This window comes from Theropithecus gelada, chromosome 6, assembly GCF_003255815.1.
Source record: "Theropithecus gelada isolate Dixy chromosome 6, Tgel_1.0, whole genome shotgun sequence".
Classification (NCBI taxonomy): Eukaryota; Metazoa; Chordata; class Mammalia; order Primates; family Cercopithecidae; genus Theropithecus; species Theropithecus gelada.
The window spans coordinates 168,461,103-168,749,460 of record NC_037673.1 but is presented as its reverse complement, the minus strand read 5'-3'; the positions used below and the strand labels follow the sequence as shown (position 1 = coordinate 168,749,460).

Genomic DNA, 288,358 nt, shown 5'->3' with positions numbered 1-288,358 from the left:
TGAGCTCAGTCAGATCCAGGAAGCCCGGCAGTCTGAGTTCCTGAGAAGCAAGAGTCTCACTCGGGCACATGTAGTGCCCCAGGACCCGGGGTCCTGCACTTGCTGGGGTGACACTGGCTCACCCCATGTTATTTGCTGATAACCTCCCATGGGCCAGGCCTATAGCATACCAAGTGCCTCATGTGTACAATCTCATTTAACACACGCAAGATTATTATCCCAATTTCCAAATGGGGAAACTGAGGCTTAGAAGGAGCTTACCTTCTTTTTCTAACTTATCTCCCGAGCTTCTCCTGGGGTCTGATAGAGCCATTAACTGGCCCCTGATCCGTCCTCTGGGCCTTTGCACATGCCATCCCTGCTGCTGGGAACTGCCTCCCTGCTGGGAACTCCCTCACTGGTCCCTTCCATATCCTTCCTTCAAGGCCCAGGTCAACCCCCCCTTCTCCAGGAAGGCTTCCCTTACTGCTTCTGCTCCTTGTGACCGTCCTGTCCTTTGAACTCCCTAGACATTTTCCATCAGTACATTTATTTCACCCAATAAATGTTTGCTGTGCATCCACCCTGAGCATCTTGTTGGACTCAAGACACAAAGATGACTGGGTCTAGGCTGGACTGGAAGGAGCTCCCTCCCTGTCCTGTTATGGGAGACGGGCATCCACGGCTTGTGATGTGACAGTGCAGACAGTATAGTCCAGGACTTAGTGGCAGAGGACCATGAGGCTGTTGACAAGAGGAGAGAGAGCCCCCCTCTTCTGAAGGGGTGGACGTTGGAGCTGGGGATGGAGGGTTAGTCAGCATTCACCTGGCCTGGAGGAAGGGACACCAGGGAATGGCTCAGGCAAAGACCCAGCGGAGGAAGGAGCGTGGCTCTTTGTGAAGGGCACACTGGCCTTTATTCTGTTCTCAGACTCACTGAGCTCAAGCCTGCCTCAACCCCTTTGCACTTGCTGTTCCCCCACCTAGAGTGCCCTCCCTCCAGAGCCTCCCATGGCTGGAGCCTGCTCCTGGTCCAGCTTACATCTCCTCAAAGAGACCTTCCCCAGCCACCCGCTCCAGCACCTCTCCTGCCCCAAATCCCTCTCTGCCCACCCCTCTCCTTGATTTCTTCTTAGCACACATCACTCTCTGAAATGGTTTCTTTATTTGCAGGTTTCGCCTGTCTCCCCACTAGAATGTCAACTCCACAGGGGCAGCAGGGACCGTGTCCATTCACTGTTGTGCCACCTGGAACAGATACTGGCACAGGGTAGATGCTCCATCAATATTTATGGCAGAAGGAAAGAGGAAAGAAGGCAGAAGGGAGGGGAAGTGGCAGGGAAGGAGGGGAGGAGAGGAGGGGAGGAAGGAAGCGGTGAATAAAGGTAATGCATCAGATAGGATTTGGAAGATAACCTAAGGTATACTCGATCTGGTCATCTGAACAGTTATTTTCAAAGGGGTGGGCAGAGTGTAGGGAAGTCAGCATGGCATAGTACAAGCCAGAGCTGGGCAGTGGGGAAGCTGGTCACGTCCAGGACTGCAGGCAGTGTTGCCTGGGCGGAAGCCAGCCTGTGGTGGCCCTATAGGGACGCAACTGCAGCAATAGTGCCCGGGCCCCTGCCACACTCTTGTCATCTGGACCCAGCTAGAAGTCACCATGCAATGGAGCTGCTACAGAGGCCATGGAGGTCGGCTTCCATGGGCTCAGGTCAGGGAGCTGAGTGGAAAGTGAGTCCAGAGCCACACAGGGAGAGTCGAGGTCCAGGAGGTCATCTGCAGAGACCACAGGGCCCGAACTCTGTTGTTCTTCTAGAACCCAGCTCAGGACTGCACCAGAACCAGGGACACCTCCCTCCCTGGCCATCAAGGCTCTGATGTTGGTTGGAAACGGTTGTTTCGGCAGGTCCTATCTAGCTAAAGCATTGTTAAGATGTCACTGAGTGCCATCTGAAAATAGAATGCGCCTGGGCCTGCCATGGAAACACTATTGCAGGAGGAGGCGTGGCCTTCTGCACCCGCCTGTCGATGAAAGCGGCTTTCGTCTGAATGCCTGTTCGGCCACCAAGATAGAGCAGGCGTTTTCCAAGAGCACCCACGTGCCAGGCACTGGGTTAAGCTCATTCCAGACATCATCGTGTTATTTTATTCTCACATCAGCTCTCTGTGGGTGGCCTCTTCTTCTCCCCATTTTATAGATGGGTAGCTGAGGGTCAGGAGGTAGTAACTGCTCAAGACCACATCTAACAGGTGATGGGGCTGGTATTTGGATCTGATGCCAGAAGCAGGTTTCATGAGTTCTCAACAGAGAGAATGTCCAGGAAACCAATCAACTTAAGAACCATTCCGTCCATCCATCCATCCAACCATCCATCCATCCAGTGCAATAATCGGTTATAAGAAGAGTCAATATTTTTCGAGTGGTTACTGTGTGCCCAGCCCTGCACTGAGGCTTTCTCACACACTCTCTCAGCTAATCTTTATAATAACATTGGAAAGTAGGTACAATTCCTGCCTCCCCTTTTTTTAGTTGTGAAACTGAAGCTCAGAGAGCCCAAGCAGCTTGCCCAAGGTCACACAGCAAGGAAGAGTTAGGACAGGCACTTGAAGCCAGAGCTCCTCACACTCACCAGCCAGGCCCTGTGCCAGTTGGTGTCGATTCACGTGTGAATGAGGTCTAGGCCTTTCCCTAGAGGTGTACCAGGTGGAGGGAGGTGACCTTGAGGAGAATTTGGTGGCCTTTTTCTTGGAAAGGTGTTTCAGAAAACCCAGGCCTGCCTACCCCTTTTAACAAACTTCCAAAGCTACTAAGCCAAGTGGCGATGTCTACAGAGAGGTGGAGTGTCCCAGCCCAGCTCTGCTGGCCCCACCTCCCTGCACTGGTGCCATGGGGCAGCTCCTCCAACCTGTCAGAGTGCCTCACCTTCCCCTTCATGGGGAGAGGGGGTCTCTGGGGGATGGTGCTACAGACGGGAGCCCGGCCTTGCTGCAGCTTCCCAAGGACAGCAGATGGAAGAGGCCATTTCCTTCCCTCCCCGGCTGTCAGGAACTGAGCTGTGTCATCCCCAAATTTACACGTTGGAGTCCTAACCCCCAGCATCCCCAAATGGGACCTTATTTGGAGATAGGTTCTTCACAGAGGCCATCAAGTTAAAATGAGGTCTTTAGGGTGGGCTATACTCCAATATGACTGGTGTCCTTATAAAAACACAAAACGCAGACACAGAGAGACAGATACAGGGAGATGTGAAGATAAAGGCCAAGATCAGGTGACATGTCCATAAGCCAAGGAACGCCAAGTGCCAGCAAACCGCCAGAAGCTCGGGGAGAGGCATGGAACAGGTCCTGCCTCACAGCCTCAGAAGGAACCGACCCTGGCAGCACCCTGATCCCGGGCTTCTGGCCTCCAGAGCAGTGAGACAATGCGCTTGTGCAGTTTAGGGTCCCCAGCGTGTCACACGTTGCTACAGCAGCCCTCATAAACTCGTACTTCTCCGCAAGCCCTCAGCAGGAGAGGACGGCCTTCTCTGCGAGGGGCAGGCCTTCTTTGCCAGCAATCTGGGTTTTCCCACCCCATTTCTGGAATGTTCCCTGGCAGACCACAGGAGACAAGGCGGTCCCAGAGAGAGCAAGTCTTCCAGGCCAGACAGAGCCTGTGACAGTCCCCAGCATCCTCATTCAGTCCTCATTCAATCTTCCTGCCAACCTTAGAGGGGTTGGTGATTGCCCCCGTTTTACAGATGGGAAAACAGGAAAACAGGTCTCTGTCTCAGGTGTGGCAGAGCTGGGATTCAGATCCAATTCCCTCCTCTTCCGGGCCAAAGATAGAACCACCACGCTCTCCTGTTATCCAGGGGCGTGACAGTGGCAATCCAGGCAGAGCTGTCCTTGTTCCCCGGGAAGTTGCCCACAGCTGGTGCACTGAGTCCTCCTAAAGCCCTCCCGGAGCCAGGCGCTGCCTGGGAAAAGCCACCAGCTGCCATCAGTGTAGCAGGGCCCACTGGGCTCAGACTGGCTGTCTGCCTCATCCCTGGATTTCACTTCCTGCAAAGCCCCTGGGCCACAAGCGACATGCCTCTATTCCTCTGCAGAGAGAGAGGTCTTAAGAGAAATGCTGTGTCTTCCGTGGGCTCTGCACTCTTTATTTCTCCCAGTTTGCTCTTGCCAGCTCCTTCCCCAAACCCAGCCCCAGTTGGGGAGTCGGCCACCAAGTCTGATGTCCATAGAGCTGGGTTCAAATCCTGGTTTTGCTTCTGCTAGCTGGGTGGCCCTGGCTAAGTCATTGTCACTCTGAGTCCTCATTCCCTTATTGGTACAACAGGGGTAAATAGAGCACCCACTTTACAGGGCCGTTGAGGGGGAGCAAATGAAAGGATGCACGTATTGTGCTCAGCACAGCACATCACGTCCTCATCTGTACGGTGGAGACAGAATCCTCACCTCCAAGAGCTGTTGGAAGACTTGAATGAGGAAACGCATATGTTGCTGCCTGGTCACTGGCTGGAATTTACAAACAAACCAAGAGTATCTCCTGCTGCCAAGCTGCTCCCCAGCTTTCACAGAGCGGATCAAATGAAACAATGCAGGGGAAAGCCCCCGGCGCATGGCAGGTGCCCAGCCAGCGTCTGAGCCTGAACAAACAAGTCGAGTGTTTGCCTAAGACCGTGTGTGCCTATGTGAGCGCTGCTCGTGTCGGTTCACCCACCCAGGCTGCTTAGCGTGCATTTACTCAGGCAATCGATTAGGAAAGGATTTTATCTCTCAGGAATGGTGAGGGGCCTCCCAGGCAGTGTCTTGCCGGAGCAAGACCTACCTGGCAGCAGCAGTCCCAGTACAAACCTCAAAGGAGCCCTTTGGAGTGGTTCTGGGCTGGGTATGCAAAGCTTGTGGCGTTTTCTTTGCTTGTTTATTTGGCTTATAAGCTTCTAGGATGTTCATCTGCTGGCTCTGTTCCCCCCACTCCACCCTGTGCATGATGGGAGGGACAGGGGAGGAGGTTGTCATCAGCTCATATCTGTCCCAACTCCTCCCGAATCTCCTTGGGAGGGTAGCTGGTCTCCTATATGATGGGATCTAGGAGTCAGAAGTTTCCTTAGTTGATAGATGGGATACTGAGGCCCATGAAAGGCAGTCACAGCTAATGAGAAACCAAGGCAGCATGCAAGCCCAGGGCTTCTGATCCCACAAGAGAGACCATGGCTGAACAGAAAGAAGGGCTTACTGACTGACCCGAGGCAAAACTTGAACAGAGACCTCTAGGGGAGTTGCAGTAGGATACCTTTGTGGTTGGAGACAGTCTTCTCACTGAGGCTGAGAATACTAAGAAAACCAAAGCTGGGAGTTGAGGCAGCTTGCCCTGGGTCCCAGAGCCACTGGACTGAGGTAGCGGAGTCTCAGAAGGCAGATCTCTCCTGGACAGCAGCTGGGAGTGTGGGCTTGCCTGGGATGTGCCACTGCTGGGAGTGGCCTATGCTGGCCAGGGCTCTCCTTTCCGTTCCCCAAGTGGTCAAGTGTGGGCATGTGTGCTTGGCTGGTGGAGTCCGGGTGAGTTGGCCTCACTCCCAGGTTCACCTGACATTGGGTCTCCACAGCCAGCCCCTTCCCAGTGGCCTTTGATGCTGTTCCTGGAACCCGCTTGCTTGCTTTTGAACCCATCCCTTTTCTTTCCAGTTCCATGGAGCAAACCATGACCTGAAGTCCACCCTCTCCCCTGTCAATGCTGGCAGGAGATCACCACCATCTTGTCAGTGTGAGCACTGCCAGCCATCCCCTGGTGCTTGCTGCCTGTGATGTAAATCCACTTTAACCAGCTCACAGCAGACCTGCAGAGGGTCTGCTGACTTATTCTCTACCCCAAGGGCAGAAGAGGGTGAAGGTAGCTAACACAGTGCTTGGCACAAGTGCGTGCTCAATAGCCATCTGGCCTCTGCCACCCTCTATGTCTTCTTCTCCCGCCTTTCTCTTCTGGGCTCCCCGGGCTTCCGCCTCGCTGGCCTCCCCACTGTTGTTAGGCAACACCAAGCTTGTTCCTACCCCAGGGCCTTTGCACTGTGTTTCCCCAGCCTGGTACACACTTCCAAACTCAGTTCTTCAAGTCTGCTGTCTCCTTCTTGTCACTTAGGGCTCAGCTTAAATGTCACCTACTCAAATCACCTTCCCTGACCTCCCAGACTAAGGTCACAGCCGCCAGCCCTGGTGGCTCTCTATCATATCACCCTGTTTTAGTTTCTTCATGGCATTTATTACTTTCTGAAATTGTTAATGTTTAGAATCTCTTTCCTCCCCCTATCTGTTTAGCTCCAATATGACGGAGGCCTTGACTCTCATATCTACTGCTATGACCCCATACGAGGAACCATGCATGGTATGCCGGAGGCAATCTCTGAGTATTAACTGGGCACACAAATGAACAAATGCAGAAGTTCTGAGTGTATAGTGTCAAGTCTGAAGTAGCTGGCCTTGCTAGCAGGATGTTTCTTTGAAATTTTATGGTTTATCTTTAAACGTCACATGAATTTTGCATGGTCATGCATTATCTCCATGTTTGTTTTAATTTTTTGAAATGGATTTTTGCCTCCATAAAGATGAGTAAAACGAAGGCTCTTGGAGGGTGCAGTTCACGTCTCTTGTAGCCTTGTAAACTCTTGCACTATATTGGAGAATCACAGATCTGGCTCACATGCTGGCAAAGTGCACAGACTCTATGCATGACACATTATAGGGAAACGGTCCTTCCTGCCCACTGCCCGTGGGGTATAGACTGAACCAACCGTTTAGGAGAGCAATTTGGCAGCATCCAATAAAATGGAACATGTACATATTCAAAACCATGGTAGACTGCAAAATATGGCCCCATTCCTCCCCTCCCTGTGTTCACACCCTTTGCAATGTGACTTGCCATTCTTCCTATCAAGAAGCAAGTTTTCCAGCCTGAGCAATATAGTGAGACCTCTACTCTACAAAAAATTTAAAAATCAGCCAAGTGTGGTGATGAGCACCTGTAGTCCCAGCCACTCGGGAGGCTGGTGTGGGAGGATCACTTGAGCCCAGGAGACAGACTGTAGTGGATTTTATTTTCCCATCTGTTGAATCTGTGTGGTCTCCTGACCTGCTCTGGCTGATAGAATGGAACATGAGTGGTGGTGAGCCAGTCCTAAGCCCAGACTTCAAGAAGCCCTCAGTAATTCCACTCTCTCTCAGGCCCCTATCTCCACCATGAGAATGAACCCAAGCCAGTCTGACCGAGGAAGAGGGGTCACATAAAGCAGAGATGAGTTTCCCAGCTAAGGCCCTCCAAGATCAGCCAGCCTCCAGCTGACGCACCAGCCAGCCCTGAATACATAAGTAACACTCAGCTATGATCGGTTAAGCTGAGGTCAGCTCAGCAGAACTACCCAACCAACAGTTGACTGATGAGAAGAAATGATTGTTGTTTTAAGCCACTAAATCTTGAGTTGTTTGTTGCACAGCATTGTTGTGGCAATAGATGACTGATATAAAAACTTGATGGTTCCACTCCTTGGAATCTGCCTTGAGAAACACACACAGATCAGCAAAGGAAGCAAGGACAAGGATGTTTGCTGCACCATTGCAACAACAAAACACCACAAGCAAACCTAAGTATACAGCAGTAGGAAAATTGATTCATAAACTATGATTCATCCTTACAATGGAGTTCTAAGCAACACAAAGAACAAGGCAGATCAACATGTACTGACATGACCAGACCTCTAAGAGAGTTTGATGATGGAGAAAAGCAAGCTGAAGAATCATTTGTACAGCATTTTATCATACATGTAAGAACATACCCATAAAAACACATACCGGATATTTGTGGTGGGGGGGGAAGTGTCTGCAAATATAAAGAAGGGGCCAGGCATGGTAGCTCATGCCTGTAACCCCAGCACTTTGGGAGGCCGAGGCAGGCAGATCGCTTGAGCTCAGGAGTTCAAGACTAGCCTGGGCAACATGGCAAAACCCTGTCTCCACACACACACGCACACACACACACACACACACACACAATACAAAAATTAGTTGGACATGGTGGCATGCGTTTGTGGTCCCAACTACTTGGGAGGCTGAGGTGGAAGGATCGCTTGAGCCCGGGAGCTGGAAGTTGCAGTGAGCTGTGATCACACCACTGCACTCCATCTTGGGCTGTAGAGCAAGACCCTGTCTCAAAAAAATAAAAATAAAGAAGGACGTTTGAGAAGAAATGGGGGGTCATGAAGGGATCTCTCTGTGCAGTCATGGGAGTCTCCAGTCTTACAGTAGGCATTTTTTCTATTGTTGCAAGATGAATGCATTTGTGTGTATTACTCATGTGATAAACCATTCCAGTTTTAAAAGTTAGATTAGGAGAGGTAGGGATAACGGCACATGATCCTCTAATCCCCTGCCAAATTTCTAAGGTCTTCTCATGGGAGTGTCAAGGCCTTGGTTCAAGACTCCCCGCATTTCATTTTCAAAATCCCCTAAGAGATGCAAGCCTGTGAAAAGATACATAACATTATCAATCACCAGAGAAATGCAAATTGAAACCACAGTAAGATCCCACCCCCTACTAACCACATGGCTAAGATTTAAAAGATTTCCAATATCAAGTGGTGGCAAGGAAATGGAGTAACTATAACTCTTAGACATTGCTGATGGGAATGTAAAATGGTACAACCTCTTTGGGAAAAGGTCTGGAAGTTCCTTATAAAACTAAACCTACATTTATAATATGCGCCAATAACTCCACTGATATTTACTCTCCTGGTATTTACTCAAGAGAAATGAGAGCATATGTTCACCCAAAGACTGGAAACAACCTAAAATGGTTATTAGTAAATGAATGGATAAATTAATTGTGTCATGTCCACATAAATGCAATACAACTTGGCACTAAAAAGGAATGGACTCAGCCGGGCACGATGGCTCACGCCTGTAATCTCAGCACTTTGGGAGGCCCAGGGGGTGGATCACCTGAGGTAGGGAGTTTGAGACCAGCCTGGCCAATATGGTGAAACCCTGTCTTTACTAAGAATACAAAAATTAACTGCGTGTGGTGGCACACCCCTGTCGTCCCAGCTACTAAAAATACAAAAATTAGCCAGACATGGTGGTGGGTTCCTATAATCCCAGCTATTCAGGAGGCTGAGGCAGGAGAATTGCTTGAACCTGGGAGGCGGAGATTGCAGTGAGGCGAGATCGTGCCACTGCACTCCAGACTGGGCGACAAAGCAAGACTCCATCTCAAAAGAAAAAAAAAGGAATGGACCTGCGATTCACTCAACAATGTAGGTGAATCTCAGAAACATTTCGTCGCCTGAAAGTAGTCTGATGCAAAAGAGTCCATCCTAGGTGATTTCATTTATATGAAATTTTAGAAAAGGTGAAACCAACACATAGTGACAAAAGGCAGATTAGTAATTGGTTAGGCAGAGTGGGTACTGACAGATGGGTCAAGAGGAAATGTTATTGGAGAGATCCTAAATCTTGAAGGGGATGGTGATTTTTTGGTTTTATGGGTTTGTAGGTTTTTAGTAGGTTTATCCAAACTGTGAATTTTATTGTACATAGATTATATCTCAGTAAAGCTGAGAGCATGCAGAAGACTTTATTCCTTCCAGCCAGGTCCATGGGTCCCAGCACTGCTGCCTCCTTAACCGGTTGCAAAACAGAAACCGGCGCGCTCTCTCCTCTCTCCTTTCTCAGGCTCCTGGGCCAGTCTCCCAAGACAGTGAGTAATTAGCCGCGAAAGAGTCTTGGATGTGAAGCCAAAAACAACAGCAGTGTCACATCAGATGCTGAGACATCTCCAGCTAAGAGCTGAGCTCAGCCCCCACCCGCCCCCTCCACCCCCAGCCGCAGCCACAAGCAGAAGGAAAACAGCCCGGTGCGGCTGAGTACAACCGGGGCTGCCTTCCTCCACCGTGTCCGCCATTCTGGTCTCGTGCCGCAGGAGGCATTGCTACATGACTGCTATCATGGCTCATACTAACAGTAAACAGGTCCTCGGGGGGACCCAGCACGCAAGCCCCTTGTGCCAGGAACAGCGGCAGGCCCTTTCTGTATTCCGCTTCATTCTCCCCTCCTGGCGTGACTCAAGGAACAACTGTCCCCAAGTTACAGGTGAGGAAGCCGAGGCTCTGAAACATGACTGCGCCAAGTGGCCAGAATCTCGAGCAGCCTGACTGCCTCCTGCCCCAGCCCCTGGAGGCCTCGAGTCCTCCTTTACAGGAATGCCCCCCACCCCCAGCCCAGTTCATGCCAACAGCCTTCAAGCTCCGGCTTCTCCATCCCTCCCTGCAGTCTGAGTCCGGCTTTCCCGTTGTGGAAGGGGAACTGGGTGGGGTAAGGCAGCTGTGTTCTCACGAAAAAGTCCCTTTGGAGGGCGGAGGCCCTGAGGAAGAAGGAAAGGCTGTGGGGATTGACGGGCCTCTGGAGGACTATCTTAGGGGGTGGGTGTCTGGGAGTCCAGAGGCACATCCTGCCCCCTTTCAGGGGCTCCTGGTGTGGGGTCTGGAAGTGAGTGGCTGGTGCAGCCTGTGGTCTTCCTGCTAAGCCGCTAGGGCTACTGGGGCCATAGCCTCCAGAGCCTGCTTACAACTGGTCCACTCAGCCTCCAGTGCAAGCCGTTGAGCACAGATCTCAGGGCCCTGCACGTTCTGGGCCATGCCTCCGACATCTGAGATGAGAACCAGGAGGCCCCATATGATGTGCCGCTGTGACCCGCATTGTCTGGAGGCAGTAGACCCAATGGTTGGTGACCAGGAGTGGAAATCTGAACCGTGTCTCCTGTGTGTCGCTGGGCAACTTGCTCAACTTCACTGATCTCTGAAAATGGGCACGATAATAGGACCTGGGGTGGTTGAGAGTACACCACACGACCACACGTGCCTTTCGTGGCCTACACTTATCTTTCTGCCTGGAAGAATTTTCCACTTGTCAGGTGCTTCTTCACCCCAACAAGGCTCAATCAAGTGTGTTCTTCTTTGGGAAGCTGCAGACATCTGACCCCAGGCCACAGGGTCATACCCAGTCTGGCTCCCACGGCCTTCCCAGGCTGTGTGGTGTCAGTGCAGTATTAGGGACGGGAACACACCTGTACCATGTTGAGCTGCTCTGAGGTTTAAATGCGTTACTGCTAATTGGGAGCTTGGAACAACTCCTGGTGCATAGTGAGTACTCAGGAAAATGTGATGTCTCTTTATTCCCTTAGCAACTTCTGTCCTGGGTGAAAGTTGTCTGCCCTCCCCACCGGCCTGCAGGCTCTTCTAGGGCAGGATGGGGCTTGGTTCCTGTCTGCATCTGGAGAGTCCCCTGATGCACATCAGGTATCCTTACTCAAGGGAAGAGGGGCTTGCCTTTGGGACGGGGATGATGAAACTCAGCAGCCTTTGCAGGGTTTGTGGTTTAGCCTGTGTCATTTTTGTCTGTCAGCGTAACTCTGGCTTGGCTTAGCTCTGTCAAACTCTGGGGGATAAGAAGAGCAGAGCATGAACCTGAAAACACACCCCAACCCCAAATTATTTCTGTTTCCAGGACACACGCAGGACAGGCTGGAATAAATACTGGTGGTTTATCACAGGAAGGCTGGTCTCGGCTCGGGAGGGTGAGTATGCACGCATACGCAGCCAGCTGATTTATTGTGACCCGAGCCAAGCACTGAACAGAGCGCAGCCATTTATCTACTTGGTTGGAGGAGAGGTCAAGAGAGAGAAGTCAGAGATTAAGCTAAATAGTTCAGTGCCTTTGTTAACTCCTGGGGCGTCTCCATGGCTTGTGTTCCCAGGGAATACTGTCATGAGCTTCACAGGGACTGGGTTCCTTCTTGGGGAGACAACCCTGGCCCCAGGGAGCAGCGTGGCCAAGGACAGCCTCTTAGGTTGCCGAAAGGGAGCAGAAGCAGGAGGAGGGAGGCTGGGAACTGGGAGGAGCACCCCGTCATGGAAGACCTGCTGCCAATGCGGGGCTGCAGTCCCAGTCTCTCCCACCACCAGACCCTGGTCGGGAGACATCACAGAGAGGCTTGCCTTCTCCCCACCTTCATTCAGGGCTCTGCTCAAACAGCCCATTTGCAATAGGACTTCCTACAGCGTCCTGGGTAAATACCCCCACCCATGCCCCCATCGCACTCTATCCCTTCCCCTGCTTTATTTTTCTTCATGGTACTCAGCACTGTGACATATCTATGTCTGTATTTGTTTACCTGTTGTTGGGCGTGTTTTTGAATGAACTGCTGTCTCTGGTGTAAAGTCCAACGTGTGGCAGATTGTAGGTGCTCAATAAATACCTATTCAGTGAATGACGAGTTGTTGCTAATAGTTTAGGACTGCTGAATATGTGCCTAGATAAGCTTTGTAGATCTCACTGCATGTAACACCTCAACAGTACTGTGCTGTAGGTACTGTCCTTAGGCTCAGAGAGGTGAAGTGGCTTGCCCATGGCCACACAGCTGAAACCAGATTCAAACCCACCTGGCACCAGGGCCTGAGCTCTCAGCCACTCTCCCAAGAGAGGACATGGTCATGGACTTGTTTAGAGAAGGATTAGTCACGCCCCAGCCCAAGGCATACTAGGAAAAGGAACCCTTGATCTGAAAAGAAATACAAAAAGCAAAAAGTATAGAAATTTTTTTTCTAACAGTGAGATGACTTGGATGATTAAAGAGGAAACTAAATACCGAAAGCAAATTCCAGCTAGGCGCAGTGGTCACGCCTGTAATCCAGCACTCTGGGAGGCCGAGGCAGGCGGATCACGAGGTCAGGAGATCAAGACCAGCCTGAAACTCCATGTCTACTAAAAATACAAAAACTAGCCAGGCATGATGGCACACACCTGTAGTCCCAGCTGCTCGGGAGACTGAGGCAGGAAAATCCGGGAGGCAGAGGTTGCAGTGAGCCGAGATCGCGTCACCACACTCCAGCCTGGCGACAGAGCGTGCCTCCATCTCAAGAAAAAAAATAAAAATAAAAATAAAAATAAATATAAGAAAGAAAGCAAATTCCACCTAAAATGGAATTACTACTGTTTATTGAAAACTGCCATGTGCCAGGCATCTGCCGAGAGCTTCCCATCCGTGACCCTGTTTAATCTTCCTGATAACCCCCAGCGGCGCATTCTGTTATTATTACCATTGTAATAATAGCATGGCAGAGGAAGCCTTATTAGTCAGGGTTTTTTTTCCTAGGGTCGCTCTATTAGTCAGGGTTCTCCAGAGGGACAGAGCTAATGGAATAGATACACATATAAAGGGGAGTTTATTAGGTATTAACTCACATGATCACAAGGTCCCACAGTAGGCCGTCTGCAGGCTGAGAGCCAGTCCAAGTTCCAAAACTGAAGAACTTGGCATCCGATGTTCGAGGGCCGGAAGCATTCAGCATGGGAGAAAGATGTAGGCTGGGAGGCTAAGCCAGTCTCTCTTTTCACATTTTTCTGCCTGCTTATATTCTAGCCATGCTGGCAGCTGATGAGATGGTGCCCACCCAGATGAAGGGTGGCTCTGCCTTTCCCAGCCCACTGACTCAAATGTTAATCTCCTCTGGTAACACCCTTACAGACACACTGAGGATAATACTTTGTATTCTTCAATCCAATCAAGTTGACACTCAGTATTAACCATCACAGCCGGTAAGTTGGTGAGCAGCCCGTCTCATTCCAAAGCCTGGGTCATCTCCTCTTTAACCTGCTGCTTTCATGCCTCGTTCTATTAGACATAAAGTTGTAAGCTCCCAAATTGTACCATGCATTTGGCAAGGGGAGAGTCGGGGTCTGGCTTATCTTTTTATTCTCAGTGCAACGCTGGCTATAGGTGGGTGCTCAGTGAGGGCTTGCGGACTGGCCGGATGAATGAATGGAGGAGGGATGTGAGTGAAAGGGGGAGTGATTTGCAACTTAATCTAAAGACATTGTCTCTAGAACACTGAGGCCTAGCCCCCAGAACACTGTCAGGAACGCTGCCTCAGAAGCCCACATGTGGTTCGTTAAATGTTCAGGTTCCTGGACTCCATGGCAGCCTCTGGTCAGAAGACCCGAAGCCTAGAAAACTGCATCGCCAGGAGATTCTGATGTTCACCAAAGTTTGAGACCTGCAGCCCTAAGCTCGGCTCAAATATCCCCACTAAACTGCAGCCCCTTTCACACAGAGCCCCTGGATGCTGCCGACTGGCATCTGCCGGCTACATAAACGAAGGCCAGCTGGAGGTGGTCCAGGGAAAAATGAGAGAGATTACCAAGGGCGAGGAAGATGACTTATTAGGAAAGATGGAAGGAACCGACGGGCAGCGTTTGCATGAGGAAAAACAGGAGCCACACATAAATCTTGAGGGCCAGCTGGCAGTCGAAGGGGGAGAAGCATTATACATCCTGGTGCACAGGCATTACGGGGCCTAATGGGGGCAGGGATTATACGTGAGAAACTCGAACTCTGTGCCAGGGAGACATTTATAACGGGCGACTTAAGCCACTACCCCATTATGATTTCGCAACAAGATTCATCAACTCTGGGCCTGGACGACCTTTACGGAACAGCTCATCCATTTGTGTTCAAGCTTTTAAAGGTTGTTAGAAGCAACAAATTTCATTTGTTCAAATGAAATTTTATACATGATCCAAACAGATAAGACAAATGAAAATGAAAATGCTCAGTCCCCCACTCCCCCGGGGCATCTCCACAGAACTACAGGGCCCCAAGGAACCCAGCGAGAGCCACTGATCCTCACTGGTGGATCCTCATTTTGGTCCTTATTTTGCGTAAGGAGAAACTGAGGCTCCAAATAGAGATGGGACTTGCCCCAAGGCACACAGAGAGTTGGTAGCATTACCAGGAGCAGCCTGGGCTGCTGAGGGCACGGGATGGACAGATAAGTCTCCTGCCTTGGAGGAGGGCCCAGGCAAATTGCCGAAGTAACAATAACAACAGTAAAAACAGCGAACACACACAGAGAGCCTTCTCTGTGCTGGGCTCTGTTTTTAGTCCTTGATTTGTACGATGTGGCTTCATCCTCACTATAGCCCTGCAGTAACTCCTGTTTTCAGGGGGAGGAAACAAAGCACAGAGAGGTTGGACACTGTAAATGAGGTCACACAACTAAAAGAAGTAGAGAGGGAATTGGAAACAAGGCCGAGGGGCTCTAGAACACATCCTTTCCCCGCCCCTCCAGACTGCTACCCCTAAGAGCACAGAGGTTCTAAGTTGGAGCTGCCCTTGCCTCCTTCACATCATCCTCCCCAGAGAAGCCAGACTGTTGTTTTTAAAACACAAGTCTGGCTGGGCACAGTGGCTCACGCCTGTAATTCCAGCATTTTGGGAGGCCGAGGCCGGTGGATCACCTGAAGTTAGGAGTTCGAGACCAGCCTGGCCAACATGGTGAAACCCTGTCTCTACTAAAATTACAGAAAATTAGCCAGGTGTGGTGGTGCATGCCTGTAATCCCAGCTACTCAGTAAGCTGAGGCAGGAGAATCACTTGAACCCGGAAGGTGGAGGTTGCATTCAGCCAAGATCATGCCATTGCACTCCAACCTGGACAACAAGAGCAAAATTCCATCTCAAAAATTAAAAAATGAAAATAAAACCACAAATCTGATATGGAGCACCTCTCCTGCTCAAGCACCTTCAGTGGCTCCCCACTGTCCCTTAAGATACCCCTCCAGCCTCATGTCAATGTACTGCCCCACTCCGTTCTGGATTCCAGCCATACCAGCCTTCCTGGTTCTTTCCAGCCTCCTCGCCTTTGTGTATATACAGCAGTGGTCTCCACATTTTGTTGACAAGCACCACATTCATAGAACTATTTTCAGCACACCCCCAATACTGGTATGCTTTTTATCTTCAAAAGTATCTACCTGTACTTCTGTGCTAACATATTTTTTGCATACACTTAAAGTATACTTCAATAGTTGAAATGAATGAAAGGCAAGATAAAACATAGACATATAAGGCAAATGAAAATGAAAAGCCTCAGTCCACCACTCCCCCTGGGGCATCTCCACAGAATTCCAGGGTCCCAAGGAACCCAGCGAGAGCCACTGATCCTCATTGGTGGATCCTCATTTTGATCCTTTTATTGAATGTTTATCAAGATTTTTAAAAATGTAATGATTTCTTCCTGCACCCCAAGGAATTACTGTGCACATTCCCTGGGGTGCCCTGGGTCACATTCAAGGCTTCTGATCTATGCTATCCCTAGGCTGGGGCACCTGTCTGAAGCCACTGCTTCCGACCTTGGTAACCATCATTCTTCCTTCGGATCCAGGCAGTCACCTCGCTTCTTCCAAGAAGCCTCCTCTGCTCCAGGGCACCCTGAGTATCTTCCAGCCCTGGTCTCTCTTGTAATCATTTAATGGAATGTTTAAAATCAATTGTTGCATCTGTCCCCCTGTCCAAATTGTGTGTGCCCTCCAGGAGGACGAGGCTGGAGGCAGTTTTATGTGTGACCCAGCATCCATCAATCAGGAGCTAACACCATTTGTTGACTGATTAGGGACTAACACAGGGCGTTACCTCATCGGTGATCTAAACTCCAGTCCAGTGGTTTTCATACTTGAGCAGGCAGCAAAATCACCAGAGGTTCCTTACAACACAGACTGCCAGGTCCCACCCCAGGGTTTCTGATTCAGTAGGTGTTATGGGCTGAATTGCATCCCCCCAAAAAAATTCCCATGTTGAAGCCCTAACCTCCAGTACCTCAGAATGTGATTGTATTTGGAGATAGGGCCTTTAAAGAAGTAAATGAGGTATAATGAAGTCCCTGGGGTGGGTCCTAATCCAATATGACTGGTGTCCTTATAAGAAGAGGAGATCAGGACACAGCCACAAGACACAGAGGGATGACCACCTGAGACACAGCAGGAAGGTGGCCATCTGCAGGCCAAGCAGAGAGGCCTCAGAAGGAACCAACCTGGGCTGGGGGCGGTGGCTCATGCCTGTAATCCCAGCACTTTGGAAGGACGAGGTGGGCGGATCACAAGGTCAGGATATCGAGACCATCCTGGCCAACATGGTGAAACCCCGTCTCTACTAAATACACACACAAAAAATTAGCCGGGCATGGTGGCTCACACCTGTAGTCCCAGCTACTTGGGAGGCTGAGGCAAGGGAATCTCTTGAACCCGGGAGGCAGAGGTTGTAGTGAGCCAAGATCGTGCCACTACACTCCAGCCTGGTGGCAGAGCGAGACTCTGTCTCGAAAGAAAGAAGGAAGGAAGGAAGGAAGGAAGGGAGGAAGGAAGGAAACAGAGAGAGAGAGAGAGAGAGAGAGAGAAAGAAAGAAAAGAAAGGAAGGAAGGAAGGAAGGAAGGAAGGAAGGAAGGAAGGGAGGGAGGGAGGGAGGGAGGGAGGGAGAGAAACCAACCCGGACAGCACCTTGGTCTCATGCTTGTAACCTCCAGAATGAAGAGAAAAGAAGTCTCTGCTGTTTAAGCCGCCCAAACTACAGGGCTTTGTTATGGCAGCCCTAGCAAATTATTACATTGGGTCTGGCATGGGGGCTGGAATGTTGCATTTCTGACAAGTATGTGGATGACACTGATGCCGCTGGTGCAGGGACCACACTCTGAGAACCGCTGCTCTGGCCTCTGAGTGATGGGGAAGGAGGGGCTGAAGAATGAGGGAAGCCTGGAGGGGTAGAGGGGAAGGTCGCTGGCCAAGAATGCTGCCCTGGCATTTCCTGGGCTCCAGGGAGCAAGCTCTCCCCGGCGGGAGTGAGCCCTGGTATTGGCCGGGGTGTTCCGAGCTGTTACTCACTCTCCCTGCTCTTGGCTGGGGACCCTGGGAAGGAAAGGTCGGGAATGCAGGGTCTTCCCGGATATCAGATCTCCCTGTTGGGGACTCGGGGGCCCAGTCACAAGGGAAGTCAGCTTGCCCAGTCTCTTCTCAAAGAGCAAGGCAGTGCCGGGCAGGCAGAGGCAGGAGGAAGCCGGCAGGTTGATGGAGTCCTCAGCTCATGCTGAGAAGAAAGACGTAATTTTATCTCCCAAAGCTCTGAGTGAGTCTACTCATAGGGTGTTACCTTGGTGGGCTTGACGGTCAGTCAAGGAAAAGACTCTCACCCAACTGTCCATGACAGATTCTGCCCCAATGAGAGAGCGAACCAAAGCCAGTGCCATTTGTGTTGGTTGGATTCCCCTAGATCTTGGAGGCACGGTTCAAATCCTTTCCCACCGAGGAAGCCCCTCTCCAGTCCAGCACATGAGGCCATGGCCTCCATGTTTTTCAGTTCACAGAGCTTATCCGGTCTCCCACCCCAGATGACACAAGCCAGGACTGTTTTGGTTGCAAGTGGCAGAAGCCCAACTCCAGCTAGCTTTAGTCCAAATGGGCCTTTATTGGCTCCCGAGACCGAAAAGCCCAAGGGCAGAGCTGGCCTCAGGGCCTCTACCACATGGTCGGGAAGGGCCTCTCTGCCTGTGGCTGTGCCTCTGTGGGGCTCCAGTCTCAGGAGGCCCTCCCCACAGGGGCAAGATGGCCGGCAGAAGCACCCCAGACCCCACTGTGCCAGCTCAGCCACCCCGGCAGATAGAGCCCTCTTCCCCAGCCTCCAGAGGGGTGGCCCTCTGAGTGGCCAAGCCCGGGTCATGGAGCAGAGGAAGGTGTTTCCCCAAAGGGAGGAGAGGCCAATGGGAAGAAACATAAAGACACACTCTTCGGGGACTTTATCGGGCTTCGTGGCCCCCCTCCTCTTTGCCATGTGACCTTGGACCAGTCACTTCCCGTCCTGAACCTCAATTTCTTAATTAGCAAAACACGGATGACCTCCCACCTGTGAGGAATGCTTGAAAGCGTTCAATGAGTTAAGGTGTACGAATTGCCTCGCGCGGCACCTGGCACGCAGGGGGCACCAGGTCTTTGCCCCGCTCCCCGCCATGCGCACCCAGACCCAGGCAGGGATGCTGCCAGCATGCAGACGAGCTGCTCCTTAAACAGCGATTTAATTACACCCTTTCCTCCTCGCAGCATCTCTGCCTGTGAACTGTTCCAGCCGCCTTCTCTCATGGCGCTCTCCTGAGACTATGATGCTCTAAGTGGAAGCCCCTAGAGACAGGTGACGGCAAGAACTATTCATTCAGCACACATTCCCCGAGCCGCATGAGGAGCTCAGAAGCGTCCTGGGCACTGTGGACACAGCCGAGAGCAAGGCCAACCCAGGCCCTGCCCTCATGGGGTTCACGCTCATCCACGGATGTGCCCTTCACCGTGCCGGCCTGTGTGCAGGCCATCTCTGTCCTCCTAGCAAACATGAAGTTAATGTTATCTCATTGGCTCCTTTGAGTTTCCTTGTGCTCGTGTCGCAGAGGAGGAAACTGAGGCGGTGGGGGGGCAAGTGCAAAACCCCCTCGTGTAAGTTGCTCATTCAGCAAGTGAGAGGCCGAAATGAGACACTACTTCACCTTCCTTCCGGGACAAAGCCTGAGTCAGGCTCCACACAGAACTCAAGGAAGTTTCATTACAGTGACAGCTCCTGTAAAAATCAAACAGGCCATCTCCCAGGAAGCTACAGGAGAGGAAGAAAAAAAAAAAGACATCATGTGCAGTCAGCCCAGGGTCAAGGAAGAGCCATATTGAGTCCATACATGGAAATCCACATCCACCAGGATGGGCCGTCCCAGAGGCAGGCGAGAAGCCCCCAGCAGGCGCCCAGTATCAGGAGGAACCGAGCCATTCAAACTGCGACCAGGAAGCTGAGAGCAGACAGGCCATGTTGAAACAATTGGCCGAGCTGCCGTCAGGCTCAAAGCCGCCCTTTGGGAAAGTCCTGGGTTCCAGGGGAAGGCCACGCAGTCCCTAACCCAGCCCACCAGCAGCCACCCGCCTGGCCCATAACAAGGCCTAGGCAAGATCATCCCACAGCTCCAGTCCCTGTGTAGGTTGACGAGGACTGAAGAGCTAACCGGCTAGTCCAAGGCAGAGACTAGCAGTCAGCAGTGACTTTGTAACCCAACAGAGCATTCCTGGCTGTAGGACTTGGGGCAATTGATTTCCTCTCCGAGACTCAGTGTTCTCATCTGCAAGATGGTGATGCCTAATACCGGCCTTAGAGAGGAAGGAATAAATGAGGCAATGGTGTGGCCACTCTACACATGTTATACCACACAATCCATGCAATTAGGGGTTGAAATTCTCAGCTGCACACAAAGAAACCGAGGCTTAGGCAGGCCAGTCCCTTGCACAGTCACACCGCTGGTCAATGGCAGATACAGGTTTGGAACCACAATCTGTCTGAGTCCGCAGCCCAGCTCTACCCACCTCACCCAACACACAACAAGTCCTCGCTATGTGCCAGGTGCTTTCTCTGCATACTTCCATTCTGGTGGTTTCCAGTTGAATCCTTCACATCTCCGGCTGGGTATTAGTTCTGAAAGTGTTGGCTGTGTTTGCTTCCTGGTATGCCGTGGAAGACTTGGGAATTCAAATATACTTGTGAAATCCAAACAGATGCATTTATTAATGGCCCACAATCAGGCAGAGTCTATTCGTTGAACAAACAGACAACACAAGGCCTTCCTCCAGGCACAGAAGAAACAAAAGATTCTTTCTAGCTGTCAGAGGCTGGGCGGCAGCTCAGCTCTTGGAGGAGATGACAAGCATCCTCAGTGGATAGCCGCGGCTCATGCATCTGTCCAAGACACGGGATCTGGATAGTGAAGTTCTCGTCGTACTTCCCACCCACCACTCTGCCTGAAGCTACTCGCACATGCTGTTGGCTTACTCTGCTCAGGTGTGAGGACATCAGAGTGCCGGTGTGTGCAGCAGCCTGACAGTGGGCAAGGCCCAAAGAGTGAGGGTACCAGGGGACAAAGAAGAGAAGGGCTGGAGGACCAACTCCCCTTCCCAAATATAGTACAAGCGGCTCCATAGAACTAAGCCCTTCACCTCCTGCAGGTAAGGGACTGCATGTTAAGTGCCGGGAGGACGGCAGAGATGGAGCTGACCTGGGCCCAGCTTTCGGGGAGCACAAGGCTGATGTGCTGCCTCAGTTTCTCCTGAGTGATCAATTTTTGGGATGCCTAAGGCAAAAGTTACAGAAATATCAGGGCTTGAGCAAGTTCAAGGTTTTTTGGCCATGCAACTTCTCTTTTCCTCCTGGTGGTTCCTGGCAAACACTCCAAGCCTGGCTCCCTTTGCAAGGGGTATCATGCTGCCAACACAGTTTGGAAATAATGGCATTCACCTTCCCAGACTGTAGTGGGAGGAATTTAAGTGGCCAGTCTCCAGCTTAACCCTTGAAGATTCCCTGGTGTCCCTGCAGACCTGGGTTCAAATCTCAGCTTTGCCCCTTCTTCCCTGATGACTGTGGGCCATTCACGTAGTTCACATCGCATTGCTGAGCCTCCATGTCTGCATCTGTAGCACACGGATTGTGATAACAGTGCCTCAAAGGCTTGGTGGGGACAGATGACATCATGTGCAAAGGGCCTGGAGCAGGGCAGTCATCGGATGAACGCAGCTCTTTAGGACCACTGCCCAAAGCCCATCTTCAGTGAAAAGCGCACCCTTGTCTCAGGCAGAGAGCAAGAACTTGGATTGAAGACCCCCACATTTATGTCACTATCCTGGACCTCGCCCCAGAAATGGACTCACGTATTTGATGATCTCCTGGATGTCCTGCTTGGTGGTTTAATTAGCAGCTCACACTTGATACGCACAAGGCTGATTTCTTGATTTTGCCCCCACCCTCTTCAAACCTGCCCCTCCCCATCTCAGGAAACAGCACCTGCTCTGCCAGTTACTCTGGCCAAAAACCTTAAGACCATCTTTGATTTTCCTTGGCCCCCCTGTATCTAATTCTCCTCAGCTCTACCTTCAACATGGAGTCAGAATCCAGCTATTTTCCACCACCTTTTCACACTCTCCATGCTGCCTTTTCACACCCTCCCCCTTGCCTTTCTGGGGGATGGTTGAAAAGCCTCCCGACTGGTCTTTCTGCTTCTTTCCAAGACTAATTTTAGCTTATTTTCTGCAGAGGAGCTGGAGGGATCTGTATTAGTTTCTTATGGCTGCTGTAACAAATTAAGGCAAACCTGATGGTCTAAAACAACATATATTTATTCTCTTACAGCTTCGGAGGCTCAAAGCCCAAAATCAGATTCACTGAATAAGGTCAAGACATCAGCAGGGTTGGTTTCTTCTAGTGGCTTCAGAGAGAATCCAGTCCTTGCCCTGTCTAAGCTTCTGGAGACTGCCCACCTCGGCTTGCGTCTCTCCACATCTTGCTTCTGCCATCACCTCCCCTCCTCCTCTGGACCAGCATCTCCTTTGCTTCCCTCTAATAAGGACACCTGTGGTTATGCCAGTGGGTAATCTCTCCATCTCAGGGACTTTGACCTTCATCACATCTGCAAAGTTCTTTTAACCATACTGACGGTTTGGAGATCGGCTGTAGACGTCTTAGGGGTGCATTTTTCAGCCTACCTAAAATGTACGTTGGATCCTGTCTCTCCTCTGTTCATCCCCCACCCCAGAAGCCCTCCATCTCAGAATAAAAGCTAGGATCTTATAACAGCCCTGAAAGCCCTCTGCAATCTGAATCCCACACCTTTCTGACTTTAAATCCTGTCCCCCTGCCCTCGCTCACTCTGCTCGGGTCATGCCAGCCTCTTTGCTGTGCCTCATCCGTGCCAGATACACTCCTGCCACAGGACCTGTGCACTGACTGTCCCCTCTGCCCAGAATGCCCTTCCCCCCAATGCCCTCAACGCTCAGTGCCCCTATCACTCCAGCCTCTACTCAAGTGACATCATCACAGAGAGGACTTCCTAGACCTCTCTGTAAAAAATAGAGCCCCATGTAGCCCCCATCCCTCTCTGTGCCCTCATTCTGCTTTACTTTTGTTTTTAACCTTCGTCACCCTCTGAGATAGATTTATTGGCTATTTGCCTCCCTACTAGGTTGTAAGTTTTAAAAGAGCAGGAATGTTTTCGTTGCTGTATTCCCAGTGCTGAAATCAGTGCCTGACATGTAGAAGGTATGCCAATAAATACTTGTAGATGGATGCATCTGTGTGACCCAGACTCTCAAGCTCTGAAAGGATTGAACTCTAGCCATTGTATACTGTGTTGATCCAAAACTCCCCCAGCACTTTGGCTGGAAGATCTCAATCCAAAGGTGAAAATGCAGTCGCCAGTAGAATTTGGAATGTTACCGCGCCCATCTTGCTCCGCTGCTGGTTCCTGGATGGGCTGAATCCCAGACCAGGTGTAGAGCTAACAGCTGTATTAGCTCTACATCCTGGCCCCATGTGCCAGGACTAGTCTATGCCCTGCACGTGAGTTAACTCATTTAATCCTCAGCACAGCTCTGGAAGGCAGGCGCTGTTGTGGTCATCCTCATGTTACAGATGAGGAAAATTGAAGCTTCCGCTGTGGGCTAAGGGCACACAATGCTGTGCTTTTCCCAGGGGTAGGCTCAAGCCTGGTCCCTCCCTGAATTCCAGGGAGAAGCCCAGGAAAGGGCAGGGGGTGGGTGTTCAGAACCTCAGAACAGCCGAGAGGAAAGGAACTTGCAGGTCCATCCAGCCCAACCACCCCTCCCAGGCACCAGGCTGCCCTACAAATGCTCAGGGGCCCCAGGTCAGGAAGGAAAGGTTGAGAGGCTGGGCCCTGAGGTGCTGGTCTCCAAGGGGTGCTCAGGCAGCCCTGAAGATGTGATGAGATGGGGACAGGGGAGCACAGACCTCTTCTCAGGCAGGGACTGGAAGGGTTGGGAGGGATCCTTCTACAGACTCCTCTGGTTGGAGGTTAGACCCCCGCCCAGCCTGGGTCCTCAAGATGAGAGCCTCTGTAACTACAGAGAGGCTTTCTGAAGGGACCAGGGACAGCAGGTGAACAATGGGGCTTTGTTTTGTGGCTGAGTGTCCAAGTGGGAGCTGGAGCCCAAATGCCAACCGCAGTACAGGAGACGCTATGGCAGCCACCAGAAGGGCCCTGCCTTCCACGACACAGGGAACACAGTCTGCTCAATATGTTGAATGGATATTTAAAGAGTTTGGGTTGGAAGGCATGACAAGTCGTCTCCTGCCCAGACATCTGCGTGCTAACCTTGAATTCACAGTGGGCTCAGTCGCCCCAGCAGGCAGTTGGCATCTTCTTTAGAGCCTCCTGGCATTGCCAAGGACAATGCTATGGGTGTCAAGTAGGTTCCATCTGTCTGCATCTGGTGGGCAGCCAGCTGCACTAATAAAACTTCTCAGCCCCTGCCTGACCTCTAAGAATCTGAGCCAGATCAGTGTGACAAAGTAGAGGTTGCAAAGTGGACAAGGTCTTAGCTGATTTTGGTGGCTTTGGGAGGGTAGTGGGTAAATGACTTTGTGGGGGTAGTGGATAAATTTGATGAAAATATGATGAATGAGTGAATGAATGAATGATACATACCCAATAAAAGCATCACGTATCAGACCCAAATAGTGCCTATTCTCCCTGATATACTCCACTCTGTGGCTAAGACCTTCCAACATATGATCTCAAAGATTAGTTTGCCTCTAGCTCAAAGCCTCCACCTCAATTAGAGGTAATCTCCTTGTTTATGATGATAACAACCATCTATTATTCATAACCCACCTCCCAAATCCTGTACTGAGGATTTACTAGTCAGTATTCTCAGTCATGTCAACAGCCTTCTGTGGTGGGTATTGCTAATTTTACTTCACAGATAAGGAAGCTGACATAAAGAGAGGGAAAGTCCAAGGACACGCCACTTTGAAGTGTCAGACCCAGGAGATGAGTCAGCCTGGTCCTTCCAGCTCAAGATGTTGCCCTGTTCACCACTCCGCTCAGGCGCTGCAAACCAGAGGCCTGGCCACAGCTTGCCCATGAACTCATGTGCTTATTTATCTGGTTGGTAGTGGTCCACACATGCATGCTCTGTGCACACACCTACACACACATCCCTCAGGAGCGTAAACTCCATGCTAATGAGAACTTCGCATGTCTTGTTGCTGGCACATGACTCAAATACATGCTCGTTACCGACGGAATGCCTATGCCCCTCCCCCAAACTCATACTGAAGCCCTAACCCCCGTGGTGAGTGTATTTGGAGACAGGACCTTTAGTAAGTAGGTAAGGTTGAATGAGGTCATGAGGGTGGGGTCCTGATCCAATAGGATTAGTGTCTTCATCAGCAGAGACACCAGAGAGCTCACTGCCCTCCCTCCATGCATGCACAGAGAAGAGTCCAAGTGAGGACACAGCCAGAAGGTGGCTGTCTGCAAGCCAGGAAGGGAGCCCTCACCGGAACCCAGCCCGGACCTTGACCTGAGACTTCCAGCCTTCAGAACTGTGAAAAAATACATTTCTGTTGTTTAAGCCACCCAGTCCGTGGTAATTGGTGGTGACAGCCGGAGCTGACTAATACAGTGCTCAATACATTTTTGTTGTGCTGCACAGATCTAGTTTGGTGCACACTATTTTTAAAAAGAGAATTTTTGTAGCTAGAAAAGAAGAGTTATAATATTCCAACACAAAGAAAAGATCAATGTTGGAGATGATGGCTATCCTTAATACTCTGATGTGATCATTACATGTTGTATAACTGTATCAAAATATCACATGAACCCCCAAAATATGCACAACTATTATATGCCAATAAAGAAATTTTAAAGAGGATTTCGAAGGTTCCAACAGCCCTTCCTCCTCACCATCCCTCATTCCCCCACCCTGAGTTTGCAGGGACCCTGGGTTTGTGGGGACCCTGGGTTTGTAGCTGTGCTCTGAGCTGGGCTCAAGCTTCAGTATCAGGCCAGGTCCGAGTCAGGGTTCAATCCATGTGCATTTTTGGGTAGGTTGAGAGAAACAAGTGGTCCCTCTCATTCCCCCCAAATCTCCCCCCAAGATGGGAGCACCCAGGCATGTATGTTGGGGACAGCTGTCTGCTGGGCCTGGGAGGCTTTCCCTACCTTGCAGCCGCTGGCAGCTCCCGGCTTTCAGCTCACTCCGCAGGGACAGGGTCTCGCAACCCCCACATAGCCTGTGGGGAGAGGTTCTCTGGGGACCTGCTCGCTGCATGGTGGCCCTGGTAAAGGGCCCAGCTCCGGCAGCACCCCTGGGGCTCAGAAACGGCAAGGTGCGGGGAAGACGCTGAACACTTCACCAGTCCCCAAAGGCCCACCCAGCGTGCAGCCTGGAGAGTGAGGAAATCCAAGAGGGTAACTAGAGTGGCTGCAATGCCCAGGGGAGAGACCCGCCCCTCTGCCACCTGGCCCTCGGAGTCCAGCTGCCACTCACCATCCCACTGCAAAGCACAGGTGGGCAGCAGCGGCCTGCCGGAGCGCCAGCAGGATGGTGGCCTCTCCAGCTGGGCTGGGGGATGTGGGGGTGCAAAGAATGGAGCTCTGCCCCAGCATGGTCACCAGCACACTTGAGTCAGGAGGCTGTTGCTTTGCCTGGGTGAGCCTTGTTTTTCCCTTGGAGAGAAGGTCCGAGATGAGGGATGGTGGAGGGACAAATATTGACCAGGTACCTACTTGGTGCTGGGTGTTCATTCCTGTGTTAATCATCACAGTTGGTACCAACTGAGCTCTCGCAGGACCAGGCACTGCATACATTACCAGTGCCATACATTATCTCACTTAACCCTCACAAAATAGCTATGAGTAGGTATTACTACCCTTGTTCTATGAATGAGGAAAGTGAGACTCAGAGAAGTAATATGACGGTTCCAAGATCACACAGTTGATGAAACACAGGTTTGGGATCCAGCCAGGGCTCCCAAACACAGTTCTATATTGTCCAATGGACAACAATAAATAAGATCTCAAATTTCTGGAGTGCTTCCATGTGTCAGGAAATCTTTTGAGCATTTTGCATTCATTAGCCTATTTAATTCCCCCCATAGCCCTTTAAAGTAGGTACTTCTATTATCACCATTTCATAGATGAGGAAACTGAGGTACAAAGAGATTAAGTGACTTGCCCAAGGTCATACAGCAGCTAATGAATGGTCATAGCAGGATTTGAAGCCAGGCAGTCTGGCCCCAGCGCCCTAAAACTACAAGGCAACGCTGGCTGTCAGCTCAGCTCCTGTGAGCCCCCCACTGAGCCCCAGATTGTGTAGAGTTAAGTTCTCGGTCCAAGGTCACCCAGAGGGCTAAGAGCAAAGCAGGGATTGGAATCCAACCATTTCTTGCTGTATTCTTACCATAGTAATAATTACCGTTCCCATTCAACGGGTGCTTACTACCTGTCAGGTTCTTAACCAAGAGTGTCACATGTATCCTCACACTGAAGTTTCACAGCCACCTCGGGAAGGAGAGATTGTCTTAGCCAGGATAGGCACAGCTATGCTATGATAACCCATAACCCTCCGCAATTTTAACAGCTTCAAATTTTAAAGCTTGCATTCGTTTGCTTATTTACTCTTTTGCTGATGATACATATTTTACCTAAGGGGCTTCACTCAGAGGTCCAGATTGAGGCCCCATTTATGTGCAGATTTACCAGGACACACAAAGAGAAGATTCATTTCAAGCAGTTAAATGTTCCCCCTGGAAGTGACACATGGCACTTTTGCTCACAGCTCGTCGGCCACAGCTAGTCATATGGCCCCACTCAATCGCAGGGAGGCCAGCACGTGTAATCCTACCAGGTACACGGGAGGCGGAGAGCCGCACAGGCAGACTACCCCAGTATTATCCCCGCTCTGTGGGAGGTGAAAGCCACGCTCCCAGCTGATACGTAACAGAGCCCAGAGCCAAACCAGCCGAGAGCCCCGTCGTCTTCCGACCACACGTAGCCTCTGAGACACAAAGCAGACCCATGATAAAAACGCATTTAGCCTGTAGTTTACAATGAGTGTTCCCACTCATTATCTCATTTAACTCACTCAGCCCTGGTGCGGGGAACAGAAGAATCTTCCCCAGTTTGCGGCAGAGGAAACGGGAAGTTCAGAGAAAGGCAGTCACTTGATTAAAGCCAGGCAGATTTTGAAGGGTGGGGCAAGGATGAGAACCTGGTTCTCCTGACTGCGGCCTCTTGCTTGAGGTAACCCTCCTGCCCTCCCAGTTCAGGACAAGGAAGAGAAACTTGGACTACTTTTCTTTTCTCCCCCGCCCAAGGTGAGAATTGGAAAGAACAGAGTTGGCATTTTTATACTAAGAGATGGTGGAGAGACAAGTCAGGCACAGACCAAGGTCAAGGAGCCTGATCATGCCTCAAAGGTCCCCACTCATGGCCAGGAACTTCCGAGATTCCAACCTTCATAAGCTCATCAACAAGCCTTCGTGGCCCCAGCATCTTATCCCGTCTTCACAACAGGCAGGTGCCATAGACGTAATCATTTGGCCCATTTTATAGATGAGGAAACTGAGGCTTAGAACTTAACAGAGAGCCTGACACAGAAGACTCATCACAATTTTGTGAGCAGAGGGCTAGCTGGGTCAGAGGGACTGAGCGCTTAGCTCACGGGTACCCAGCTCATGAGGACAGGAATGGGTCTCAGCCCTGGCCAGTTTGCTCAGATCTAGGTTTACCGAATGAGGGGGTGGGCGGGGAGCGGGCAAAAATCCCAACTCTGCTGCTTTCTAGCTGTGCTCTGGAGCAAGTGACTTCTCACCTCAAGTTTCTCCCCTGCAAAATAGAGGTGAAAAGAGACTCCATAGGGTTGTCATGGGGATTCGTTAATACCTGAGAAACGCAGCCTGGCGCAGAGGAAGTGCTCCCTGAAGGTCAATTCTTTTTGCTCTCGTGGTTATCAGGTTTCCAGTTTGAAAAGGAAAACACTTCAAACATCAAAGAATAAGATATGTAAACCAACAGTGATGGCCATCTATGGGCCAGAAACAACAGACAAGAAATGTAAGAAGATCAGTTGGCTGACAATTACGAGCAAACAGGGTAAGACTGTCTCTCCAAGTCTTTCTCTCTTTTTAAAATTAATTGGTTAATTAATTTTTAAGTTGACAATTAAAAACATGTATATACTTATGGTGTACAACATGATGTTTTGTATATGTATACATTATTCTCCAAATCTTTTAAAGCACACATAATTATAAATGTCTGTCTTAGTCCATTTGGGCTGCTGTAACAAAATATCATAGACTGGGTGGTTTATAAACAAAAGAAATTTATTTCTCTCAGTTGTGGAGGCTGGGAAGTCCAAAATCAAGGTGAATTGGATTCTGGTCCTTCCATTTCCCAGCTGTGTGACTGTGGCCTAGTTATTCAGCCTCTCTGAGCCTCCATCCCATTGTAAAATGGGAAAAAATCACCCCTCTCTAAGATTATCATTAGAGAATCGTTAGTGTTCAGAGTGGATTGCAGGTGAGCAGGCAGTCACAATTTAAGATCCTTGGTATCTATTGCCAAAATGCTTGAATTGGAGTGCAACACTTCACCAACCCAAGCAACACTGCCACTGCTATAGTCTGAAGGTTTGTATTTTATGAGATTCAGTGTTCTATGAGGGTTCCTGGTTCGTGGATGGCTGTCTTTTCCCTGTGTCGTCACATGGCAGAAAGGGCAAGGGAGCTCTCTGGGGCTTCTTTTATACGGACACTAAGCTTATTCACGAGGGCTCCACCTTCATCATCTAATCACCTCCCAAAGGCCCCACCTCCAAATACCATCATCTTAGGGGGTTATGATTTCAACATATGAGTTTTGGGGGACACAAAACTTCAGACTACAGCAGTGGCAGTGTTGCTGGGCTTGGCGAAGAGTTGCACTTCAATTCAAACATTTGGCAGTAGATACCAAGAGCCTTAAAATTGTGACTGCCTGCTAACCTACAATCCCACTTCTGGAAACTAACGATTCTCTAATGATAATCTCAGAGAGGGGTGATTTTTTCCCCCATTTTACAAGTGATGGGATGGAGGCTCAGAGAGGCCAAATAACTAGGCCACAGTCACACAGCTGGGAAATGGAAGGACCAGAATCCAACCACGTCTGACTGCAAAGCCGTGCTCTCCACAGTTACACTTTATGAGGACAGTCCTGCAAATATAAGGATATACAGAAGTATAAGGGTTCAACATCCTGATGTGCAGTGCCACAGTTGCTCTTGGAAAATTCCAAAGTATCCATGAAAAAGCAACTTGAACTAACAGATGAATTTAGCAAGGTCACAGCATACAAAGTCAATACATAAAAATCGATTTAACTTCTATACTCCAAAAATGAACGATTGGAACTTAAAAAATGTTTAAAGCGCAATTTACAAAGTATCAAAAACACATGAAATACTTAGAGATAAATCTAGTAAAATATGTGCAAGAGCTGCATACTGAAAACTATCAAACTATAAATCACTGGGAGATATCAAAGAAAACCTAAACAGAAAAGTATACTGTGTTCATGGATTGGAAGACTCAATATACTTGAGATGTCAGTTCTCCTTGAATTGATCCAAAAATTCAATGCAATAGCATTTAAAATCCAAATCAGCCTAGAAATTGATAAATTAAGATTCATATAAAAAGGCCAAGGAACTAGAATAGCCAAAACAATTTTGAAAAAGAAGAACAAACTGGAGGACTGTGTTACTTGATTTTAGGACTTCTTTTAAGGCTGCAGTAATCAAGATAATGTGGGACTAGCAAAAGGGTAGACCCACAGATCAATGGAACAGATTAGAATCTGTAGAAGCAGATCCACAGATATATGGCCAATTATGTTTTTTTGTTTTTTGTTTTGTTTTATTTTTCGAGATGGAGTCTAGCTCTGTCACCCAGGCTGGAGTGCATACAGTGGCACGATCTTGGCTCACTGCAACCTCCGCCTCCCAGGTTCAAGAAATTCTCCTACCTCAGCCTCCTGAGTATCTGGCAAGTGCCACCACACCTGGATAATTTTTGTATTTTTAGTAGAGACGGGGTTTCACTATGTTGGCCAGGCTGGTCTCGAACTCCTGACCTCAGATGATCCACCTCCCAAAGTGCTGAGATTACAGATGTGAGCCACCAAGCCCAGCTGACCAATTGATTTTTGACAAAGTTCCAAAGGCAATTCAATGGAGAAAGAACAGTCTTTTCAGCAAATGGTGTTGAAACAGCTACACATACAAATGCAAAAAAAAAAAAAGTACCTCAACCCCTATCTCATACTATATATTAAAAAACACTTGAAATTAACCATAGACCTAAATATATAAAACCTAAAACTCTAAAACTTCTTGAAGAAAACACAGGAGAACATTCTTTGTGACTTTGGGTTAGGCAAAGATTTCTTAGGGCACAAAAAGCACAAACTAGAAAAGAAAAAAAATTGATAAATAAGACTTTATCAAATTTTAAAATTTTGCTTTTCAAAAGATGTTATTAAGGTGCCTGTAATCCCAGCACTCTGGGAGGCCAAGGCTGATGAACCACTTGAGCCCAGGAGTTCGAGACCCACATGGGCAACCTGGTGAGACCCCTTTTCTACAAAAATGTAGCCGGGTGTGGTGGCAAGTGCCTTAGTTCCAACTACTCAGGAGGCTGAGGTGGGAGGGTTGCAGGAGCCCAGGAAGTCAAGGCTGCAGTGAGCCGATTCCTCCACTGCACTCCAGCCTGGGCAATGGAGTGAAACCTGGTCTCAAAAAAAAAACCAAAACATAACAGATTATTATTATTATTTGTTTATTTATTTATTTATTTATTTTTGAGACTGAGTCTCACTCTGTTGGCAGGCTGGAGTGCAGTGGCGATCTTGGCTCACTGCAACCTCTGACTCCCAGGTTCAAGCAATTCTCCTGCCTCAGCCTCGTGAGTAGCTGGGACTACAGGCGCCTGCCACCAAGCCTGGCTAATTTTTATGTTTTTAGTAGAGACGAGGTTTCACCGTGTTGGCCAAGATGGTCTTGATCTCCTGACCTCATGATCTGCCCACCTCGGCCTCCCAAAGTGCTGGGATTCCAGGCATAAGCCACCGCGCCCGGCCAACAAAACACATTATTAAGGGAATGAAAAGACAAGTCACAGGCTGGAGAAAATATTTGCAAAATACAGATTTGATAGAAGACTTGTAGCCCAAATATATAAAGTACTCTCACAGTTCAGTAATAAGAAAATAAACAATCCAAGTTTTAAAATGGGCAAAAGAGTTGAACACATACTTCATCAAAAAAGAGATGTGAATAAGGACATAAAAAAAATGCTTGACGTCATTAATCATTAGATAAATGCACATTAAAACCACAATGAGATAACACTACATACTATTAGAATGGCTAAAAAATTCTTTAAATGCTGACAATGCTAAGTGTTGGTGAAGATGTGGAGCAACTGGAACTCTCATTACATGGCTGGTACAGCCGTTTTGAAAGCAGTTTTGAAAGCAGTTTGGCAGTGTCTTACCAAGTTAATATGCACTTACTCATATGACCCAGCAATGCCACTGCTAGAAAATAAAATCTATCCACACAAAGACCCACAGGCAAATATAGCAGCCTAATCCATCATTGCTGAAACTAGAAACAACCCAAAAATCCACGATTTGAGATACAGCCACACAATGGAATGCTGCTCAGCCATGATAGAAATAATGTATTAATACACACAAACAACATGGATGGATCTCAAAGGTATTATACAAGTGAAAGAAAGAAGCCAGGCACAGGCCAGGCACAGTGGCTCATGCCTGAAATCCCAGCACTTTAGGAGGCCAAGGTGGGTGGATCACTTGAGGCCAGGAGTTCGAGACCAGCCTGGGCAACATGGAGAAAACCCGTCTCTACTAAAAGTACAAAGATTAGCCAGGTGTGGTGGCGCACGCCTGTAATCCCAGCTACTGAGGTGGTTGAGGCACGAGAATTGCTTGAACTCGTGAGATGGAGGTTGCAGTGAGCCGAGATCACACCACTGCACTCCAGCCTGGGTGACAGGGCGAGACTCTATCTCAAAAAATAATAACTTTAAAAAAAGAAAAGAAAGAAAGAAGCCAGACACAAAAGGCTACATTTAGTGTGATTCCATTTATTCAACTTTCTGGAAAAGGCAAAGCTATAGAAATCAGGTCAGCAATTGCCAGGTGCTGGGGCTGGGAAAGGATAAACTGCAAAGGGGCGTAAAGGAACTTTCTATGGTGTTGGAAATACTCTACGTCTTGATCATAGTGGCAGACACAACTGTATATGTTTGTGAAACTCATAAAATGGTACAATTAAAAAGTGTGAATTTTATTTTACATAAATCATCCCTCAGTAAAACTGAAAAAACAACAAATGTGGTCAGCCAAACAAAACATTCATTTGACAACAAAAATTTATTGAGCATCTACTATGTGCCATCAACAAAATGGACAAGGGTCCTCCTCCCATAGAGCTTCGGTCCCTCTGTAATGTGTGTGTGCATGAGTCTCAGTCAGTATGATTATTGATTTCATGGGTTGAAATCTCCCTAACTTGTCTGCTTTTGTTTGCTCTCTGGCATCTTTACATAGTTGTTTTAAAATTTCATCCACAGTTGACCATTGCTGTCTGTCAGAGGATTAGTCTGATACAATCTATTCCACTAAGACTAGAACTAGGACTGGGGTGAGATGAGGACATTGATGCTGAGAAAACTGTGATGACTTTGGAGATGTGACAAATAACCCCAACAATAAGCATATATGATTCCAGAGTAATTTTAATATTCAGCTTTTCTAGTATTTCATAACATGCCTGCAATCCTGATTACACACAGTGTTGTTAGGAAATGGAAGATAATCAGTGTGTTCCACGTTTTAATAAATATGCATGTATGCATTTATTTATTTATTATTTCACTCAACAAACATGAGCTGGGACAGGGCCAGTGCAAAATGACAATTTAAAGCTCCTTGTTCAAAGATCATGAAAAAAGCGCTGTTAAAGTTTCTTCTTTCTTCCATGGTCTTTCTCTTGACTTCTTATGATGCTATTCATTTGCTATTTGATGTTCTAAGTAAAGAAAAGAATAAACTTTTTTATTACTGGCGTGAATTTATTGTTCAGCTTTATATTGTGAAATTCCAGTTTTCAATGCAAAAGAGCAAGCATTTAATGCCTTATCAAAATCACTGAAATTAACAGTTTGTCTTATGTGGCTCAACCCTATGGGGGTGCCTTAAGTGGCCACAAGAGACAAACGAGCCAGACACAAGAAGGCTGAAAGGAGAAGCGGAACACACACACACACACACCCACCCATACATACACCCACACCCACACACACACACACACACACCTGACACAGAGCCAGCTGCTGGAGCATTCCTGGGTACAGGGATACTCTCTCTGGTATGGGGGATACTAGCGGGGAGAGGACAGAAGTTCACAAGTGCCTGGGGCCTTACCCTGCCACATGGGACACACAGGCTTGTTTGAGTCTGAGGGCAGCTGGGTTCACCCTCAGCCAGTGACTGGACTGACAAGACCTGCCCTGGCTAGGGCGGGGTCTGGGGAAGCTGAGCCAAGCCTGCCTCTTCCCACAGCCTATTCTCCAACCCACCGCAGACAGGGATCCTTGGGAATCTTTAATGCTCCAGGCCAACATGCCCTGGGGACCTGGATCAGGGTGGGCCAAAGGCTGGACCTTGTTGAGACACAGCCTCCAGCTGGCCACTCACCAGATGCACTGTGGTGCTTAACCCCGGGCCATGCCCCACTGAAAGATGCCACCAAGTGTGCATGCCTGCCCCTAATCCTCTGCGTGCCTGCTGAGTGGAGGACAGCCGCAGTCATAGGGCAGGGGCAGGCGGGTGGAGGTGGAGGGATGGGTATCTGACCCACCCTGGGGAGGTGATGGAAGGCAGGACTGTGCTAGAGCTGAGGCTCCAAGTCCCTAAAGCATGCTCAGGGGTCCCATCAGACTTCACTTACAAAACACAAATTCAAAAAAATTATTAAAAATTTCAAGACAATGATGGTGACATCACACGTGGTGACCAAGGCCCCATCTTTCTAGGGCCTTATGTGATGGTACTGGTCACAAGCCCATGAAGCCAGCCCTGGGTGATGCCCACCCAGTGATGAATCAGCCACAGTTCCTGCCCTGTGTTTATGTAATCAGGCAACAAGCATGTGTCAGGCACTTAGGCTAGGCACCGAAGACAGAGGAGAGACCACGAGGGAAGGTGTCCCTACTCTTGGAAAGCTCACAGCCTGGCTACAAGGCAGGCTGACCTCTGCTTGGTGGCCAGGAACAATGGGAGCCGAGGGGCAGGGGCTGCCAGCCCAGCCTCAGGGGTCCAGGGAGGCTCCAGGGAAAAGCGGAATTCATGAGGGATCTGGATAAGGGGATCTGGGGGAAGATATGGGGCAAGAACAAACAGTCCAGGCAAAAATTGGGTGTGCCAAAGCCCCAGGCGGGAAAGGACTTGGCATTTCGAGATACTGAAAGGAATGCCTCATTATTCCGAGTGATAAGCACTGTGCCATCCCACAGAAACGTCCACGCTGAATTTTTCACTGTAATATCAGCCTCCTGTTTATTACTGTGACATGAAGTGCAGTTGCCTGATGACCCACCTGGGACACTCTGTCTGTGAGTCTGGTGGGCGGTTATTAGAGAAAGTACAAGTAGTCCCTGACTCTGTCTAGTTTCATTTATAGCATGGTCTGTCGGCTTAAAGAGAACACGTGATCCCCCCACAGTGGCTCTGCCTGCCGGGTTCGGTCAGGGACCCTGCTGCCCACCAGATGCCCACGTTAGGACCCAGGATTCTGCCCCCACTCATGGGCCCCCCTCCCCCACTCTGCACACCAGTTGAGCTGTAGCCTAGGCCTCCTCCCACCCCTACCTCTGTGTGGTTCCTGCAAAGACCAGAGATTTTCCTGTGGTGATATTTACAGCTTTAAATACTTCACATGACAGTGAGGCTTGTGGCTTGTACGGGACACCTAAGCTCTTCTTGTATCTGTCCGTGCTGTCTTCCTTTGTTGCAACTTGGCTCTGACCTGGCATTGAAACATGGATTAGTCTTTTGTACTGTTTGCAGGTTGTATAACAACAGTACAGTGTGAATAGAATAAAATAAATGCTTGCAAGCTAAAAAGAAGAAGAAAGAAAGAACCTCACGCCCAGCCCCCCCCAGGGCAGGCAGGAAGAAATCCTCCGCCCAGAAGCACCTTTTCAAGCCCCAGAACTCCCTGTCATTGGACCAGCTGGGGTCACGTGCCCATCTCTGACCCAATCAGTTGTGTGGCCAGGGGCAGTCAGTATATTGACTGGCAGAGAGTAGGGTGGGTCCCCAGGTGGGTCCCCCTCAAAGCAAGAGGATGGACGATTGGGGAGCTATGGTTTCCTAAAAACAAATTACGGGGCTAGTTCCAAAAAAGGGGTTGAATGGGTCAGCCAGAACTCCCCTCAAAAGTCAGCTATCCCCGTCCTTTCCTATTGATGCTAATTTCCAGCCACATGGCTGGTGTAGTGGAGAGAACACGGCTAGTCTGAGACAGACCTGACTGCTAGTTCTGGTTTCTCTCCTCTACTGTCTGTGGGTCTCTGGGCTACAACTCCCCGAGCCTAAGATCCCTCCTTTATAAAAAATGTCGGTGAGAATACACAGCAAGCTGTGAGGATTAAATGCAAGGAAAGTACCTGAAATGCAGTAAGTGCTCAATCAATGCTAATTAGCAGCTACACAAACAGTGTCTTGCACCCACACAATTACACAGCGTTTGAAAATGCTGATTCACTTTTCTGGAATGCACTTCTCTCTGTTATCAGCACATCCTCCCAAACCCCATTCTTCCACACCCCACCCACCCTGGGTGCCTCCTCTGTGCACTGTTATAGCAGAGTGGTTAAAAACGTGCCATTTGGACCGGGCACAGTGGCTCACGCCTGTAATCCCAGCGCTTTGGGAGGCCAAGGTGGGTGGATCACCTGAGGTCAGGAGTTTGAGACCAGCCTGGCCAACATGGCAAAACCCTATCTCTACTAAAAATACAAAAAACTAGCTAGGGGTGGTGGTGGGCACCTATAATCCCAGCTACTTGGGAGGCTGAGGAAAGAGAATTGCTTGAACCCGGGGAGGCAGAGGTTACACCACTGTACTCCAGCCTGGGCAAAAGAGTGAGACTGCCTCAAAAAAACAAAACAAAACAAAACAAAAAAACCACACATTTGGAGTCAGCCAGCACTGAGTTCAAATCCACATAACCTCTTTGAGCTCCAAGGTTTTCTTTTGTAAAACGGGCACAGCACTATTGATCTAGAGGTTGTTAGGAGGATTGAGTTAGCATTCAGGCAAAGTGCCGACACATAGAGTACGTACTCAGTGAAGATGAGCCTTTGTTATTGTGCATCCCACCATTCTGTAAGTGCCTTGTCTATGCCAGCCTCTTAGGCTAGAATGGGAGCTTCTAGATGGCAGGGGCTCTGCTGGAGTTACAGCTTCGTTTCACTTTCACCCATAACCCTACTTCACGCCCAAGCTGGGCCTGGTGTCAACCAGGTGCCCTGGAAATGCTTACAGGATGCTTGGCTGAAAGCCGCCTCCCGCTGCAGAAACACTGCCTGGCTTCTGTGAAGAGGGTAAGGTAGGCCCGTTTCTTCCTTCCCGCTCACCCCCATCTCCCTCGCCAGCTGCTGTGACTGTTCTGCACTAGGATGGGGATGGCAGGGAGAAGGGAGGGGAGGTAAACAGGGGCAGGAGAGGTTCCACTTGATGCGGACTGCCTGACACTGTCCTCTGCTCGCAAGCTTAAAGCTGACTCATGTGAGTGCTTTTGTGAGTTCTTCAGAGACCCCCCCAGTGCTAGGCCCTCAATGTGGGTGATGTCATCTCTTGAGTCTCATGGCTTCCTCTATCGATAGCCTTTCGGAATCAGCTGCCCCCTCCAGCTTCCAACTGCTAAGAGCTCACCTTCTCCTGGGGAGGGGGCCTTTTGGACAGACCTCGGATGGTCTCCTTCCAGCTCTTTTGCCCTGTGGCCCCCATCCAATCCATGGGAAATGTCCATGTATGCCTTCCCCAAGAAACTCGAGACGGTGGCCAATCCCAATGAACCCACAACCTCTCTTCACGTCTGCTGTCAGGGCAGTCAGTGAAATCACTAAGATAGTCTTAACTTGTAGATTTTCCAAGCGAGAGCCAGACACTGCCCACTACTGTATCCCCTGACTGCAAGGGACAGGGATGAAGCCCTCCAAGTGGTCTATTGAAATTCCTCTCTCTTGACCTGAAGTAAAAGAAAAGGTACTCTTGAGATAGAGTGGGGCTTCTGGCCCCAGCTCCTCTCTCAAGCTTCATTCCCTCCCTTTTTACAGCCTCCATGTGAGTGAGGGGCTGAAGAGTCAGGTCACCAGAGCTGGATGAACCATTTCATAAGTGCCCAGGGGAACTCATCTCACCATGTAATTTAGTTTCTGATATTTATTGTGTCATGGAGCTTCATCTGAAATTTTCAGTTTCACTTCTTATTACTTGAATGAATAAAGGACTCAAACGCATTTTTGAGGATCGGTAGGCTGAATTTCCCCACCCCCACCAAGATGTCCACGTTTCTCCACCCATAGGTTAGAAAACCCTAAAGGAGTTACTGAACCTTCCCAACCCTTAAAATCAGTAAACAGGCTCTGGAATCAAACAGATTCCAGATTCTATAGGTGACTTCTGGCTTCTCCTCTTAACGGTTGTGTGATTTTAGATAACTTATCTCACAGCTCTGTGCCTCAGTTTCCACTTCTATAAAATGAGATGGTAATAGTGTGTGCTTGACGTGTTCTACGAGGATTACCTGAGGAGTACGTGGCAAGCACTGGCCTGGTGCCCGCCGAGGGCTTGCTATTGGTTCCTGCTGTGGTGCCGATGGGCCTGCCCTGAGCCTGCCTCTGGAGTGGGCATCAGCAGACCCAGCTCCTCTGGCCCCTCCTTCAGCGCTCTGCACACACAGTGAAGCCAGACGCAGGTTTGAAGGACTTATGTAGTGGCAGTTCTAACCCTCGCCACTTTCGTAGGGGGTCACTAGCCAGCTCCTGCCTGTTGACATTCACCCAATGTCTTGTCACTACTTTGTCCTTCTAGTAAAGATGGCAGCACCATCCCTAGTGTTTTAATCTCTGTTGATTGTGAGGTGCTTCATCAAGTTGAATATTTGTCCTTTGGGAGGCTTCTCAGAACCTTGCCCACCACCTCAGTTTGGGAACCCCCCGACACTGTGTATGCTCCTGGAAGATTCAGGGCCCCCACGCCTCCCCCAAATCTAAATGGGGATCTACTCTCCCTCTCACCACTCCCTGTTGACCAGGGTGTGTGAAGTGCTCCTATGTAGAGCTTGGCATTCAAAGTGCCAAGTGCCAGAGGGACACCCATGGTCAGGACAAAAGTGCCTCGGCCACCCTATGCCTGATAAGGACAAAAACTAAGTGGTGTCCATGCCTCTCACCTCCTCACTCCCCCGTGCTACCTCCTCTGTACCATCAGGGTTGGGAATCTGCAAACTTTCTCTCCCAGTTTCCCTTGCAATGACCTTTTATTAGGGTCTGCCAATGGGACACATTCACAGGCAGTTGGAAGGTAGAAGAAGGGAGAAGCCATTTATTTCAGGTTTCTGGCAATGGCTTTCAGCAGCAGCAGCAAACAACTGAGCATAACTGCAGGGGACTTCCAGTAGCATCGATGTAGTTGCAGCTGTATCTGCAGGAGTATGGCCCTGGGATTCCAACCCAGTTACAGTAAGGAGGTTTTAACAGCAGGAACAGTGGCACCTCCAGCAGCTCAGTGGGGCATGTGGGCTCTCAGGCGCCAGCCCAGGGAGTGGTGGCAGCTTCCTGTCCTGTAGGAAACAGCCTTATTCTTCCTTGTGAGTCTTCTCTTTCGCTTGTCAGCCCTTCCAACATCTTTGTAATGAATTCCCTGTAGTAAATACCTACTGTTGGAGATATCTAGAGTGGTTTCTGATTCTGACTGTTACTGTGTTTCCTGATTCTTTATCCCCTCCTAGATCTATTTTGTTCTGCCCATTTATCAAGCCTGAGTCTACAGCCTCCCATCAATTCTATGAGCCCTGATATGCCTTCTAAAAGTCCCCTTTCTCTTTAAAAGTCCATTTCTGCAGCTTCCAATCAAGAACCCTTACTCTAAACCATTAATTTGAGTTTAGCTTATAGGTTTACAATTTTAGCTTGCAGGTTTACAAATATTAGATACATAACACAACAGCTAATATTTGCTGAGGCTTTTCTGTGTGTGTGGCATTATGCTCAACCATACTGTTTTTTAATTTACTCCTCACAATAACTAGGCGAGGTAGATATTGTTACCAGCATCGTTTTGCATACACAAAATGGAGGTTGCTGCAGAGTTAAGTCATTTGCTTTAACTTTTCTACAGCTTGGAACTGGTAGAACCAAGATTTGAACTAAATTCATCCAATGAAAGATCTCTCATTTTTAACTAATACAGTCTATTGCCTGGTAACACATTAAATATGCACTTCAATTATAAGATGCATTCTAATTTCAGAAACATAAACTCCCACACCATTCTAAAATACAGTATATACATACTAGTTTTCACTCTGGTGGGGCACTGCTGGCAAAAAAAAAAAAAAAAAAAAAAAAAAAAAAAAAAAAAGGATGGAGTCATTTTCAAGCTTAGAAGCCAAGTTTCTCCCAAGCCAAAAATATTTCCATTAAATTCCTGTCATAGTGCCTGAAATTCCCACCATTCCATTTCCTTGCATTAGGGCATTCTATCCTCAGAAGTCCCTTATGAAAGTGTGAATATGTTGCTTAGTAAGACAGTCAAAAGCATATTGTCTTCAATTATCCAAAATATACCCCCAGGAACTTCTTCTCTTGGCAACAAATCTTAGCCCTGCTCCCCATAAAGGTAGCACTGTGATTCAGTCTAGACCAATCATAGCATTCCATTCCCCTGGCCACTGACTGGTCCAGAGAAGGACATGTGACCCAAAGTGGGCCAATCAGAGGTCTTCTCTGGGATTTTTTTTCTCACAAGATTTGCTGGAGAAACTCTTCTTGTCCCTTGGGCCATGGACCTGGAAGGATGTCAAGCCACAGAGCCCAGAGCTGGAGCCAGAGCCAGAGAGAAAGGCAAAGTTGGGAGTAGCGAGTGGCACATGAGGCCCTAAGGCCAGCTGCATTCCCGACCTTTCCTCAGACTGGCTATGAGGAGCCAATAATGTCCGTGTTTTTGGCATAATCCCATTTGAGTTTGGTTTCTGTTCCCTGCAAACAACCTCACCTCAGTTGGCTCCTACTGACACAAGCTCCTGAAATGGCAGAGCATTGGACAGATAAGTTTAGGGGAGAGGGAAGATATCAGGCATGGACTTGAGGGAGACAGGGCTGGAGGTGTGGACAAGACCGGGGACAAACCAAGCAGCCTCTCTACAGGCTTTTGTTGGTGACAGCCTCAAAGCCAAACAGCAAGAAGTTCCGTCAGCTAAAACCAGCTCCTCTATCAGCAGCTGTGATAAATGTGCAAGGTAACTTTCTTAAATACCTTCCCCTCTTTCCTATTCTATGTGAAACAGGCATTCGTTGCAAGCTCCTTCTCTTTGAGCGAAAGGCCCGGAGTGAGGACACCTGGTCCAACTCAGTTGCGTGCCCTGGATCCAACCACCTCCCCTCTTCAGGACTCACCGGAAAAACAGGAATAATGACTGCTTCCTTCCAGGGTCATTACCAGCATGAAGCAAAATAGTACACTGATAGCGTTCCACCCCAGGAGACTCTCAATATGTGGAGGTCATTTGGAGAGAAGGTTTCTCTCTAGGAAAGCTATCCCAGACCCACAGAATGGGTGTGGGGAGCAGAAAAGTGCGCAGGCTGAGCCGAGATTGGTTCAGCCCAGCACCACGGAGTTGGGAGGTGCGTATTTTCTTATTTTCTGTATGCGTGATGCTCTGGCATCTGTGGCCCCACTGAGTGGGGAGAGGCTGCCCTTCCCAGGGCTAGCCAGTTTTTGGAAATAGCAAACAAGTGTGCCTTCTTTGCAAGTGTCCCTCCATATGCATATCAATCAATTTAGCCCAACTGGGCTTTATTTTTTTCCAGCTACCCATCAAACTCTTCCCATATCAAGCCCCCTCTTCCCATATCCTCCTGCCCTAATCAATCCAGGGCCAAGTATCAGACTACAAGGGGCAGTCCCTACACCCTGGCGCCCACTGAAATTATTCAAACCGGCTAGTCCTAAACCTGCTTAACCTGTCTCACCCATTTTTTCCCATGGAAACCACAATCAAGACTTTTGGACAACCCCTTCCCTCATTCCTTCTACCTCCTGCTGGACCTTGGCTCTTCCCCATGTGGCCTTGCCTGGCATGCGATGCCTCCTGTTTCTAGGGACCTAGAATGCTTTAAACAATTGCTTTTGCAGATTAAGACAATTTATACTATCCAGTGTGGAGGAAGGGGCGGAGAGACAGGTACTCCGGCGCCCTGCTGGAAGCTGTGTGAGTGTAAACACTTCGTCCTTCGTGACAGCTGTGGGTCTTACCATACCTTATTTAAACAAATCCTGGGTATGTGTTAAAACAGAAGGTGCAAGTTCAAATCCCACCTGCTCTACTGCTCACCTGCAGTGGGATTAGGTCAAGCATTTCCTCTCTCTGAGCTTCAGTTACTGCATTGAGAAAATTAAGGGCAAGAATTATAACCACTTCGTGTGGCTCTTCGGAGGAATCACGGAAACCAGGAACAAAAGAAACCCCACACACTCTAAGCTTGAAACCGCTGTGTCCATATGAGCTAGTATTATGTAAGACTTCACCAGGAATAGGGAGCAGCCCCGCTGAGCACAAAGAATGGGGGAGGCTTCGGGTTAAGGCCATAGATGGAGATGGCCCCATAGATAGAGATGGTTAAGGCCATAGTTTGAGATGGCCCCATAGAGTTGGTTAAGGCCATGGATAGAGATGGCCCCATAGACAGAGATGGTTATAGTTAAGGCCATAGATTGAGATGGCCCCGTAGATAGAGATGGTTAAGGCCATAGATAGAGGTGGCCCCATAATAGAGATGGTTAAGGCCATCGACGGAGGAGGCCCCAGCGGGAACACACCCCTGATTCCTTCACTGCCAGGGAGCAGAGCAGCCACCGAGGAAGAGAGGAGAGTTCTCAGCCACACAGAGAGGTCCACAGGACCAGGAAGCAGTAGCCCAAAAGTGGGGCCCCCGGTCTGTTCTCCAAATTCTTCTTTCTGCTCTGGCCTGGCTGAGGAGTCCACAAAGGGAGGGGGGCTCAGGGAGAGAAAATAAAATCAGGCTCCAGAAGGGATACCTCAAATCCCAGGATTCAACAGCCAAAGAGAAATGCAGACACTGTGCTTTGAACATTCCTGGCTCTTCTCTGCTAATGCTTTAAACAATTGCTTTTGCAGATTAAGACTATTTATAATATCCAGTGTGGAGGAAGGAGCAGAGAGATAGGTACTCCAGTGCCCTGCTGGAAGTCGTGTAAGTTAATATGCCTTAAAGTGGCAGTTCTGCATTAAGTATCAAAAGTCCAAAAAGGGCGTGTTATTCTTTGGCCAGCAATTCCACTCTTAGAATTTATCTTAAGGATTTACTCAGACAAGTGCACTAGGATGTATATACAAGGATATTCATCACAGTGTTGTTTATAACAGCAAAATACTGGAAGTGATCTAAATATCCATCAATAAGGGATTGTCTAAATAAAGTGTTACATCCCTACTATGGAATGCCGTGCAGCCTTCTAAAAAAGATGTTGCAAATTTACATTTGTTTACAGTGGAAAGACACCCATCATATGTTGCTGAGTGAAAAAAAAAATGGGTTGCAAAACAGCACATATAGCATGAGCATGTTTCTGTCAAATTATACACATCCATAAATCTACATGTAAATATGCAGATCGGAGGGATGATACCAAAATGAAGACTGGTTGTCTCTGGATAGTAAGATTGGGGGACATTTTTGCTTTCCTCTTTATACTTTTGTACTGTAACAAGATATAGACCATTTCATTCAGTACGGTTCCTAGAATGGAGCTTCTTTGCCTTGGGACTGGAAAATTCTTCCTCGTAGGAGACTGCCCTGTGCATAGTATAGGATATTTAGCAGCATCCCCAATTTCTACCTGCAAATACCAGTGGCACTTCCCTAACTCCAGCCCCCACTGTGACAATAAAAAAAGTTTCTGGACACTGCCAAATGTCCCCTAGAATACCAGATCATCCCTGATTGAGAAGCACTGTCCTAGAGTAAGGGGAAGGCAGACTAGATGGCAAGGCTGCTCCCAAGAAAAGACTTGGAAAGAAAGATTAGACCACACTGCCCTGCAACCAACAAGGAAAGAGCCCAGGGCTGTCTGGGGAACGGGACTGAGCGAGATGGCAGAGGGCCAGCTGGCACTTGAATCTATTACCCCTCAGGTCTTTGTTGGAATTCAAACTGCTGAGCAAGACAGGTGTGCTGTGAAAATTGTGATAAGGCCAAACCAAGATGGCAGGCTTGGGTGCGGAACAGGCCGGTAGGGATCAGTAGGACCTTGGTGGAAGCTGGCAGCATCCAGCGGGGTTGCAGGCACACACGGGCTGTGCCCCGGAGGCTTGAGGCTGCTGACGTAGAGTCGGAACAGCATGCTCAGCCTTCACTAGCTCCATGCCTCACTCCTCTTGAGTTGTCATATGTGATTGTTGTCTGCATCCAAAACAGGGCTGTCTGGAGTTTGTCAGGGCTTTGTGCCCATAATAGGTCTCTGAAAAATAAAAATCACTAACATTTATTTAAGATTGTAACCACATGCCAGGCACTATTCACAGACTTTTTTTTTTTTTTTTTTGGAAAGGAGTCTTGTTCTGTTGCCCAGGCTGGAGTGCAGTGGTATAATCTCGGCTCACTGCAACCTCCACTTCCCAGGTTCAAGCGATTCTCCTGCCTCAGCCTCACAAGTAGCTGGGACTACAGGGATACACCACCAGGTCCAGCTAATTTTGCATTTTTAGTAGAGATGGGGTTTCACCATATTGGTCAGGCTGGTCTTGAACTTCTGACCTTGTGATCCACCCGCCTCTGCCTCCCAAAGTGCTGGGATTGCAGGCGTGAGCCACCGTGCCCGGCCTCAGAGACCTTTTAAAGCTGCTACTTGTGTAATCCTCACAGCAACTGTGTGAGATATCATGACCACTCCCACGTTACAGATAGGGAAACTGAGACACGGCCACTTAAAATATGTCAGCCAAAGCCCCCTAACTAGTATGAGTGAGAACTGGGTTTCAATCTGGCTCCAGAGCCGATGGTCCTTACTGCTCCACTATTCTGTATCTGAAGAAGGGCCATGGGGCCCCAAAGCGAGAATGACAACATTCCCAACCACTGTGCTGAACGACCTCTTTAATGCCAACACCTGCCATTAGTCCAGGGCCCCACACATGCCCATACAATAGAAGGTGCTTTACATACACTATTTTTATTCCTCACAACAGCGATATGAGACAAGCACTATGACTACTACTCTCATTTTACAGATGGGGAAACTGAGGCTGGATTCCTTGTCCTTTGTGCTAACTTGGTGGCCCGTTGATCCCCATGTTGCAATGTATCATGCATCGGTATCCCATCTGGTGGCAGGGGCTGTGCCTGACTCGCCTCTCACCCTGAGTGTCCAGCACTGGAAGTACCACACTGTAGTCTATGCTTATCACTTTTTTGTGTGCCCAACATCAGAGCCCCTTCGTGGGTTTGAAGAAACAGCCACTGTGTAAGTCCTATTGAGCCTCACCTCTCTCTGCAGAAGCCGAATGGGCCAGACATATGTTTTCCTGGCCCCTGCAATTCAGCCAGCCTGTCCAGTGACTCCATCTGGGACACAAACACTTATGTGGGACAGAGAGAAGCAGAAATCCTTCCTATTTTATCACAAAGTTGGTGGCATCTGGGATCTTGAGTACTGGGCTGCAGCAGAATGGAGTTGCAAGTCCAGTGGACCAGTGGCCAGTGGCAGCCAGGACAGATCTGAGGATGACATCTCTGTGTGTCCTTGACCCGCCAGCCTTTCCCTCAGTCCTTCTACAAGCTGCCAAGCCAGGATCCTTGCAATAAACCCTTTTTATTGCACAAGTAAGTCCAGACTGATTTCTGTAATAACAGTTGCAAATATGCAGCTAAGATCCTAATGCTAATCAAGAGTTAAAAAAGAAGAGAGGGCAGGAAGAAAGGAGATAATGCAGGAGGGCAGGTGGGAGGGAAGCCATGCATCACTTTCACCCTGTAAGAATCACTAGGTCAAATAAAATGTCACCAGCAGTTTCTGCTTTTGCCACTTGAAGCATCAGATGGTCTGAGTGGAAGCACTCACTTAGGCACACTCCCCAACCAGCTGCAGATGTAGCCAAAATCAGACACAGGAGATAAGGGAAAAGATCAGCTTTGGGGGACTCAGCTGAAGTCACTATTGGAAAATCCTGTTCCTACTGAAACTCCACTCTGAGCCAACCTAACTATAGAAATAGCCTGAGATTGTATTATCCTAATTGCTCCTGCAATTCAGGTATTGAGATCTCCCTTGTTCAATGCACTAGCAGGTAAATTGGCCCACGCACCTTTAATTCTACATGCTGTGGAGTCCAGGATCCCAAGCTTGCAGTGGATGAGTCAGCTGGGAATGAGAGTCATATGATACTAAATATGGCCACACCAGCCCAAAGGGTGGCCCAAGAAGGCACCCAGTACTGGCACCTTGGGGCCAGACAGTACAGGCCAGGAAGGTAAGAAGGGCTCTGTTCTCTCCTCTCTGGCTTCACCCTTATCATCCCTTCCCTTGAGACCTTCTCTGCCCTTAGCAATAAGTGGTCAAAGAAGCCTCAATTTTTATGTGGTTGTTAGGCTCATCCTGGCCTTTAAAGTTCCCCTCCTTACCCTGGCCCTTCATTACCATGGGCAGAGCCCATCCAGATATAGAGCCTGCCACAAATCTTGTATTTCTGCAGGAAGAACCCTTAATGTGGACAGGCTGAATGGGGCCTTCATAAACACCTAGTTCTTCCTCCCTAAATAAAATCGTTAGTTTTGCCTGTTTTTTTAATGCTTTAAAAAATGGATTCATACTATATGTATTCTTTTGTGCCTTACTCCATTTTGCTCAACATTATATTTTTAAGAATCAAGGTTGTGAGTAGTTGTAATTCATTGATTTGCATTGTATGAATATACTACAATTTATCCATTGTACTCTCAGTGAATATTTGGATGATTTCATATTTGGGTATTACAAATTATGCTATGAACACTTGTGTGTTCTTAAAGCCTATTTTATAGGAATTTAACACAGCTACATCAGTTTTCCCTTGCTCAGCACTTCTATAGTATTTCATTTTCTATCTTTTTATTTTTAACCATTCTGTATTCTTATGTTTTAGATGTGACCCTTATAAATAGCATATAGTTAGGTTTTATATTTTCCCTGGTCTGATAGTGTCAATCTTTTAAGAGAATAGTTTAGTCCATTCACATTTAATATAATTGCTAATAGTTCTTTTTCCTGCCTATAACTGTTTCATTTTCTCTTATATATTGACTTTTTTGGGATTTTTTTTTCTCTTCTAATTTGGAAGTCATATACCTTTTTAGTGCTTACCCATGCATCCTTGACTTATCAGTGTCTAATTGATTTGTATTTTTATCTTCCTCACAAATAGTAGAAAGACTTTAGAACATGTTAACACCATTTGTCCCCCGCCTAACTTTTGTATTATAGTTGCTGTGTATTTTAATTCTACACATATTTTTAAGGCTCCATTGGTGTTCATTTATATTTACCACTTCGTTTGCTGTTCATTCCTTCTTTCATTTCCTTTGTGTTATGCTAGTGTTAAGGTTATGTTTACCTTTTTAAAACAACTTAATTGAGTTTCAGTTACATACCATAAAATTCACCCGCTTAAAGTGTAAAGTTCAGTAGATTTCTGTGTGCAACCATCACTACAGCCAATTTTATTACATTTAATCACCTCAAAAAAAAAAAAAACAAAAAACAAACAAACAAAAAAAAACCTTTGTACCCATTAGCTATTACCCCTTACTCTCCACCACTCCCTTTTGTTTCCATAGACTTCCCTACTCTGGACTATCATATGAATGGAATCATATAATATGTGAACTTTGATGATGGACTTCTTTCACTTAGCAAAACCATTTCAAGGTACATTCATGTTGTAGCATGTATCAGGACTTCATTTCTTTTTTAAAAGAAAAAATAATAATGAACTTTACTTTTAGAGCAGTTTTGGGTTCACAGAAAAATGGAGCAGAAAGTATAGAGATTCTCATTTAGTCCCAGTTCCTAGATTTCTATACACTGCCTGTTCTCACTCATGCAAAATTTCCCCTCCTAGTGACATCCCATACCACCATGGTGTATTTTTTACAATTTAATAACCTACATTAGCACATCATTATCACCCAAAGTTCATAGTTTATATTAGGATTCACTCTTGAAGTTGTACATTCTATAGGTTTTGACAAATGTAAAATGACATATATCCACCATTGTAGTATACATAGTAGTTTCAACTGCCTTTAAAAAAATCCTTTGTGCTCTGCTATTCGTCCATCCCTCCACACAGGCCCTTGGCAGTCACTAATCTTTGTAGGGACTCCATAACCTTGTCTTTTCCAGAATGTCATGTAGTTGGAGCCATATAATATATAGCCTTTTCAGATTGGTTTTTTTTACTTGGTAATATACATTTAAGTTTCTTTCATGTTTTTTAATGACTTGATAGCTCAATTCTTTTTAGTGTTTAATAAGTATCCCACTGTCTAGATATATAGCAGTTTATATATCCATTCACCTCCCAAAGGACATCTTGGTTGCTTCCTAGTTTTAGCAATTATGAATAAAACTACCATAAACTTCCATGTATAGGAGCTACCATAAACTTCTATGTGCAGGTTTTGGGTGGACATAACTTTTCAATTCATTTGAGGAGGTACCAAGAAGTATGACTGCTGAATTGTATGGTAAGAGTATATTTAGTTCTGTGAGGAAACTGCCAAATTGTCTTCCGAAAATGACTGTACCATTTTGTTTTCCCACCAGTAATGAATGAGCATTCCTGTTGCTCCACATCCTCATCAGCATTTGGTATTGTCAGTGTTTTGCATTTTGACCATTCTATTGGGTATGTAGTGGTAGTAGTATTGTCTTAATTTGCATTTTTATAATGACATGATGTAGAACACCTTTTCATATGCTTACTTGCGATCTATATATCTTTGTTGAGATGTCTGTTCAGGCATTTTGCCCATTTTTAAATTGGGTTGTTTATTTTTTATTGTTGGGCTTCAAGAGTTCTTTGTATATTTTGAATAAGTCATTTATCAGATGTGTTTTGCAAATATTTTCTTCTAGTCTGTGGCTTGTCTTCTCATTCTCTTGGCATTATTTTTTGGAGAGTAGAAGTTTTTAATTTTAATACAGTTTGACTTATTATTTCTCTAATGAATTATGTTTTTGGTATTGGACCTAAAAGTCATTGCCATACCCAAAATCACCTAGATTTTTCTCCTATATTACCCTCTAGGAGTTTTGTAGTTTTGTGTTTTATATTCACTTCTATGATCCTTTGAATTAGTTGTTGTGGGAGATGTAAGACTTATGTCTAGATTCATTTTGTAGCATGTGGATGTTCAGTTGTTCCAGCACAATTTGTGGAAAAGACTATCTTTGTGCCAGTGTATTGCCTTTGCTCCTTTGTCAAATATCAGTTGACACTATTTATGTGGGTCTATTTCTGGGCTCTCTAACCTGTTTCATTGACCTATTTGCCTAATCTTTCACCAATATCACACTATATTGATTTCTGTAGCTTTATCACAAGTCTTAAAGTCAAATAGTGTCAGTCCTCTGATGGGGTTCTTTTCTTTCAATATCGAGTTGGCTATTCTGGGTCTTTTGCCTCTCCACATAAACTTGAGAATCAATTTGTCAATATCCACAAAATAATTTGTGGGATTTTGACTGGGATTGCATTGAATCTATAGATCAAACTGGGGAGAACTGACATCTTGACAATATTATGTCTTTTTATCCATGAACTTGGAATATCTTTCCCTTTATTTACTTCTTTGATATCTTTCATCAGAGTTTTCTATTTTTTCTCATATAGATCTTGTACATATTTTGTTAGATTTATGTCTAAGCATTTCATTTTTCTTGGTGCTAATGCATATAGTAATTTTTAAAATTTCAAATTCCACTTGTTTTTTGCTCAATATAAAAAAAATGGACTTTTGTATATTAACTTTGTATCTTGCAACCTTGGTATAATTGCTTATTAGTTTCAAGAGTTTTGTTGTCAATTTTGGGAGGGAGGATTTTCTGTATAAATGATCACATCATCTATGGACTAAGATAATTTTATTTCTTCCTTCCCAGTGCATATACCTTTTATTTCCTTTTTTTGTCTTATTGAATTAGATAGGACTTCCAGTATGATATTGAAAAGGAGAGGGGATACTCTTGCCTTGTTCCTCATCTTAGAAGAAAAGTGTCTAGTTTCTCATCATTAAGTATGATATTAGCTGTAGGTTTTTTTGTAAATGCTCTTTATCAAGTTCAGTAAATTTCTATTCCTAGTTTTTTGAAAGTTTTTATCATGAATGGGTGTTGAATTTTGTCAAACGCTTTTTCGGCACCTATTGATATGATCATGTGATATTCCTCTTTAGCCTGTTGATGTAGTTTATTACATTAATTGATTTTTTTGAATGTTGAACCAGCCTTGAATACCTAGGGTAAATTCCACTTGGTGGTGTGCTACAAATTTAATTTTTATACATTTTTTATTCAATTTGCCAATGTTTTGTTGAGGATTTTCACATTTATGTTCATGAGATATACTAGTCTGTAGTTTTCTTGTAATGTCTTTGTCTGGTTTTGGTATTAAGGTCATGCTGACCACCTAGAGTGAGTGAAAGAGTTAGGAAGTATTCTGTCTAGTTTTATCTTCTGAAAAAGATGGTAGATAATTTATATAATTTATTCGTTAAATGCTTGGTAGAATTCACCAGTGAACCCATCTGGACTTGGTGCTTTCTGTTTTGCAAGGTTATTAATGATTGATTCAATTTCATTAACAGATATAGTCCTATTCAGATTGTCCTTTTTTGCTCATGTAAGTTGTGGCAGATTGTGTCTTTCAAGGAATTGGTCATTTCATCCAGGTTATCAGATTTGTTGGCATAGTTTTTCATAATATCTTTTATTATCTTTTAAATGTCCATGAAATCTGGAGTAATGTCCCCTCCTGTATTTCTGATATTAGCAAGTATCTTCTATCTTTTTTCTTAGTTAGCCTGGCTAGAGGTCTATAACCTTCATTGATCTTTTCACATAACCAGCTTTTGATTTTGATTTTCTCTATTGATTTTCTGTTTTTAATTTCACTGATTTCTATTATAATTTTTGTTATTTCTTCTGCTTACTTTGGATTTAATATGCTCTTTTTCAAGTTTTTTAAGGTGGAAGTTTTCATCATTGAGTTTAGGTCTTCTTTTCTAGCGTATGTATTCAATATGATAAATTTTCTTCTAAGCCTTGCTTTTACTGTATTCCACAAGGTTTGATAAGTTGTATGTTCATTTTCATTCCATTCAAAATATTTTAAAAATTTCTCATGAAAGCCAGGCATGGTGGCTCATGCCTATAATCCCAGCATTTTGGGAGGCCACAGTGGGCATATCACTTGAGCCCAGGAGCTTGAGACCAGCCTGGGCAACATGACAAGACCCCATCTCTACAAAAAATACAAAAATTAGCCAGGTGTGGTGGTGTGCCCCTGTAGTCCCAGCTACTCAGGAGGCTGAGGCAGAAGGATCAATGGAGCCCAGGAAGCTGAGGTTGTAGTGAACCATGATGGTACCACTGCACTCCAACCTGATGGAGTAAGACTTTATCAATCAGTCAATCAATCAATTAATCAATTTCTCATGATATTTTCGATGACCCATATGTTATTTAGAAGTTTGTTAGGCTGGGCACAGGGCCTCACGCCTGTAATCCCAGCACTCTGGGAGGCCGAGGCGTGGGGGCACATGCCTATACTGAAAATATGAAAATTAGCCAGGCATGGTGGCATGCGCCTGTAATCCCAGCTACTCAGGAGGCTAAGGCAGGAGAATCACTTGAACCCAGGAGGCGGAGGTTGCAGTGAGCCGAGATTGTGCCACACAACAGAGTGTGGGCAACGGAGCGAGACTCTGTCTCAAAAAAAAAAAAAAAGTTTGTTGTTTAATGTCCAAGTTTTGGGGGAAATTTTCTAGTTATCTTTTTTGTTATTCGTTTCTAGTTTAATTCCACTGTGGTTTGAGAGAAGATATTGTATGATTTTCATTCTTCCAAATTTGTTCAAGTGTGTTTTGTGACCCAGAATATGGTCTATCTTGGCGAATGTTTCATGTGATCTTGAGAAGAATGTATCATCTGCAGTTGTTGGATGAAGTAGTCTGTAGATGTCTATTATATCCAGTTGATTGATAGTGCTATCAAATTCAAGAATGTTCCTACCTGATGGATCTATCAATTTCTGGTGTTTAAATCTCCAACTATAATAATGTATTCATCTATTTCTCTTTGCAGCTCTATCAGTTTTTGTCTCATGTCTTTTAACACTTTGTTGTTGTTAGTTACATATACATTACAGATTCCTGTCTTCTTGGATTATTGGCCTTCTTGTCGTTATGTAATAGCTTTCTTTTTTAATAATTTTTATTTATTTATTTATTTAATTAATTTATTTATTTATTGAGACAGAGTCTCGCTCTGTCGTCCAGGCTGGAGTGCAGTGGTGCGATCTCGGCTCACTGAAAGCTCCACCTCCCGGGTTCATGCCATTCTCCTGCCTCAGCCTCCCGAGTAGCTGGGACTACAGGTGCCCGCCACCTCGCTAGGCTAATTTTTTGTATTTTTAGTAGAGACGGGGTTTCACCGTATTAGCCAGAATGGTCTCGATCTCCTGACCTCGTGATCTGCCCGCCTCGGCCTCCCAAAGTGCTGGGATTACAGGCATGAGCCACTGCGCTCGGCCTGTAATACCCTTCTTTATCCTAATAATTTTCCTTGCTCTGAAGTCTGCTCTGTCTGAAATTAATATACCTACTCCCACTTTCTTTTGATTAGTGTGAGCATGATATGTATTTCTCCATCCCTTTACTTTTAATCTATGTGTGTTTATATTTAAAGTAGTTTTCTTACAGACAATATATATTTGGGTCTTGTTTTTAGTTCGCTCTTACAATCTGTCTTTTAATTGGTGTACTTAGACCAATTTTTATGTTTAAAGTAATTATTGATCTGGTTGAATTATATCTACTGTGTTTGTTTCTGTTGTCTATATATCTACTGTGTTTGTTTCTGTTTTCTATTTGTTGCCCTTGTTCTTTGTTCCTACTTTAGTGCCTTTTGTGATTTTAATTGACCATTTTATATAATTCTGTTTTCTCTCCTTTCTTAGCATATCATTTATACTTTTTTGTTTACCTCTTTTAGTGGTTGCCCTAGAGTTTGCAATATACATTTACAGCTAATCCATGTCCACTTTCAAATAAAAATATACTGCCTTGTGGATAGTGCAAGTACTATATAGTAATAAAATATTCCTGATTCTGTCTTCCTGTCACTGATACCATTGCTGTCATTCATGTCATTTACATATAAGCATACATAAGCATATATATATATACACACACATATATATATATATCTGAGTACATTGTTGCTATTATTATTTTGGACAAACTTATCTGTTAGATCAGTTATGACTAAGAAAAACCAAAGTTTTCATTTTACCTTCACTTATTCGTTCTCTGATGCTCTTCCTTTATGTAGATCCAGCTTCCAACCTATGTATGTTCTTTCTCTCTGAAGAACTTCTTTTAACATTTCCTGCAAGGCAGGTCTACTGGCAACAAATTCCCTCAGTTTTTTTTTTTGAGAAAGTTTTTTTTCTTTTTTTTTCACTTTTGAAGAATAACTTCATAGGGTAAAAAATTCTAGGTTGGTGAGTTTTTTCTCTTAACACTTTAAATATTTCATTCTACTCTCTTCTTGTTTGCATGGTTTCTGAGGAGAAGTCAGATGTAATTCTTATCTTTGCTTCTCTGGGTAAGGCATTTTTCCCCTTCTGGCTTTTTTTAAAGTTTTTTTATTTATCTTTGGTTTTCTGAAACTTGAGTATTATATCCTAGGTGCCATTTTTCTGAAGTTTATCTTACTTGGTATTCTGTGAGCTTTATGTATCTGTTTAGTGTCTGGCATTAATTTGGGGGAAATTCTTAGTCATTGCTGCTTCAAATATTGCTTCTGCTCCTGTCTCTTCTCCTGATATTCCCATTACATGTATGTTACACCTTTCTGTAAGTTCTTCAGAGTCTGTTCTTGGTTAGTGTGTTCTGGGTGGGTGGGGGGTGGGAATCAGTATTTTTTTTTCTCTTTGCCTTTCAGTTTTGGAAGTCTCTACTGTCATACCCTCAGTTCAGAGATTCTTTCCTCAACCATGTCCAGTCTACTAATGAGCCCATCAAAACCATTCTTCATTTCTGTGACAGTTTTTGATGCCTAGAATTTCTTTTTTATTCTTTCTTAGAATTTCCATCCTCCTGCTTACATTATCCATTTGTTATTATATACCTTCTACCTTTTTCATTACAGCCCTTAGCATAATCATATTTTTTTAAAAAAATTATTTGTTTTATAATTTTAACATTCCAGCCCTATCTGACTCTTGTCCTGATGTTTGTCCAGTCTCTTCAAAATGTGTTTTTGCTTTTTAGTATGTCTTGTAATTTCTTGTTGAAAGGTGGATGTGATTGATGTACTAGGTAAAAGTAACTGCAGTAAATCAGCCTTTAATGATGTAGCAATAAGGTGTGGGGGAGGGGAACTATTCTATAGTTCCATAATTAGGTCTCAATCTTCTTTTTTATTTTTTTTGCTTTTGGTGCCCAGGCTGGAGTACAGTGGTGCGATCTCGGCTCACTGGCAACCTCTGCCTCCCAGGTTCAAGCAATTCTCCTGTCTCAGCCTCCCAAGTAGCTGGGATTACAGGCATGCACCACCACGCCCAGCTAATTTTGTATTTTTAGTAGAGGCAGGGTTTCACCATGTTAGCCAGGCTGGTTTTGAACTCCTGACCTCGGGTGATCCACCCACCTCGGCCTCCCGAAGTGCTGTGATTACAGGAGCGATCCACCACATGTGGCCTAGGTGTCAGTCTTTTAATGAACGTGTACCTCTGGACTGTGAACTTCATCAATGCCTCTCAGTTTTGTTTTTTCCCCCATGTGTGACAAGATGACTAAAGCTGGCTGGAACTGGGTATTTCTCTTTCTCCAGGTCAATTAGGCTCTGACATAGCCCAGCAGATTAGAGTCTGGTAAAATAGTTTCTTCTGCAGGTAACCCCTGTTAAGAGCATAATGCTCTGGGGCAGTGGTCCCCAACCTTTTTGGCACCTGGGACAGGCTTCGTGGAAGACAATTTTTCCACAGACAGAGTTGGGCAGGGGATAGTTTTGGGATGAAACTGTTCCACCTCAGATCATCAGGCCTTCATTCTCATAAGGAACATGCAACCTAAATCCCTTGCATGAGCAGTTCACCATAGAGTTCACACTCTTATGGGAATCTAATGCCACCACCCATCTGACAGGTGACAGAGCTCAGGCCATAATGCTTGGTCACCTGCCGCTCACCTCCTGCTGTATGGCCCAGTTCCTAACAGGCCATGGACCAGTGCCGGTCCACAGTCCGGGGGTTGGGGACCCCTGCTCTGGGGTATTTCAAAATGGTTCATTTCTCCCTCCCCTGCTGGAAGCATGAGGGGATTTTCTCTCTGATTTTTCACTGTGATGACCTAGTAGAGCTCCTGGAGATAAAACTCCCAAAAGTGTGGTGGTCCCTCTATGACTGGGTTCCCCTGGAGTTTTAACTGTCAAACTCAGACTCCACACTAAGCCTCCCGCAATTCACCAGTTACAGTTTTTCCTGTCCTGGCACGGACTCTCACGGAGGTTTCTACTCATGGGTTTCTGCTCTGGTAAGTTGTGATTCTCTATATTCACCTATCTGTCTCTCCAGTTTGGGGGCAGCAGTTTGCCCAGTGACCTCACTTCTCTTACAGATCCACAAAGAGTTATTTTTCAGTTTGTTCAGCTTTTTACTTGTTAAGACAGAGTGGCAACTTCTAAGCTCCTTATATGATGGACTAGAAACTAGAAGTCCCCCTCCTTCTTTTTATGGCCAAACAACATTCCATTGTATGGATATACCACATTTTTAGCCATTCATCTATTGCTGGACATATGGGTTGTTTCTACCTTTTGGCTATTATGAATAATGCTGCTATAAATATGTGTACGTGTTTTTGGGAGAACATGTATTTTCGTTTCTTGGGCATATACCTAGGAGTGGAATTGCTGAGTCATATGGTAATTCTATGTTTAATTATTGAGGAATTGCCAAACTTTTTCTGAAGTAGCTGTGCCATTTTACTGTCCTACTAGCGGTGTATGAAAATGCCAGTTTCTCTACATCTTCACCAACATGTTATTCTTTCACTTTATTTTAGCCATTCTAGTGGGTATGAAGAGGTATCTGAAGGGTTTTGATTTGTATTTCCCTGATGACTGATAAAATTGTACATATTTTCATGTGCTTATTGGCCACTTATATATCTTCCTTGGAGAAATGTCTGTTCAGATCCTTTGTTCATTTTTTAATTGGGTTATTTATTATTATTATTATTATTGAGTTGTAAGAGTTTTTAATATATTCTAAATATACATTTTTATAAGATATATGATTTGCAAATATTTTCTCCTATCCTGTGGGTTGTCTTCTTTTTTATAGTGTTCTTGGAAGCATAAAATATTTTCAATTTTATGAAACCCAATTTACCTATTTTTTTCTTTTGTTGCTCATCTTTCATTTCTGATCTTCTGTCTGGGATTATTTCCTCTGAAGAATACCTTTAGTGAATGTCTACTGGTGACCAATTATCTGGGGGGTGTTTGTTCAAAAATTGCATTTATTTTACTTCCATTTCTATAGGATATTTCCCTGGGTTTAGAATACTAAGTTAGGGGTTTGGGGTACTTTTCCCAGTACATCAAAGATGTTATTTTGCTGTTTTCTGGCTTCCATTGTTGCTATTGAGAAAAGTCAGCTGTTCTGTCACTCCTTTGAAAATACTATCCCTTTTCTCCAGCTTCTTTTAAGATTGTTTTCTTTGTGGTTTTCTTCAGATTCACTATGATATACCTAGATATAGATTTTTTTTTTTTTGTATCCTACTTGGGCTTCTTGAATTCATGAATATTCAAATTGGTTTTTTTCTACAGACCTGAAAATTCTCAGCCATCATCTCTTTATATTTCTCTTTCTTTCTAGAACTCCACTCCAATTACAATAGTTAGATGTTCTCACTGTGCTTTATCATTCTTTCTTAAATATATTTAGTCTTTTTGTCTCTCAGGATGCATTCTGGATACTTTCTTCTGATCTGCCTTCCAGTTAATTAATTTTCTCTTCAGCTATATCTATCGTACCATTAAACAGACTGTAAGTTCTTAATTTTTTATTATTTAGCCTTCAAAGTTTATTTTATTTTTCTTAATTTACAGTATGGTTTCTCATAGTTTTTTGCCCCCCAGTATTTCTTTAAGCATGATACACATTTTCCTTGTAGTCTGTGTCTAACAATTCTAATAACTAAAGTTTTGTGTATGTTTCTGTTGTTCTCACTCAGGTGTCTTATTTCCTTAAGTACCTGACTATTTTTCACTGTGTGCCAGACATTTGATTTGAAAAATTATTTGTAAGAATGATTTGTTACCTAAAATGGTACTATTTTTCTGCAGAAAGGATTTTTGTTTGCTTTTACCAAGAGTCTGGGAACTCTACCAGCATGGAACCGCCTTAATTCAAGTTCTAGGTTTGTGGTTTTCTGGATGACCCAGATGACTAGAACCTATAAGTCTGTGGGAGTTCATTTACTTATGCTTCATCATAACTTTCAGAGGTAGCCATTTGGGATCCCAGCTGAAAGGGAGGAAAGAGGAACAGTTATCACAGGCCCCACTTTTGGTAGACTCTGGACCTTATATTTTTTTCCTGAGGCCATCAAGACTATAACTGTTTCTTCTGGATTAGTAAATGTCCTTAGGGAAAATACAGCTTTACCTATTAAGCTTACTTCTCTGGGTTCTCATTTTTTACTAGATTTTAGTCAGCTAATTCTTTATTCTCTTATTAGCTCTTTGATACATTTAAGATGTTATTTTCCATATAGCTTTTCCCATCATCCTCTTTGGATGGTTTGGTCCTAATTAACTGCCCTCCTATATATATAGTGTCTCATGCAAGCTTCACAGCAGCTCTATTGGGTGAGAAAGCAAAGAAACTTTTTTATCTGAGGAATGTGAGCCCCCTTTAAATTATCAGGCCCAGGGAGGCATTGGAATGAGACAGTAGTCACATCCCACCCCACTCCCTTGAGCTAAATAATCATCTCCTGAAGCCACTTGTTATTTGGACTCTAGACTCACTAATGCCCCAAGAAACTATAAATTAACCTAACAATGTTGCACATTGACATTATAACTCATAGCCTATATTAATATATAGCCAATTACTAATCAATGTTATTTCTACTAACCTATGAGGATTCCCGAGAAACACCTTTTGGAATCACCCCATCTCCTGATTCGCCCTGTCTTCTTTTAAAGCTGGGGCCTCTCCTTTATTCTCTGGAGCACTTCCCAAGGTAACGTGGAAGTGTTTTCCAGGTTGCAGTCCTCAAATTTAACCCAAATAAACTCTCTACTTATATTAATTTTGCCTAAATTTCTTCCTTTAGGTCAACATGAGTACATAGGATTACTTACATTTTGTTAATGTAGAAACTGAGGCTCAGAATGGAGAAATGACTTGCCCCAGATAGCACAGAGGATGTTGTAGAGCATGAATTGGACATCAATTAGCAAAAGTTCCATTAACCACCTCCTTCACAAAACAGGTGCCAACTATATTTGCAAAACAGTCACAATGCCCTTCTGTACCACATGTCTGGGTGGATCAACTGACATTACAGTTTTGAAAGAATTTTCCAATGTGAAAAATTCTCTGCACACTGCAGAGATGATTACAATGAAATTTTACTTAGCAATGACAATGAGCTTTTATAGAAGTGTCTTCGATACTCACTGGGAACTACGTTTTTAGTTAAGGAGTTGAAATTGGGTTTAAAGTCACCTCCTCATTCATTGTATTCATGCCTTTAGCATGTAATTAGCATCTAGTCTGGGCAGACCTGTGCACAGAGATCTCCTGCCTCAGGGAGAATTGGACAAGACTGTATGACATGATGTGATCAGTGCCTGGGGAGATGCTGGGAGCAGTAGTAGGACAGCAGCGGTAATAAACAAAACTACTACCATTTATTGGGCAGTTACCATGTACCAAACACTGACTGCTCTGAATTAGATACACATACACACACACACACACACACACACACACACACACACACACACACATTTGGTCCTCAAACAAGGTATGAGGAGGTATACTGCTCACTTACCAGCTGTGAGACCTTGGATAAGTTTTTTACATTTTTGCACAATGCGACTAACCATAGCCCCTACCTCCTAAATGCGTCAATATAAAGGGTTTGATAAAGGCAGCTATTATATACTAGTCCTATGGTCAGATGAAAACACCAAGGCTCAGAGAGTTTAATCCACCTGCCCACCTTCCACAGCTGATAAGCAAACATTACTGAGTACCTGCTGTGTGCAGGCCACAGTGCTAGGGGCTGGGCCGCATTCAGAGCAAACATGGCGCCTTTCTCAGATGGCCAAAACAGCCCAGTATCCAACTCTAAAGGCTCTGACTTTTCCCCCAGCATGGGCAGCAGAGCATGGAGAGGTCATGGCAGGCTTCCCTAGGGAAATTCCTCCAGCTGGCTTACAAAGCACAAAGAGGGGTTTTGCAGATGGAAAAGCTGAGCAGGAGTGTTTCAGGCAGGGAGAACAATGCATGCTGAAAACGAGGGCACAGACCTTTTTCTTTCTTGTTCTGTCTGGGGAGGAGCACATCCTTCACCTGTGTTTTCCATCCAAGTGCTGACGCAGCATCCTTGTTACAAGGAAGTAGGTCACATTTCCAGTCCCTCAAAAGGAAACTGCTACCTCCATTGTGACAGAGTGTGAAACAGCCACCTCCGCTGCCTCCCCCACGTGCCTGTAATCCTGGCTCCCTGGAGTTTGCTATTCCCAGAGCAGCTTTCCTCTTCCTGACCGCCGAGTGAGCCTCGCATGGGAATTCAGCAGCAGCCCCTGAGCTGGCCCTGACAGAGGTGGGGGCGCGGTGGGGAGAATCTGAGGCTGCCGTGGGTGCCATAGCCTGCTTCTGACGCAGCTGACTTGCACCAAGAGGGGAGTGGCTTTTCCCAGGGGGAAAAAAGCTCAGGCAGTGAACATTGCAAAGGAAGTGGGGTCTCAAGCCCTACCTCGCCTATGAGCTACTCACACAGAGCTTTGGAGCCTTCCTTTAGAGGACTGCAGAGACTCGGGGGACATCCCTGTATGACAGTAAACCTAAGCCTGGGCAACAGATTACACCAAGGACCTGTGGCCATGGGCTCCATGCTGCCTGCACCTGCTTCCTAGAGCTCCACAGAAATTATTGAGCCCAGGCATGAGCCATGCAGTCAAGTGTTAGATTCGAGCTAAGGATGCCGAGTTCTCTGGGCAAGCGTTGTCTGGGAGAGTGTGTAATGTGGTGGAAACGGTGAAGATTTGGAGACAGATGGGTATCATGAGCAGAACTGTCTGAAAAGGACCCCAGAATGTCTTCCCATGTTGTCTAAGCAATGAGCTACAGGAGGACCACCCTGTTTCCACAGATTAATGGCTCCCTCTTCCCACCACCACGGCAGGGGAACTATAACATCCCACTGGCCCCCAACATCCCCAAGACCCCTGGGTGCTGGCAGTCAGCATCCCCGAACAACCTCTGCAAACAGCCATCTCCCCAACTCCACTCCGCCTGGATCCAAGCAGCCTGGGATGCTCCAGGGACTGAGCCACTCTCTCATGTTTGCCCTTTCAAAGGGACACTCCAGGGAGAGAAGGAGGGGGCACTGGGAGACCCCTGGCTCAGAAGACTTCTGACTGGGCCACTTCCTACTCTCAGTCCTCAGGGCCCCCTCCACTCCTGCCTCTATGGAGAAGGAATGAAGCCCTGGGTGCGGACAGTGCCATCCAGGAAGGGCTCCACTGGACGAGGACCTTCCCGCTGTTGTTCTGCCCAAATTCATTCCTGTGTTAATTTCCTAGGTCTGCCACGAGAAGTTACCACAAACTCGGTGGCTTCAAACAACAGAAATTTATTTTCTCATAGTTCTGGAGGTCAGAACTCCAAAACTGAGGTGTCGGCAGGGCCAGGCTCCCTCCGGAGGCTCTGAGGCCGTCTCAGCCCGGGTCTCTCTCCCAGCCTCTGGAGGCTGCCAGCCATCCTTGGTTTTCTTGCCTTGTAGATGTGCCCCTCCAATCTCTGCCCCCATCTTCACATCACCATCTCCTCTGTGTGTCTGTCTTCTCCTCTGTGTGTCTCTTTTAAAGACACTTGTCACTGGATTCAGGGTTCACTGGACAACCCGGGATAATCTTATCTCAAGATCCTTAACTTAAATACATTGACAAAGATGCCTCTTTCTTTTTTCTTTTTTTCTTTCTTTTTTTTTTTTTTTGAGACAGAGTCTTACTCTGTCACCCAGGCTGGAGTGCAGTGGAACAATCTTGGCTCTCCGCCTCCCAGGTTCAAGTGATTCTCCTGCCTCAGTCTCCCGAGTAGCTGGGATTCCAGGCACCCACCACTACGCCCAGCTAATTTTTATATTTTTAGTAGAGATGGGATTTAGCCATGTTGGCCAGGCTGGTCTTCAACTCCTGACTTCAGGTGATCCACTGTCCTCAGCCTCGCAAAGTGCTGGGATTACAGGTGTGAGCCACTGTGCCCGGCCCAAAGATGCCTGTTTCAAGTAAGGTTTCATTAGCAGGTTCCAGGGACATATCTTCTGGGGTGGCCACCATTCAACCCACTACAAGCCCCTTCCAGTTTCTCCAGAAGACGCAGTGGGTCTAATTTCACCATCCGGAGACAAGACAAACTTGTTACGTGTCAGGTACTTTTACGTTTACTATCTCAATTCTTCTTCCTATTCCCTCTTTCTAGATGAGGAAATAGAGGATCAGAGATGTTAAGTAACTTGTCCAAGGACACACAGCTGAAAAGTAACACCAGGGCATGACACGCCAGGTCTACCTGTGTCATGCAAAGGAGTCCCTTCTGGGTCTTCCCTGTCACACACCAGGGCTCAAGACAAATTCTACAATATCACATGGGATAGGTTAAGATAATTTCTTGGAGAGAGGGGGCACTCATGTGAGCCAATGGTCAGTGAAAAGTGAGAAGACAGGTAGCCCCCTTAAACCTCCCATCAGTCCCCAGAGAGGAGTGGCAGGGCCAGGGCACTGAGGACAGAGGTCAGATTGCTGGTGTCGAGAGAGCAGAGGGAGAGAGTTGGGCAAAGCCCTCCTGGTGAAGGGCCTGATGGGGAGTTGGCATTTTCTCAGGATGTGGTAGCCAGCCATTGCAGGGTTGAGAGCCGGCAAGTCAGGAGATCTCCTATACCTTATTTATTTATTTATTTATTTATTTATTTATTTATTTATTTCACTTTTTTTTTTTTTTTTTTTTAAATGGAGTCTCGCTCTGTCTCCCAGGCTAAAGTGCAGTGACACAATCTCGGCTCACCGCAACCTCTACCTCCTGAGTTCAAGCTATTCTCCTGCCTCAGCCTCCTGAGTAGCTGGGATTCCAGGCACGTGCCACCATGCCTGGTAATTTTTTTTATTTTTAGTAGAGACGAGGTTTCACCATGTTAGCCAAGCTGGTGTCGGACTCCTGACCTCAAGTGATCCACCCACCTCGGTTTCCCAAAGTTCTGGGATTACAGGTGTGAGCCGCCATGCCCAGCTCCCTATTCCTTTTAAAAGCTCACTGTGTGAGGAAGTATTAGACAAGCCCAAATTGAGGGATGTGCTGTAAAATAATTGGACTGTACTCAAAATGCCAAGGTCGTGACAGGTGAAGACAGACAAAGGTACTGCTCCCAGGTAAAGGAGACTGAAGAGGCAGGAGGACAGAAGGTGATGCGTGAGCCAGACGCTCCTTCTGGGAGACAGGCAGCAGTGAACAGGGCTGCAGATCCGCTGCCAGGACCGTGTCACAAGCGCAGCTTTTGATCACCGTGCTGCGGCCATGTGAGTGTCCTTGTGTGTCGAAATGTCCCACTAGAGTATTTAGGGGCAAAGGGGCATCATGTTTGCAACTGACTCTAATGTTCTAGAAAAAATACTTCTGTAGATAGAAAGAGACAAGCAAATGTGGGGAGTAGAGGGAAGGCTGTGTGGGAAGGCTTTGTACTATTGCCATTTTTCTGTAAGTCTAGGATTTCTGTTAAAAGTTAAAAGAAAAAGGTGAGGCTGCTGTGTGGTGAGCTGACTGTAGAAGGGGCGAGAGTGAGAGCAGGGAGCGTGGGGAGGGGTCTGGGAGCATGGCAGGGTGGACCGTCGCAGTGGCGGTGGAGGTGGGGAGGGGTGAGATGAGAGATACATGCTGATGATGGAGCCATCAGGACCTCCTGGTGGGTTGGACTTGAGGGATTGGGGGAAAGACAATAATCAAGATCCTTTAACTGGGTACAACAAAAATAGAAAGGATGAATAAGACCTACTATCTGATAGCACAATAGGGTGACTATAGCCATAGTAACTTAATTGTACATTTTAGAATAAGTTAGCATATAATTGAATTGTAACTTAAAGGATAAATGCTTGAGGGGATGGATACCCCATTCCCTATGATGTGGTTACTTCACATTGCATGCCTGTATCAAAACATCTCCTGTACCCCATCTCTCTCTCTCTCTCTCTCTCTATATATATATATATATGTACTCACACACACAAAAAAGATCTTACAACCGAATGGAGGCCCCTTCCCAAAATGGGAAGGGCTGGGGGTGGGGGTGCCGTTTAGGGTAATGGCAAGGGTGTCTGGTTTCAAGTGCCATCTCCAGAGCCGATGTCATGGAACAGTGTTTAATGCTGTGGAAGAGGACAAGCCCATCCAGGGAGTCGATGCAGGGAAAACAAGAGACGATGGAGTCTCCCATATTTAGAAGTCTCTTAAGAGAAGAAACAGGGGTTCATTTTAAGCCCTAGGGATGAGTGATTTACAATGATGATTTATTAAGTGCTTCCAGGGTACCAGGCACTGAGCAAGGCATTTTCGATTTAATATCTTTTCCTCTTCTCCCAGTAGCCTTGTAAGATGAGCATCATTATCCGCATTTAAAACATGATGTTACTAAGGCTCAGAGAGGTGAAGTGACTTGCCCAAGGTCACACAGCCAGCAAGCAGCAGAGCTGGGCTTTGAACCCAGTCCATCGCTGCTAGATAACCGGCCTGGGAGTTCCTGTTTTCCATCATGTCTTGCTCTGCTTCCCCACAGGACTGAGGTCTTACCTCCTTGACAGGAAGCCACACAGCTGTTTTTTCCTGACAGCTGTGGGGCTACTTTCCAAGGGAGGGAGTCTTTTGTTGCCAATCCAGCTCCTTCCAGGAAAGAGTCCCTGAACTGTAGGATTCCACCCACCCTTGATCCTCTGACATACAAAACCAGACCTGGCCGCTCCCAGGGCAAGCCCTTTGGCTCCCTGCATTTTCTGTTTCTCCTCCTCTGAAAACAGCTCCCAAGAGGGTGAGGCCCAGCATCCTGGGGCCCTGGTCCATTCTGTGGATGGATGCAAGTTTTCACTCCTATACTTGTGTCATGTTGTTAACAGAGATCAATAGCCATGGCTATGAGTCATTGAGAACCTGCTGTGTATCAGGCTTTCTATGTACATTAAGTCTAATTTCCCCAGGACCAGGTAAAATTGATATTCCCATCCTCACTTTCAATACAGAGAGCCTGTGGCTCAGAGGGTTGAAGGGGCCTGTCTGAAGTCACGAGGCTGGGAAGAGTAGCTAAGCCAGGATGCAGCCCACAGCACAGAGCTGCCCCACTGGTGCCCAGTAATGCCTTCTTCCATGGACTCAAGCTCTCTGGAGGTTCTGGCCACAAAGCTCCATCCAGCTTCTGAGCTTCAGGGTCATGAACACAGGCCAAGCCAAAAGGCAAAAAAGTGGTTTTGCTCCCCTGGCTCCAGCCCCTGCTATAGGCCCTGGCTTTCCAATATCCATGCCTTCTGCCTGCTCTCTCTGTTCTAGCACAGCCTCACCCCGCCACACCCAGCCCAGCCCAAGCCAGACTCGGTCTGCAAAACACTCTGTTTCTCATCCCACCTTTCGTCTGCTTCTCCTCTGGGCAGCCCCAGCCTGGAAGGAGGAAGAAGTGGGTGGTAGGGGCTGGGTGCAGCTGGGCCAGAAGAACAAAGAGAACTCCTTCTCGGAGGGCTGGAAGGCTTGGCAGCCTTGCTGCTTTGGGCCCAGACACACTCCTCTGCGCACTGCACAGCCCAGGAGAACAGGCCCGTTATGTCCAATTCCACAGCTGGGTACAGAGAGTTTCCACCACATCAGTCAGGGCTGTCTAACTGCCGTGATGAACGGCCCCTCCTCTCAGTGGCTTAGCATGATAAAGGGTGTTTACCTTTTGGTTTTGTTTGCCCTTGTGCATGATGTCTGGTAATTACTTTAAAATACTCTAGCAAACAATTTAAAATGGGGTCAGAGGCCGGGCACGGTGGCTCATGCCTGTAATTCCAGCACTTTGGGAGGCTAAGGCGGGAGGATCACGAGGTCAAGAGATTGAGACCATCCTGGCCAACATGGTGAAATCCTGTCTCTACTAAAACTACAAAAATTAGCTGGGCATGGTGGTGTGTGCCTGTAATCCCAGCTACTCGGGAGGCTGAGGCAGGAGAATCGCTTGAATCCCAGAGGCGGAGGTTGCAGTGAGCCGAGATGGCGCCACTGCACTCCAGCCTGGCGACAGAACAAGACTCAGTCAAAAAAACAAAATAAAATAAAAAGGGTGGAGGGAGGGAGTAGTCAGAGTGGTATATTAAAGAAGACTTGGAAAAATGTTGATAATTTCTGGAAACGGAATGATAGATGGCTAGGATGAGTTATTCTAGTGTGCTCTCTGCTTCTTTTGCATATTTGAAGTTTTTATGCATGTTTATTTCTCCCTCATACAAAGTCCAATGCTGGTGTCCCTGGCTCGTGGCTCTCATGGGTGGTTTTCCTCCAATGGCTGCCCTGAGACACAGACCACTTCTATCTTGAGGCTCCTCTACCATCTTGTGGCCCCAAGGTTGTCCTGGTGTCATCCAAACAGCCCACTGGGAGAAGAAAGAGAAGATGGCATAGCCACTACTGAACCCCGCGTCCTGACAGCACCTGGATCCCTCTGCTCACACTGCATTGGTGAAAACTAGTCATGTGGGAAGCAAGGGGTGCTGGGAAATGTAGTTCCCGGCTGGGCAGGAACCTACCAGCCAGCTCCACAACCAAACAGATGGTGTAAAGGGAACTTGATCCTCTGTTGGTCAGTTGATCTTCTCAGCTACATCCACTGTGTGTTGGGTGGGGCCATGTCAAGGGTGGTGCCCTAGGGAAGTGGCCTGGGCTCTTGTGAGAAGATGACAAAGGGGTTGGTAAGGGGTTGATAGGATAAACTTGTGAGTTGCGTACACCAGGCTTCCCAAACTCGCTCCATGATACACCTATGAAACAGTCTTGTCTCACAGAGAGGGAGGGTGATGGGGAAGGAGGCAACTCTCACCAGAGCTCTCTGGGCATTTCTCCTTCAACATACTGGTGCCCGCCCGCCCCCCACCCCCAACCCCCCACCACCACCTCCTTCTCAAAAGCAGCAAAGGAATCAAAATGTGACCACTGGGGAGAAATGGGCACAAAGCACAGTCTCTCTGAGTCATTTCTTGTGACTGTGAATCTGCAATTATCTCAAAGTTTGTCAATACAAAAGTCAGGGAGTGGTTGGGGACGATGGCTCATGCCTGTAATCCCAGCACTTTGGGAGGCCGAGGCGGGTGAATCAGGAGTTCGAGACCATCCTGGCCAACACGGTGAAACCCCATCTCTACTAAAAATACAAAATATTAGCTGGCGTGGTGGTGGGCACCTGTAATTCCAGCTAGTCAAGAGGCTGAGGCAGGAGAATCGCTTGAACCCGGGAGACGGAGGTTGCAGTGAGCTGAGATTGCGCCACTGCACTCCAGCCCAGCCGACAGTGCAAGACTCTGTCTCACACACACACACACAAAAGCTGGAGAAAGTAGCACAAATAAGACCCTGGAAGACCCCAAGGCACTGGAGAGTGCCCTAGGATGAACGAAGGACCTCTTTCTCCAGTCCTTGCCCTTCCTCCCAGGTCCCCCAGCGTGGTTGCTCCGAAGCCCAGATCGGCCTGGCTACTCCGCTGCCCTGCTTAACTCTGTGGCTTACAAGATGGTGTCCAGTCTCTGTCACAGTGCCTCATGGTCTGACTCTTCCCAAACCAACTCTTCATCCATAGCCTCTTCCCTCCACACCTGCACCCCACCAATCACTCCAGGCCTTAGCTGTTACCCAAACCCACTGTGCTTTCTTCCCCTTGGTCCTTACCATGTGCTGTCCCTTTGAGCCCCACTCCACACATGGAAAATTCCCATACATGTTCCAAGACCCCCTGCCCTGCAATGTCACCTCCTCTGGGCTCTAGGCTCTATGTTCATCTCCCATCCCAGCATTCAATTGTCTACCTCAGTTTGTGGGTCTTTCTCTCTTGCTAGACTGTAAGCTCCTTGGATGCAGATGCTGTGACCCACTCATTTTGATGTCCGTAGTTCTCAGCATAAGGCCTGGGAAGGACTAGTTCTCACTAAAATGTTAATGATTGGCTAAATTGAGGAATGAATGAATGAATGAATCCCTGAGGGAATGGGGAAGATAGCACTATGTCTTCTGCTTGTGTAGTAGGGTTGTTGGCAAGTTTAAATGGTCCTCAGAGGGGATCATGGGATCGCTCTCAGCTGCTGCTACAACTACACTCCCATCCCACCACCTACCCACGCTTCACTTAACCCACCGGATCCTTCTAGACCCTGGCCAGGCATTGTTGTGTAGTAGGAAGACAAGGAGACCTGCAACTGGAGAGACGTGGCCTCAGAGCCTAACTCTGCCAATTCCTAGCTGTGTGTTCTTGCACACACTAGCTCAAGTTTCTGGGCCTTAGTTTCCTTCTCTGTGAAATGAACACAATCACTGCTCCTCCCAGAGTTGATATGAGGATTACAGGAGGAATGTATGTAGGAACACCCGGTACAGCCCAACGAATGTTTGTTCCTATCTGATAAAGCCCCTCCCCTTGCCCATTAGCGACCCTTCTTTCTCTTCAAATCTTTGGTGAATGAATGGTGAGCACTGCATAGCCCATGACTGTTAGTCCAGGATCCCCAGATGGCTTATTAAAGCCTTGAGAGCAAGGGCCTATGGGGACTATTTCCTCTGTCACCCAGGGGACCCAGCTCAGCAGAAAGCATGTATTGGGTTCAACTGGGACATCAAAGCATCATTATAATCATCTTACTCTTTCCTGGAGAAACATCCTGGAGGGTCACTGTGGCAAGATGACCAGCTCCCATTTTTAAGCACCTACTGCGTGCTTTGCATTTTACATTTATTTTTACATTTAAGCTTAACCATACAACAATTTGAAGGAGATACTCTCATTATCCTCATTTTAAAACTATTAATATTTATTTTCTGCTACATAATTTAATCACGTTTCAAAAATTAAAGGAACACAGTGAGAAGTCTCATCCTGCTCCTATTCTCCTCCTTTAAAGGATAATTTTTATTAATTTCTAGTATATTCCCCAAGAGTCTGTTTATGTAAATACCAGAATATATTCTTAAATCCCCCCTGGCTTGGCGTGGTTGCTGACACCTGTAATCCCAGCATTTTGGGAGGCAGAGGCAGGAGGATTGCTTGAGCCCAGGAGTTTGAGGCCAGCTTGGGTGACACAGTGAGACCTTGTCTCTACAAAAAAATTTAAAAATCAGCCAGGCATGGTGGCACACACCTGTAATCCCAACTATTTGGGGGTCTGAGGTGAGCGGATTGCTTGAGCCCAGGAGATCAAGGCTACAGTGACCTATTATCATGCCATTGCACTCCAGCCTGGGCAACAGAGCAAGATCCTGTCTTGAAAAAAAAAGTCCCCCTTTACTTATACAAAAGACAAACACTGTGCTACACTTTGCTCTTCCCTCTACATTTTGTCTTAAAGGTCTTTCTATATCAATACACAGAGAATCTCTTGACTTTGTCCCACTGTCTGGAGGTAATTTTAGGCTGTAGAAACCAAAGCTCAGAGAGGCAAAGGTACTTGCTCAAGGTCACACAGACAGGAAGTGAAAAGAAGGACTTACTCCCAGGTCCCCAGGTCCTCCCCTTCTCTGTCTCTCTCTCTCTTTCTCTCTCTCTCTCTCTCTCTCTCTCTCTCTCTATAGAAACAGGGTCTCACTCTGTCACCCAGGCTGCAGTGCAGTGGCATGATCATAGCTCACTATAACCTCGAACTCCTGGCTTCAAGTGATCCTCCCACCTCAGTTTCCCCAGTAGCCAGGACTATAATAGGCATATGCCACCACACCCGGTTAATTTTTTAAAAACTTTTTTTGTGGAGACAAGGTTTTGCCATCTCCCAGGCTGGTCTTGAACTTCTGGGCTCAAGGAATCCTCCTGCATTGGCCTCCTGAAGTGCTGGGATTACAGGTGGGAGCCACAGCGCCCAGCCCTCCCCTTCTCTTTTCTTTTCACACCTAGAGAAGCTTCCCCAGGTCTCTCTGGAAAACACGGTGCACAGAAGAGGGCACTTTGAAGAGAGGCTGCTTCACTCATTAGCTTCCTTGGCTAAGGAAGCCGGCTCTAGGCACCTGGAAACACCTGAAGAAGGTGAAAAGACCTGGATCCCAGCATCAGCTAGGTGATCTGTAATGCTGGTCCTAGAGAGGCTGCCTGGGTTCCAGTCCCAGCCCTGCCACTGAGTGGCGTATGACACTGCCCATGAGACCAAATTTCTCTGATCCTCAGCTTCCCCATCTGTAAAATGGGAATGACAGTTGTATTACAGTTTTCCAGAGAAACAGAACCGACAGGAGGGAATGGATAGAAATGTAGACTTATTTTAAGGAATTGGCTCATGTGACGTGGGGGCTGGTAAGTCCAAAATCCACAGGGTGGTCCAGCGGGCTGGAAACTCAGGGAGGATTTCCTTACTACAGTTGAGGGAAAATCGTTCTTTCTTCAGGAAACCTTGGTGTCTACTCTTAAGGCCTTCAACTGACTAGGTGAGGCCTACCCACATTATCAAGGGTAATATTTTTTACTTAAAGTCAACTGATTATAGACGTTAATCAGTTCTCACTCTGTCACCCAGGCTGGAGTCCAGGAGCACGATCATAGCTCACTATAGTCTCAAACTCCTGGCTTTACAGCAATATCTAGACTAGCAGTGGACCAAACCACTGGGCTCAATAGACTAACCAAGGTGACCAAACCATCAGAGCAGTCATACCCCACAGGAAAGTGGTGAGAAGAGGGTTGGGCACAGCGCCCTGAGCCAGGCCCCGGAAGGTCAGAGATGATGAGGTCGGGGTATGAGCCCTTGAAGAGCTCAGAGCAGGAGCTGTGAGGGACAGAAATGCAGAAACTCAGACCACAGACCGTGGCAACACTAAGAGAATGCCTCTGACTGGACAGCGTACAGAAGCCTGTGGAACCCCAGCCAGTAAGAGGTGAGCGAGGGACGGCTTCTCAGAGAAGGGGACAAAAATGACTTGTTTTAAATTATTTTAAAAATAAATAAAGCAGGCCGAGCTTGGTGGCTCACACCTGCAATCCCAGCACTTTGGGAAGCCAAGGTGGGTGGATCATGAGGTCAGGAGATCAACACCATCCTGACTAACACAATGAAACCCTGTCTCTACTAAAAAATAAAAATACAAAAAATTAGCCAGGGGTGGTGGCACGCGCCTGTAATTCCAGCTACTTGGGAAGCTGAGGCAGGAGAATCCCTTGAACCTGGGAGGCAGAGGTTGCAGTGAGCCGAGATTGCACCACTGCACTCCAGCCTGGGTGACAGAGTGAGGCTCTGTCTCAATAAATAAATAAATAAAGCAGAATTAGCCAAGTGAAGAAATAAGGAAGGGCAAAAGAATAGAGGAACATTCCAGGCAGACCAGCAAGCACTAAGCCTTGGAGGTGTGAGGGAGGGCTGAGGGACCCGGTCACTCCGGCGTGGTGGGCCAGGCCAAGGAGTCAGCCTTCCTCTTCACAGTAACACAGCTTGCACAAGCACTCACTGTGTGCTAAGCATGGCACTGAATAGGCCTCACAGGAATTGCTGATTTTCACCCTCGCTCTCACAGGAGGTAGGTGCTGTTAGCATCCCTGTCAGGTCATTGCAAAGCCATGTAAAGCTAGAAGTGGTGGGCTGAGCTTCGAGTCCACACCACTGGCTCCAGAGATGAGGGGGGTGACAGGGGGCTGGGGGTGAACATGGGATGCTGGGATGGCTGGGCAGGGTTTTGACTGGTTTGTTGAATTTCAGGCAATGGGAACAACCGAGGTAGAAGGGTCAGGAGCACTTGGAGATGCGAATGCCAGAGACAGAAATTCAGACCCTCCACCAGCAGCAGAAGTTGGCCACGCTCTCAGCAATGTCCACCCAGCACGCGCCAGCCTAACTCCTCCCCAAATCCCTGCAGAAGGGGCATCATCATTTTCATTCCGAGACGAAGTGACTGAGGCTCTCAGCCAAGCCACCCCTGGCTATAAAGGAGGCTGGGAATGCAGAAGCCCCAGGCTGTCTGCATCATCACCCTCAGTAGAATCAGGGTTCTGTGGGCAAGGATGACTTGGGAAACGGGTATCGGGTTGGAAATTGACAGCATCTGCTCCATGGAAGCTCAGAGGGGTCAGATATCAGCCCAAGTGACACAGCTGATAAATTTCTACCAGGATTTAAACTCTGTCCAGTGTTGTCTGCACACCCCTTCCCCCGACTCAGCTGCCTTCCAGGAACTGATCTCCACTCCTCGATCTTGCACTAAAGCCAACCATTCACTCACGCATCCCGACTCTTTCATGCCTTCACCCCCAGCACTGCCTGCCAGCACTGGGTTCCGGCCGGCTGGCCCCCGGGCCGTCTGCCCTTGATTCTATGAGTACTTCCTGCCATGGACTGTCCCGCCACAACGGCTCTAAAGCTCCCTTGGCCACATTCCATGCATGCCCAAAATTCGGATTCCTGTTTTTATCTGTCATTCTTTCCAGGTTCTCTGTTCTCCAGCCCTTCCTCCCCCACCCCTCTTTCCCCAGAGGCTTCCTCAGCCCCAAAGGCCACAGAGAATGAATGACATCATCTGAGCTCAGACCTCGCTGGGCCCAATTATCAGGCTATAAGTGGAAGCACCCTACATTTTCCCACAGGAAAGTGTCCTCCCGCACTCCCGCCTCGCTGCTTCTGGGGACCTTGGCAGAGTCCACAGGCTCCAGCCTAAAGAAAACCAAGCCCCTTCCACATGGGCACACTGTTCAGGTCTCTCTTCTATCCACTGGGCTTTGGAGACGTGCTCAGCTCCCAACCTAGGCATGAGGCAGCTTTCTATAGAAGGAAGGCAGTGCCATGGGATCATTAAAAACAGCAGCGTGGAAGCCTTTTGGACCTACCTGCATTGGCGTCCAGCTCCTCCTTTTTCTACCTCTGTGACCTTGGTCAAGTGGCTTCAAGGCTCTGGGATTCTATTGTCTCATTTTAAATTAGGAAAAATAACATATCATATCATTAAATCCTTTTAACAGTCCTCTGAGGTACACATATTATTCCCATTTTAAGATGAGTAACTGTATTAGTCTGTTCTCATGCTGCTAATAAATACATACCTGAGACTGGGTAATTTATAAAGGAAAAAGGTTTAATTGACTCACGTTCCACATGGCTGGGGAGGCCTCACAATCATGGTGGAGGGCGAATGAGGAGCAGTCATGTCTTACATGGTGGCAGGCAAGAGAGCTTGTGCAGGGGAACTCCCCTTTATAAAGTCATCTGATCTTGTGAGACTTATTCACTATCATGAGAACAACACGAGAAAGACCCACCCCCATGATTCAATTACCCCCCCCCCCGGGTCCCTCCCACGATACATAGGAATTATGGGAGCTACAGTTCAAAATAAGATTTGGGTGGGGACACAGCCAAACCATATCAGTAACCAAGGACAAAGAGTTAGACAACTGCACAAAGCCACAATTTGTCAATGGTGGCACCACGGCCTGCATTAGAACCCCTGGCATCAGGAGATTTCTGAACTGCCAAGGAGTGTCTGGAAGCTCATTCACTGGTGAAGGTGGGAGGGTGAGGGGGGAAGATACTTGGGTTCCGGACTTGGCTTGGGGCAGAGGGCAAGTTACTTTCTTGGTGACTCAGCTTTTCCAGCTGTAAAATGGGGATGACAGTCCTTGCTTCAGAGCTGCCATGAGGACCACAGGCGGTAAGGCTTCCTGGATCTCCACCATTCATGCATTGCAGGCCACAGTTTTCAGCTCCCCTGTGTTATTTACTAATGATTTTTTTTCTTCTTTAAATAGACTAAGATTTATTATTCAAGTATATGTATTGAAAATGTATTGAAATGAAACTTGCTATCACTACCATAAAAAGAAGACCAAGCACATTCACCATAAATAACAGGTAACCATGAAAATAAATACAGTGAAGCCAAAAGTCGGGCTTTGCAGCTGCAAAAGAGTGTTAAACAAGTGTTAAAGACCTGATTTCACTGACCTGCTGACCTGACCTGCCCTGGGTGCACTTCCCACCCCTTCCTGACTCCTGGTTGGTGCTCAGAAATAGAAATGTTAGCTCCCTTCTCCCACCCCAGTCTCTCCCAGAACAGGCAACTCACGGGAAGAAGCTGGCCTTCCTCCTCCACAGGGTAGAGCAGCCACAGCAACAACCTCCAATTACACTCAGATGCCATCCCTACCATCACTTACTGCCTTGAAAGAGGGCTGAGGTTTACTGCTGACCATAACTAAACGTGGCATGTGGTGTGGCAGACTGTGGCACGTTGTCCCCAGAAACTGTCCTGAGCCTTCTGACACTGGAGCTAAATGGCTGCCATGGGTGCTGGGAACCTGCTGTGCTCTAAGACATCTTTGGCTCCCCATTGCTTGGAGGAACAAATCCACCTCAGCCCTCCAACTGCATCCTCATTGTCCTCGGGGTATATTCCCAAGCCACCTTCCCCTAAATCTGAACCTTCCCTTAACTATCCTATAGGCTGAATGCCCTTAAGCGAAGCACTCAAACTCTCTGAATCCCAGAGCCCCAGGAGGGCAAGATCCCCTATTTCACTGGCTCCTCCTGAGGCCCTAACAAGTGAATGTCCCTAGGCAGCAGTGTCCCTGCTTCCCATGAGCTGTGATCCCTCTGGCAATGTTAGCACGTGGTTTTCCAGCCTGCACTGGCTTCCCCAGCTGGGACCTCTCTGCTCAGAGTGCTTGTCCTCCACTGGCTGGCCCTGTGACCTCCCCCATTCTTGGCGCTCAGCTCAGGGTCACCTCCTCCAGGAAGTCCTTCCTGACTTCAGACTGGCTCAGGTCCCTGTTACTGCTCCGAAAACAAGTGTCCCCTTCAGAACACCACTTTGATAATTTAAACTGCAGTCCCTGCTCCTAAGCTCCATGTAGCCCAGAGTTACGTCACTTCTGTTGCTCCTGTGGCCCCAGCACCGCCTCCAGAGCCTGGCACAGGATCAGAGCCCAAAAATGGATCCTGTCATTAGAATGTTGGTACTCATCAGCCTGGGGGAAATAGGTGGTGTGTCCACCTCTCTGTCTTACTCCTGCTGTCCAGATGGTGCATGTCCTTCTCCTTGTTTTCTTTTTTGTTTGTTTGCTTTTGTTTGTTTGTTTGTTTGTTTGAGACAGAGTCTCATTCATGTCACCCAGGATGGTGTGCAGTGGTGCTATCTTGGCTCACTGCAACCTCTGCCTCCCGGGTTCAACCAATTCTCCTGCCTCAGCCTCCCAAGTAGCTGGGATTACAGGCACCCACCGCCAGGCCTGGATAATTTTTATATTTTTAGTGGAGACCATTTTTAGTTTTGCCATGTTGGCCAGACTGGTGTCAAACTCCTGAGTTCAGGTGATCCATCCTTCTTGGTCTCCCAAAGTGCTGGTATCACAGGCGTGAGCCAATGCACCCAGCCCTTCTCCTTCTTGTCTGCCAATACAACCCCTATCCCATCTTGTCCCATTTACAAAGCTTTTTTCTTTGGATCCTCACAGCCCCCCTGTGAGGCAGCAAAGCAGATTTTCATTGAATTTTAGACACAGAAACTGAGGCCCAAGGAGCAAACATGACTTGCCTGAGCTCCCAAAGCTAAGAAGTGGCCAGACCTTGAAGCAAACTAGAACCCCTATTTTGAAACTCAGCCCTGGTTTAAGTGTCCAGCAGTGGCATAATCATGGCTCACTGCAGCCTCCACCTCCTGGGTTCAAGCCACCCTTCCACCTCAGCTTTCTGAATAGCTAGAATTACAGGCACAGGCCACTGCACCCGGCTAGTTTTTTTATTGTTTGTAGAGACAAGATCTCTCTGTGTTGCCCAGGCTGGTCTTGAACTCCTGGACTCAAATGATCCTCCCACCTCGGCCTCCCAAAGTGCTGGGATTACAAGTGTGAGCCACGGCACCTGGCCTGTATTACCTTCTTTTAATTGTATATTTGTAGCACCTGCATGGTTAAACAAAGATTTTAATGCGAACTGAAACAAACGTGAGAGTCATAGTAGAAATTTTGAACAATACAGAAAAACATTCAAATCACTGGTTTTCTCATCACCGAACGATACGGTTGGAATTAGAATGTATTTCCTTCCAGTCTTTTTTCTATGCAGGTAGCTGTGTTTTTCAAGTGCCTTGTTTTTTCTTTCATGGTTGCTCTGTTTGTATTCTTAAAGTAACCATCCTAAATCATTTTAAAAGTGTGTATGTTTGAGCCTCTGATTGCACTGTTATCTCATGGTATTGAGATACACATCCTTTTAATTTGTTCTGTTTTCTGACTCTCCCTTACGGTGATCATTTTCCTTGTGTAGTTTATTATTTTTTATTGTAACCTCATCTTTTCCCCAGGCTGTGGCTTCTATGAGACTTTCATGCATGCTGGGTTGGGAAATGTTTTTGAAAATCATCTTTCCATTTGCTCCTGCTGGTGTCCTGAGCTTTCACTAGTTAAGACCAATTTTTACAGTATTTTTTTGATTCAGTCTTCCTGTAATAGTTGGGTAGTGAATATTCAAACTCCATTCACTCACATGGTGCAGGCCTGTGATTTCAAATTATCAAAGTATATTTTTTAATTCCCATTCAGAGCCCAAAGTTAAGATAATATTTTGGATGGGGTTTCTCTAGGCCCTCCGTGCTGTGGCAGTTAGGGTATGTGATTTGGTCTGGCTATGTCCCCACCCAAATCTCCTCTTGAATTGTAGCTCCCATAATCCCCACATGTCATGGGAGGAACCCAGTGGGAGGTAACTGAATCACGGGGACAGGTTTTTCCCATGCTGTTCTTGTGATAGTGAATAAGTCTTACAAGATCTGATGGTTTTATAAAGGGCAGTTCCCCTGCACACGCTCTCTTGCCTGCCACCGCATGTAAGATGTGACTTTGCTCCTCCTTCGCCTTCCACCATGATTGTGAGACCTCCCCAGCATGTGGAGCTGTATACCTCTTTTTCTTTATAAATTACCCAGTCTCAGGTATTTCTTCATAGTAGTATGAAAATAGACTAATACAGTAGGTGAGGTTCTGCTGTGGTAATAAACAAGCCTAAGCTCTCAGTGGCTTAATACAGCAATCAAGATCTATTTCTTACTTATACTCCATGTCTACCAGGGATCAGTTGAGATCTGTACCCTGTGTCCTCCTTCAGGGACCAAAGCTGAGGAAGCAGCCAATCTCTTGAACATTCCCAGGCTGGACAACCTGCACAGGCATTGACATGCTCTGAAATGTCTGGTCAGGAAACAGGCCTTGCTGAGACCTTCGCTTCCTTCAGGCATCTCACTTCTACCTGGTTACCACAGCACATCACAGCCGCATCTCTGACTGTCCCAATGGGGGCTTCCCTTTACTTACTTTCAGTTCAGCTACATGTTTTTAATACTTCTGTTTTATCCAGCACTTCTAGATGTTTCCATCAGTTATGGCGAGGAAGGAGAAGTGTCAGCTCAGTTTGTCATACTGCCAGGATCAGAAAACTTTACCTTGTTTCTTTAAATTGGGAACATGCTGTTTTGTAACCCTTTTTCATTTACCAATCTGTATATTCCTCAGAAGCATCATTTTTGTTTTGTTTCGTTTTGGTCTTGGTTTTTGAGATAGGGTCTCCCTCCATTACCCAGGCTGGAGCACAGTGGCACTATCTCGGCTCACTGCAACCTCTGCCTCCCAGGCTCAAGTGACCTTCCCACCTCCGCAACCCAAGTAGCTGGGACTACAGGCATACTCCACTAAGCCTGGCTAATTTTTTAATTTTTCTGTGGAGACGGGGTTTTACCATGTTGCCCAGGTTGGTCTCAAACTCCCAAGCTCTAGCAATCTGCCCGCCTCCGCAACTCAGTAATCAATCAATGGATGCACCATAATTTATTTATCCAATCTCCTCACTGTGCATTTAGGTTGTTTCCAGTTCCCCTCTATTGACATTACGGATACAATGAATATCCTTCTATGCAGAGATGACTTTCAAAATATGTAACAACTGGTATGCTCTGGGCTCAGTTGGAATGGACAGGGGTCACAAATGAGTGGTTTGGCTATACTGTGTTCCCACTGCACAGACATTTATCTTTGCACACATCTTGCGATTTCTCTGGATAGATTTTAAGAGGTAGAATTGCCGAGTGGCCCAAGAGCTAAGGGAACATTTTGAGACTTTTGATATCTACTTTTTTTTCTTTTTTTCTTAGAGAGAGGGTGTCACTCTATTGCCCAGGCTGGAGTGCAATGGCCCAATCATAATGCACTGCAGCTTTGAGCTCCTGGGCTCACGTGATCTTCCCACCTCCGCCTCCGAGAGGCTGGGATTACAGACTTCAGCCACGATAGCCAGCTGACATCTCATTCTAAATGGCTCCAACTTCATTCTCACTTTAAAGAAGCCCCTTTGCCATTCTCACGGGTGCCCATCTAGTAAGGAGTCAAGAAGGCGCTAGAATGCAATTTCTCACCAAAGACTCCCTGGTCAGCAGGGCTCATAGTTCCCTATTAGAGGCTGATAATGCTAATGGCTTCACAGGGTGTCCAAGGTTCCTGGAAGACCCGGAAGCCAGAAGAAGGGAAGGTGTGGGGGTATAGCTCAGGGGTAGAGCATTGGACTGCAGAAGAAGGGAAGCTGGAGACGCAAGCATCCATGGATAAAGCACATCACTACCTCTTCAGGGAGGGGTTGAGAGGCTCGTGGTCTGGAGGGAGTCCCAGCTGCAGACATGTCAGAGTCCTCAAAGACCTGCCCTGGGCTGAGAGCATTGTCTCAACATCTGGGCTCAGATCTGCTCCACTTCCAGCTGTGTGGCCTTGAGTAAGCCTGTCCTGGCTGAGCCTCAGTTTTCTCATGTGTCATGTGGGATGACAGTATGTGTGCCTCCTCCCAGGGTTGTGGAGGGGCATACAGTAAATAAGATCATGTGCATATTTCTCAGGCCAGGCATAGGGCATCGCACTGAAGGAATGACAGGAGGCCAGGCGCAATGGCTCATGCCTGTAATCCCAGCACTTTGGGAGGCTGAGGCAGGCGGATCACCTGAGGTCAGGAGTTTGAGACCATCTTGGCCAACATGGTGAACCCCCATCTCTACTAAAAATACAAAAATTAGCCGGGCATGGTGGCACACACCTGTAATCCCTGCTACTCGGGAGGCTGAGGCAGGAGAATCACTTGAACCCAGGAGGCAGAGGTTGCAGTGAGCTGAGATTGCACCACTGCACTCCAGTCTGGGTGATAGAGTGAAAGTCTCAAGAAAATAAAAGAGAAAGAAATGACAGGGATGAGGCAGAGAGCAGTGGCAGCAGCTCTTCAGGTGTGTGAAGACGGACTTGTGGGCCCCTCATCCTTTCCTTCCACAGGCTAGGAGTCCTGGTTCCTCCAGTGGTTCTTCAGGAGGGAAGGAAACCAGGAAACCTGGAATGATCTGACCTGGAAGGGGAGGAGGCCATCTCGGGTACTCTGGGGCCTCAGCATCTCATATTCCTCCTAAAGTCTCTTTCCATCCTGTGGCCTCCAAGGGCCCCCACCTCTGGTCCCAAGCCCCAATGTAAGCCCATCTCCTACCACTCTGCATGCCCTGCACCAGACCAGCCTCCTTGTCACACTTTGTACACACCAAGCAGCCTCCAGCCTCTGGGCCTCTGCACTTGCTGTGATCCTGCCTAGAATGTTCTTCCTGGGCCTTTAGAGTTCAGTCCCTCGCTTCATTCAGGCCTCAGCTCAAATGTCACCTCTTCAGAGAGGCCCTTCCTGGCCACCCCATCTAAACTAGCAGCCCGTCCCTGCTACAGGGGTTTTTCTGCCCATGGTCCCCAACCCTCAGGCCACACAGCAGTCAGGTAAGTTGGCAGACCCCACTTCGGGGATGGCCTGTGACAGGTCTAGCCACTTACAGTGCACATGGCTCTGCATGCCATCTCACCTCTCATCCTCTCTTTTCCCTCAGCCCATCGGTCAGCACTTATCCTTCCCTAAAATTATTTCACGCATCTATTTATGTGCTTGTTAACTGTCTGTTACCTCACAAATAAACTACAAGCCCCACAAGGGCAAAAGCTTTGCTTTGTTCACTGCGGTACCCACAGCACACAGAGCGGCAGTGGATGCCCAACAAATACTGACTCCCCTTCAGATGAGCGCGTTCCTTTCATTCATCCCTGGGTTGGCCATTTCTTAGCAGTGAGACCTTGGAAAAGTCACTTCTCCCTGCCTCTCTGTGTTCTCATTCATGCGATGTGGCTAACCACTGCTTATATGCTGAGTGTCACCACTGCAGCATGCAGCTGTGGAAGGAAAGGCTCCGTGCTGGGGACAGCAGGTCCTGCTTGACCCGCCTTCAGTGCAGATGCTCTAGGAATGGGTGACAAGCGTCACCTCAACGCTTTTGCTTAGCTCGGGGAGGGAACCTGTCCAGAAGGGCTTCTCACCATCACCCCACCCTGCTCCCCAGCTGGACTTTTTGCACGAGTTCCTGCAGACCTCATGAATAACTGATGATGCCCTTTCGGATCTTCTCATTGTCCCTAGGGAAGAAAAGGAGTCTGTCTGTCTTGTTTTGATCCCTTGACTTGGCCTCCCTGTCTGCAGGTGAGTCACCCTGTCTTCATCCTGCAGCTGCTCCCAGTGGATGCCCCGAGGCCTCCCCTGGGAACCCCAGAAGCAGGGCCAGGAAAAGAGGCTCCCCAGAGGGTGGGCAGCCAGTGGGCAGTCAGGCCTCGGGAGCAGCATGCCCAAGCTGGCCTGGCATTCTAGAAGCAATTCCTGCTTACCTGCAGATACCAGGCAGAATGCCCATTCCTTTCCAGGTACCCTCAGACCCAGTCCTGAGACTAAGCCAGGACCTACCCGAGGGCACACATGTGCCCAAGAATGGACCATCTGTGCCCCTGTGGGGAGCCACGCACTGTTCCTGGGTACTGTCTATGGACAGTAACTGTGCTGGACGCTTCACACATCTTGTCTCATTCCTTCCTCCCAGCCCCCTAGAGAAGCAGGGTGGTTGGTCTCATTACACAGCTGAGGAGGCAACAGAGAGGTGAAGTAACTTGCCTAAAGTCACACAGCTAGCAAGTGGCAGACCAGCTCAACATCAGCAGGGAGACACGCCACACATTCTGGGAGAGCTGCTGGGATTGCCCACTGTGTCAGGCCAGAGCCCAGACTCATGCTCGACTAGCGAGGGCCCAGCTGGCTCCCTGGCAGCCCCCACCACCCACCCCAGGACATAGAAGAGACATTGCAGGAGTGACCCCCCACCATGGCCCACACTTCACCCACCTCCACTTAGGAGCATGTATTTACCCCCGCCTCTGGTGCAATGAATCACACGCCTGGCTGACCACTCCCCTAAGCTGAGCACTCCCCTGGGAGTCAAAACCCCTGAATTCTGCTATCAGCTCTGGCCCTGAGCTGCTGTGTGACCCGGGCAAGTCATAACTTTCCTGTTTCCTCGCTCATAAAATGATAGATTTTGATATTCTCTCTTGGGAAATCTAGGTTCTAAAAGCAGCGATCCCCATGGGGTGATTTTTATTTTTATCTTTTTTGTTGTTGTTCGTTTTTGTTGTTGAGATGGAGTCTTGCTCTCTTTCCCCAGGCTGGAGTGCAATGGCACAATCTTGGCTCACTGCAACCCCCGCCTCCTGGGTTCAAGTGATTCTCCTGCCTCAGCCTCCCAAGTAGCTGGGATTACAGGTGCCCGCCACCTTGCCCAGCTGATTTTTTTATTTTTAGTAGAGATGGGGTTTCACCATGTTGGCCAGGCTGGTCTCGAACTCCTGACCTCAGGTGATCCGCCTGCCTCAGCCTCCCAAAGTGCTTAGACTACAGCCATGAGCCACCACGCCTGGCCACCACAGGGTGATATTTAAAGCACTGGGTAGTTGCACCTCTCCTCCCAGCTCAGGTAGCCCAGCTCTGGGGTGTGTGTGTGGATGCAGGAGCCTCCATCCTCACCTATGATCTGACACCCACTTCATCTTCCAAACCCGCGGGCACAGGGAGAAGGCTCCATGCTCCTGTTGCTTCAGGGCTGCAGGGCTTTTGCTGCCCACTGTCCTCGAGGCAGTCTAGGAAACTGACTGACCCCACTCCACAGTGGACTTGTGACTGGCCTGGCCACCTCAAGTGCCTACGCCCCAGCTGAGCTGACCTGCTCCAGAGAGGCCCTGTGACCCTAGATGACCCATCAGAAGGAAACTCAAGACTGTGCTGGGAAGGCTGCAGAGAGGTGCTTGTTCTTCCCACTCGATGTGAGTGAAGGAAGATGTAACTCTGGGTGCTGCTAGCAGCTGTCTTCAGACCACAGAAGGAAGGTCAGCCCAACAACAGAGGCCTTGCTGAAGAAGCCAACCCCTGAAATGGAGAGAAACCTAGAAGTCCTGGAGGAGGCTGCCTTGGACAGCAGAGCACAGGAGCTTTTACTCTGTCACTTGCAACCAAGGAACCCTGATACTGACTGATATGGTTTGGATTTGTGTCCCCGCCCAAATCTCATGTTAAACTGTAATCCCCAATGTTGGAGGAGGGGCCCGATGGGAGGTGATTGGATCATGAGAGTGGATTTTCCCTTGCTGTTCTCATGATAGTGAGTGAGTGCTCGTGAGATCTGGTTGTTTACAAGTGTGTGGCACCTCCCGCTTCCCTCTCTTCCTCCTGCTCCGGCCCTGGGGTGATGCTTCTTCCTCTTCACCTTCTGCCATGATTATAAGTCTCTTGAGGCCTCCCTAGCCATGCTTCCTGTACAGCCTGCAGAACCGTGAGCCAATTAAACCTCTTTTCTTCATAAATGACCCAGTTTCAGGTATTTCTTTATAGCAAAACAGACTGAGACACACACAGATGATCAACACATATGAATCAGTGAAGTCTATTCCAGAAGTCAATGCCATCATCTCACAAGTGGTAGGGCCCTTGAAGAGCAGGTGAGTTGAAGTTGGTTAAGATCCTACAGTGTGCCCAGGACACAGCCTGCTACTGCCAGGTAGGAAACATGAAGTGCTGAGAGTCAGGAAGTGTTGAGCCCAGACTGGGGCCCAGGCTGATCCGAGCATAATTCCACAGAAGCACGGGAAGTGGGTTTTCCTATTTCGTTTGGTCAAGAGGCCTATTCATATCTAAAGATGGTTTCTTTTTCCCTTCCAGACCAGTCACCAGGTCTACTTTCTCCACATGTTTGGGATGTCTGATAGACTTCTGGGGAGGGCACCAGCAGCCTCCCAGTGGCTGTGACCCAAGCCCCCAACATGGGCCTCCCCACTGAGGACCCTCGAGGGCCCACTCCCACATCAAAACTCGCCATTTCTTCCCCAGGGAAGCTCTGAGGAGTCCCAGGCGTGCCCTCTCCCCTCCGGATTTCCACAAAACCTTCTCCTCACATTTCTCTTCTCTCTGGGGCCATAGGGCCACCCAATAAGGTTCCGATCTCCAGGGTTGTCCCATCCAGGAGTGCCTCTGATTGGTCACTTCCCTCTTGGTCATACCCCCAAACCTCCCGTCTGAGGCACCGTTAGGAACAGAGGCTCGTTCAGGGTCTGACACTGCAACAGAGTGCCAGTCACAAGGCCGTGCCTGGAGATGGATGCCAGGCAGAGATGGGACCTCGCAGACACCTGCCATGCACCAGGCAGGGGGAAACCATGAGGAACAGGACAAAGACGGAATCACCATGCGGGGCTCACAGCCCAGCAACCGGAAACTGTCATTACCCCATGCATACTGCAGGCTGAGGTCGTGTTTAACCATCTTCCACACACACCAACGTCATAGACTTCTATGAGTCCAAGTAATTCCACACAAACGCCTAGGAAAAGGTTTGGAAGGATCTGCACCAAACTGTTAACAGTGGTTACCCCTGGAGAGGGGTGCTGTTTGAAGCGACTTTAGCCTCATCTACAGTGCTTGCTTTTCTTCCTGAACTCCCTTTCCCATCATGGAGAATGTATTCTTATTTTATTCATGCTCCTAAAAATTAATTTTGAAAAAATAGCAAATATACAAACATTGTTAAATAATGAAAACTGTGCATTTTTCTGGGAAGAGCGTGTCCAGGGTGCTGACTGCTTATCTCGAGACAAAGTGTGGGAAGTGGTGGAGGGGAAGCACCCCACATTCTGAAGAGGGACGCAGGGGCTCCATCCCTACCTCTGGGAGGTGGTGCACCCCCGCAGGCCTTGCCCCCAGGGCTCGGGAATTTCCTGGAAGCCTGAGGCACCATGAGAAAAAGCATCTTCTCACGGCCTTCCTTTGGGCAGAAGGAGTTGAGTGGATGTCTTTTAATTAGCATTTTTATCATTTTTCTGTATTTTATAAAATCCAATGTGTGGTGGGGGAGCGGGAGCAGGGTGAGGCTTCAGAGAGGAGAGGCCAGGGTTTCAGGGGGTTTGATACCCAGGAGAGAAATTTTTTCTGGACAAATCCAGCCTCAAAGCCAAACAAGCCTTTGGAAAACAATTTTTAAAAAAATATTATGTATCCTGTGTTTTAATGACACAAGTAACACATGAAAAGTTTCTCTTAACGATTGCAACAATCCTGATGAAGTGAAGGTCCCCTGTCCCACACTCCCCACCCAGTCCCCTCTGAAGTTTGACCATCCTACTCCATTTGGCTAACATCCTTCCAGAACTTTCTCAAAGCCTTGATAGACATACCTGGACCTACTGAAATAGGAAATCTTGCTTTGTTTCTGTTTTTCTAATAAGTGTATGCTGTACACCTTCTCTTACAACTTCTTTTTCTCTTAACAAGTCTTAGAAATCTAAGTTGGTTCACACAGATCTTTTTTGTTTTTTTAAATATGACAAAAGACTATAGTATTAATGTGCCATAATTATTTAACTATTTAATACAGTGATTATTTAAAACAAAGTGCTTTCACCAATTGACAAAGAAGCCTCTGCCCCTCCACCACACTTGCGTCTCTCACCTCAGTTTTCTCACCTGTAAAATGGGGGCATTTGCCGAAAAATCTCTATGGCCATTTGCACAGCCTGTGATTATAAACATTTTCTCTGCCCCACCCCCATATACAGATGCCCCTTTTGAGGGTCCCCTGCTGCGTCTGGCTTCCTCTGGGACCCTGGCTTTCCCAGGTCTGTCTGTGAGTCAGCCGAGGGCCCCTCCTCTCCTTGTCCTGCCCCCTCTGCCCTGACTTCCAGGCTCACTCCAGCAACTCTGACAAGCCTGTGACAGGAGAACACAGGCGCACCCTCGGAGCTCTTGCAGCTGCCTTAAAATAGCAGCTTTGTCTCGCTCCATGCTTTTCTGACGCAGCCATACTTGGTCCTGTCTGGAACTGTCTGGAAATGGAGACAATGGGCCCAGTACACCGTCACCGTCACCAACTCTCAGAACATGGAGGCCTCATGCAAAGGACAAATCTTCTGCCCCAATGTCCTTTCTGATCAATGCCAAGGGGTGGGGGACTCGGGCAGAAGAGAGAGGCTGGAACAGGCCTGACTGCACGCTCCACCTCCAGCAGGGCATAGCCAATGCTCTCGTCCTTCTGCCTACTAAGAGGGTTGTCTAACCAAGGCACTGAGTTTGCGCTTGACTCAGCACAGCTCTGCTTCCTACGAGATAATAATATATTCTATGAGCCCATTTAATGACACAAAAACCCCATGGGGTAGGTTCTGCTGTTGCCCCTACTTGGCAGATAAAAACACTGAAACAAGAACCCCAGGTAAACACAGCTATTTAGGGACAGAGCCAGGTCCAGGCAGCCTGCACTCCAATTCTATATGTTCTCCATGACCCTTTGGAGGGGATGGGAAGGACTTTTCAAATTGAGAGTGGTGCCAATAAAAGGACTTACCTCAGAAGACCATGGGGTATGGTGAAAGTGCCATTTATGGAGCCTGGGTTCCAACTGCAAGCTTCTTCTCACCCCAGGGCCTTTGCATATGCGGCTTCCCGTGCCTGGAACATTCTTCCCATCCTAGTCACCCTTCTGCCTATCCTCCCTTTGCCTAACTTTTCCAAGGCTAACCTCCTTTTATCTTTTATGTGAGGCATCAGCCAGAGTCACTGGCTCACTCATTTCATTCATTCATTCATTCATTCATTCATTCACTCATTCACAAAGTATGTATTATGCGCCTTCTATGTGCCTGGCATTGTGTTATTGGCACGACAGACACAGCTCCCGCCCTTGAGAGGCTTATGGACCACAGCTGAGTGGAAAGTGCTCAGCCAATAGATTGGCACATAGTAGGTCTTCAGTAGACTTGGAGTAGTTATGGCAATGCACAGCTGAGGACATGGATGTGGGAGGACTCTGCTCCCGGGAGAGCACTCTCGTCACCTCCTGACACCCTGCCCCATGTTTCTGGGCACCATCTTTCCAAGATGGTGAGAATGGAAACTGCCTTCCACTCTCCAAGCCATGTCACAGAAAAATTACTGCAAAATCTTCCAGCTCATCAATAGGACCCAGGCTGCTCTCAGTCCTCCATGCTGCAGTTGTCATGGCAGCCAAGCGGGTTCTCACCCACCCCAGTATCTTATTCATTTTGTTGATTCCCTCCAAATTCCCTGAGACCACTCTGTGACAAGCCCCATGCCAGGTCTCGGAGATACAAAGGAAATTAGACACCGTCTTGAATCCAGGGAGAGCCCAGTAGGAAGGAGTCTCAAAGAAGATTGGTGGACTTGGTCCCCCACACACATGCACACACACATACACATACACACCAGCATGCACTCACACACACAAGCATGCACACACACGAGTATCCACACATACACATGTGTACATGAGCATGCACACACACAAGCATGCACACATACACATACAGATACACACCAGCATGCACTCACACACACAAGCATGCACACATACACATGAGCATGCACACACACACACACACGATCATGCAATCACACACACAAGCATGCACACAGCATACACACATGAGCATGCACACACACACAAGCATGCACACACACACGAGCATGCACACACACACAAGCATGCACACACACACGAGCATGCACACACACACGAGCATGCACACACACACACACAAGCATGCACTCATACACACACAAGCATGCACACAGCACACACATACACATACACACCAGCATGCACTCACACACACAAGCATGCACACATGCACACACATGAGCATGCACACACACACGAGCATGCACACAAGCACACTCCAGACCCCCATGCACAAGCAAGTGGAAAATCAAGGCACTCGCAAGCTTGTAAAGGGAACAGACAAACACAGATTATGAAACAACGCTCTGATGGCAATTTCAGGGGGCAGTGGAGTGCACCTCAGCAGCCACTGTTGTTTGCTAGCTTTATTAGTTATCTACTGCCACATAACAAGTTCCCCCAAACTTAGCAGTCCAAAACAATAGACGTCTGACATCTCATGTGGTTCTAAGGGTCAGGAATCCGGAAGCGCTCAGCCGGGTGGCTCTGGCTCATGGTCTCTCGGAGGGGGTGGCAGTCAAGCTCTCAGCCGCTGAAGGGGCTGAGGCTCTGCTCCCAGGCATGCTGGTGTGACTGTTGGCTGGAGGCTTCAGCTCCTGGCCACATGGGCCTCTCTGCGGGGTGGCTGAAGATACAGCCTCCCCCAGAATAAGCAGCCCAAGGGGAAGAGAGAGCACACGAGTTAGCAAGAGAGAAGCCAAGATGGAAAGCACAGTGCTTACAACCTCATCTCAAAAGCAAAGCACCATCACCTCTGCCCCATGCTATTGGTCACACAAACCAACCCAGTGCAAGGTGAGCGATAGCAACACAAGGCTGGCCATCACAGCAGGCAGGAGGAAGGATCGTTGGGGGCCATCCTGCAGGCTGACAACCACACTAACTAATCACCTTTCTCCCTTCTCTCTTGCTAATAAAACCCCAATTTCGATCAGATGATGATTCCTCGTTAGCTCCAAAGAGAGAATCTGATTGGTTTGAGGGAAACATGTGATCCCATATTCCTTCTCTGGAATTAGTTTCGAACGTGCGGATGACCCAATCCTGGCCATGGGAACCTGAGGGGAAGTCTGCAGGGTGGCTCCTGAGAGAGCTCTTCCTCCCCGCTACAGAACACAAAATACCACCCTCTCTGGATGTCACGTGCAGGTTTGTCTGGAGCTGTGGCAGCCGTTTTGTCATCATGAGGGGAGTCATCACCAACAACCCAGATGGCAAAGAAGAAACACCTGGTTATGGCCGGGTGTGGTGGCTCACGCCTGTAATCCCAGCACTTTGGGAGGCTGAGGCGGGCTGATCGCCTGAGGTCAGGAGTTCAAGACCAGCCTGGCCAACATGGTGAAACCCCATCTCTACAAAAATACAAAAAGTAACCAGGCATGACAGTGGGTGCCTGTAATCCCAGCTACTCGGGAGGCTGAGGCAGGAGAATCACTTGATCCCGGGGGGCAGAGGTTGCAGTGAGCCGAGATCATGCCACTCCACTCCAGTCTGGGGGACTGAGGAAGACTCCGTCTCAAAAAAAAGAAAAAAAGAAAAGAAAGACCTGGTTGTCCCTGAATCAACCAATCTTGGAACTGTCCTACCTACAGGTTGCTTGTTAAATGAAATGATCAATTCCTTATTGCTTAAGCTTCTTTTAGTTGAGGGGTCTGTTACATACGGCCAAAAGCAGACCAATAGAAACAGGCACCTCCCAAGCATCGGGAAGTCAGGGAAGGCTTTCAGAGGAGTCATCTTCAGGTTGGGCCCTTGATGAATAATTAGGAGTTCACCAGGTCAGCCAGGGAAGAAAGCACTGCAGACAGTGGGAAGAGCATGACAAAGGCCAAAGGCCCAAGGCCCAGAGGTCTGGAAGAACAAGGGCTGCCGGTTCCGGAGCATAGGGCATGTGAGCGTGAGCAGCAGAGGGAAGAGGCGATGCAGGAGGGTGAGTAGGATCCGGGTCATGAGGGACCCATCAGGCAGGCAGGCTACAGTGGCCTGACTTTATCTAGAAGGTGATGGAAGCCACAAAGAGCAATGTGGTCAAAGCTCTCTGGAAGGAGCCCTCTGGAGGCAGCATGGAGATGCTGGGGAAGCCGAAGGCAGAAGGAAAGCAGGGCCTGGGTCTGCCGCATGCATGGACCTGTCCCAGGCCAGCAGCATGGCTGACTGCCAAGAGGTGAACGCCAGGCAGCACCCAGGACCTGGCTGGACGCACCTGCCCCACTACTCAAGAGGCTCAAAGGAGGGATTTCACTTGCTAGAGGGTGGCAAGGTGGGATCGCATCACGCTTTAAAACCATCCACTGGTTTCCCATCACACGAGAGTAAAATCCAAATTCCTCCCCTGGCCTCAAAAGCCCCACGTCATGTTTCCTCTGCTATCCCCAGATCAAGGCACAACAGTGGGCACACAGGAATGTCTGTTTAGCTCATGCCCACATCTTCGTCTTCAGGTGGAATCTGAGGCCACTCAGAGAAGAAACCAGCCTCATCAGCAGGAAGATACCCATCGGTTTCCCCATCTTGCGGTGTTGTCTGAACTGATCCCTGGCAGATTATGTAAGAAACTTAGAGGGCAGAGACTGTGACTTCTACATGCACAGGGTCTGAGTGCAGTCCTATAGATAGGTATTTAACAAGCACTTGCTGGTCGTGCAGACCAATGACGATGACGATGATGATGATGATGACGATGATCAGTCTGACAATCATCAAACAGCTGGAGACTGTGGAAAAACAGAAAGCTACGGTGGGGCCCTAACCTTAAACAGTTTATAATCGAAACAGACAAGCCACACACGATGCTGATTATAACAGCACAAGACAGAGGAAAGGGCACAGGCTCCGGAGTCAGACAAGCTTTCATCTCAAACTCCAGCTCCACTGCTTGCTGCTGTGTGACCTGGAAAACTCCTCAACCTCTCTGTGCCTCTTTGTTCTCACCTACAGATGAAGATAGTCACTCGCACCTCCAAGGGCTGTAAAAGCATGGCTCAGCACACAGTAAGCCCTCCACACATGATCATCAGGATTACAATTATAATCCTGATTGTAACGGTTATGTTGTAAAAGAGAAACCTTATCGTTTGAAGTGGCCGTCTCCAACCTTTTCAAAACGAGGGAGTGGTTTTGTGGAAGACGATTTTTCCATGGACAGGGCAGGCAGGGCAGGGGATGGTTTTTGGATGATTCAAGTGCATTACATGTATTGTGCACTTTGTTTCTGTTATTATTACACTGTAACATATAATGAAATAATCACACAACTCACCATCGTGTAGAATAGTGGGAGCCTGAGCTTGTTTTCCTGCAACTAGACGGTCCCATTTGGGGGTGATGGGAGACAGCGACAGACCGTCAGGCATTAGATTCTCATAAGGAGCCGCAACCAGATCCCTCACATGTGCAGTTCACAGTAGGGTGTGTGCTCCTCTGAGAATCTAATGTTGCCACTGATCTGACAGGAGGCAGAGTACAAGGGTAATGTGAGCGATGGGGAGTAACTGTAAATACAGGTGAAGTTTCCCTCACTCACTTACCCACTGCTCACCTCCTGCTATGCGGCCCGGTTTCTAACAGGCCACAGACCCAGACCAGTCCATGGCCCCAAGGTTGGGGTCCCCTGTTTTAGAGATACATATTGTAATAGTTATAAGTAAAATCGATGAAACAAGAGGGGCCAGAAGTTGAAGACATAGCTGCAAGATCGGTACATGGGACTTCAAATTATATTATTCTTTATGTTTTTATTTGTTTTTGAAATTTCTCATCACAAAAAGTCTATTAGGCCAGGTGTGGAGGCTTATGCCTGTAATCTCAGCACTTTGGGAGGCTGAGGTGGGAGGACGGCTTGAGTTCAGGAGTTTGAGACCAGCCTGAGCAATATAGCAAGATCTCGTCTCTACTAAAAAAAAAGAAAAAAAATTAGACAGACATGGTGCTGTGCACCTGCAGTCCCAGCTACTCGGGAGGCTGAGACCGGAGGATTGCTTGAGCCTGGGAGGCAGAGACTGCAGTGAGCTTGATCACACCATGGCCCTCCAGCCTGAGTGACAGAGTGAGACTCTGTCTCATCAAAAAAAAATAAAGAGTATATTAGCCAGGTGCAGTGGCACACACCTGTAGTCCCAGCCACTTGGGAGGCTGAGGCAGGAGAATCACCTGAAGCCAGGAGTTCAATGCTACAGTGTGTGAGGATCAAGCCTGTGATTAGCCTCTGTACTCCAGCCTGGGCAACACAGCCAGATCTCATCTTTAAAAAAAAAAAAGTATATTTAAAAAGTTCTTCAAAGAACATGTAAGAAAGATACTCTAATTCCCCTATTTTTTTCAGATGAAGAATATGAGTCTCAGAGAGGTTAGGTTACTTGTCCAAAGTCACACAGCTCATGTGGCAACAGAGTTCGAATTCATACCCAGGTCAACAGGACTCTAGAACCCAAACTCTAACCACACCACCAGTCATCAGGAAAAAAATTACAAAACAACCAAAAATCGGTGCGAATATTCACTGAAAGATATATGTAGTCAAACAACTAAAAAAGAACTGCTTTTAAAGGCCCAAACTGAAATGTAAATTGAAGGGAAACTTACTTCTTTCAATCATTCATTTGGGAGGAAAAAGGAAACCCTGCTTTTCTTTACTCATCTTCTTCGGTGCCTCTTTTTCTCTAAGGATCAGAGTTTGAGAGGGTGGTAATAAACAATAATAGCAACAAATGTGTCCTATCTTGCCACAAGGCCGGCCACTCTCCCTGCGTCTCCCAGAGGCTTCCCGCACAGGCCTGGGCACAGTATAGACACTCCACAAAAGGCTGCCAATCAAAGACTGGTGGCAGTGGGAAGGGTGCACCCCACCATGGTTCCCTGGAGCCCCACAGTCTGGGTTCAAATCCAGTTTGCCCCTTGCAGCTGTGTGACCTTGAGCAAGTCACTCTACCCCGGGACCCTTGCAGGGCCCTAAGCACTGTGCTGGACGACTAGGCCTCACCGAGGAAGGGTTTCCCCCACCACCACCACTGCTCCTCCCTCTCGCAGAAGCAAGCCTTGCTGAGTAACATGAAGCATCAATCCAGCACCCTGTGTGAAACCATCGTAAGTTGTGAATGAGTGGAAATTGACTTACTAAGGCTGGGGCTGAATCATTCCCTGCATCTTCCGCATCTGCGGGGGCTCCCGGCGCAGAAGGCAGATGAATGGGCAGGGCGTGCATCCCTGACAGCAGCAGCTCCAGCATCTTCAGGTGCCACACTGCCTCCAGACGGCTTCCCTTTCACGTGGAGTGCATGGCGGGAACTCACCTGTGTGCCTGGGGCATGTTCTTTGGAAGGCGGGGTTCCCAGCAGGATGTTGGGAATGGGGTCAGAGGTTCCAGCTCAGAGAGATCAGCTGCCTAACACCTCATTTCACATGAGGAAGCAACTGATTGAGAAACAAATTAGAATCTGAAAGGTTTGCCATTCATCCAGGACTCCCTCTGTCTGTCTCTCTGTCTGTCTGTCTGTCTGCCTGAGGATGGTTTGAAGGGCAGTGACAAAGCCCTCTGGTGGTGAGTCAGCCCACTTCTCAGGGATGTCCCTCTGAGCACACAAGGAATAAGAAGGCAGTGAGTGCCCCCATCTGGCGGGAGTCAGGAATGTAGGACTCCTGATAAAAGATCCTAGAGGAGGCCCGGTGCGGTGGCTCACGCCTGTAATCCCAGCACTCTGGGAGGACTTGGCGGGCGGATTGCGAGGTCAGGAGATCGAGACCACCCTGGCTAACACGGTGAAACCCTGTCTCTACTAAAAACACAAAAAATTAGCCGGGCGTGGTGGCGGGCGCCTATAGTCCCAGCTACTCAGGAGGCTGAGGCAGGAGAATGGCGTGAACCCGGGAGGCAGAGCTTGCAGTGAGCAGAGATCACGCCACTGCACTCCAGCCTGGGCGACAGAGCGAGACTCCATCTCAAAAAGAAAAAAAAAAAAGAAAAAAAATCCTAGAGGAGTGACAACAGCCCCAAGGTGACATCATAGCAGGTTTAATGAGCACCTACTGTGTGCCAGGCTCTTTTCATATTCTATCTCATTTAATCCTCACAATCACCCCCATGAAGCCCCATTTACAGAAAAGAAAACTGAGGCTCCAAGGGGTTTGCTGCTGTGGCCAAGGTCACTCACTTATTCCATAGCACAGCCACAATCAAACTCAGGGTCCGGGTTTTATTTGCCAGATGGAGAAGAAGAGACGAAAATAATGAAAATAACATTTATTGAGCATCACCTGTGTCCCACTGCTATGGGCTGAATGGTGGCCCCCCAAAATTCATGTTGAATCCCTAACACCCAATGTGATGGTATTTGGAGATGGGCCTTTGGAAGGTAATGAGGGTTAGATGACATCATGAGGGCGAGGAATTAACACCCTTGTGATGGAATTAACACCCTTATAAGAAGAGATACCAGAGAGCTCCCTCTCGTTCTCCATCTTGTGAGGACACAGCAAGAAGGTGGCTGTCTGCAAGTCAGGAAGAGAGTCCTTACCAAGATCTGAATTGGCCAGCACCCCCAACTTGAACTTCTAGCCTCCAGAACTTTGAGAAATAAATGTCTGTTGTTCCAGCCATTTAGTCTATGGTATTTTGTTACGGCAGCCTGAGCTGATAAGACAGCAAATAGCATGGCCCCTATGATAAGAGCAGCCCACTTACCAAGTGCTTACTGTGTGCTATGCATGCAGTTAAGTGTCTAAGGGCATTATCCAAACCACTGGTTTTCATTAATCCTCACAATAACCCTGCAAAGTAAGTATAATACATATCCTGATTTAGAAATGAGACACAGGGAAGATGAGTAACCCACCCTGGAGTCAGAGCCTGCGTATGTAAGGGGCAGAACCAGCAGACCGAAATTACTGGCAGTGCCAAATGTGACCATGTGGCATGCCACTTCAGGTCCTCCAGGAAGCAGATGCCAAGATAGGATTCAATGTGCAAGAGATGTATTGGTGGAAACACCTGTGTAGGACAGAGAGGGAGCAGGAGGCAGCAGGGAGAGTTTGGCTGCTGTGTACATCCAACACCTAGGAAAGGTGAGCAAGAGGGAAGGACTGGGGAGGAAGAGCACCAGACAGCAGCAGAATTCCGGGAATGTCTTGGCTAGGCTGATGGGGAGTTCCCAAGTCAAGGCGCCGATAGAGGAATCCCACGTAGGGCAGGAATGGCCTGGTTCTAGTATTCCCACTGTGTTCAGTTGTGGCTGTGTTAAGTGTGACAACAAAGTAGACCATTGGTGGGTCAAAAAGTATGGCCACGGAACTATCTGTCAAATGTGCTTCCCACAGCGGATCCTCTTGAAGGGAGAGCTGAACAGAGCACCTCGGGGGCTGTCATGCTTGGTGTAGGTGGCATCCACCAGACCACCCGGCCACTCCATTGTACCCTATACCTATTGTGATTATGATTATGTGTGGGACAATTCTTTGAGACCATGTGAATATTCTATACTCCAACAACCTATTGGTTTACTGATATGATCTTTGAGCCAATTATGGGTTGCAAAATGATGATTTTCTGGTTCTTTCATGGCTTTTGAATGTATTCATTCTGTTGTTCTGTAAGACAGAACTCCCTTCTGCCTTTTTTAGTGTCACCATAAACTCATGGGGTTTTTTATTTAATATGTGATAACCCATTCCCATCACTCTTCTTTCAATATTTCAGTTGTTCTTGGGTGGACCGTCGGAGCCCCTTCCAACAGATCCTGTGTCTTGTTTGTCCTTTTATTAATAGTTTGTCCACATCGGTCTTTGAGCCCTTCCTTTTGCTCCAGACTCACCTTGTATGTTCCCTGTTCATTTCTTTGAGGAGTTGGTGAGGAATGGTCTTTAGAAACCAAGATCTGTGGAAAAGTATCCTCACTGCTGTTTTAGTTAAATTTTAATTATTAGCTTACAATGATTGCTCCAAATCAAATTCAACACCACAGGTTTCTCCCATGCTTTCCTTATGCCATACTTGAACCTCTCTTCTTCCACAGTGAGAACTCTGGCAGACAGCAACATCCATATATTAACTCCACTTCACGGGGCAAACGAATAACTACACCAATGCCACTACCAACAACAACTGCTCCACCAAAGTCATGATTTAGTGACGGTTATTTCATCCTTAAAATATAGCCCACTAAGAGTGTGCACCCACAGTCCTGGAATTCTTCCACTGTCTGTGGTTGCTATCAATTTGACAGGCAGGTTCGTTTGTTTCTATTTGTATTCAAGTCTAGGGTTGCTTTTCCCATCATTTTCTCTTTTTTTTTTTTTTTTTTTGAGACAGAGTCTCACTCTGTTGCCCAGGCTGGAGTGCAGTGGCACAATCTTGGCTCACTGCAACCTCTACCTCCCCGGTTCAAGCGATTCTCCTGTCTCAGCCTCCTGAGTAGCTGGCATTATAAGCGCTTGCCACCACGCCCGGCTAATTGTTGTGTTTTTAGTAGAGACCGGGTTTCACCATGTTGGCCTGGCTGGTCATGAACTCCTGACCTCGTGACCTGCCCACCTCAGCCTCTCAAAGTGTTGGGATTACAGGTGTGAGCAGCTGCATGTGGCCTCCCATCATTTTTATTTAATTTTTTACTCAGTAAATTATTTATATGGCTCAAAACTTAAAAATTGTAAAGATAGTGACTCATCTCTACCCTTTTCTCCCCATTTATTGCTTTCATAGGTAAACATTTTCACTATTTCTGGACTTACTCTTCCCACATTCTATTTTTATAAATTGTAATGGTTCTACAAAAAAAAAAATGGAACTTTTTTGCACTTAAAAATATATTTTGGAAACAACTCCATTTAGCTCATAGAAATTCTCTTCAATTTATTTTTTAATTAAATTTGAATTACCCAAGTAAACACAGCTCTCATCTTTGTTTTTTAGAAGTTGAACATCGCATGCAAGGCTGAAGGCCTCGCTCACTGCCCTCCAACCTCCTAACCCTCCTGGAGCCCTCCCAGAGCTTGGTCTTCCTCCTCCAGACCATTCCCCACGCAGGTATAAATTTCTATTTATTCTTGGAGGTTTCTTTGCATAGATGGTATCACATTATAAAATTATTCTGCACCAGACGCAGTGGCTCATGCCCGTAATCCCAGCACTTTGAGAGGCCGAGGCAGGTGGATCACCTGAGATCAGGAGTTCCAGACCAGTCTGGCCAACATGACGAAACCCCATCTTTACTAAAAATACAAAAATTAGCCGGGCATGGTGGGTGGCAGACGCCTGTAATCCCAGCTACTCTGGAGGCTGAGACAGGAGAATCTCTTGAACCTGGGAGGCAGAGGTTGCAGTGATGCGAGAATGCACTACTGCTCTCCAGCCTAGGTGACAGAGCAAGACTCCATCTCAAAAATTATATAAATATATATATATATATATATAGCTTTACTGTATTAATTATCTTGATTAGAGTCTTAGGGGGCACCCCCTTTAAATTTTGCATCTGAAACAAATACCTCACTCAGCTCACCTTAATCCTGGCCCTGCCTTGTGCAATTATTTAACTCTTTTATGCCTCAGTTTCCCCATCTGTGAAATGGGAGGAATAACAGCACCTCTCTGACAGTGTAAATAAGCTAAGATATGTATAGAGCTTCAATCAGAGCTCAACAGGTGCTAGTTAAGTATTATCTATCATTATGATGGCCATCACGCCAGACACAGAGCACACAGTTAATGCTGGACAACAAATGAAAGCTACAATAACTACTGCATGCCTGAGAGTTAGTTCAGACCTCTTATAATCATCACATCAAACAAGATTTCGCCATAATTCTCTAGGAAACACCATGTACTTGGTGGTTCTTTTTTCCCCACAGTGATTTGTTTCCAATGTAATCTCACAGTTGTTTTATGAAGGATAAAAATTCCTCACTACAGTCATTCAGCACTCTTGCAAAACCCCATTCATTGCTGGCCATGATTACATCTTGCCTCTTCCTGCAAGCTCTCCGCTGCTCCGGGATCCCTGTCTGGACCTGAGTTGCAAATGCATCTCAATTGCCTGTCAACATGGCCTTCGCTGCCTGCTTTCCTCTCACACTCAGTCTAATTCACAAAAGACATTTACACAAATGTTCTTTTCGCTACTTAGGTCTCCTGCCAGTGCGAAAACCTAAGGAGTGCCCAGGCAGTCCTGCCTCCCTCCTTACCTACCGGCTTTTAACTCAGTCTTCCATCTTTCAACTCTTCATTCAACTTGTTACATCATCTGCCTGTGCTAGCTTGCTTTAAAATACAGCTTAATCACTTTGGGAGGCTGAGGAGGGCGGATCACCCGAGATCAGGAGTTCAAGACCAGCCTGGTCAACATGGTTAAACCCCTTCTCTGCCAAAAATACAAAAATCAGCCAGACATGGTCGCGGGCACCTGTAATCCCAGCTACTCTGGAGGCTGAGGCAGAAGAATCTCTTGAACCCGGGAGGCAGAGGTTGCAGTGAGCCGAGATCATGCCATTGCACTCCAGCTTGGGCAACAGAGAGACTCCGTCTCAACAAAATAAATAAAAATAAAAATAAACAATTAAATAAAATACAACTTAATGATTAATCTTTCTCTTATTAAATTGTTCCTTTTTCCTTTTACCCTAACATATTAATTCTTTTTCTTCCATTTTCCACGCCTTTTCTACTTGCTTTCCATTCTGTATCTTGATGTTCTAGGCCTGATTCTATTCTCTGGTCTCCTGGCCCATTCAAATCAAAGCGACACATATTGATCTCCATTTCCGTTCAGGACTTCCCAGTTATCCCCAGTTCTATTTAATGCATCCATTTGTAAAGCTGTATCTTCCTGGATCCACTTTCCTTTTGATTAACTTCACAATAAGGACCACTGCCACAGCCACAGTCACTGTCACTCCTGGCCCCACGCCCAGGCAGCTCCTCTGCTTTGGCCTTCATCCCCAGATCCTCCTGCCCATCTCAGCACCTGCAGGAACCTTCACATCTGTCCTTAAATCTGCAGATGATGGCCCTAGGGCAGCCAGACACCAGTGAACAGAGGGACCTCTAGGCCCTGGGATGCAAAGCAGAAATGCCAACAGCTTCTTAATCACAGTAAGAGTACATGTATTGATTTCCTCTTGGGTCCAGGATCCATTTAGAAGAATGCTTTTGTTGTTGTTGTTGTTGTTTTCCATTTCTAAGTAGTTAGGTTTTTGCTTTTAACTTAAACTGTGGTATTCATATCTTGATTTCATTGCTTTGTAGTCAATGAACATGGACAATAAACTTTCTGCCTTTTGTATTTAATTTGACTTTTCTTAGTGGTGTCAGATAGAGTCCATCTTTGTGCTTGGTCCACGGGCACCATAAAGATTTATTCTTTATTTGCAAAGTACAAAATTGAATGTGTGTCCCTTAACTCCACCTTATAGCTGTGATGGTAACAGCCACCATCCACTGAGGGTTTGCTGTGTACATGGATCTATGCTGAGCCCTTTCCATGAATTCTCTCATTCAGTCCCCAGGACCCTGCAAGATATGTCTTTTGTGATCCTCTTTTTACTGATAAGGAAACTAAGGCTCAGAGAGGTTCAGTAACTTGCCTACAGTCACATAACCAGAAGCATGTAGCTGGGATTTCAATTTAACTCTGATTCCTAAGCTTGGGCTAGTTTATAATTAAAGTCCTCCATATCAGGGACTCTTCCCTTGATATTCATGGAGCTCATGGCGGTGTAATGAACGTCCCAGTTGTGTGCAAAATCTGACAGACCTGCAGATGTACACTGGGTAGAGGAGGGCCCACTGAGCTCACTCACTGCTCTAAAATGGCCAAGAACGTTGCTCTGTGCTTGGATTTACTTCTTGTCTATTTGATCTAGCAAAGGATGGGACAGAGGTTTAGCACGCCCCTCCCCTCTTGGGTTTATTTCCATGTCTTTCTTCTGCTTTGTCTATTTTGTTGCACTGTTTTTCAGCACATAAATTTCAGTGTAAATGATACCATCCTCCTTCTCAGCATAAAATGACTCTCCTGAACTGAACAACTATGTTTTGGAATCCAGGTTTAGCCCTTGCTGGCTGCGTTACCTTGGACCACACATTTCCCTTCTCTGAACCTTGGTTCTCTAGTAAGGTCTCCCATTCCTGACATTAAGGCCTTGGTTAGGCTTAGCAGAAACCATCGAAGCCCATGAGGCCAGAAACATATGTCTACACCTGAGTTCCTGTTTCCTCCTCGCAGAAATATTTTTCTCCCCACATTCAACCAGAGAGCTGGCTCTGGGCTTCCTCGCCCCTGGGAGATCTGAAGCAAGACTTTTCCTTCTTAAACTTAAGCCCCCTGAGGAAAGCAGGATTTGAAGAAGAAAGTAAAAGAAAGAAGCAGTCCTGGCCAGGCGCGGTGGCTCATGCCTGTAATCTCAGCACTTTGGGAGGCTAAGGCGGGCAGATCACCTGAGGTCAGGAGTTCATGACCAGCTGGCCAACATGGTGAGACCCCGTCTCTACTAAAAATACAAAAATTAGCCAGGTGTGGTGGCAGGAGCCTGTAATCCCAGCTACTTGGGAGGCTGAGGCAGGAGAATCGCTTGACCCAGGAGGCAGAGGTTGCAGTGAGCCGAGATGGCGCCACTTCACTCCAGCCTGGGCAACAAGAGAGAGACTCTGTCTCAAAAAAAAAAAAAAAAAAGAAAAGAAAGAAAGAAAGAAAAAAGAAAAAGAGAGAGAGAGAGAGAAAGAGAAAGAAGCAGCCCTGACACCAAAAGCTGGTAGCTGGCCTCCTGCTTCCAGCCAGGCTGCGCCACTCCATCCTGAACACACACAGTTTCACAGAATAGCAACGTCAGATGAGGACACTGTGAAGGTGAGAAAGCAGAGCAAAAAAAGACCACTCCTTCATCATGATCTGCAGAGAAAAAAACCAAGACCCTGGGCAATGTCCTAACAGCACGTATCCCCCTTCTGCCCAAACTGAGCAATTGGGCTATTTTCCCCCTGCCTCCTAGATAAAAAGTAGTACTAGACTCTGAATTACCCCTGCTTCCTGACAGCAGCCCAGCCAGAGCAAAACCCCACCTCTCTGACTCCTCTCCCAAATCCCCCAACACAGCCCAAGATCTAACAAGCCCCTCCTAACGGTTCAGGGTTTCTGTGTGTATGAGAGATGGAATCAAGGCTGGAGTACACATTTGGCACACAGAAGGTGCTCAATCAAAATGGTTGCCATTTACATGAGGGGGCGGGACAGGAAGAGAAATCAGACAGAAAGCTCAAACAAGTTTATGTCAGGGAAGATAAAATAGTACTTATCAATAATTCAAAACCTCAGACCTACTGTTATCTAACAGTAGCTTGAATGAAGAGGAAATTAACTACTAGTGCTTCCAAAATAACAAAACAATGAGAATAAGAATTGCTGGGCTGGGCCTGGTGGCTCACAGCTGTAATCCCAGCATTTTGGGAGGTCGAGGTGGGGGAATCACTTGAGGCCAGGAGTTAGAGACCAGCCTGCCCAACAAGGTGAAACCTCGTCTCTACTAAAAATACAAAAAAAAAAAAAAAAAAGGCCAGGCATGGTGGCACATGCCTGTGGTCCCAGCTACTCGGGAGGCTGAGGCAGGAGAATCACTTGAACCAGGAGGTGGAGGCTGCAGTGAGCCGAGATCACATCATTGCCTGAGCAACAGAGCAAGACTCTGGGCAAAAAAAAAAAAAAAAAGAGTTGCAACATCTCTTTCGCCGCTTGACCATTATTTGAGCACTTACTGTTTGCTCTACACTTTCTGTGCCTCATCTCTAATCCTCCCAAGAATCTAGCAGGTGAAGTAACCATTTGAGGGTTTCAATAGGTACAAAATGAAAAGAACCTTGTTCTAGAATTTCCAGAAAGATGGAATAAACATGTTTTATCCTCTTCTTCCTACAAAAAAATAAAATAAAATAAAAAATCGTAGATATTTGATATAAAACAAACGTAAGAAGACTCTGGAAGGTGGAGAGAAGAAGGCAGACCCGCTGGAATGTTAAGACCCAACTAACAGCACGGTGGTCAGTTCCCTGGCTTGTTCCCAGGCTGAACACCAGACAAGCCAGAAACCCAGAAACGTCAATGGGTCGACTAAAGAAGCTCCCAAAAGAGCCTGCACTCTCTCACTAGAAGACCAGGCAAGGGGCAGCTTGGCAAGACAGGAAACGCTCAGATAATAACCACTCTGCTGCAGCCCAACTCCACAGAAAACACCGCCCACGCCCACGAAGGCCAAGGGGAGGGCCTGGACTTTCACCCTGGCCAAGCTGTAGCAAGCCTCCCCTACTGCACCACCTGGGCGGTGTCGGAGAGACCCAGAAGGAAGCTGGTGGTCCTGAGGCCTCCTCCATTGTGTCAGTGGAGACTATGGGGGGAGCCTGGCCCAGCCATGGTAACAAGGTGCCCCTCGACCTCCCTACTGGGGTGGTGTCAGAGGAGACCTGAGGAGAGTCAGGACTATTACCACCACTCACCAATGGTGAGACCACTCCATATAGACAGTGGCAGTGGAGGCCGCATGGGAAACCGGAATTCCCACCCCTGCCCAGCAGTAATAAGAAGCCCCCTGCTTCAGGCGTAAACATAAGCCAAGTGGGAAACCTGGACTTCCACCCTCACTTGGCAATAACGAGGAAGAGGCCCCTACATCCTCTACAACAACATCAGAAAATCCCTGCTAAAACCTACGATTTAAATAAGATCCAGAGTCTTATGATACCCAAAATGGCCAAGTTTCAATCAAAAATCACTTATCAGGCCGGGCACAGTGGCTCACACCTGTAATCCCAGCACTTTGGGAGGCCAAGGCAGGGGAATCACTTGAGGTCAGGAGTTCGAGACCAGCCTGGCCAACATAGTGAAACCCCATCTCTACTAAAAATATTTTTTAAAAAAATTAGTCAGGCATGGTGGCGCATGACTGTTGTCCCTCCCAGCTATTCGGGAGGCTGAGGCAGGGGAATCACTTGAACCTGGGAGGTGGAGGTTGCAACAAGCCAAGGTTGCATCACTGCACTCCAGCCTGGGCGACAGAGTGAGGCTCTGTCAAAAAAGAGAAGAAAAAAAAATCAAAATCACTTATCATACCAAGAACCAGGAAGATCTTAAATAAAATGAGAAAAGACAATCAACAGATATCAACATCAAGATGACACAGATGTTTGAATTATCTGACAGGGATTTTAAAGCAGAAATCCTAAAAATGCTTCAACAAACAAGAACACATTTAAAATCAAGCATAAAATAGAAAGTCTCAGCAAAAAGTGTGAAGATATAAAGAACCAAGAAGAAATTTAGGAACCAAAAAAATACAATAACCAAAATTAAGAACCCAATGGATATCTCAACACCAGAATGGATATGACAAAGGGAAGGATTAGTAAACTTGATGACAGAACAAAAGAAATGACCCAACCTGAACAGCAGAGAAGAAATAAATTGGGAAAAAAATGCACAGAGCCTCAGGTACACGTACAACTGTAACAGAAGATCTAACACTCATGTCATTGGAGTTCTGGAGGGAAAAGAGAAAGAAAAGGAAAGGAAAGGATGAAGAAGGCGGCACTGAAAAAGGATCTGAAAATGTTTCAGCTTTGTGCAAAAAAAAAAAAAAAAAAAAAAGTCTACAGATTTAAAAAGTTGAGAAAACCCCAAATAGGATCAATCCAAAGAAATCCACGAGAAGACACACATGGTCAACTTTCTGAAAGCTAAAGACAAAGCCAAAGAGAAGTAACACATTGCCAACAGGGGGCGGGAGGGAATTCAAATGACAACTCATTTATCATCAGATACCATGGAGACCAGAAAGAAGTGGCAAAATATTTTTCAGATGCTAAAACTGCCAACCTAGAATTGTAGATCTAGAAAAGAAAAAAAAATCCTTCAGGAATGAAGGAGAAATCAAGACATTCTCAGATGAAGGAATACCAAAATTTGTCAACAGCAGACCTACCCTAAGAGAATGGCTAAAAGAAGTTTTCCAAACACAGGAAATGACAAAAGATAGAATATTGGAACATCAGGAATTTAAAAAAAAAAAAAAAAAAAGCATGGAAACCGGGCACGGTGGCTCACACCTGTAATCCCAGCACTTTGGGAGGCCAAGGAGGGCGGATCATGAGGTCAGGAGATCTAGACCATCCTGGCTAACAGGGTGAAACCCCGTCTCTACTAAAAGTACAAAAAAAATTAGCCGGCGCAGTGACGGGCACCTGTATTCCCAGCTACTCGGGAGGCTGAGGCAGGAGAATGGCATGAACCCAGGAGGCGGAGTTTGCAGTGAGCCGATCACACCACTGCACTCCAGCCTGAGCGACAGAGCGAGATTCCATCTCAAAAAAAAAAAAAAAAAAAAAAAAAAGCATGGAAACAGCAACTATATGTGTAAATAAGATAGACTTTCCTTCTTTTTTTGAGTTTTCTGAATTATGTTTGACTGTGAAACAAACATTATAACACTGTCTAATATGATTCTCAATGTATGAAGAGGAAATACTTAAGGCTATTATAAGCAGGGGAGGAGAGGGGACATAAAAGGAGATAATGTTTCTATACTTCATTTGAACTGATAAAATGTTAACACCAGTAGACTTTGATAAGCTTTGAATATATAATACCTAGAGCAACCACTAAAAGCAGCTATATGAAGTTATACACTCAAAAACACTATAGATATTCTTTTCAACACATGGGGCTGAGACAACTGGATAACCACATGTAAAAGAATGACACTGGACTCTGACCTCATACCGCATACAAAATATTAATTCAAGATGAATCAAATGCCTAAATATAAGGAGTAAAACTATAAAACTCTTAGAAGAAAACACAGAAATAAGTTTTTATGATCTTGAATTTGGCAATGGATTCTTAGATAAAACACCAAAAGCAGCAACAGGAGAAAAAGTCGATAAAGTAGGCTTCATCAAAACTGAAGACTTTCGTGCTTCATAGGACACTACCAAGAAAGTGAAAAAACAACCTACAGTATGTGAGAAAATATTTGCAAATCAGAATCTGCTAAGAGACTTGTAACTAGAATAAAAAAGAACTCTTACACTCAATACTGAGAAGACAAATAACTCAATTCAAAAATGGGCAAAGGACCCGAATAAACCCTTCTCCAAAGAAGATATATAAATGGCCAGCAAGTACATGAAAAGATGCTCAACATCGTTAGTCATTAGAGAAATGCAAATTAAAACCACACTGAAATACTACTTCATACCCATCAGGATGGCCATATTAAAAAAAAAAAAAAAAAAAAAAAAAAAAAAACGTATGTTTTTGCAAAGAAAAGGGGAAAATAAAAAAAAAAAAAAAAAAAAAAAAAAAAAAAACCGTATGTGTTTGCAAGGAAATGGAGAAATTGGAACCCTCATACATTGCTGGTGGAACTGTTACATGATACATCCACTGTGGAAAACTATTTGATGGTTCCTCAATACGTTAATTAATGAATGACCACGTGACTCAACAATTCCACTCGTAAAGAATTGAAAACAGGTATTCAAACCAAGACTTAGACACAAATATTCACAGTGGCACTATTCACAATTGCCAAAAGGTGAAAACAACCCAAATGGCCATCAACTTCTGAGTGACTAAACATTCACGGTGTTATAGCCACACAATGGAATATCACCACACACCTATGAGAACAGCTAAATTAAAAATAGTGGCAGTATCAAATACTGGTGAGGATGGAGAGAAATTTGATTTCTCATACATTGCTAGTGAGAATGGAAAATGATGCAGCCCTTCTGGAAAACAGTTGGCAGTTTCTTAAATAGGTACAAAACTTACCAGACTCTAAAGATATTTCAGTATTCTTGAACTGAAAGATTCTAATGGAAAATGAGACTGAAGAAGTAGTTAGAAATCTGGGGATACTGAGCAGAAATTTCACAAAGCTCTTCCGTCTTGCAGGGAAGTGAGCGGAAGTAGAAGACAGCAAGCTATGGAAACTTACTCCAAGGAAAAAGAGAGTGACATCTGGCTGCACCCCCCTCACTTTTTGCTCTGACCTGAGCTGGCTGCCTGTACCTGAATATGGAAGAAGCAGAGACTCATTAGGGGATAAGCAGGATTTGACTCCCACCACTGTCTTCAAAGCCACTGTCAGGTATCTGGAAGATCTGTAGCTCTTTCTCCCTGAAGCTTTGTAAGGCCTTCCAGACTCCGTCCCCTACTAAGGCCCTTTCCTACCCACTCCCTGGCATCTGTCTCTTTATGCTTCCCTTTATATCCTGCTCTGAAGGTCCACTTCTTGGCCTCTTTCCAACAGGCCCCCCTTGGAGGGCACTTGTCTTCCAGCCATGTGCTTCCAGGTGACTCCAGCCCAGCCATGTTCCCAGCATGCACTGGACCCAAAGGAACTGCTAGCACCTTTGCCTGGCCAGATTCTGGAAGTGAGGCCACTGTCTTCTGAGTCTTCTCACTTGGCTGTGCCCTCATGGGTGGCTCCAGCCCACCGTGGCCCTCAGTGTTTTCCAGAGCACAGGCAGATTCCAGTGACTTCGGCTCCGCTCCCATCCCCAATTCCCCTCTCCCACACAATGAGCATCCACACTACTGGAGCCCTCCAGGGTCTGTAACTCAACAAAGGTGGGGTGGGTTGGAGGGCAATGAAGAAAGTGTCAGTTTCCCTGCTGGCTGACCCCCTACTTTCTACAAGCAATGTCTTGAAGGCCACCCCCTTTTTGATCTGTAAGAGGGAGGGAGAGAACCAAGAGAAGAGAAAGAGAAATATATCACCCCAAAAACTCTCTTCAAAGAAATCCTCACCTCCGTGATCTTCAGCTTTCTCTGGTGTGACCTGGGGTGACGGTGAACTAAGAGTCACAAACCTCTTTTACCCCAGGGATTTAATTCTGCTTTAAGGCCTAAGCATACACAGTGTGGGCCTATTTATCTGACCATCACTCCTCTCTTAAAAATCCTCTAAAGTTGGCCATACGCAGTGCCTGATGCACTCTGGGAGGCCGAGGCCGTTGGATTGCTTGCGCTCAGGAGTTTGAGACCAGCCTGGGCAACATGGCGAAACCCTGTCTCTACTGAAAATACAAAGAGTTTTTCATGGCGGTGCATGCCTGTAATTCCAGATACTCAGGAGGCTGAGACAGGAGAATCGCTTGAACCCGGGGGGTGGAGATTGCAGTGAGCCAAGATCATGCCACTGCACTCCAGCCTGGGTGACAAAGCGAGACTGTCTCAAAAAAAAAAAAAAAAAAAAAAAAAATCCTCTAAAGTCTTCTTAGGGACCTTCCAATAAAATCCAAAACACTGAATAAAGCCCACCTCCACTACATCCCTGCCTTGTCTTACAGCATGCTCCTCCTCTGAGGCCTTCTCACCATTCCTTGAATGGCCACCTCAGGACCTTTGCACATGCTGTTCCCTTGAACTGCCACCTCATCCCATGATTAAGTCAGTCACACTTATCCATCAGTTCTCCACTTAAATATGACCTTCTCAAGGCAGCCAGCAAGCCAGACTGTGCTCCTACACCTTCACAGCACCTATCACAGCTTGTGAACATAAGTTTATAAATAGCCAGGGACATAAGTGTGTGAACTCTGCAGACTGCTTTGGTTCAAATCCTGGTTCTGCCACTTACCAGCTTTCGTGAGTCATTGAACCTCTCTGTACTTCATTTCTTTGTCTGCAAAATGGGGGAAAAAAAAAATAGTACCTACCTGATAGCCCTGTTGTGAGGATTGAGTGGTTATATGTAGAGTGCTTAGAAGTATCTGGCCTAGGCACAGGGTAAGTGCATAGTATCTGTTTAAATAAGCAAATAAGGCTGGGTGCAATGGCTCATGTCTGTAATCCCAACACTTTGGGAGGACAAGGCAGGAGGATCACTTGAGGTCAAGAGTTTGAAACCAGCCTTGGTGACAGAGTGAGAACCTGTTTCTAAAAACTAAAATAAATAAGCAAATAAATAAAAATGCATATATGATGCTAATGGTAGGTTATATAGTAAAATAAGTAAAAAGGCTGGAAGATATTTTTTAATGTCCCCAAATCATCAAAAAACCTCACATTTGTGTCCCCACACAAGGAACCGTAATTGGTGACTGAAGAACTCAGGAACAGTTTTACACTAGAGGCATTTGTCAATCTGACCAGTTGAGAGGCTGAATCGCCCTCTTGTCAGCCTCAAAGTGCTAGGTGGGCACAATTTAGAATTAGGGACTGTCAAGGGCTGAGATCTTAGTAAACCACCTCCACCTTTTGGGCTGGGACTCTGGCAGGCTGCCTTCTGGAAATAAGGGCAAATCAGAAAGAAGCCAGCCATGAAATAGACTGTGGTTTGGTTTTATGGCATCAAGCCTGGAACTTAGGCCATAGGGTCCCAAAACCCTCTATGAGGGAAGATAATGTCGTTAGGCCTCAAACTAGTTCAATAAATGCTTTTTCAATAAAGTATCCAGAAAAAAAAGATAGAAGAAGATAAAACAAAATGAATTAGAATCAGCAGAAACAATAGACATTAGAAACAGACCTATAGAATTCCAGAAGTTGGAATTCTCAGAAAAACTGTGAAACAGTGTATTTTATCAACTTCAGCATGCCATTAATTATAAGAGACAGCATCATTTCATGTTCTGTGAAAGAAGAAAAACAGGCTGCCAGTCAGTCACATTAGTCTCTCGTTGCTTTGAAATGTATTTTATCCATGACAAGAGATTTGACAATTTCTCCTGCCTCCAGTTGCACAACTTGGTGAATGATGGGCAATCTTTTGCATGGCTTCAGTAACAAAAATAACACAAGGCTTCCAGCCAAAATGGAATAACAGAGTCTAGATTTACCCTGCCTTCCGAAATAACTAAAATCTGAGACAAAATAGATCCAACAATAGTAGTCAAGACATTAGACTTCAGAAAATAAAGGTCAATGACTCTGAAGGACAAGAAACAAATGAGGGGAGCCCTATGGTTGCCCAACCACAGCACAGGATGGGGAAACCCGGGCAGCCTCCCTGAGTTATAGAGAAGAGGCTGGGAGTTCAGGAAAAGTCAAAGCAACAAGAGTTTTCAGAGCACAGTGTTGGGGAGGAGAAAGATTCACAGGGAGAACTCCAGAGACCCCCAGAGGATGCCCTTCAAAGGGCACTCCAGCTGAACGTTTATCAGCACATGCATCCGAGGAAAGGACTCCATGCCAGGGAAAGAACCACCTTTAAAGGTTACAGCCAAATGCTCAAAAAGCTCGCACATGATCGAGAATAGTGCTTCTCTCCTATGGCAAGAATGGGAAGGTCATAACTCATAACTCACAGGGCATCAGTCAGATTTCTAAGAAGGATCTTGCCTCAGTAGTGGGGAAAAGTTGACCCTAGATTAAATGCAGCTCTCATACTGCCTAACAAAATACAAAGGGAAGATCCGAAAGGATCAAGCCATTTCCAAATAGCTTTACTGCATTCCAGAACAAAGCTCGAGAATATTTATATGACTATAAAAATATCCAGCACCCAACAAGGTAAAATTCGCCACATCTAGAACCCAGCCCCATCTCAGCATCTCCACTGTTAATACCTGGTCTGAGCCATCATCTCTCATCTGGACCATTGCAGTAACCTCCTAGAAGGCTGCCCCCTTCTGTGCTTGCCTCTAGTAATCAGGATAGGATAGGCTAGGCTGCAGTAAAAAATAATATCAAAAGCCCAGTCACTGAGCCAACAAAGCTTTTGCTCACACATTTGGCACATGTCCGCAGGGGGGCTCTGTTCCTCATTGTCCCTCCAAGACCCAGACTGACGTCATCTGAAGCACTGCCAGGCACAGAATAGAGGCAAAGTTGCCCACTGGGTCCTCCTGCCTGGAGGGGAACCACTTTGCTTCTCTTCACATTTCAATGGCCAAGCGAGTCACAGGACCCACTCAGAGTGGCAGGGGGTGGAAGACTGCGATCCAGGCCCATCCCCAGGAGAGCTGGTATCTATCCTTCTAGATGGAGCAAGCTCTCCAAAACAGAAGTTAGGTCATCCTGCTCCTCTCCCTCCAACTCCCTCAGAGTCAAAGCCAGCGTTCCCACGATCCCTGCAAAGCTCCACGTGCCCTGGTGCCTCTCTGTCCCCGTATGTCCTGCTTCTCTTCCCTCTTCTCACTCCACTCCAGCCACACTGACCTCCTTTTTCTTCCTCAGACCTTCCAGCCACGTTCCCACACTTGGGCCTCTGTACTGACTGATCCCGCTTTCTGGAAGGTTCTTCCCCCAGGCGCCTGCACGGCTCACTCCCTCACCTCTTTCTGGTTTTTACTCAAATGTCACTTTCCCTGAAGACCTTCTACCCTATTTTAAGCTGCCTCCTATTCTCTCCACCCCAGCAGCCCCGTCCCCGTTATCCCTGCGTCGTGTTTGTTGCGTTCATAGCGGTATCGTGTTCATCACCTTTTAACAGGCTGTTCAATTTCCTTATGGATGATATTTATTGCTTATTGCCTGACTCCCCTGTTAGAATGTGAGCGCCACAAGAAAATGAGCCTTCACCTGTTTAGTTCACTGGTGTATCCCAAGCACCTCACACAGCACAGTGCCTGGCACGCGTCAGGCTCTCTGTAAAGACTCGCTGACCTGGTGAACCTATTAACTGCACTTTTGGATCATGTTCCGAAGCACTTTCTCTGAGTAGGAAAGGCTGAACCACAACCTTTATAGACAATGGAACAAATTCATGGGGTAACAAAGCAGTTAGATTCCCCAGGGAATGCGGGTCATAGGAAGCACTGGGGAGCAATTATTAAACATTAATTGTTGCTCCTTGTGCCTTGGCGGCCATGGCAGGCTGCCACCTTGTGGCTGAATAAGGAAATGCACTCAAGCAGCTCAAAGGTAGGTAACCTCCATCTTTTAAGCACCCTTAGTCTTTCTGCAGGTATCTCCAGGCTTCTGTGAACAAGTTGAGAGTCACCAGGCTTGGACGCCTCAGAGACTACTGGAGTATGTGCCCATTGACATGAAACATAAGCCAAAACTCTTTTGTGATCAACATGATCTTTCATACGTGCACACATCCATTCATGATTTTCTCATTCATTCATTCACCCATCTATCCATTCATTCACCCATCCATCCATTCAACAAAGATTTGCTGAGCACACCAGGGGCCAGATACTGTGGGATAGAAGGGTCCCTGCCCTTCCTGTGGAAGAGACACCCATCCACGTATTCAACAACTATTTACTAAGAGCCTGCTGGCACTGTGCTGGCATTGGGTGATAAAAACTAATGAGACAGACTGGACTGCCCTCAAGGGGAGTTCCAGTTGGGAGAGAAACAAGAAAAGGATGACAACAGCAATAAATGCTGTGAAGGAAATACACGGTGTGTGTGGAGGGGCAGGGAACTACTTTAGGGAAGGCCTCAGAAGAGCTGACATTTAAAGGAAAGCTTGAAAGATAAAGGGTTGGGGTAAATGCATTCCAGGAGGAGAGAACAGCATGTGCAAAGAGATGTGTGTTTTAAGAATAAAGAGAACAGCCGGGCGCGGTGGCTCATGCCTGTAATCCCAGCAGTTTGGGAGACCAAGGCAGATGAATCACCTGAGGTCAGGAGTTCGAGGCCAGCCTGGCCAACATGGCGAAACCCCATCTCTACTGAAAATACAAAAATTAGCCGGGCGTGGTGGCGGGTGCCTATAGTCCCAGCTCGGGAGGCTGAAGCAGAAGAATTGCTTGAACCAGGAATGCGGAGGTTGCAGTGAGCCGAGATCGTGCCTGGGCAACAGAGCGATACTCCATCTCAAAGAAAAAAAAGAAAAAAGGATGGAGAGAAGGTCAGAGTGGCTACAGGGGAGCGTGCCAGGGAGCAGGATGTTATGAGGTCGACAGGTCACGAGAGGCTAGTTCCTGCTGGGTCTTGGAAGCTGTGATGAGGACTTTCTCTTTGTTCTAAGAGTAATAGGAAGTCACTGGAGCATTCTAAGCAAAGGTGGGGTGGGGGTGGGGAATATGATATGACTTGCCTTTTCGAAAGACCCATCTGGCTAGTGATAGAGAACAGCTTAGAAAGGACAGGGGCTGGTGTCTTCCCAGTTTTGTATCCACTCCCACCTACATCATGGAGGAGAGCGGACACCCGTCCCTGTCGAGGGAAATCTTGCCTCAATGGAAAGAACATAAGTCAAGCAGCCAGACAGATCTGAGTTCAAATCCCAGCTCCACAATTTTCCTGTGTTACAACCATGGGCAACTTCTCTAAGCTTCAATTTTCTCACTGGAATGGAAAAAATACTATGCACACTGCGGGCATATTAGATACAGACACTGATATAAACTATGTGGTGCTATAGACAGCAATTGGTTCGTGCACAAGAAAAGCTATATTACAACACACATCCCTTTGCAAAGTGGGGAAAAGAGAGAAAGATGCATAATTTTTTTTTTTTTTTTTTTTTTTGAGACGGAGTCTCGCTCTGTCGCCCAGAGTGGAGTACAGTGGTGCAATCTCAGCTCACTGCAACCTCTGCCTCCCGGGTTCAAGCGATTCTCCTGCCTCAGCCTCCAGAGTAGCTGGGACTATAGGTGCCCGCCACCACGCCCGGTTAATTTTTTGTATTTTTAGTAGAGGCGGGATTTCCCTGTGTTAGCCAGGATGGTCTCGATCTCCTGACCTCGTGATCCACCCACCTCAGCCTCCCAAAGTGCTGGGATTACAGGCGTGAGCCACCGCGCCCAGCCAAGATGCACAATTTATAAATGCAAAGTAGGTACACATGACAGGAGTACTGAAGGAACCAGGTCATGGAAACCTTGAATGCCAACCTAAAGCTCATGAACACATGTGAGTGGTAGAAGCCAAGTGAGGGTTTCTGAGCAGGGGAGGATCCACAGAGCTTCGCTTTAGGAAGATACAATTGGCAGCCAGGAAAGAAGGAGAAGATAGAATGAAGGCAGCTGGGGTCTCCTTCCCCCTGTCCCTGAGCCATCACATCACTCAACTTCCTCCCAACCTCCAAGGCTCTGCCCTGCAACCTGGGCACCTGGAATTTTGCCATAAGGTCTGCTTTCTTATAGCCTGTGGTCTATTTCACTGGACCACATGTGTCAGGCCACTGAACATTAGAAAGCGTGGCCACATTAGTTATGACCACCCTGCAACGCCAGCCAATCAGACAGCAGTCACGGAGGGAATCACTTTCCAAGCCCAGCTTCTTCCCAGAGGCTGTGGATGGAGAAAGGAAAAGAAGGCGCAGACCTCAGCTCCCGGGGCCTGGCTATCTGTCCTGGGGACTTAGGATTCAGGAGAAGTGCAGCCTGCCAGCCAGACAGACACCGAAATCACAAAAAGAGCAGAAGCTGATTCAGGTCGACAGACTCAATGCCCCTTGAACGTGTGGCCCTGATCACAAATAAACTGCCATGTGGAATTCTGCGGTCTGTTGGCTCCAGCATTGATTTTCTATGGTCTACAGCTCTCGAGCCTGCAAAATGCACTTCTAGAACAGAAATTTAGAGGAATGAAGTCAGCTAAGGTGGAAAATTTACCTCCTTTTCTACCCTCTACACTCCACACCTCAATCAGGGGAAGTGCCAGTGCTCCCAGAACAGTGTGAAACAGGGAAATGGCGTGGAGAGGTCTGGGGAATGGGCAGGGGCAACAGCAAGCCCAGCCCTGGAGGTTCAATTAATGTCCCTGAGGACTTAGGTTAGAGTTCATGAGATGGAGAGAAGTTCATTCAGCCCACAGCATCTCTTTGGGGCCTCTCTTTGCTAATTCTGTGCCAAAGGGGGGAAATTTGAGACAAATAAGGCCATTCCAGCTCCTTGGGAGCTTGGAGTCTGGCAGAAGAGTTGGATATTAAGAAAACAATCACGGCCGGGCGCAGTGGCTCAAGCCTGTAATCCCAGCACTTTGGGTGGCCGAGACGGGCGGATCACGAGGTCAGGAGATCGAGACCATCCTGGCTAACACAGTGAAACGCCGTCTCTACTAAAAAATACAAAAAACTAGCTGGGCGAGGTGGTGGGCGCCTGTAGTCCCAGCTACTCGGGAGGCTGAGGCAGGAGAATGGCGTGAACCCGGGAGGCGGAGCTTGCAGTGAGCTGAGATCCGGCCACTGCACTCCAGCCTGGGCGACAGAGCGAGACTCCATCTCAAAAAAAAAAGAAAAAAGAAAATCACAGCCCTGAATGACAGCTGGGACAAAGCACAGTGGCAGCCAGTGGGGAAGACAATTACCCATCTGGGAGTCAGGGCTTCCTAGAGGAAGTGGTCAGTGACATTCAGTATGGACTTTGAAGGCTGAATGAGAGTTCACCAGCAGACAAGGTGGGGAAATGAGCAGCTTATACCAAGGCATGTCGGTGATGTTACCGGAAAGGGTCCCGATTAAGACCTCAAGGGAGGGTTCTTGGACCTCATGCAAGAAATAATTTGGGGCAAGTCCACAGAGTAAAGTGAAAGCAAGTTAATTAAGACAGGAAAGGAATAAAGAATGGCTACTCCATAGGCAGAGCAGTGGCATGGGATGCTCGAGTCTAAGTATACCTACAGTTATTTCTTGATCATGTGCTAAACTGGATTATTCATGAGTTTTCCAGGAAAGGGACAGGGATTTCTGGAACTGAGGGTCCCTCCCCTTTTTAGACTATATAGAGTAACTTCTGGACGTTGCCATGGCATTTGTAAACTGTCATGGCACTGGTGGGAATGTCTCTTAGCATGCTAATAGATTATAACTAATGTATAATGAGTAGTGAGGACAACCAGAGATCTCTTTCTTTGCCACCTTGGTTTTGGTGGGTTCTGGCCGACTTCTTTACCACATTCTGTTTCATCAGCAAGGTCTTTGTGACCTGTGTCTTGTTCTGACCTCCTATCTCACCCTGTGACTAAGAATGCCTTAACTTCCCGGGAATGCAGCCCAATAGGTCTCAGCCTTATTTTAGCCGGTCTCTATTCAAGATGGAGTCGCTCTGCTTCACATGCCTCTGATAGTGGGAAAAAGCAGAATCTATTTTCTTCTAGAGATGACAAGTTATGTCTACTTTTGGGACATGGAGAAAGGGAGGTGACTGGTGGGAGGTGAACCTGGACACACAGCCAGGGGCTATAAAGAGGCTCCAGATGAGAAAAGAGTGAATGTGGTGCAGGGCAGCCCTAGAATTAAAATCAGCCTTGGGATTTGGATGGATAAAGATATCCATCGAAATGGATAAAGATACAGGTTAAAGGGAGATGTTTAGCTGTCAGTTTGGCCCGCAGCAAAATAATAAAAAACACATGGGGTTTTCAACATATGATCTAATTTAAATGCCAGAACATGCCTACAGGTCTTATCCCCATCTTCCAGATAAAAAAGACTGGGGCACAGAGAGGTCAAGCAGCCTGCCCAAGATCACACACCTGGCAAGTGGCCGAGCAAGTGCTGTACACAGATTCCCAGCTGAACACAAAGCCTGGAGTCAGGCAGGCTCCAGACGTCTGCTCCGGACCAGCTTTGGGGCCTTAGACTCTTTCATTTCACTCAGATTCTGTTTCCCATCGGCAACTGGAAAGGATGGCATCCAACTTGCAGGGCTGTTACGATCATTCAGATCATGTATATAAAGCACCATATCCCAGGACCAGGCCCATCAGCAAACCTCAAGAAATATTACTGGGGTGATGACCCATTTTTGGGATTTGAATTCCAAGTGGGATTTCTCTTCCATTCGAGTTCTCCTTTAGGTTTGGGCTCCCTGATGAACTTGAATTTGCAGAAGTGTTTTGTGTTTGTGACAAGGAACTAGTCCAGTTCCAGTGAATTGTAGTGACCATCTGGGTTGAGATTTTTATCAGCAGATAATCTTCAGTTCTCCCAAGCAGAGCCTAAATGGATCTTTCCAGTCTGAACAGCCAGCCTAAACTGCATCACCAGCCCACAATTCAGTTCTCCAAAAACTATGGTGGCCACTCAGAAAAGCCCAAGTTGTCTAGGAGGTAAATGGGTGATACAGAAAGGCAAGAAGAAAAAAAAACAATAACGCAATTTTAAAATGCATAAAGGACTTGAATAGACACTTCTCCAAAGACGATAAACAAATGGCCAAGAAGCACATGAAAAGATGCTGAACATCACTCATCATTAGAGAAATGCAAATCGAAACCACAATGAGATTCCATTTCACATCCATTAGAATGGTTATTATCAAAAACAAATGAACGAATAAAGAAATAAAAACAGGCCAGACACAGTGGCTCATCCTGTAATCCTAGCACTTTGGGAGGCCAGTGCAGGAACATCACTTGAGGCCAGGAGTCCAAAATCAGCCTGGTCAACATAGTGAGATTCTGTCTCTACAAAAGGAAACTTTTAAAATTAGCCAGATGTGGTGGCAGGTGCCTATAGTCCCAGCTACCAGGGAGGCTGAGGCAGCGGATCCCTTGAGCCCAGGAGATCGAGGCTGCAGTGAGCCATGATCAAATCACTGCACTCCAGCCTGGGTGACAGAATGAGATCCTGTCTCTTAAAAAACAAAACAAGGCTGGGGCAGTGGCTCATGCCTGTAATTCCAGCACTTTGGGAGGCTGAGGCGGGTGGATCACCTGAGGTCAGGAGTTCGAGACCAGCCTGGCTAACATGGTGAAGCCCCATCTCTACTAAAAATACAAAAATTAGCCAAGCGTGGTGGGCACCTCTAGTCCCAGCTACTTGGAAGGCTGAAATAGGAGAACTGCTTGAACCCAGGAGGCAGGGGTTGCAGTGAGCTGAGATTGTGTCACTGCACTCCAGCCTGGGAGACAGAGCAAGACTCTGTCTCAAACAAAACAAACAGACAAACAAAACAGGTAATAACAAGTGTTGGCAAGGATGTAGAGAAATTGGAACCTTTGTGCATTGCTGAGGGTATGCAAAATGCCACAGCCCCTGTGGAAGACAGTTTAGGGGTTCCTCAAAAAAAAATTAAAAATAGAATTACCTTATGATCCAGCAATTCCATTTCTAGGTATATGCACAAAAGAATTGACACCAGGGACTTGAACAGATATTCTTATACCAATGTTCATTGGTATAAATGAACAGCAGCATTATTCAGAATAGCCAAAAGATGAAAACAACCCAAGTGACTGTTGACAGATGAATGGATAAAGCAAAAGTGCTATATATATATATAATGGAATATTATTCAGCCATAAAAAGGAAGGAAATTCTGACACATGCTACAATATGGATGAGCCTTGAGGACATTATGCCAAATGAAATAAGCCAGACACAAAAAGACAAACACTGTGTGATTCCACTCATATGAAGTACCTAGTGTAGTCAAACTCTTAGAGATGGAAAGTAGCATGAAGGTTGCCAAGGCCTGGAGGAGGTTGGGGGGCGTGGGGGGACAGAGCTCCAGTTTAAGAAAACAAGCCAGTTCTGGAGAGGGATGGTGGTGATGGTTGCACAACAATGTGCGTGTACTTAATGCCACTCAACTGTATGCTTTAAAAATGGTTGAAATGTTAAATTTTATGCTATGTATTTTTTACTACAATAAAAAAGTAAGACAAAGGAAAGATACGGAAAGATGCAGGGATAGCATCTTCTGCTGCAGGTGGTTGTGGGGGAATCTTTGTCTTCCCCAGGCCAGGCCTGCCACGACAGAAGAGATGGACACACCCAGGAGAACCCACCTCTGCCATTCATGGTGTGGCTGGTGGCAGGTCTCTTCGCCTCTCCAGAAAAACCCAGGAAGCTGGCTGATTCAGAGATGGCCTCTAGCTTATGCCTTATTAGGAAGGCTTCGCTCCTAATAAGGCAATGGATGATGTAGCAGGGACAGAAAAGCAGACCTTCACTTCTTTGGAAGTGAGGCCTTAAGACCCTCTGACTTAGGAACTGTACTTCAGAAGAATGTGCCTTACACGTATTATATCAGTGAAGGTCCTGGCACCGAACAGATGCCACCCTCAAGCTGGGTCCATGAAGACAGTTTAGTAAAGGGTCAATGTATTCAGGTGTGGGTGGGGCTAAGGGAGCACCGAGGATGGCATAGTACCCAGGGCTTACAACAGCAAGACTGTCACCGTCCTGAGCAGAAAAGTGGCTTCAGAAACCCTGAGAGAGACTATGTGAGAAAGGGTACCTTTGGTAAAAACAATCGTGGAGGAGGGGCTTGGGGATTAAATACCCAGACCTCCCTCTCTCCTCTTGCCCTCAATCTCCTGCCAGGCCCTCCCACTGGCCAAGCCAAACAGGAAGACCAGGACATAGAGCTGTCAGTGAAATCCACACAGGCCAGCCTCTGGGGCCGGAGCAGGATGGTAAAGTCTGGCAAGGAAGTCAGAGGAGCAAATGGAGGGGCGGATCCAAAGTGAATCAGCCCGAATCATCCACGTGGCCTGGCCAGGGTGGCTGAGAGCCGTCCTCCCCTGGATAAGGCCACCCTCTTCCAAAGGCTGATCCCAGACCGGGGTGGGAAGGAGCTCTGTCGTGGCATGGAAGAGAGTCGTACGGTTGGTTGAAAAGAGCCCCCACTTACTGGCTGTGAAAATACTGGCCAGGGGCCTAAACCTCCCATCCATGCATTATATATTCATTTATCCATTCATTCAGCCAACAACTCCTGAGAGTGACTCAGTGCCCAGCCAGTGCTAGGAGGCACTAGATGAAGAAACGAGGAGCTACCCCAGCCACAGTCGCTTCAACGTGTGAGATCCATCTAGAGCCAGGCAGTGACGGGCTCCATCCAGCAGCTCCCTGACTCTGGACCCTCACTGCCGGGACCCTCACTGATATAATTCCTGTAAGGCACATTCTTCTGAAATACAGTTCCCAAGTCAGAGGGTCCTAAGGCCTCATTGGAAATGTCCAAATGTCTGGAGGCTGCCCTCTGCTGTGTGCTCTGTAAAAATACCTTTTCCTCCTAGAGTATGCCTGAGGATGCAAAGACAGCATTTCGGAAAAGCAGGGGCCATGGGGCCCGGTGAGCAGTAAGGGCTCTGCAACTGGCAATTGATGGCATTGCTAACAAGCACCCAGGTGCCCCTCACACGTAGTCACCACCCTTTAATCCCCTTTTGTTGCTTGTATCGCAATTGCATTGCACGTATGTGCATTCGTTGCATTCGTTGCAGTTTTTCTCTCCCTCACTCCTCATGTCCCAGACTGAGACTCGGGGAACCTGGTCACTGGCCTCTTGCTCCTCCTGAATCACCAGGGCTTGGAGTGGGTTTAGGAATGCCAGCACTCATACCATGGACTGCACTGCAGAATGGCTTCACATGCACTTAATCCTGGGTGCAGCACCGGCTGGCAGGCAGTACTACTGACACATGCTACAACATGGATGAGCCTTGAGGACATCATGCCGAGTGAAATAAGCCAGACACAAAAAGACAAATACAACGTTTGTACTGCTAGGCTCATATTATAGATGAAGAGACCCAGCCCAGAGAGGTTAACCAACTTGCCGAGGGCAGAGTGGAAAAGCGGCAAAGCCGGGATTCGAACCCCGGAGTCCAGCTCTCCAATCTGGCGGTGGACCGCGGCTGCCGGAGCGAGAGTGCGGGAATGAATCCACACGTCAATCAGTGAACGGGCGGCGGGGTCAGGCCAGCCCCCTCCCCAGGCGCGGCGGCTCGGCACCCGGACAAAGGCAGGGCGGGGGCCGGACGTGGCCGGCGGGGTCCGCGCGCGGGGGGCGGGGGTCGGGGCCGGGCCCTTTAAGGGGGGCGGGCCGGCAGCGCTGGGGGGCGGTGCGGGGGGCGGGCCGGGGGCGGGCGGCGGCCGCCGGGCCCGGCTGAAGTGCGCGCCGAGCAAAGGGCGGCGGCGGTGGCGGCGGCGGCTCGTGCTCGGCCCCTGCTGCGATCGCGCTCGGCTCCAGGTTCCCGGCCCGCGGCGGCGCGCCCCCCGCGCTCCCCGCACCCCGCGTCCCCAGCACCCGCGCTCGGCCCGCTGCGGGCAGAGGGGCAGCCATGCCGCCGCGGCGCAGCATCGTGGAGGTGAAGGTGCTGGACGTGCAGAAGCGGCGGGTGCCCAACAAGCATTATGTGAGTGCGGCGCGGCCTCCACGCCCCCTTGAGCCCGCGCCCCATCGGGGGCGACCGAGGGCCCCCGGCTCGGAAAACTTCTGCCTCCGGCGCTTCCCGTCCCCTCCTCCCCTGCTCTCCCCTCGGCCCTGCCGCGGCGCTGCCCGGGTCCCTCCCGACTCCTCCTCCCTCCCTCCCCCCCCCTCTCCTCCCCTCCCCGCTTTTGCCCCGTTCTCCCCCTCCATCCCTTCCTCCCGCCTCGCCCCCCTACTCGCCTCCCTGCGGCTCCTCTACCCCTTTCTGTCTCCTCCGTGTCCCCCCCACTCCCGTACTGCTCATCTGTGGAGAAGTCTGGCCCCAGCCGGTGAGGGGGCAGAGACGGAAAGCGGGAGAGAGAAAAGCGCCTGTTCTCAGGCCGCCCGCCCTGCCCCTCCTTGTGCAGAGGCGCGCAGACCCGCAGTCCCCAGCCACAGGTAGCCCCTCTAGGGATGGCCGAGTTTGACTCCGTTCTTTGGCAAGAGCCGGCCTGGGCAATGGAGGAGATCTCTGGGAATGGATCATTTGAGTGGCTGCACCTTGAAAGGGTTAAAAACATCCACTGCCCCCTCTCTCCAGTAACTTCTGTCTTAAAATGTACGAAAGTTTTCTCCTGGCATCTCCCTCTAGAACATGGGAATCTTGTTTGGAGCTGGCAAGGACTTGAGAAAATGGGACAGTAGCGTCGTTTTGCAGATAGGAAGGCTGAGGCTCAGAGGTTGCACGTCCTGGAACATAGAGCTGCATTCGGGCTTCCCTCCCTCTAGCAGGGGTGCCTGGGCTGACGGTGACCTGCAGGTGGAAAGTGGCTTCCGCAGCAACCTAGGGGACACGTCTGCAGATTCAGGAGGCCCTGGGACCACCTCGCAGCTTCTAGGTGGAGATAAAGGGAATGTGGGGTGATGGGCCCACATAAGGCCTTGGGGAGGGCCTCATTACGGCAGGGAAGGGGGCTATAGTGTCTCTGGCGGTGAGAAGTGGGCAGTGGCGGAGGCTGGCTACAGAGAAGTTAACCAGGAAGGGAAAAAGAGTAAGAGGGAGGGAAAAAATCCTAACAAAGAAGTATAGAACAATGAATAGAAAAGGGCGTTGGCTGGCTAAATTAAGCTCCTTGGCCTCCCTGGAAGTCGTCTTCAGATCTTTTTTTTTTTTTTTTTTTTTTGTAAGAACTAATTCTTACAAAGTAGATCTACGTGCCTTCCATGAATAGCCTATGAAATTCTGAAAGGAGATAGCCGGGAACCCACTCCGCGCTCTCCACAAGAAGGGGTGTGCTGTGTGAGTCTGTATTGTTATTGGCTGGGCAGCCAGTTATTCAGCCCTTAGCCAGGCGGTGGGAAGCTATTTCCTGGACCTGTGGCATCTTTATATAGAGTGAAGTTTCCCTTGATTCCAGAGCTGAGCTAAATTGCCTTTTTTTTCTTCCTTTTTTTATTTTTTGTTAACTGTTTTCAAATGCTGCCAAATCTTAGTTTCTTGTTTGAGCCTGTTAGCATGTAACTGAGTTTGCCTCTTTGGCATGAAGACAGTTTTCACCAACATGGCAACTGGAGGAAGTCTGGAATTCTCCATGCCACCTCCCACCAGGTCTGTGAGCTGGCAAAACGAGAATAGATACCGCCACCGAGGCCTGGCCATCCTTGTCCACGCGCCCTCTTCTGGCCTCTCCTGTCACGCCCATATCAGGCAGAGGGCCTTAAGCCCATTTGACAGATGAGGAAACCAGGGCTCAGCAAGTTGAGGTCCCACGCCTAAGGTCACAGTCAAGAGCCAAGCAGGGATGTAGATCCAGGCCCACTGGTGGACCCCAAAAGGACCACACCACTTCCCAGATCCGGTACCCCCATAGTTTCTCTGAGCAAAGTCCTCTGAAAAACTGGGAAATCTCTCATATCATTAGTGAAAACCTCGAAGCTTTTCATTCTCCGCTCTGTCAGCTCCATCCTTGCCAGTTTTTTGAAGGTTTTGCACTTCGAGAACCATCTTTTGAAGCGTTCAGCCACTTTTTGGGGGCCCCCTGAGACAAGTTTCTATGTTAAAACATAGATTGGGGTTCAGATCTTGGCCTCCCAGCTTGCAGCTGTGTCTCCTCAGCCTCAGTTTTTTCATCTGTGTAATGGGGAGATGGTGGTGTCCATTTCCTAGGGGAAGCAGCCACATGACAGGCAGGGGTGGAGTGCCCTAAAGGTTAGCTCCCTGCCTGCCTGTCCCGAGGAATCTTGTCACTGATTGGGAACATGCCAAAGTCACATGATGGGGGGGGATTCATCAAGAACTTGTTTTTCTGCATGTGGATTTAGTCACTCATGTGATTCAAGGGGCCCTCTCCCTTCTAGCCCAGCCTTCTGGGTTTATCAGATGAGGAGGAGCAATGGGCTGAACTGAAGCCTGAGTCATCCACAGGAACAGAGAACATTTACTGCCCTGATGGCAGGGGGCCGAACCTGTTAGAAACAGATCCCTGTGGTGGGTGACCACAGCTGTTCCCACGCTCCACCCCAGCCCCTCACACAATCTGGAAAGAGCAGGCATGAAGGCAGCTATTGGAGGGCCTGGACTTTAACTCCCATTTGGTATCCCTCTTTCTGAAGCCACCCTGGAGAAACAGCATCAGCTGGGGAGTTAAACTGTTCTGCTGTGTGACCTCGGACTGGTTGATTTGCCTCTCTGAGCTCTAGCTTCTGTGTAAATGCTGCTACATCCTTCCAGGGCAGAGTTTCTCAACCTCCACAGTTTTGACATTTGGGGCTGGATCATTCTTTGTTATAGGGCTGCCCTGTGGATTGTAGGAAGTTTAGCAGTATCCCTGGCTTCTACCCAACTAGTCATCCCCCTTCCCAATTGTGCCACCCAGAAGGCCTCCAGGCATTGATTGCTACATGTCGTCCTGGAGGCAGCACCGCACACATCCCACCCCAGCCACTGCACCATAGAATATCAAGTCAGTTTTTGAGAGTCCTCTTCACTACACCCCCTCATTTCCCACTACCCCACTCCCCATTTGCAGCCATCTCGGCCACCACCTGCTCGTCACTCACTGGTCTGTGAGGGACAGGGCCACAGGTGCTGTAGATGTCATTGGAGAACTGCACCCAGAGTTCAGGGCTGCCCATCAGGGCCGGGCCACCTGCTGCCTCTGAAATGGTGCCTTCTCCATGATCAGAATGGCATCCTCTCCAGCCCCAGCCTCAGTCACCCGCAGGCAGAGACATCATCCATGGGCCCAGGGGCAGAGGCACAGGCCAGGTCTGGAGAATGCAGGGCCAGAAGCTCCGGGTGCCTCTGAGATCCTGAGAGGTTGATGACCATGATCCATGATATTGTTTGTAGAGGGTTTCCCTGGAGCCACCGCCCTCTGTTGGAAGCAGGGAGATGAAGATTTGGGAAGCTGCTGCCTTTCTCTGCCAGCATCTTTCCTGCACTAGAGCCCGAGGGCTTGGGGATGAATGGAGAGGCGCCTTTGAGGGTGACATCCTGGGAGACCCTCCCTAGCTAGCTTGTCTTCAGCTTGAGGGGAGGAAGAAGAGCTCCAGGTAGGATTTGTAGGTTTTATTTGGATCACCCCATTTCCCGCACTGGAGAGGGATGTACAGAAGCATTAGTGTCGCGGCAGCAGGGGCCTGGAGATGCTGGGCTGCTCTGTCTCTAGATCTTTAAATGTTAAGAGGAGCAGGATGGTCGGAGTATTTATGGCAGTGAATAACAGTGGTCAAAGTGTCCTCAGTAACCTAAGCAGGGCACTGGGTCCCTTTTACATAGGTACGTTTTCGATATAGTAATATAATATTCTGCACATACATAGATACATAGAATAAAATAGCTATCTATATCTATATACCTTCCAAGTCTTCACATCTCTATATTTTGCCATATTTGTTTCAAAACTTTTTTCTTTTTCTTTTTAAGAAATAAAGCATCGCGGATGCAAAGCCCCCGCTACGCCCTCCCAGATGCTGCACCTCCCCCATAAAACCACTATCCTGCGTTTAATATTGATCATTCCCATGCACTTGTACAAAATAGACTAATAGATAGGATATTTTCTTTAACAGCTCTCTTGAGGTATAATTTACATACCATAAAATTCACCCATTGTAAGTGTGCAATTCACTTATTTTTAAAGTAAATTTGCAGAGCTGTGCAACCATCACCACAATCCAGTATTATAACATTTCCATCATCCCCAGAAAAATCCCCCACACCCATTTGCCATCAATCCCCTTCCCGCCCCAGCCCATGGACCTTTTAATGTTTTTTCCTTTTTAACATTCCCTAAAATCTTGTATCGTCGTCAATATTTTAAAACTATAAATAAGCATTATACTTTTGAGATCTGTGTCGATCCAGGTAGCTCCGGTTCATTTTAACTGTCGTTTACTATGGCATTGATGAATATGCCCCTGTTTTTTCAAGCTCGCCCTGGGAACTGTTAGGATGTTTCCGGCAGTTGACTTTCTTACAGCTGCCTCCTTGCACCGGGACCCAAAGTAGAATTGCTGGGTCTTGGGGTTTGTGCGTTTTCAACTTTGCATTTACATCCCCTGGGTTCCCTTTGCTGTCTGTTCTTGCTAACACTCCGTTATCATCAGACTTTTCAGTCTTTGCCAATCCAATAGGTGCAAAAGTGGTGCTTGTTCACACCAGCGAGGTTGAACAGCTTTTCATACCTTTATCAGCTATTTGCATTTCCTCTTCTGTGAATTACCAGTTTTTATCCTTTGCCTCTTTTTTAATATATTGGGTTGTTTGTCTTTTATTGATTGGTGGGATTTATTTACACATTTGGGATACTAATCCTTCAGGTAATTACATTAGTTTTTTGTTTTTCCCTTGAGGAGTCTGCAGATTCAGAGAGGTGGAGGCGTGTGCCTGAGGTCACACAGCAAGGAGTGGCTGCGTGGGAATTGCGTTAGATGCCCTTGTGTCTGGGAGAGACACAGGGGACCCTGTGATCCCACCACGGAGCTGACTGACCTTGGATGGGTCACTTAGGCTTCTGGGCCCCGGTTTCCCCTTATATGAGATACTGGGGCCATCCCAGGCCCTTCTCTGATCTCACCATTGATTCAGCCCCGACTGAAGAAGTGCAAGCCACTGCCAGCCCTTAGTCATTCTCACTCCAGGAAGCTCTAGGTAGACTGTGCCCCTGGAGTGATGGCTCTGCAGGCTCTGTGCTGCCAGCCCTGAAACCTACCTCCTTGATTTGCCAGGCTCCGGAAGCCTGGGGGTCACTGTGCCGAGCAGCTGAGTTTGGAAGAGTAGATCGGGCCCTTAGTAGGCATTGCTGGCATTCTCAGTCCCTTAAGGGGCTTCTGGCAGGTGAGCCCAATGGTCTAGAACAAATGTGGATCTGCTGCCCAAATTAGCTGCATTCTCTTCTCCAGCCCCCAGTTTCCTCCCTCTCCTCCTATCCCTGGCACCCGTTTTGTGGGAACACACAGGGTAGCGCAGCAAAGTTGAGTCGAAAGAACTCGGGTATTAGAGATAAACATCTGGGTTCAAGTTCTGCATGGCCTTGGACAACTGGCTGAATGCCCCCCTTAGTTTTTACATTTGTAAAATAGGGGCAGTGACTTCCTTCTGAGACGATTGTGCAGGCTTTTGGTGATGTATGCACGGAATCTGTACTCCAGGAGCCCTGCTGGTAGGAAGAATAAACCTGCTAGCACATGTCTTTCCAACCCACCATTACCTTCGTGATGAAAAGACCTGGCTTTGAATTCTCTTCAAGCGCTCCTGAGCAGGGTTACCTTGCACTAGGTGAGGATCTGTGAAATGGGAATAGTCATAGTGCCTGGCTCACAATGCTGAGCCTCATGGGTGTAAAAGGCACTCAGTAAATCACTTGAACCTGGGAGGCGGAGGTTGCAGTGAGCCGAGATCGCGCCACTTCACTCCAGCCTGGGTGACAAAGGGAGACTGTTGGCAAAAATAAAATAAAGGTACTCAATAAATGGTAGTCACGAAAAGTGCTATTGATGATAATAATAGTTGTGATCTAAATTTCGGCACCACTTTCCTGCCTGCTGCCCAGAAGACACACTATGCAGTTTTCATGGTCTTTTCATTCAAGAGGCATTTTGGGGAGTGCCTGCCCCAGGCTGGGCCCATGCTGCTGCTGGGATAGGCCCCCAGGAGCAAGGCAGAGCCATTCCTACCTACTGCACAGGGGAGTTCTTGTCCTCTACTGTGTCTGTCACAAGAGGTAGGGCCCTCTTTAGGCCCCTTGGGTAGGTTTTTCTTTAATGACTATTGCTTTCTTTTGATTGGGAAAAAGTAGGTGCTTGTCACACAGGCAAGCTATGTATGCCAAGTGAGTGGCAAGCAAAGGGCATTTCTGGGTTGATGCTGTCTTTCTGGGATGCTCTGCTAGGGACCTGATCAACCATGCTCCCCCATGCCATCCCCCACCCCATAGGTGCAATGCACCGGCCCCTCGGCTCACCTCACTGGTCATCCTCAATGGGAGGAGCCCCAGCCTGCTCTGGTGCACTCTGTGCTGCTGCAGCTGTCTCAGGGTCAAAAGAGATGGAGCAGTCATATCTTCAAAGTATTTAAATGTCACTTTAGTTCGGACTTTGAATCAGTGCCATTCTGTGCCTCTAGTGGGCTGAGAAGTACATCAGACAGCTTGGGTTCAAATCCCTGCTCTGCCACCTACCAACTGTGTGACCTCAGACAAGCTTCTGTGCCTCAGTTTCCTCATCTATAAAATGGAGATAAAAATAGTTCCAATTTCATAGGGCTAATGTGAGAATTAAAGGGGCCTAGCATCTAACTGAGGTTTCACAATGGTAAACTATATTAGGAGTGTACAAACCTAGTGTCATTTATGATCGTAAAAGGCTGGTAACCACGTAAAAGTGCATCAGTAAAGAACAAGATAAAATGTGCTATATCCATGAGCTAGGACACCATCAAGATGGTAAAACTGTGTTCCATCTTCTATCACAAGAATATTAAATAGCTAAAGCTGGTTTGCAAAATAGCATGCTCAGGCTGATTTTCACCTGATTACAAACGAAGGATGAAAATAGGAGTCTGTGTAAGCTCAGAAATACAGCTGATAAAATATCATTCCTTTTTTTTTTTCTGCTTGTCTGTGCTTTTCTGTTTTCCAAATGTTCTGCAATGAACACATATTCTTGTTTTTAGTAAAAATAAAAAAAAAGCAAATGCTCATTTTTAAAAAGAAGCTGTGCCAAGCGGGGGCAGCTCCAGCCAGATCCCCACATCCTGTTGCCCCATCCTGTCCCAAAGGGTTCTCCTGTCCTCCTGAGGCAGGCACCAGCCTCAGAGGCTCTTTCCCACTCCTGCCGCAGAGGGAGGTCTCTGGATGTGGCTTTCCAGTCCGTGAGCTAGAGAAACAGAAAGCGATGAGTTTAAAATACCACGAGGGAAGGCCTGGGCAGATGCTTTCCTAGTTAAAATGCTCCTTGCTCAGCAATTCCAGGCCCTTCCCCATCGTGCTTGCAGCCAAATAGGGCTGGGAAGAATTGTAGGCTCAAGTTCTGCAGATCCGGCATGGTCTGTACCCTAAGGTCACAGGGCACCAGAAACGTCATCCAGGTTAGAGGTGTGCCCTACAGCCCACTTCCCTGCGCATTTCATGCATCCTCTTGCCTCCCACTGGAGGTGCAGGCGAGTCGGCAAGCAGCCCGGTTATCTCACTGCCAAACAAGGAAGGCTAGAGGGACCGTGCCATTCCCGCCGTGACACTCACGTCCTGCTTACAAATTGTGCATCCTTTTTTCCTCGGAGAAAGAGCTGTGGTAGAGGGAATGTCAGGAGAGCAGTCTTGCTTTGCATGACTCAGTTTTCCCCTTTCCCTCGGCGATGAAGCCAGCTGTGGGTCCCCGCAGCTGCAGGAAAGGAGCCACTGCCCCCGAGCAGCCTGTTAGTCTGGTGGGTTCAACCAGTGAGTTGTGAGCACCCACACGTGGCCAAAAGAGAAGACAGGTTTATTGAGAAGGCCCTGTGGCTTCTGCAGGCAGGGCCTGGGTTCTCATTTGGTTCTGTCATTCACTCGCTGTCGGCCCTGAGCCTTCTCCGGGTAGTAGGGGGCTTTGTTGGGGAGATCCAATGAGCTTTTATGCAGAATGCCTGAGGAGGGGTGCTGCTGGCCTGGGTAATGCCCAGAAGTCAAGGCTCTGTGGTGCCTATCCTAGAGCCCTTGTCGGGAGGGTCAACTGGCCCCTGGGTGGAGCTGGCATCCTTTGCCCACTGACGTGACATGGGAACCAGCTGACATGACAGACTCAGGAGGCTCAGTGCCTCCAGCTGTGGGCCGGGGGCAGGGCTCATGTGGCTGCCTGCTCAGGACTCTGCCTCGAAGAAACCTGCAGACCTGAGCTCCGCCACAAGCCATCGGCCTCTGCCTCGTTCTCCAAACTGCAGGACTTTCTCCTCCCTTATTTGCTGGCCCAGATGCTCACCTGCAGGCGGGCATGACTCTCAGCCCAGGGCCTTCTTCAGGTGGTAAAGGGAGGAGGGGCTGTGGGCAGAGCTCACCTGCCTGCTTCTGCAGCCCTGTCTCAGGCTGTGCCAGGGCTGAGGGTGGCCGGCGTTAGCAAATGAAAATGCAGGATGCCCAGTTCAATTTCAATTTCAAATAAACATGCAATATTTGGGACATATTTATGAGAAACAATTACTCGTTGTTTATCTGAAATTCAGATTTTACTGGGCATCCTATTCTTTATCTGGCAAAGCTGCCAGAGTTACCACTTTGGAAAAACAATAGCAACCACCAAGAAAGCTTCATTCTAAGGGCTCGGTGTGGTAGTTCACGCCTGTAATCCCAGCACCTTGGGAGACTGAGGCGAGAGGATCTCTTGAGCCCAGGAGTTCAATACCAGCCTGGGGAACATAGTGAGACCTCATCTCTACTAAAAATCAACAAAATTAGCTGGGTGTGATGGTTCTTGCCTGTAATCCCAGCTACTTGGGAAGCTGAGGCAGGAAGATCGCTTAAGCCCAGGAGATGGAGGCTGTAGTGAGCCGTGTTTGCGCCACTGCACTCCAGCCTGGGCGATAGAGATGACATGTGGATAGGCAAAGCAGGGATTGAGACCTCAAGAAGGTCAGTGTCCTGACAGGCAGACAGGTGCCCTGGGCTTCTGGGGGACCTGGTCCTGGGGAAGGCAAAGGTGACCTGAGGCCAGTCACAAAGCATGGGAGGGATGCTGCCAAGTGGGCAAGGGTGAAGGGGTTACAGGTAGAGAGAACAAGAGGGCAAAGAAATGGAAACCCTGGCACATGGCGCGTTTGAAAAAGCAGGAGAGGTTTGAATAGTGGAGATGAAGCTCTGTGGGTAGGTGGGGGCCAGAAGGACCTAGGGGCTCCTGGCTGGCTCGAGAACCACAGGAGAGAAGGCATGGGCCCCCCTCAGGAAGGCCATAGCTCCAGTACAGCACACGAAGGCTGAGGCCAGGGCTCGGGGCCAGAGGCAGTCCAGGATGCAAGTCACTGGAGTAGCGGGAGGAACTGGTGCTCGGAAGCACTGCCCCAGCTTGAGGGGTGGGTAGAAGAGCCCTTCGTGGGTGAATCCAGGGAGCAGAGCACAGACAGACCCCAGGAGCCCCTGTCCAAATGGGGAGCCATGTGCAGACAGTGGAGATGGAGGCAGAGAGGGAAAAAGAGAGGGAAGAAAGTTATTAGAGGGGATTCTGCAAGCCAGTAGTAATCCTGAAATTCTAGGGCAATTAAATAACTCCAAATTTGTTTTGTTCCCAAGATTCAACAGTAATTTTTTATTATTAACTATAGAAGAGCTGTCATTTATCTGAGCGCTTACTGTGTGCTCAAGGCTTTTCATGCTTTATGTCTTTGAATCCACATAGCAGCTCTGTGAGATAAGGAGTATTAGTCAGAATCCTGGGATTGCATGACAGAAACGGACCTGGTTAACTTAAGCCAAACAGAATGTACTGGAAAGGTGGGGCTGGCAGAATCAGGGGGAAAGCTCAGCACCCAGTCTTGGAAAGAACGTGGGCAGCTGTTCTTTCCAGGGAGTGGGAGCTCCAGGAGGTATTAGGACATCGCCAGGCAGGCAGCTGATCCATCCATTTGCAGACCTTTTAGCCACTCAAGAGTCCAGTTCCAGGAGACACCCTGACTGGCCCAGCCAGATGACCTGACCCTATGGGCCAGGAGTGAGTGGGATATTAAGATCGACAATCCCACTGAAATCGCAGGTAGTGAGAGGGGTAGTTGTGGAAGGAGATTCAGGGCCCTGTTGCTGGGAGAAGGGGGCATGGAGCTTGGGCAGACAAAAACAATACATGTCTGCTACGTGGATGCTGTTATTGGCCCATTTCACAAATGTGGAAACTGAGGCTTAGAAAGGTGAAGCAGTTTGCCAGGATCACTCTTGGCTTCCCTGCCTATCACTGACTGTTAATAAGGGGACAGTCACTTTCCCAGCCCCCACCTCCGTCCTGAAGGGAAAAGTTGCCTTCAAGCACATAAGTATGGTATTTTCTGTTTTGCTTAATTAAGCAGAATCGCATGGCCCCCCGCCCACTGTGCTGGCAAAGAAAGCTAGAACCCACACGGTGGCGTCACCATTTCCTCCTCCTCAGCCAAGGTGTGAATCAGCAGCCTGTGGCTTCAGGCCACTGTTGGCTTCTAGTCAGTTCCACAGATGTGGGTTTATTGTCTGCCCTGGGCCAGGTCTGGCCCAGAGCCGGAGAGAGGCTTAGATGACCAGGCACAGTCTTGTCCTCACGGAGGTCACCGTCTGTTCAGAATGCATCTCCATAGGATAAGGGCTGTGACAGGGGCCAGAGTACCCATTCCTGCTGGGACAGAGAGGTGCACTATCAGCTGGGTTCAAAAGCAAAGAGGTGTTCAGGGGCTGGGAAAGCCGACTAGCAGTGGGGTTCTTTACGTGGGTGGAATTCAGAGGGTCCTTGAACATGGAAGGGGAAGAATTACATCTTAATTTTCACGAACCTCCAACTGAAATTTAGCATTGCCTTCTATTATGAATGAAGGCAGCAACCCGCGGTGATATTAGTAATACATGTGACTTTGTCACCAATAGCGATTCCCTGATATTTTCATCTCACTTGACCGTCATTGCATGGATCCCCGGAGAGCATCTATACTCCTTACTACTTCCAAGTTGTGGTGTCATTAGACCCACCACTAGGTTCTGTTATTTGTGGTTTTAATAAAAATGTACATATAGTCATAATTTTGTTTTTTGAAACATTTTGATAACTATAATTCAGTATCATTAGTTTCATTTGGGATTGATGTATTTTACTCATTTTAAATCATTCTGAGAAGGGGTCCGTGGGTTTCCTCAGATGCCAAAGAGATTCATGGCTCCAAAAAAAGATGAAAGACCCCTGGGTGGAAGAGGTGGAACTTGCGAGCCAGATGGCACGGGTTGGACCTGGCTCTGCCGTGTGTGAATCTGGAGTCAGTGACGTGACTGAACCTCTCCGTGCTTCAGTTTCCTCTTCTACAAAATGAGGCTAACAAGAGTATCTACTGTGGATTATTCACGTAGAGGGTTTAGAGCTCTTCCTGGCATGTAGAAGTGCTGAATAAATTACCTGTCCTTATTGTCTTTACCATTATCATCATCATTGTCGTTTATCTGATTAGTGATGTGTGTTTTTAGTAAGCAGGCCCCAAATGATGTGACACAGACCATCTGGAATGACCACATATTAAGAAACAGACTCTAATTAAGGAGGTACTCCTTAAAATTGATAGCTGTTTTCCCCCAAAGATTTACATATTTGGATAGTCAGAGTATGGTAACTTAAACAATGTTCAAAGTAGCCTAAATGTTTATCTTTGGAGGCATGATTAAATAAATGATATTTGTAGCCTTACAATGGACTGTAAAAGTGGTGTGTCCAAAGGATGTTTGATGAAATGGGGAAATGCCCGCCATCTCATGCAAATGGAAAAAACCGAATCATATATATAGTGTGATCTTAATTTGGAAAAATATTTCTATGCATAGGAAAAGGGTCTGAGAAGAAGTATGCCCAAAGCATCATCTCTGATGGTGGAAACGTGGACAGTTTTTAAGACCTCTGACTCTGCAGTCAGCCCGTTTGATTCCTAGGTTGAAGAAGTTACCCAACCTCCTTGGGCCTTAACGCCGCCACTGCAGAATGGAAACAATAGGACAGCGCAACCTCATAGGATTGCTAAGAGAGAGCACATTAAGCACATTCTAGACTCTTAAATGTTGTTAGTGATTACAGTAAATTGTCTACATTTTAATTTGTTATCCAAGTTTTCTGTAGAGGGGAGAGGACAGTGTAGGATGGCATAAAAGTCCACACAGGGTTCAAATTGGGACAGGGGCAGGGATTAGTCTCTGGCAGATTAGGAGCCCAACAAGGGAGGGCTCCAGGAGTGACCAAGGGTACCCACAGAATCTGGCCTCAGGAACCACATGTGATTTCATGGAGGAATCCCTTCTCCTCCCCTATGACACTCCTAAAAGGTGGCTGGCCCCAGGGTCTGAGAGCATACTCCCTTTACATTCCTGTCTAGTTCTCTTCTCCCTCTCCTGACCCCAAGCTCAGTGGGAAGGGAGGATGAGGCTGGATTCAGTTCGTACACTGTCAAGAGAGTATCCTAGACCAGTCTAGTTGGCCTGTTTCTGGGCGACCCTTCCGTTACCTCACCAGGGTACCCAGCTTTGATGCTGAAGCCCCAGTGGACCAATCCCATCATGACATGTACACATTGAGTTCATTATCGTCTAGGGTGTGACCCCCCCATTTTGTGTTCAGGGCCTGGCCTAGAATAAATGCCCAGCCCAAGTGTGTTTCTTGAACAAAGCCATTAACTGCTTGGGCCCTGACAGTCCCAAGGTCCCATGATTCTAAGGCAGCAGCCACTGACGTCCTTGGTGCTGAGACAGAATCACACGAGATGACGCCCTGCTGGCCCCAGGCCGAGCAGTCAGTGTGTCATCGTAGTTAAGCTGCAGGCTTTGGAGGCAGCCAGGCCTGAGTACAAACCCTGGCTTTGTCACTTTCCAGTTATATGATTTGGGCCAGGTTACTTAACCTCTCAGAACCTCAGTATCTTCTTCATCTCTAAACGAGGGGGAAGGAGGGTCATCGCTGTGCCTGATACTGAAATGAAGAGTACTAATTCTTAGTCTAGTTCAGTGGACACAGATGAGGTCCTCTAGCCCCTAGGATGCTGTTAGGTTGAACCATATGAAATTGTCAGTATTTCGCCCATAAAAATGGCAATTTCACTTGGTTCATCCTAATGTTTTAGGATTGATTTGGGCCTGTGGAGCTCACTCTGCTTACATGGAAGGGGGTTATAAGCCACCCCTGTAGCAGGGGTGTTACAGACACAATCCCATTTACACTTTACAGCAGCCCCGAGAGACAGGTTCTTAGCACCCCCCTTTTACAGATGGGAAAACTGAGCCTCCTAACTAGCTTCTCTAGGACCCCCACTTAAGTAGTGTAGTCAAGATTGAACCCAGGTCTGTCCAGCTCAGAGTCTGTCACTTCCACCATTGCTGTCTTGAGACTTGGTTTCCTTTTGCATGTAGCGTGGCCTTGCCTCGCAGCTAGGAGAGCCCTGGACATTCCCTAGGACGCCCCGGCCCGGGACCTGGTGGCTCCCTACTGAGATTCCCCATGATGCAGCCAGTCTGAGCCCCAGTTTCTAGCCCTAATTGGGAGCTTGGGTTTGAGCTGTCTTGACTTCTGCAGTTTTCTGCTCCGACATTTTTGGCTTTGGTTGTGGGGCTGAAAGGTGAGAGGATGACATGTGTCAGTTCTCCTTCTGCACTTTGGGGATGTTCTCCCTGAACTCTCCTGCCCGCTTGTTAAATGCAAGTCCCAGCACCCAGACTCTGAATCCAGGCACAGCATCCCCAGGTCCTGCCCTTGCCCACAGCCCCATCGAGGCAGGGCCAACATGGCTGCTGGAGGCAGGAGGCCAGACCTGGGGGATGCGGGGTGGGGTGGCAGAAACCCAGGCAGGTGATTGTGTATGAGGACGTGCAGGGTTGCTGTTTTGCCACCTCGACCACGTGGTCCTTGAAGACAGCTTTGATGCTACTGCCTTGTGCATAGTGGGTGCTCTTGTCGGCGGCTCCATTCACTCTGGACAGCTCTGTCAACACGAGAGAGGCCCTCACTTGAAATATTTCACCCAGGTCTGTTTCCTTCATTGCCCAGGCTCCTCTGAGGCCTGGCAGCCTTGGAGATCTCAACAAGCCCTAAGTGCTTGCCCTGGAGACTTTCCTAGAAAGCCAACCTTCAGGTTGGTTCCGGCTGAGCCTGGGCTCCAGCTGCCAGCACCTCTGCTTGCCATTGGAAAGTTCCCCACGCCGCCTCGCGCCAGATGTGTGCGAGTAGCAGTGCGTGAGCTGGCAGCCAGAGGCCTGGGCTGGAGCCGCACGCCTGGACCGGGAGTGTTTCCACCAGCCCAGTGTCTCAGTCGGCAAGAGTGGAGGTGCCTGGCCTGGCCAGCCCTGGAAATAGTTCCTGCTGCCCATGCCGCTGGATAAGATTCCATCAGTTAGGGGAGCCCAGAGGGCGGGCAGCTCTGTGTGTGTGTGTGGGGGGGGTGTGGGTGTGGGTGTGGGTGTGCGCACATGCGCACATACCTGGTTTTTGCAGCTTGACATTCCCGACTTTGTGTGTGTGTGTGTGTGTGTGCACACGTGCTCACATACCTGGTTTTTGCAGCTTGACATTCCCGACTTTTCCTCTGAACATCTCACTTTGCAAGATTTGAGTTGGCCCAAGGAAGATGGTTACTCAGTTGCTTGGAGCCTCCAGTGTCTAATCTCCGTAATGGGTTTTTAGTGATGGCCCTGGAAGCTGTCTGTGAGCGGATGGTGTGCCAAGCACCTGACACGCATTAGCGCCTTTAGCCCTCAGCCAACCCTATAAAGTAGGTACTGTTCTCTCCATTTTCCAGGTGTGAAGAAATGGAAGCTCAGAGCTGTGAGGTGACTTGCAAAGTCACAGCAGCGTCAGGCTATAGAGGCAAGATTCATAGTCGGGTATTCTAAAGCCAATGCCTGTGGGGTTTTTTTTTTTTTCTTTTTTTTCGTTTTGTTTTTTTTTTTTCTGTTTTTTTTTTCTGTTTCTGTGGCCCAGGCTGGAGTGCAGTGGCGCGATCTTGGCTCACTGCAACCTCCACCTCCCGGGTTCAAGTGATTCTCCCGCCTCAGCCTCCTGAGTAGCTGGGACTACAGGTGTGCACCACCACAGGCCGGCTAATTTTTGTATTTTTAGTAGAGACAGGGTTTCACCATATTGGTCAGGCTGGTCTTGAACTCCCGACCTCAGGTGATCTGCCCACCTCAGCCTCCCAAAGTGCTGGATTACAGGCGTGAACCACCACGCCCGGCTGTCTTTTGTTTTTTGTTGTTGTTTTTAATGACATTAAAGAGTGATTGTTATTTTTAATTTTTTGGTTTACGTGGATGCTGTAAAATTCTCTTTTGTGGTTTAACACAGTAAAATTTCTTTTTTTGGTGTAGCATCTTATGATGTGTAGGTTCCTGTAACCTCCACTACAGAACAATCCCAACACCCCAAAGAACTCCCTCAGCTTTCCTGTCTCTGAAATGCAGTGGGATGAGACATTCCCCCTGGAGTTGAAATTGCTCCTGGTATCCTGTTTTTCGCCATTACCTCTTCGGAGAAACCCTGGGCTGGAATGTGAACTTCTCTTTTTGGGTTGGGTCCCATGCCTGCGTTCCCTCTGTGACAAAGCCAGCTTTGTTTCTGGTACCCTTGGCAATAGAGCTGTTCATTCAGCTATTTCACGAGCATTGTTACTCTCTGGACACACAGAGCCTTGAGTGAGGTCACCTTGGTTTTTGACTGTGTGGCCCTGTTTCGGCTTTTTGTCTCTTTTACCAGACATTTCCTGAGAGCTCATTGTCGCCAGGCACTGGGGGGACCATGGTGAATAGACAAACCCGGCCCTGCCCCTGAGGGCCCCCAGGATAATAGGGGTGCAGTAATGCAAACAGACCAGCACCCCTAGAGGAACAGGCTCTGAGAGAAGGTGGCGCTAGCCCTGTGGGAACTCAGAGAATGGGAGCTAGACTGAGACTTGGGGTGTCCAGGAAGGCTTCTAAGGAGAGGTGACTTCTAGGTTGATGCTGGAGAAGTGAAGAGGAGCTGAGCAGGGAAGGGAGAGGAAATGTTCCGCCAGCGGCAGTGGCAGGCATTGAGCCCCGGAGGCAAGAGAAAGCCAGCCAGGCTGGAGCAGAGAAGGGGCAGGCTGCAGGGGCCCCTAAGCCCCACGTTGTACTTGTGTGGTGTGTTTTCTTTCTCGCTCGAGGCCCTTCTCGCAGAGCCTGGTGCACAGTAGGTCTCTGTGTATATGCCGAATGAATGAATGAATGAGTGAATGAGCTGAAGAGTTTGAGGCAGCGGGAGAGAGATCAGATTCCCACTTTGGAGGCTGCTCCTCTCCCCCTACTCCTACCCCCATGTCCCCATTTGGCACACCTGTGCACACTGGGATAAGCAGAGCCCTCAGCTCCACCAGCCACCAGAGCCTTCGCTGCGTGCTCTGTGGACACAGCACAGTAGGAACACAGCCCCGAAGCTAGAGCGTCTCATCTGACGCAAGACACCACAAGCACTTGTATTTGGGCCCTCATCCAAGCATTCACTTAATTGAAAAAATTGGGGGCAAAAAATATTGGCAGCCTGCCACCTCCAGTGTGTCACTTGCTGCAGAGTCTGAGCTTGGTGATTCCTGGCGCTCATGTGGAGATCGGAAAGCTCTGGCCTGGGGCCAGGAGACCCAAGGCCTTGGGATGCTGGGAGAAGAAAGTGAAGAGGCTTTGGAGGCTGGCAGGGCTGGGAATGGATCTCATGTCACCCGCTTCCCAGCCTCTCGACCTTAGGTGCAGCATGGCTCTGTGCCTCAGTTTCCTCCTCTCCCCCTTCAGCACTTCTGGTGGTGATGCTGCTGTGGGGTGTTGGGAAATCAAACAAACTTTGGGTGCTACAGTTCCAAAAAGAGGTTGGGGGTGCTGACCTGTATAGGCCAGATGTTGGGCACAAAGCTAGGGACAGTCAACAGACCAGAACAAAAGGGAACCCAGGGTCTCCACGAAGAATGGCGGAGTCAGGTTTCCTGTTAGTCAAGCCCGTGGAGCTCCCTCCGACCGCCCTGCCCTCTCCTTGCTCTCCATCTCTCCCTTGCCCTTGTTTCTTTCCCTCCCCCGGCACCTACAAGGACCATACTTATCCACCTTGGGCCTGTGTGACCAAGACACCATGTTCCCAGAGCAAGCCATCTGCAACCCAGCCAGTCACTAACTCCCAAGCTCTTCCCAGGATCTGCCACCTGGGAACCCAACCAGTGTGGGAGCTTCATTCAGAAGCCCCTCTTACAGCTGCCTTCTGAAACTGGGGTCTGTGGATTCCTAGGAACCCTCAGACATAGTCCTGAACCCTTCTCTGCGGAAAATGAGTTCGCCTGGATCTTGACGCCAGCACTGCTCCTCGAGCCCAGAGCTGCATGTGCTTTGGCATTTAAGCTTGCTCTGGCTGCAGAGCAGGATGGCTTTAGCAATCATGGCCTAATGGCCTGCCGCAGAAGCTGTGTGGCTGGTGAGCGGGAAGCCCTAGCTCCTCTGTGCACTGCATGAGAGACAGCATATTTGCTCCCTTCATCTCCGCAGGCTTCTACTGTTTCATAGGTATGAGAAACAGCAGTCCGGAACAGAGGGCCCGCATTCTCAGCACCTCCGGATGATAGCCCTGGCTTCTGGTTCCAGCTTTGCTTCCTGCTGGCTACGTGGCCTTGGGCAAGTCCCTTTCCCCTCTGGCCTCATATCCCTAACTATAGAACAAAGGATAGTCTAGAAGAGGGTTTTCAAATGCTTTAAAGGCCTGGAACCCTTTGTTGTCTGCCTGAAGCAGGCAGAATAGGGCTGTGGCCAGTGAAGGAGCCGAGGCCCTTTATAGAGGCAGTTCTGGTGGTGATTTGGCTGCAGGCTGCTGGGTTATACCTGTAACGTATACAGAAGAGCCAAAAGTGGCACTGCGCTATGGAAACTAGGGTGGACGGCCCAAAAGCCCACCCACAGGGCCTCTCCAGGATCCTGGGGCTTCTTGGAGGCTGGTTTCACTGCTTGTCTGAGTCACTTCTAAGAGCCCTCCAGATTAAAGCTCTCTGGGTAAGTCTCTTATGCAAGAGGCCCAGAGGGACACAAGGAACTTGCAAAGAAATTCAGACACTGTCATGGAAGCAGAAAGAGTCCACAGCTGAGACTATAACCCTAAGCAAGTCACTGCACCTCTTAGCCAGCACCTCCCTATCTTCATTTGTAAAATGGAGGGATTGATCTAGACCAGGGATGCTAAGTAGGTAGCGCCCGTCTCACTAGCCCTCAGCCCCTGCCCCTGGCAGACATTGCTAATGGACCACAGAGTTCTGTCTCGCGGATGCTCCTTTCTTACAGCCCCTGCAAGGAAACAGCCCCGGCCCCATTTGTGCCTTCTCTTGAGATGTTGTCTTCAGTCACCCAATTTGTTCCTGGCTATCCACCAGCCTTGTAGAGCCAAGAGAGGGCTCTGAATTCAGAAAGGTTATAGCTGTTGATCTATAAAAAAAACAAAACTTGGCTGTGTGTGGTGGCTCGCACCTATAATTCCACACTTTGGGAGGCTGAGGCAGGTAGATCACTTGAGGCAAGGAGTTCTAGACCACCCTGGTCAGCATACTGAGATCCCATCTCTACAAAAAAAATTTTTTATTAGCCAGGCATGGTGGTGCATGCCTGTAATTCCACCTACTCGGGAGACTGAGGCTGGAGAATCACTTGAGCCTGGGAATTCGAGGCTGCTGTAATTACACTACTGTACTCCAACCTGGATGACAGAGGGAGCAACACCCTGTCTCAAACAAACACCTCCAGATACAGTGAGAATGGCAAGGAATTCCACTAACACAGGACCATCCTCTTTCTCAATCTTACCAGCACCATCATAATTTTTGACATATCCACAAGCTCCCTACAGTCTATATTCCTAATACGGTATTATTCTTCAAATTGACTCACATTTTTACTTAAATTACTTTTAAATGGAAATTTTAGCTGTCTGCTATACCTGGGGAAAACCAGGAGTAGCACTTGCTAAAAATAGAAGGAAATGAAATTCAAAAGAAAGAGAAAAATCAATGTGTTAAGTTCTTCCTGGCTAGTGTCGCCTGTTCTGAGGTCTTCTGTTCCTTCTTTAAGAAAGGAGACCTGCTGGGTGCGGTGGCTCACGTCTGTCATCCCAGCACTTTTTACCTTGTTTTCCAGTTCAAGTGGTGAAAACTTAGGAGCTCACAGAGCTCCGGAGGCAGGGGAAGCAGGCGGCAGCTGTTTCACATCAGCTTACCCTGGAGACAGCGTATCGATGGAGTTCTGGGGCCTTTCCAAGAGCTACAGCCCTGTGCAGAGATCTGGGCCAGTGGGTCGGCAAGGATGAGGATGTCAGCTAACCCAGGGGTGCCGGGGGCTTGCAGAGGTATCTTGGCCTGTTGATAGCCTGGCCCTGTTGTTTTTCAAGAGCCTCTAAGCTTGATACTGGCTTACATCTTTTTATATTTTATTGATATATAAGGTTTGTCCATTTTCATGGGACATTTATGATACTTCGCTGCATGCATAGAGTGTGTAATGATCAAGTCAGGGCATTTGGGGTGTCCGTCCCCTCAAATATTTGTCATTTCTATGTGTTGAGAGCATTTCAAGTCCTCTCTTCTAGCTATTTTGAAATACACAATACGCTGTTGTTAACTGTAGTCAGTCTCCTCTGCTGTTGAATGTTAGCACTTTATTCATGGAAGAGCTGACCCCTTGGCTGTCACTGCTTGGAAACGGGGCCAAATTCCTGCATGCTTAATGGGGGCCCTCTGGACCGGGGAGTCCCCATCCCCTTAAACTGGAGTTAGACCCCGCGAGGAGGTGAAGGGTTGGGCAACATTCAGTAAACGTTTGCCCTCAAGTCCCATGAGCAGAGATTCCGACAACATGGATTCCTTTCTAGAGATCGTTCCATTTCTGGAGAGCTTAGCCTGCAAGGTGGGATGGACTTTATCTCTGTTTTTCAGAGAACAGAGAGGCTGTAAGAGGTCAAGGACTTAACCTCACTCCCATAGTAAGTTCCGGTTGGGGCCCATCTGCTGGCTCCACGGCTGGCGAGCCAGTGTCCTCCCACCCCCACCCCGGGCATCCCTGCGCCATCAGCTGGGCTGGCACCCGGCAGGGGCTCCTTGATGGCCCTAGGACTGAGCCAGGGTAACGGAGAAGATGTTGGCCTGGGGTTCAAGACAAGAAAGTGCCCCCACAGACAGGTTTCTTTCAGTGCTCCTAGAAAGTGACATCTTTTTTTCTGATTATAAAAGAAAATAAAGTTTTAAAAATCTGGAAAATACAAGCATCAAGAACAGAATTGTTAAAGTCCCCCATATTCATACCACCCCAGAGCGAACCACTGACATATATATGCATGGTCATGTGTCATTTAACGACAGGGATAGTTCTGAGAAATGTGTTGCTAGGCGGTTTCATCATGTGAATATCATAGTGCATACTTATACAAACCTAGATAGGTGTGTCTACTACACACCTATGCTCTGTGGTATAGCTTATGGCTCCTGGCCTACAAACCTGTACACTGTGTTACTGTACTGAATACTGTAGGCAATTGTAACACAATGGTATTTGAGTAGAATATACAAATACTTGCCATGTGTTACATAGAAAAGGTTTTATAGAAATACTGTGTTATAATCTTATGGAACCACTGTTGTATATGCAGTCCATCACTGGAAAATGTTAGGTGGTGTGTAACTCTGTGTGTGTGTGTGTGTGTGTGTGTGTGTATACAAACTCATAAACACATATTTAGATATGGTAGAGTCAATTCCTCCCCACAGCCGGGCGCAGTGGCTCAAGCCTGTAATCCCAGCACTTTGGGAGGCTGAGACGGGCGGATCACGAGGTCAGGAGATCGAGACCATCCTGGCTAACATGGTGAAACCCTGTCTCTACTAAAAAATACAAAAAACTAGCCGGGCGAGGTGGCAGGCGCCTGTAGTCCCAGCTACTCGGGAGGCTGAGGCAGGAGAATGGCATGAACCTGGGAGGCGGAGCTTGCAGTGAGCTGAGATCCGGCCACTGCACTCCAGCCCGGGCGACAGAGCGAGACTCCGTCTCAAAAAAAAAAAAAAAAAAAAAAAATTCCCCCCCCCCCCCCTCCCCTTTTTTTTTTTTTTTTGAGACAGAGTTTTGCTCTTGTTGACCAGGCTGGAGTACAAAGCATGACCTCAGCTCACTGCAATCTCCACCTCCCGGATTCAAGTGATTCTTCTCCCTCAGCCTCCCAAGTAGCTGGAATTACAGGCATGCACCACAATGCCTGGCTAATTTTTGTATTATTAGTAGAGATGGGGTTCCACCATGTTGGCCAGGCTGGTCTTGAACTCCTAACCTCAGGTGATCCGCCTGCTTCAGCCTCCCAAAATGCTGGGATTACAGGTGGACCATGCCCAGCCAGTCAATCCTCATTATTCATAGATTTCGTGTTTGCGAATTTGCGTATTTGCTAAAATTTATTTGTAACTCAAAAGCAATACTCAAAGCACTTTTGTGGGCATTTTCAGACATGGGTAGGTGCAGAGCGGTGAAAAATTTGAGTCACCCAACTTGCACGTTCCCAGCTGAGGTTGAATGAGCAACACTCCCCCCTCGTTTCAGCTCCCATACTCTTAACAAGAATCCGTGTCCTAGTCTATGAGTGCTGCATTTGTACATTTTTGTGCTTTTTGTTGATTTTGCTGTTTAGTATGGCCCACAAATGCCGTGCTGACATGCTGTCTGGTCAGCCTAAACGCAAGATGGCTGTGATGTGCCTATGGAGAAGCTTCATTCAGGCACGAGTTGTAGTGCTGTTGACTGTGAGTTCAATGTTGATGAATTAACCATGCATATTAAATAAGGTTGGTTGGTTGGTTGTTTGAGACGGAGTCTCTGTTGTCCAGGCTGGAGTGCAATAGCACTATCTTGGGTCAGTACAACCTCTGCCTCCCAGGTTCAAGTGATTCTCCTGCCCCAGCCTCTCCAGTAGCTGGGATTACAGGCGCCCACACGCCTGGGTGATTTTTGTATTTTTAGTAGAGATGGCGTTTCACCATGTTGGCCAGACTGGTCTTGAACCCCTGACCTCAGGTGATCCGCTCGCCTCGGCCTCCCAAAGTGCTAGGACTACAGGCATAATCTAGGATTACAAGCCACTGCGCCCAGCCTAAATAAGGTATCTTTAAACAGAAACACACATGCAACAAAGTTATGTATTGATCACTTGACAAAAACAAAACATAGGCTCAAAAGACCCTAACCCTGTATTTCTCCTAGGGTATTTGCTAAATCAATGTTCTCAGTGACTTTACAGAACATAACTACCGCAAACAATGAGCATCAACGGTGTGTGTGTGCAGTGGGTGTCTGTGTATATAAACACCCACACGCATTTATATACAGTTGATATCATTACAGAATTTTTTTGAGATTGAGATTACATTGTTTTAGCTTGTTCTTTTTACCTAAGATAATGCCTGAACTTTTCCCCTGTAATTCATGGAATTGTTTTAGTTGCACAAAAACCCTCATCATGCCAAAAGTGGAATTAGCTGAAAGGCCCAGCCCCTGTTGTGCGTCATAGAAGCCTCCGGTGAGCTGGCAGGCCTGGGAAGCAGGAACTGGAGTACTGCCCGAAGCCAAGTCAGGCTCTCCCCGTCGCTCTTCTCCTGACACCTCTCCTGCACTTATCCTCTCTGCAGACCTAGTGTTTGGAGCATGGCTCCGGGTTGCAGCTCTACTGGATGGAGCTTGCTTGCTCAGGGCTGATCCCAGATTTCTGAGAAAGAAAAAACCTGATTGGCTGGGCTTGGATCACGTGACCCTATCCATGGGCCAATCAGCTGTGGCCATGGGGGTTAGGCAGAACAGGTGGTTACAGCCTGGGCGCGGTGGTTCAAGCCTGTAATCCCAGCACTTTGGGAGGCCGAGGCGGGTGGGTCACCTGAGACCAGAAGTTCGAGACCAGCCTTGGGAACATGGTGAAACCCCGTCTCTATTAAAAATACAAAAATTAGCCAGGAGTGGTGATGGGCGCCTGTAATCCCAGCTACCTGGGAGGCTGAAGAACGAGAATCGCTTGAACCCGGGATGTGGAGGTTGCATTGAGCCGAGATCGCACCACTGCACTTCAGCCTGAGTGACAGAACGAGACTCCATCTCAAAAAAAAAAAAAAAAAGAACAGGTGGTTACTTCTCAAGTGGGACATTGGCCAGGGGTTTGGTTTTCTTTCTTGCCTTTTCAAAGTGGTCAAGTTTAAGAAAAGTGGCTTTTGGAGGCCCTGGGACAGGTTGGTCCTCAGAGGAAGAGGGTTCTTCTGGCCCAGGCCACAAAACACCTAACACCATCCATGAGCCGTGTCACTGTTCCTCCCAATGTCAGCTCCTGGCAAGGTCAGGCTGACCTGGGAGAGTTCTCAACCCTAAGTGGAGGAGGAAAACCAGGGAAGATGAAGCCCGGGCACCAGTCAGATTCTTGAGTGTGTGGCAGTTGGCATTTGGGCAAGATAATGGCTCCCTTCCATTCAGACTGAGGCCCGGGGTGGGTGGGGGTGTCAGGGCCTTCCCCACAGGCACCCATGGGGAGGGACAGAGTCCTGACTCTCTGGCAGCTGAGAAACCTGTGCCCTGGGCTCAGGCACGGTGGGCCTGTGTTCCCAGGACTATGAGGGCTATTCCCCTGCACCTCTGTGGGACCCAGAGAACAGAAAGGACAGGTGGAGAGGGCAGAGCCCAGGGAGATGGGTGTGGGATGGAGAGAGGTGGGATGGGCTGTGGAAAGTTCATTTGTAGGGAGAAGGAGCAGGGACAAGGGTTCCCTCACTTTTGTGACCCTCTGCTCACAATGATGCTACTGCTGACAGTTTCTCTTTATGGAACATTTACCATATCCAGGCACTGAGCGAAAGAATCTACATGCATGTTCTCATTTCATCCTCACCCCAACTTTGCAGTTAGTAGTAGTGCAGACCTCATTTTTTACAAATGAGGAAACTGAGTCATGGGGGTTAAGCCACTTTCCCAAGAGCACAAAGCTAGTTGAGAAGGAAGCAGGATATAAATCCAGGCCATTGTAACCCTAGAACTCCACAACCTTGCAGAACAGTAGGACGATCTGCTGGTCACTCTGACAGTTAGGAGGGTGAGCAGACATCTCCCTGCTGGCCCACGCTCCAGCTGCAGCCAAGCTGGGGCACGGCATGGCAGGATTAGAGGTGACCTAGGTTAGAGTTCTTACTCTGCACGTCATAGCTGTGCGACTGTAGGCACCCTACTTCTGAGCCTCCGTCCCTTGCTAGGAAAACATGGGAAGTGTTAGCGTGGCCTGCTGGCTCGGGGATTTGGAAGAGACCAAGCTCAGCCATCTACCCACCCTTGCAAAAGGATCCTGGCTCAGCACACCCCACCCCAATGCCTCCCACCCTCCCTTCACCACCAGTTCGGCTTCTTACTGACTTAGAGGAAGTGAGGAAACCCAGGACTTCTGTTCCTGGTGAAACTGGGTTTGCAATCGGGTTGGAGAGTCTGGACTTGGTTAGATTACACAGGCCCTGCTGCTGAGATTGTGTAACAACAGATTTAAAGGTGGATGATTCCGGCTCGAATCCTGTCTGGGAACAGAAGGAAACCTCCGTGACCCTCTAACCCCAGTTGTGGTTTCTGTGCTTCCTTGTTCCTTGAGCAGAGGGAAGGAGTCCCAGCTGCTCCCTAAAACATGTTGCTCCCAAGGGGCGGGGGTGTTTGCAGATTGTGGTGAAGCAGCACAGGGGTCCGAGAGGAAAAGCAAAGGGGCAGGACCACCTCAGCAACATGGCCAGGGTCCCTTTCTACAGACCAAAGGCCTGCAGAGGAGAGGCGCTCCTCTCTGTGAGGGCTTGGCCTCCTGGCATCTTATTTTCTTCATTTATTCACGAAGCATAGATTTTTCCACCCTGCCCAGTGCTGGGCATACAGCAGTCCGTTAACAAGACAGGCCAGGTCCTTGCTCGCGTGAAACTTAGAACCCAGCAGGAAATCAGACACTTGAGCAATTTCAGTAAAGAGTTAATTGGCTTTGTGATGGGAAAGTGGGTGCTAAGGAGACCTATAGCAGGGGCACCTGACCTCATACTGGTGGGCAGGGAGCAGTCACAGAGGGCTTTCTGGAGGCAGTAGCATCTGAGCTGTGCCCTGCTAGTTGACTTGTAGAACATTCCCCATTCCAGATCTGTCTGCTTCCTTATGATGTCGTTTATCTTGTTCCTCTGCCTGCTGTATTTCTTGTAAATTAGAACCTAGGTCAAGAGCTTGAGCTCAAGTTAAACATTGTTGGCAGCAATACCAACAGCAGATTGTGTATACTTCATATTGCATCACCTCGAGGGCCACACAGTGACTGGATTGTCCCTCTATCCACGAGGCTAGGTTTGGTCACCTGGTTACAGTTGTAGAGTTACACATTTTTCCCCTGGCTGGGAAAGTAATCATCGGGTTATACTTTGACACCGCGTGGGTGTCCTGTTCAACAGCCTTTCACCCGCTGGTTCAGCGCCCACTGAGGATCTTCCCAGAGTGGCTGTGGCGTTTTGCTTCCCCACCATGAGGGTTCCAGTTGCTGTGCATTTTCATCAGCACTTGTTATTGTCACTATTTTTTCATCTTAGCCATTCTGATAGATGAGTAATGGCATCTCCTCCTGGTTTCACTTTGCCTCGCTAGTGGCAGTGACCATATTTCATGTGCTTCCTTGCCCTCCGTAAGTCCTCTTGGATGAAGTGTCTCTTCAAGTCTTTTGTCCATCTTGTAATCCGGTTGGTGGTTTCCTTACAACCAAGAGTTCAAGAAATATATTCTGCATAGAAGTTGTTTCTCAGATGTGAGGCTCATGTTTTGAAGGCTGTGCCGTTGAGTAAGTTTTAGTGTCATTTCCAGGGCACGTGACATGGAATATGTAAATCTCTGCAGGAAATCTGCTTTAAAAAATTGTTTCTTTGGCCGGGTGCGGTGGCTTATGCCTGTAATCCCAGCACTTTGGGAGGCTGAGGTGGGTGGATCATGAGGTCAGGAGTTCAAGATAAGCCTGGCTAAGATGGTGAAACCCCCCTCTCTACTGAAAATACAAAAAATTAGCTGGGCGTGGTGGCAGGCGACTGGAATCCCAGCTACTCGGGAGGCTGAGGCAGAGAATTGCTTGAACCCGGGAGGTGGAGGTTGCAGTGAGCCAAATCACCCCACTGCACTCCAGCCTGGGTGACAGAGCAATACTCCATCTTAAAAAAAAAAAAAAAAAAAAAGTTTGTTTTATATTGTGGTAACACGTTTAACATAAAACTTAACGTGTCAGCCATTTCCTAGCGTACGGTTCAGTGGCATTAAGTACACTCACACTGTTATGCAACCATCACCACCATCTATCGCCAGAACTTTTTTCCTCTCCCTAGACTGAAACTCTGCACCCATTAAACAACTCCCAGCCAGGCCCGGTGGCTCACGGCTGTAATCCTAGTACTTTGAGATACCGGGCCGGGAAGATCACTTGAGCCAGGAGTTCGATACCAGCCTAGGCAACAAAGCGAGACCCTGTCTCTACAAAAAATAATGATAATAAAATTAATCAGGCATAATGGCACATGCCTGTAGTCCCAGCTACTTGCGAGGCTGAGGTGGGAGGATCTCTTGAGCCCAGGAATTTGAGGTTGCAGTGAGCTATGTGAGCTATGATCACACCACCATAGTCCACCCTGGGTGACACAGCAAGACCTCATCTCAAAACAATGAAAAGTAACCACTCCCCATTCTACCCATTCTGGCAGCCACCATTCTCCTTTCTGTCTATGAGTTTGACTACTGCAGGCACCTCTTGTAATCATACAGTATTTGTTCTATTGTGACTGGCTTATTTCACAGAGCCTAATATCCTTAAGGTTCATTCATAGGATAGCATGTGTCCGAATTTTCTTTCTTTGCAGAGCTGAATAATGGCCCATTTCATGTCTAAACCACATTTTATTTATGCACGCATCCACCAATGGACACTTGGGTTGTTTCCATCTTTGGGCTCTTGTGAATACTGCTACAATGAGGAAGTCTTTAATTCCTTAGCACCAAGCCACTAAGTATTACCTGGGTTGGGGATATAAAAACCTAAAGGTCTAGTGTGTCAGGATTGCACTGGTTGCACGTAACAGACACCAAATCAAACTGGTGTGAACAAGAAAAGGACTCTTTTGGCTTGCATCTGGGAAATGTCCCGGATTCAGGCTGGATCCAGGGGTTCAAATGTTGCCACGGGGTCTGAGCCCTCCTCTCTCCCTCTGGCTCTGCTTTCTTCTGTGTGACAGGCGCTTTCCATGGGAAATTCCTGGTGTAGGTTCTCCCAGCAGCCACTGAGCAGGCAAAATGGTCTCTTCCCTGAGAGTGCCATCAAAAGTCCTGGAATTTGGTCTCATCCGTCATGTGCCCATCCCTGAACCATCATTCATCAGCAGGGCTGTGGTTGGCTGGGCCTGGGAGGGAGACATGTCCACTCCCATCTTGAAGACCAGAGGACGGATTCCCCGTGGGAAATCGGCATTCTGTTACAAAAAGGAGGGGAAGGTACCAGACAAGCAGGAACATGGGATGACCACTGTGAGGGGAAGCTTAACGTTGCACTCTTCGTGTGTGCCAGGTGTTGGCCCCATCTCCGTTAGCTATTGTGGCTTACCCCTCAAGGGAGATTATTGTCCTCATTTTAGAGAGAAGGGTGGGTGGCCAGAGAGGTGAGTGCCTAGCGAGTTTCTCCTGCAGCAGAGCTGGCTCTGTGACCCAGGGTACGTGCTCTCTCAGCAGCCCCCAAACCCAGGATGGGGACAAAGCCCTGCACTAGGACAGCTCTCATTAAAAAATTAGGTCTCTGCCTAAAAATGCAGACATCACGTTGTGTTCAGGGGTTGATTCCAATAAACCAATTAGGCTTGCTGCAGAATCCTTGTACTGTGTGTTCAGAACTTTAAAAGTTGTAAACAAGAGATCAAGGATGAAGTGTGTAAGCAGAATTTTTTTTTCCATTTATGGGAGTGTGCTTTTTGTTGGTTTTAAGAAAAAAATCCATTCTTTGACAATTTTTCTTTGTTTTTTAATCCCCGTTGGCAGTGTCCTTGACAGTCATTCAAACCTTGCTTACGCATCCCCGGAGGCGGGGACCTTTGGTACGGTATTTTCCCTTTCTGGCCCTCAGTTTACCCATCTGGCAGGTGCGGCCCTTTAGTGAGCTGCATTCTGTGGTCCCCTCCAGCTCTAACTTCCTGTCAGTAGTGCAAAAGGTGCCTTACTGGTGTCCCTGCCCCTCTTCAAGCCATTTCCACACAGCAGCTGGAGGGATACGCAAGGATATTTTTAAACAGTACCCTGGATCCTGTCGCACGCCTCCCCCACCCCTTCAAACTCTTCAATAGAATGAAATCCAGACGCTTCTCTGTAGCCTGCAAGCCCCTCGTCATCAGCTGCTGCCTCCTCCCCCACTCAGCCCCTTCCTCCCGCAGCGCTGTCGGCTGTCATAGTCTCCTGTTCCTCACACACACAGGCAAGCATTTTCCTGCCGCCGCATGTTCGTTCCCACTTTTCTTTTTGCCTGCACACCCTTTCCTCAGCTCTCAACCAGCTCCTCACCCTTCAGATCTCAGTTCAAAGGTTGCCTCCTCAGATAGGCCTTCCCTTCCAAGACCCCCACATCTAAGTAGCCGGCCCCCGCACCTACCACCCTCATGCAGACTTTGAGGTCTTGCCCAGCATGTTGGCAGGTTTGCTGGTTATTGCCCGTCTCTCCGCTTAACAAGGGCAGGGTCTGGGTCTGCCTTGCTCCCCATAGTATCTTAGCCCCTAGCAGAGGGCCTGGCATGCAGTCAGTGCTTAATAGATGTTGAAGAGTGAATAAGAGAATGAATGTAAACCATTCAAAATCTCCATGCTGGAGTCTTGGTGAAGCAGGGTGGGAAGCTGAGAAATACATTTGAAGTATTCTTTTTAAGTAAAACTCACCACGACTGTTCAGGGTTTTTTCACATCACAAAGTCGCCTTTCTGAGATGATGACTGACCCTTACCTCCTAAAGGATGCCGTGGCCTCTTCCGTGCCTCCGTGAGTTACCTAGGAACAGGGAGCACAGACAGGGAAGAAGCGTGGGCTGGATGCCCAAATCCTTGGTGTCAAAGGAGCCTGTTTTTATGAGCAGGGATGGGGTAGGTACTGGGCAGTCTGAGAGCAAGGTGCTGAGACTTCATGAACATTTTCTCTCTTCCTGGCAAAGTGCTCAGAGCTTTTCCTCTTGTGCTCATCACAACTCTGTAGGCTTGATGACCCCATTTTACCCAATAAGAAAGCTGAGGCTCCAGGAGTTAGGAAATTGTGTGAGCTCAGAGCTTCTTGACTCTAGAGCCCAAGCTCCCCCATCTCTGCCATGTTTTGAAATATAATCTGTATTGGGTTTGGCGAGGCCATGCCAGGTAAACTCCTTAGCTTGGCATTCAAGGTCACCTCCGATCTGTCCTGATTTATCTTAACATTTTTCATCTCTTCTCACCTGAAGAACCTTCTCCTGTAAGTCCATGATGTTCACACTGGTGTGAATAGCCCCTAAAGTTGTTCCATCTTCTGTTTGGAATGTGAATATTCTCCTAAGAACTCATTTGAAAAGAGACTCTGGCTAAAACCACTATGGAAACCGCTGCCAGGCACAGTGCGGCTTCATCCTGAGCTGGTCTTTGTTCCACCCTCATTCCCCTCTACCCGCAGCTGCTGCCTTCCTCTCCTGCTGTCTAAAATCCTACGTGACCGTCAGTTACACTGTGGTGGCTCCAGGCTTCAGAAATCTCTCTCCTGCCCCCTTCCGGTATCAACCTGGACTGGATTACGTGGGTCAGAAACCAAACTTGAACAGGCTGCAAAAGTTATTCAAGAGAGTGGATGTGGCCCAAGACGTAATTATTGGCCCAGGAAACTGGATAGTCCAGGAATAAATTTCGCTTCAGGCAGAGCTGGATGTAAGCTTAGACTGTCATCGGCATAGTGGCTCCTTTCTCAGGCAGGCTCCCCCGCACCCCCAGTGAGGATAGGTGGCCCCCAGCAGCTCCACATCCTGACAGCCTGGCAACCTCAGGAGAAGAGCTTGGCTTTCTCCAGAGTTGGAGCAAAAGTCCCAGGGCGGGGCGGGCGCGGTGGCTCAAGCATCCCAACACTTTGGGAGGCTGACGCAGGCAGATCACTTGAGGTCAGCAGTTCAAGACCAGCCTGAGTAACATGACGAAACCCCCGTCTCTACTAAAAATACAAAAATAAGCTGGGCACGGTGGCGCTCGCCTGTAATCCCAGCTACTCGGGAGGCTAAAGCACGAGAATCTCTTGAACCCAGGAGGCAGTGAGCCGAGATCGTGCCATCGCACGCCAGCATGGGCAACAGAGCTAGACTCCGTCTCAGAAAAAACAAAAAGTCCCAGGGCAGACTCCTACTGTCTCTGATTGGCCCAGCTCAAGTCACATGTTCTTCCTTCAACCAATCACCATGAATGGAGAATGTACCCCTCCCACCTTCTGTATGCATGGGGGTGAGCTGAAGGTGGGGAAGGAACATCCCAGGAGTCAGTCATATTCACTTATGTATGCGTTGTGTCTCCTGCTAACCCTCAGCTTGTGGAGGACACAGGGACCCTGCCTGTGAAACCCCAGGGTCTCTAACAGCACTGAGCGCCTTGTGTTTCTATGACATTTCTCTCTTTCCAAACAGCTTTCACGTATGCATGTATTTTAATTGTCACAACTACCCTATAGCATCAGATAGTTTATACAGTCCAGGAATGGGTCACAGATGTGCTGATCCCTTAGCCCTTAAGGGTCTACCTGGTGTGTCCAGGGCCACCAAAGGCCCCAGCCAGGTGCCTCTGACCTCTAATAGTCACCTCAGTTTGCCCAGATTTGTTATCAATGTATTGTTTTCTGTGTGTGCCGTGACGTGTGACACAGGTTGGAAGCACAGCCCAGTGGTTTATAAAATGATCCTTCATCCTTAATTTCCTCAGCACCTCACATCTATCCTGGGAGGCAGAGGAAGCAGGTGCCGTTAGCCCCTATTCGCAGGAGAAACTGGGACTCAGGGAAAAAATAACTTGGCCCAGGTCCTCATTGGTGGAGACAGCATGATGGGCTGACCCATGGAAAATATAAGATGGCCAAGAGCTGCACGTCTTCGTGACTTCTCCTGATGAAAGTCAAGGCTTTAGGAATGACTGGCAAGATAGTCAGCCTGTAGCTCACTGAATTGAGCGGGTAGCGAGGAATCCTGGCAATGCTGAAAATAGCAGCTTATCCTGAGCTGACGCGGTGCCAATGCATCCCCGTACTTGATGTCATTCATTCTTTGCACAACTCTGTTGGGGGTTATTATACCCATTTTATTGAGGAGGGAGTTGAGGCTTACAGCAAGCAACTTGTCCATTGCCAGTCATTGGCAGAGCTAAGGCTGAAACCCACGTCTTTCTGACTCTGAGTCTTGTGCTCCCCCGGGGTCCCAGAGATTGGGAGGCCACTTCTGGTGTTATGTTAACACCCATCTCATCTGTTATTCCCGCAGGTCTACATCATCCGGGTCACATGGTCCAGTGGCTCCACCGAGGCCATCTACCGGCGCTACAGCAAGTTCTTTGACCTCCAGGTAAGGATTTGAGGTCTCTGGTGAGCTGCAGGGTGGGAAGGAGTTTAATTGGACTTACAGTCCACTACAACTTTAAAGTCTAGAATTTTTTTTAATTTCCCAGACTTAAAAATGACATCCATGGCTGGGCGTGATGGTTCATGCCTATAATCCCAGCACTTTGGGAGGCCTAGGTGGGTGGATCACTTGAGGTTGGGAGTTTGAGACCAGCCCGGCCAACATGGTGAAACCCCGTCTCTGTTAAAAATACAAACATTAGCCAGGTGTGGTGATGAGTGCCTGTAATCCCAGCTACTCAGGAGGCTGAGGCAGGAGAATTGCTTGAACCCAGGAGGCAGAGGTTGCAGTGAGCCGAGATTGTGCCATTGTATTCCAGCCTGGGCAACAAGAGCAAAACTGCATCTAAAAAAAATAAAGAAAACCTGACATCCATTACTTTTGAGACACAAATAATGTGCTTTGTTGCTTTATGTTTTGATATTTCATATTTCCCCTTAAGAGAAAGGGTACCTGTTGGCTGCTCTAGAATGGAGGGTTGTCTGCAAATCATTTCCAAATGGCTTTGGCGTGCAGTGTTTGAACATAAGTTTTAGATGATAATCGTGTTTGCTGGTGAGCTGGGTTTGTTGAGCGTGTCTAGACTTTTGGGCCATTCAGCTCCGAAGACAGACCTGCATCTCCTGCCTCACCTTGGCCTCTCCCCGCAGGCCTTTGCCCTCCCCACACGCCTTTGCCCTCCCCACACACTCCTGTGCCTTCCTGGTTCACTCATGGCTCTGGTAACCCCTTCTGCCCTTCAGGACTCTCACTGCCTGGGAAGTCTTGCCTGACTTTGTTCCCTGGCCAGTGAGGGCCACCCATTCTGCGCCCCTACAGCTCTGTGCATCTCTCTGTATTGAAGCTGTCTGCTTGTCTGTGTTCCCACCTAGGCTGTGACTACCGTGGGCCGGAACCACATCTTTCTCTTCCTCTCTGTTCTTAATAATTTATTCAAGGCCTAACACACAGTATGTGTCCAGTCAGTGTTTGGTGAATGAATGAATGAATGAATGACGAACACCATGTATACCACCAGCCTTACAGGGAGCCAGACAGAATGTGAACAGCTCGGTATAAGCCCATCCCCACTAGGGTTAAACAAGTCTAAACAATGGGTCAGTAGTTTCTTCTTGCTGTCACTAATGGTGAGTAACAGAGCACGTGTGAGAGGTAGTCATGGTTCCTCCTCGTAGGATGTAACAGAGTTCTTTAGAAAACCTTCAGGAGATGTTGGGCACTTGCCCGGCTTTCTGAACATATATCTTCTCCCAGCCTCCTGGTAAGGGGCCTTGTCACCTCTCAGGCCAACATGAGTCTCCATCCCGACATGACAGTCTTCTTTTCAGTCAGAACACTTCTGTTGCAAGTGACAGAAACCCAACTCAAGCTGGCTGAAGTAAACAGGAGGTTTTTTGGTGGGTGTAACTGAACGTCCTAGGAGAATATATCTCCCAGGTTTGAAGCACATCTTAATCCAGGGGTTTTTTGGTGTCACCTGATCTGGCTTCTTCCTTTCATTCCAATTCCTACTTCCATGGTGTTGGCTTTCTCCTCGGATCCCACACGACTGCACATTGATACGACAGCTCTGGGCTCACACCCAGCAGGAAAGGGTAAAAGTCACTTATTAGAAATCCCAGCAAACACATTATTGTGTGTCATAGGCTCAACTTGATGCCAATCAATATGAGTGAGAAATGTGCCAGCCAATGGGCTTGCCGGGGTCCCTGCTCCACCTCAGAAGTCAATAAGGGCGGAGACTGACACCTGGAGAGAGGAAGTTTCACAAACTGCTGCAATTGGCAGTAAAGTCAGCGGTAAAGTCGACATTTCCCGGCGGTCAGAAGACCGCCTCTGTCCTTTGTACATCATCCTGTCTTTTTTCACACAGGTTCTCTCAGAAGGTTGGCATCCTTCATTATTCTGACCTAATTTGCTCCTGACAGGGTCGAATAGAGAATTTTCAGAGCTTGTGTTTCATTATTTTGCAGGGGGAGGGGAAAAAATGTGTTCCTAAGTGGTTTCCCGAATCGCCTACATAACAAACTGCCAAGAGTCATTGCATAATGTAAAACAAGTGAGACACCAGTTACCTATTTAAAATGTAATGAATTCATTAGTGATGTTTTATGTTCAGAATGCAACAATATCAAACAGAATCTTAAACAAATTATATTATTGCTTCTGCTCTGCAGCAAACAGAATGTAAAGAAACAAAGCAGCTGTATGTTAAAACATGCTAAGATACCATCTAAAGTGAACTTGACAGGAGCGAGCACTGGGGCAGGGGAAGAAAGATCTAAACCCTGGGGGAGAGGAAGGGAGGATCACAGTGGTGATAATGCCCAGCATCTTTTGATGCCATGGGCAGGAGGCACAGTCCTGGCTGAGAATGAATGAGATACAAATGGAGGACCCTCCACATTCTTTACCCAGATCTGTGGTGATTGATGCAGATTCACTGTAGTAGGTCTTCAAAGAATGAGTGTTAGGTAAACATGTTTGCACGTTGCTAGACTGACTTTTCGTGCAGTGAGGGTCTAGATAGGGAGGGCTACCTGTATATTGCTTTCAGAGGCCTCTTGCCTGCCTCGCACCTCCAAGGAGCAGAAGAGGAGGTAGGGAACAATAACACATGATTGTTATCCTAGGAATTATTTACATCCACCGAGCAAAGCCCACTCAGCTAGCTTAGGCACAAAGAGAGGGATGGGGTTGGATATATGGGAAGAGGCAGGTGTGTTCCCTGAAACCTAGAGCAGAAAATACAACCAGCCTCACAGGAGCCAGGAACCCAGGCCATCTGTCCTTGTGGCCTCAGGATCTCCCATGGAGCCTGTTCTGGACCACTTCCTCCAGCTACCCACTGGCCCACATCCCCTAAGAGCATCCCCCAGTGAGCACTTCCACCCGGAGTTGCAGTGTTCTTCCCTGTTGTCAAAGCACTAGAGTTTCTGGATGCTGATTCCAGTCTCCAGAAGGGAGAATCTGATTATCCTAAGGACCCTGGATCATAGTTCACCGCCAAGCCTGTCAGCTGTTGCCGGGGAGGTGGGGACATAGAGTCATCTGGAAGAGATTTGATGAGAAGCGGAGTGGCAAGGGGGCCCTGGAAGTGCTTATGCAAATGTTGTTCATTGCTGACATGTCGAGGCACGCGGCCAGGCCCTGTGCAAGGTGGACTGGGTTCTCTGAGTTCCCTATTCCAGCATAGCCTATGGCTTAAGACCTTGGCTTTCAGTCAGGCAGACCTGGATGCAAATCTCAGCTCTGCCTGTTCAGAGCTTAACTTGGGGTCACCACTGTATGTTTCTGAGCCTCAGTCTCCTCATCTGCATAGTAGGATTGAAAATGCCCTCCTCGTGCATTTATTATGCCAGGTAAGCAGGACACACCTGGCTCAGTAAGCGCGTTAGCTGGCAGTTGTCCCTCTGCACAGGTGTGACTTGCCCAAGCTGATATCCTTTGGGAATGCTTGAGCCAGGGTTTGATCACGGGTCTTCCTGGCCCAAAGCCAATGCTCCTTCCACTCTCCTGTTTCAACTCAACTTTCTTATTTCTACCAGAACTTAAAAGTCAGGTTTTCCTCCATGCTCAGCATAATCGGTAATAACTGGGGGGTTGTCGCGTCAGTATTCCCTCCTATAACAAAGTTGTCTAAGGCAGGACTTCATCCAGGCTCAGAGTCCCAGATGGGTGGCTGGAGTGGGAAAGTCATGGAATTCCAGAGGCTCCTGCTTATCCTGGAAGCATCGTGGAACCGGCCTCCTCCTCCCCCACACACACCCCAGCAGGAAAAGCTGAAAGAGGTTAGGGCAGGATCGCACCAGCCCTTGCGGGCCTGCAACACCCTGGAGTTAGATGATTTCATGATTCCACCCTCCCCTCCCTCCTGTCTGGCAAGCAGCCTTGGTTTTTTCACAAGTAACTTGGCCCAAACAGTGTGGGGAGAGCCGAGCCTTGGTGGAGGAGCAGCAAGGCCAGTGTGGCGTAATGGAAAAAGCAGAGAACTCAGTCAGGAGACCTGGGGCCCAGCCACGCTCCAGCTGTGTGGCCTTGGGCACACCCCTTAACCCCTCTGTGCCTGAGAGCTCTCATTGGTGACATGGGGTGAAAACAATAGGAACAGCTGGCATTTCTGGAGCACTGAATGTGGGCCCTATCCTGCTAAACATCTAGATATAGTGACTCGTTCAGTCCTCCAGACAAGCTTATCCAATTACGCAAATGAAGAAACCCAGGCTCAGAGAGGTTAAGTTGTTTGCCCAAAGTCACACAGCTAGTGAGCCTCAGAGCTCAGATTGGAAGCTGGGCAGGCGACGCCAGTATCCACACTTTTAGCTGCTCTGCTTTCTGGGGCTCCTCTCTGTAGTGGCTGCTTCACAAGGTTCTCGTGAGTTAAAACTTATCATCTGTGTCCAAAAGAGGCAAATTCATGGACAGAAAGCAGGTTCATGGCTGCCAGAGGCTAGGGGAAAACGGGGAGATACTGCTAATGGGTACTGGGTACCTTTTAGCAGTGATGAAGATGTTCTAGAATGATTTAGTGGTCATGGAGGCATAACCTTATGAATATACTGAAAGCTACTGCATTGTACACTTTAAAAGGGTGACTTCTATGGTATGTGAAGTATATCTCAGTGTAAAAGGGATAGTGAGTGCCAGAGCAGTTTCTAAGTTTTCAAGCACCAAGCAAATGTCAGCTGTTAGGATTATTGATGGGCATGGGTGCTGCTAGGAATTGGCATAAAGATTAGAGGAGGAGCTGATGCCAGTTAATAGAGTGGTGAAGATCCTGGGCTTTGGGATTAGACAGGGCTGGGCATTGATCCAAATTCTGCCACTCGCTGGCCATGAGATCTTGTTTTCATCAGAACTCTTTTAGGTACAAATGACAGAAGCCCCGTGGATTATTCAAACAGAGCATTGATTAGCTGAATATAACCGAGAAGTCTAAGGAAATTGGCTTCAGGTGTGGCTGGATCTAGGCACCACACTGTCAATGAGGACTTGGCTTTCTTCACTTCTTGGCTTTGTGTCCAGGCCAGGTGGTGTCCAGCTGGTGGCAGCCACAGCTCCAGGCTGCATCCCACAGATCAGCACAGTGACTTCAGGGAAAGAAAGAACACGCCAACAGTTAAAGCAAAAGTCTCATTGGCTCATCTTGGGTCACATGACCAGACCAGGACTAGCCTGGAGACTGAAAGTAGAATCAGTGTCCTGCCAATGCATGGAGACTAACAGAGCGGTGGTAGATTCCCTGGAGGACATCATGGAAATAGCCTGTCAGTGATAGAAAACAACATGCCCCCTCCAACGGGGGCAGGACATTCAGGCAGAGAAAACAGTCTGCAGAGAGGCCACTCAGGAGTTGGAGCATGACCCAGGTTCCCTTGTGGGAAGAGACTCACAGTCACTGAGTGTGATGGCTCACACCTATAATCCCACCACTTCGGGAGGCTGAGGCAGACAGAGCACTTAAGCCCAGAAATTCAAGACCAGCCTGGCCAACAAAACAAGATCCCATCTCTACAAAAAATTTAGAAATTAGCCAGGTATGATGGTGCACACCTGTAGCCCAAGCTACTCGGGAGGCTGAGGTGGGAGGATCCCTTGAGCCTAGCGGGTCGAGGCTGCAGTGAGCTGAGATTGTGCCACTGCACTGTAGCCTAGGCAACAGAGCGAGACCCTGTCTCAAAAAAAAAAAAAGAGAGACTCACAGTCTCTGTGAAAAAGTCCTTTTTTAAAAAAAAAAAAAAGTAGAGGCCGGGCACAGTGGCTCACGCCTGTAATCCCAGCACTTTGGAAGGCTGAGGCTGGCGGATCATAAGGTCAGGAGTTCAATACCAGCCTGGCTAACATGGTGAAACCCCATCTCTACTAAAAATACAAAAATTAGCTAGGTGTGGTGGTGGGTGCCTATAATCCCAGCTATTCAGGAGGCTGAGGCAGGAGAATCGTCTGGACCTGGGAGGCAGAGGTTACAGTGAGCGGAGATCATGCCATTGCACTTCAGCCTAGGCAACAAAAGCGAAACTCCGTATCAAAAAAAAAAAAAAAAAGTAGAGAGAAGGTCTCACTTTGTCACTTAGGCTGGAGTGCAGTGGCGCCATCACAGCTCACCTGCAACCTCAAACTCCTGGGTTCAAGTGATCCTCCCACCTCAGCCTCCCGAGGAGCTGAGACTACAGGTGTGTGGCAAGTGATCCTCCCACCTCAGCCTCCCGAGGAGCTGAGACTACAGGTGTGTGGCAAGTGATCCTCCCACCTCAGCCTCCCGAGGAGCTGAGACTACAGGTGTGTGCCACCACGCCTCACGAATTTTTTAAATTTTTGTAGAGACGGAGTCTTGCTTTATTACCCCAACTGGTCTCAAACCCCTGGACTCAAGTCACCCACCCACCTCGGCCTCCCAAAGTGCTGGGATTACAGGCCTGAGCCACCGCACCCGGCCGGAAGGTCCCCTTTATGAAGATTCACCTTGCAGCTTGGTTTCCTGACTTGCTTACCTTAGAAAGGCCTGATAGTCATGCCTGATGCTATTGCTTGACATCTGACCACGTGTGTCATTCACCTGAGGGTGCAGGAGATGGGATAGAGCCCCCGGCTTGAAATAAGAATACCTGGTGTCAGGTCCCTCCCTCTGTCTTACCAGCTGTGCAATCTTGGGATGGTTACCCAGCCTCTCTGATTCTCCCTTTCTGCCCTAGCTTGGGCTGCCCTGGAGAGTCCATCAGAGTGTGGCAGTGGAAGTTGGCATCCAGGCAGAGCACTGGGGATGACCAGAGTGCCCAGAGAGCTGAGGGCCATGCCTAGCGGAAATGTGGCTGGATTGAGCCACATAGTAACAATATCGGCAGTCACTAACTGGAATGTGCCAGATGCCCATGTTATATGCGATCTCATTCAGTCCTCACAGGCATGAGGTCAGTATTGTATCCATTTCACAGATGGGGAAACTGAAGCTCAGAAAGGCAGAGTCACATGCCCAAAAAGCAGCATGGCTGGGATTCAAGCCCAGGTGTGGCTGGATCTGAAACCTGCACTCCTAACCTCCCTGCCTCCTTGGGCTCCGGGATTGCCTTTCAATCTGCCTATTCAAAGACAGACTTACGCACATAGAGTCCTGCCCACGGCTGCCCCTTTTTAAGGCCCATTTGGCTCCTCCCTCAAAGATACAGTCTGAGTCTATCCCACAGAGGGCAGTTCTGACCAAAGCATGAGCCCTTTGCAAAAAGGTCTCGGGACCGGTGAGGGGTGCACTCTACACTGCACTGTGCAACCTTTGCCTTCTGAGTTTCCCCACTGGTTCATTGTGTCCCCCAGGCCAAGGGTCATGGGCATCACTGGAGCCAGGGCTTCCCTCACGGAAGGTGCAGTTAAACATTTGCTGACCTAGACCTCGAGCTGCCACAAGGGACCCAGATGGATCTGTGCTTTCCATAAGCCGCCAGTGTAGTGGGAATAGGCACATGTTATTTCAGATAGAGATAAACCCAGGTGTTCAGACAGGGACCTCCCTCCTAGCCAGGGAGCTCAGGCAGGGCTCACTTCCTGGAGGAGGTGACATCTGAGCAGGGTCTTGACAATGAATAAGGAGTGGCCCCTCCACCGAGTGGGGGAGGGCATTGCATGCAGAGGACGCCTCACGTGCAAAGGTGCAGAGGTGCAACGGAGCAGGAGTCTTAGCTGGGCATCTTCCAGAATTCCAACATTGGCAGGGGGGCACAGAGCAAGCTGAGTCACTCTGCCCACGAAGGAGCCCTCGAGAGAAGTGCCAGCCTCATCTGTAAGAAGGAGCACTCCCTACGGGGAAGTTCGTGCTGCAGGGATCCAGAGAAGCTTTTCTGGCTCCTCGCCTGCTCCGCACGCTGTGCCGCAAGGTGGCTGTTAGGCTCAGGGGCTTGCGGTTTGAGCAGTTCTTAGATGCATCAAATCACAGGTGGAGGCTGCGTCTCCGTCTATGCCTTTGTCTGTCCAGAGACTGTCCCAAGTCATGCAGCAAACACCACTTGTTTCCAATTTCCATTGAGCTAGGACTGACCTATCCCCTTCTTCTTCTTCTTTTTTTTTTTTTTTTAAGATAGAGTGTCACTCTGGAGTGCAGTGTCGCGATCTCGACTCCCTGCAACCTCCGCCTCCCGGGTTCAAACGATTCCCCCGCCTCAGGCTCCCGAGTAGCTGGGATTACAGGCACACGCTACCACGCCTGGCTCATTTTTGTATTTTTAGTAGAGATGGGGTTTTGCCATGTTGGTCAGGCCAGTATTGAACTCCTGACCTGAAGCAATCCACCCGCCGCAGCCTCCCAAAGTGCTGGGATTGACTTGTCTTCTTCTAAGATCCTGGTCCTTCCCCACCTTGGCCCTCTTGGGAGTTTGACAGCCCCAAGTGTACTTTTTAGGATTGTCTGCCCAGAAGCCCCCATGCTCCACTGCAGAGGCCAAAGGGAAGGGAGGGCTTTCTTCCAGCTTTTCCGAGGACAGGTCTAGGGGGTGGCAGAACTGAAGAGTTTTCACTGCCTAGGCAGGCCTTGCCTGGCCGGGAAGCCTGCCCAGCAAGATCCCAGCCAACATCTGGCGCAAGACTCTACCAACCATATTTATCCAAATACTGCCTTTACTCCATCCTCACACACACTTTTTTCCCAGACAGTATCTTTGAAATTGGAGTATGCCTCCAACGTGTTGTGCGTACTTAAATGGAATAGTTTTCCCTTCCCACTAAAAGCTATTACCATATGGAAGGTGTGTCGCTGGGAAAATACCGTAGTTGCCTTTTTCCACACAGTTAGCAATTCTTTATTTCTAAAATAGAAAGAGGCATGATTATCTTGGGCAGTTGCAGCTAAACTCAGGTCCAGGCCCTGTTGCTGCCACCTGGTATGTAATTTTTCCTTTCCCAGAGAGTGACTGACCAAACCAGTTAACCACATTTTCTCATCTGTTTTTTCATTCATTCATTCATTTACTCATTTGTTCTTTGCACAAATATCTAACAGGTGCCTACGGTGTACCAGTGAGGAGGTAGTGGGGCAGAAGAGAGGGCAAACACTAGTAAGGGGGTTGAACTGAGAAAATACAGGCCTGGACTTAGGGGGGAGCAGTAAGTATGGAGAGAAGTGGACAGACCGGAGGTGTGGCAGCCTCTGTGCAGCATGTCCATCAGGACACCAGACATACTGATATTTAGACCAGCTCGTGGAGGGGACAGAATCCTCAAAGACAACAACCGCAGATGATACACTAGGCCCAGGGACATCGTTGTGTTCGGGGACCTGAAAGCCCTGCCCGAGGACCCTGTGGCTTTCTGCCAGCCTTCAGCTGCACATGATGGCCCCAGGCCTTTCTCCACTTCCTGCTCTGGCTCCTCTGGGACTTGCGGCTTTTGTGATATTGAGGGGGTAAACCCCTCCCAAGTCCGGCCTCTATGGCTGCTGCTAACGCAAACCACGTGCAGTGGCCAGCTTCCATGGCGTGTTCTTTGGACAACGTGTCTCGCATTCCCTCTACCGCAAGCTGATGTCTTGAAAACTGCTGATGGAGTGTTCTCTCTTTCTTCTTGGAAGCCTGTGATGTGGCAACTTGATGTGACTCCTTTTCCCTTCCTACTCCCCAAATGACTCATCTTCCTCTTCAGTTTCCAGTCCTCCTTGCCCTGAGCACCACTTCTTTTGTTATCTGGGGGGAAGCGCGGGTAGCGGGTTTTCTCATTACCGAGGATGACATTGGTTAGACTTTGAGGAGCATGCCTGTTCTCCTGCTGCTGCAGACAGCCTGGGCCTGGTCCCTTGGAGAACCTACTTCAAGTCCTTTGGATGCCTAGTGTTACAGTTCTCTGCATAGACGCAATTGGTGGCCGGTAAACCTGGACACACCAAGACCAGCTCGGCAAGGAGAGCTTGCAGGGCTCTAATCCCCCAGCTTCTTACCCTGAGTCCTAGTCTTTGCAACTAGCGAACTTACAGATGGCCGTTGACATTGACACAGTGGTGTTGAAAACAAAATAAAACTGGGTGTGGTTTAAATAGGAGGATATTGCGATAGTCCAGGCCTGCACTGTCCGGGATGGCAGCCGCTCGTCACATGAGAGTATTTAAATGTAAATTCAAGTCAATTAAAGAAAATGTTTAAATTGAGCTCCTCAGTTGCAGGAGCAGCATTTCACGTGCTCAGTAGCTACCAGGAGGCTAGTGGCCACTGGGTTGGACAGCAAGATGTAGAACACCTCCATCATGGCAGAAAGTTCCAGCAGACAGCCCTGCTGCAGCCACGGGGCCACCTGGGCGGTCCTGAGGAGGTTTTTTTTTTTTGCCAACCTTAAAACACAGCCTCACAATCAAATATTATTCAGCCTTAAAAAAGAAGGAAATTCTGCCACATGCTACAACGTGGTTGGAGCTTGAGGACCTTATGCTAAGTGAACTATGCCAGTTCCAAAAGGGCAAATACTGTGTGATCCACTTTGGAGGTAGCTAGAACAGTCAGATTCATAGAGACAGAAAGCAGAGTAGTGGTTGCCAGGGCCAAGGGGGAGGGAGAGGGGGAAGTCACAGTTTCGGTTTTGGATGATGAAGAGGTTCTGGAGATGGAGGGTGTGATGTTTGCACGACATTGTGAATGTGCTGAATGCCACTGAACTGTACACTCAAATGTGGTTGAAATGGTAAATCTTATATTGTGTATATTTAACACGATTTTAAAAAAAAGAAAACCACACAGCCTGACAGACTACTAAAAGTTATCCCCAAATAACTTTCAAAATAACGTATTCAATATGGGCAGAGTGCAAGGAGCGGGGATTCCTTGCTGAGCATCTGGTGTGCTCCCCAGAGTTTCCACACGACACTCATTTACCCAGCCCCGCTGTGGAGCAGGCTGCGTCCCTCATCCTGCAGACGGCCAAACAGGCTTGGGGGATGAAGTGTCTGGCCAAGGACACACAGCTGGCATGAGGAAGCATCAGGACTGAACCCCAGGGCTGTTGGGTCCCCAGCAGTAGTCTGTGGTTAGACTATGCAGTATTTAAACCCTAATCTGCCACCTCCGACAAATAAATAACACAAAGGGAAGCCTTTCAGCTCCTCGGGCCGTGCTGATCTGGGTAAAACCAAGTCAGGACAAAGGGCGAGAGAACAGCTTCCTAAGAGCACGCAGTAGAGACCCCTCTGAGGACTGAAAACACAGCAGTGGCAGGGACTCATTGGCTGGCATGTACATTCAGGCAGGGACTCCAAAGGAACCCGGAGGTTGGAAATAGTCGTATTAGGGTGGACAGATTACTGGTGCATTCTTTAAAAAAAAAAAAAAAATCCTTTTAATGGTGTTTCATTGTCTTAACAAATAAAATTGAGAAGGGAAAAAGTAGATAGTGTTAGGCAAAAACCTATAAATCTCCAAAATACTCCACAGCTGAGACTGATGAATGGCTCTGCTTTTGAAAAGAAAGCATGCTGTTCACATGTGCACAGAATATTAAACTTACCTCATCTCAGGCTGACTTTAGTGTTCATATGACACTCTGAAGCTGCCTCAAAGAGTGGTGTTAGACAAAAAGAATGGAATTTAGACAGATGCGTGGACTGACTGGACACACCACTGAGCTGTGTGACTTCAGGCAAGTTCACTCTCCTCTCTGCTCCCAGTTTCCTCATCTGTGACAAGGGAAATGTAACATTTATTTCACAGAGTTACTGTGAAGGTCATATGAAATCGTATATGAGAGGATGTGTTCACTGTGAACTGTTAAACACATTAGTTGTGATTACTAATTATTATTTAATATTGGTAATGTGAATATTATTCCTCAGAGTTACTTAGCAAACATCTCCTGACGTTGCCTCCCAAGGTGTTTGCTCAGTTGCATTCATTGGTTCAGCCAATTTATTTTAATTAATAAACTTTAGTTTTTAGAGAAGTTTTAGGTTCTCAGAAAAATTGACTGGAAAGTACAGAGCCCCTTGTCCTCCCCACTCACAACCTCTCTTCATCAGCATCAAGTTCAGCCCGTTTTTATTGAGCACCTACTATGTGCTGGCATTGAGGAGCTCTTGGATTCACAAAAGGAAGGCTGCCTTTTCCCACAAGGCCCTACTGTGGCCTCACCTGTCTCTGAATGACAGTGGACCAAGCATTTCCACCTCACCAGGCAACACAGAGCAGGGGGCAGTGACTCAAAACCACAAATAAAACCACATGTTTAAAATACAGGCAAGGATGTAGAGAAAAGGGAACTCTTATACACAGTTGGTGGGAATGTAAACTAGTATAGCCACTGTGGGAAACAATGTAGAGGTTCCTCAAAACACTGCAAAGAGAACTACCATATGATCCAGCAATCTCACCACTGGGCATTTATCCAAAAGAAAGGAAATTAGTATATCTAAGAGATAATACATCCCATGTTGATTGCAGTTCTAGTCACAACAGCCACGGTGTGGAATCAGCCTAAGTACCCATCAGCAGATGAATGGATAAAGAAATTGTGTCAAGCCTGTAATCCCAGCACTTTGGGAGGCCGAGACGGGCGGATCACGAGGTCAGGAGATCGAGACCATCCTGGCTAACATGGTGAAACCCCGTCTCTATTAAGAAATACAAAAAACTAGCCGGGCGAGGTGGCGGGCGTCTGTAGTCCCAGCTACTCAGGAGGCTGAGGCCGGAGAATGGCATGAACCCGGGAGGCGGAGCTTGCAGTGAGCTGAGATCTGGCCACTGCACTCCAGCCCGGGCGACAGAGCGAGACTCCGTCTCAAAAAAAAAAAAAAAAAAAAGAAATTGTGATATGGGCTGGGCGCAGTGGCTCACACCTGTAATCCCAGTGCTTTGGGATGCTCAAGGCGGGTGAATCACCTGAGATCAGGAGTTTGAGACTAGTCTGACCAACGTGGTGAAACCCCGTCTGTACTAAAAATACAAAACTTAGCCAGGTGTGCTGACCCATGCCTGTAATCTCAGCTACTGGGGAGGCTGAGGCAGGAGAATCGCTTGAACCCAGGAGGTGGAGGTTGCAGTGAGCCAAGACCGCACCATTGCACTCCAGCTTGGGCAACAAGAGTGAAACTCTGTCTCAAAAGGAAAAGAAGAAGAAGAAAAAGAAAATGTGGCCGGGCGCGGTGGCTCACGCCTGTAATCCCAGCACTTTGGGAGGCCGAGGCGGGCGGATCACAAGCTCACGAGATCGAGACCACGGTGAAACCCCGTCTCTACTAAAAATACAAAAAAATTAGCCGGGCGCGGTTGTGGGCGCCTGTAGTCCCAGCTACTCGGGAGGCTGAGGCAGGAGAATGGCGTGAACCCGGGAGGCGGAGCTTGCAGTGAGCCCAGATCGCGCCACTGCACTCCAGCCTGGGCGACAGAGCGAGACTCCGTCTCAAAAAAAAAAAAAAAAAAAAAGAAAATGTGGTATGCATACACAATTGATACTATTCAGCCATCAAAAATAAGGAAATCCTGTCATTCGCAGCAACATAGATGCCACTGGAGGATGTTATGTTAAGGGAAATAAGCCAGGAACATAAAGTTCTCACTTATATGTGGAAGCTAAAAAAGTTGATCTCATAAAAGTAAAAAGTAGCACAGAGGATAACTAGAGGCTGGGAAGGGTAGGGGGAAGTGGGGAGATAGGGAGAGATTTGTAAAAGGATACAAAATCACAGCTAGATAGAAGGAATAAGTTCTAGTGTTTTGGGTGGTTTTGTTTTTGTTTTTGTTTTTGTTTTGAGACGGAGTTTTGCTCCTGTTGCCCAGGCTATAGTGCAATGGCGCGATCTCGGCTTACTGCAACCTCCACCTCCTGGGTTCAAGCGATTCTCCTGCCTCAGCCTCCCTAGTAGCTGGGATTACAGGTGCCCGCCACCACGCCCAGCTAATTTTTTGTATTTTTGGTAGAGACAGGGTTTCACTATGTTAGTCAGGCTGGTCTCGATCTCCTGACCTCAGGCAATCCACCCACCTTGGCCTCTCAAAGTGCTGGGATTACAGGTGTGAGCCACTGCGCCTGGCCAGTTCTAGTGTTTTATAGCACTGTGGGATGACTATAGTTAACAATAGCGTATTATATAGTTTCAAATAGCTAGAAAGAAAACATTGAATATTTCTAACACAAATAAATGATCCATGTTTGAGATGACGGATATGTAAATATGCAGATCTGATCACTACATATTATGTGAATCACAACATTACCAATGTACCCCATGAATATATACAATTATTATGTGTCAATTAAAAATTAAATTTTAGAAATTTAAAAAATAAAAGAAACTAGAAAGTGAAAACCCAGGCCAGGCGCAGTGGTTCATGTCTGTAATCCCAGCACTTTGAGAGGCCGAGGTGGGCAGATCACTTGAGGTTAGGAGTTCAAGACCAGCCTGGCCAACATAGTAAAACCCTGTCTCTACTAAAAACAAAGTTAGGCAGGTGCCTGTAATCCCAGCTACTTGAGAGGCTGAGTCAGGAGAATTGCTTGAACCTGGGAGGCGGAGGTTGCAGTGAGCTGAGACCATGCCATTGCACTCCCGCCTGGGCAACAAGAGTGAAACTCCATCTCAAAAAATAATAATAATAATAACCCAAAGCACACAAAAGAAAAGCAATAATTAAGATAAGAAATTGACATCCTGGCCGGGCGCGGTGGCTCAAGCCTGTAATCCCAGCACTTTGGGAGGCCGAGACGGGCGGATCACGAGGTCAGGAAATCGAGACCATCCTGGCTAACACGGTGAAACCCCGTCTCTACTAAAAAATACAAAAAACTAGCCGGGCGAGGTGGCGGGCGCCTGTAGTCCCGGCTACTCGGGAGGCTGAGGCAGGAGAATGGCGTGAACCCGGGAGGCGGAGCTTGCAGTGAGCTGAGATCCAGCCACTGCACTCCAGCCTGGGCGACAGAGCGAGACTCCGTCTCAAAAAAAAAAAAAAGAAAAGAAAAAAGAAATTGACATCCTGAGCAACATGGCAAAAGCCATCTGTACAAAATACAAAAAAATTAGCCGGGCATGGTGGCACACGCCTATAGTCCCAGCTACTCTGGAGACTGAGATGGGAGGATCACCTGAGCCCGGGGAGATTGAGACTGTAGTGAGCCATGATTGTGTCACTACACTCCAGCCTGGGTGACAGAGCAAGAGCCTGTCTCAAAAAAGAAAAGAAATTGAGAACAGAAAAAGAATAAAGAAAATCATTGAAACTAAAACCAAGTTCTTTGAAACAATAAAGATTAATAAACCTGTAGCTAGAGACCAAGGGAAAAAAGAGAGAAGGGGGAAAAAAAAAAACCCCACAGTTTAAAAGTTTAAAGACTTCTGGGGCAAGGCCGTGCATCCCAGCAGCTTCCAGGATGCCCAGCAGCTTCCAGGATGCCCAGCCAAGCTAAGGCTGACTCACCTGCCCAGGGCATCGTGTAGAACAGCACCAAAGGGCTGGGAGCTCCAGCATGGAAGAGCAGCCCTGTCCTTTTTAATTGTCTTCGTAGCATTTCAGAGGCGGGGTGATTTGATGATAAAGAAGCAAGTGGTCTTCAGTCTCTGGCGCCTCCGCTTTGTTGGCTACGGGCCTTCAGTTTCCTGGACAGTCACGTCCACCTTAAAGCAATGATCCAAGGTTTTAATGAGGGAAAGTTTCTAAAGAATCTAGCCCGTGTCTGGCAGATAGTAAGTGTTCAATATACGTATCTCATTTCTCTCCCACTTCAGGTCCTCCCTTCCCTCCCCGTATGTCTGTACAATAGTTGTGTGTATTTCTCCTGGACTTTTCAAAGCTTCTTTTATTCCATGAGAGGGACAGATCTTGAGTGCCAGAGTGACTTTCCCGTGGGCAGGCTTTCCACATTCCAACCATTACTCCACGAGGCTTGGGACTGCCCTCCCATCTGCTTTGATTCCTTTACCCAAGTACTAAACAGGGGAGGTTAAGATGCTGCTCACACAAATAACCTCACTATACAACAAGAGCATCTTGTCATAGCTCACTCGGGCCACATGTCCAGCAGAGGTCACTGGGATCTTTGGACCTCATCCCATGACTACGGCCAGCAGAGAAGCCAGGCTCTGGAATGTGGCCAATCCCCATGAAAGGGGGAAATAGCAAGTGCGAAAGCATCCACCAGTCATCGTCTTCCACCCTGAAGTGACACATGTCTCCAGCTCACATGGAATGGCCACATCCTACTTCAAGGGACTGGGGAAAGTACAAATCTACCATGTACCCAGAAGGAGAACCAGAAATATTTGACGACAGCGTTAATGACTTCCGCAGCCCAGCTTCAATCCATAAAATAATGCTGCAAGTTGGTGTCCCTATGGCAGACTTAAAGATGAGACCCTAAAAGGTTTTGTCACTTTTCTAAGACCACATGGGGAGTAAGCAGCAGATCCTTGTAATTTTGTATGCCAAATCTGATATTTCACATGAAGTCCCTGAAGCGTTCAGAGATATATTTATGGTACTATGAAAGGTTTTTGTTTTGGGGACTCTGCCCTCTTGCTCCTCTACCCCTACAGCAGCCTACACCTCCCTCTCTTTACACCACCTTTTAATGATCAGCTTTCTTCCCCTCCCCTCTCTAGATTATGAATATTTTCCTCACTGTACCCTGTTCCTCTAGCACAGAGCCAGGCCCAAAGCTGTCTGTTGAGCTGACCTGGGGAACTCCTCCTGTGTCAGGGAAGTATAGTGCTCTCATAAGCATGAACCTAACCACATTGATTGGATGCTAGTGATTTATTCCTTACCTCAACCCAGCAATTCTTAGGAGCAGGATGACCTGCTGTCCATGAAATCCTGGTGGCTCTGAGGGTATTGTTCACGTTTCAGATACTGTGGATGGAGACTCCCGGGAAAGCCGGGAATGGTCACTCCTGACTCTGAGCCTTCACAAATGTGGCATTTGTGGATATAGACATCGTTTTCATGGGCTTTCTAGTCCAATTGAAATTGCCTTTCCCATTAGTGTGGGTTTCTGGAAAGCTGAATGAAGTGAACGTTTTGTATATCACATCACATATTTCACATAGTCCTTTAAAATGTCCTAGATGGTGTTTCTTACGTTATGAAAGGTTTTTGTTTTTCGTTTTCTCCCCCCACTTAGATGCAGATGTTGGACAAATTTCCCATGGAAGGAGGACAGAAGGACCCCAAGCAGCGCATCATCCCCTTTCTGCCAGGTAGGTGAGATGGGTGCTCTCAGACTGGGACACCGGGGGCTCTGGTACAGCTCCCAGAGCTCTTGGGACAGTTTATCAGCTTGTCTTCCTTTATCAGGGGACACCATCCCACTGACCAGAATCTCAGCCATTTGTAGACATTAACCCATTTATGCCAGAGGTTGCAATTTTTTGTATTTTTGCATGAGTGAAAAATCAGACCTTGGCAGTGACCCTTGAGCAGTAATATATAAATAACTCCCACAGGCTTAATGTTCCAATAATGGAACACTAGGCGTAAGTGGGTTAATGACTAAGTGCTTGGGTTTTGGCATTAGATGCTACACCATTTACTAGATGATGAATGACCTTGAGAAGACTCTTTACCTCTGGATCCTCAGTTTCTCCCATCTCTAAAATAGGAATAATTCGAGCTCAGAAAGTTTTTCTAGTGAGTGCTTTCTATTTCGATAACTATGGTATTCGTTTTCTATTCTTGCATAACAAATTACCACCAATTTAATAGCTTAAAACACCCATGTATTACCTTACAGATCTGTGGGCCAAAAATCCAGGCAGGGTTTTTGGCCCAAGTGGGTTCTGCTCAAGGTCTCATGAGGCTGAAGTCAAGATGTCAGCTGAGCCAAGCTCTTATCTGGAGGACCTAGAGAAAAGTCAACTTCCAGCCTCCACGTAGATTGTTGGCAGAGTTCAGTTTGTCACAGCTATAGGACCAAGATCTGTTTCCTTGCTGGCTGTCACCCTCTCAGCTTCTAAAAGCTTCCCACATCCCTCATCACAGGAGCCCTCTATTGCAGGATCTGGCCAGCAGCCCACAATGCAACGGGGCTCTCTCTTTGTTCCCAGGCAGATCGGCAGGTCGGAAATAATAGACACACACAAGATAGTGAAAGCTGGGTCCAGGGGGGTCACTGCCTTCTGGTCCCATGATGCCGCCAATGCACTGGATATACCAACATTTATTATTAAGTTTAGTGAGGGCAGAGGTAGGTTAGTGAGGGATTTAGGGTCATTTGATTGTGAGGTGAGATGGTCACATGGGGATGAAGTAATTCTTTAACATAACATCTGTATGCAGAAGTACAGTATACAGAGATGAGAATTTACAATATAGTGCATGCATCAGTAATTTCTAACAGAGCCTTAAAACAGGAATACAGTCTTTCCATAACCTATGATTAGCAAGATATTAATCAGCAGTAACAGTTGCAGCAAAAGCTGGTTACAAACAGTCCATAGGAACAGGACGTGAAGCTAGACAACCGGTTAGACCAGAAATTCTCAGAAGGGAGTATGAACCCTAAAGAGGGCTAGCAGAGCCGTGGCAAGATGAGGGTGTTTATAGCCATATCGTATCCATATGAACAGGCGCCCCTCATGCGTCCATTTATAGGCTCTCCACAAGGGTCGCATTCCATTCCCAGAGCTATGAACATTTGCTTTTCTGGGATAGGAATCTTGGTGATGTGAAACCTCCCTGACTACGCGTCCATTCATAGGCTCCCTGCAGGGGGAAGCACGTCACGTGCTCTTGGCTCATTCTGGCAGTCCAACCTGGCATTGTCTTTACACAATCCTGCATGCAACTTTGTATTTACAATAATCAGGACCGTTTCATCTTTTATTCCGTAGCAATAGTTTCAGGGGGTCTCCCTACAGCCCTCTCCATCTCCCAGCCAACAGTGGGGCAGCAAATCTCACTTGGCCTTCAAATCCCTCTGACTTTGCCTTCTGCTACCAGTCAGGGAAAGCTGCCTGCTTTTAAGGACCCATACGATTATTACCTGACTAATCCAGGATAATCTCCCTCTTCTGAAGTGAACGGAAGGCATATAATAGCTCGTCACATACACAAGCTTTGGGGATTAGGGCAGCACATCTTTGGGGGATATTTTAGAAAGTTTATGAACCTACCTCATACGGCTACCAGGCAGCACACCAGCTGCTGTGCAGCATTTAATGCAGTTATACCTAGTCTCTGTTCCCAAGGCAGTCAGTCTCCATCCCCCCAGATTCCTACCAAAGAATACTATAACGACTTCAGCTCAAAGAGAGGGATTACCCAAACCAGTGTTACTGCTTCAAGTATAATAATAGGTCTGTACTGTGGGCCAGTCACTCAGTGCTTTACTTTCATTACCTCGTTTCGTCCTCAGAGCAGCCCTGCAGCATAGGCATTACTGCACCCATTTCACAGATTAGGAAAATTGAGGCTCAGGAAACCTATAGGCGCTTGCACAGATGGCAGAACTGGAATTCAGACACAGGTATGGCAGGCTCCAAAATTCGTGCCTGAGTCAGACAACCTGGGTTCCAATCCCAGCATGCCCCCCTCACCAACTCTGTCACCTTGGGTAGATGACTTCATTTGCAAATTGGAAATAATAATGGTACTAAAATGATGAAGTTGTTATGATGATTGTGTAAATGCCTGGCAGGTTGCTATCAGCCATCAAGCACTTACTATGATGATTTTTATATACTGAAAATCAGCAATCTGACAATCACCCTAAGTCATAGATATTTAGAGCTGGACGGGCCCTTTAGTTCCTTTTTCAAGGCCAGGAATGGTGGTTCACTCCTGTAATCCTAGCACTTTGGGAAGCCAAGGTGAGTGGATCATCTGAGGGTGGAAGTTTGAGACCAGGCTGGCCAACATGGCAAAACCCCTTCTCTACTAAAAATATAAAAGTTAGCTGGGCATGATGGCAGGCACCTATAATCCCAGCTACTTGGGAGGCTGAGGCTTGAACCCAGGGAGTGGAGGTTGCAGTGAGCCGAGATCACGCCACTTCAACCTGGATGAAAGAGCGAAACTCTGTCTCAAAAAAAATAAAATAAAAATAAAATATATCTTTTTTTCAGCAAAGGGAACAGGTCTAGAGATGGGGGGAACTCCCTGGGTCACACAAGTGCCAGTCTCCCAACCCCCTAGTCCAGAACATAGTGGGTTCTTCAGGTATTACTGTCACTGAATGGGTTTAGAGACAGGGCACATGTGTTTGCCAGGCTTCCTCCACTGGGAGAATCCTTTACCTAAAAAAGCTAACATTTGTAGTTCCTCCACTGGCAAAGTGTACAACCATGCTGGAATTTTCTTTCCTGCTGGAGAAAACCCCGCTGGCCAACTGCAGCAGCCAAATGTCAGCGCTCCAAAGCGTGTGCTTCAGAGTCCAACAGACTAGCCTGTGACCTCAAGCAAGCGACATCCCCCTCTGAGCCTCAGTTTCCACATCTGTTAAAAACGGGACGGTGACCCCTGCTTCACAAGGTCCAGTTCCTGGCACATAGTAGATTCTTGGTAAAGGCAGAAACAGGGTCCTGGGACATGTCTTTGGAATCTCTTGGTTTCACGTGTTCGTGTCCTCCTTAAATGATCATTGTGGATATTAAAGGTAAACTGGACTCCAAATGCAGGTTTTTTTCACCAAGAAAGGAAAGGAAGGCAGTGAGTTCTAACTTTTTACTGGATAAAAGACAAAACCAGCTCTGGAGAACTACCCGAGACGGAGAAGAACTTGAGCCGACCCTCTCCCAAGCTCTTAAAAGCTTTCATGGTTACGTAATCCTTCTCCACCAGAGAATTAATGAAAAGGCTGTTCCCAAGGACTTGGTCTCTTCTCAAGGCACCCACTTGTGGCTTGGAGAGGTCCCACTAGGCCCCAGGACCCCGCTGGGCCCTAGGACCCCAGACCACCCCTTCTGAGCCACCTCTTAGCTTTTCCTCAAAGCCGAGGGTGAGGCCAAGACAGGGAAGCACGAGAGAAGCGCCCCCTCTCCTAGGGGTCAGTTTGCTGCCAAGACTGCCGCGTCAGCAGAACAAAAGCAAGTCTCATGTTAGCACAAAGGCGGGGGAAGGGAGAGCAGCCTGCACAGTTTTCCATCCCAGCAGGAGCTGGGGAAGCCAACTTGGCAGAGGATGCTGCCTGAAAAATAGGAATTACAGTCTGGCCTTCCTCCACAGTGGAAAACAAAAGCCGACCGTTCCCACCAAAGGCTGTGCACGCCTGTGAACACCCTTTCCACTCCAGGAAGGCAGCCAGCTCACCCTCCTGCCCCAAGATGCACACAGAAACACCTCCCGTCAGGCACAGGCCAGGGCCGCTGCCCACGGCACCTCACCAGGGAGGCCCTGGCCAAGGGGGTGCTGGCTCCCATGCCTACCGCTGGCCTCACGGTTCTGCCCCATGGCCAGCACCTGAGCCACAACTCGGGCTCTGCTGTGGGTAAATGACAAATTGGCCCACTGGAGGCAGGTTTAAGAAAGCTGGGAGTTGAGGAAAGAACGTGCGCTCTGAATTGCGGAGTGCATGAATCATCTAAAGTAAAAAAATAATAAGTAATTGCCCCTTTGCAAGCACCTACTAAGGGCCATCCCTGTGCTGGGTGTCATGGAGATGGCTTCTAAGAGCTAGGGGCTGCTGTCCCATTTCACAGATGAGGAGACTGAGGCTCCGGGAGGTAAATGCATTCCCCAAAATTCCCCCTAGGACTGGCCGGGGCCTCATGGACTGCAGAGCCTGTGGCCTCTCCAGCAGGCCCCACTGCTGCCACAGGGCATCGTGCCCTTGTTGCTGGCAGGGCACCAGACGTGCACCCAGAGATTCCTGTCCCACTGAGGTCTCACAAGTATAGGAATGACACTTATGTCCTTGAGTTGCCCCCTCAGGAAACGCTGAAGGCGCCTGAGTCTTCTGTTCCCTTTCAATTCCTGTAGACCTGTCCTTGGGTGGATCCTCAGCTTTGGTGTCTAGTCGGATGGCAGCCTCAGGACAGGCCTGTGCCTATTGCCGTGGGCCAGCGCTGCCCCGTGAGGGTGGAGATACTTAGAGCCTGTTGACGACCTTTTCAGTAAGACACCTGTACACCCACCCTCCACCCTTCCCCTGGTTTACAGAAGAAAAATTATACCTGAAGGGGACCAAAGTAGTTTTGATTAGGGACGCCTCTCCCATTTTGAGAAATAAATTACCGAGCATTTGCTGGGCAGGATTTCTCTTCATAGGCACACATTCCTTGTTTCTCCTGAAGGCTCAGGACACTGCTGGGGTTCTACACAGCAAGTAGTTCCACCTACAAGGACAGTAAAATGGAGATAGGGAGTATTTGATTGTCACAATGACTGGAGGTGGGGTGGGGTTGGGAAGGCTACCAGCTTCATCTGGATTTGAACCAAGGATGCTAAACATCCTGCAGGGCGGGAGCCTCCAGTCCAGGGAAGCATTGCCCCACCCAGACTCCAGCAGGGTCCCCCCTCCCCTGCTTTTGGGAAACACTAGCTATGAGCAGCAGGAGGACAGGCCACAGCCGGCTTGCTCCCCACTAGCCCCAAAGCGTGGCACAGAAAGGCCTTACACAGAGACTGTACCTGTTCAGTGAATAAGATCATCGGCTCCAGGGAAATCCAATTGCAAACCACTTCCCACTTCCCTGCCTCATTTACTTTTTTTGCTAATGACATGAAAATTTTCTGATTCTAAAAGCAATAAATGTTTGCGGCAGAAACTTTGGAGAAAGTGTAAAAAAGAAAACCAAAATTCTCTGTCTTTATTCCTCAAAGACAAGCACCTTGAACTTTGTGATACATATTCATCTACTTTTTTTTTTTTTTTTTGAGACAGAGTTTTGCTCTTGTTGCCCAGGCTGGAGTGCAATGGCACTATCTCAGCTCACTGCAACCTCCGCCTCCCGGGTTCAAGCGATTCTCCTGCCTCAGTCTCCCGAGTAATTGGGATTACAGGCATGCGCCACCAGCTAATTTTTGTATTTTTAGTAGAGACAGGGTTTTACCACGTTGGCCAGGCTGGTCTCAAATTCCTGACCTCAGCTTATCCACCTGCCTCGACTTCCCAAAGTGTGGGGATTACAGGCGTGAGCCACCGCGCCCAGCCTCGATATTTTTTTAATTGGTGAAAATGAGCAAAAAATAAAAAGGCTTTCTCTCTTTTTTTTTTAATTTACCATGTCTACCTAGTTTCCAAATAGTGTCCTTTTGCACCAGAGCAAGTTGTCCTGTTGTTTAAAATGTTGGATTAGCCATATGGTCTTTTAGGGTGCAAATCTCCATTACCACTTTGCATTGCAAATCTTTAAAAGTCAGTAGGGTTGTTTTTCAACATCCCTTCCAGTTCTGTCATGTTATGAAAATTCTGACTATACTAGTCTTTTTTTTTTTTTTTTTTTTTGAGACGGAGTCTCACTTACTCTGTCACCCAGGCTGGAGTGCCGTGGTGTGATCTTGGCTCACTACATCCTCCGCCTCCCAGGCTCAAGTGATTCTGCTGCCTTAGCCTCCCGAGTAGCTGGGACTACAGGCACATGCTACCACGCCTGGCTGATTTTTATTTTTATTTTTATTTTTATTTTTTTTTTGCATTTTTAATGGAGACGGGGTTTTGCCATGTTGGCCAGGTTGCTCTCAAACTCCTGACCTCAAGTGATCCACCCACCTCAGCCTCCCAAAGTGCTGGGATTACAGGCATGAGCCACCACGCCCGACCCGTACTAGACTTTTCTATGCCATCCTATCCCTGCCCGCCCGAGCTTGATCTGTGGAGATAACCATCTCACCAGAAACCATCTTAGATCAATAGTAATCTCTCTTCACCTTGCCAGGCTCTTGACCCAAATTCCTCTTTTTAACCAACCTCCTACGGCCAGAAATAGAGAGAGCTCTTAGTAGGTCTCCATGTTCTGCTCTCCAGAGCAGCTGTGGTCCTCCCACGCCTTCCCCTTGACCTACCCATAGATTCCCCCTGGTCGCTCTGCACGAGCTTGGTAGAGGTGCTTATCTCCATCCCCCATATCTTTGGCCCTTCTTTATGTCTTTTTTTTTTTTGAGACGGAGTCTCGCTCTGTCGCCCGGGCTGGAGTGCAATGGCCGGATCTCAGCTCACTGCAAGCTCCGCCTGCCGGGTTTACACCATTCTCCTGCCTCAGCCTCCCAAGTAGCTGGGACTACAGGCGCCCGCCACCTCGCCCGGCTAGTTTTTTGTATTTTTTAGTAGAGATGGGGTTTCACCATGTTAGCCAGGATGGTCTCCATCTCCTGACCTCATGATCTGCCCGTCTCGGCCTCCCAAAGTGCTGGGATTACAGGCTTGAGCCACCGCGCCCGGCCTCCTTTATGTCTTATTTCTGATTTCCCCCACCCCCGACTGTGGTAGATCCAGAATGGGGAGCCAGGTGGTCTTAACCTTTAGTGCGTATGCTTCACCACCATCTCCCTAAGAGAGGATAGCCTGGCTAAACTCTTGAGAACCCACTGATTTGCTTTAAACAGACCTCACCCATGACATCTCAATGTCTTGGATATTTCCAGAGATCTCCAGTGGCATCATGTATATACCCGTGTTTTCCTGTGACCCACATTCTCTGCCCACATGTCATATTGGTAGCCCTATGCCCCAGAGTTTCGGATGTTGTGAAGCAGGCCGTGGACTCTCAGTTAATATTTGGTGAAATAGGAAAACTCGAAGCCCCAGAGTTTCGGATGTTGTGAAGCAGGCCGTGGACTCTCAGCTAATATTTGGTGAAATAGGAAAACTCCAAACCCTTCTCTCACGAACACTAATTGGGGAAGGAACTGGAAGAATTTGCCATCTTTGCAGGTGGAAGCCACATTCATACATTTATCAAACATTAGTGTCACAGAATGGACTGAGACATAGTCAGTTCCTATTTGTGCAGAGCACATGACTGGTAGGACAGAAGAAGTGCTGTAAAAATAAATAATGTGTGCAGTCAGAAAGAGCCATCTCTTAACCCCTATGAGGGATGGTGGTGGGGTTGCATGGGGAGGTGTCCAGGCAGAGGGAAGGGCTCAGCATGGGGGTTTAGGGAACATGAGGAAAAGGCAGAGGGTGAATGAGGATAAGGGAGGAGACTGAACTATTGCTGAGGGCATGTCTGCTTGTCCACTGCACTGTTCACCCAGCCAGAATCCTGGAGTTGGACAGGACCTCACATGCTCGGGTCCAGCCTTCTTTCTTCATCAGGTAGGAGTGGCTTCCTTCTGCGGTTGTTTCCAGCCTCCCTTATCTCACCAAAACTTACTCTGTGGCTCCCATTCCCCCAAGCCCTTGTGTTAAAACCGTGAACATGGTTTAGGGGAACCTCGCATGGGCTTATCCAAGCCCCACGGAAGTCCAGCAGGGGCACCTTGATCACAGCCAGGAATTTTGGCACCACTCAGACCTACCCTAGAAACAGCCGTGTCCACATCCTCTCAGGTTGCTGAGAGCTTGTCCCTGTTCCCTGACAACACTGTCTTTGCTCTTATCTTCTGCAGGTAAGATTCTCTTCAGACGAAGCCACATCCGGGACGTGGCTGTCAAACGCCTGATACCAATTGATGAATACTGTAAGGTAAGGCTTAGAAATGCCCACACAGTCTTCCCTGTAGGTGTATTCTGTTTTCTTTTCTTTTTCTGGCTACAGGATGCTCACCGATAAAAATTTATACAATTCAAAGGAATGTAAAGAAATTAGGGGGAAGTCACTCATTATCATTAAACTTAGAGGCAACAGTTATTAAGGGTTTTACGTATTTCCCTTCCACCTTTATGTGCATTTCGTAATGATGTTGAGACCATTCTGTATGTGTTATTTTGTTGCTCTTTCTCTTTTGCCATAATTATTATGTGAGAATTTCCCTGCTATTAAAACATCCTTTTGGCTGGGCACAGTGGCTCACACCTGTAATCCCAGCACTTTGGGAGGCCAAGGCAGGTGGATCACTTGAAGTCAGGAGTTTGGGACCAGCCTGGCCAACATGTTGAAACCCCATCTGTACTAAACATAGGAAAATTAGCCAGGTGTGATGGTGCACACCTGTAGTCCCAGCTACTTGGGAGGCTGAGGCAGGATAATCACTTGAACCTGGGAGGTGGAGGTTGCAGTGAGCTGAGATTGGCGCCACTGCACTCCTGCCTGGGCAACAGAGTGAGACTCTGTCTCAGAAAAAATAAAAATCCTCATAAGCCTACTTTTAATGACCGCATAGAATTCCCTTATACATTTGTGTTTCAAAAGTTATTTAACCAACCCCTGTTATTTGATGGTGCAGCAGCTTCAGTCCTAAACAACAAGAGACCTGCCTTTTGGTTATATTTCATTTGACTTGAGGCTATAGTCAGGAAAGGAGCATGTTTTAATTTAGTTTACCAGTTTTCCTTTGGTATTTATTTCTCCAAGTTAAAATCACTAGCGATTCTGATGGGAGAGGAGTAGGAATAGCAAGAAATGTTTTTTAAATGGAGCAGTGAACGATCTCCCCCTCAGATCAGGAACAAAGCGAGTATGTTTACCCTTACACGTGTGTTCTACATTTTACTGGGGGACTAGCCAGTGTAAGCAAACAAAAAAGAAAGAGAAGGCATCCAGATTGGCAAGGAAAGAGTGTAACTCTTGACTCACAAATGACATGATTCTCTATGTAGAAAATCATAAGAGATCCATCAAAAAATGCTAGGACAAATAAATGAGTTTAGTAAGATCAGGATTAAATGCTCAATATACAGAAAGCAATTGTATTTCTATATCTTAGGAACAAATAATCCAGAAGTGAAATTAAGAAAACAGTCCCACTCCCAGTAGCATCACAAAGAATAAAATACTTACAAATAAGTTTCACAAAAGAAGTGCAGGATTTATACACTGAAACTACAAAACATTTCAATGAAAATTAAAGAAGATCTAAATTCATGGAGAGACACTCCATACTTCTGGGTTGGAAGACTCAATGTTGTTAAAATGGAACTCCTCCCAGAATTAATCTGCATATTCAATACAATCCCTGTCAAAATCTTTTTCATAGGCTTTTTAATAGAAATTGACAAGCCAGTCCTCAAGTGTATGTGGAAATATAAAGGACCCAGAATAGTCAAAACACTTTTGAAAAAGAACAACTTTAGAGGAGCCATACTACCCATTTTCAAAACTCCCTCCAAGGTACAGTAATCAGGATAGTATGGTACTGACAAAAATAGGTATATAGATCAGCGGAACAACATTGAGAGTCCAGAAATAAAATCTTACAAAATGTTTGATCAGTTCATATTCCACAAAGGTACCAAGACAATTCACTGGGAAAAGGATAGTCTTTTTTTTTTTTTTTTTTTTTTGAGATGGAGTCTCGCTCTGTTGCCCAGGCTGGAGTGCAGTGGTGCCATCTCGGCTAACTACAACTTCCGCCTCCTGGGTTCAAGGGATTCTCCTGCCTCAGCTTCCTGAGTAGCTGGGATTACAGGCACCCACCACCGTGCCTGGCAATTTTTTTTTTTTTTTTTCATTTTTAGTAGAGATGGGGTTTCACTATATGTTGGCCAGGCTGGTCTCAGACTCCTGACCTCAAGTGATCCACCCACTTCAGCCTGCCAAAGTGCTGGAATTACAGGCATGAGCCACCATGCCAGGCTGAAAAGGACAGTCTTTTAAACAAACAGTTGAGATAGTCACCTGTTGCATTCATTTCCTAGGGCTGCATAGCAAAATACCACAAACTGGGTGGCTTACAACATCGTTTAGTTTCTCACGGTTCCAGAAGCTGGAAGTCTCAGCAGCAGGGCCCTCTAACCTCTCTCATTGGTTTATAGATGAGATGCCTCTTCTGCCTGTGTCTTTACAAGGTCTTTTCTGTACCTGGCTATGTCCTACTCTCCTCTTCCTATAAAGACAAAGTTATATTGGATGAAGGCACATTCCTAGTGACTTCATTTTACTTTAAATTACCTTTTGAAAGATCCTGTCTCTGAATATATTCACATTCTAGGGGCTTGGGGGTTAGGACTTTAATATATGAATGGGGGGTGGAGAGCAAAACACTGTAGCCCCCAACAGCTGTACACATGCAAAAAAAATGAAGTTAGACCCTTATCTCATACCATGCATGAAAATCAACTCAAAGTGGACCATAACCCTAAATATAAGAGCTAAAACTATAAAACTTCTAAAAGAAAACATAGGAGAAAGTCATCACAATCTTGAATTGGGCAGAGTTTTTAGCTATGACCCCAGAAGTATGAGCCTTTAAAGAAAAACTGATAAAAATTGGATTTAATTAAATGGACTTAATAGATTTCTATACTTCAAAAAGTACCATTAACAAAATGGCCAGGCCAATGGCTCATGCCTGTAATCCCAGCTCTTTGGAGCACCAAGGCAGACAGATCACTTGAGGTCCAGGGTTCAAGACCAGCCTGGCCAACATGGTGAAATGTCTTCTCTACTAAAAATACAAAAATTAGTTGGGCATAGTTGCGCATGCCTGTATTCCCAGCTGTTTGGGAGGCTGAAGTGGGAGGATTGCTTGAATCCAGGAGGTGGAGGTTGCAGTGAGCCAAAATCATGCCACTGCACTCCAGCCTGGGACAGAGTGAGACTCCATCTCAAAAAAAGAGAAAGAAATGGTATACCATGGACTGGGAGAAAATATTTGTTAATCATATATCCAATAAAGGATTTGTATTGAACATACACAAATAACTCAATAATAGTAAGACAACCTGATTTTAAAGACTTCAATACAAATTTTACCCAAGAAGACATAGGAATGACTAGTAAGCACATGAATAGATGCTCAATATCATTAGTCATTATGGGAATGCAAAATAAAACCATAACGAGATACCTACACAGCCACTAGAGTTGCTTATAATCAGCAAGACAGACAATAGCAAGTGTTGGTGAGAACATGGAGTAACTGGAGCCTTTAAGATAGGAAGCTACAAGCTGGGCGTGGTGGCTCAAGGCTGTAATCCCAGTATTTTGGGAGGCTGAGGCAGGCGGATCACCTGAGGTCGGGAGTTCGAGACCAACCTGACCAACATGGAGAAACCCTGTCTCTACTGAAAATATAAAATGAGCCAGGTGAGGTGGTGCATGCCTGTAATCCCAGCTACTCAGGAGGCTGAGGCAGGAGAATCACTTGAACCTGGGAAGTGGAGGTTGAGGTGAGCCGCGATCGTGCCATTGCACTCCAGCCTGGGAAACAAGGGCAATACTCCATCTCAAAAAAAAAAAAAAAAAAAAAAGATGGGAAGCTACTCTGGAAGACAGTTTGGCAGTTTCCTCAAAAGTTAAACTTATCGTATGACCACTCTTAGGTATATATATTCAAGAGAATTGAAAACTTATGTCCTCACAAAGACTTGGCTGCAAATGTTCACAGCAACATTAATTCATAATAGCCAACACTAGAGGTGATCCACAAGTCCATCAGCTGGTGAATGGATACAGAAAATACATAATATCCATACAATAGACATATCTTTTTATTTGGCAACAAAAAGCACTGGGAGCATGCCACAGTGGCTTGAGCCTGTACTCCCAGGACACAGAAGACTGAGGCAGGAGGATTGCTTGAGCCCAGGAGTTGGAGGCTGCCATGAGCCTTGATAGCACTACTGCACTCCATCCTGGGTGACAGAGCAAGACTCCAGCTCTAAATGAATAAATAACGCAATGACACACTGATACAAGCTGGATTGAATCTCCAAAGCATAATGCTAAGTGAAAGAAGCCAGGTGTGTACAACTACATGTTGTATGATTCTGTTTATATGAAATGTGCAGAAAAGGCAAATTTATAGAGGCAAAAAGCAGAACAGTGGTTTCCCAGACCTGGGGATCTGCTCATTCTGCATGAGCAGAGATGAACTGCAGATTAAGTTGGGGGACATTTTTGAAGTGATGGAAAAGTTTTGAAACTAGGTTGTGGTGATTGTGGCACAACTCCGTAATTTACCAAATATCATTGATATTGTGCACCTATAATGGGTAAATGTTATGGTATGTAAATTATGCCACAATGAATCTGTTTAAAAGTATTAGTCCAGGCGCAGTGGCTCATGCCTGTAATCCCAGCACTTTGGGAGGCTGAGGTGGGAAGACTGCTTCAGGCCAGGAGTTTGGGAGTAGCCTGGGCAACATAGTGAGACCCCCATCTCTACAAAAAAAGTGTTAAACAAAAGGGGGCAGCGTGGGGACAGATGATCCCTCTCTTGGCAGGCGATGTCAAGGAAGGTCAGAAAATCTCTCCTGATTGAGCGTCTGCTCTTTGCCAAATGGGACCTTGTCTTATCTTTCCAACAACTTTGAGGAATAGGCTTTATTTTTATTATTTTGAGACAAGGTCTTGCTCTATCTCCCGCGCTGGAGTACAGTAGGGTGACCTTGGTTCACTGCAACCTCAGTCTCCTAGGCTCAAGTGATCCTCCTACCTCAGCCTCCTGAGTAGCTGGAACTACCAGCACATACCAATTTTTTTTTTTTTTTTTTTTTTTTTAAGAGAGATGGGGTTTCACCATGTTGCCCAGGCTGGTCTCGAACTCCTAGGCAGGAGTAAATTTTATTATTCCCATTGTGTAGATGAGGAAGTGGAGGCCCAACAAAGTTACTTACAATAAGATTTTAGGTTTGAGGGTTAGAGAGCTGGACTCAAGCCTTTTACGCCACCACACTCACATAATACTTATGGCTTCTCTAAGAAAGTAAAAAATGCAAGGCCAGGCGTGGTGGCTCATGCCTGTAATTCCAGCATTTTGGGAGGTTGAAGTGGGCAGATCATGAGGTCAGGAGTTTGAGACCAGCCTGACCAACATGGTGAAACCCCGTCTCTACTTAAAATACAAAAATTATCCAGGGGTAGTGGCAGGGACCTGTAATCCCAGCTACTCAGGAGGCTGAGGCAGGAGAATTGCTTGAACCCGGGAGGCAGAGGTTGCAGTGAGCCAAGATCGCGCCATTGCGCTCCAGCCTGGGTGACAGAGCGAGACTCCATCTCAAAAAAAAAAAAGGAAAGAAAGTAAAAGTTCAAAAAGCCTAGGTATTCAAATGTGTGTTTCTTAGAGCCAGATAAACCCAGACTCTTCTGTCTATTAAGTATCTCATGACAAAAGAAGGGCTGGGGCAAAGGGGCAGCCATCAGCACTGCTGTTGCCTGCCAGCCCTCAGAAGAAGGTTCAGCTCTTCCCTGTCCCATTCCAAACCTCTAGAGCCTAAAATTCCAATTCTGGAGATGATCTTCTTTTGTCTAGGCCCTACTGGCAAGGACTATAGGGTCACCTTGCCCAGCTGGGAAGTTCCAGTTCGTACCTTCCCCAGAATCGGTTGTCCCTCGGCCCAAATCAGCCTATTCTGCTTCTTCCCCAGCCCACCTGACTTCTCTCCAGAGTCAGATTTTCCTTGCACCTAGGGCTTCACCAACTCCTGGACTTCTGGTTTTGAAAAGGAAATTTAAAATCTGAGAGTAATACAGGATAGCAGCAGCCTGATGCTTGGAATGGTACAGAGATAATGAATTCACCTGGACTAACCACAGGGAGGAAACTGCTTATGTTAAATGAGCCACGTGGAAGTTACTACCCCCTGCTATTAATGAAACATAATAAATAGAGCAGATATTTGGAGTTTTGGTTGGCCAGATTCCCTGGGCTCAGCTTCAAGGGAACTGCCCTCCTGGAGAGAGAGGAAATGATCCCTTTCTTTTATAGACTACATAGGCTGTTACATGACATTTGAGTATCTGTTACTGACATTGCTGTGAACCGACTTAAGCCAATTTGATCTATCACAACTAACTTTATTTTAGTAGAAAATGAAAGTCTCTAATAGAGATAGATGAGGGCTACAGATGATATCCCAAAGCTAGCTCCCAGGTATATATTACAATGGAAGAAACTTCCTGTTCTACCAGACCTATTGTAAAGTTACACTAAATTAACATAGTGCAGTATTGGCACAAGGATAGACAAACCCTTGAAACAAATAGAAAGCCCAGAAACAGATCCATGTGTATTTGGATGGACACTGTGACACTGACAAAGGCAATCTTGCAGGTCATTCCTCAATAAATGGATATCCACATGGGAAAAAAACAAAAAAGATAACTAACCCCTACCTCACACCACACATGAAATCATTTCCAAGAAAATTAAAGACATAAATGTAAGAGGCAATATTACAAAAGGTTTTAGGAGATAACGTAGGAAAATATATTTATAATCTCTAGGTATAGGATTTCTAAAGATACAAAAAGGATACCCAGCACAAAAAGATTGATTTATTTGAATACATTAATTTTAAGAACTTCTGTTCGTCAAAAGACACAATGAAAATATGACTCAGCTGAATCCTGCCACACATACAAGCATTTATTATCAAGCCACCTCATAAATAGCCACTCAAGTTTTTCTGGAAGCTCCTTGAAATCCCAGCTGTCTGTCTGACATCTCTTTGCATGAATGATTCCTCAAGGCAGATGCAGCCACATTCTAGAGGCAGGATCAGCTTATCCTAACCGTGGTCTGACGGTAAAATCCTCAAGAAGAAGCTGAACCCTAAGTCCTAGACCCAGGGCCTTGATCTGAAGGATGTACGGTACTGGGTTCACGAGGTTCTGTTTGTGCAAGGGCCAGAGTGTATGAGAATATTTCTAGGATCATTTCACCAGTAGAAAAACAAAATTCTTTCTAACAACAGTTAGGCTAATGAATAAAGGTTGTGGTATTGATCCACAATGAAGGTAGTTAAAGCCCTAAAGCAGTCTTTTCTGAAGTATGGACTTCTGATTAGAGTCTTTCACTTGCCCCAGTGTTCATTCTCAATGAGGGGTCTTCAGGTAGTAACTAACCATCATACGGTGTAGCTTAAATCAAACACACATGCAAATGTACACACTTGTGCGTGTGGGTGCCCATGCTGTAGTATTTTAAACTGTGGGCAACATAACAGCGGTATTTACAAGGCTCCAAACGCTTGAGACTTCCCTTCTGGAATTCTGTCATGCACCACCCACTTATATTATTATTAATCTTTTTCTTCAACTCACTTTTTGAACTTCTTCAGATCATGAGACTGACGTGCTGCCTACTGTGGTAAGAGGGATTCCTGACTTTTTAAACTTCTGAACACAATATATCTTAGAGGAAACTTTATATCACAAACATAACATAAAAGTGCTATCAGCTGGGCACAGTGGTTTACGCCTATAATCCCAACACTTTGGAAGGCAGAGGCAGGTGGATTACTTGAGACCAGGAGTTTGAGACCAGCCTGGGCAACATGGCGAAACCCCGTTTCTACTAAAAATACAAAAATTAGCCGGGCATGGTGGTGCATGCCTGTAATTCCAGCTACTCAGGAGGCTGAGGTGGGAGAATCTCGAGCCCAGGAGGTGGAGGCTGCAGTGAGCTGAAATCCCACCCTGCGCTGCAGCCTGGGCCACAGAGCCAGACCCTGTCTCAAAAACAAGCAAACAAACAAAACAAATAGGTATCATGTGCCTGCCATAAAAGTAAAAAATAAAAACAATAAAACAACAACAACAACAGAAAATGTTTTTAAATCTAGCTAGCTGCTGTTACCTGCCTACCGGAGGCTCTGCAGAGCCCGTCCTGCTCTCAGGAAGCAAGTTAGACAAGTGTTACTTCTCTGGGGCATTCTTTTTTAAATTACAGAGGGCTGAAAGAGAATTGAGAAAACACAAACCTTCTCCCTAGCCAAGGCATTGTCATTTAACGTAATCATCTGGCTGCCTCTGAAATCATCTTTGGAAACACTTATATTCTTGTACCTGGGGCAGTATAGAGATTATTGGGATAACAGGATTATCCAGTGTCCATCAAGCAGCTAGTATATGATGGGAACCATACAGCCACTTCCTCACTTATTCTATGGCACAGCCCTCCAAGATGGGTGTTCTTTAGCTCCACTTTGCAGATGAGAATCTCACAGCCAGGAAGTGACGAGGCCAGAATCAGGAACTGGTTCTGTCTGACCTTTATTGTTACCCTCTGCAAGCAGGACTTGCTCTCCTCTCTCGTGCCTGCATCAGCCACATCTGTCCAAAGCGCCAGGATCCCTTCCAGAACAGGACTGAGTTGGCTGGAGCTGTGGTTCTTTGTCACTACTGACGGAACTTAGGACTATCCTGGAGTCTTTCAGAAGCAGAATGGTTTCTCGGCCCCGGGTCATTTTTTACTGGTAGCCACGTCCATCCCAAATGAAATGGGCCAACATCAAAGCATTCAGCCCTGCCTTTTATTAGTAACTTGACTTCTTTTATGGTTTGGGGGTTTGGTTTGGCTTTTACTGCCTAGGCATAGCTCAAAACCAGAAGAGAACTTGGCATCATCAGGAGGTTTCCATGGGCCTCATTTGTCTCTTCCCCTCCTGGTCCATTTGGGGCCTCTGTCCATCCTGGGAGGCCCCCTCCAGGCAGAGACAGTGACCACCTCCAGGGGTCGTGCCTCACACCCACCCAGCTCTCCTCTAACAGAGACACATGGCCAGCTCCAGCCTGTTCCCTCGTGTTGTTTAAGGTCTCACCAGCACTGTCTAGGCATGTAGGGAAGGTGGAGGAGGAACAGCTGCCACCCTGCTGCCTTTTGTGGATTTAAGGTAGAGGTTTGCGGTCGGCCTTTCCTGGACTCTCAAGTCCAAGCCACCTCACCAGAGCCTCTGTTTCCCCATCTTTTAAGTGGGCCGGCCTTCCCGGGGTTACATAAAGTGACACAGATGAACATGTTTCAGGAGCCACCCAGTGCTGAGCCAAGGTCAGGGAGTGCTGTTATTGCAGTCTTGGGGGGAAGCCGCAAGATATTTGCACACAAAGCAGCCAGGACACATCACAGTCCAGCATATAATCAGCTCCTTCATTATGTGGCTCCAACTGCAAGGGCTGCAGGATTTCAGAGGAAAAAGAGGCCCGTGGGGAGCGGGGAGCAGACAGCAGCTCATCCTGGCCAGGAGAACGACCACTCACTGCTCGGAACCAGAAAAAGAAGGGGGACCAGAAACAGGAGGTGGGGGAGGGAAGGGCCTGCTCCTGTCTCTGGGACTCCCTGATTCAGCTCTGGAAACAGTCCTTAAGGATCTGCTGCAGAGCAGGAGCTACTTAAAGGCTAATTTTAAAAATCGGTGAGCCCTTTAGTCACCCCTCAGAAGGATGGAAGGGTGGACAGTGACCAGGGAAGGTCCCCTGCTAAGCCATCCACATCCCTCACGATGTTTATCCATTTTGAGTCTGGAGCAGATTGCAGCTCAGAGGCTTAAAGTTAGAGCCTGACTCAAAGTAATGTAGGGTTGGCAACCCAAGTGTCCATCGACAGGTGAATGATAAGCAAAATGTGGTGTATCCATACAATGGAATATCACTCATCCTTTAAAAGGAAGGAGGTGTTGACGCCTGCTACAAGCATGAGCCTTGAATGGATGAGCATGCTTAATGACATCAGCCAGACTCAAAACGACAAACGCTGTATAATTCCACTTATATGAGCTACCTGGCATCATCAATCCCTAGAGACAGAAGTCGAATGGTGGTTGCCGGGGGAGGGTGGAAGGGTAGTTGTTATTTAATGAGTACAGAGTTTCAATTTTGCAAGATGAAAAGAGTTCTGTGGATGGATGGCAGTGCTGGTAGCACAGCAGTGTGATGTATTAAATACTTAATGCACTGTAACAGTACAGTTGAAAATGGGTAAGATGGTAAGCTTTTACTGTGTTTTACACAATTTAATTTTTTTAATGGGAGAAATAATTGTGTAGGGTCAACATATTCCCAAAGCCCTGTAAAAGGTACCACACTGGAGGCCATTCATCTCTTCGTTGGTCCACGAGAGCCCAGTACTGCTGCAGGGTTGGCACATCACTCTGGGAGTTGGGTGGTGAGTTATTAAGGGCTGGTTATATAGAAAATGCAAGACACAGGCCGGCCGCAAGGGCTCACGCCCAGCACTTTGGGAGCCGAGGTGGGCGGATCATGAGGTCAGGAGATCGAGACTATCCTGGCCAACGTGGTGAAACCCCATCTCTACTAAAATATAAAATTAGCTGGGTGTGGTGGCACGCAGCTGTAATCCCAGCTACTAAGGATGCTGAGGCCGGGAATTGCTTGAACCTGGGAAGCACAGGTTGCAGTGAGCTGAGATAGCACCACTGCACTCCAGCCTGATGACAGAGCAAGACTCCGTTAAGAAAGAAAGAGAGAGAAAGAGAGAGAGAGAGAGAGAGAGGAAGGAAGGAGGGAGGGAGGGAGGGAAGGAGGGAAGGAGGATGGAAGGAAGGAAGGAAGGAAGGAAGGAAGGAAGGAAGGAAGGAAGGAAGGAAGGAAGGAAGGAAGGAAGGAAGGAAGGAAGGAAGGAAATAAATGCAAGGCACATCTCTTGAACTGCTTGGGTGGCTTGGCTGCCAGAATCACCTGTGCAATGCATGCGTATGCACACGTGTTCTCTGCACATGTGTGTGCAACAAAATGTATGCATGAACCACCTGAACCACCCTCAGATCTGCATCCTCATCACCCTGTTCCAGGGCCTGGGCCAAAGGAGGCTTCAGTAAATATTTGTTAAACCGAGCTGTTTATTCATGATGGCCATGTCTGAGTTTCAAATCCTTTAATGAGCAGATTGTACCCTACACTTCTCTTGTATTTGGCACAGAAACTAGTGCAGTGCTGGGCACAAAGAAAATGCTCATTGAATCATTGAATGAATACCTGTTAGTAGGTAAACCAGCTTTGTCCAACCTATTGCCACTTGAGGCTCTGTCCAACCTATTGCCACTTGAGGCTCCATGACACAGCCAGTGAGTCACTGGGGCAGATTAATGTGGAATTTGGCCAGTGGAAGATCTATTTCAACCCCCCATTAATTTGGAGACTTTGAACCTCTACCCAAATCATAAAACAGTCCCTTCACTTTAATACTTCAGATTCGTGAGTTAAGACACATATGTGAGCGTGTTGGAAATAACCTAAAGATTCACCAGTAGACGACTTGAATAAAATATGACACAGCTGTACAAAATCCAATATCCAGTATAGGTGATGTTATAGAAGAATAATGAATGAGCCAGCTGCAGTGGCTCAACACCTGTAATTCCAGCACTTTGGGAGGCTGAAGTGGGTGGATCACTTGAGGCCGGGAGTTCGAGACCAGCCTGGCCGACATGCCGAAACCCCGTCTCACTAAAAATACAAAAGAAAGGGAAAAAAAATTAGCCAGGCATGGTAGCACATGCCTATAATCCCAGCTACTCAGGAGGCTAGGGCACAAAAATCCCTTGAACCCAGGAGGCAGGGGTTGTGGTGAGCCAAGATTGCACCACTGCACTCCAGCCTGGGTGACAGAGTAAGATCCTGTCTCAACATAAATAAGAATAATGAAATGGGCCGGGCGCGGTGGCTCAAGCCTGTAATCCCAGCACTTTGGGAGGCCGAGACGGGTGGATCACGAGGTCAGGAGATCGAGACCATCCTGGCTAACACGGTGAAACCCCGTCTCTACTAAAAAAAATACAAAAAACTAGCCGGGCGAGGTGGCGGGCGCCTGTAGTCCCAGCTACTCGGGAGGCTGAGGCAGGAGAATGGCGTAAACCCGGGAGGCGGAGCTTGCAGTGAGCTGAGATCCGGCCACTGCACTCCAGCCTGGGCGACAGAGCGAGACTCCGTCTCAAAAAAAAAAAAAAAAAAAAAAGAATAATGAAATGGCATGAAGTTGACAATTTATAGTTAAGTGAAAGCATCGGTTTACAAAATAGCATGTACAGTATGGTCTGATTTTTGCCTGAATATGTACCTATTACTTGAACAAATATGCCTATAATATATGCATGTATGTCATACATTGTGTGTGTGTGTATGTGTCTGTGTGTGTGTGTGTGTGTGTTTCCCAAACCAGTAGCATCACCAGGAAACTTTTTTTAGAAATGCACATTCAGCCCCCTCCACAGAACTACGGAATCAGAAACTCGGGTGGGGATCCACGATCTGTGTTTTAACAAGCCCTCCAAGTGACTCTGGTGCCTTCCCGAGTTTGAGAGCCACTGGTGGTGTATGGCATTCCTAATACCCCTCTCCTTCCTTTGCTTTCTGGTTATGTGTGTGTGTGTGTGTGTGTGTGTGTGTGTGTGTTTGAGACAGTCTCTCTCTGTTGCCCAGGCTGGAGTGCAGTGGCGCGATCTCAGCTCACTGCAACCTCCGCCTCCCAGGTTCAAACAATTCTCTTGCCTCAGCCTCCTGAGTAGCTGGGATTACAGGCACGCGCCACCATGCCCAGCCCCCTCTCCTCCTTTGCACTCACCTGCGTCTCTCTTCTCCAGGCCCTCATCCAGCTGCCCCCCTACATCTCTCAGTGTGATGAGGTGCTGCAGTTCTTTGAGACAAGACCTGAGGACCTGAATCCCCCCAAAGAGTAAGTTTGTTTGTGGGCTTCCCCAGATGGAGCCCCACAGCCCTCCCTCCTGCCAGTCCAGCCACCCCCAAATAAAGCAAAGTGCAGCCGACAGTGGGTTTCGTCAGCTGAACCCCTGTGAGACCGCACTTAGCCTTCAGAGGTGCTGTAAGTGGGTAGTGATCGTCCCGTTTGACAGGTGAAGGAAACTGGCTGAGTGCCACTCCTGTCATCCCATAATACTCTGCACCTGCCCACAGCACTTAGTGAGGTGTGTCGGAACTGGGCAGACTGAGCCCGCGAGGCAGGGGCTGAGTAGATTCATCTAGCTTCTGTCTGCAGAGGTGGGTGTGCTCAGGAACTGCCAAGGATGTGAATGTGGGAGCAACCCAAACCGATGAAGACCCCACTGCCAGTGAGTAACGGGGCCAGGATTTCATCCTGACCAGCCAGGCTCCGAAGCTCTCCAAAAAGCCCACCACAGCCCTGCCTCCCTGTCACTTCTCCCTGCAGTGGACAGGCCACTTGCCCAGATGCCTGTCGCTACAGAGCCAGCAGCCCCAGCCACACGGTGCACACCACATAAAACCCAAGCACCGCCTGCTTACCTGCACTTACGCACCAACACCCTGGCCAGCCCGGGTGCTTTGGGGAAAGCAGGTGGGGATCTGGCTAATGGAGAAATAGCAGTGGGGAAAAGAGACCAGCCCAAGGAAGGTGCTGGGATTGTCCTGGGGTCACAGGAGCAACAGCGGGCAGAGTTTGGGGTCCATCTGGGCTCATTCGAGAAGGTCTGAAAAGTACCAGCCAGGATCTGTTCCAAAAGTAGACGCTGCCACTCTTGGCACTGCGTTCACTGGATGCCCCAGGCATCAGCCGTAACCAAGGCTGAGTTTGCCAAGCAGCCAGCCTGGAGGGAGTATGCTGAGCACTGTATGTGTATTAAGAGAGAAACACATGCTCCTTTTTGGAAGTGATCTGCTGGAGTCACAAAATTTTTTTAAATAGACTTGTGAGGAGAAAGCATCAAAGTGTTCTAACAAGAGAAGTCAGGCCATTTATATTTATATACACACACAGCGACCTCCAAAATGGAGTTCACAGACCTCCAAGTGCACCACTCAGGACTGATGGTTTGCTAGCATGCGGTTGAGTAGACCTAAGTCTCTGCAATAAATATATTCCAATATGCACTGTTTCCTGTGATGAGCACAGAGTGAGTAAATACAGCTTCTCATAGTGAGTGCACAGAAGCGCATGGTTTTGGAGTCAAGGGAGACATTCTGTAAGAGGCAACAGTAAACCTTTGAATCAGATGTCACAAGGGAATGCTTTACCAACACGGAAGCCAAGACACGGTTTCACAAATTTAAAAATAATCATAAAGATACAGAATAATATAAATCTGATAATTTGGGGTGTTTAGCTCATGCTGGCTAATGTTTTTGTTCTTAGTGTCTTTGGCGTTGGTGTCTGGTAACCATTTCCCAGTTTGTATCGCCATCATGAAATATGGGGAAATATTCTCAAAGCACCTTTGTCTACAGTCCTCCCGAGCTTGCAGGATTGAACTGCCTTTCAGGCTCATAGCCTCTGGCTTCAATTATAATTTCTACACAAGGTAAATCAAAGGATACAGAGCTTATTGTGTTCCCTTTCCACTTCATTTTCTCACAAAACTGCCCGATAAAAACTGTCATTCCCTCACGCCTGTAATCCCAGCACTTTGGGAGACTGAGGTGGGAGGATTGCTTGAGCTCAGGAGTTCGAGACCAGCCTGAGCAACATAGTGAGACCCTGTCTCTACTAAAAATAAAAAAAAAATTAGCCAGGCATGGTGGTACATGCCTGTAGTCCCAGATACTCAGGAAACTGAGATGGGAGAATTGCTCGGGCCAAGGAGGTTGAGGTTGCAGTGAGCAGTGATCGTTACTACTGCACTCCAGCCTGGGCGACAGAGGGAGACTGTCTCTCTTATAGATGAGGAAGCTGAGGTTCAGAATAATAAAAGGGACTTTAACAAAATAGTATTGAAAGAGAGGCACGGTTTGGAAGAGGTGAAGGTGAATTTTCCCCAGATCAGCCTGAGTCTGAACCTAAGCTCAGTCCCACACAAGAGGCTTACTTGATAGAAAAGAGCCTGAGTTTGCAATCTAGTACACCCAGGTTCGAATCCCGCCTCTGCCACTCCTGGGCTGTGTGGCTGTGGGCCTCCTTCACTTTGCTTCTGGGCTTCCACTTGCTCTATTGTGAAATGGGAGTAGCTGTACTTTTTAGGGTAATGGTGAGGACTGAGTGACTGCCACAGGGAAAAATTCTAAGACCTTGCTAGCTGCTCAGGAAGTGGTGGCTCTTGCTAGTTCCCCTCTTGGAATGCCCAGACATTGCTGTCTTTATTCCAGCGCTGTCTCTTAAGAGTTCATCAAGATGCTCAGCCTGATATACCATCAGCAGGGAAACTTGCCTGGCCTGACTATTGTCTTAGTCTGTTCCACCTGCTCTGACAAAAATACCACAGACTGGGTGGCTTAACAACAAAAATGTATTTCTCACTTTCTGGAGGCTAGAAATCCAAGATCAAGGTGCCAGCTATTTCAGTGCCTGGTGAAGGCCACTTCCTGGTTTGCAGATGTGTCCCCACATGGAGGGGAGAGAGAGAGAGAGAGCTCTCATGTCTCTTCTTTATTTTTTCTTTTGATTTTTTGTAGAGACAGGGTCTGGCTATGTTGCCCAGGTGGGTCTGAAACTCCTGGGCTCAAGCGATCCTCTTACCTTCATGTTTCTTCTCATAAAGGTGCTAATCCCATCCTGGGGGCTCCACCTTTATAACCTAATTACCCCCAAAGGTTCCATCTCCAAGCACCATCATACTGGGGGTCAGGGTTTCAACTTATGAATTCAGTTTATAGGAGCCACTTTCAAGCCGGGTGAGCTTTGGCAGGTTTTTCCGCCCCTTGCTTCCGTCTCCTCTTATGTAAGATGGGGTGATGACACCTCCCTTACAGCATTGCTTGGGGAATCAAATGAGAGGCTGTAGAGAAAATCGCTCGGGACGTGCTCTGCAGACCTTATTGCCCAAGGGCAGAGGAAGGAGCAGGCAGCAGCCATGAGGGTAGTACTGACATTGGTGTGCGTTCCTTGGGCCCCTGGATTCAACGATCGCCAGATTTTCTTCTACTTTATCTCAGTGTCCTAGAGACTTTAACTTTGGGGAGTATCATGGACCACTTAGAGATTCCAGCTTTAACTTTGGAGAGCATCATGGACCACTTAGAGATTCCAGCTTTAACTTTGGGGAGCATCAAGGACCACTTAGAGATTCCAGCGAAAGCTTTCTTCCCTCTTCCTGGAGGAGCACCTGCAGTTTCAGGAGGTCCTCACTGCTGCAGAATCCTGTACATGGACCTGAGGTGAAGCAGCCCCGCCCTGGCGGCCCTTCCCAATGTTAGTGCTGGGATTCCTTTGGCCTCTCCCTGGCGAGGGTGGTTGCAGTGGCCCCAGCCTCTGAGCAAGCATCAGACCAACTTAGACACACAGAGGGGAGAGGGCCAGGCCAGGGGCAGCTGCTGTGCTTGGGAGGAGTCTGGTCATCTTCATTCAAGGAGAGACACTTGGGGACACGGGGTGTAAGCCAGCCCTTGAGAGGAGGTGGGAAGTCCCGGAGGCTGCATGGTGGCTTTGTGGCACTCTCTGGCTTCCTCTCTTTGGTGGCAGAGGCAGCCCCACTAGCTTGCTGTCTTGGGCTTGTAGAAATAGTGCAGGACAGGAGTTCTCAGTGCCCTTGCATCCAGCCAAGGGCACTGGCATTGTTCATTCATTCATCAGCCAGATACGGAGGGCCTGCTGACTCCCACGGTGGTGGGAAAAGCTGCGTGAACATGTGGGTGCACAGGCACCCGTGCATCCACAAATAGAACAGCCACTAAAAATACAAAACACAGCCTAGACTGTACCAAAGAAAGCACCAAGTAACAGCTGAGATAAGCTAGCAAGCATCATGCTGGAGTGTATGTATGTAGTTCTGAGAGCCTTCCTGGAAAGAAAGGGAAGGTTCAAATCTCTTTGTCCCTTCCCAGCTGTGTGACCTCGGACAAATGACTTGCCTTCTCTGAGCTTATTTCCTCATCAGTGAAGCGGGCGTCACTACCCTGGCTCACAGCTCGGTTGTGAGGACTGAACAAGATCCTACCCATAGAGGATGGTGTCTGGCACAGGGCAGGTGCTTACCTTGTGATGCCTTCCTTTCTTTAAGCCAGGATTTGAAAAGGAAGGAAGGCGGCGAGGTTGCCAAGGGCCCAAGGAATGGTTCTGGGGCCACAGCAGGCAGTCTCAGCTGGGCCCTGGTTGTTGGTTTAGGGATAGTGAACTTGAGGGTTATACCCAGTGGGGTTGGTCTGTTGGTCAGGATCCTTAAGGTCAACCCATGTTAGGGCTTGAGATGGACTTTGGGGGTCTTTCCCAGCCAACTGGTGCTATTGGAGGAGGGTTTTGGCTGCCATGAGTAGGAAAACTTGGGAACACCCCAAGCATGTCACACCAAGAAGATGACCCACCTGCTTGAGCAAACGCATGCTGTGGCTGCCTGAACCCAAGAGCCCCCTGCCGTCCCCACTCCCGTGCTCTGGCTGGGACAGTGGAAGCAGGGGTGCATGGCTCAGTAGGAGCCCGGGACTTAAACCCAGACCACAGCTCAGGTCGCAGGCCTGGATGGCAGCTCTGGCAGCTGGTGCTTTCTGTAGAAGCAGCCTGGTGGAACCTTCGTTACTGCGTCTTGATGCAGCAGCTAAGAGGGGAACTTCGGTCACTAGACGGTCCAGGTGGTGGTCAGGAGAGTGGGCTCCAGCCAGACTTCTGCCTTCGTCCCAGGCCTGGTACCTCACCTTTCTGGGCCTCAGTATCTTCGTCTGCACAATGGAGTAACCCTCAAAGGGATGCATGAGGACACAGTGAGTCAGTCCCAGTGTAGCTTTCTGACCAGGACCCAGTGAGTGCCAGTGAGGGTGGGCCAGGACATTCCACTCTGACCCTCACCCTTCTCTGCATGGGCACTGTGAAGTCAACCTCGGTGATGTTATCCCTGGAGGGAGGACATCACCACCGGCCCAGCCCAACCTGGCCAGACTCTGCTGCGCCTCCCAGACGTACAGGAGGCCTGTAGTCCCTGGCTCCTGGGCTTGGCTTAGCTCCCTCCCTGCTCTCTCCCAGGTTGCTCTGAAGCATTATTACATGGTGGTTAAAAACCCAGAATGGAATAGACATTTCTCGAAAGAAAATGCACAAATAGCCAATAAGCATATGAGAAGATACTTGCATCATTATCCATCAGGAAATGCAAATCCAAGCTACAGTGACATATCATTAGATCTAATTCACACCCGCTAGAATGGCTGTAATCAGGAAGATAGATAGATCAGGCACGGTGGCTCATACCTGTAATCCCAGCACTTTGGGAGGCCGAAGCGGGCAGATCATCTGAGGTCAGGAGTTCAAGACCAGCCTGGCCAACATAGCAAAACCCCGTCTCTACTAAAAATACAAAAATTAGCGTGGTGGCGGGTGCCTGTAATCCCAGCTACATGGGAGGCTGAGGCAGGAGAATCGTTTGAACCTGGGAGGCAGAGATTGCAGTGAGCCGAGATCATGCCACTGCACTCCAGCCTGGGTGACAGAGCGAGGCTCCACCTCAAAAAAAAAAAAAAAAGAAGATATATAATAAATATTGTCAAGGATATGAAGAAGTTGGAACCTTCATACGTTGCTGGTGGGATATAAAATGATGCAGTTGCTGTGGACATCTGCGTGGCACTTCCTCAAAAAGTTAAACCTGGAGTTACCATATGACCTAGCAATTCCTCTCTTAGGTATATAACCAAGAGAAATAAAAATACATGTCCATACAAAAACTTGTACACAGATGTTCACAGAAACATTTTTCAAAATAGCCAAAGAGTGGAAACAACCCAAATGTCCAGCGACTCAGTAATGGGTAAACAAATTGTGGTTTATCCACACAATGGAATATTACTTAGCAACAAAAAGGAATGAAGTACTGATACATGCCACAACACGGATGAACCTCAAAGACCCTATGCCGAATGAAAGAAGCCGGACACAAAAGGCCACGCGTTATATGATTCCGTTTATATGAAACATCCAGAGTAGGCGAATCGTTAGAGACAGCAAGCAGATTTCTGGTTGCCAAGGGCTGGAGGACGGGGAATGGGAAGTGACTAATAACGGGTATAGGGCTTCTTTTTGGAGTGATGAAAGTGATTTGGAATTAGTGGTGATGGTTGGATAACCTTGTGAATACACTAAAAACCAGTAAATTGTGTATCTTTAAAGGATGAGTTTTTGTTTGTTTGTTTTGTTTTGTTTTTGACACAGAGTCTCACTCTGTCTCCCAGGCTGGAGTGCAGTGGCACGATCTCGGCTCACTGCAGCCTCCACCTCCCAGGTTCAAGCAATTCTCCTGCCTCAGCCTCCTGAGTAGCTGGGATTACAGGTGCCCGCCACCACACCTGGCTCATTTTTGTATTTTTAAATAGAGACGGGGTTTCACCATGTTGGCCAGGCTGGTCTCCAATTCCTGACCTCAGGTGATCCGCCCACCCCAGGCCTCCCAAAGTGCTGGGATTACAGGTGTGAGCCACCGCTTCTGGCCTAAAGGATGAGTTTTATGGTTTGTCAATTATATCTCAGTTTTTTTAAAGTTAGTTAGATCTGGGTTCAAATTCTAGCTGTACGACCTTGAGCAAATTACTTAGCCTCTCTGTTTCTCATCTGTAAGATGGGAATAAGAATAATACTTATTCCCTATGATCATTGTGCGTGTTGAATGAGTGAACTACAAGTGCCTAGCAGGGTGCTGGCACTGGGTCTAGTACCATTTAACAATACTAGCTAATGCTACTATTGCCACAATGTCCATCCCAACCCAACCACTTCAAACTTTATTAGTCTTGAGATAACTTACTTTAAAGTGCTTTGTAAGCCCTAATTTGTAATGCTGCATTTGTGATACAGTTGCTTTCCCCACCCCCCGGCCCCCAGCCCCCCAAGATGGAGTCTTGCTCTGTCACCCAGGCTAGAGTGCAGTGGCACGAGCTTGGCTCACTGCACCTCCACCTCCCAGGTTCAATTGATTCTCCTGTCTCAGCTTCCCGAGTAGCTGGGACCACAGGCGTGTGTCACCAAGCCCAGCTAATTTTTGTATTTTTAGTAGAAACAGGGTCTCACCATGCTGACCAGGCTGGTCTTGAACTCCTGACCTCAGATGATCCACCCACCTCAGCCTCCCAAAATGCTGAGATTACAGGCATGAAGCACCATGTCTGGCTGATACAGTTGCATTTATAAACTCTGACATGGTCAACGAATGTAAGGGAGTCCCTATTCATTATTCCCTGTGAATTCTAGCCCCATAGTAGTGTCTCCCCTGTCACCACTGGGAAGGTGCACTGTGTTCACTGCTATCCAAACTTCTGCCCAGTTTTAATGTGTTCCTTGTACACTTACTGCCAAGCACTTTCTGTCCCATGTCTATGGCTTAGGGGACCCCAAGAAATGGGGCAGGGACCTCTGCTGTGCCTGATGAGGTAGGCATCAGCCTCAGTGCAGTGTGAGGACCTAACTCCTATTTTCAAACTGTGCAACCCCCTTCAGCTCCTCCCCAGGGCTTCCAGTCTACAAATAAATGGCGACGCTGGTCCCCAGGGCACCAGAGCACTTATCAGGCAAAGGGGGAAAATTCAGAGAAATTCTTTCTCTTTGAAGAAGTCAGGGTCCCTCTAGTTGGCCTGGATTTTATTCATTCACTGATGATGTTGTGGGGGATGGAGAATCGCAGTTTCCTAGCAGAATAACTCATGTCAATACATGACAAGTACTGACTCATTACTCTTTCCCACCCCCTTTCTTTCCTGTACAGGGAGCACATTGGGAAAAAGAAATCCGGTAAGAATATTTTCTATTTTCTTCTGTTCTCTTCAGTTTTCGGCAAACCCCAGCTGAGCACCTACTGTGCGCCAGGCCCTGGGTTCCATGCTGAGGATCCAGTGATGTGGGGTGCTTGAATTGGTAGATGGATGGATGGATGGATGGATGCTTGATTGATTGGTTGATACCCCATCCCATTTCCCAGAAATTGTATTTGAGGTTGTTTCATCCAATATACCAAAAAACTGCCAAGTGGTTGAGACTTGGAGCCTTCCCCAGAGAATGCCTTCGTGGAGAAGGGGAGGCAGACTTCTTCCTAGCCATGCTATCGGGAGTTAAATGCCTTTGTTCCACTTTATACAGAGCAACGTGGTAGCTGAGAGCTAAGAACATTCTTCTCAGGTGTGATAAGGGGTCGGAAAGGAGGGACCCTGGGTCTTGATGAAGGATCAGGAGCTTTCCATAGAGTGAAGGGCATCCCAGGCTGAGGGGATGGCCAGGCACAGGCTGGGAGGCAGGAATATGCAGTAGATTTGGGCCGTATCCATTTGACATCCTCAGCACCAGGCCCCAGCCCTTTTTGGGCAATGACAGAGGCAGTGTCAAGCGATTCCAATCCCTATTGCCATTCTCCCCGAAGTACATTATATCCCCTCCTAATAATCTTTCCATTTCCTGGATGACACAACTCTTCTGTCAGAAGCAATTATGGAGAAAGAGGAGGTGGAAACTAGGGTATGCACAGAGGAATGATTGAGCACTCCCCTGGGGTTTATACGTTTATGTAAACAGTGGCCCAACTTTTTCTTCCTGCCACCCGAGATCATCCTCCACATCTGCAAAGGCCCGGCCCAGACCTCACCTGGAGCAGTGTGGACTTCAGAACTTCCAGAATCCAGGACTCTTTAGTTTCCTAGGATGGCAGGAGGTTTGAAGGGGTTGATGAGGATCAGAGGTACAAGCAGAGATCCTAGAAGTGAAAAAGGATGCCCCCTCTCATGGGCCTCAGTTTCCTCATCTGTAAAATGGGGTTGATCATAGCAATCTGCCTTGTGGGATTATTATAGGATTTATAATCATATTTGTGAGGCACCTAGAACAGTGCCTGGCACATTGTCAGTAATGTATGTTTGATGCTGTTTTTATTACGACTACTACTGTTACTTAGAGTACATGGGTGTCCCTGACCAGCAGTAGTGAGTGTATCAGTTCATTCTCACAGTGCTATAAAGAAATACCTGTGACTGGATGATTTATAAAGAAAAGAGGTTTAATTGGCTCATGGTTCTGCAGGCTTTACAGGAAGTACGGTGGCTTCTGCCCAGCTTCTGGGGAGGCCTCCGGGAGCTTTCCATCATGGCGGAAGGCAAAGGCGGAGCAAGCAGTTCTTACATGGCAGGAGCAGGACCGAGAGAGAGGGGCGGTGCTACACACTTTTAAACAACCAGATCTCCTGAGAACTCTATCTCAAGACAGCACCAAAGGGATGGTGTTGAACCATTTATGAAGGACCCACCCCCATGATCCAATCACCTCCCACCAGCCCCCACTTCCAACATTGGGGATTGCAATTCGACATGAGATTTGGGTGGGGACACAGATCCAAACCATATCAAGTAGAAATTCCAAATTCACAAGCTCCAGTACCTTTGCTGCCCCTGGGTACAGCCCTGTGGTCAACTTTACAGGCCCCGCAGTCATTCTCTCTGCCTCAAGGAATGGCGTCGGGAATTAACTTCAGCATTTTCCCAACCGGTTCAATTATAGCTCCTCTTTCTAGTTTAATAGGTACTGGCCAGAGCCATGGCATCCTGCTAAAGCTGCAAATAGTTCCAGAGCCCCAAGGATAATTATATGTTTCTTAGAAAAGAGCAGAGAGAAGAGGAGCTGCCACTCTTGGGCTGGCAGAGTTTCTGGTTTCGAGTGTGCAGAGACTTTCCCTAGAAGGATTGAGTGTGGGAGGGTAGAGAAGAGAGGAAAGAGACAGCTCTGGTTTGTGACAAACACAAATGTCCAGTCGGAACGGGCTTGATGAGGGGATTTGTCTGGAAAAGGGAGAAAAAGCTCTAATTTGTGGTGACTGCTGTTACATCATTCACCTGAAATGATGGGGACGGATTTATTTATAGTTCAACTGGTTGGAAAATAGCATCTTTCTTCATTCAAACTAAGAACCCAAGCTGGGATTAGCCTTCTATCTTATGTGACCTTTGAACACTACCTTTATTTTAGAATCAGCCTTTTGGATTGAATTTTAAAGGGATCTAACATTGACAGACTAACTCCTGAGATTTCTCCACCAAAACTCTGCATTGGAGAAGGCTTATCTGCCTCTGGCATTTCCCAGTCATGACTGACTGGCTGGCTCCTATAGACTTTGGCTAATGTGGTCTCAAATTCTGCTCATCCTGCAGAAAATGAATCTTCTCACTAAAAGTCAAGAGATCATCTGATTATTTGAGGAGCATATTTCTTCCTGATTTTTCTAACCTTTACTTAAAAGCATTCTTTGTTTACTGACTCTTTCATCAAGATCGACAGTATAGCGAATTTTTGGAAGGAAAATCCCACTTTGCCCTTCATCTTAAAAATTCAAGACATGTCATCATGAAGAAAAAAATATGCCCAAACAGAAAACTTCTGTGGTAGATTAGGCACTGTACATCTTGAGAATATTTTATAACACTTAAAAATAAAAATCACCCTTCCAATGTCAGACTTTCCTCTTTCTCATCCCCTCTTCTCTCATATTTCCTGCTGGACCACAAAAGTGATAATCCTTGCCTAGGAATCCTTTGATTTCACACTTGGCAACTCCTGGAATTTAGCTTTAGTTGCCTGCCTCAACATTTAGACATTGCAATTATTATGGCATTATAGAGCTTGGCTGCAATATCACCCTCCACCAGTAGGTGTCTTCACTTAACAACTAAACGGCCTGAAGCCTCATTTGAGACTCCTGGTAGATCAAATGAATGAACTTTTTTTCATCAGTTTCAATAAGTTGAGTGCTCTGAGTGAAATGAAGCAACTTACTCTGAAAGAATTGGTGCTGAAAAAGCAACTCCATGCATTCTCTGAACCACTTCATGGCAGAGAACTACAGTCTAAGTTACTGCCATGGAAAAACGTCAAGGAGATTGTAGTCTTGGACCTGGCCCCAGAGCAAGTCTTGGAGGAAGTGCCAGCCCTGAGCCCTGTGCCAGTCCTTGGTGTGCTCCAGCCAACCCAGAGTCCCAGCCCAGAGCTCTCTGCCCTCCTCGTTTCCTGGCTCTCTGTCTTGCTTATAGCAAATCTCATGATTCCTTGGTTCTGTCATTCTGTCACTGCTCATCGTTTTGCCAAATCCCATTGGCAGACTAGTTAGGAGAGTTAGTGCAGAAATGCCCAGCACATTCATCAGAGTCCTGAAAATTGTATGTGATGCAACTGTGCCACCATCAGGTGTTAAAACTGGGTGGCAAAAGTTGAGCTTTTTGGACAGAGTAACCTGACTTAACTGGATCTTCACTTAACTGAAGCCCTCTTTCTACTTATAAGCAAGAAAGAGTCATCTTTAATTAATAAGTTTATAAACTTATAAGGATGCCTGGAGCCTTGCATAGAGGAGGAAAGGTTTCTAGAAGTCTTCATTTATCCTTTGTTCATTCACCCCACAAATGTCTGTTGTACACCTGTGCTGGATGCTGAATGAACAAGACAGGTACAGTTATTCATTCAATATTTATTTAATGTATAATTAATTTATAATTTATTTAAGCACCTACTAGGTGCTTAATAAATATTAAATGAGTAACTTTATCTGTACCTGGTAGTGCTCTAGGTCCCAAGGTGGAAACCATTCTCACGGTCAGGTAGAAAAGACACCTGTATAAACAAAGTGAAATGTGAAGGAAGGTATTTGAATGCTCCCTGAGGTAGGAAGTCATTAAAGCTGAGGGGGGCGGGGTTTGGGGTTTTTTTGTTTGTTTGTTTGTTTTTTGAGACGAAGTCTTTCTCTGTTGCCCAAGCTGGAGTGTAGTGGCGCAATCTCAGCTCCCTGCAACCTCTACCTCCCAGGTTCAAGCAATTCTCCTGCCTCAGCCTCCTGAGTACGTGGGATTACAGGCACACACCACCATGCCGGGCTAATTTTTGCATTTTTAGTAGAGATGGAATTTCACTATGTTGGCCAGGCTGCTCTCAAACTCCTGACCTCCTGATCCGCCTGCCTTGGCCTCCCAGAGTGCTGGGATTACAGGCACCTGGCAGAGCTGAGTTTTAAACTGTTCCTTCCTTCATTCAGACACTTACTGAGCCCTAGTAAGAAGCCATCCATGTTCTAGGCCAGGGACTGACAAACTTTCTCCAAAGGGTCAGATGGTGAATATGTTAGCCTTTATAGGCCACATACAGTCTCTGTCACTACTACTACTACCAATAATAACAGTAATTCTTTCTCATTTTCTCCTTCCTCTTCTCCTTCTTCTTTACAGCTCTTAAAAAATATAAAAACATTCAGCCAGGCATGGTGGCTCATACCTGTAATCCCAGCAGTTTGGGAGGCTGAGGCGGGCAGATCAGCTGAGGCCAGGAGTTTAAGACAAGCCTGGCCAACATGGCGAAACCCTGTCTCTACTAAAAATATAAAAATTAGCCAGGCATGGTGGTGCATGCCTGTAATCCCAGCTACTCAGGAGGCTGAGGCAGAATTGCCTGAACCCAGGAGGCGGAGGTTGCAGTGAACCGAGATTGCGCCATTGTACTCCAGCCTGGGCAACAAGAGCAAAACTCCACCTCAAAAAATATATATATATAAAAAATATATTTTTAATATATATAAAATATATATATTATATAATATATTATCTATAAAATACATTTTATATATATAATCTATATATATACGCATTCTTAGCTCCCCTTGCACCAAAACACATGACAGGCCTACAAGCCTTTAGGCAGTGTGAACACAGCAGTGAACAAGAGACTGTCCCTGCCCTTGTGGCACTTCTAGAGTAGAAAAGTAAACAAGGAGACGAGCAAATATACAGAACCTATGACAGTTTTTGAAAGCACTATGGAAGAAATAAAACTGAATGAGGCAGTGCAAGGCAGGCAGGGAAGGTCTCATTGATAAGATGCCACTTGAGCAGGAACCTGAAGGAAAGGACAGCAAAGGCTATGCAGGTATCTGGAGAAGACTGTCCCCAACAGCAAATGCAAAAATCTCTGTAGTAGAAACAGGCTTTGCATGAGAAGGACTGGCAAGAATGCTACTGGTCAGAGACTAGCGACCAAAGATACAAGTGAATTAGGTTTGACTACAAGCAACAGAAAATCCAAAATAATTGTGACTTAAACAGCTGAACTTTTTTCTTCTTAGTTCAAATCCCAGAGATAGTCCAGGAGTGATAGAGTGTTCAATGGTAGCAGGGACCCAGGCCCCCATCTTGCTGCTCTGCCATACAACACCAGCATTCCCATGGCTGCTTATGACCCAAGATGGCTGCTGCAGCACCAGCCATCACACTGACATTTCAGCCAGCAGTAATGAGGAAAGGGTGACACAGAATCAGTTACCCCCTGTAAGGATTCTTACCAAGCACGTGCACACAATTCCACACTTATATCCCATTGTCTGGGGCTTAGTTACATGACCACTCCCGACTATAAAGGAGTCTTATTCCAAGTGGCCCCGTGCCCTGCCAAAACTCAGGAATTCTATTACTATAGAAGAAATAGAGGATAGGGAATAAGTAACCATCTGTGCCACACTGGGGAGAGTGAAGGAGATGAGGTCTAATAAGGTTTCAAAAGGCCGGGCGCAGTGGCTCACAACTGTAATCCCAGCACTTTGGGAGGCTGAGGCAGGTGGGTTGGTTGAGCCCTGGAGTTCAAGACCAGTCTGGACAACATGGCGAAACCCCAACTCTATTTGAAAAAAAAAAAAAAACTGATCAGAGGCGGATTAGACAGGGCCCTGTAGGCCACTGAGGGTTTTCACAAGTGAAGTGAGGACCATCACAGGGACTTGACCTTTGAGAAACATGTTCTGACACGTCTTTTAAAAGGATCACTCTAGCTGCTATATTGAAAACAGATGGCAGCCGGGCGCGGTGGCTCAAGCCTGTAATCCCAGCACTTTGGGAGGCCAAGGCAGGCCGATCACTTGAGGTCAAGAGTTCAAGACCCGCCTGGCCAACATGGGTGAGACCCCATCTCTACTAAAAATACGAAAATTAGCTGTGTGTGGTGGTGCATGCCTGTAGTCCCAGTTACTCGGGAGGCGAGGGAATCGCCTGAGCCCTGGGGGCAGAGGTTGCAGTGAGCTGAGGTCGTGCCACTGCACTCCAGCCTGGGCAATAGAGCAAGGTTCTATCTCAAAAAATAAAATAAAATAAAATAAATGGCTGGGCATGGTGGCTCACACCTGTAATCCCAGCACTTTGGGAGGCCACAGCAGGCAGATCACCAGGTCAGGAGATCAAGACCATCCTTGCTAACATGGTGAAACCCCGTCTCTACTAAAATACAAAAAATTAGCCAGGTGTGGTGGCGGGCGCCTGTAGTCCCAGCTACTCAGGAGGGTGAGGCAGGAGAATCTATCGCACCTGGGAGGCAGAGGTTGCAGTGAGCCGAGATTGCACCACTGCACTCCAGCCTAGTGACATAGCAAGACTTCATCTCAAAAAATAAAGAGAACACATCTTCATTTTTCAAATGAGGAAATGAGGTACAAAAGTTGTACAAAATTATACTGCTTGTAAGTGATAAAGCCTATATTTGAAATGCGAGGAGCCTGACTCCAGAGTCCACGTTCTTAATCAAAATGTTACACGTTTTGACACCAAAACATTTGCTTTGGTATTTAATACTAATCACTGTTTTCCCTGTCCACTACTCTGTGTTTAGCCTATAGTAATTCATTGCCTGCATTATCTTTTTAACCATATTGTTTTGTTCCAAGTTATGACCTTCTACATGGCTCCAGGGTTCTAAATATAATTCCCTTTATATATTTTCCTGCATTAGTAAAGAAAGTGTATTTTCTCCATTATAACAAATTCATATAAATTAATCTGAAGGTTAAATATTTTTTAAATTAATATTTTACACCTTTCTGAATATTAAATGATAACTACGTTAAAAAAAATAATAATAAAATAAAGAGAACAAACAAATAAATTGCAGGATCAAGGCTGGTGCCAGGGACCAGTTACGAGGCTAAGAATAGGTGGTTCCCATTGAAATAAGGAGGAGAGGTTGAGACATCCCAGGCAGAGAAAATAGCCTCTGCAAAGGCACCTTTATGCTTTGCAGGTGCACTAGGGATGAAGTGGCCAAAAGACAAGACCAGAAGGCGAGCCGAGCCCATGGCAGGTGCTGAGCAGGGAGGGAGTGGCATGACCAGAGTAGCATTTTTGAGCAAGCATTCTGGCTGCTGTATGAAGGGCAGACTGGAGGGGCAGGACAGAGACCAGTTACAGCATCTGCCTCCCCTCCCCTGGCCCCAGCAAAGCCCCTTTCAGACCCTGGTGCAGAGGGTGTGGCTCCGTGAGGACATGGTGAAGCCGGGTGATGGAGCACTGCAGAGAAAGTCGCCTGCGTGAAACCTGTGGCTCGGTGAGGAAATCCTCACAGCCACTCCCTGACCCCACACCAGCCGGTGACTGCCTGCCTGGAAGACGTGGGCCTGTCTCTGAGCATTAACCGGGACAGCAGGTGCAGGTGCCAACCTGGCTGTGAAGTGGGGGCTTTTTCTCTTTTCTTTCCAGTCCTTTCTCTCAAGCTGAGGGACAGGGTAGCACACTTACCTGGTCCAGCTCACCTGAGGGCCCAGATAGAAGGGAAACTGCACTCCTGGGGTTTTGAGCCCTCAGGCAGGCTAGATCCTGGGGTAGGTGCTGGATTCTACCAGATGGTAGATTCACAGAGAATAGTGACTCTAGTGACCAGGACAGGTTGTCAAAAGCCTTCAAAAGCCAGCATCCTACATTCATTGATTCACTGGACAGCACCTTCAAGGAGCTAGTAAGTGCCAGGTGGTTCGGAGGCAGTCAAGGCCACTGCCCTCAAGAAGCTCATTGTGAATGGGGCCAGCGGGAAGGGGGCGTGAAGCAGCACACTCAGGCCACTGCCCACGTGGCTGGGCTGGCTTGGGGGAACTGTCTTCTTGAGTCTAGAAAAGTCGGCCCTGCCACCTGACCTCGGGGGAAGTGGAGGATGAGGAGAGGGCTGGAAATAGCAGACAAGCCTTGAGACATGCAGAGATGTCAGACTGAGCCTGACCAGGCCCTCGGGGGAGGACAGCCCTTCTTCCCCCGTCATCTTTTCTTTTCTCACTGCTGTGCCCCAACACACAGGAGAGCCTGGAGCCAAGTGGACAGAGTCCAGCATTGTCCATAGCCAGCTGTGTGATGCAGAGAAAGTCACTTAACATCTCTGAGCCTCTGTGTTCCTGCCCACAAAATGGGGGTGGCAGTACCCAGCTTGCAGGGCAGCTGTGTTGAGAGGGTTTCTGTGCTGTCTGTAGGCTGTGATAGGCCCTCATTGAGGCTGCTTCCTGCCCGATCTTCTGAACCATGAGCCTGCATCTTCTGTTTCTTTCCTGCTCTCTCTTCCTCTGTTCTCCTCATGCTTTCTCTATGCAGAGGGCAAGCGGCAGGGTTGTCCCCAGCCCAAAGGCCCTCCCATTTCCCTGTTACCCTCTGGCAGGGAGGATGAGTGGCCAGAGCATGGGCACAGAGCCAAGAAGCAGTACCCTTTACCCAGCTACAATGCCCTGTTCTGCTTTTTCACATCAAAAATCCAGACCGCATGGTTCTGACAAGGGGCTTCTGTGCTCCTTCTGGTTACAGAGGCTGGAGTGCAGTGGTGTGCTGGTGGACAGTTAACTACCAGCTCTCCAGTGGAGAAGCCCTGCTCTGTAGCATTTACCAATTTCTGTGGTGTAAATACTCCCACCATGGCCAATTTCAAGCCAACGAGACACCACCCAACAGAGTGGGGAGAGATGCACAAAGTCATCTGTGTGCGCTGGTTCTCCCACGCTGCTCCACGATTGGGTGGTTTTTGGTTTGGTTTGGTTTGGTTTGGTTTTTGTTTTTTTTGCGGGGGGGAGTGATGGGGAATGGAGTTTTGTTCTGTCACCCAGGCTGGAGTGCAGTGGTGCGATCTCAGGTCACTGCAACCTCTGCCTCCCAGGTTCAAGCGATTCTCGTGCCTCAGCCTCCTGAGTAGCTGGGACTATAGGCGCACGCTAGCATGCCCAGCTCGTTTTTGTATTTTTAGTAGAGACGAGATTTTGCTATGTTGGCCAGGCTGGTCTTGAACTCCTGACCTCAGGTGATCCACCCTCCTCGGCTTCCCAAAGCACTGGGATTACAGATGTGAGCCACCACGCCCGGCCAACTGGGTGCATTTTGACACAAAATGTGGGGTTTCCTGGATATTTTAATGATTTATGGGAACAATAGGAAAGACTATTTTGAATCAGGACTTTTAGAATACCAGGGCCCTCCTATGACCACAAATGTCTGGGTGCCCTTTCCCCACATTTAGCCTGCTGCTCTAAAAGTCACCCAGCTGCCCGCTTCTCTCTGGAGTCTCTGAACTCAGATGCCCTTGCTATTTAAATCACCTGTATTCTGCATTATCTTTTCATTTATTTGTCAGATATGTCTTAGTGCTTAACCAGGGCTACACGACTCCCAGGAAGCTGTCCACCCTGAATCCCGTGGCACGGCCTCCCTGAAGCACCCCTCTACTTCATTCCCTTCTGCTGCCACTGCCCTGGTCCAGGCCACCGTCACCTCTTCCTTGACAACTTCATGTCCTCCAACTACTCTCCTGCTTTCTTTCTTGTCAGCCTCTGATCCATTCTCCACATGGCAGTCAGAATTATCTTTTTAAAGATGTGACTCTTGTCATTCCTTTCTTAAAGCCCTTAAGTGACTTTCTACTTCAAGGTTAAAAGCAACCCAACTTCTTTACTTGGCCCCGAAGGCCCTGCCTGATCTGACCCATGCTTTCCTCGGGGACCTCACTCAGAACACTCTTTCCATGTACTTCCTCACCTAGCCTCCTTCCAGTCCCGAAGACCCCAAGTCCTTTCCCATCTCAGAGTGTGCCTACACTGCTCTTCCCCGATTCTCCTTATGACCCCTCCTCCTCTCTCAGGTCCCTGTGTTATGTCACCTCCTTAAGGAGGTCTTGCCAGCCACCCCGTTTAATATAGCATTGTCTTTCCCCTTCATTTTCTGTCCCAGCATCGGGTTGTTTCCAGCAACTTATCATAAACTAATGCTTATATAATTCTATATCTTATTAATTATATATACTTATGTACTTGTCTGTCTCTGTGACTAGATTGAGTTACTTGAGGCTGGGAGTCATAGCTGTTTTATTCACCGTGATGCTCTTTAGAGTGTCTGGAACATCACTGGTGATTTCATAGATTAGTAGGTGAGTGATTTTGGATGGATGATGAGATGGTTGATGGATGATGGTGTTTAATTGGATAGATCATGAGTGGATAGATGGTTGAATGGATGGCAGATAGATGAATGTTTGGTTGGATGGATGATGGATGGATGGATAATGGAGGACAGATGGATGGATGGATGGATGGATGGATGGACAGACGGACGGACATATGGATAGACAAGTGGATGGATGGACAGATGGATGGAGGAATGGCTAAGTATGAATGAATGAGCTTTCCCACTAGGCTGTGAACATCTTCAGGGCAGGTACCATATCTTAATCGACTCAAACCCCAGTGCCTGCACAGAATAGCACTTGGTCAATTTTGGTGGTTGAGTAAGCACATGAATAGAAGAACGAATAGATCAAGTCACCCTTGAGACGAGTCCTGTAACTGCTTCTTTTTTATTTGGAATGTCCTCTTAACCCGCCCTACTGCTCTGGCTCCTGCTCTTTCAAGCATGGTGGTGGCCAGATGTCATGTCTGTTTCCTATCCACAGGGGGTGACCAAACCTCAGTGGACCCCATGGTCCTGGAGCAGTACGTGGTGGTGGCCAACTACCAGAAACAGGAGAGTTCGGAGATCAGCCTCAGCGTGGGGCAGGTGGTGGACATCATCGAGAAGAATGAGTCAGGTGGGGACCTAGACCATCTCCCTCTCCCACTACCCTGTCACCAGGCCCCTAGGACAGGAAACATTTGGAAACTCAGAAACTGAAGTGGCTGGTCCAGACTGGCCAGTTCCCATAGATCCGGCCCAGGGTTTCCGAGAAAGAGGCCTCTGTTTAATCACTGTGCTCGAATATCCCACCTAGTCACCACTCACCATTATCCTGTTGGTTCAGATGGTACCGATTTGTTCTGACGTTCGCATTTTATAAACATTCCTTCTGCAAGTTCTAAAGTACTTGCAGATACAGTCCAGCATTCACTGGAAATGTGCACTGTTGATTTGCCTTTGCTTACCCGTGGGAGTCTTCAAGAAGGCTCGATCGCTCTGGGCTCTAATGGGACAGACACATTCCCTGTCCCCTTAGCCTACCTGCCCATCACAGGGACCACTGGTCATGGACACTGGCTGGGTCTGGGACAGAATGTGGTATGATTGAGCCACTTAACCTGGATTTCCATCGGAATTCCACATTTCACAGTAGTTCAGGTGGCTTCATTCTCTGACTGTTAGTTTTCTTATCTACAGAATAAAAACTTCTGCTGTGAAGAGTGATTGTAAAGATTAAGTGAGATGATATACAAAGAGTGCTTAAACTTGTGCTTAGCACACAGTAGATGCTCCAAAAAATGTGGGTTTCCTTCCCCTTTGCCTTCCTTAGCTACAAAGCAGCCATCGCACCCCATTGAAGTCGAAGAGCAGGAAATAAGCAGATCCTCCCTGGGAAAATGCAGTGGAAACCAGTGGGTTTGTTGTGGCTGACATGTGATGTTAGCTAATCATATCATTAGTGGGTCAGTCTCTGTGACAGCCCAATGGCTAGTTGAGGTCCAAAGAATGGGAAGGGCGATGTTTCCAACATCATCTGGATGATGGTGGCATTAGTCATGAGACCAGCGCCAGCCAGGCAAACTTCCTTCGTTACTCAACATAGGAGTTGCCATCCCTGCTTCACAGCTGATACAACCATGACTCCAAGTGACTCAGTCACTCACCCCACATCGCACAACAGGCTGCAGAACCGGAATTCCAAACCAACTCCAGCAGCCCCCAAGGCCATGTGACTTGCCAATTCCTGAGAATGAGTATATGCAGATTATGTGCTGTGGCTAGGACATACCATGGGGATGTAAAGGCAGGAGCACTCACTGCCCTTGGCCCCCAGCTTGCAGGAAGTCAGGAAGCTTCCCAGGTGACTGGGAAGAAGAGTAGGGGCCAGGAAGAGTGTTGGTATGTGCAGAGGGCAGCAAAAAGAAGGGAGAGGGTGAGTGGGTACCTCTTCAAGTAGCCAACACACTGATGACATTTGTTTTCAATTATATTGTACTTATTCAAGTAATATATGGATACATTATTCTTAGAAGATTAATGATAAAACTAAAATCTATTTTTTCTACCAGCTTCAACCCTAACCCCCTTTCTGAACCCCAGATAACCCTTCTATCCGTTAGGTATGAATCTTTCTTGAAAATGTTATATACACTTGTGTGTAAGTGTACGTGTGCATACATGTGAATACATACACTCACACATACACATATTCATACATATATACTTGTACATATACGCAAACACATCATATTTTGTATGTATATGTATGTATTTTGTGGGTTTTTTAAAAACCCAGTGGTGTCATTGTATACATTTTGATCTGCAACTTTTTTTAGTTGCTGTCTAGCTCCTCTGATACTTTTTCACATCTGCGTAGTATTCAGTGCCCGAGTGAGCCATGTTCATATATTCGTATTTGTACTCCAGTGTGAACATGTCTGTGTGCATGTCAGTGTTTCTTTAGGTTAGATTCCAAGAAGTGAAACAGCTGGACCCTAAGATACACATATTTTATTTATTTAGTTTTTTTGGAGATAGAGACTTGCTATGTTGCCCCAGCTGGAGTGCAGTGGTGCGATCTCAGCTCCCTGCAACCTCTACCTCCCGGGTTCAAGTGATTCCCCTGTCTCAGCCTCCCGAGTAGCTGGGACTACAGGCACACGCCACCATGCCTGGCCAAGTTTTGTATTTTTAGTAGAGACGGGGTTTCACCATACTGGTCAGGCTGGTCTCAAACTCCTGACCTCAGGTGATCCACCCACCTTGGCCTCCCAAACTGCTGGGATTACAGGTGTGAGCCACTGTACCTAGCCAAGACACACATACTTTAAATTTTAAGATACCACCAACTTATCTGCTTCCAAAACAGTGGCTGTTTTGATTTATCCTCCCTCCAGCAGTTTGTGAGGCATTAGTGAAAATGGTTAAGAGCTCAGAGACAGCCTGGGTTTGAATCCTGGCTCTGCCACTTTCTATGTTTGTGACTTTGAGAGAGTCGCTAAGCCTCAGCTTCCCCATCTGTAAAATGGTAGCAATAATAATACACACCTCATAAGGCTATGGTGAAGATCTAGCAAGCTAGGAGTGGACGTGCAGCCCTCAGGACAGTATCTGACACATTGTTGTCATTGCTGTCATTGTGTTATGACAGTTTCCTTATCTTCATACAAATATTTACCAATACGAATCTTTAGAAAATCGTAGAACCGCCGTGCGTGAGCCACCGCGCCTGGCCAACAGCACGTATTTATTATCTGATAGTCTGTGGGTCAGAAGTTCAGCATGGTCTCACTGACCTAAAATCAAGGGATCGACAGGGCCCCATTGCTTTCTTCAGGTTCCGAATAGGATCTGTTTCCTTGCCTTTTCCAGATCCTGGAAGCCGCCTTGGCTCACGGCCCCTTCTTCCTTCTTCATTGCCAGCAACGTTGCACCTGTGTGTCTTTCCTCAACAGCCACATCTGCCCATGACTCCTGCCTCCTTCTGGCATATTAAGGAGCCCTGGAATTACATTAAGCCCACCCAGAGAATCTGGGATAAACTCCCTATTTTTAGGTCAGCAGATTAGCAACCTTCATACCCTAGTGCCACGTAACTTAATATATTTACAGGTTTGAGGGATTCGGACACGGACATCTTTGCGGGACAAGGGTCATTATTGTCCCTACCACAGGTCCCATGCAGGCCCTTGTCGTTAGGCAATGTCTGAGCCTGGGTCAGAGGCCTCTGAAGCAGATGCTAAATCTGCGTGCGTCTCAGATAAGGGCAGTGCCTTTAGCATCAAACAGCCCTGTGCACGCATCGCCGCTCTACCACAAGCCACGTGAACTTGGACAAATCGGTTTGCCTCTTTGAGCCTCAGTTTCCTCATGTGTGCAGTTGGGATGATAATGTGAAGATTGTATTTAATGCGAGTAAAATGATGGGTGCATCACACATCTTAGTGAAGGTGAACGTTCATTTTTTTTTTTTTTTTTTTTTTTTTTTTGAGATGGGGGTCTCACTCTGTCACCCGAGCTGGAGTGCAGTGGCACAATCATAGCTCACTGCAACCTTGACCTCCTGGGCTCAGGTGATCCTCCCAACTCAGCCTCCCGAGTAGATGGGGTTACAAGCATGCACCACCATGCCTGGCTAATTTTTAAATTTTTCACGCAGACAGGGTTTTGTCATGTTGCCCAAGCTGGTCTTGAACTCCTGGCCTCAAGCAATCCACCCAAAGTGCTGGGATTACAGGCATGAGCCACCGTGCCCGGCCTCTTTATTGTTGTCATTTAAGATGACTTTACTCTTCCCTGTCCCAGGCTCAGGAGCAAGTTTCTGGACTTACTTTTAGCAGTTAGCAGGTAACATTGGTAGTTGTGTTCTACCAGTAAAATGGTAACTTTAGCCTTACCCTGTGCAATTGTTACGTTCTGACCCCGTGGCCTCATGCTTGACGCAACTAACATCATTCTGCACTCTCGCTTCCCCAGGTTGGTGGTTCGTCAGCACTGCTGAGGAGCAAGGCTGGGTCCCCGCAACGTGCCTCGAAGGCCAGGATGGGGTGCAGGATGAGTTTTCTCTGCAGCCTGAAGAAGGTAGGGAGGAGCTCAAGCCTTTGCTCGCTGGGGAGGACCTGTGCAGTCATCGCCTATACTGGGTTATCTTTCACCCAGTCTCTTCTTGAGGCCTCTGCCTCTGCTTCTCAGCAGCTCACTGGCTCAGGCTCCATGGCCTGTGAACCAGAAACCAGGCCATGGTATTAGGGCTGAGGGGCAAGCCCGCCCTCTCTTAGGGGCCTTTGGTAGCAACCTAGGTGAGCCTTCCCAGAGCTCAAGCCCTAACCCTTTCATGGGACCCCAGGAGGGCCCCAGCCTGATCCTCAAAAACAGTTCACTATTTCTGCCTAGAATTATTTGGTGGCCAAGGTGCTGGAGCTGCTTCAGCTCATTTGCAAGACGTTTGGCCCCATCTGTTTAAAAACCCCTGCTTTCTCTGTGGGTTGAAGTGGCCCTGACCAGGGGTCCCCCTCCACTCACCCACAGACACACGTCCGTTGTTGCCCAGAGAACCTTCCCTACACATGTCCTGAATGGTGATTCCTGCCATGCCAGAAACGCTAAGTCCCAACCAACTCCCTTTCCCCCCATAGAAACATTCCTAAAAGTAGGGCCTTTAGTGAGTTCACTTCACTCGTCACCAGGGGCTTAAGAATCAGACACACCTGAATTTTAATCTCAGCTGTACCACTTCCTGGTTGAGTGATCTTGGGCCAGTAATTTAACCTCTCTAAGCCTCAGCCTCTCATCTAAAAATCGAAACAGTGATATCTTCATCATGGGATTTTTGAAAAAATTAAATGAGATCCACCTGCAAAGAACCTAGAACAGTAAGTGACCAGTGACAGTTATTATTGTATCAGCAATACCTTACCTAGAGTTGAGTTTTTTTGGCTTTTAGTTGACTGTTACGAGAAAGCACAGAGCCACATATAGTGTATCTTTATCAGAAAAGAGGGTGAGGAGAAGGGGGTTGTTTCTATGCTCAAAGGTTAGCAAAACACTGACATATGGTTTTGCATCGAGTTGTATTACAGCCAGCGCCCCTCAGAGTAAAATATCTGTTGGTTTGCTCTGTGTGTGTGAGGCCCGCCAGGCACTAGGCAGGGATAACACGGGGTTACCGCCAGAATCAACTCAGATTAAGGGGTAGTGATGTGGTGCGTGGAAACTAGAACCCCTGAGATGCTAAATGATGACCACCATGACAGCACCTCTGTCAGGCACTCATTGCTGTCCCGTTTTACAGATGGGGAAACATCTGAGAGGTAGGGAGACTTGCCCAGGGTCACACAGCTAGAAGATGGTGGGAGCGAGACCACATTTTCTTGAGTGTGTACATTTATTTTCTTCCCTGGACCACAGGTAGTACTTTTATTTATTTATTTATTTATTTTGAGACAGTCTTTCTCAGTCGCCCAGGCTGAAGTGCAGTGGCACAATCTCAGCTCACTGCAACCTCCGCCTCCTGGGTTCAAGCGATTCTCCTGCCTCAGCCTCTCGAGTAGCTGGGATTACAGGCGTGCACCACCACGCCCAGCTAGTTTTCATGTTTTCAGTAGAAACGGTGTTTTGCCATGTTGGCCAGGCTGATCTCAAACTCCTGACCTCAAGTGATCCGCCCACCTTGGCCTCTCAGCGTGCTGGGATTATGGGATTACAGGCATGAGTGACTTCGCCTGGTCCTTTTTTTTTTTTTTTTGAGATGGGGTCTCACTCTGTCACTCAGGCTGGGTGCAGTGGCACAATCATGGCTCACTGCAACCTTGAACTCTTGGACTCAAGTGATCTTCCCACCTCAGCCTAGCACCTCTTTATAATCATGCTAGGAATGGAACTATGTCTACTAGAAGCCTCTTCACCCAAGTTCACGGTTAGTACTCAGGATCTTGGTCTTCCTAAGATGCCTGGGGCTTGGAATTGACTCAGAGGTAATGCTCTCCTGGATGGGGACATGTGCTTGGTGCCACCTTTGCCTCTACACATTGTGGTGCTTTCTTCTCACCTGTGCCCTCTGCCCTTCCTCCCACATGCTGCCCATCCAGTCTCATGGAGGTATTGGTCTCTGCCCCGGCCTGTGGGCCGCCGCCGGACTCTGGGGGACTTGTATGCCATCAGCTGGCGTCAAGGTGCCTACCTCGGAGTTTTCTTCCCCATTGGGTGTTTGGAGCCAGATCCCTGCACCTGCATGAGCCTCCCTGCTCTGGGACCGCCCGTGCCTGTTGCATGTGAGAAACAGTGATCTCATCTGTCTTGTGTGACATGTATGTTGTTGGCATATGGGTTTGGGAGGAGCGAGCCTTGGGTGTTTCTTGGCCTTGGGGCTCTAAAGTTTCTCAGGTTAAAAAATGATGCCTGTATGTTTCTATAAGGCTGAACCAGACCTGTTCCTTCATTCAGGCTCATTTGAGTTGCAAGGGAAAGAAATCCATGTAAACCGGGTTAAGCAAAAGGGGAAGTGTATTGACTTATATCACTAAAAAGCCCAGGGTAGGGCTAGCTTCAAGCAGAGCTGGATCTGGGGATTTGAAACTCTCATCAGGACCTGGGACTCTCTCACCACCTCTCTGCTTGTTGGCACCATTCTCTCGTGATGACAGCAATTCCAAGTACCTTTCAGGGACATCACCAAAGAAAGAGCTTCTCCTTCAACACAAGTCCTAGGATTGTTTCCAGCTGACCCACTAGGGTCACTTGCCATCCATAAAACCAGTCACAGAGGCCGGGAGTTGCAACGCTTTGGCCAGGCCGGGGTCCCACACCTACTGCTTCCCTCCAGGAGGGGGTGAGCTTGGCCTCACCTAAGCCATGGGGACAAAGGCTGGTAGCACCACCAGAAGAAGGGCAAATGCACACTAGGAAGGAAGGCCCCGCAGGCCTGCAGTCTGCAAGGTCTTCCGCCCTCTGCCGTGTGTGCAATCACTGAGCAATCCATGGATCCCAGAGAGGAACTCAGGTGGTAGAAAATCTGCCCGTGCAACTCAGCTGAAGGGTGCGGGGCTGCAGGAGTCCAGGCTCATACGACTGACTGCCCTCATTCTGGGACCCAGGTGGCACCCTTTCCCACCCGAACCAAACAGAGCTTCTGTGCACCTGGATTCTTCCGTCCACCCCTCCCAGCCCAGCAGCCCAGCCTGCAACTTCCGTGAAGCAGGGGAACAGCGGACTGTGCTGAGCACAGGGTATGTGCAGCTCGAGTCAGCTCAGCCCCCGCTGAGCAGGTCAGCAGGCCAGATCAATACATAAATAAACGCCCTGTGTGTTTGCCGCCTCCCTCTGTACCAGCTGGGCAGGCCGTGGACGGCGTGTGGTGTTTTCCCAAAGAGATAGCGTCTGCAGCAGCATCTTAACCATGACACCAGGCCACAGCTGGCTCAGGCACTCACTAGGGCCAGAAAAGTAACCAAAACAGGAGGGCCCTTTCCTCTCCTTGCCGGGCTCCCTTGAGACACACATCCATTTTTCTCCATTTCAGCTGCCAGAGCAGATAACATTGGGGGTGGGAGCTGTTCTAGTTCTGTGGGACACCCTGCCAGTGAGCAACCTGCCCCGCCGAGCCCAGGCCCTCCAGGGCTACTGTGGGAGGGACGCAGCTAGGGGCAGCTCTCAGGGAGGAGGGTGAGGCCGTGAGGATGGTCCCACCGTTTCAGGGGCCGGGGGACTGCAGAGTGGGGTAGAAGGCATCCCAGTCACACGAATGAAAGTTGAAGTTTCGAGCATCGTTGGATTCAAAGACTTGAACATAATTAATAAAAGTGAAAATCAGCTACCGGCAAGGTCATGAAAATCACGAACTGTGTCTTCCTCGGTAGTGATTTCAGCCTGAAACCCTCCACTGCCAAAGTTCAGCTTCTCCCTGAACTCTCCACCAGCAAGAGCTGGTAAGGAGCCACAGACAGCTTAACCCCCTCTGTGTGAGCGAGGTGGCTCCCATCAGGCCTTCAGGTCTTGCTCATTTACTGCATATTGACTGATTTGCTCAACACTCCAAGCACCATGCCCAGTGCTGGAGACATGGGAATGAACAAGACAGACAAAGCCCTGCCTTCCTGGAGCTCATATTCCAGCAAAGGAAACAGACACACACTCACGAAACACAATAAATAAGTCAAATATATGTTGAGTTACAAGGTAATTCCTGGTGTGGGTGGGGGGCAATAAACAGGGATAAGGGGGATGAGAATGCCATGGATGGAAATACTGTAGAAGCAGGTGAGGCGTGAGGCTGAGTGTGTGGCGCTGAGGAGTTTCAGAGGGATCGAGACCTGCCCTTTGTCCTGTGTTCTGTTGCTGCTTGCACAGGGCTGTCCAGGGCTAGGTCAGGGCCAGGGGGGTGCCCAGAAATCTCTGAAGGAAATCTTCCCTCCAATGGGCAAGGGCATCCCAGGCCTCTTGGTGTCCTCTTCTGACCCCAGCTTCCTTTTGTCCCCACAGAGGAGAAGTACACGGTCATCTACCCGTACACAGCTCGGGACCAGGATGAAATGAACCTGGAGAGAGGGGCTGTGGTGGAGGTCATCCAGAAAAACCTGGAAGGCTGGTGGAAGATCAGGTACCAGCTGCCGCCTCCCACTGTTGCTGGGTGGGTTTGGGGCCACATGGGCTCCGGCTTCACAGAGGTCAGTCAGTGATTGCATCTGGGTGAAGTTTCTGCCTGAACCATAAAAGGATACTTCTCTGTGTTGTTTGGCCTCCCTCCCTGCCCATATCCTTCCCTAAAAGTCCGTAATAAGCAAAACTTTCTGCAAACACACTGAACCACAGATAGCAGCAACCCTGTTAAGCAAGGCTGGTTTCCACCTCCAGATGTTTCTCATAATGGGGAATTGGAGGCCGAAACTGCCCCATGTGAGTGACAGCCCCCTTCAGCCCCATACTGAGAACAAGATGGTGCATAAACGCTCAAGGACTGTAATTCATCCTAGGCTAATAATCTGCCCTCATCTCTCGAAGTCCGTTGGTAAAAGCAGGGCATCTGCATTCCAAACACCTTTGACAGCCCTTTCACCTATGTGATGAAATCAGAGCCTCCCAGGCAGGCAGGGTGGCCAACTGGTCCTCACCTTGCCTGGGACTTCCCCAGTTTTAGTAATGAAAGTCCTGGGAACCCCTCCTGGATCACCCCCAGTAGGCAGGGTGTGACCGCAGGAAATTAGGGCAAGAGAGGAAGCCAAGGTCCCTGCGATCTAGTGTCTGCGCCGTGATGTGTGGCGGGACATTTGGGCCATTTCCAGGAGGCTGAGCACGTAGCACTGCATTCATTCATTCATTCATTCATTCATTCAACAAACACCAAGAATCTCTGCTGGGCCCAGCCCTGTTCTGGGAGCTGAGAAGTCGACAGTGAGCAAGACACGGGAGCTCACACCACCCGGTGCAGAAGGCAGGCTCATAAACAGTGATAGAGCAGGTGGTTGGCCGTGTTGGAGGGATGCATGGGGACTTCGGTACACAGAAGAGGGGCTTCTCAGCCTGGGGATCAAGAAGCCTTCCTGAGGGAGATCTCAGAACTTAAATTTGAAGAAGGATAATGATAGTAATAGTGTATTAGTCTGTTTTCATGCTGCTGATAAAGATATACCCAAGACTGGGAAGAAAAAGAGGTTTAATTGGATTTACAGTTCCACATGGCTGGGGAGGCCTCAGAATCATGGCGGGAGGCGAAAAGTACTTCTTACATAGCATCGGCAAGAGAAAATGAGGAAGAAGCAGAAGTGGAAATGCCTAATAAACCCATCAGATCTCATGAGACTTACTCACTATCATGAGAACAGCACAGAAAGACCGGCCCCCATGATTCAGTTACCTCCCCCTGAGTCCCTCCCACAACACGTGGGAATTCTGGGAGATACAATTCAAGTTGAGATTTCAATGGGGACACAGCCAAACCATATCAGATAGCAAACATGGGCCGGGCACAGTGGCTCATGCCTGTAATCCCAGTACTTTAGGAGGTAAGGCAGGAGGATCACTCAAGGCCGGGAATTCAAGACCAGCCCAGGCAACATAGCAAGATCCCATCTCTGCATAAAAACCTTTTAAATTAGCCAGACATGTGATGCGTGCCTGTAGTCCCAGCTACCCAGGAGGCTGAGGCAGGAGGATCACAGCCCAGGAGTTTGAAGCTGTGATGAGCTATGATGGTGCCACTCCAGCCTGGGCAACACAGCAAGACCCTGTCTCTAAAATTTAAAGACTTTAATTTTTTTAAAACTTTTTTAAAAGGATAACAAACATATATTGAATAGTATGTTATCTTGCTGCATAATAAATTGTCCCAAAACTTAGTGGCTCTGGAATTCAACAGTGGCTTAACTAGACTCAAGGTCACTCCCGAGGTTGTAGTTAGGATGTCAGTAAGGGCTGCAGTCATCTCAAGATTTGGCTGACGCTAGAAAGTGACGGTCAGGATTTCAGCCCATTCCCTTCTCACCCCAGAGCCCACTCAGCACTGCACATCACCTCCCATTTTATGGCTCTGTGTCCCCAAACAATGAACTGTGTCAAACTGAGGGTGTGGGTTATATACAGCCTGGCACTTTCTAATTAGGCTATTCCCTCTCAGAGCGTATTTTAAGATTGATAGACACAAACTGCAGATTTCTACCTAAATGTAGAGATTGGGAGAGATGTACCCAACTGGCTGTCACAGCTGGTGTGACTGACTGCAGCACACCCCTGGTCTAGATTGACCCCTCTGGTCATTGCTATTAAAACTGAATTCTGGCCAGGTGTGGTGGCTCATGCCTGTAATCCCAACATTTTGGGAGGCTGAGACAGGAAGATCACTTGAGCCCAGGAGCTCGAGACCAGCCTGGGCAACATAGCAAGACCCCATCTCTACAAGAAATAAGAAATAAATAGCTGGGCATGGGGATGTGTACCTGTGATTCCAGCTACATAGGAGACTGAGATGGAAGGATCGCTTGAGCCCAGGAGTTCACAGCTGCAGTGAGCTATGATCGCACCACTGCACTCTGACCTGGGTGACAGGGAGACCCTATCTCAAAAACTGAATCTCTCCTGCAGAGGATTAAGTGATGATGACACTCACTGAATTCCCTTTTGGGAGGACACTGAGCTGGTCTGTCAGGGTATCAATCACTCTGTGTTTAGAGATGGCCAGCTGGCGCTTGGCAAGCCCTGGACCCATCCCTCAACCTGCTAATCCCATATGAAAACATGTTTAATCTCCGTGTTAACCAGTATGAACAGATCTCCATCTGTCTATGCCAGGCTGTGGGTGGCCCCAGAGCTGGGACTGCTGGGAAGGGGCAGCAAAGCACAGAGATTCAGAGCACAGGCTGGTGCCCTGCTGGCTGGGTGGGATGTGGTAGGTGCTGTGAGAGGGGCAAGTAGAGGCCGGGTTGGAAAGGCCTTGAAAATGCCAAGCTGAGGGCTTAGGCATCATCAAGAGGAAATACACAGTGTGCCAACCTCTGGCCCTGGGCAGTCACGACCCTTCGTTCCTGCTTCCTGGGACCTGTTGTGTGATTCCCAGTAGGAGCGAGGCTTCTTCCTTTGCGCCTGGCGGAGCAGTTTGACAGCATCCTTCCTCCTCCTCACAGGTACCAGGGCAAAGAAGGCTGGGCCCCCGCCTCCTACCTAAAGAAGAACAGTGGGGAGCCCTTGCCCCCGAAGCCAGGCCCCGGCTCACCCTCCCACCCAGGTGCCCTTGACTTGGATGGTGTTTCCCGGCAGCAGAACGCAGTGGGCAGGGAGAAGGAGCTGCTCAGCAGCCAGAGGGATGGGCGGTTTGAAGGCCGCCCAGTGCCCGACGGCGACACCAAGCAGAGTGAGTGACACCCGCCCCAGCTTCTAACACTCGGGACCCCCTGTGTGCCAGCTCTGTGCTCAAGGCTTCTCACATCATCCCTCATCCTCACAGTAGCCCAGCTGCTCCCTCATCCTCTAGATTAGAAAACAGACACCCAGAAACCCTGGGTAACTTGTTCCAGATCTTTCAGCCCGTGAATTGCAGAATCTGAGTCAAGAGGCATTGCTGGCTGGGCGCGGTGGCTCACACCTGTAATCCTAGCACTTTGGGAGACCGAGGTGGGTGGATCACCGGAGGTCAGGAGTTCAAGACCAGCCTGGCCAACATAGTGAAACTCCATCTCTACTAAAAATACAAAAATTAGCAAGGCGTGGTGGCGGGTGCCTGTAATCCTAGCTACTTGGGAGGCTGAGGCAGGAGAATCGCTTGAACCCAGGAGGTGGAGGTTGCAGTGAGCCGAGATCGTGCCATTGCACTCCAGCCTGGGTGACAAGAGCAAAACTCCATTTAAAAAAAAAAAGAAAAAAAAAGGGAGGCGTTGCTTTCCTATCCCAGGTTGCGTTCTTTCTGCTATCTCACAGTGGTCACACTGGCTACTGTTTTTCAAGCACCTGCTACATGCCAGAAACCTTCTAATTAGTGTAATTGACTCCTCATAACTACCTTTGAGGAAATTACTACTTCTTATGTTTTACAGATTGGGAGTCTGAAGGGTGAGAGGGTGTGCCCAAGGCCCCCAGCTAGCAGACAGCAGGGGCGGGGACTTGAACCTGGGGAGTGCTGTGCTCTCTACTACTCCGTGTGGCCTTGTTTCTAAGCCAGAGAAAGAAGATGACCCTGTGGGCTTTACTCCAACACAGTGCCTCTCCCAGCTTGCTTTTCAAAGCCTCCTCATGTATATTTTACCATTTAATGTTTCCAACACACCTGAGAGTCGAGTTCACTACTGTTGTCGGCCTGGTCACACTGGCTACCATACCGTGTCTGCATGGGCACACTGGTGCCCGGGACTTATGCACAGTGCCCATGATCCTGTCTTGGTCATGCAGGGCAGGTGGACTCTGCTGTTGAGAACGGACTTCCAGCTAGCCACAGAGATGAGGCCGCTGCCCCTGGCTGGGCTTCTCCCAGCTGTTTTTAAGTGGCAGTGAACTTCTTGAGTCCCTCAACCAAGTTTCATACTTTGCTCAGCTGCCCTGAGAAGTCACTGATCATGTTTCCTCACATGCTGTGGCAAGAGTTCTGCCCGTCCCCGAGTTTATGTGATTCTAATCTGCCAATCATGGCCAAGAGGATAGGTGTATTCCCATCATCTCTAGAGGAGCAAATGAAAATCTGCAACCTCGATGTCTTTGTTAGTGTATAGGTTCAGGCTGGGCACAGTGGCTCACAACTGTAATCCTAGTGCTTTGGGAGGCTGAGGCTGGAGGATCACTTGAGGCCAGGAGTTTGAGACCAGCCTGGGCAACATAGTAAGACCCCCTATCTACAAAAAAAATTTTTTTTTAATTAGCTGGGCATGGTGGCACGCACCTGTAGTCCCAGCTACTAGGGTGGCTGAGGTGGGAGGATCACTTGAACCCAGGAGATTGAGGCTACGGTGAGCTGTGATTGCACCACTGCACTCCAGCCTGGGCAACAGAGCGAGACCCTGTCTCTCAAAAGTAGATAGATAGATAGATAGATAGATAGATTCAGATGCTAAAACAAAGACACCCCTGACCACCACTGAATATACATATATACACACATCCAATAAATAATCTAGATATATATTTCTTTTTCACAAAACAGTCTGTGTGTATGTTCAGTGTTGATATGGCAGCTCCGGGCAATCAAGAGTCTTATTACTCCGCATCTATCTTGTTGCCTTCATCCACCTGGTCCAGAACGGCTCACTACTAGTCCAGCCAATGAAAAGCAGTGCATTGCACTCCAGCCTGGGTGACAAGAGCGAAATTCCATTAAAAAAAGAAAAGGAGGCGTTGCTTTCCTATCCCAGGTTTCATTCTTTCTGCTATTTCACAGTGGTCACACTGGCTACTGTGTGCACAGCTCAGAAGCTACACACTTTCTACTTTGTCTTACATCCCACTGCCAAAACTGAGTCACATGGCAGTAGCTGGCTGCAAGGGTGACTGGAAAATGAAGTCTTTATATAGACAGCTAAGTGTCTTGGCCAATCTCTGTTGCTATTTATTCTAATAGAAGACAGGTAAATGGGAATTTAAGGGATTAGCAGTCTCCTCCACACCCCAACGCCAGACTACCCTTCTGTATGGACCCGTGCTGAGCCTGCTCAACATTCTGCCCTTAGCCAGGAGCCTTGGACCACTGCAAAGTCCTCACCTCCTGGCCCTGAGACCCAGAGCTAGGGCAGCCTCTTCCGGAGTATAAACCCCTGTGTCATCAGCCCAAGTGTGTTTGGTTCGGTGTGTTTGTGTGTGTATTGTTGCGTTTGGGTTGTTCTAGAGCACAAAACCAGGTGCAGTTAACATTCACTGCATGCCTGCCACATGCCAAGAGCTTCACAGATGTTTCCTTTCATCCTCACCGCTGCCCTGAGTGACACACATTCTGCCAGTTCTACAGATGAGGGCCTTGTGGCTCCGAGAATCCAATCATCTGTCCAGTGCCAGCAGCTGTGAGCCTCAGAGCTGGATTGGGACCCATCTCTGTGTTATTCTGAAGACTGCTTTTTGCCCTTTCTGGAGAATGTCCATGACTTGAGCATCCAGCACCATCCCCTTTCATTCCTGTGTAGAAAAGATCCAAGAAAAGCAACGTAGAGAGAGTCCGGAGCCAACTATGAGCCACGCGTGAGCAGCTCCTTCCTGCCCAGGCTATTCTCGCAGGAAGGGTTGCGGCGGCATGCGGCCGCCTGTGTTCAATCTTCTGCAGGAGAGAATAGATCTGTCCTGCGCCCAGCTCAGGAATCTCATCTGTAGCACTCTGCACGTGAGTGTAATAAGCTCTCGTTTCTCCATAGGATCACCAAAGATGAGGCAGAGACCCCCTCCTCGCCGGGACATGACCATTGTAAGTGGACCTTTGCCACTGGGGAGTGGCCACTGACTTGAGGGCTGTGAGGGGTGTCCACTAGCCCCTCGCACACCCCTCCCCCTTCCAGAAATGCTCTCTTTCCTGTGCACACAACAGCCTTTTGAAGCAGGCTGCATAAATGCTAGTCCCACCCCCAGGTGGAAAGACTGAGGTGCAGGCAGGTGAAACAATTGGCCCACGAGGCCAGAGTGCTCCTGTGACAGCTGGGCCTCGGGACCTGCTTTCTGCTCCCTGGGCCCTTCTCTTGGTCTTAGATCAGTCTTCTCAAGTCAAGCGACTTGAGGTCCAAGCCGAGATGAGACACAAATATCATCTGTGGTCCCATTCTCATATTCTGCGCTCATACTCCGTTTTGTAAAATTCGCTAGGTACCTTTTAAGCCAATACTTGGGAGCAATGGGTTGTTGGGTTTGGGGTTTTTTTGTTTGTTTGTTTGCTTTATTTTTTGAGACGGGGTCTTGCTCTGCTGGGGTTGTATTTTTTTAATCTCTGCTATTTATCAGGCACCTGTTGCGTGCCGTGCAATGTGCTGAGCGCCTCACAACATTAATTTAATACTTGAAGCAACCCCACCAGGTAGACACTATTATGCCCACTCTACAGGAGAGAGAACTGAGGCTTCAAAGGGGGGTGATTTGCCCAAGGTCACTCCCGCCATCAGTATTTCCAACCCAGATAGATCTACTAACAAACTTAAGCTCCCTCCACAACTGTCACTGCCTCTTATTTCAGAGAATATTGTCTTGCTCCAGATTCTCATGATTGTACCCAAATGTCCCACGTTTCTTCCCATCGCCCTAAAGCTGATGGGCCAGTGAGGTCTCACTGAGGAGATGACAATCTGTGTGGTCCTATTTGTGTTGTCCCTTAGAATCCAACTAGGTCCCCAGCACCCCCTTGAGGGTGATTGCATGCCCCAGGCCCTTAGTCTCCCCCTGACACAGGGTCGCAGGAGTGCACTTAGCATTGGCGATAACCCTGTGTGTGATCGTACCAGCCTCGTGGCCTCAACCTGCCGAAGCCGCCCATCCCGCCCCAAGTGGAGGAAGAGTATTACACCATCGCGGAATTCCAGACAACCATCCCAGACGGCATCAGCTTCCAGGCGGGCCTGAAGGTCGAGGTGAGTGGCCCTGGTGTTCCTTCACCTACTTGTGATTCCTGATTCCAGGCATCACCTCCTACTTCTCCCTTGTCACCTACTTCACTGGGTGGGTGGAGGTGGGGCGGAGATTAACAGCTTTATAGTTCACATACCATACAGTTTACCAATTTGAAGTGTAAAATTCAGCAGCTTATGGTATTCACAGGGTTGCACCACCCTCACCACTATCTAATTCCAGAACAAAAAGAAACTCCTTACCCATCAACAGTCACCCTCCATCTCCCCTCAACCTGCCAGCTCTAGGCAGCCACCAGTCCACTTTCTGTCTCCATAGATGTGCCTGTTGTAGACATTTCATATAGATAAAATCCCACAGTATGTGGTCTTGTGTGACTGGCTGTATGCCTTTCTTTACCACCTCCCACCTCCGTTCTTACTTCTCCTCTCTCCTTTTCTTCCCACGCCCTCTGCTTGTCTACTTTGTTCCCCAGATTCTCTTCCTGCATTTCTCTTTCCTTTGCTCATGGGGTTAGAGCTTCAAGGTATTTCTTTCTCATATTTCCAAGAAAACCCATAAGGGAGGGGATGGCTGCTAGGGCCAGGGTTTGGAAAGCTTTGGCAAAGATGGTTCTTGAGACACTTTCAAAAGCAGGTGAGCCAGTCACAGGCATCACCAAGTTCACTCTGTCACGAGTGAGAGTTGGTCAGACCACACCCCCCCCCCAACCTCACCTTGGGAGGCCGAGGTTTAATTTACTCATCTCTGCAACAAATAAAATACTCCTGGATCACCTACTATGGTTGTGTGTGGTGGCTGCTTTTCTAGGCCCTGAAGAGTTGTCATCACCCTCCCCTTTCCTTTAAAGAACACAGCTCTGGTTCCTGGCACAGAGCACTGTCTGACGGCCCAGGGCAGTGGGCACCACTGATCAGTTCACTCCAGCGTACCTCTCTAGGGCCCCTCCCTTCCTTCCTGGCTGTATTCCAGGAAGGACTATAGCCTGCCTGTCTGCCCACCTTCATTCTTTCCTTCCCTCCTTCCTTCCCTTCTTCCTTCTCTCCTTCTTCCCTTCCCTCCCTTCTTCCTTCCTCCTCCCTCCTCCCTTTGTTCTTTCCTTCCCTTCTTCCTTCCCTCCTTCCCTCCCTCCTTCGTTCCCTTCCTCTCTCCCTCCTCCCTCCTTCCCTCCCTCCTTCTTTCCCTTCCTCTCTCCTTCCTCCCTCCTTCCTTACCTCCTTCCTTCTCTTCTCTTCCCTCCCCTCCTTCCTTTCTTCCATCTTTCCTTCCTTCTCTTCTCTTTCCTTCCCTCCTTCCTTTCTTCCATCCTCCTTCCTTCCTTCTCTTCTCTTTCCTTCCCTCCTTCCTTTCTTCCATCCTCCTTCCTTCCTTCTCTTCTCTTTCCTCCCCTCCTTCCTTTCTTCCATCCTCCTTCCTTCCTTGTCCCTTACTCCAGCTTGCCAGCAGCCCCACCAGGCACAACATCTGGCCCAGGCCTTGCTGTGTACTACAGTCAAGAGACTAGTTCTGCATCCTCTGGTCTCTGCTTCCAGAGACGTTGACGTATCTTGATGTTTCACTAGAAGGACATCCTTTTATGTTTTCACTTTGCTGTTATCTGAGTCAAGGGCTAAAGGGATAAGATTTGGGAAAATTCTGAATTATGTTTTAATCCATTATACAAAAAACCTGCCCCTTCATACTCATTCTTTCTATACACATGTATTGAGTGCCTAGTGTATCACAATGTAAGGGTCATCTGAGACATCATCTCCTTTTTTTTTTTTTTTTTTTTTTTGAGACAGCCTTGCTCCTCTGTTGCCCAGACTGAAGTGCAATGGCTCAATCTCAGCTCACTGCAACCTCCACTTCCCAGGTTCAAGTGATTCTCCCGCCTCAGCCTCTCAAGTAGCTGGGATTACAGGCGCCCACCATGACGCGTGGCTAATTTTTGTATTTTTAGTAGAAACAAGGTTTTGCCATGTTGGCCAGGCTAGTCTTGAACTCTTGATCTCAGGTGATCTGCCCACCTCAGCCTCCCAAAGTTCTGGGATTACAGGTGTGAGCCACTGCACCTGGCTAGATGTTTTTTTCTTATGATAGATCCGTATGCTCTGTTTTTCTCTTCTCCAATTTTGCTTCCTGGCTCATTGCAACATTATCTTAGCCTTCAAAATTCATTAATGGAACCACAGCATTCTAGCAGTAGGGCTACTAGAAACACCTTAGTTACTTGTCTAGGCTATTTATCTTCAGGATGTGTGATGATGAGGAGGAGGAGGATGAGGATGATGATGAGGATGAGGATGATGAGGATGAGGATGATGACAAGGATGAGGATGATGATGAGGAGGAGGAGATGATGAGGATGAGGATGATGAGAAGGATGAGGATGATGGCGAGGATGAGGATGATGAGGATGAAGATGATGATGAGGATGAGGATGATGAGGATGAGGATGAGGATGATGAAGATGAGGATGATGAGGAGGATGAGGATGATGAGGAGGAGGATGAGGAGGAGGAGGATGATGAGGATGAGGATGATATAGGCACCTCTTCTGTGTCAGGAACCTTACCTCCTTGATAACTAATCTTCACAGAATTCCCAAGAGGTCAGTACCAGCAGCATGCAGTTGGTTGGTTGGTTGGTTGGTTGGTGTTTTTTTGTTTTTTTCTATCAGCATATTTTATAGATGAGACTCAGAGGGGTTAGGTAAATTAATTGCCTCTAGTAACACAGCTAGTAAGCAATGGAGTTGGGATTTGAAACCAGGTCTGTCTGCTTTTAAAGCCCACACTCTTATCTTTCCCCTCATTCTTGTGATTTTTTTGTTGTTGTTTTGTTTTGTTTTGTTTTTTTTGATGGAGTCTTGCCCTGTTTCCCAGTCTGGAGTGCAATGGCGCTATCTTCACTCACTGCAACCTCTGCCTCTTGGGTTCAGACGATTCTCTTGCCTCAGCCTCCCAAGTAGCTGGGATTACAGGAACCCGCCATCACGCCCAGTTAATTTTTTTTGTATTTTTAGTAGAGACAGGGTTTCACCATGTTGGCCAGGCTAGTCTCGAACTCCTGACCTCAGGTGATCTGCCCGCCTAAGCCTCCCAAAGTGCTGGGATTACAGGCGTGAGCCACCGCGCCCAGCTTCTGATCTTGCATTTGCTTTTATTCATAGTAGCTCTTGGCTTCCCTCTGGTAAACGAAAACGCCCATTCATCATGGTTCAGAACATACATGTTCAGAACTTCTACCACAATACTTTGCAAGGAATGTAACCTTGACAAATCTTACTGATACATCTAATATTGATTACCCTAGTTTCAGTTCCTCACATCAGACTTCAGTATTAGTGTTGTTGAATTCATGGATGTGCTGACAATGACTTGTATGCCCAGCGTGGCCTGTAATTTTTACCAGAGCTATCAAGTGTTGATAAGATGCTGGTCATCCTCACATAAAGAGCTTACATTTATCAGTGGCCTTCCCTGGAGATTCCAGTGGGACTCATTAAGTGCTGCCTGTCAAGTGCATCCCGCTGGCTCAGTGATCTCCACTCTAATTTAATCACAGGAGCGTTTACCAAGTGCACAGCATTTATCAAGGGCTGTCGTATGCATTAGCTCTTGTGGCTTCAAAAATTCTACAAGTGGGTGTTAAATTGTTCTTATCATTTTCCTTCTGTGATGTGGAATCTGAAGCATGTGGCTTGCCCAGGCCACTCAGGCAGTAAGTGGTAGAGCCAAGACTAGAACCCAGGACTGCAGGCCCAGGAGCCCAGCATTTGCGTCCTGGCGGCTGAGTCTGTGGCTGCCATCCCTCTCCCAGAAAGGCCACAAAGTGCCTGCAGCCATCTTTGCTCCTTCTGCAGTTTCTCACCCCAGACACAGCCCCTCTCCAAGCAGCGTCTTTTTTGTTTTTGGTTTTGTTTGTTCGAGACAGAGTCTTGCTCTGTCGCCTGGGCTGGAGTGCAACGGCACGATCTCAGCTCACTGAAACCTCTGCCTCCCAGGTTCAAGCGTTTCTCCTGCCTCAGCCTCCCAAGTAGCTGGGATAACAGGCGCATCCCACCATACCCAGCTAATTTTTTGTATTTTTAGTAGACTCAGGGTTTTACAATGTTGACCAGGCTGGTCTCGAACGCCTGACATCAGATGATCCACCTACCTCGGCCTCCCAAAGTGCTGGGATTACAGGTGTGAGCCACCACCCCTGGCCAGGGGTCTCTTTTGTGAGAGGCAAGATTAGGTGACTCTGAAGCCCACCCCTCTGCCTTTGACTCTCCTCCGATCGATGGGGTTTGGTTTTTTGTTTGTTTGTTTGTTTGTTTTGAGACAGAGTCTCGCTCTGTCGCCCAGGTTGGAGTGCAGTGGCACGATCTCAGCTCACTGCAAGCTCTGCCTCCCGGGTTCATGCCATTCTCCTGCCTCAGCCTTCTGAGTAGCTGGGATTACAGGTGCCGGCCACCAAGCCCGGCTAATTTTTTGTATTTTTAGTAGATATAGGGTTTCATCATGTTAGCCAGGATGGTCTCGATCTCCTGACCTCGTGATCCACCCGCCTCGGCCTCCCAAAGTGCTGGGATTACAGGTGTGAGCCACCGCGCCCGGCCACGGGTCTCTTTTCTGAGAGGCAAGATTAGGTGACTCTGAAGCCCACCCCCCTACCTTTGACTCTCCTCCGATCGATGGGCTTTCTACAGGACCCACTGTGTGTTCCTCAGCTCTCCTGAGGCTCGGTTCTGCATGTGTAAAATGAAGTGACAGTTCCCAACTCACAGGGTGTCATGAGCGTTCATCAGATCTTCCGAGTCCAGAGAGAGCCTACCAGGGAACTGCAGTGTACATCTGCGATGGCTGCCATCACAAAATACCACATGGGGTGGTTTAAACAACTGCAGTTTATTGTCTCACAGTTGGGGAAGCCAGAAGATCGAGATCAAGCTGTCAGCAGGTTTGGTTCCTCCTGTGTCCTGTCTCCCTGGCTTCCATATGGCACCTTCCCGCTGTTTCTCATGTGGGCGTCCCTCAGTCCCTGTGTGTTTTCTAATCTCCTCTTCTTATTTGGACATCAGTCATATTGAACTAGGACCCATGTATCAGGCCATTCCTGGATTGCTATAAAGAAATACCTGAGGCCGGGCGCGGTGGCTCAAGCCTGTAATCCCAGCCCTTTGGGAGGCTGAGACGGGCTGGACTCCGTCTCAAAAAAAAAAAAAAAAAGAAGTACCTGAGACTGGGTGATACATAAAGGAAAGAGGTTTGCTGGACTCACAGTTGGGCATGCTGTACAGAAAGCATGGTGCCGGCATCTGCTTGGCTTCTGGGGAGGCTCCGGGAGCTTTTACTCATGGCAGAAGGCAAAGCAGGAGCAGGCGCGTCACGTAGCGAGAGCAGGAGCAAGAGAGAGTGGCAGGGAAACACCACACACTTTAAACAACCGGATCTCGTGGGAACTGATTACCATGGGAAGGACACCAAGCCATTCATGAGGGATCCGCCCCCATGACCCAAACACCTCCCACCAGGCCCCACCTCCATCATTGGGGATCACATTTCAACATGAGACTTGGGTGGGGACATACATCCAAACTCAGGCCACCTTAGTGACCCATTTTAAACTTCACCACCTCTTTAAAGGCCGTATTTCCAAATACAGTCACATTTGGAGGTATGGGCGTTAGGGCTTCCACATACGAATTTGGGTAGGGAGACACAATTCAGCCCGTAATAGCGAGCACACCTTTCACCTGTGTGAATTCAGCCACGCGGTGCTGGACAAAAAACAGACAGAGAACAAGATCTTCAACAACATGGGTGATTCCAGCCACCATTCCATCCAACAGGCGTGTATCCCACAGGGAAGTAGGGACAAGATGAAAATCTACTGTACTCCACCAGCTCCAGGTCCCCTGTATATAAACACGAGCATCTCTTTGAGCTGAGTGTGATTCCTGTGTTCAAAGATAGGTATTTTTCAGGCCAGGCACTGTGGCTCACACCTGTAATCCCAGCACTTTGGGAGGCCGAGGCAGGCAGATCGCTTGAGGCCAGGAGTTCAAGACCAGCCTGACCAACATGGCAAAACCCCATCTCTACCAAAAATATAAAAATTAGCCAGGTGTGGTGGTGCACGCCTGTAATCCCAGCTACTTGGGAGACTAAGGCATGAGAATCGCTAGAACCTCGGAGGCGGAGGTTGCAGGGAGCCGAGATCATGCCACTGCACTTCAGCCTGGGTGACAGAGCAAGACTCTGTCTCAAAAAAAAAGGTAGGTATCTTTCATATGTTGTGGCCTCTATAAATACCAGCTAACTTCTTCATCCGATGCTCAGCCAAAGAAGCCAGGATCAAAGGTAGCTTTGACTTCTGCCTTGTCTTTAGAATTGTAGCAGACGCTGCCGGTGCCCCTGATCCACCTGAAGCCCCTGCACCTACACACACGTCCTTGCAAGCCAACAGCTTCCCAGAAGGGGAGAGGAGTTAATACCCTGGGTAGGGAGGGGCCGGGAGTCGATAGATAAATGCACGCATCCCCAGAGGCACCGTTCTGAGGCATTCTCTTTGTGATCTCTCAGAGGGTCCCTGGCAGATCAGTCCCCATGGCCCAGAGCAGTAACTTGCTCATAATCGGCCTCTCCCCTTCCCTTCTTTCTCTCTCTACTTCCTTACGTGTATTTCCTAGGACCAACTCTCAAATTAAGTACCTATACCCAAGTCCACATCTCATGGACTGCTTTAGGGGGAATCCAGTCTGACAAGAATCTACCCCCATCTGAGATATTCCCAGAACATGGTCACGTCTCCACTGGTGGTCCCCTGTAGACCTTGCCAGAGGAGCTGCTGAGCACACAGTGGCAGCTTCCAGAGCTCCAGTTACACGTGGGTTCTCCCAAACCATTTCGTCTGCTGGCGCTGGCATCGTACCCAAGTGCCTTTGTCTATCCTCCCTTGCAGGTGATCGAGAAAAACTTGAGTGGCTGGTGGTACATTCAGATTGAAGATAAGGAAGGGTGGGCCCCGGCAACCTTCATTGACAAATACAAGAAGACCAGCAATGCGTCAAGACCCAACTTTCTGGCTCCCCTGCCCCACGAGGTGACCCAGCTCCGGCTGGGGGAAGCAGCAGCGCTGGAGAACAACACGGGCAGCGAAGCCACGGGCCCCTCCCGGCCCCTGCCTGACGCACCGCATGGTGCCATGGACTCAGGGTCGCCATGGTCTAAAGACTGGAAGGGCGGTAAGGAGGTCCTGAGGAAGGCGTCTTCAGACATGTCTGCGTCAGCAGGCTATGAGGAGATCTCAGACCCCGACATGGAGGAGAAGCCCAGCCTCCCTCCGAGGAAAGAATCCATCATCAAGTCGGAGGGGGAGCTGCTGGAGCGGGAGCGGCAGAGGACAGAGCAGCTCCGGGGCCCCGCCCCCAAGCCTCCCGGCATGATTTTGCCCATGATGCCAGCCAAACACACCCCTGCAGCCCGGGACGGCAGGAGGCCAGAGCCCAAACCTGACAAAAGCAAACTGTTCCAGCTGAAGAATGACATGGGGCTGGAGTGTGGCCACAAGGTGTTGGCCAAGGAAGTGAAGAAGCCCAACCTCCGGCCCATCTCCAAATCCAAAACTGACCTGCCGGAGGAGAAGCCAGACGCCACTCCCCAGAATCCCTTCTTGAAGTCCAGACCTCAGGTTAGGCCAAAACCAACTCCTTCCCCCAAAACAGAGCCACCTCAGGGCGAAGACCAAGTCGACATCTGCAACCTCAGGAGTAAGCTCAGGCCTGCCAAGTCCCAAGACAAGTCCTTGTTGGATGGGGAGGGCCCCCAGGCAGTGGGGGGCCAAGACGTGGCCTTCAGCCGAAGCTTCCTCCCAGGAGAGGGGTCTGGCCGCGCCCAGGACAGGACAGGCAAACAGGATGGTCTCAGCCCAAAAGAGATTTCCTGCAGAGCCCCTCCGAGGCCAGCCAAGACCACAGATCCTGTGTCTAAGAGCGTGCCTGTTCCTCTCCAGGAGGCTCCCCAGCAGAGACCTGTGGTCCCACCCCGGAGACCACCTCCCCCCAAGAAAACCTCTTCGTCATCCAGGCCCCTCCCAGAGGTCAGAGGTCCACAGTGTGAAGGCCACGAAAGCAGGGCCGCTCCCACCCCAGGCCGTGCTCTCCTCGTCCCTCCAAAAGCCAAACCTTTTCTCTCCAACTCTTTGGGGGGCCAGGATGACACGCGAGGCAAAGGCAGCCTGGGGCCACGGGGGACCGGCAAGATTGGAGAAAACAGGGAGGAAGCAGCTGCAGCCACTGTCCCCAGTGCCGACGGCCTGAAGGACTCTTTGTATGTGGCCGTGGCCGACTTTGAAGGAGACAAAGACACCAGCAGCTTCCAGGAAGGGACAGTGTTTGAAGTCCGGGAGAAGAACAGCAGTGGCTGGTGGTTCTGCCAGGTCCTGAGCGGAGCCCCTTCGTGGGAGGGGTGGATTCCCTCCAACTATCTCCGAAAGAAGCCATAGCCGACGCCCTTTCTGCCTAGAGGGCCCGCTGGTCCTTGCTGGCTCTACCCACATATTTAATACGCCTCTTAATTTATCATTCTCCACACAGCTTCCAAGGCAGACAGACTCTGGGGTACTGTGACTTCTTGCCTCCCATGGGTGGAGAGTGAGTTTCGGACACCTCGGGCGCCCCTGGGTCTGATCCCTCCTATCACAGCATCGCTGGAGGCTCAGAACCCACGGCCTTTGCTTTCTGTCCATGTCAGCATCCCTGCCTTAAGAGAACTCCTCCTGGCCAATGGCATTGTGACCCGACAATGGGACCAGGACTCTCCAAGGCCTCCAGGACTGGATCCCATCGCCTGGAGAAACTCCAGCAAGGGTCTCTCATGGCTTGGACATGGCACAGTAAGGGGCAGCCCGCCCAGTCCATGACGACTTGCTCCAACTTCTTCATGTTTCTAAAAGCCCAGAGACTATATTCACTCTTCTGAATTGCCTGGTACCAGGAGGAACTTCATCCTGAAGAAGTCCATTCCATTGCCAGTCCCAGGGAAAATGTCCCTTTCCCCAAGGCCTCAGGCCCAGGGGCCTCTGAGGTTCCACTGGATGCAGCTCCCCCAGGAGTGGGCCTGGAGGTCCGCTCAGCCGCCCTGCCTCTCACCTTCTTTCTTGGGACCATGATCAGCCCTGAAGGGTGGTTGCAGCCCCCCCGTATGCTGCACTTTCCTGCTGCAGGCTCCAGTCCCTCCAGGGCTTTTCAATGAGAATTCCCACCCCAACTTGGAGCATTTCATTTCTGCCTACCTAAGGCAAGAATCTCAAAGTTCGTTTGAGTAAGAGGCCCATTCACGAGTCGTGCCCTTGTCAGCATCCCTTTGCTGAGTGCTTCGTGGGTGCCAAACACTGTACTCGGCGCTTTGCATTCACAACCCTCCCTTGTGATACTATACCCACTTTATAGATGAGGAAACTCAGGCTCTGTGTGCCCAAGGACATACCAGCCAGGAAGAAGAGGGAAGAGGATTTGAGTCCAGGCCTGCCTGACTTCAGTGCCTGTTCCCTCCCCTCTGTAAAAGGCAAACCATGTAGGGAAGAGAGAGAAGCTGGCTAAGTGCCAGGAGCAGGTGGCCAAGTGACTTCATTGTGGTGGGGGTGAGGGGGCATTCGTGGCTGCTGCCACACCCACCATCCCTCCAGCCTATACCAAAGGCTTCCCTGGACTCAACAGCTGTGTCTCCATGACAGGAGAATGCCAGGGTCCTGGTGGTTGGCGCCAAGCCCTGTTCCCTGCTTCTAAGCTGTTGCCCCCTGGCAAACAGAGCTTATGGAGCAACAGGAGCTGAGGTGGCCTCGCGGGCCAGCCTCAAGGGGCTGGGCATAGCATGCAGCGGTCCCAGAGGGAGGCAGGGAACCAAGGACCAGGCAGAGCTGCTTCCTGTGCCTCTCTGGCATTTGTAATGTTTTCTCCTTTTTCACGCACTGCCAAATCTGTTTTCTGCCTGGAAGAAACCCAGGGCAGATGTGGTCATCTGTCAAACTGAGGCCTGGAGAGGCATGGCTAAGTCACTGCAGAAGCAAAATCAAGACCCAGCATTTCTAGTTCCCAGCCCAGAGTAAGAGAGTAGAGCAGAACCCCTTCCCATTCTACCTGACCAAGGCAGCCCTGCCCTGCCCGGTCCTGCCCCAGAGATCTCCAGTTCACAGTGTTCATCAGCTGAGATACTTTTGGACCCACAAAGCCAGTTTTTTGGGAGTCTGCTCACTGTCTACCTGCAGTGCCAAAGCTTTGCTCCAACAGCCCTCTTCTGCCCCACCTCCCAGCTCCATCCCCTATCGTGTGGGCGCTGGCTGCTTCTGCATGAGAAGGAGCTGCCTCTGATCACCTGTAGCATCTTTAGTCCCTTCCTCCAGTCGGCCTGCAATCCCGTTCCCCAGAGAGGCTTGGGCAGGGCCCTGGGGCACTTCTTGCAGGGCCCACTTGCCACTTGGCCCTGTGCCCAGAACCTTGGGGGCAGATGGCAGCCAGGGGAAGAAGGGAGGTGGGAAAGGGCTGCCATCACTCGAGGGTCCTCTCCCTTGAGAGAAGCCCCATGGCAGTTTTCCTGAGTTCTTGATCTACTTTGGTTTAAACAACTTTCGTGAAGCTATGTGAGATTTGACTACATTTCAAAAGACAAAACTCACGGGTTTTTTTTTTTTTCTGATTTGCTCTCTGGCTTTCAGTGACATTTTCAGATATATTATGAGTGCCTACTCTGTGCTAGGCTCTGAGTAGACCGGGATGTGTGTGGCTCCATCCCTGACTGGAGGAGCTTTGAGTCCTGTCTGCTGACTTCATTGAAGGAGTTTCTCTCTTGCCTCATTCCTTTCTCCCAGGGGTCAGCTGGGTAGGAACAGACTTGCCCTGACTTCCTCTAGGCAGAAAATTTTCCTGCAAATGAAAGAATCTGCCTTTCTCTTTTGCTATGATGATAATTATTATTCTGACATGAACTATAGGTACTGAAGTCACATTCCTGGCTGTTCACTGTTCTCTCCTCGGGTCGTATCTATGGCCTGAGGATGTCTGTATCCAGCTCCTTTTCCTGCAATGGTAGACATTTCCCCAGGCAGTAGGTGGGTCGGGGTGGCTAGTCACTCTCCTAGCTGTCCTTGCCTGGGGACTTAGGTTTACCCCATCCAGGACTGTGGTCACTATTCTGTGAGCAATTGATGGCGCATATGCAGAACTCCCCTGGAGTCATGGCTCTAGAAAGTGTCCAGGCCCATCGTGACAGCTGTGCCAAGCACCAGGCAGGTGACCCGTGCCTAAACACATGCCCTCCTTTAATCCTTACGGCAACCCTGTGAGGCGGATAGGACCAGCCCTGATCTATAGTGAGAAAATTAAGGTTCAGAGGGAGAAGTCACATACCCCAGCCTTGTCTAAATAGTGGCCAAGCTGGGACTCAGATCTCGAGTTTTGGTTTGTTTGGTTTTTTTGTTTGCTTGTTTGTTTCTTTGTCCCTCGTGCCCATGAATTTTTCTCTGAGAGCTTCCAGGGAATCAAGTGACCCTCCCTCTGAATTTGTGTCTCTTCCCTCCACCCCTTGGTCACACATTTCAGTAGGTCACAGGCCAAATGGCAGCCCAAAAGGCGGGCAGATATTTTTTTTTTCCTTCCCTTCACCCCTGCTTATTACTGCAATTGTGATGACTACTTTACCTTACATCCCAGGGCAAATGGACAGCTTGTGGTACCTCCAAAAATTTGGAAAATCTGAGTCTTAGGACCACCTCTTGATAAAAGAGGCCTTTGCTCACAGTTTTTGCTTGGAATCTTTCTTTGCCATTGGTGGGTGTATGTCGTTCTGGCTGAGACTTGGGGAGAGCTGAACTCCAGCTTAAACCACTTTTAATGGCCCTTCCCTACTGGGGGATTGCTGGAGCCCATGCCAAGTCACGGTAGTCATTTTAAACTTCTGCCATGAGGCCACGCCATAGAATCAATTTCCAAGGCAATGTTCTTGGCCCTAAAATGTTTGCGCCCACTGAGGATTTCATTACCAGGTAGAAAACAGGGGAACATATGCCATGTTAAAGAGCAAATGCTGAGTGTGCCAGGACTTGAGAAGGACCTTAGGCTGAGGAGTGGACAGTGTGGTATTCATTTCCACTCTCCCAAGTATCCAGCACAGAGTGGGGAAAAAGAAGAAACTGCTCCTGCCTTCCAATAGCTGGCAACTTGACATCAAGAACAAAAACATTCATAGCTGGGCCCCCGTCCTTTCATCATGCCCAAGTCTTCCATGTTGGGTTAAGCTGCCCTCTTGGAGGCCGTACCCTTCTCTTTGGACTGTGACAGTGGACACCTAACAGCCTGAGCCATGTGTGGCTGTCTTATCTCCCAAGGGTTGTCCAGGCCCATTCTGCAAGGCTTTTGTGTAGACTGCAGATACCCATACCTCACCACAGACCAAAGATGACCTCATGTCAGACAGTGGGCTGATGAGAGGTACAGCAACATGCATCGAGGCCTGAGGGTGCAGGGCGCCCTCCCTTGGCCTGGAGGAATTGCTCCTAACTAGAATAAGTTTCCATGAGGGTCCCAGGCAGAGCTGCACAGCTAGAACCGGAGGCTCCACAATCCTTGCCTGCTCGTGGACCTCCTTCAGAGCACCTTTCTACAGACTGGACTGCCCAGTTCCATGGGGTGGCATCTGGTTTCTGGTGCTATCCTGCCAAGTTGTCGAGCTCCTCCTCATGTTTCAACATTCCATCTTCCCGTTTCTATCTTTGACTCCAAAGTAAGCCGCCTTAGCTCCAGTCAGGGATGAGGGGCTCAACCTCGTTTGTCCTCAAAGAGGCAAAACAGTGCCACAGCCAGTAGCCTTCACTTTCAGATGTCCTATTCATGTAAAAGAGAAGGTGCCCCCACCAGGCTTACATCAGCAATAAGCAATTCTAATGCAACGATGGTGTCCACATTTTACCCCAGTGTGTGCCCATGTATGCCTCTGTGCCCGTGTAATTATTGTTAACGCCCCTTTCACTTAGAGGGGTGATGATAAACTGTGGCCACCCTGACTACAACCCACATTTCCTGCTTTGGGGAGCTTCCAAGTAATAGGCCATTTCTTACCTCCCTCCAGGAACAGTGGGCACCACCCACCACCTGGTGCCTGCTCATAGGATGACGCTGGAGATCCCCACACTTACTCTACCCTCTTGGCAAATTGGCATTCCGGTGGTGGTTTTTGTTTCCTTTAAACATTAAATAAACAAGTATATAGGATGTGAGGGGAGGGGTGAGAACAACTAGCTGTAGCATGTATAGGCTATATACTTTACCATTAGACTTTTTTCCTTCTTTTTTTTTTTTAAATAAAAAAAGTGCTTGACTGGTTTCAAGCTTCATCGTGAAGATGCAGTGTCTATGGATTTTATTTGGCAGGAGAAAGGGTACATAGCTTTGTGGCCTGGGATCTTTGGGATCAAAGAACAGAAACCTATGCCAGTTATGTTTGGGCACTGCCAAGAAATAGGGGTGACCCCTCTAGGCCATAGCACACCTTCATTCTCTTAACTACAGTGTCCACAAACCAAGGGAAAGCTTCCTTTATGTCCAAAGAATGGTGAGCCTCTGGCTGGCATTGTCTCCTGGTGGTCAAGAGTGTGCTATGGGGGTCCAGGCACAGTGGCTCACACCTGTAATCCCAGCACTTTGGGAGGCCTAGGCGAGTAGATCACCTGAGGTCAGGAGTTCGAGACCAGCCTGGCCAATATGGTGAAACCGCATCTCTAGTAAATAATAACAATAATAATAATACAAAAATTAGCCAGGCATGGTGTCGGGTGCCTGTCACCCCAGCTACTTGGGAGGCTGAGGTAGGAGAATCATTTGAACCCAGGAGGCGGAGGTTGCAGTGAGTCCAAATCATGCCACTGCACTCCAGCCTGGGCGACAGAGCAAGACTCTGTCTCAAAAAAAAGTGCAGTGGGGGTTGGGGGCGGGAAATGCAGCCACATTTGGGCCGCAGGGACTGCCCAAAGCCATCTGCTCCTGGCGGGTGGAAAATACTGCCTAATGTTTTACTACTTTCCCAAAGGCAGGGCCCAAGCAAAATCGACCTGTGTGGAGCCCCCTTGTTCCCAGGTGACTAACAGGACACCACCACCCCACCTTCCTAAAGAGAGAAGAAAACCAGCAGAGTCCCCAAACAAAAGAACTTGCAGGGAAGGGATTTACATGCAATATTCATCCTTCCTTAGAGGAAACAATATAATGACCTTCTTGCAGACCTTGCTTAGGAATAATGGTCATTAATATATTAATCTGTGTCCCTATTAGAAGGAAAAAAACAGAGTAGTGGCTCACACCTGTAATCCCAGCACTTTGGGAGGCCAAGGTGGGAGGATCTGTTGAACCCAGGAGTTTGAGACCAGCCCGGGCAGCACAGCAAGACCTTTCCTCTACTGAAAGTTCAAAAAAAAAAAAAAGTAGCCAGGTGTGGTGGTGCACACCTACAGTCCCAGCTACTTGGGAGGCTGAAGAGGGATGATTGCTTGAGCCCAGGAGTTCGTGGCTACAATGAGCTGTGATTGCACCACTATGCTCCAGCCTGGATGACAGAGTGAGACTGTGTCTCAAAAAAAAAAAGAAGAAGAAGAAGAGAAAGGAAAAAGTCACGCAGTGTTCTGGGCCCCCATGGGAGCAGGTTCACCCAAGTTCTTGCAAACCAAGAGTGCTTAATCATAACAGGACTGGCAATGGTATGGGCTTCCTGGCTGGGTTTTGAGGGGCATCTGCCTCATGGGATGGGATGACAATGGGACTAAGATCGGGAACCAAACCTGGCTTTCTCTTTGCGGGCTACATGCCCTCTCACTACATTTCTGCCCCATGACCTTCCTTCAGGTCTCAGTTGAAAGTGTCACACTCACCATCCCCGTCATACTGTTTTGTGTTTTGTTTTGCTTTGTTTTATGAAACGGAGTTTCACGCTTGTCACCCAGACTGGAGTTCAATGGCACAATCTTGGCTCACTGCAACCTCCGCCTCCCAGGCTCAAGTGATTCTTGTATCTCAGCCTTGCGAATAGCTGGGATTACAGGCATGTACCGCCAGCTAACATTTGTATTTTTAGTAGAGACAGGGTTTCACTGTTGGCCAGGCTGGTCTCGAACTCCTGACCTCGGGTGATCTGCTCGCCTTGGCCTCCCAAAGTGCTGGGATTACAGGCATGAGCCACCGTGCTCAGCCCCATCATACTGTTTTAACCATGCCAAACATGATCCAGCTGTCTTACCCTCACATAACCTGCAAATACTCCCTTCTCTAAGGTGAGTTTCTGAGTCCAGGATTCCCATCATGGGGACATGCTTCTCCAAGTTCCTTAGTCTTCAATGTCCGTTCTCTCTCTCATTCAGTATCATTTGGTCCACATGGGATTCTTCAGTGTCTTGCAAATCACACTTCCTAATCAATGGCTCTCAAATTTTAATGACCTTAATGATTCACCAGGGAGCTTATCAAAAGACAGATTCCTCAGCTTCGCTCCCTAAAAGTCAAACTCAGCAGGAATCAGCATCCTGAAAAATCCATTCTGAGGAAACAATCTGCATGCTCCATCCTGAGAAATGGCCGGGCTGTGCACCTTACATAGTATAGTCTACGTGTTCAAAAATGATATTCTGTGCTATTATTTATTATTATTATTGAAATGGAATCTTCCTTTGTTGCCCAGGCTGGAGGGCAGTGGCACAATCTCGGCTCACTGCAACCTCTGCCTCCCGGGTTCAAGCAATTCCCCTGCCTCACCCTCCTAAGTAGCTGGGACTACAAGTGCATGCCACCATGCCTTGCATTTTTGTGTGTGTTTTTAGCAGAGACGGGGTTTCACCATGTTGGCTAGGATGGTCTTTATTTCCTGACCTCATGATCCGCCCACTTTGGCCTCCCAAAGTGCTAGGATTACAGGCATGAGCCACCGTGCCCGGCCTCTGTGCTATTATTATCAACTGGTCATCATTAAGCATGTACTGATTTCCAGAACTGTAAAGCATTTTTGTATATACTGTTCTTTTTTTTTGAGACAGGATCTCTCTCTGTTGCCCAGGCTGGAGTGCAGTGGTGAGACCTCAGCTCACTTCAACCTCCGCCTCCCAAGTTCAAGTGATTCTCCTGCCTCAGCCTCCCAAGTAGCTGGAATTACAGGTGTGTGGCACCATGCCCAGCTAATTTTTGTTTTTGTTTTGTTTTGTTTTGTTTTTTTGTTTTTTTGTTTTTTGAGACGGAGTCTCGCTCTGTCGCCCAGCCTGGAGTGCAGTGGCCGGATCTCAGCTCACTGCAAGCTCCGCCTCCTGGGTTTATGCCATTCTCCTGCCTCAGCCTCCCGAGTAGCTGGGACTACAGGCGCTCGCCATCTCGCCCGGCTAGTTTTTTGTATTTTTTTTAGTAGAGACGGGGTTTCACCGTGTTAGCCAGCATGGTCTCGATCTCCTGACCTCGTGATCCGCCCGTCTCGGCCTCCCAAAGTGCTGGGATTACAGGCTTGAGCCACCGCGCCCGGCCAATTTTTGTATTTTTAATAGAAACAGGGTTTCACCATGTTGGCCAGGTTGGTCTGGAACTCCTGACCTCAAGTGATCCGCCTGCCTCAGCCTGCAAAAGTGCTGGGATTATACGCATAAGCCACCGTGCCCAGCCATATATACATTGTTTTATTCCATCCTCAAAATGCAAAATGTGAGGTAGAGGTCTACGTTTTATATATGAAGGCACTACATTTTGAAAGATGGAGGTGATGGATACAGGCTCACATAGCTAGTGTTTGGTATCTCTGATCCTAAAGCTGGCCCTTTCATGGCATGCTATGTCACCTCCCCAGTGTTAATCAAAGCACATCTTTCATCCTGATAAAACTGTTCCCTGGGATTCCAAATCTTAAGAAAGATTTCCTCTTTCCCCAAACCTAGCTCTGTAATTAAGAAAAGGGATCTAACTTTTTTTTTTTCTGAGACAAGAGTCTCGCTCTGTCACCCAGGCTGGAGTGCAGTGATGCAATCATGGCTCACTGCAGCCTCCGCCTCCCAGGTTCAAGTGATTCTCCTGCGTCCGCCTCCCAAGTAGCTGGGATTACAGTTGCCCATCACCATGCCCAGCTAATTTTCGTATTTTTAGTAGAGACAGGGTTTCACCATGTTGGCCAGCCTGGTCACAAACTCTGGTCCTCAAGTGATCCACCCACCTTGGCCTCCCAAAGTGCTGGGATTGCAGGCGTGAGCCACTGCACCCAGCCAGGATCTAACTTTTACTGAGTACATGCTATATTAGTTGAGAAGCGTATAGATGTTATCTCTTTTAATCTTCGCTACAATTCTTACAGATAGGAAATATTATATCCATTTTATGGGTGAAGAAATTAACAGTCTGAGAGATTAATTTACCCATGGCCACAGCTAGTAAGAGGCTGAACTTGAGCATCTGAGCCCCTTACCATAACAGTTCCCAAATCTATAATCCTCCCACTTAGCATTTCCCAAAGTGTTTTTCAGAATCAATGTCGAAAGGAATTTGGAAATAAGTGTTCTGCAGATACATTAGTTTGAGAACTGCTGTTTAAATAAAGTCTATTGCAGGACTTCTTATGTAAGCATAATCAGCCTCTTACATAATAGTGTGCCACGTGAATGTCTGAGAGGGGGTTTATTTGTATTAGGTTTCTCAAATGTATTGATGGTGATTCCAATCACAGAGCATCTATCAGGAGCAGCGTTTCATGTAATAAATGCTGGAAAATGTCCAATTTTAAATTTCAGCTCTGCCTTGCGTTCTATCTGAACCATAACACCTGTCTAACCTTAGCCACACCCTTCACCCAAATTTTGTTTGTAACTCACTGCAACAGAGAGCTGCTCACTGACTTCAAGGTTTCCTGTTTGCTGTTACTCTACCTTGGAATTGTCTGTAAGGATTTTCCCATACAAATTGAGCATCCCCAAATATAAAAACCCAAAATTGAAATACTCCAAAATCTGAAGCAATGGCATGACGTTCGAAGGAAATGCTCAAGGAAGCATCCAGATTACAGATTTTTTGATTAGGCGCGCTCAATCGGTGTGTATTCTGCGAGTATTCCAAAATCTGGAAAAAAAAGTGCTACCCAGAACACTTCTGGTCCTGAGCATTTTGGATAAGGGATACTCAACCTGCAGTGAGATTGCCACATACAGGAAACTTCAGAAAACAGCCACCAGGCAGGGAATTTTTCTATCTCCTAAACACGTTTTCCTTTAGAGACTTGTAAATTAATGGCAGTGTACAGAACATACATACTTTATTAATAAAGCCCAGGTTCATCTTCTCTTAAGATCCAGGAGGCCCAGATCCTATATTAAACTATGTCCTCATTCCCTTTCAGCTGTGTGAAACTTGGCCTCCGATACTTCTACAGTATAGTACAGAATAGTGGACTTCGGTTTTCATTGCATACCCCTCAATAAAAATGTTAACATGTGGCCGGGCACAGTGGCTCATGCCTGTAATCCCAGCACTTTGGGAGGCCGAGGTGATCAGATCACTTGAGGTGAGAAGTTCGTGACTAGCCTGGCCAACATGGCAAAACCTCATCTCTACTAAAAATACAAAAAAAATTAGCTGGGCATGGTGGCGTGTCCCAGCTACCCAGGAGGCTGAGTCAGGAGAATCATTTGAATCGTGGAGGTAGAAGTTGCAGTGAGCCGAGATAGCACCACTGCACTCCAGCCTGGGCAACAGAGCGAGACTGTATCTCAAAAAAAAAAAAAAAATATATATATATATATGTATGTGTGTGTGTGTGTGTGTGTATATATGTTAACATGTACAAAATACATGGATTAATAAATAAATGTCATGTACAATATTGTTAGGTGGGAAACTCTTACATACACCCCATGCTTGGTTTGTTCCCTTCCACGTGAATGGAGCTGCAATCACGGTAAGGCTCCAGTTCTCTCTCTCCCTGGGAGAGAATGACTGATATTTAGGGGAGCAGGAACCAGGTATGTACAGCTCAGCCTGTCTCCTACTGGGGATCAGATGGCCCAGGGACACATATTCCACTGGGCCTCTAGCTGTGGGAGTAGGCCTGTGCCTGGGTCAGTGAGCATGTCTTAATTCTTGGATTCAAGCTTGAGACACCATGACTGCCAGGCACCACACCTAAGCTAGACTCTCCCATGGCCCTCTCAAGAATAAAGCTAACATTTTGTTCTCTCTCAGATCCCTCTCTCTCAGTTAATTCTGAACTCAAGGGAGGAGAATGGGGAGCTATTTATCAGGATTCATAAAAACTGTCTACTAGGAATGGAAGCGACAGCTAACACCTTTAATTCGAGCACTTTGGGAGGCCAAGGCAGGTGGATCACAAGGTCAGGAGCTCGAGACCAGCCTGGCCAATGTAGTGAAACTCCGTCTCTACTAAAAATACAAAAATTAGCCAGGCGTGGTGGTACGCGCCTGTAGTCCCAGCTACTCAGGAGGCTGAGGTGAGGCGGAGGTTGCAGTGAGCCAACATCGCACCATTGCACTCCAGCCTGAATGACAGAGAGAGTGAGACTCCGTCTCAAAAAAAAAAAAAAAATCAGACTAATAGGCAACGTAGCAAGATCCCATCTCCACCATCTCTACAAAAATTACAAAAATTAGCCAGTTACAACCAGGTGCAGTTGCTTACACCTATAATCCCAGCACTTTGGGAAATTGAAGCAGGGTGGATCACTTGAAGTCAGGAGTTCAAGACCAGCCTGGCCAACATGGTAAAATCCCATCTTTACTAAAAGTACAAAAAGTAGCCAGGCATGGTGCTGCATGCCTGTAATCCCAGCTACTCAGGAGGCTGATGCAGGAGAATTGCTTGAATCTGGGAGGCAGAGGTTGCAGTGAGCCAAGATTGTACCACTGCACTCCAGCCTGGGTGACAGAGCAAGACTCCATCTCAAAAAAACAAAAACAAACAAAAAAATTCAGTTACAGTGGTATGCACCTGTAGTTCCAGATACTCAGGAGGCTGAGACAGGAGGGTCCCTGGAGCCCAGGAGGTTGACACTGCAGTGAGTTATAATCACGCCACTGTACTCCAGTCTGGGTGACAGTAAGACCTGCCTCTAAAATAAATAAAGAAACTGTCTATTGGCTACCAATTAGGCTAATTTTAGTTGATTTGTTATGTATTGGAATAAAATACGTATGCAAAATTGAACATGCCTGAAGGATATGCTGAAAAATACACAATGAAAAGAGAGACGGTTCCGTGTGCTCCAATGGCTTGTCTTATATACCCGCTGGGATTCATGGAATCCACTTTGTAGACCACTGACAAAGAAACAATTCTGGGGTTTAGGGTTAGACCTGGATTTGAGTTCTGGCTCTGATATGCATTTTACCTCTTTAAAACGATATCCTCATTTATAAAATAGGGACAATAGTGCCTTTCTCACATAATTGTTGTGAAGATTAATGGAAGTAATGTATACCTAACAGTAGGCCCTTCTAATAGCACATAATAATTTTTATTGTTTCTATAAAAAGTAGAATCTTCAGATTAACAATCTTCAGTCCAGGCATGGTGGCGCCATCACGCCTGTAATCCCAACTCTTTGGGAGGCTGAGGTGAGCAGATCACCTGAGGTCAGGAGTTCGAGACCAGCGTGGTCAACATGGTGAAACCTTGTCTCTAATAAAAATACAAAAATTAGCCAGGCATGGTGGTGAGTGCCTGTAATCCCAGCTACTTGGGAGGCTGAGGTGGGAGTGTAGCAGGACGAGCCGCAGACAAAACTCCTCAGACACTGGATGAAAGAAGGAAGTGGTTTATTCGGCCAGGAGCGTCAGCAGATTCGCGTCTTAAGAGCCAAGCTCCCCCAAAAATAAATTCTTGGCCTCTTTAAAGGCTTACAACTTTAAGGGGTCCAAGTGAAAGGGTCGTCATAAATTGAGCAAGCCTGGGGAAACGTGACTGGGGACTACATGCATCAGCTAACAGAACAAAAAGTTTTGCAATGCTTTTTTCATACAGTGTCTGGGATTTACAGGTAACACAAGTAGTTTAGGTCAGGGGTCGATGTTATTGTTATTACTTTTTTTAACTCCCAGGGCTGGGTGGTGGTGCTGAGGTTGTCTAGCTATTTATCTTACTTTTGTTTCTTTCTAACTTTTTGCTTTCTCTCTTTCCTCCTGTCTTGTGAACTAGGCAAGGTAGGGGGAGGAGGGCAGCAGGAGTAGTAGTGGTCTTCTTCCTTAGGAGAATCACTTGAACCCAGGACGCTGAGGTTGCAGTGAGCCGAGATCATGCCACTTCACACCAGCTTGGGTGACAGAGTGAGACTCTGTCTCAAAAAAAAGAAAAAAAAAAAAAAATCTTGAGACGTTTTCATTGCCTAGTGCAGGAGTTGGCAAACTTTTTCTTAAAGGGTCAGATGGTAAATATTTGGGGCTTTGGAAACCAAGGGGCAAAACCAGAATGTTTATGCAAGTATTTACATAACTATTCCAAATACAACCGTCTGAAAATGTACAAACCATTCTTAGCTCTGTGGAAAGAAACATGCAGCTGGGTGGGTTAGACCCAAGGACTACAGAGCTTGACAACCCTATATATTTATCTTCTATTTGATTATTTTTCTCAAAATGGACATGTTTCCAAAGTGTGTTTACGGAACACCCTACCTCAACATGATCATGAAAAGCTGTTCTGTGGCTGAATCCACTTGACAAACACTTGTCTGAATATCTTCCAAATCTCCCTCCTTGGAGGGCCACACACCAGAACATTAAAGACTCCAAAGCCTTCAATTAACAAGCTGTTTAACCTAGTTCAATCCAGTTATTTCCAAAATACCTTTGACAACAGAATCCTCTTTTACATGTAACATTTATGAACATCCCACAGAACATACTTTGGAATGTATGCTGCTGTAGATCCTAAATTTTAAGCATTATTCAGAACTTCGCTATATTAAATTTAGTTTATTCCTTACAATGAATAAATATGAGGAATCTGCGTTGGGTGGTGCATTTTAGTTACTATCCTCAGCAGAATAACCATTCTGCTGTGGTTCAAATGCGTTCCCTCCTAAATTCAGATATTGCCAATGTGACATTGACCTTTAAGTACTAAGAGGCAGGGCCGCCGGCCAGGCACAGTGGCTCACGCCTGTAATCCCAACACTTCGGGAGGCCAAGGCAGGCAGATCACCTGAGGTCAGGAGTTCAAGACCAGCCTGACCAACATGGAGAAACCCTGTCTCTACTAAAAATACAAAATTAGCCAGGCGTGGTGGCACATGCCTATAATCCCAGCTACTCGGGAGGCTGAGGCAGGAGAATCACTTGAACCTGGGAGGCAGAGGTTGCGGTGAGCCGAGATCGCGCCATTGCACTCCAGCCTGGGCAACAAGAGTGAAACGCCGTCTCAAAAAAAAAAAAGAGGCAGGGCCTTTAAGCGGTAATCAGGCCAGGAAGGCCCCTCCCCCGCGAATGGAATTAGTTGCCCTCATAAAGGGGCTTGACAGGAAGTGTATTCCAGCTGCTCTTCTGCCCTGCCAGGACACAGCAATCATCCCTCACTTGCCCTTCCGCCTTTCACCACGTGAGGACCCAGCAAGAAGTCCGTCCCCACATGCCAGGGCCTTGATCGTGGTCTTCCTAGACCCTAGAACTGTGAGAAATAAATCCCTGTTCTTTATAAATTACTCAGTCTACGGTATTCTGTTATAGACAAACAGATGAAGTCCCAGGCCACGTTAGTCTTTCGTTTGGAAAGAACTGAAGATTTGCTGAGTTTTCTCCCTGCATTTATCTAGGATCATAAGAATGTTCACTTGGAGAGCCTGTGGAAGTCGCTCTTAGAAGAATCAAGATGCGGACAGCACTTGGGAAGCACGTGGGGACTTCCATGGAGATCTGAGAACACCTCATGTCCATGCTGCTGTGAACATGAATTTGCTAAACTACTTTTACTGTATTTTTTTATTGTGGCAAAATATATGTAATATAAAACTTACCATTTCAATCATTTATAAGTACACACTTCAGTAGTGTTACGTACACATTGTTGGGCAACCACCACCACAATCCATCTTCAGAATTTTTTCATCTTCCCAAACTGAAACTCTGTGCCCATTAAACACTAACCTCACAATTCTCCTCTCCCCCCAACTCCCTGGCAACCATCATTTTAGTTTCTTTTTTACTTTTTTTTTTTTTTTTTTTGAAATGGAGTTTCGCTCTTGTTGCTCAGGCTGGAGTGCAGTGGTACCATCTTGACTCACTGCAACCTCTGCCTCCCATGTTCAAGCAATTCTCCTGCCTCAGTCTCCCAAGTAGCTGGGATTACAGGCATGTGCCCCCACACCCAAGTAATTTTGTATTTTTAGTAGAGATGAGGTTTCGCCACATTGGCCAGGCTGGTCTCAAACTCCTGAACTCAGATGATCCACCTGCCTCGGCTTCCCAAAATGCTGGGATTACAGGCGTGAGCCACCACGCCCAGCCCATTTTACTTTCTGGTTCTATAAGTTTGACTATTCTAGGTACCTCATATAAGTGTCTGTCCTTTTGTGATGGCTTATTTTCCCTAGCATAATATCCTCAAGGTCCATCCATTTTGTAGCATGAGTCAGAATTTCCTTCCTTTTTAAGGCTGAGTAATATTCCATTGTCTTTTTAGACCATTGTGTTAAGCCATTCTTGTATTGCTATAAAGGAATATGTGAAACTAGGTAATTTACAAAGAAAAGAGGTTTAATTGGCTCACAATTCTGCAGGCTGTACAGGAAACATGGTGCCAGGTATCTACTCAGCTTCTGGGGAGGCCTAATGAAGCTTGCAATCATGGTGAAAGGCAAAGGGGAAGCAGGTGTCTCACATAGCAAAAGCAGGAGCAAGAGAGAGAGTGGGTGGGAGGTGCCACACAGTATTAAGCAACTAGATCTCATGAGAACTCATTCACTCAAGGACATCACCAAGACATGAAGGATCCTTCCCTTCTTTGCACGTGTCTCTCTTGCCCTTCTGCCTCTGCCACAGGATGACACAGCAAGAAGGCCCTCGCCAGATTCGAGCCCCTTGACCTTGGACTTCCCAGCCTCCACAACTGTGAGAATTAAATCCCTATTCTTTATAAATTACCCAGCCTGTGGTATTCTGTTATAGCAACACAGAATGGACTCAGACAACAGTTTTTCAAATTTGAGTTTGTACCCACCCATCTTAAAGATAACAAAATTCTTATAGACTCCCAGTGTTTAGACTTAAATGATTTTAACATTAATGTATATAATATATATATAAGCCAGATATAAACATGTTGCCTTGTAGCTACTATGCAAATAAAAAATGAATACTGGGCCAGGCGCAGTGGCTCACGCCTATAGTCTCAGCACTTTGGGAGGCCGAGGTGGGCGGATCGCCTGAGATCAGGCGTTCAAAACCAGCCTGGCCAAAATGGTGAAACCCCTTCTCTACTAAAACTACAACAATTAGCCAGTTGTGGTGGCACATGCCTGTATCCCCAGCTACTTGGGAAGCTGAGGCAAGAGAATCCCTTAAACCTGGAAGGCGGAGGTTGCAGTGAGCCGAGATGGCACCACTGCACGCACGCCAGCCTGGGAGACAGAGCAAGACTCTGTCTCAAAAAAAAAAAAAAGAATACTTTTACAGGTTAAACACAAAACCAACAGAGTTTACGTTAACAACATTAATGGGAGACCTGATGGCACTTTTTATTTTTAATTCATACATACATATATATGTGTGTGTATATATATACACACACACAGACACACATATACACACACATACATATACTGAATTTTTTCAGCTTTGCTGAAATTGTATCTCCACTCACACTGACAGGATGGAGGCAACCGCATTGGAGTAGTTTTTTTGGAATCAATCTGCGTATATATTCTCAGTATTGTGATGACTCATTTTTCTGTAATGGAAATACTGGGAAAATCTTTGTTAAGGCAGCACATCGTGGTGCATTTAACACTCATTAGGCACAAATATATCACTAACATATGAAGTCGGACTTGATTCTTTTCTCCTTAGCTCATGAAATTTGAAGTCCTAACCTGAGACCCTAATTCACTTGCCAGCAGAACTCAGTTGTTGGGGCCAACGTTCAGATTCTCCAGAATATACCTATCCATCTTGTACTTATTTTGTTTTTATAAATGTATGAGGTACAAGTGTAATTTTATTACATGGATACATTGCATAGTGTTGAATTCTGGGCTTTTACTAATTTATCTTTTTTAAAATGTCATTGAAATGGAAACTCAGAATTTAAACATTCTCATAGAGAAGGGTTTTTTCCATTTTTAAAAAAATGTATTCTCATAAGGAGGTTTTATATCCAACTTAAGAAACACTATGGGGCCAGGCGTGATGGTGCATGCCTGTAATCAATGGGCACTGAGGCGGGAGGATCGCTTGGGCCCGGGAGTTCCAGGCTGCAGTGAGCTATGATCATGTCACTGCACTTCAGCCTGGGTGACAGAGCGAAGTTCCATCTCTAAAAAACAGAGAGAAAGAGAGAGGGAGAGAGGAAGAAAGGAAGGGAGGGAGGGAGGGAAAGAGAGAAAGAAGAAAGAGAGAGAAAAAGAGGGAGGGAAGGAAGGAAGGAAGGAAGGAAGGAAGGAAGGAAGGAAGGAAGGAAGGAAGGAAGGAAGGAAGGAAGGGAGGAAGGAAGGGAGGGAGGGAGGGAGGGAGGGAGGGAAAGAAAGAAATGGCCGGGTGCGGTGGCTCACTTCTGTAATCCCAGCACTTTCAGAGGCTGCGTCAGGCGGATCATGAGGTCAGGAGATCGAGACCATCCTGGCTAACAAAGTGAAACCCCATCTCTACTAAAAATACAAAAAAAAAAAAAGTAGCCAGGCGTGGTGGTGGGTGCCTGTAGTCCCAGCTACTCGGGAGGCTGAGGCGGGAGAATGGTGTGAACCTGGGAGGCGGAGCTTGCAGTGAGCCAAGATCGTGCCACTGCACTCCAGCCTGAGCAACAGAGCGAGACCCTGTCACAAAAATAGAAAGAGAGAAAGAAAAGAAAAGAAAAGAAAAGAAGGAGGAGGAGGAGAAGGGAGGGAGGGAGGGAGGGAGGAAGGAAGGAAGGAAGGAAGGAAGGAAGGAAGGAAGGAAGGAAGGAAGGAAGGAAGGGAGGGAGGGAGGGAGGAAGGAAGAAAGAAAGATAGGGAGGGATGCAGGGAAATAAAAGAGAGAAACTCTGTCGTCCTAGTTAATCCTAAACTTTCCTTTAACTGTGCCAGACTCTGGGATGAATAGGCAGGTGCTCTCTGGTTGAAAAATCTCTTTGCCACCAGCCTCCCCTCTTCCTGTAGGAGCCTGTCCGTACATGGAGTGTGTGCAGAGCTCTGTGTGTATTCTGGAAGTCATTCAGAAACTGCTGGGATCACCCAGGGACTCACTTTCACACCGGGGCTGGCTCCCAGGAGCACACAGCAGCAGTGTGTTAAGAGATCCCTAAAGCTGCTCATGGAAAACTTCATTTTTACCCAAAAATTGGAAATAGGAAAAAAAAAAAAGGGAATAGAGATTTAAGCAATTTAACCAGTAAGTTATTTTCGATATTTTCATATTAAAACAAACAAGAGTATATTGTGCAGTAGAACTCAAACCTCGCCTGAATTTTTAAGATAAAACTGAAGACTTGAAAGAAATGTTGGCTGCAGCGGGCTGCATCGGACCAGGCTCCAGGACCCAGGCCCCTGAGGGAACTTGAGTAAGTCAAGTTTGAGAAACTAAGTGATTAAGTCCTGCCACTGGCAAGTAGGGCAAACACAATTAGGAGACTTTCTCTTTCCAGGTGTACTCTACTATGTGGGCTTATTATCAGTCTAAACCAGATGCCCCATGGGGAATGAGCTGTAGAGATTCTCAGGAAGAGAGAAACTCTCAAATACACTCTTTGCTAGTGCTATAAGTAAAGAAAGAAAGGGTCTGTTTGTCACCACATGTTACTTATGAGTGGGAACTGAACAATGAGAACACATGGATGGACACAGGGGAGGGAACAACACACCGTGGGGCCTGTAGTGGGGCAAGGGGAGGGAGAGCATCAGGATAAATAGCTAACGCATGCAACCCATACCTAGGTGATGGGTTGACAGGTGCAGCAAACCACCATGACACATGTTAACCTATGTAACAAACCTGCACGTCCTGCACAGGTATTCCGGAACTTAAAACAAAATAAAAGGGTTTGGGCTGGGCACGGTGGCTCACGTCTATAATCCCAGCACTTTGGGAGGCCAAGGCAGGTGGATCACGAGGCTAAGAGATCGAGACCATCCTGGCTAACATAGTGAAACCCCGTCTCTACTAAAAATACAGAAACAAAATTAGCCAGGCGTGGTGGCAGGCACCTGTAGTCCCAGCTACTTGGGAGGCTGAGGCAGGAGAATGGTGTGAACCCAAGGTGGAGCTTGCAGTGAGCTGAGATCGCACCACTGCACTCCAGCCTGGGCAACAGAGCAAGACTCCATCTCAAAAAATAAATAAATAAAATAAAAGGGTTTGTTTGTAAAAGCAAATACTGGCTTGAGCCCAAGAGTTTGAGACTATGCAACATGGTGGAACCTCATCTTTACAAAACATACAACTGGGCATGGTGGTGCACACTTGTAGTCCCAGCTTCTTGGGAAGCTCAGGCAGAAGGATCATTTGAGCCAGGAGGCAGAAGTTGGAGTGAGCTGAGATTGTGCCACTGCACTCCAGTGTGGGCAACAGAATAAACAGGCCAGGCACAGTGGCTCACACCTGTAATCCCAGCATTTAGGGAGGGTTAGGCGGGCGGATCACCTAAGGCCAGGAGTTCCGGGCTGCAATGAGCTATGGAGTTCGAGACCAGCCTGGCCAACATGGTGAAACCCCATCTCTACTAAAAATACAAAATTAGCCAGGCGTGGTGGTGCGCACCTGTAATCCCAGCTACTCGGGAGGCTGAGGCAGGAGAATCACTTAAACCTGGGGGACAGAGGTCGCAGTGAACCGAGATCACACCATTGCACTCCAGCCTGGGCAAAAAGAGTGAAACTCTGTCTCAAAGAAACAGACAAACAAACAGAATGAGGAAACTGAGTCTAGAGCCTGTCTGGACAACCCTGAAACCTCTATCTTCATGAACAAGAGCACAAGAAAAACTAACCGATTTCTGGAACCCATTCTGGGCCAGGCTTGTTTCTGGAAAGATGAAGAAATGAATAAGAGAAGTTCACAGTCTAGCCAGGAGGACACCTACTAATAGCCACGGGGGACTCTGGGGAGAGTTATGAGAACATCAGCATGAAATGTCCAAGGGGTACAGAGCAAACAGGAAAATCTGGCTGGGTGTGAAGGTTGTGAAAAGCTGCCTGAAAGGCCAAAACTATGGGGCCCAATAGATGAGGACACTGTCTCCCAAACTTGAGCTGTTTGAGCAGCACCATCGCAAATATTGCTATATCCACAGCTCACCTTTACCAGGATTTACTTAGTAGTTCCTGTTAAATATATTAACTCAAAAGGTAGATATGTTTCTTTAAAAGCAAGCTTTATATCTGGGAAAATAATTGGAAAACTTGTATAGTGTTCCATAATTAGAAGGTAACTGTAAAAGTAAGTAAAGTGAAAGTGAAATGGTATCATTGAGTTCCTGCTAAGTATAGCTGCCTATTTAAACCGTTCTGACTCTGAGGCCTGTTCTCTCTAGAGATTAGCATGTTTTAAGGAGATGTTAAAGACAAGCTAACACTAGACTAAGACTTTATACTTTTTTGTTTTAATAAAACAAAATAATGGCAAGACTACTGTAAATGGTAATAACTTGCACACTGTATCCCGGTCATTTCACCTTTCCCACACTTTAAAATCACCCAAATCACCTTTCCCACACTTTAAAATCACTGGATGAATTTTAATACTTTTGTTAGGTCTAGAGGACTCAGGACAATCTAACCAGAACACAGCTATGACGGGAAATATGAATAGGTGGGCATGGCACTTGGAAGCTGGCAGCCGGGGAGAATGAAGTACATTTTCATAATTATGAAGTGAAATCTCAACAGAACCACCCCATTTGGCCACCCTTTTATGGATGTAATAATGCTCAATGAAGTCTCTGGCAGAAAATTTTTCATTTCAACTGAAATTCTTTTATCTTCTTTTCATAACACTACTGAATTATAGTAAGATGTTTTTGAACCTTTTGCGTGGAAGGAAACAAAAGGGAGAATTCCACATGCAGACTGTTGCTATAGGCCGGGCGCGGTGGCTCCTACCTGGAATCCCAGCACTTCGGGAGGCCAACGTGGGCGGATCACGAGGTCAGGAGTTCAAGACCAGCCTGGCCAACATGGCAAAACCCTGTCTCTACTTAGAAAATACAAAAATTAGCCAGGCATGGTGGTGGACGCCTGTAACCCCAGCTACTCGAGAGGCTGAGGCAGGAGAATCGCTTGAACCCCGGAGGCTGAGGTTGCAGTGAGCTGAGATTGTGCCACTGCACTCTAGCCTAGGCAACAGAGCGAGACTCTGTCTCAAAAAAATTTTTGGTTTAATTTAAAATTTTTTTAAAAAGAGACTGGGCCTGGCACAGTGGCTCACGCTTGTAATCCCAGCACTTTGGGAGGCCAAGGCCAGTGGATCACGAGGTCAGGAGATGGAGACCATCCTGGCTAACATGGTGAAAACCCATCTCTACTAAAAATACAAAAAAATTAGCCAGGCGTGGTGGCGGGCGCCTGTAGTCCCAGCTACTCAGGAGGCTGAGGCAGGAGAATGGCGTTAACCCGGGAGGCGGAGCTTGCAGTGAGCCGAGGTCACGCCACTGCACTCCAGCCCAGGCGACAGAGCGAGACTCTGTCTCAAAAAAAAAAAAGAGAGAGAGAGAGAGAGAGAGAGACTGTTGCTGTAAAACTTACCACACTGCCCTGTAATCTTGTGTTTATGTGTCTGTCTACCCCACCAGACCGGAACCCTCCAGGCAGGGATCTCATGTTACTTTGCTGTCTCCAGAGCACCTGGTAGAAGACTTAACACATTATGGTACTCGGTGTTTGCTGCATGAATGGGTCCACCCAGCAGGGTAGTAGGAGGGGAAGAAAAAAATATCAAATACCCTAGCACATTTCTTTCTTTCTTTCTTTCTTTTTTTAGCTGGAGTTTTGCTCTTATCTTCCAGGCTGGAGTGCAGTGGCATGATCTCCACTTACTGCGACCTCTGCCTCCTGGATTCAAGCAATTCTCCTGCCTCAGCCTCTCTAACAGCTGGGAATGCAGGCACCCACCACCACACCCAGCTGATTTTTGTCTTTTTGGTAGAGACAGGGTTTCACCACATTGGCCAGGCTGGTCTCAAACTCCTGACCTTAGGTGATCTGCCTGCCTTGGCCTCACAAATTGCTGAGATTACAGTTGTGAGCCACCACGCCCAGTCCCTAGTACACTCCTGATTTATGTTTTCTAAATGTAAGACAATGTAATATGGTAACTAATTTGAGTCTAGGCAGACCTGAATTTTTGCCCTTAACATGAAGACATCATAGCACCTGCCTCATGGGGTAGTATAAGGATTACATGAGTTAATGGATGTAAAGCAGCTAGAAAGTGCTAGCACATAGTAAACTTCAGTTGATAGTAGACTATCATTATTACTGTTATTGATATAATTTTAATAAAATTGGTTTGTATATAATTAGCTTTTGCTTACATATATTAATTACATATGTCTGCATACATATACACAGACACACACATGACTTATCAAATGCTTATACATGGTGGACATTTGTGATTTTAGCCACCCATAATCTATTTTCCCTTCTTCAGGTAGTATTGCCCTCATTTTCCTTTGAGGAACCCCTTTTCCCTCTACTCTCAAACCATGTGATTTAGATGGGGCTAGCCTCACTTCTTGGTCCAAGAATGGGCATGTGAACCAGACCAAGCCAACCAGTACAGCCCAGTCTCCTGGCTACAATAAATGGCTCAGTCAGGGACAGGTGACCCATGCCAAGCCAATGAGAACTGATCCTTGGACTTTTGATGGAGATTCTGAGGAAGAGGAGCCTTTTTTTTTTTTTGAGCTGGAGTTTCACCCTTGTTGCCCAGGCTGGAGTACAATGCGCGATCTTGGCTCACTGCAACCTCTGCCTCCTGGGTTCACACGATTCTCCTGCCTCAGCCTCCCGAGTATCTGGGATTATAGGCGCAAGACATCACGCCTGGTTAATTTTTTGTATTTTTGGTAGAGATAGGGTTTCACCATGTTGGCCAGGCTGGTCTTGAACTCCTGACCTCAGGTGATCCACCCCCCTCCGCCTCCCAAAGTGCTGGGATTACAGCTGTGAGCCATCGCGCCCAACCTTGGGCAGCTCTTTTCTACTGCACCTGCCAAGCTGGCTGAATTTAGCTTACAGATGCTAGTAACCATATTGGTCATCTCAAGCACAGAGCTTGCAGGAGAACAAAGCCTGATACAAAGGAAAGGAGAACAAAAATAGAGTGTAGGTGACACTGTTTGAAACTCTGCATCCAGCTGTGCCTGAAGGTGAATCAATGAACCAGCGATTTTCTTCTCTTAAGTGACTGGGTTAATTTTCTGTCACTGGCCACAAAAGAGTCTTAATAAACATATGGATTCAGGGAGCATGTTTATTTTCAATCTTTTTTTTTTTTTTAAACCAGGCTGTTGCCAGGCACAGTGGCTCGTGCCTATAATCCCAACTCCTTGAGAGGCTGAGGCGGGCAGATCACCTGAGGTTGGGAGTTTGAGACCAGCCTGACCAACATGGAGAAACCCTGTCTCTACTAAAAATACTAAATTAGCCGGGCGTGGTGGCGCACGCCTGTAATCTCAGCTGCTCAGGAGGCTGAGGCTGGAGAATCACATGAACCCGGGAGGCGGAGGTTGCAGTGAGCTGAGATGATGCCATTGCACTCCAGCCTGGGCAACAAGAGCAAAACTCCATCTCAAAAAAAAAAAAAAAAAGAGAAAAGAAAAGAAAATCAGGCTGTTAAAGGAAAAACTTGAGCAGAATTAAATTTAGGGAAGTTTAATTGAGCAAAAAACAATCCACCAATCGGGCAGCCCCGGAATCACAGTAGATTCAGAGAGACTCCAGGGATGCCTCAGGGTCAGAACAAATTTATAGACAAAACAAAGGAAGCAACATACAGAAATCAGAAGTGAGGTACAGAAACAGCCAGATTGGTTACAGGTTGGTGTTTGCTTTATTTGAACCCAGTTTGAACACTCAGCAGTGTATGAGTGGTTGAAGGATGGCCACTGGGATTGGCCAGGACTCCACTATTGTTACAGGCGCATACTTCTAAGTTAGGTTTTCAATCTTGTCTCTACTAAGTTAGGTTGCAGTTTGTCCACAAGGACTCAGATACAGACGTACAGAATCCTTCTCAGGCCATATTTAGTTTGTTTTAACAAGGCCTGTTTAGAGATTACAAATTTCACCAAGTCCATTGAACAATTAGGTATTAAGGGCATTGCGGGGGTGTGTATGGGACCATAAAGATGAGTAAGACTGTCCCTGCCCTCAAGGTTCACCTCTAGAAGGGAATAGAGACAAAGCAACTCCACTTTACAGTCATGCTGTTACTGGAAAGGGATCTCGATCCCCAAGAGAGGGTTCCTGGATCTCACGCAAGAAAGAATTCAGGGCAAGTCCACAGAGTAGAGTGAAAGCAAGTTTATTAGGAAAGTAAAGGAATAAAAGAATGACTACTCTACAGACAGAGCAGGCCCAACGGCTGCTGGTTGCCCATTTTTATGGCTATTCCTTGATGATATGCTAAACAAGGGGTGGATTATTCATGCCTCCCTTTTTAGACCATATAGGGTAACTCCATAACATTGCCATGGCGTTTGTAAACTGTCGTGAGGCTGATGGGAGTGTAGCAGTGAGGATGACCAGAGGTCACTCTTGTGGCCATCTTGGTTTTGGTGGCTTTTGGCTGGCTTCTTCACTGCAACCTGTTTTATCAGCAAGGACTTTATGACCTGTATCTTGTGCTGATCTCCTATCTCATCCTGGGATTAGGATGCCTTAACAGTCTGGGAACGCAGCCCAGCAGGTCTCAGCCTCACTTTACTCAGCCCCTATTCAAGATGGAATTTTTCTGGTTCACACACCTCTGACAAGATCACAATCCATGTTGCACTTGAGAGATTATGAGCACAGTAGAAGAACAAAGACAGGGAAGATCAGTTCTGATGCAGGATTGTCTGGGAGAGAAGGGAGTGTGGATGCTTTATTTTTTTTTTTATTTTTTTTTTTTTTGAGACGGAGTCTCGCTCTGTCGCCCAGGCTGGAGTACAGTGGCCGGATCTCAGCTCACTGCAAGCTCCGCCTCCCGGGTTTATGCCATTCTCCTGCCTCAGCCTCCCGAGTAGCTGGGACTACAGGCGCCTGCCACCTCGCCCGGCTAGTTTTTTGTATTTTTTAGTAGAGACGGGGTTTCACCGTGTTAGCCAGGATGGTCTCGATCTCCTGACCTCGTGATCCGCCCGTCTCGGCCTCCCAAAGTGCTGGGATTACAGGCTTGAGCCACCGCGCCCGGCCTGGATGCTTTAACTGTACAATAATTTGCAGACATTTAACAGTGCTCTCTCGCCTGGATTCTGAAAGTCATTCCAACAATACCTGTTTTCAGTAGATTTTAATCACCCACAGGTCGCGTATTCCTTTAATGAATGCCTGATGTCACCAAGCAGAATGAACTGTGCTTTACTGCCTGCTTGGAATGTGTGCAGGCCTGCCTCGTGGACCCCTAGAAGTTTCCTTCCAAAAGCAGTCCAGGTATGGTGAGAGGGAGGAATGGGGGGAACAGAAGCCCTATCCCTTACATACCTGTGCAGGGAGTGTGCAACGCAGTTTGGGCCCCGGCCTCCTGTTGTCAGAGGGTGTGTAATTTCAGCTGGGTGGGGCTATGAGGTAAAGGTTCCATGTCTGCCACTGCTTGCTTTTGAAAGGTCTACCCACCTATAGCTCTCTGATGCATGAAATGCTTCATATCACTTTGCAGCTTACAGCCCCTGAGTTACTCCTCACTTGGCGGGAATCAAGCCTAAGCCTTTTTTTTTTTTTTTTTTTTTTTTTTTTGAGATGGCGTCTCACTCTGCCCCCCAGGCTGGAGTGCAGAAAAGCGCGATCTTGGTTCACCGCAACCTCTGTCTCCCAGGTTCAAGCGATTCTCCTGTCTAAGCCTTCCGAGTAAAGGGGATTATAGACACCTGCCACCACGCCCAGCTAATTTTTGTATTTTTAGTAGAGACGACGTTTCACCACGTTGGACAGGCTGGTCTCAAACTGCTGACCTCAAGTGATCCGCCCTCTTCGGCCTCCAGTGCTGGGATTACAGGAGTGAGCCACCTCGCCCAGCCCTAAGTCTTTTAATATAGCACACAAGGATGCTTCCTTATGAGTTAACACTGGGTACTTGGGAGACAAAGATAAATAAAACCTTTCCTACCCTCAAGTGACAGAAGCTCAACTGAGACTTACAGGAAATAAAATTAGAAAATACTGACTTACGAAACTGAAAATTCCAGGGGGTAGATTCAAGCATTGCTGGATTTGGCTCAGATTATTTCTCAGGGCTTGGATTCTTCCTCTTTCTCAGCTGAATTTTCCTCTATGTTAGTTTCCCGCTTGGGTAGGCTCTCGCCAATTGGAGAGAAGCCCCATTGACTCCAAGCAGCTGCAAGTTTACTTCCTCCAAAATGCATCGGCAGAAGAAAAGATTCTTCTAAACAATTGGTTGGCTGGGCATGGTGGCTCACGCCTGTAATCCCAACACTTTGGAGGCCGAGGCGCGTGGATCACTTAAGGTCAGGAGTTTAAGGCCAGCCTGGTCAACATGGCAAAACCCTGTCTCTACTAAAAATACAAAAATTGGCTGGATGTGGTAGCAGGTGCCTGTAATCCCAGCTACTCAGGAGGCTGAGGCAGGAGAATTGCTTGGACCGGAGAAACAGAGGTTGCAGTGAGCCAAGATCGTGCCACTGCACACCAGTCTAGGCAACAGAGTGAGACTCCATCCAAAAAAAAAAAAAAAAAAAAAAAATTAACAATTTATTGGTTATTTGGGGAGTTCTTTCGGGTCTTTATTGTTTGTTTTTTAAAGTCCTGAATCTGCCTGTTCTTAGCCGAATTGAATCACATGACCATCCTAGAGCAATCCTGTGTTTGAAATGCACTGATTGGCTTGAGTCTGAGACTTGGGACCACACTGGAGTGGGGATGAAGTGGGCTCCAGCAGAATCAGATGGACTAAGAGTCATAGATGGGAGGAGCTGGCTCTTCAAAGGGAATTCTGGGCACCACTACTGGAGGAAGAATGAATGAATACTGGGCAGACACAAACTACACAGATTAAAATCTAACCTTTATTCCGCTGTGGCAATAAGTCCATTGTCTGGTCATAATACAGAGTGTTCTGTATGCAGTCCAAAAAACTGTGTTGAAGAGCAAAACTTTGTTGTCTCTTCAATATTTTTCAAAGGGCCGGGCGCAGTGGCTCAAGCCTGTAATCCCAGCACTTTGGGAGGCCGAGACGGGTGGATCACGAGGTCAGGAGATCGAGACCATCCTGGCTAACACAGTGAAACCCCGTCTCTACTAAAACATACAAAAAAATTAGCCGGGCGAGGTGGCAGCGCCTGTAGTCCCAGCTGCTCGGGAGGCTGAGGCAGGAGAATGGTGTAAACCCGGGAGGTGGAGCTTGCCGTGAGCTGAGATCCGGCCACCGCACTCCAGCCCGGGCGACAGAGCGAGACTCCGTCTCAAAAAAAAAAAAAAAAAAAATTTTCAAAGGGCACAGTACTCTGATTTCTAGGATTCCTTCCATTTATCCAAAGAAAAGTTTATCTTCTTATTTGTAGACCAGAGAAAGAAAAGTCACAAGGTAACAGGAACATTCCTTAGGAAGATCCAATCCCATCTGCTTGAATTATTTGCTTAACCAGCAACTGTCTAAACTATAGTTTGGGTTGGGCATGGTGGCTCACGCCTATAATCCTAGCACTTTGAGAGGCCAAGGCTGGCTGATCACTTGAGGTCAGGAGTTCAAGACCAGCCTGGCCAACAGGGCGAAACCCCATCTCTACTAAAAATACAAATATTAGCCAGGCGTGGTGGTGGGCGCCTGTAATCCCAGGTACTCAGGAGGCTGAGGCAGGAGAATCGCTTGAACCCGGGAGGTGGAGGTTGCAGTGAGTCGAGATCACACCATTGCATTCCAGCCTGGGTGGCAGAGTGAGACACCACCTCAAAAAAAAAAAAAAAAAAAAAATAGTTGGGTGTCTTGAAAGGTCCTACCTGCCACATCAGAAGGGAGACCCTGGCACAAATGACCAGGGCTGGGTGGGTGGTTAATTTCACCAGCATAAATGAACGATGTGGAATTCCATCGCATGCATCTATCTGTTCTTTGTCATTTCCCTGAACTTGCTCCTCCCAAGGAAAGATCAAATCAGGAACTTGAATTTGGACAGCCTCCTTGCCGTGGTTTTTCATTAAGTAGAGATGATGCCTCAATAAGGCAGGCTGGGGGAATCAGCCTCTCTCTTTGCTACTTGTTAGCTGAGACATTGCCCTTTCAGAGCCAAAAGCAATATTTTCATCCCTACTAACTTAGATTCCTGGCTTGCTGTAATTTAACAAATATTTTTCTAAACAGCTACCATGTATTCCCATTGGCTACCTATGGTAGGTTGAACTATTTATTATTGGTCTTAGTTTTTCACCCCCCTACCATGTGTCCACACCTCTTGCCTGGGACTTTGCGCTCTCTCCCAGCAAGTACTTCCTGGCCTTCCCCTATCCTTACATCTCCCTTCCTCCACAGTGAGAACCCTGGCCTCCAATAATATCAATGTATCTGCTCATTTGCTCAATCCTATAATATACCAAAGATAATTTCTGTGTTGTTTTGCCCATTTCAGTACAAAAATCAAATCTAATAAAACAGAATTCAGGGTTTGTTTGCAATTTGCCCCCCAACCCTAACCCTGACCAAAACCAAGGACATATATATAAATAGTGTCCTCATAAGGATTCGTTCTTTTCTTTCCTTCAGTGTGGTTATATTATTCATCGGAAATGCTGTTAAATCAATTTTAGTTTGCTTTTAAAGACAGAATGTACTTCCCCACTCTCACTTTGGGCTTGGCCATGTGACTTGCTTTGGTCAGTGGGATGTTGCCAGATGTGACACAGCCGTGGGCCCCACCTGTGTTTCTGCAGTAGGCTGTGCCTCCTTTCTTGTACTAGTGCCTTAATCACGAGAGGACTATATCCCGCCTAGCCCAGTGGTCCAAGGAAGATGAGAGACACCTGAGGTGGGCCTGGGAGCAACCCTCTGCTGCAGTGAAATCTAACTGATACTAGTCAGCCTCAGCTGACCTGAAGACACATGCAGTAGCATAAATTATTTGGAAATAATTTCAAACAATCTGTTTGAATTTCAATATATTGTTTGCAACTATTGTTAATATTTTGTCCCATTGGTTCTCTCTCTCTCTTTTTTTTTTTTTTTTTTTGAGACAGAGTCTCACTCTGTCACCCAGGCTGGAGTGCAGTGGCGAGATCTTGGCTCACTGCAACCTCTGCCTCCCAGGTTCAAGCGATTCTCCTGCCTCAGCCTCCCGAGTAGCTAAGACTACAGGTGCGTGCCACCACACCCAGCTATTTTGTGTGTGTGTATTTTTAGTAGAGACGAGGTTTCGCCATGTTAATCAGGCTCGTCTAAAACTCCTGGCCTCAAGTGATCTCCCCAACCCTGCGCCCTTGGCCTCCCAAAGTGCTGGGATTACAGGTGTGAGCCACCGAGCCCAGCTCCACTGATTCTCTTGTATGTAAATTTTGGAGAGGAAACATTTGAGAATAAGTTGCGTATATCATGCCTTTTCCCCCCTAAATACATCAGCATGTTTTGCCTAAGAATAAGAACATTCTCTTTTATTATATAAACACAGAGCAGTTGTTAACTTCAGGAAATTTCATACTGATACAATATATGTATCTAATCTACCATTTATATTCCAATTTTATCAATTGACCCAATAATGTCCTTTATTGAATTGTGTCTCTTTATTCTCCTGTAATCTGAAACAGTTTCCCAGCTGTTCTTTAACTTTAATGACATTGACATTTTAAAAAATAGAGCCCTCATTTTTATTATAGAATGTCCCTCCACTTGGATTTGACTGTTACTTCCTCATGATTCCATTCAGGCTATGCATTCCCAGTCAGAACATCATGCATGTGGTGCTCCATCACTCTCAGGATATCCCATTCAAAGGCACAAGGTGTCCATCTGTCCCACTTTGGTGATATTAATTTTGTTCATTTGGTCAAGGCGTTGTCGATTTTTTTCTTCTCTGCAGTTACTATTTTTTTCTCTTGCAACAAATAAGCAATTACAGGAAGATATTTTAAGATAGTCAAATAAATATTAAGCACTACATTAAAATTTCCTTCATATATTTAGCATCCATTGATGATCTTCCCTGAACCAGTCTTTTTTTTTTTCCTTTTCTTTTTTTTTGAAACAGGGTCTCACTTTGTCACCCAGGCTGGAATACAGTGGCGCTATTATAACTCACTGCAGCCTCAACCTCCTGGGCTCAAGTGATCCTCCTGCCTCAGCCTGAGTAGCTAGGACTACAGGCATGCAACCTGACACTTGGCTAAAACATTTTTATATATATTTTAGAAAGTGTGAGCTCACACTAAAACATTCAATTTTAGCCCATCACCACTGATTTCTTGACGTTCCCCCATCCTTAGATCTCCCTTCCTCCACAATGAGAACCCTGGCTCCCGATAATATAAATGTATCCACTCATTTGCTCAATCTTGTAATATACCTAAGGCAGTTTTTGTGTTGTTTTGCCCATTTCAGTAAAAACAATCAAATCTAATAAAAAGGAATTGGGGGTTTGTTTGCAATTTGCCCCCCTAACCCCAACCCTGACAAAAACCAAGGACATATATACAAATAGTGTGCTCATAAGTTACTTGGAATTAGTTCTTCTCTTTCCTTCAATGTGGTTGTATTATTCATCAGAAATGTTGTTAAATCAATTTGTTTTAGTTTGCTTTTAGTTTTAGGTGTTTTGGGTCTCCGCACTCATCTTGATTTAATTTTATTTATTTATTTATTATTTTCTTTTTGAGAAGGAGTTTCGCTGTTGTCCCCCAGGCTGGAGTGCAAGGTGCAATCTCAGTTCACTACAAACCTCCACCTCCCAGGTTCAAGCGATTCTCTTGCCTCAGCCTCCTGAATAGCCAAGATTACAAGCACCCGCCACCATGCCCAGCTAATTTTTTTTGTCTTTTTAGTAGAGATGGGGTTTCACCATGTTGGCCAGGCTGGTCTTAAACTCCTGACCTCAGATGATCTACCTGCCTTGGCCTCCCAAAGTGCTGGGATTACAGGCGTGAGCCACTGACCCCAGCCTTCATTTTATTTTTGAATGTATAGAATATTAGAATGCTTCTAAAAGAAAAACCATGCAAAAAAAGCATAATCAGATAAAGGGACCAGGTGCAGCAGCTCACGCCTGTAATTGCAGCACTTTGGGAGGCCGAGGTGGTTGGATCCCTTGAGGTCATGAGATCAAGACCAGCCTGGCCAACATGTTGAAATCTCATCTCTACTAAAAATACAAAAAATAGCCAGGCATAGTGGCACATGCCTGTAATCCCAGCTACCCGGGAGGCTGAGGCAGGAGAATCACTTGAACTCAGGAGGTGAAGGTTGCAGTGAGCCAAGATTGTACCACTGCACTCCAGCCTGGGTGACACAGCAAGACTCTGTCTCGAAAGAAAGAGAGAGAGAGAGAGAGAGGGAGAGAGAGGAAGGAAGGAAGGAAGGAAGGAAGGAAGGAAGGAAGGAAGGAAGGAAGGAAGGAAGGAAGGAAGGAAGGACGGAAGGAAGGGAGAGAGAAAGGCACTCCTTTCCATATTCCTTCTGCTCATTCTCTACTCCCAATGCCCGGTAGATTGTAGATAACCAACTTACCAACTTCATTCTTTTCAGTTATATACTTTCCGTGTTTCAGTAACGATAAACAGATATATGTCTGTTTTCGTATTTTTTCTCTTTCTAAATATACATTTTGCTTGTTTCACTGAACAAAATATCTTGGGAAGCACTCCATGTGACAAGAGGACATGAGACATGTCCTCTTTCTTTGTGCAGCTGCAGAGTATCCCTTGTAGGTATCATAGTTTATTCAACCTATTTCCTATATTTAGATATTTAGGTCATTTTCAGTATTTTGCAATTATAAACAATGCAGCAATGAAAACTTTTCTGCATATGTATTCTTTTTTTTTGAGACAAGGTCTCACTCTGTTGCTCAAGCTGAGAGCTGTGGCACTATCTCAGCTAACTGCAGCTTCGACTTCCTGGGTTCAAGCAATTCTCTTGCCTCAACCTCCCAAGTAGCTGGGACTACAGGCATGCACCACCATGCCTGGCTAATTTTTGATTATTTGTAGAGATGGGGGTCTCACTATGTTGCTCAGTCTGGTCTTCAACTCCTGGACTCAAGCAATCCTCCTGCATCAGCCTCCCAGAGTGCTGGGATCATAGACATGAGCGCACCTGGCCCCACTTCTGCATATGTATTTTTCTATTGTAGGAAGCATTATCTTCCAGGTAAATCACCGTAAGTGGGAATGTTAGTGGGAATGTTGGGTTAAAGGGTAAGTGCATATGTGGTTTTGTTAGGTATTGCCAAATTCCCTTCTCTAGTGGTTGTACCATAGGTGAGTGCTGGTTTCCCCGTGGACTCACCAATAGAGTGAACTGTCAAGATTTTGAATTTTTGCCAAGCTGGCAGGTGAGAAATGATATCTCAGTGTAGTTTTTTAAGAACAATTTTTTGATATATAATTTACATGCCATAAAATCCACCCATTTAAAGTGTACAATGTAATTTTTTTGTTTGTTTTGTTGTTGTTGTTGTTGTTTATTTTGAGACAGAGTCTCGCTCTGTCACCTAGGCTGGGGGTGCAGTGGCATGATCTTGGCTCACTGCAACCTCCACCTCCCAGGTTCAAGCAATTCTCCTGCCTCAGCCTCCCGAGTGGCTGTGATTACAGGCACCTGCCACCACGCCCAGCTAATTTTTGTATTTTAGTAGAGACGGCGTTTCTCCATGCTGGCCAGGCCTGTCAGTTATGGACATTTCATATAAATGCAATCAGACACTAAGTGACCTTTTTCAACTGACTTCTATCACTTAGCATAAGATCACCTGACCTCAGGTGATCCACCTGCCTCGGCCTCCCAAAGTGCTGGGATTACAGGCGTGCGCCACCACACCTGGCCATGTTTTTCAGTATCTTCACAGAGTTATGTTTTCCATCCCTGTAATCTAATTTTAGAATATTTTCATCACCCCAAAAAGAAACCTCATACACACTAAACACACTAAAGTCACTTTTCCCCTCCCCCTGACAGCACTAATCTACTTCCTTTTTTCTTGTTTTGTTTGTTTGTTTGTTTGTTTTTTTGAGATGGAGTTTCGCTTTGTTGCCCAGGCTGGAGTGCAATGGCGCCATCTCAGCTCACTGCAACCCCCGCCTCCCCCAAGGCTCAAGGATTCCCCTGACTCAGACACTCGAGTAGCTGGGATTACAGGCATATGCCACCATACCTGGCTAATTTTTGAACTTTGAGTAGACACAGGGTTTCACCATGTTGGTCAGGATGATCTGAAACTCCTGACCTCAAGGGATCCACCTGCCTCAACCTACCAAAGTGCTGGGATTACAGGTGTTAGCCACCACACCCAGCCCTACTTTCTGTCTGCATAGATTTGTCAGTTATGGACACTTCATATAAATGCAATCAGACACTAAGTGACCTTTTTCAACAGACTTCTATCACTTAGCATAATGTTTTCAATGTTTCCTTCTAAAAATTTTATAGTTGTAACTCTTACATTTAGGTCTTTGAGTCATTTTGAGTTAATTTTGTTACAGGATGTGAAGTAAGAGTCCAATTTCATTCTTTTCCATGTGGATATCCAGTTGTCCTGGTACTATCTGTTGAAAAGACTATTTTTTTCCCATTGAATTGCCTTGGCACTTTTGTGGGAAATCAACTGATAAATAAAAGCATTTATTTACGACATTCAATACTCAGTGTAGTTTTTTCTTTTATTATGAGTTGTTGAACATATTTATATATGTTTAAGGGCCATTGGATAACTTGTGTGTGTGTGAGTCAAGCCTTTTCTCAAATTTTCCATAGGATGATTTTCATCTTTTTTTCTTCCTATATTTTGACTTTTTTTAACTGAGGCAAACTGCAAATATTTTCTCCTTGTTGGTTATTCGTCTTTTGACTTTGCTTGGGTGTTTTTGGTCCGGCAAAACGTTTTATTTTTATACAGTTAAATGAATCTATTTTTCTTGCATTGTATCTGGATTTTGAGATGTAATTTAAAAGCCTTTCCCTACATCTAGGTTATAGAATTTACCCATATTTTCATCTAGTTCTTATCTATACATACAGTTTCATATTTTATGTTTAAAACTCTGATCTATTTTGAGTTTATTCTTGTGTTTTGGGATTAGGAATGAATCTAATTTTATTATTTTTTCCAAATGGTTTTTCAGGCCTGGAGTGGTGGCTCACGCCTATAATCCCAGCACTTTGGGAAGCCAAAGCGGGTGAATCACCTGAGGTCAGGAGTTCGACAACAGCCTAATCAATATGATGAAACCCTGTCTCTACCAAAAATACAAAAATTAGCCAGATATGGTGGCATGCGCCTGTAATTCCAGCTACTTGGGAGGCTGAGACGGGAGAATCACTTACATGGGAGGCAGAGGTTGCAGTGAGCCAAGATGGTGCCATTGCACTCCAGGCTGGGCAACAAGAGTCAAACTCTGTCTCAAAAAAAAAAATCCGTATTTTCCACCTGAAGTTAATATCAACTTGTTCATATCATTAAAACAAAATTTTTTGGTATTTTTATGGGTCCCAGTTTAACATCATAAATGAATTTGGAGAGTAAGTTGAATCACTCTATCAAAGAACAAGGAATGTTTTACCATTCATTCTAGTCTGCCTTTTTTTTTTTTTTTCTAAGAGGCTAGACTCAAAACCCTGGGCTCAAGCAATCCTCCCACCTCAGCCTCCCAAGTAGCTGGGACTAGAGGCATGCACCAGCTTCAAGTCTACTTCTTATGTTTCAAAGTTTTCCCATATACATGTTGTGCGTTTCTTGTTAACATTATTCCTAAATGTTTTATCTTCCGTGTCATCACTGTAAATGATTTTTCCTGCAAGATTATGCTCTAATTATTGTTTGTATGAAAGCTATTAATTTTTATATATTAATTTTATAAACCGAACCTGCAGAATGCTATCACTGAGCATTATCAATGAGTCTCTGGGATTTACCAGGTATGCTATCATACCTTTGACAAACAGAAATACTTATATATTTTTTCCAATTCTTATGCCTAATTTGACTTTTCTTGTCTAATTGCATCGGCTTATACCATCCTCCAGGACAATGTTAAATAGTAGTGAAATTAGTGAGTTTCCTTGCCTTATTCCTGATCTTTAGTATTTTCCCTTAAGTAAGATACTGGCTTTAGGACTAAGGTGTACATGTTTTTACTGTGTTATGGAAATAGGAATCCATTCCTATTTCCTCAAGAGTTTTTTTGTTATTTGATTTTTGTTTGTTACTTTTTCACAATGGATGGTGGGTTTTGCCAAAGCTTTTTTGTTTGTTTGTTTTTTGTGGGGTTTTTTGAGATGGAGTCTCAAAACATTTTCTTTTCTTCTTTTTTTGAGAAGGAGTTTTGATCTTGTCACCCAGGCTGTAGTGCAGTGACTCGATCTTGGCTCACTGCAACCTCTGCCTCTTAGGCTCAAGCAGTTCTCCTGCCTCAGCCTCCTGAGTAGCTGGGATTACAGGCACATGCCACCACACCTGGCTAATTTTTGTAATTTTAGTATAGATGGGATTTCACCATGTTGGCCAGGCTGGTCTTGAACTCCTGGCCTCAAGTGATCCGCTAGCCTCAGCCCCCAAAAGTGCTAGGATTACAGGTGTGAGCCACTGCACCTGGCCAGTTTTGTCAAAGCTTTTTAAGCACATATGATTTTTCTTCTTAGATCTATAAATATGTTTAATTATATTAAAAGATTTTGCTGCTGGGAGCGGTGGTTCATGCCTGTAATCCCAGCACTTTGAGAGGCTGAGGCGGGTGGATCACCTGAGGTTGGGAGTTCAAGACCAGCCTGACCAGCATGGAGAAACCCCGTCTCTACTAAAAATACAAAATTAGCCTGGCATGGTGGCAGGCACCTGTAATCCCAGCTACTCAGAAGGCTGAGGAAGGAGAATCGCTTGAACCCAGGAGGTGGAGGTTGTGGTGAACCAAGATTGTGCCATTGCACTCCAGCCTGGCCAACAACAGCAAAACTCTGTCTCAAAAAAAAAAAAAAAAAAAAAAGGATTTTGCAATATTGGTCTTTTCTCACATTTTCATTATTAACTCCACTTGGTCATGGTTTATTATTTTCTTAATGTGGTGTCTGAATCTGTTTGCTAACATTTTATTTAACATTATTTATGTTTATTCTCAAAGGAGGTGATGTTTAGCTTTTTTTTTTTTTTTTTTTTTTTTTTTTTTTGAGACGGAGTTTCTCTCTTGTTGCCCAGGTTGGAATGCAATGGCACAATCTCAGCTCACTGCAAACTCCACCTTCCGGGTTCAAGGGATTCTCCTCCCTCAGCCTCCCAAGTAGCTGGGATTACTGGCATGCCCTGCCATGTCCGGCTAATTTTGTATTTTTAGTAGAGGTGGAGTTTCACCATGTTGGTCAGGCTGGTCTCAAACTCCTGACCTCAGGTGATCCACCCACCTCGGCCTCCCAAAGTGCTGGGATTACAGGTGTGAGTCACTGCACCCAGCCAATATTTAGCATTTTTTAAAATGATATTGTGTCTGCTCTCTTTATCAGCTTAGGATATCAATGTCAACCTGCTTCATAGAATTTAGAAATTTCCCTTCATTTGGTCAAGGATACAAAAAAAAAAAAAAAAAAAAGAAAAGAAAAAAGAAAAAAAAATTACCTTCATTTTCTCTTCTCTGGAATAATTTATGTAGTAATAGCCCTATTTATTTATTAACCATTTTTACAGAATCCCCTCGTGAAACCATCTGAGCTCGATGTTGATGTAAGTTAGTTCCTTGGTAGCATGCTATATTTCTTCCTTGAAATTCATTTAACTTTTCAATGAGGTTGATTTTGTTCAACTATATTTTACTAAGATATCCATTTCATTAGGTTTTCAAATTTCTTTGCATAGAGGTGTGGTATGGTCTGAATGTTTGTGTCCCTCCCCAAATTCCTATGTTGAAATTCTAACCCCTAAGGTGATAGTATTAAGAAGTGGAGCTTGGGAAATGATTAATTCAGCGGGGTGGAGCCCCATGAATGTTATGTCATCCTAAATAACAAACAGAGGGAGACCCTCTAAATCACGTTTGGAAATGGGTGTTGCAATGGGAATACACCCACAATAGTAAACTACATGCATATTGAGGGAGGTAAAGGAAGACAAAGGTTTTCAAAGAAAAAATGAGAGGGATTACAGAATTCTTTTGAGATAATTATCTTTGGCTAAAAGGATCAATAACAAGGGTGGCATCAGTCCAAGTCTGGACAGGCAGTTGCTGGGCAGATGTCCTCGCAGAATTATTTTGTGTAAGGTTGTGCCTTTGTGCACGGTCATGGGTTTTGCAGTCTTTTGTGATAGCTTTTCTTACCAGGCCTTCTTGGCCTTCCCAGCTCTGCATTTCAGGATTTTCTTTTTTAACACAAGTGACTCCGTTTTGATTCTGACAATATTCACAGGGATGAGTGCCCTTATAAAGTCAGGTCAGGCCGGGCGCGGTGGCTCAAGCCTGTAATCCCAGCACTTTGGGAGGCCGAGACGGGTGGATCACGAGGTCATGAGATCGAGACCATCCTGGCTAACATGGTGAAACCCCGTCTCTACTAAAAAAATACAAAAAACTAGCCGGGCGAGGTGGCGGGTGCCTGTAGTCCCAGCTACTCGGGAGGCTGAGGCAGGAGAATGGCGTGAACCCGGGAGGCGGAGCTTGCAGTGAGCTGAGATCCGGCCGCTGCACTCCAGCCCGGGCGACAGAGCCAGACTCCCTCTCAAAAAAAAAAAAAAAAAAAAAAGTCAGGTCAAAGGAGCTCTGTCACCTCCTCCACCATTTGAGGGCACAGCTAGAAGCCACCATCTGTAAATCAGAAAACAGGTCTTCACCAGATACCAAATCTGCTTGGTTTGATCTTAGGCTCCCAGCCTTCAGAACTGTGTGACATAAATTTCTGTTGTTTGTAAGCTACCCACTTTATGGTACTTTGTTATAACAGCCCATATAGGTATGTGTGCAAAGGAGTCTTGTATGACTGGCTTCCTCTGTAGTAACAGTCTCTTTCCCTTGCCATTTCTTATTCTGCATATTTGTGCTTTCTCCTTCCCCCGTTTTTTTTAATTAAATTAGATCATGACTTGACTATTTTCTGACTTTATTCAAAGAATCAGTATTTTATTTTTATCTGCTGTTTTTCAGTTCTTGGCTTTATTGGTTTTTTGTTTTGTCTTTATTCTTTTTTTCCTTGTGTTTTCTTTTGTTTTTTATAACTTGAATTGGAAATATAATTAAACTCATTGTTTAATTTTTATTGATATAGGTGTTTTATACATCTATTAAACTAAATTTGGCCTAAGGGTGCCTCCATACTTGAGTCCTTATGGAACAAATTGCAACCTAACTTAGTACATAAATTAACTAAAAGTCTAACTTAGGAATATATTTTTGGAGCTAATATCTGAGTCTCAGCCAATCATAGCAGCCCAGCTTCAGTCAATGGCAGCCCCCAGCTGATGAGACCATGTTCAAATAAGGCAAATGCCCAGCTGTAATCAATCGAGCTGTCTCTGTACCTCCATTTTCTGTCCATAAATGCTGCCTGACCATATTCTAGGCTAGAGCTCTCTGAACCTGTTTTGGTTTTGAGGATTGCCTCATTTGTGAATTGTTTTTTGCTCAAATAAACTCTGCTAAATTTACTTTTAACAGATTGGCATCAGAAGTGGGATCCAAAGTAAACCTCCATTGGCAGGGTGTGGTGGCTCACATCTGTGATCCCAGCTCTTTGGGAGGCTGAGGCAGGCTGATCTCTCGAGGGCAGGAGTTTGAGACCAGCCTGGCAAACATGGCGAAAGCCCAGCTCTACTAAAAATGCAAAAATTAGTGGGTGTAGTGGTGCACGCTTGTAATCCCAGCTATGTGGAAGGCTGTGGTATGGGAATCACTTGAACCCAGGAGGTGGAGTTTGCAGTGAGCTGAGCTAGTGCCACTGTACTCCAGCCTGGGCCATAGAGCAAGACTTTGTCTCAAAAAAAAAAAAAAAAAAAAAAAAAATTGGAGTTCCCACAACCCCTCTCCTCAGGTCTGATAATTTGCTGGAACAGCTCACAGAACTCAGGGATACACTTTATTTACATATACCAGTTTATTATAAAAGATATTGGCTGGGCGCGGTGGCTCAAGCCCGTAATCCCAGCACTTTGGGAGGCCGAGACAGGTGGATCACGAGGTCAGGAGATGGAGACCATCCTGGCTAACACGGTGAAACCCCGTATCTACTAAAAAATACAAAAAAACTAGCCGGGCGAGGTGGCGGGCGCCTGTAGTCCCAGCTACTCGGGAGGCTGAGGCAGGAGAATGGCGTAAACCCGGGAGGCGGAGCTTGCAGTGAGCTGAGATCCGGCCGCTGCACTCCAGCCTGGGCGACAGAGCGAGACTCCGTCTCAAAAAGGAAAAAAAATAAGTGAGTTCTCTCTCATAAAGTTATATTTTGAGCTCTTCAAGTTTATTTGAGCATGTTTGATCTGGTCCAGGTTTGGAAGTCTTGACGCAAACAGGACTGGGGCTTGTAGAAAGAGGCCTTCAGTGTTGGCTAAGTTAGACAGAAATCGGACTGGGTTCAGTAGGGGAGGTTACTAGAAGACAGGAAATATTGGGTTCCTCTGGATCCAAGGAGTCTAGAACTACTCTGTCTGGAACTCAAGCCAATTTCATGTGTAAGAGAAATAGGCCCAGAACCCGTGCTTTTCTAGCGAAATGGGTAAACTTTAGCAAAGGTAACTTAGGGTTACAGTGGCCAGAGTGGGGAAACTCCTCACAAAAGGCAAACAGACATGTGTCTTCATAGCCACAACAACTACAGGGACCAAGAGGACCTCCTCATGCATATTTTAAACCAAAATTGAGGGGTGCCAGGCTAAAGAACCCTGTACTCTGAAGTGTCTGCCTTTATCATAAACAGCCAGCTGCCGGGTGCAGTGGCTTATGCCTGTAATCCTAGCACTCTGGGAGGCGAAGGCGGGAGGATCATTTGAAGTCACGAGTTCGAAACCAGCCTGGCCAACATGGTGAAACCCCATCTCCAGTAAAAATACAAAAAAAAAAAAAAAAAATAGTTGGGCCTGGTGGTGGATGCCAGTAATCCCAGCTACTCCTGAGGTTGTGGCAGAAGAATTGCTTGAACCTGGGAGGCGGAGCTTGCAGTGAACCGAGATAGTGCCACTGCACTCCAGCCTGGGTGACAGAGTGAGACTCCATCTCGAAAAGAAAAGAAAAGAAAAAGTTCGCTGGGCGTGGTGGCATGTGCCTGTAGTCCCAGCTACTTGGGAGGCTGAGGTGGGAGAATCTTCTGAGCCTGGGATATCAAAGCTGCAGTGAACCATGATCATGCTACTGTACTTCAGCCTGAGTGATAGAGCAAGACCCTGTCTCAGACAAACAAACAAACAAACAAACAAAAAACACCTAGAAATAATAAGGAAAACAACTCTGCAGGCAAGGAAACTAAGACACATTTTTGGTAAGTGAAGCTATGATGTATGAAAAATGTGTTTTTGTTAAGGGAAAAAGAGAGTAATGTTTTCCTAAAGTAGAATGGTTAGTTGTTCCAAATGAGAAGAGAAAAAGTATAGGAGAAAAACCTGAATGGATAAGAAGGTTGTGGGTGTATGGAAGATGAATCTTGTGATATAAATTTTATGTGTGATGTAGCTGGCTAAGATTAAAAGGGAATTATTTAGAATGTTTTTCCTAAAAAATTGAGCATTAATAGCAAAAGTACACTGATGCAAAACTAGAATTTGGTCCTCTCTATTAAAACAACAAGGTTTTCTTAGAGCATTGGCCTCTGCTCTTAATAGAAAATTGTGAAAAATTTTTCTTTACCTTTTAGGTAATTGGCCTAGGGAAAAAAAAGATTCTGTGTTTTACCAAGAAATTTTCCTGTGCTTCAATTTTTTCTTTAAGAGACAGGGTCTCACTCTGTTGCCCAGGGTGGAGTACAGTGGCATAATCATAGCTCATTGCAGCTTGAACTCCTGGGATCAAGCAATCCCCATACCTCAGCTTCCCAAGTAGCTAGAACTACAGGTGGTAACTGCCACACCTGGCTACTTTTTTATTTTGTAAAGATTGGTCTCACTATATTCACCAGGCTGGTCTTGAACTCCTGGCCTCAACTGATCCTCCCACATCAGCTTCCCAAGCTATTGGGATTACAGGCATAAGTCACTGCAACGAGCCTCATGTTGTCTTTATTAGGTTTTCGGTCACTTAAGAAAACTGAGTGATCAGAAAGTTGACTAAATACAGAAAGTTACATGGTTGTAAAACAAAAACCTTAGCTCCAAGCTAAGTGTATAAATGTTTTATACACTTGAGCTAAGGTTTTTTGTTTTTGTTTTTTTTTTTTTACAGCTATGTAACTTTCTGTATTTGCCTTTGAAGGCTTTTAATTGCCACTTTGGTTAAATGAATGACTATTGTTGACAGTGACCTGTGATCCTATTTTGATCAAATGTTTTAAATCTCTTATATTTTTTACAAACTCCCCAAAATCAAAATCTAAATGAAGTCTTTTTCTTGACCTTGAATTAACTTTGAAATTTTCCAGATGGGCCTTTGGAATATCTCAGAATGATACCTTTCCTTATAAAAAGAGAGGTATCACATGAATTGAGCCTATTAAATATATTAAATTATATGGGAAGCATTGCCAAATGATAAGTAATGCTAAACTGTCTTTGAATTATATTTGTATGGATGTGTTATTAATGTGTGTTTTAGAAATTGTATGAAATTTATAGAAATCTTATAATCCTGGTAGAAAGTTATTCATAATTTTAGTTACTATTTTAAAATGTTGTATGCAAGAGAAATAATCAAATTTCATTGTCAATTGTATTAACATTGTAATTAACTTTAATCAGATCTTTAACCATTCACAAATGGTTAATCTTTGTAACTCACAAATGGTTGTTTACTCTGGTACTTTCCTGAGCAATTATAAGCCTAAAGTGTTTTATCTTTAAGGAGATTCATGGAAAGGACTCTGACAATCACAGGTTTCTGATAACTTCAAGATCATACCATTGGATTGGGTAAGAGTTCCCAGAACTCTAATGAAGAAACTGACTGGTTCATAAAACTGCTAAGCCAACATCAAGTAGAAGAAGAATTAAATACCAAAGAAATGCTGTGGCAGATTTTCATGCCATGTCAGCCAGTACTGAAATGGTTAAGATAAGCAATTTGAAGGAACTCTGTAAGATTGATCCAAGTCAAATTACCTATAACCTATTTAATAGACAGTGCTATGCACTTGAATTAAAGAAATAAGATTGGTGTTTAAGAGGATGTAAATCCAGTGGGAAGCGTGGATCCATGAAAAGGCTGGATGGCTGCCTGGTACTTCCTGAGTCCTTAAAGCTTCCATCGTTAGGCCAGGAATGGTGGCTCACGCCTGTAATCCCTGCACTTTGGGAGGCTGAGGCAGGCAGATTGCTGGAGTCCAGGAGCTCAAGACCAGCCTGGACAACATGGCAAAACCCCCTCTCCACAAAAAATACAAAAAAAAAAAAAAAAAAAAATTATCTGGATCTGGTGGTACATGCCTGTAGTCCCAGCTACTTGGGGCTGAAGTGGAAGGATCACTTGAACCCAGGAGGTTGAAGCTGCAGTGAACTGAGATCATGTCACTGTACTCCAGCCTGAGTGACAGAGTGAGACTCTATCTCAAAAAACGTGTCCTCTTTTTTTGTTGTTTTTTGAGACAGCGTTTCACTCTTGTTGCCCGGGCTGGAGTGCAATGGTGCAATCTCGGCTCACTGCAACCTCTGCATCCTAGGTTCAAGAGACTCTCCTGCCTCAGCTTCCTGAATAGCTGGGATTACAGGTGCCTGCCACCAGGCCCAGCTAATTTTTGTATTTTTAGTAGAAACAGGGTTTCACCACGTCGGTCAGGCTGGTCTCGAACTCCTGACCTCAGGTGATCCGCCTGCCTCAGCCTCCCAAAGGAGGGATTACAGGCATGAGCCACTGCACCCAGTCAAAAGTTTCCATTATTAAAAGTTATGCATGCCATAGCTCACCGTGGAGTAGAAAAAATTGATATAAATTACAGAAAAAATATTGATGTGGTAACCAATGTTTGTTTTGTCAAACCCACAATTCTGTAAAGACAAAACTTCAGGTTTTGCTTCATATCTGCTACTTGATGGGCCATTTGAACATTTTCGGAGGGATTTTATTCAGTTGCCACCTTCGATGGGATATAAGTATGTTCTTGTAATAGTCTATGTTCTTTGGCTGAATAGAAGCTTTCCATGGAGGAAGGCCAATACTATAACAGTAGCTAAAGTTTATTCAAAAATGTGTTTCCTTTTTGGGTCATTCTTGGAGAAAAGAAAGCTCCACTGACAGAGATACCAATTTTACTGGGAAAGTTATAAAGCAATAAAATAAGGTGTTACAAACACAATGGCATTACCATTGTTGCTATCACCTTTAGTCTTCTGGAAAGGCTGAAAGGACAAATGGCATCTTGAAACTGAAACTGGCAAAGTTAAGTGAATTGACTGGATTGCCTCGGCTAACAGTATTACCACTGGCCTTGACGGCAATCAGATTCCCCTCTCAGTGGAAAATCTAACTTGACCCCTTATGAAACAGTCACTGAGCCAGGCGTGGTGGCTCATGCCTGCAATCCCAGCACTTTGGGAGGCCGAGGAGGGCAGATCACCTGAGGTCAGGAGTTTGAGACCAGCCTGGTCAGCATGGGGGTTTCAACCCAATCTCTATTAAAAATAAAAAATTAGCTGGGTGTTGGGGCACACACCTGTAGTCCCAGCTACTCAGGAGGCTGAGGGAGGAGAACTGCTTGAACCCGGGAGGAGGAGGTTGCAGTGAACCGGGATTGTATCACTGCACTCCAGTCCTGGCGACAGAGCGAGACTCCATCTCAAAAAAAAAAGAAAGAAAGAAAAGAAAAGAAAAAAGAGAAAAGAAAAGAAACAGTCACTGAAAGGCCTATGCCCCTAAGAACAGAACCTCATGTATCTTCTACTCTTATAAACTCTGCTATGACTCCATAGTGCGAGGCTTTAATGCATTATGCCAAAGCATACTTTCACTAGGCTAAAAAAAAAAAAAAAAAAAAAAAAGGCAGGCCGGGCGCACTGGCGCACACCTGTAATCTCAGCACTTTGGGAGGCTGAGGCAGGTGGACCACGAGGTCAGGAGTTCAAGACTAGCCTGGCCAAGATGACGAAACCCCATCTCTACTAAAAATACAAAAATTAGCCAGGTGTGGTGGCAGGCGCCTATAATCCCAGCTACTCAGGAGGCTGAGGCAGGAGAATCGCTTGAACCTGGGTGGCAGAAGTTGCAGTGAGTCAAGATCACACCACTGGCACTCCTGCCTGGGCAATCAAGTGAGACTCCGTCTCAAAAAAAAAAAAAAAAAAAAAAAGGACCTTCATGACCCACCAGCAGATGACAACTAGACCTCTCAGAGTCCACAACTCAGCCACTGAGTCTTCTGGAAATGACACCAGAGAAAGACTGTCCTTGAACTCTATTGGAAGGGACCATAACAAGTTCTTCTCTGCTGCAAAACTTCAGTGCTCTGAGACTTGGATCCACATCTCTCAGCTCAAAGGAGCCCCTCAAGGCTGCTGGAGCTGTATACCTGTGGGAGACTTTAAGGTAAAGCTGATGAGGGAACTCTGCCCTCCAGAAGCAGAAGGATTCTAGATGTGGACTCTTTCCCAAGATCATTGGCCAAGACTTCTTTGCATCATGCAAGCCTTATCCTCCCCTGACCCCCTCTTTCCTGCTGCCCTAATCCTTTCCTTTTCTCTCTAGGAAAATCCATGGGACCATAATTTGTGGATGGCTTTAGCTAAGGTTTTATGCTCCAGCAAAAAAACAGAGCAATTGTTGGGTATATGAAGACAAGCTAGTTTCCATTAAGGAACAGTTCCAATGCGGTTCTTGGGGGCTCACTCTTGATAATAGTGGAGTATTGTTAGTATGGAATTTGAAACTAATTCATAACTTGGGGAAAAATCTTGGACTTTTTGGCCAATCAGACCTCCCAGGGGTTCAGATGGGTAGAAGTCGCCCTCTGAAATGTAGATGACAACATACATGTTCAACAGAAGCACTTAATGGGGCTGGGTGCGGTGGCTCACGCCTGTAATCCTAGCACTTTGGTGGGTGAATCCTAGCTGAGGTGGGTGAATCACTTGAGGTCAGGAGTTCAAGCCTAACCTAGACAATATGGTGAAACTCCATCTCTACTAAAAATACAAAAATTAGCCAAGCGTGGTGGCACGTGTCTGTAATCCCAGCTGCTCGGGAGGCTGAGGCAGAAGAATTTCTTGAACCCAGGAGTCTGAGGTTACAGTGAGCCAAGATCACGTCACTGTACTCTAGCCTGGGTGACAGAGTGAGATTCTGTCTCAAAAAAAAAAAAAAAAAAAGCCCTTAATGGAACATCAACAGCTTTACCTCTTCTTTTTGCTCAGGGCTTCTACATGTTACTAAACAAAACTGAATCTTGTACCTATCTTTCCCCTGATTTTGCTGCTACAGAAAGCTTAATTTAAAAGGTGTTTGATGGTAGCTAGGCATGATGGCACACACCTGTAGTCTCAACTATTCAGTAGGCTGAGGCAGAAGGATAGCTTTGAGCCCAGGAGTTCAAGCCTAGCATAGGCAACATAGCAGGACCCCATCTCTAAAAATAAATTTGCTGGGTTTTTTGTTTTGTTTTTTGAGACAGAGTCTTGCTCTGTCGCCCAGGCTAGAGTGCAGTGGCTCTATCTCAACTCACTGCGACCTCTGCCTCCCAGGTTCAAGCAATTCTCCTGCCTCAGCCTCCCGGGGATTACAGGCAAGTGCCACCACGCCCAGCTAATTTTCATATTTTTAGTAGAGATGGGGTTCACCAGGTTGGCCAGGCTGGTCTCGAACTCCCGACCTCAGGTGATCTGCCTGCCTTGGCCTTCCAAAGTGCTGGGATTATAGGTTTGAGCCACCTTGCCCAGCTGATATTGCCACCAAATACATTAAGGAAATGTCTCAAGAAAGAAGAAACATGATGTATTTATAGGAGCAAATAACAGTTGGCTTGCAGACATCCTAAATGGTGGATGGCAAGCTTGACTTTTCCAAGGTTTTCCAATCTTTATGTTCTTCTAGTGGGTCTTCAGGTTACTATGACTTGTGTTAATAGGCTAACAACAAAACTGGATACCTCTTTAAATCAGACCATTCTACAGTGAACTATGGTCTTCAGTTGCCATTGTGCCCCAATAAGGACTATGACCAAATGAGCTCAGATGCCTATATTGTGTGAACTTTGACTTGTTTGATTTGGATGTTTGGTTCATAGGGGCTCCTATTGAAGAGTACTCTTCAGTCTTTTGGGATTATCCTCCTGACAGTCATCATAATAATCCCCCTAGTACACTATATCCTCTTGGTTTTTTGGGGTTTTGTTTGTTTTTGAGACAGAGTTTTGCTCTTGTTACCCAGGCTGGAGTGCAATGGCACGATCTCAGCTCACTGCAACCACCACCTCCTGGGTTCAAGCGATTCTCCTGCCTTAGCCTCCCGAGTAGCTGGGACTACAGGCATGCACCACCATACCTGGCTAATTTTTGTATTTTTAGTAGAGACAGGGTTTCACCATGTTGGTCAGGCTGGTCTCAAACTCCTGACCTCAGGTGATCCACCCACTTCAGCCTCCCAAAGTGCTGGAATTACAGGCGTGAGCCACCATGCCCGTCTTAAATGTCATCTTAAATGTCTGTATGAAGCCATCCATTGAGTGTCAATCTCTCAAAAATTGAGAGGCTGACCAAAATGGAGGAATTGTTAAACTAAATTTGGCTTGAGAATGCCTCTGTACTTGAGTCCTTATGGAACAAATTGTAACCTTAGTACATAAACTAACTACAAGCCTAACTTAGGAGTATACTTTTGTAACAGTAGTAAGTCTCAGCTGGTCACACCAGCCAAGTGTCAGTCAATCACAGTTGGGCAACTGATCAGACCATATTCAAAAAAAGCAAATGCTGAGCTGTAATCACCTGAGGTGTTCATAAATGCTGCCCGCCCACGTTGCAGGCTACAAATCTTTCAACCTGTTCTGGTTTTGAGGGTTGCCTGATTCATGAATCATTCTTTGCTTAAATAAATTCTGCTTTAATATAATTTGTCTAAAAATTTTAACAGGGCTATGAATTTTCTTTCGATATATGAGTTTTTCTTGGGATATGTGCTTTACATATATCCCATAGATTTGGATTTGTAACAATTCTTTAATTTCTGTAATTCCCTATATCCAAGAGTTGTGAAGCATAGGTTTTAAAGTTTTCAGGTAGAACATTATGCCAGTTATCAAACTGTTGCATTTCAGATGCAAACTCAATCTTCATTGCCTGCTCTGTGAAAATGAATATGGGCCCTTTAAACATTGTTTCTTTGCCAGCTGGCACAATATTGAGCTTTGACAGTAGAGGGCACTGGAGAGACACTGCAGGAGGCTCACTCATTCAGTAGGTTTCCATGGCCTGGGTGGCTTCTCCAGTGCCAGGCTCCTGCGCTGTGTGCAGCCTTTCTAAGTGGCTAGCTTTTGCGGCACAAACAAGCTTCTCTAGCGTAGCTCCTTCACCATGTTGCTCCAGCACCAGGCTCCTGTGGTGGTGGGCAGCTTCTTCAAGGCCCAGATCCTGCAATATGCAGAAGCCTACACCACCTAGCAACCGGCAGTTCCTCCAGGTACTTCATAGTACCTGGAGTTTCACAGCAGAATGGCTCTAAGTGGGGTACCTCCTATAATAAACAGTCTTTCAGCATTACAGGGCATATCGCCAGCAGGTCCTAGAGAGGGGATTTCCAGCAACTTCCACTGGTGTGGTACAAGAGGAACTTCTCTGCCATTCACCAAACCAAGGCCATATCCCCTCCAGCAACGGGGCACTGGCTCTCAGCCCTACAGGGGCCTCTTCCTTAAGTGCACTGTCTCAGCCCTAGGTTTGCTGCTGCTTCTTATCTGCATTCCTCCGTTCTTTAGAATTCCTTTTACTCTTCCATAAAATCAAAATAATACCTGATACGAAAAGTGGACAAAGATCTTTAAAGAAAAAAAGAACTGAGGCAGAATTGCCCGAAACTGGGAGGCAGAGGTTGCAGTGAGCTGAGATCGTGCCACTGCATTCCAGCCTGGGCCACACAGCGAGACTCTGTCTTACCAAAAAAAAAAAAAAATTAGCCAGGCGTGGTGGCACATGCCTGTAATCCCAGCTACTTGGGAGGCTGAGACAGGAGAATCTGGGAGGTGGTTCAAGCAACAAGAGCAAAACTACGTCTAAAAGGAAAAAAAAAAAGAACTATAGACAAATATTCATAAACAGAGATGCAATAATTTAGAACAAAATGTTATAAGGGCTAAATGATAAGAACTTATGAACATAAAGAAGGAAACAGGCCAGGCGCGGTGGCTCAGCCTGTAATCCCATCACTTTGGGGGGCCGAGGCGGGCGGATCACCTGAGGTCAGGAGTTTGAGACCAGCCTGGCCAACATGTAGAAACTCCATCTCTAGGCCGGGTGCGGTGGCTCAAGCCTGTAATCCCAGCACTTTGGGAGGCCGAGACGGGCGGATCACGAGGTCAGGAGATCGAGACCATCCTGGCTAACATGGTGAAACCCCGTCTCTACTAAAAACTACAAAAAACTAGCCGGGCGAGGTGGCGGGCGCCTGTAGTCCCAGCTACTCAGGAGGCTGAGGCAGGAGAATGGCGTGAACCCGGGAGGCGGAGCTTGCAGTGAGCCGAGATTGCGCCACTGCACTCCAGCCTGGGTGACAGAGCAAGACTCCGTCTCAAAAAAAAAAAAAAAAAAAGAAACTCCATCTCTACTAAAAATACAAAAATTAGCCGGGCATGATAGGGGGCACCTGTAATCCCAACTACTCAGGAGGCTGAGGCAGGAGAATCACTTGCACTTGGAAGGCAGAGGTTGCAGTGAACTGAGACCATGCCACTGCACTCCAGGGGTGACAGAGCGAGACGCTGTCTCAAAAAAAGGAAGGAAACAAAAGAAGGAAACAACAGACATGGGTCTACTGGAGAAGGGAGAGGAGCAGAAAAGATAACTAGTGAGTCCTAGGCTTAATACTTGGGTGACGTAATAATATGTACAACAAACCCCTATGACACATGTTTACCTATGTAACAAACCTTCACATGTACCCTCAAACCTAAAATAACAATTTTTGAAAATTGCTAAATATGCTACAAAAATTGTTTTAATATAGAAATAAAAGAGCTGTTAATGACTCTGGAAAAAAAAGTTAGCAAATGGAATCCAATAGTACACAAAGAGCACAATACAACCTTGAATTTCCAACTTCAAAACTTACTGTAAAACTACAGTAATTAAGACAGTGTAGTACTCGCATAATCATGACATAAAAGATTAGTGAGATAAAACTGACAGAAATAAACACTAATATTTATGGTCAATTGATTTTTGACAAGGGTATCAAGACAATTCAATGGGGAAAGAATGGCCAGAGGCGGTGGCTCACACCTGTAATCCCAGCACTTTGGGAGGCCAAGGCAGGCGGATGACCTGAGATCAGGAGTTCGAGACCAGCCTGGCCAACATGGTGAAACCCTGTTGGGTTTCTCCACTAAAAATACAAAATTAGCCGGGCATGGTGGCGCATGCCTGTAATCCCAGCTACTTGGGAGGCTGAGGCAGGAGAATCACTCCAACCTGGGATGCGGAGGTTGCAGTGAGCCAAGATTGTGCCATTGCACTCCAGCCTGGGCAACAAGAGTGAAACTCCGTCTCAAAAAAAAAAAAGGGTGGTGGGTGGGGGCGGATAGAATAATCTTTTCAACAAATGATGCTGGGACACTGGAAATCCACATGCAAAAGAATGACATTGGATCCCTACTTTACACCATTTATAAATATTAAGTCAGGCTAGGTGCAGTAGCTCACACCTGTAATCCCAGAACTTTGGGAGGCCAAGGTGGGAGGATTGCTTGAGGCCAGAAGACCAGCTTAAGCAACATAGCAAAACCCCATCTTTGTTTCAAATAAATTTATAAAAAATAAAAATAAATAAGTTATTTCATGTTATATGTATTTTACCACAATAAAAATATTAATTCAAAATGAATCAAAGACCTAAATGTAAGTGCTAAAAGTATAAAACGCTTCGAGTGTAAATCTCCATGGCCTTAGACAATGGTTTCTTTTTGTTTGTTTTTTCTTTTTCTTTTTTGGACATGGTATATTGCTTTGTCACCCAGGTTGGAGTGCAATGGCATGATCATGGCTCACTGAAGCTTCGACCTTCCATTCTAAAGTGATCCTCCCATCTCAGTCTCCCAAGTAGCTGGGACAACAGGCACACAGCACCATGCCTAGCTAATTCTTTAAATTTTTTGTAGAGACGGGATCTCATTATGTTGTCCAGGCTGGTCTTGAACTCTGGGATTCAAGTCGTTTTGCCTCCCAAAGTGCTGGGATTACAGGCATGGGCCACTGCACCCAGCCAACAATGGTTTCTTCGACATGAGCCCCAAAGCACAAGCAACCAAAGAAAAAAATAGGTTAAATGGACTTCATTAAAATCAGCTGGTGCAGTGCTGCATGCCTATGGTTCCAATTCCTCAGGAGGCTGAGGTGGAAGTATGGCTTGGGTCCAGGAGTCAGAGTCTAGTCTGGGTAACATAGTGAGACCTCCATCTCTAAAAGAAAAAAAAAGGAAACTACCTTTTGTGCTTCAAAAGACACTATCAAGAGGGTTAAGCAAGGAGCATTGGTTCATGCTTGTAATCCCAACATTTTGGGAGGCTGAGGCAGGAGGATCACTTGAGGCCAGAGTTTAAGACCAGCCTGGGTAACATAGTGAGACCTTATCTCTACAAAAAATAAACAAAATTAGCCAGGCATGGTGGCATGCAGCTGTAGTCTCAGCTACTAGAAAGGCTGAGGTGAGAAGATCACTTGAGCCTGGAAAGTCAAGGCTGCAGTGAGCTGACATCGTGACACTGCACTCCAGCCTGGGCAACAGAGCAAGATCCTGTCTCCAAAATTAAAACAAAAAAAAAAAAAAGAAAAAGTTAAGCCGGGTGTGGTGGCTCACACCTGTAACCCCAGCATTTTGGGAGGCTGAGGCAGGAGGATCACTTGATCTCAGGAGTTCAAGATGGGCAACATAACAACACCCTATCTCTACAAAAATATTTTTTTGTTTTTTGAAATGGAGTTTCGCTCTTGTTGCCCAGGCTAGAGTGCAATGGCTGGGATTATAGGCATGTGCTACCACGCCCAGCTAATTTTGGATTTTTAGTAGAGATGGGGTTTCTTCATGTTGGTCAGGCTGGTCTCAAACTCCTGACCTCAGGCAATCCGCCCACGTCGGCCTCCCAAAGCGCTGGGATTACAGGTGTGAGCCACCGCGCCTGGCCCAAAAAGAAATTTTTTAGGTTAGCTGGGCATGGTGGTGTGTACCTGTAGACCCAGGTACTCAGCAGGCTGAAGTGGGAGGATTGCTTGAGCCAGGAGTTCAAGGCTGCAGTGAGCTATGATTGCATGACTGCACTCTAGCTTGGGCAACAGAGTGAGACTTTGTCTCAAAAAAAAAAAAAAAAAAAAAAAAATTAGCAGGGCGTGGTGGCGAGTGCCTGGAGTCCCAGCTACTCGGGAGGCTGAGGTAGGAGAATCACTTGAACTCAGGAGACAGAGGTTGCAGTCAGCCAAAATCACGTCACTGCACTCCACCCTGGGTGACAGAGCAAGACTCCATCACACACACAGACACACACACACACACACAAAGTAAAAAACCCACAATAGGCTGGGCGTGGTGGTTCACACCTGTAATCCCAGCACTTTGGGAGGCTGAGGCGGCCAGATCACTTGAGGTCAGGAGTTCGAGACCAGCCTGGCCAACATGGCAAACCCCATGTCTACTAAAAATACAAAAATTAGCCAGTCGTGGTGGTGGGCATCTGCAATCCCAACTACTCAGGAGGCTGAGGCGGGAGGATCACTTGAACCTGGGAGGCAGAGGTTGCAGTGAGCCAAGATCACGCCACTATACTCCAGCCCGGCCTACAGAGCGAGACTTCATCTCAAAAAAAAAAAAAGCAAGTATCTTGAGTAGACATTTTTCCAAAATAGATATACAAGTGGCCTATAAGTACATAAAAAGATGCTCAACATTATTAGCCATTAGGAAAATCAAGTCAAAACCACTTTGGAAATAATTTGCCAACTCTTCAGAAAATTAAACAAGGTTACCATATGACCAAGCAATTCCATTCCTAGGTATAAATCCAAGACAATTAAAAACATATGGCTACACAAAAGCTTGTACAGGAACATTCATAGCAGCTTTATTCCAATACCCAAAAAGTGGAAGCAACCCAAACAACCACCAGCTGCTGAAAGGATAAACAAAATGTGGTACATCCACACAACGGAACATTGTCCATGGCGAGGAATGAAGTTAGTCTCAGCTACTGGGTGTTGTGTGTATGTGGCGGGGAGGGAGGGGGTTGAGGTGGGAGGATTGCTTGAGCCTGGAAGGTTGAGTAACATGGGAAACCCTGTCTCTACCAAAAATACAAAAAATTAGCTGGGCATGGTGGCGCACACCTGTAGTCCCAGCTACTCAGGACGCTGAGGTAGGAGAATCACTTGAACCTCGAGGTTGCAGTGAACTGAGATTGTGCCACTGCACTCTAGCCTGGGTGACAGAGGGAGACTCCGTCTCAAAAAACAAGAAAAAAAGAAAAAAAAGAGAAAGATTTGTGGTCGCCTAGGGCTGGGGTGAGACAGGGGATGGAATGAAATGGGGAGTGACTGCTAATAGATACAGGGTTTCTTTTTAGGATGACAAAAATGTTTTAAAATTCATTGACTATTGATATTTAGTAAATATACTAAAAACTATTGACTTGTACAATGTAAATTGGTGAAGGGGTGGGGGTGGATGGGGAAAAGGGAGATGTTGATTCCGGAGTACAAAGTTTCAGTTAGGTGGAATAGGCATTAGTGACCTACTGCACAGAATGGTGACTGTAATAATGCACTGTACTTCCTAATTGTTAACAGAGTAGATCTTAAATGTTTTCACCACAAAAAAGATAAGCATGTGGGCCAGGCATGGTGGCTCACACCTGTAATCCCAGCACTGTGGGAGGCCAAGGCGGGTGGATCATGAGGTCAGGAATTTGAGACTAACCTGGCCAACATGGCGAAACCCCATCTCTACTAAAAATACAAAACTTAGCTGGGCGTGGTGGCGAGCACCTGTAATCACAGTTACTTGGGAGGCTGAGGCAGGAGAATTGCTTGAACCTGGGAGGTGGAGGTTGCAGTGAGCCGAGATCGTGCCACTGCACTCCAGCCTGGGCGACAAGAACAAGACTATGTCTCAAAAAAAAAAAAAAAAAAAAGGCAAATACGTGAGGTGATGGATTTGTTAATTAGCCTAATTTAGTCATTCCACATTGTAAACATGTATCTAAACATCATACTGTACCTCATAATACAGTTATTTGTCAATTAAAAATAAATTGGTGAACTACATGGCATAGGAATATCTTAATAAAGGTATTATAAAACAGTAGAAAAGCACATGCACACACACACACAAACAAGGAATTGTTTTGATAGAAGGTGCTATGCAGTAAATTTTTCTTTTCGTTTGTTTTGTTTTGTTTTGTTTTGAGACAGTCTCGCTTTATGGCCCAGGCTAGAGTGCAGTGGTGCTATCTCAGCTCACTGCAACCTCTGCCTCCCAGGTTCAAGTGATTCTCCTGCCTCAGCCTCCCGATTAGCTGGGACTACAGGCACCTGCCACCACGCCCAGCTAATTTTTGAATTTTTAGTAGAGACAGGGTTTCACCATATTGGTCAACCTGGTCTCGAACTCCTGACCACAAGTGGTCTGCCCGCCTCAGCCTCCCAAAGTGTTGGGATTACAGGCCTAAGCCACCATGCCCGCCTGCAGTAAGTTTAGACGGATGATGCTAGACATGAAATAAAAGAGTTGATGAAGAGCCCCACAGAGTTTGGAGCATTATTTTTGGCCCAATTTTACAGGTGAGGAAACTGAACTCCACATAAACTTTTTTTTTTTTTTTTTGAGATGGAGTCTCACTCTATCGCCCAGGCTGGAGTGCAGTGGCAAGATCTTGGCTCACTGCAACTTCCGCCCTCCGGGTTCAAGTGATTCTTCTGCCTCAAACTCCTGAGTAGCTGGGACTACATGTGTGAGCCACCACACCTGGCTAATTTTTGTATTTTTAATACAGACGGGATTTCACCATATTGGCCAGGCTGGTCTCCAACTCCTGACCTTTTGATCCACCCACCTCAGCCTCCCAAAGTGCTGGGATTACAGGCGTGAGCCACTATGCCTGGCCAAACTTTCTTTTGTCTTTTTTTGAGACAGGGTCTTGCTCTGTTGCCCACACTGGAGTGCAGTGGCGCGATCATAGCTCACTGCAGCCTCCACCTCTCTGGGTTCAGGTGATCTTCCCACCTCAGCCCCCTGAGTAGCTGGGACTACAGGCGCTCACCACCACGCCCCGCTCATTTTTTTGTAGAGACAGGGTCTCCCTGTGTTAAATTTTTTGTAGCGACAGGATCTCCCTGTGTTGCTCAGGCTGGTCTGAAACTGCTGGGCTCAGGTGAGCAGAGCAGTTCCACCGGCAAGAAGAAACTGAGGAGCCTCCCAAGATGCTGGGATCACAGGCGTGAGCCACCATGCCTGCCAGAAACTTCAGACCATATAGCTAGCACACGATGGAAGCCAGATTCCAATCCAGGAAGTTAATCGCCAAGCTGGGGCCCTGACTGCTACACTACACTGCCTCCTGGGAACATGCGTCTCTAAGATAAAGGCAGGGTGGAGAACATCTATTGCTGAGAATCTCTCCCCGAGATTGCTCTCTTCCTAGTGCCAACTCCTCAGTGCTCATCGGAGAGTCCTCATCATTTGGGTGCCTACCATCTGTTTAATAGACATCGTGGAAGTCTTGGTTTCTGCAATTTCTAGAGTGAAATTCAGGACAAAGCAATCTCCTTGCAAATATTCAGCATGCAGCTTCTCTTCAGGGAAGTGATGAAGTGATGCGTCTGCCAACGTGTATACTCAGTTGAAAATGATCAGATAGAAGGCTTTGTGACACAGCCCCTGATGTCAGAGCAACCTCTGAAAACTCATAAAAACATCGGTTGCATAAGCTCTTTGTGGAATGTTCAGGACCACAACTGAGGACAATACTAATTCTTCAGGATGAGTTTAATGTAGCAGATTTCTACATCTCACGACATTTCTGTGTTTTAACCTAAGTGTAGGTTTTGTTTGTTTGTCTAATGTCTGATTATCAAATGAATACGGAGATCTAAATCTTTGTATAATATCTTGGTCTATTTCTGTGAGCTAGATTCCCAGATGTGGAATAATCCCGAGTCAAAGGATATGAACATTTTTAAGGCTCTTGATCTGCATTGCCAAATTGCTTTGCAAAAAAGATTGAACCAATTTACACTCCCACCAGCAGTGTATGAGAATATATTTAAATGCAAATCCCAAGCTGCAGAACATCTCTTTCTTAGGTATTTCAACTTAAAAATTTTTTTTTCGTGCTAAGCAAAAGCTGACCCAGGATGTTAAAAAAAGAAAGTCTGACATAAAAATGGAGCAGATAGTTAAAACAGCTTCTTAGGCAGAAATAAGCTTTCGAAAGGCCCAAGCAGGATGATAAAAATTTTAAGGCATCATAGCACGAAGCACAATTCTAAAGGGACCATTAACAGTTTGGCTGAGATTGGAAAAGTAACCGCCAAGAATGTTGGGCGTGGTCAATGTCCCAAATTCTAGATTAGAAAAAGCACGGTGTTTCACTCATTTACACTTCACTTTCGCCTAAGGACGATTTAAGATACCCAAAGGCAGGATCTTGATAAGTAGTATTGTTTGAATCAGTAATCCCGTGAAACTGAAAGAAATCCACGCCCCCTGAACTAAGGTCAGCGTTTATCTCTTCTTTCCAGGCGTTCCATCAGGACGCCTCGCCTCTAATCTCAGTTCGGTTTGCCACA

At 47.3% G+C, this 288,358-nt stretch overlaps 1 protein-coding gene and 1 long non-coding RNA gene across 2 annotated transcripts; both read left to right on the top strand.

The window, feature by feature from the left end:
• Nucleotides 1–10,026: 10,026 nt before the first annotated feature.
• LOC112625697 lies at nucleotides 10,027–12,274 on the top strand. Its single transcript, XR_003119752.1, has 3 exons — nucleotides 10,027–10,098; nucleotides 10,919–11,147; nucleotides 11,512–12,274. It is a non-coding gene; the product is annotated as an uncharacterized LOC112625697 (long non-coding RNA).
• Nucleotides 12,275–118,451: 106,177 nt separating this feature from the next.
• Nucleotides 118,452–237,138, top strand: SH3PXD2B (SH3 and PX domains 2B). The gene is made up of 13 exons (XM_025388645.1): nucleotides 118,452–118,691; nucleotides 150,413–150,493; nucleotides 167,618–167,693; nucleotides 175,984–176,060; nucleotides 188,795–188,886; nucleotides 196,796–196,821; nucleotides 207,772–207,906; nucleotides 211,749–211,853; nucleotides 216,249–216,366; nucleotides 219,383–219,609; nucleotides 222,581–222,630; nucleotides 223,652–223,777; nucleotides 230,709–237,138. The coding sequence occupies exons 1-13, from the start codon at nucleotides 118,617–118,619 to the stop codon at nucleotides 232,248–232,250; spliced, it is 2,730 nt and encodes a 909-aa protein (XP_025244430.1). The 5' UTR covers nucleotides 118,452–118,616; the 3' UTR covers nucleotides 232,251–237,138.
• The last annotated feature ends 51,220 nt before the right edge of the window (nucleotides 237,139–288,358 follow it).

Bases quoted from the DNA above. Each gene is read 5' to 3' on its own strand.
- SH3PXD2B (XM_025388645.1), top strand. From the start codon at position 118,617: ATGCCGCCGCGGCGCAGCATCGTGGAGGTGAAGGTGCTGGACGTGCAG. The intron at 167,694-175,983 runs GTAGGTGAGATG...TATCTTCTGCAG, and splicing joins CATCATCCCCTTTCTGCCAG to GTAAGATTCTCTTCAGACGA. The intron at 188,887-196,795 runs GTAAGTTTGTTT...TTTCCTGTACAG, and splicing joins GACCTGAATCCCCCCAAAGA to GGAGCACATTGGGAAAAAGA.